Source organism: Myotis myotis, unplaced genomic scaffold, assembly GCF_014108235.1.
Source record: "Myotis myotis isolate mMyoMyo1 unplaced genomic scaffold, mMyoMyo1.p scaffold_m19_p_1, whole genome shotgun sequence".
In the NCBI taxonomy this organism is placed as follows: Eukaryota; Metazoa; Chordata; class Mammalia; order Chiroptera; family Vespertilionidae; genus Myotis; species Myotis myotis.
In genome coordinates this window covers 49,688,889-49,967,816 of record NW_023416313.1, presented here as the reverse complement: position 1 = coordinate 49,967,816, position 278,928 = coordinate 49,688,889, and the positions used below count along the sequence as shown (strand labels likewise).

Sequence of the window (278,928 nt, the reverse complement as noted above, 5' to 3'; positions counted from 1 at the left end):
ATCTTTTTAACAAATAGTGCCGGGACAACTGTACAGGCAGAGCAATAGAATACATTCAGCCCCTTATCTCATATCATGTACAAAAATGTATCAAAGACCTGAATGTAATAGCTCAAACTATAAAACTCTTGGAAGAAAATATACAGGTACATTTTAATCATCTCAGATTTGGCAATGGATTCTTAGCTTTTACATTTAGGTATGTAATTTTTGTATATGGTCTGAGATAAAAATTGATGTTAGTTTTCTCATATATACAATTTTTCCAGCATCATCTGTTGAAAAGGCTATTCTTCCTCCATTGAATTGCCTTTGTATCTTTAGTAAAATATAAACTATATGTGCTTGTCAATTTCTGAACTGTCTTCTCTGTTTCATTATTAACTAATATGTCTATTCTTCTGCCCATACCACACTGCCTTGCTTTCTGTGGTTTTATAATAAGTCTTGAAATGAGGGATAATCAACTCTCCAACTTTGTTCTCTTTCAAAATTATTTTGTCTAATCTAGTTCCTTTGCCTTTCCATTTAAATTTTATAAGTTGTAAAAGTCTACAAAAAATTATGGTGGAGTTGAATTGGTATTGCATTAAATCTATACAATCACTGGGGAGAATTAACATCTTAACAATATTGAATCTAATCCATGAACATGGTATATCAGTCCATTTATTTTCACTGCCTTCTTTAATATTTTGGGATTTCAGCATACAGATTTTGCATGTATTTTCTGTCTTTTCTTCTTTTTTAATATGTAATTCACATACCATATAATTCACCCACTTAAAGTATACAAGTCAATGATTTTTATTATATTAACTGGCTCCAGTCTCATAATTTCCTCCTTCAGCCTTAGGAGTGGTAATGACTTTTTTTTATATATATATTTTTTATTGATTTCAGAGAGGAAGAGAGAGGGAGAGAGAGATAGAAACATCTATGATGAGAGAGAATCATTGATTGGCTGCCTCCTGCACGCCCCCTACTGGGGATCGAGCCCACAACCCTGGGCATGTGCCCTTGACTGAAATCAAACCTGGGACCCTTTGGTCTGCAGGCTGACGCTCTATCCACTGAGCCAAACCAGCTAGGGCTGGTAATGACTTCTTAATGCTACTAGTGTTTGGATGTCTTGCCATCTTTTATATGTTCTTCTAACTTTGCCTATTTCAGTGCTCCTCAAATTTTAATAAATATGAATCACTTGGGAATCCTGTTAAAAATGCAGATTCTAAATTAGTAGGTCTGGGGCCTGAAATTCTCCATCAGACTCGCAGGTGATGCTGATTCTGCTGGTCTGGTGATCATACTAACTAGACTAACAAGGGTTTACAGTTCTAAAGTACTTCCTTTATTTAAGTTTCTTCATTTGAAACATCTGCAATAAACTTTTTGGTTCACTGAGACCTTGATAGATATAGATAGAAACAAAAACATTTGATTGCAATTGTCATCATGAGTTCAATCTCTTTCTTTCCCTATTGTTAAAACATTTATTTAAAAATTTATTCTCGAAATTGTTAAATTTACCAATAATTCTCAAACTTCCCCCTGTTCCCGCTCCTTTTTCTTCCCTTTGAAAATCAGGACAATATTTGCCCCTCTTCAAATTTTCTGGTATTTCTTATTTTTCTCTGGTTTCCCAAAACCAAATAATATTGATTCTACAATCACTTATGCGAAGTCTTCCATAGATAATTCATTTAGGCCTGGAAAGTTTAACTCAAAACAATTGGTTGCTCACTTACTAGAATGGATTTCAGGGGACTTTTTTGTTGTTGTTCACATTTTTTAATATAATGAATATGTAAATAATTACTTCTAGTATGCCAGTGGCCTTTTAGTTGTGTTTATTATACCTTTTTCATTAAAATAACTCTCTTTCAGAGAGGAGACAAAGTAAAAGTTGAGCTTTCCTTTTTAAAAAAAAAAAAAAAAAAATCTTAAGGCATGATATCATCAGCACCAACCAGTGGTTTTCATCCTTTTTTGTTTGCCTGCTCGTGGCAAGTATTATTTGATAAACAAAAACCAAATTTTGAAAATGTTTTGGCATTCTTTTAAAAGCAAGAATTCTCTAAGCCTACAAGAAAATATCAATCCTTGTAGGCTTGTGCTACTCTTTAATTCAGGCTCTTTTAAAATCTAATCTCATTAACTAGCGTCCTGTGAAATGACATGCTCCCTGGAATACGATGACTTGGCCTGCTGGTCACTCTCCTTGGCAGCCAGCCCTGGAGCTGGGTCAGTTCGCCTAGTTCTGGCCTCTGTAATTCTCTGGTCATTCCTTTCTCCCTGTGGACAGCCATTGTGGCGCCAGTATTATTCCTTTTTGTGAGCCTGGAACACTGATACAGCTGAAGTCTCCTGACTCCATTTATGTAGCTGAAGTCCCCCTAGATATTGCCATTGATTTAGAATTATACATACATACATACATAACTGTATATTATGACAACAATATGACTTGTATAGTCTCACCTTTAGTCTCAATCTATTTGCTATCCACCATTTTACCATCATTAATTTCCACCTGGTGAGTAACTATATGGGGTTACCCTGCACCGCACCTTCTTTCTTGTAGACTTGTTCCTTTTGAATGAGGTAAAACATCCTTTATTTATTTCAGTCATAAATTCCTTCCTCTCTCATCTATTAATCTATTGGATTGTGTTCATCTCCTTTTGTTAATCTTTCCCAGTTCAATTTGCCATTAATCCTCCTTTCCTAACCTAAGATTTCAAAAGCCCTATGTCTCAAGTTTCTCCTCTTTCATTTTGCCCCACATGGATTGACAGAAGTGGATTTGGTTGGTTGGTATGATAAATTTTGGCAGATTGTACTTCATGCTTCATCTTTTAGTATAGAATTGGCCATTGCAAGACTGCCTCCTTCATCATTTACAGTGAAAAACATGGGCTTGGGAGTCAGGACAATTTGTACACTTCCCTGCACTGCCAAATATCATAAGCTTTGCAGTTTTTTTAATTGGTATATAAGTTGCTGTAGAAACACCCCAAACCTCAGTGGCCCTCCCCAAAAAGGTAGATGTTTATTTCTCTCTCATGAAATAGTCCAGGAGGTGGTGAGCAGTCCAGAAAGGCCTGGCAGCTGTGCTGCTTGTGGTTATCCAGGAGTCCACATTCCTTGTTGCTATCTTGTTGCTCCATCAACTTCTGATTGTTACTCATCTACTCTGATCAGAGCTGGTTCACTGACACCATAGCCATAGTCCATGGGAAGGGTGAAGAAGAGGAAGTAGAAAAGCAATTTCCTTTAAAGGAAGTGACATGAGCATAGCACATATCACCTCTGCTCACAATTCTTTGCAAAACTTCAGTCACATGAAAATCGCTGCAGGGGAGGCTAGGATATGTAATCTCTTATATGGCACTAATATGGGCCACTGAATGTGGGGGAGGGGCACGGATACTATTTGTGAAAGGAAGAAATGAAAAATGGATACTGGGGGGAAATCAGTCTCAGAAGTAATATATTTATATGTTAAAAATAATATAAAGTGGTATAGAATAAAGTCTCCCACCGATTCACCACCTGTATAGTTCCCACCCCTCTCCTCAAGAAATAAATATTAGTGTCTTGTGTACCCAGAGTTTTCTTTCTTTAAAATATATATATATATACATATATATATATATCTATAGGTATATAGATATATATGGATTTCAGAGAGAAAGGGAGAGGGAGAGAGAGATAGAAACATCAATGATGAGAGAGAATCATCAATTGGCTGCCTCCTGCATGCCCCGCACCTGGGGTTGAGCCCACAACTCGGGCATGCTCTCTGACCAGGAATTGAAACTTGAACCGTGACCCCCTGGTCCCTGGGTCAACGCTCAACCACTGAGCCACGCCAGACAGGCTGTAAACTTCTTTAAATGATAACAGAGAAGGCATTAAGTAAATATGTTTCAATATTTAAACATCAATTGGGGATTCGGACAAGGCTCAGAGGGAAATTATCTTTAATACAATAAAACTCTTCTGTTAAAAGAGGAAGCCCATGACCAGTAGCCCGGGAGCAGATGATAACATGGAGTTTGGTGTGCAAGATGTTTATTGGAGATAAAACCTGGGGGGAAAGTGGGAAGAAGCAGGATTGGGCACAGGGAGAATCTGAATCACAATGTAGACCCAATAAAACCTCAGCCCACCGGTGGGGAGTTCTGGAGCAGAGTGCCCATCAGAGTTGTGTGTCTTCAGGCGGAGATGCCTGGGCCCTCACACCCATCCTCAGTCACTAAATGGGCAGCTTCTGGAAGCGGTTACCTTCGGAGGAACATCTCTCTGCAGTTGAGGCGGAGCCTGAAGGAGCTGATGGTTGAGATTGTTTGCTAAATGCACTCCGGGTGGCTGGGAAGCAAAGTCCTTGAAAGAGATTTGTGTTTGTATTTGTTAATCACAGGCCATAGGTCCTTTTTATTTTTTTCCAGTTTCAAAGTTATTTTTGTTGACTATCATTTTTTAATAAAGTTTCTATTTAAAAATGTTTTTACATTTGCAGAAACGTTGTGAAGATGGTATATATAGTTCTCAAGTAATCCATTCCCGTTTTCCCTATTATTAACATTTTATAGTGGTGTGTTACATTTGTTACTAATGAGCCAACCTTGATACATTATTATTGGCTTACATCCATAATTTATTCAAATTTCCTTTGTTTTCCTAATGTTCTTTTCCTGTTCTAAGATCCCTTACAGGTTATTCCATTCCATTTATTTGTCATGTCTCCTTGGGCTCCTCTCGGCTATGACAGTTTCTCAGACTTTCCTTGCTTTTGAGGACCTTGACTTTTTTGAGGAGTACTTGTCAGGCATTTGGTAGAATGTCTTTCAATTTGGATTTGCCTGATATTTTCCTCATGATCAGACTCAGGTTACGAGTCTGTGGTAGGAAGATCAAAGAGGTAAAATGCAATTCTCATTACATCATACAGTGGGAGAAAGTTAATAAACAGTTACCTCAACCAGATGATTGAGGTCAACATCAATAATGAGTCATGCTGATAGTGTAGTACCCTTGATATGATGTAATATGAATAGCATTGGGAGCTCTTTCAGTTGGCTACTGTGTCCCTTTAACACACTCTTATCATTGGTTTTGTTTGTTTGAGCACTTCCTTACTTTCAGGCACTACAAAATACTCCAGGCCTGTCTTGTATATTCCCTGCCCCAACCCTTAAATCTGCCATTTTTTTCTAAAGGGCTCTGGTTCCTTTTATTGGTGAACTATTGACCCGGTGCACAGATTCATGTACATTGAAAGGAAATTAATTAGAAGGTGGCCTGCGGGGCAGGACTGGGCAAGATGAGCAGGACACGCCCTGGAGCCAACTTCCCATGGTCCCTCCCCAGCCAGCCACACCTGGGGTGGTGGTGCTGTGGCTCATCTGCAGAGTGAGCGGGGTCCCTCTGGCAGGTGGGGTCCCTCAGCCTAGCCTGTGGAGATCGGGCTGAAACTGGCTTTCCGACATCCCCCAAGGGGTCCCAGAGTGCGAGAGAGGGCACTCTGCAAAGTTGCTGTCTTAGAGGATGTGGAACGCAAATGCAAGTGTGCAGTAAACCAGATTAGGCACTGACATTGCCCCAGCAACAACATAACCCACGACTGAAAGTGGAATTGTGCACCCCGGCGAGGAATCGGGCTCCCTCCTCTCTGGTTTCAGGGTGCGCCACCCGAGAACCACCACTGCCAAGTCAGTACAGTTTGGCAGCTCCTGCATTGACTGACTGCCCCCTGGTGGTCAGTGCGCATCATAGCTACCGGTCGGATGGACACTTAGCATATTAGCCTTTTTTATATATATATACTAGTGGCCCGGTGCACAAAAATTTGTGCACTCGGGGGGTATCCCTCAGCCCAGCCTGCCCCCTCTAACAGTCTGGGAGCCCTTACAGGGATGTCCTACTGATGTCCCTGTGGGGAGTGGGCCTAAGCCACAGTCTGGCCTCCCTCTGTGGAAGGCAACTGGCCGATCAGGTATATAGATACTTTCTGAAGGCAGCACAGACCCCTTCCTTATTTCTTTCCTCTGCGGTTGGAGAATAGGGGACTAAAAGGTGGAGACAGAACTGTGTCCGGGCCTGGGGTTCTTGTAGGCAGCAGAAAGAAGGAGAGGGCTGGGGAAAGTCTAGACATGGTTTTCTTCAATTGTCCTCCCTTCCTCCGGGCCCCTCGCTTTGTTCTTTCCTTGTCATGGTGGACGCTTGGGCCTTGGATTGACAGGAGCCCAGCGATGGTGGAGTTCAGCCCCCTCACTTCTCAGCTGAACATACAACTGCCTCACATTCCAAGTGGAGCTGTTTTCAAGTGGCTAAAGTGCTGGCAATTCATGCCTCCCGGCCTTTCCCCTCTGGGGCTTCCTCCATGGGTCAGTTGCAAACTTCACCAAGACACTCTGCCAGGGGCTGGTAGTTCTGCACCGGCCCCTGCCCGGGCCCGGCCGGGCACTCTTCCTTGAGGTCCCTGGGTCCACGGTCTGAGCTCAGGGAGGTCACCCAGAGCCCATTGCCCCGGACAGGTGGGGCAGGGGGGCTAGCTTGAAGAGCTGGAGGAAGATGGCAGAGTAAGTGTTGGTATGAACCAGCGCTTGCTTAGCCAGACTTCCTAAGTTCCCCACCGGGCTCAGGCTGGGCCCCTTCCCCACCCCAGGAAGATCCCAGTTGAGGTCCCCTCCCTGCACCCAGCGCTCTCCTCCCTGCTCTACCACTGGGGGAAGGGAGCAGCTCACCTGCTCTGGACCCTGCCAACCTGGCAGGCTGAGGCACAGGTGGTGCAGCCTAGGGTGCTAGTGGCTGCGAGCCTTCTCCCCCACCCTGAAGCATGGGGTGGGGTTGCAGCAGCTCACAGCCATCCCTGGGCACCATGCATGGAGAAACCGCTCTCCACTGAGCCACCATCCACCTGAGACCTGTGGGGGTTGGAGTGGCCTCAATGGGCTCCCACTGGCCCCACTGAAGCCAGTCTCGTCTTGGCCGGCCACCCCCTGCACATGCCCCATGGGCCTCTTCGCCCTCATGAATCTCCGTGGTCCAGCCGTCCCATCCCAGGAAGTGGCCATCCTGATCACCATGGCTCACTCCCCGGTGCAGGTGGGCCTGCCCAGCAAGCATGTAGGCAGGAGCTGGGCCTCTGAGGGGAAGGAGGAGGCATGCCCGGCCAGGGCAGAAGTGGGGAACTTGGCGGTGTAAACACAGCCCACCCCCACGTTGTGCCGGCCCCTCATGCTGCATTCCCAAACCCCTGGGTGCCCCTGCCCAGCACTGTGCTCTCGGGCCTGGGGTGGGGGTGAGGGACCTGGAGCACCGTCCTGAAGGCAGCCCTTGCTGGCTTGGAATCACAGTGGTCAATCAGGGAGGGATGTGGGATGCAAAATTCCGCCTCTCTCTCTAAATCTCTCTCTCTCTGTCTCTCTCTCAGAGTGGGCCCCGTGTCTCTGGTGGGTGGGCGAGGGCTTGGGCGAGGCATCTGCACTGCTTGCATTCGCCCCAGCCCACGCGCATTGGCACATGTCTCTGGTGGGCGGGCAAGGGCTCCGGTGAGGCAATGGGCACTGCTTGCCTTGCCCCAGCCCCCACCCGCCCCCGATGGCACACAGGGGGCCTGGATGGCGGCTTGCGCTGTTCTACCCTGCCTTCAGTATGCAAATTAGCCGCCATCTTTGTTAGTGGTTAACCGCCATCTTAGTTGGCAGTTAATTTGCATATCGCCCTGATCAGCCAATGGGAAGGGTAGCGGAGGTATGGCTAATTACCACGTTTCTCTTTTATTAGAGAGGATAGTATTAGAAACCAAAACCTGGGCTCCAGGTTTGCTCATTGCTCATTGGAGTGTGGTTGCTTCCAGGCAATCTCAGGGGTCCAAGTATGGAAATGATATGTGTATACTACCCTGTTTATATGCACATATCTATAAATATTACTATGTGTAGCCATTTGTATCTGTTGTAAGATAAACATGAGTTCATTCTGATGACTCCAACTGAAATCCATTACTACATAAATCATTCTAGCCTTCTTCCTTGTTTATCTGTAAACTCTCACTCCAACAGTGAGAAGCCTGGCTCTCACCATCCACCATCCATTTACCTAATTGTTCAATGTTAGTGTACATTTGTGGTAGTTTCAGAATGTTAACAAATACCCATTAGCAACAACTGTATCATTAGAGCATAATGTTTATATGTTCTACATTATATACAGTTTCTTGTGCCTTTAATCTACAGACTCCACTCATTTCCAAAATTACTCAGGTCAGCAGCTTTCCCCTCCCACTCCTTTAGTGAGGTTGTTTCATACATTTGTAATACAGTTCAAGTCTTTCATCACACTCTGTATTCCATCCTGGGATTCCCCAACCTCCTACATTATTTTTTAAATTTGCATGTATTAAGGTTCACTGTTTATGCTGTAAAGTTACGGTTTTGACAAATGCATAGTGTCGTGTATCCATTACATATATGATCCATACAGTATCATATAGAACGGTTTCACCACCCTAAAACCTCCTCTGTATTGTATCTATCCAACCCTTCCTGAGCCCCTCACAACCACTGATCTGTTTATAGATTTTATAGACAGTCTCAGAAATGGAATCATACATTATGTAGCCTATTCAGACTGGCTTCTTTCAGCGAGCAATATGCACCATATTTCCTTGTTACCTTTCATTCAAAATCTAGCTAACTTGGAATAGAAACAAGTTCCTACAGAAAGATTTCAGGAAATCTCAATTAGGCTATAAATATTTTTTGCCCATTTTGAAGTTTCTGATACATATTGCTATTTTACAGAAAAGCCCTCTGCCCTTTGGGAAGCACTGGGTACATATTTTAAAATCCTTGCCATTTTCATAGTAAAGAATGATAACTTATAGATTTTTACGTTTAAATTTATATGACCATTAGTGATTGAATCTTAAAAAATATTTTTACTAGCTTTTTTTTCTTTGTTGAATTTGCTACTCATTTGCCTATTATTTCCATAAAAAGTGTTTAACTTTTTTTCTTGAGCTATAGAAATTTTTATGCATGAGATATCAACTGTGTTATAGATAAATAAAATTATCTGTCTGACTGAAAAATAGTCCATCATATGAGCACATCAAAATTTATGTAGCTGTTCCCTGATTATTGAATATTAGGTTGTTTCCAATTCTTTTTCTTTCCTCCCTTTTTTCCTTTCTTCTTTTCTTCCTCCTTTGCTTTCATTCTTCCTTCCTCCTATTATAAAAAGCATCATAAACACCTTTGCACACATGTGGCTAAATTTCTAATTATTTCCTTAAGAAATGTTCCTGGAAGTGAAATGACTAGATCTAAAAGTATGAATAATTTTAAACTCTTGATACATGAGTTATTTTTCAGAAAGAACAAGGGCAGCGAAGGAAACAAAGGCAGGCCCAGAGTTGAGCAGCTGACACAGTATGGGGAGCTGTGTCCTGCAGCCGCAGTGGCTGAGGGGCTGGGCGGAGGGGCAGAGCATCAACAGTGTCCGCTATAGTATTATTAAGCCAGTTTTAAAGTTGAGTAAACTGGAATTCAGAGAGGTTACCTGTCCACAGTAACATTGCAAGTAAGTGGCAGACTGGGGATCCATTTAGTGTGATTGCAGCCCTATATTCATTACTGCTCCTAAAACATGTTAATGTTGTAGGCACAACCTAAAGAGTATGGAATTAATCACAGAAATGTGGAGCTAGGAAGTACATCCGAGATTCTTTTTAAAAAAAATAAATTTGTATTCATTTCAGAGAGCAAGGGACAGGGAGAAAGAGACAGAAACATCAATGATGAGAGAGAATCCTTGGCTGGCTGCCTCCTGCACTCCCCATACTAGGGATTGAGCCTGCAACCCGGGCATGTTCCCTGAACAGGATCTAACTGTGACCTCCTGGTTCATAGGTCGATGCTCAGTCACTGAGCCACACTGGCCAGGGACATCAGAGATTCTTGAGGCTGTTTCCTAGAATAAGGATCAGGAATCAGGAAAGTGACATTAACTTGGAAGCCTGAGATCACAGTGCTGGATGGTTTTAGACAGGATCTAGATCCATTCTAGAACATCGCAACCGCCACACACAGTGCTCCTTCCACAACAATGCACAGCCCTGTAGGTAAATATATTTAACTCATTTAGAAATAAAAAGATGCATATTTGAAAGCCAAAATTAAGGAATGGCTTCATTTCTTCTAAATAGTATCATGTGCCCTGTACCTGATGGAATCTTAAAGATTATTACATATTTGATTATTTCTCTTCTTGCTGCCTAACACTTTTCCCTATGAAGTCATTTCCTAAATAAAAGTGAAATTAAATTAGCAATTAAAAATAAATGAGCTACTTGTTATAGTCTCTAGGAACCACTTGGGATGAACTAAAGTGTTATTCAATTAGCAAACTAAAGATTGTCTTCATGTTCACCATTTCCTCGGGGTGCTATTAATAGAAACTCCTGTAGTCTCTATTTAAAATATTAGGAAACTAACACAAGATGCTTTTTTCCTATCACAAAAGGCAATCTGTAAAGACACATTATAAGACTGTAACTGCAATCTTTTAAAATGAGAAAAAAGTCATTATACCATTTTTGTCACTATTTGATGAACTAATTCAATGAAGTACAGTAAATATTCTCATTTGAAATAACAGTAAAACCATTGCTGTGTTTAGTGGGAGAAACAAATCTTTTATTAAAAATTTAACTTGTGAGTTAATGTGGGGATTCTAATTTAATAAGAGGAGTCAAAGATGTGATAATGATATGATAATATCATCCTTTCTTCATAAGGAAGATTCTATATCGCCGAACTGGTTTGGCTCAGTGGATAGAGCGTCGGCCTGCAGACTCAAGGGTCCCAGGTTCGATTCCAGTCAAGGGCATGTACATTGGTTTCGGGCACATCCCCAGTAGGGGGTGTGCAGGAGGCAGCTGATCGATCTCTCTCATCGATGTTTCTGACTTTCTATCCCTCTCCCTTCTTCTCTGTAAAAAATCAATAAAATATATTTAAAAAAAAAAAAAGATTCTATATCCATACACATTGACCAGTTATTTTATTATTTTTGCAGTTGATTAAAAAAATTCTCTCCTTATTTATGTTCATTTTATGAATATTTATTTTATATTCTGCCACATGGATTGCTCTGAAGCTTTGTCCTTGTCTAAATCTGAAACTATGGTCCTTATTTTCTGTACTCACCACCATACAGATCAGCACATACCATCCTTTATTCCCATCTTTTTGGAGTGATGTAATTTTTTTCTAATGCACTGTGTCTTGTCCCTGTAAAGTCCCGAGTATTTCTGCCATCATAAACATAAATTTCCAAGAAGGTCCTTCTTCCTACCTGGGAGTGGAGGGTACAAAAGGAGGAGAGGAGGGTGCAGAGCAAGTATGGAAACAATCAACTTTGCCAGAAGAATCAATGTAATAAAACCATGTACTGAAAGAAGTATCATGTGTTACATTCACACCACCATTCATATATATTTAGATTGCAGCCGCTATTTTGTTTCAACATCCCAGGAGATACTCTCCTAATGGAAACATGTGTAATCACATGGCTAAAAGAGAGCCTCTCACTTTACTCTTTCATCTCCAGGCATATCCACCCCTGATAATTTTGGGTAAACAGGACTCATCATCTTTGAAAAGGTCAAAAAGAAGAGAAAAGTGTCTTTTGAAAAGCACCCTTAGTAAGCATTCAGAGTATAAAGTACAGTTCAACTCTTAAAATGCCAATACTTTATCTCTCACTTTAAGAAGTGCCTCCAAGTAGCACTGTTGCTACCTTCTTTCTATATTCAAGATCGGGTTCTTTTGTACTAAGTACTTTCCTGTGCTGTAGTGTTCTCAGACTTTTAGATAATGGCCCACTTAGCAAGTGCTACCCCCCCCCCCCCCCCCCCCCACCCCCCCGCCCGTGCACTCTAACAACTCTCCAACACCAAATGGGTGTTTAACAATTCCATTCAAATCTGACACTATGCAGACCACGCAGGTTAACAGCTCAGTCCCAAAAGACTGCCCCCATTTCAGAACCCAGCCACAAGTCCAGGGGGCCATATGCACTTCTGATGGACCAGCTTGACTATAAATTTGGCAGTTCCTATGACTCTTTTTAGATTAATTCGCTAGAATGGCTCATAAAATTAAGAAAGCACTATACCTATACTTTTAAATTAAAAAAAATGTTTTTAATTTTTTTTTCCAGAGATGGAGAGAGGTATAGAAACATCAATGATGAGAATCATTGATTGGTTGCCTCCTGCATGCCCCCTACTGGGGATGGAGCCCCCAACCTGGGCATGTGCCCTGACCAGGAATTGAACTGTGATGACCTGGTTCAAAGGTTGAACTCAACCACTGAGCCATTCCCTTTTATTGCCAAATAGTATTCCATTATAGAGATATACCACATTTTACTCATCCATTTATCAGTTTGTGGACATTTGGACTGTTTCCACTTTTTGGCTAGTATGAATAATCCTGGTATGAATATTCATGTATGAGTTTTTATGTACACGTGTTTTATTTCTCTTGGATATATGAGTGGGAGTAGAGTTGCTTTGTCATTTGGTCTATCTATATTTAACCTGAGGAGTTGCTAAACTGTTTTCCAAATGCAGAGCCATTTCACATTCTCATCAGCAGCATATGAAGAGTACTAGGTCTTATGTCTTCCCTGGTGAAGAAATTAAAATTCTTCCTCTAGGTCCAATTTTTTAAAAACCTGGGAAAAGACTTTATTTGGCCTGGCCTGAGTTAGAGACTGACCTATTTTCTTATCTCTGTTATTAGAGAAAGGATTACATGAGACGATGGCTATCCAACACAAGGCTATGAGGAGTATTTCCCTGGACAGTTATATACTACGGCCCTAGGCAGACAAATGCCTGCCACAGGAGCCTAAAATTCAAGGCTAGTGCTACCTCCTAAGTGTGTGGGAGCGTTGGGTTGATACAATGACTGGCATTGTATACTACTGGCATGTAGGTGTGTCTGTGGCCTGGGGGTGTAAATGTCCTGAAATGTACAGACAGTCTCATTCAATAAAGATGTGTCCTGCCCAAAGGGCCAATACTGTTCCAGCTGATAAACCCAGTCCTGTGATAATGAACCCCCCTTCTCATAGTTGGGGGCATACCTATTCAATATAAATATTTTTCCCCAGCCTGCCTTTGCAGCTAGAGGTGGCCATGTGATCGAGTTCTGGTCAATGGACTGTACGCAGAAGTGCTGTGTATAACTTCTGAGAAGTGTCCTTGGAGCGGGTTTGTGCTCTCCTCTTTGTCATTCTTCCTTCCTGCCAGCTGGAATGCAGATATTGACGGCTGGTGCTGGAACAGCCCTCTAGACCTATAAAAGGTCAATCCCATTTTGAGAAATCATGGAACAACAAGATGGGAGGAATATGTAGAGCAAGCACATCAAACTCGCGGCCCACAACGGATGTTTTTGCGGCCCAGCCAATATAACGGTGTGAGCAGATACTTACAATTATGAAAGGAAATAAGTCTCCTGTCAGATCCAGAATTACTGACGTTCACCTTGGGTCAGTTTTGAAAGTAATCACTGCGAGCAAGATTTCCCCCGAAGTAGGAAAGATAGAAGAGAAGAGATGCCAAGTATCAGGAAGAAAACCTTAATTTTATCATGGCTCTTGTTCTTTTTTTAATATACTATACTCTTAGAAATAAACCTACGTTTCTATGAAAATGGAAGCTTTTGTTTTTTTGCGGCCCACATAAACTTAAACCTTGTTTATTTGGCCCGTGTTAGCCTTTGAGTCTGACATGCTTGCTGTAGAGTGCCATACCTACTCTGGGCTGCCCATGATTATGTGTGAAGAAATAAACTTCTGTCTTAATTAGACTGCAGTTTTGGTTTTCTGTCACTCTTAGCTGAACCAAGTCCTACTATCACCATGTACGATGTGCCAGCACCTTCTCTAAGTACCATCTGTGAAAACACTGCACGCATTAACTCAATGATTGCCCACATCACACCAATGAGATAAGCACTTCTGCCACACACTCCCATTTTAAATGGAAAAACCGAGGCTCAGAATAATTAAATACCTTCCCCAAGTTCATACCGACTTCACACGGAAGACGCTGTGTCTCCAGAGCCCATGCCTAAAGCTATCCTGTGAGACACCAACAAATGAGTGAACCCAGAATAAGCCAATAATGATAAAAACCAAACTAACAGTAAAGCACTATTAGTAAGTGAAAAGACTTGTCATCAGAACCTCAGATACCTCAATATACTAGTGATGACACATGATAAGAAACGGGCCCTTTGAAATTGGGGAGAAACCCAACTCTCTGCATATGTGCACTTGCCAAGCGTTTCTGTGGCTGCCAGGCTTCTCAGTCGCGTGCTAAATTAGAATCCTTAGCACTTCTAGATGTGTGCCAACTGCCGTTTAGAAATATTAAATGGTAATAACGCGTGTGGGAGATGACTAAGTATCCCCTGGCAGCATGCAAAACTGAAAATCTGGGAATTACACTTCCTTCCCATGTAAGGAAGATATGCTTTTGTCAAATTCAGGCCATACCTTGAGAAGCATTTGTATATAATGCTGTATGTGGAATGAAGCCTCTTGTTTTACATCCATAGCCCTCTGTTTCTTTTCTTTCTTTTTTTTAAATTTTGTTTTATTGCTTAAAATATTACAAAGAGCAGTACATATGTCTCTCTTTTTTTCCCCCTTGACCTTCCCCCGGCCTCCCCTGCCCCCCAGTGTCTTGTGTCCATTGGTTATGCTTATCTGCATGCATACAAGTCCTTTGGTTGATCTCTTATCCCCTCCCCCCCTCCCCCAACCCTCCCCGGCCTTCCTGCTGTAGCCCTCTGATTCTTGTTCCTTTGTATCTCGCATTGTCTCATATGTTTCTGTATGTCTCAGATTGGTTTGAAATTTAGGACATAAAGTGTTGTGAGATGATTAAATTCATCTTGCAACTGCATGGCATTAGGGACACAATGATTACTAAAAATGATCCTCACCTTCTGGAAACTCACAGCCAGTCCACTCGGGGAGACATGGCCAAGGCAAGTGCAACCCAAGGTGAGATGTACCGTAATAAAGCATGTTCTACAGGAAGAGAACAGGAGTGGTTATTTGTTGGCGAAGGCTTGAACAATCACTGGGATTCTGCCAAATGGAGAAAAGAGAAATCAGGCTGAGAAAAAGAGTAACAAAACACAAAGCTGTAGAAAAAAATGGAAGAGGCTTAGGGAGTGACATTTATTTAAAATTATATGCATGGATTACTATACTAGTGTATATTGTGAAAACAAACATAAGTCGAAATTATAAGGAAAAAAATAAGCAATTCTAAAGGCACTGCTAATCATGAACATGGTAAAATTGAGTTTAAAAAAGTGAAAACAGAAAGCTTATTAATTTTGTTTTCTAACTTTATAATGTCTAATAATATGAAACTGGGCAATTTATTGATTCCTGTAGCGGTGCTTTATTTTTATTTTTTTCCAGAACAGCAAAATTAGGAAAGGTTGTGAGAGGAGGGGGAAAGCATGATACTCTACTTAGGAATGAGCCATCTCTCTAAACACAAAAATTACACAGACTTACTTGTATGTTGCACACATACAAACACAAAGATATTGCCAATCATGATGCCTTTTTACATTATTATCAGCTAATACCTTAAGCCTCACTATACACTTAAGGAGGAGCTCATCATTAAAGATGAAGAGTGTACATTTCTATTTCAAGCATTTTTCCCATAATTTTAAATTTTGGAGCCAGTTTTTGTGAGGTGTGGTTAAATGGTACTGCTACAAGTCTAATTGCTGAAGGCTCATATTTGGTGGAGACTTAGTCCCGTAGGGTTAAAGTTTAGTGTTATCTTTAATTCATAGATTCTTTGTGAGAAATACTTTAAATCATTTGCCTTCTTGGTAAAGATTAATTTAAAACTAGATAATATAATCTGTATTACCCATTTCAAAGGGGTAAAAGGACAATAAAGTTACAGTATGTATTGAAAAAAAAACAGATGAGAAAGATACTATGGACCCCTTCCTATTACAGTATCTTCCCTTAGGGTACTTCCCTTCCTGCCTGTGACATGAGCTAGTCCATCTGTGTATGTGTGGGGCAGCTTCCTTACCCATGTATGAATGCAATGAGCATAGCACCCAATACATAGGAGGCATTCAATACATATGTGTTGAGTGAATGAATAGGGAGGAAGGGTAGATTTTAAAGATCTTGATCTTGTAAGCAACAAAGAATCCACTCAGAGTTGTTTTGGAGTTTTGGTGGTTGTTTTAATACAGTGATGGCGAACCTACGACACGCGTGTCAGAGGTGACACGCGAACTCATTTTTTTGGTTGATTTTTCTTTGTTAAATGGCATTTAAATATATAAAATAAATATCAAAATATAAGTCTTTGTTTTACTATGGTTGCAAATATAAAAAAATTTCTATATGTGACATGGAACCAGAGTTAAGTTAGGGTTTTTCAAAATGCTGACACGCTGAGCTCAAAAGGTTCGCCATCACTGTTTTAATAAGATGGTGACATGATCAGATCCAGTTTTTAGGCCTATAAGATGAGCATTAGAGTGGCGGATGGACTGGAGTTGGAGAGGGCAGACTAGAGGCAGGGAGATTGATTAGCAGGCTGATGCAATAGTCCAAGTGAAAGGTGCAAGAGCCTGAAATGTCAGTGGCCAATGAAATGGACATTAGACAAAGTTCAGGTTGACAGGACCTTATGACTAATTGTCCTGGGGGTGAGGGAAATATCCAGAATTAATTCAAGTTGTCTAGTTTGGATGCCTGTGAGCTAGATAATACAGAAAGAGTGACTTTGTGGGGAGAGAAGGATAATGAGGGCTGGTCTGGACATGCTGATTTGGGCCTACAGAGACTTAGCAAGAAGCTGACAATGTGATCCTAGAGCTCAGGAGAAGGCCTGCATGGAGCTACATATTTGGAGGTGATAATTATTTGATAAATATTTGATGAAATGTCTCCCAAGGAGAAGATATGTTTGAAAGAGGGGTCCATCCTGTTACTTCTTGGCTTTAAAATGCTTTTGGTCACATGATTTAAAAGATAAAGTCCAAATGTCTTAATTTTATACCCCAAAGTCTCCCCAGTCTAATATCAACCCATCTTGTTCAGTCATTTATTCAACACACCAGCTTTTATAGAAAGCCTGGATGCGCCATGGTATGTGCTGGGGACAGAGAGATGACTAAGTCTTTTTTGCTGCCCCCGAAGAGGTCTATTGGGGAAAAAGACAACAAAATAGACGATTAGCATTCAGTAAAATAAGGATAGTAATAGAGACCATCTCATATGGTTGTAGCAAGAATTAAGTGAGTTCATACACATAAAGTCCTAAAACTGTTGAATATGCAATTATTATTATTATTATTATAATAGGAGGGGTATATAATGGGACTGGGGTGTAATTCCCTTGATTGGGCAACTACTGAGCTGAATCATGAACGAAATTTGAATTAGCCAGAATAAAGGTTGGAGAAAGACATTCCTGAACTTCCTCCTGTTCCCTTGTGTAGTGGGTTAAATGGTGTTCCCCTTTCTCCTCCACCACCCCCCCCTCCCCGCCCGCCACCCCAATGATATGCCCATGTCTAAATTCCTGGAACCTGTGTATGTTACTACAAAGTAAATAACTGTAAAAAGGTAACCATTTGCAGATGTCATTAAATTAAGGATCTTATGGTCAGATCACCCTGGATGATCTGAGTGGGCCCTACACTCAGTGACCAGTGGCCTTGTAAGAGACAGAAGAGGAGACCCACAGAAAAGAAGAGAGGACCATGTGAAGACAGAGCCAGATGGGAGTAGTGTGGCCACAAGCCAAGGAAGCCAAAGAATGCGGATAGTTATCAAGGGCTGGAAGAAGAAAAAAAGGATTCTCTCCTAGAGTCTCCCGAGGTAGTCCAGCACCTTGATGTCTAATGTCTGGCCTCCTGAACTGTGAGAGAAGAAATGCCCGTCACTTTAAGCCACCCAGGTTGAAACAATGCATTACAGCAACCCTCTCCACAGCTAATTCTTTGCTGGTGATGAACAGAACACACCCCAGGCCCTCATGGAGTCTGTATTCTGGTTGAGGGGTCACACAAAAATAAACAAATACAGAATTAAATTTATTTTTATTATTTTTAACACTTATCTTCATTGTTGAAAGTATTACAGATGTCCCCCTTTTTTTCCCCATTGACCCCCTCCACCTCACACCTGTACCCCCCACGCTCCCGCCCCCACTCCTCCAGGCCTTCACCACACTATTGTCTGTGTCTATGGGTTATGCATATAAATTCTTTGATTAATCTCTCCCCACCCACCCTACCTTCCCTCTGAGATTTATCAGTCTGTTCCATGCTTCTATGTCTCTGGATCTATTTTGTTCACCAGTTTATTTTGTTCATTAGATTCCACATATGAGCGAGATCATGTGATACTTGTCTTTCTCTCACTGGCTTATTTAGTTTAGCATAATACTCTCCAGGTCCCTCTACGCTGTCTCAGAGGGTAAGAGATCCTTCCTTCTTATAGCTGCATAGTGGAGTGTTAGGTACTGTGAAAGTTAAACCCCAGAATTTCATATCAAATTTTCCACTTGCCATTTCTACTTAAATGTCTAATGAGCATCCCAAAGTTAACTTTCCCCAAATAGAAATGCCTGGAGGTAGGAAGCTGATTTTTTTCAAGAGAGTCAGGCTAGACCTCCGGGTGGAGGTGACAGTACAGGAATGATGAGGCTGAGCTACGGTGGTGAATGAAAGGGGAGGTTCAAAGCAAGGTCCTTATTGTTTGTTTTTTTGGGGGGGAGGTGGGGAGAGCACAGTGCTTGGAGGTGAAGAGAGAAAGAGGTTGAAGATTCAAGGGAGGAGGTAACAGGAGTAAATCCAGAGGAGGCAGAGTGACATGGGGCTAAGGTGAGAAAGCAGCACAGGGATCAAGGTCTTTAAAGGGAAATAGTAAGAACAGAGCAGGGACAAAGAGATGCTGACTCAGAGGAAAACTGTCTGGGTTTGAATCTTGGCCCTGTCACTTTTGGTTATAAAATAGCAGGAAATTACATAATCTGGATCTTGATTTCCTCATCTATAAAATAAATAAGGATAATAATAGCTCCTACCTCATGGGATTTGTTAGGAGACTTAAATATGTTAATGTATGCATAGTACTTGGCTCGATGGCTGGCACTGAGTATGCAATACATATCATTATCACTGTTAAGATTATTAGAAGTAGCACCAGGTCTAGAATGAGAATGTGAACACTGGAAGGAACTTCAGAACTCTCTAGTGCAGTGGTTCTCAACCTTCTGGCCCTTTAAATACAGTTCCTCATGTTGTGACCCAACCATAAAATTATTTTCATTGCTACTTCATAACTATAACGTTGCTACTGTTATGAATCATAATGTAAATATCTGATATGCAGGATGGTCTTAGGTGACCCCCGTGAAAGGGTCGTTCGACCGCCAAAGGGGTCTCGACCCACAGGTTGAGAAACGCTGCTCTAGTGTCTAATTCTCTTATTGTACAAATGGAGAAACTGGGGCCCAGAGAGTTTGTAAATTGGCCAAGTTTAAAGAGCTAGTTAGGGGCAGAGTCAAAACTAGACTTCTTGAAACTGTGTGTTTTCTGGTGGGCTTCACGTAGAGATTCAGGCATCATAATGATACAGGTGGTAATTGGGATCTGGGGAAATAGACGATGTTACTCAGGTAGAAACCAGAGAATGAGCAAACAGTGTGGAAAGAAGAGATAGCAAGGCCGACTCTGAGTTGGGTCAGGGAGGTAGAAGAACTAGAAAAAGCTATTGGTTGTAGAAGCCAAGACAGAGACCTCAAGGGGAGAAAATGGTCAATTGGATCAAATACTCCAGAGAGTTGAAGAGAGATTCTGACTCTAGCGCAAAATGCTAGATTCGGGTCAACTTAATTCAAGCATGAGTTCCATAAGACACTGAGCTCTAAAACTGTTCTTGTTCTATTTGCAAAATCAGGATATGCATGGAAAATCTGCTGACTAGTTTAACAAATTTAAATCCATACCTTGTGCCCTAACCGGTTTGGCTCAGTGGATAGAGCGTCGGCCTGCGGACTGAAAGGTCCCAGGTTCGATTCCAGTCAAGGGCATGTACCTTGGTTGCGGGCACATCCCCAGTAGGAGGTGTGCAGGAGGCAGCTGATCGATGTTTCTCTCTCATCAATGTTTCTAACTCTCTATCCCTCTCCCTTCCTCTCGGGAAAAAAAAAATCAATAAAATATATTTAAATAAATAAATAAATAAATCCATACCTTGTAAAGTTGGCAATGGAGGGAGACTTTCTACTTGGAAGGGACCTTGCTCCAGACCCTGACATTAACTTTGGGTGTCTCTCACACTAATGTCTGCTGCAGACACAATCAGCAGACTGGCCTTAGGGGGACAAAACATGAATTTTACAATTCCTCTCATTGCCATAGTACAGCTGAGACAAGTTATATTATTTAAGCAAGATACTACTAAAGGTTGGACCCCTAATGTTATGGCTGGTCATGAAACTCTTTTCTTCTCTTTTAGATTCCCTTCATAAGTAAATTCATTTAATCCCATAGCTTTAAAATACCATCTCAATGTCCCAAACTCTCAAATGTATATCTCCAGCCTGACTTCACCCCTGAGCAATTACCTACTCTAGACCATTACTTAGATGTCTGGTGGTCATCCTCCACTTAACCTGTCCAAAAGCAAACACTTGACTTCCTGGCCACAAACTAGGTCTTACCTCCATATCCCCCGTCTTGGTAAATTTATGTCCCACCCACAGCACATTCTCTAGGGTCTCCTCCAGAATATTTTCCAAATCGCAGTCCTTCTCTATACCTGATACCTTGTTATTCCAAGCTGCCGCCTCTCTCACCTGGCCCTCTTTAGTAGTGTCCCAACTGGATTTTCTGCTTCTAGTTTATAGCATCTCCTGTCATCTGTTCACACGACAGCCACAAGTCTCTTTAATACATAAATCACATGTTACTCTCTTGATTGTAAACCTCCAATGGCTTCCCATCACATTAGGACTAAAACCCAAGATCCATGAGACCTTATAAGATCCAGACCTTTCTCATTTGTTTTGACTTCTCACACCAGCTTCCCTCTCTCACTAGGCGCCAGCTTAGTCCTAGTTTTCTGTTCCTCAAACAAGCCATGCTGATTGCTGATGTACCAGGTGTACCAGTTAATAAAGCAAATTTTTTTCAATAGATGGAGTTACACATATGTTGATATATATGTGATTTGATATGTACGCTATTTTGTTGTATTGACAGCAGCTTCAAAACTTCACATGTCAAATTTTCTGAAGGTGTTAACATCATAGATATTTTTACACTTAAAAATGTCAAATTTCATGCCAAAAAAAGAACATTTGCGGGAAGTTTTAATTCATTACTTTATTTTATTTTATTTTATTTTTTTAAATATATTTTATTGATTTATTTTTGCAGAGAGGAAGGGAGAGGGATAGAGAGTCAGAAACATCGATGAGAGAGAAACATCGATCAGCTGCCTCCTGCACACCTCCTACTGGGGATGTGCCCGCAACCAAGGTACATGCCCTTGACTGGAATCGAACCTGGGACCCTTCAGTCCGCAGGCCGACACTCTATCCACTGAGCCAAACCGGTTAGGGCCATTACTTTATTTTGAAGAAAAGTGCTGCTGGAAGTTATCGTATACTTCGGGAAGCTTATGGTTTAGGGCCATTACTTTATTTTGAAGAAAAGTGCTGCTGGAAGTTATCGTATACTTCGGGAAGCTTATGGTGAACATGCTCCATCTCAAGATACTTGTGAACGCTGGTTTAAACGCTTTAAAAGTGATGATTTCGATGTGAAAGACAAAGAACGTCCAGGTCAATTTGAACCACACTTTGATCGTAAAATGACCAGAATGGGCCAGAAGACACGGCAAAGTAATTTTGCTTCATAATAATGCACCACCACACACTTCAAAACCAGTTAAAGACACTTTAAAAGATCTTGCCTGGGAAGTATTAACACACCCGCCGTATTCACCAGACCTTCTCCTTCAGATTACCACTTGTTCCGATCGATGGCACATGCACTTTCTGAGCAGCACTTCAAAACGTACGAAGAAGTAGAAAATTGAGTCTCTGAATGGTTTGCCTCAAAACAAGAAAAGTTCTATTGGGACGGTATCCACAAATTACCTGAAAGATGGGGGAAATGTGTAGCTAGCAATGGACATTACTTTGAATAAAGCACTTTTGATGTTTCTCTTGAAATTATCGTGTTTCCTTTGATTACAAAATCTGGTGCACCTGGTAATATTACCTCATCTCTCTATCTGGAATGGCTTGCCCCGCCGCGCTCCCCTCTCTCCGTCTTCACTTGGCTGTCTCCTCCTCACCACAGAGGTCTCTGCTTATGGATGTTTTCTAACAGCAGCCTTCCCAGTTCATGCTTGTAGAGTAGCCCTCTAGTCAGTCTCTACCATATCCGTTACCTTTGTATCTGATCACTTATCTAGTAATACTTTCTTATTTACTTTTATGTTTATTGTCTGTTTCTTCCCCACTGGAATGTAAGTTTTCTGAAAGCAAACTTTCTGTTTGGTTTAACCACTTTGTATTCAGCCCCAGAAAAGTGCACACACATGGTAGGCATTCAATAAATACTGACAGAGAAAGAAAGAAAACAAAGGGAGGGAGGGAGGGAGGGAGGAAAGGAGGGAGGGAGGGAGGGAGGGAGGGAGGAAGGAAGGAAGGAGGAAGGAAGGAAGGAAGGAAGGAAGGAAGGAAGGAAGGAAGGAAAGAAGGAAGGAAGGAAGGAAGGAGAGCAGGAGAAGGGAATTACGTGCAGAGAGCCCTCCATCATTACATTATCTGGTTTATAAATTGTAGCCTTCACTTCACCAGAAAATGCCTTTCCCTTCTTCCTCTTGTTACTTTAGAGTGCCCTGGGGAGTGCCCAGAAGTGGAGAGACGACAGAGAAAGAGAGAGGGGGGGGGGGGGGAGAGAGAGAGAGAGAGAGAGAGAGAGAGAGAGAGAGAGAGAGAGAGGGAGGAATAGGAGATAAGAGAGAGGGAAGGACGGAGCGTGGGCAGGTGCTCAGGTTTTCCCTCCTGCCTTCCTGCTGTCCACCTTAGCTCTAGTCCCACCTGGGGCTCTGCCCCCCTACCTGGATGACTGACATTGGGCAGGTCTACTTTCTTGGGTGGAGATGTCACTCTGCATTCACAGAAGTTTGTACTGAAGGCAAATAATAAACACATCAGAATATATCTTACAAGAAACACATACATATTAATAGCAAGGAGAGCTACTTTCTACAAGGCAGTGATCTCTGTTCTCCACACTTCCTATACCTGATCTGAGGGTCCGATAAAAGAGAGTGCTCTGGAACCTGACACTCGTGTATAAGTCATTGTATCACACTGTTTGCTGAGTGTATCTGTTGCTGAGAGCAGAGCAAGTACTGCTGGCAAAATGCCATCTATGTTACTCATGCCAAAATGCTGTTTTCCACTACTTAAAGAGGCACATTTTTTAAAGGATTTACACAGGTTATTCTTGGTGTCCTCTCCATCCTAGATGACTTCAGTATCCTTGTGGAAGACTCCTTCAGCGCCCCTCGCGTTCATGCCGTCGTCTCCAATGCCTCTCACTTCCACTATGCTTCATCCACATGGTCATACCCTGAACCTTGTCATCCTCTCCAAACTATTCCACTGTGCAAACCTTAAGCCCCAAGACTTAAGAATATTTTATGATCTGCTCATAATATCCTAACCTTATAATTTTATATCCCCTTACTCCCATCTACCTGCTTTTCGACCTCAGAGGGACTTCCTCAAAAGTTGTCTCCCAATCTCTTAGCCTCCTAATTAATGCAAAAGCCAATTCTCTTCTCAATGGCCAAAACGCCTCTGACCTGTCCTGTCCCAGAGAACCGCTCAACCTGAACTCTGGACTTCGGCCCCACCCCCAAGCCCTATTTCATTAAATATTTACTCTCTCCTCTAGGTCTTCAACTTATCTTTTCCTGGCTTCCTTCCCTCAGCACATAGACACGATGATATCTCTTCTAACAACTACCAAAAAAATAAATACATGATCTGATATTCTCCTTATCTAGCATCCTCTTTTCTCTTTCCTGTTGTGGTCAAGTCCTTCTCACCCTACACTCATCCCACTCACTCCTCGCCCCTCTGAACCTGACTTCTGTCCTCACCTCTCTTCTGAAACTGTTCCAGACCGGGCCTCAGCGACCTAACAGGCTATGGTCACATTTCACTTCTTATCTAACTTGGCGTCCGCTCTAGAAAGCTGTTCCTCCTTCTGCCTCTGTACTTCCACTTCCATGATACCCTGCTCAGTGGGGCTCCTCTTCCCCGCCAGCTGCTCCTAAGTCTCCCTGACAGGTTTCTTTTCCTCTTTCTCTTGGGTGAATGTGGATTCACCCTCCACCCCTTCCCTCCCCACTGCCTGTACATCTCTTTCTAAGCAATTTTATCATTGCCTGTGGCTTACATGGCCATTTATAGATGCTAAGTCATACATTTTTTTGGAGCCTCATACCTATATTGCCTTCTAGACATTCCTGTTTTTATGGCCTCTAGGCACCTCAAACTTAATACACCCCAAACTGCATTTATCATCTTTCCCATTTCCAAAACCAGCTCTTACGTTTATACTTACTGTACGTGTAGATGTTAGCAATCACCCGTCCAGCAGCTCCGGCTGGACACACGGGAAAGGCCAAGCTTGTTGCTCACCCGAGGCTCCTCTGGCTCCACGTCCTGCTGACTTCACTCACCAAGTCTGTCTCCAATCCATCTGTTCGTCTCCCTTCCTCTGACGGCTGAACTCGGACCTCTGCATTCCTGCCCTGAATCTTCTCAGTGACTTCTGGACTGTTCTCCCTGCTGGCAGCTTCATCTACCTCGCCCAGCCTTAAGATCTGATACTGTTTGTCACTGTTATTCATTTTTCTTTTCTTTAGTGTCCTTTTCAAGCTAAAAAAGTAATGTGCTCTCATTGTAAAATAGTTTATAAGGCTATAAAAAAAAAAAAGGTTAAAGTCACCCCTCATCCATTCCTCAAGTCTTACTCCTACACACACACACACACACACACCCACACACATTTCTTCCTAAAAATAAGATCTTAGTAAACATGCTGCATTTCTTCTACTTTAAAAGGTTTTTGTTTGTTTGTTTGTTTGTTTTTACATTTTATCATCTCTGAAAACAGTATATACCATACAATGAATGGTGTCTGAGATGTGGTCAAATACACTATTGTTCTACAATGTGCTTTTTTACTTGTTAATATGGGTCATGATTTCAAACCAGCACTTATTTCCAGGATGATCTTTCTAAAATACAAATCTGGTCAGGTCACTACCCTCCCAAGAATTCTTCACAGGACCCCTTCCCTGCTCCCCTCTTCGTCTTCTGACTCCCTCCTACTTTTGTAGTCTCCTTCCCAGCACATCCGCACACATCCTCTTCCTTAAAGCCAAGTGGATCTACTAGTATTTGCAGTCAGTTCCCCAAATACACCTTGCTGAGCCAGATCTCTGTGCTTTTGCACCACTGTTCCCTCTGCCTCTTCCTCACCTCTTCTACTCAGAGTTGCTTCTTATTGGAAAATTGTTCTGGCTCCCCAGGCCGAGCCAGGGTTCTTCCTTTATGCACCACCCCTCAGCTTTTCCAGCTTCTGGAGCATATCTTTGCCAAGTCGCTTAACACACAGGTTTGGGCCATTTCTCTTGTTAGTTGCTCCCAACAAATAGTGAGTCCTTGAGCATGTTTTCTTCTTCCTGCCCATTTCCAGTAGTGCCAGGGCGACATGGACTCACCCTGTGACTCCATAAATATTGTTGGTAACAGTGAACAGTACTTGAAGGGGAGCATAAAGATGCTCCCCGAGAAAAGGTGGAAAGCATTCTAATTAACCATCCCCTTAGCCAAGAGCGAGAACGAGGAGTAGAGAAGGTCTGAATGCTAAACCATCTGGGCACCAGAAATCAAAAGCAACTGCATCCCCCCTTCTCCCTTCTGCTCCTCCAGATCTACAAGTTTCACCCTAAACTAAAGATAATATCCCATCAACAACCATGCTCTTGATGACCCTTTCCTTTCTCCCCAGCCCTTATAAGTGCTTCAAGTCCTTTTGCCACAACCCCCCCCCTTTTTTTTAAAAAAAAAGATCTTACACCATGACCAAGCAGAATCCATTCCAGGGATGCAAGTCTGGCACAACATTCGCAAATCAACAAACATGATACACCACACAAACAAATTGAAAGACAAAAATCACACGATCACATCAATACATGCAGAAAAAGCACTTGACACCCATTTTTTTAAAAATATATTTTATTGATTTTTTACAGAGAGGAAGGGAAAGAGATAGAGAGTTAGAAACATCGATCAGCTGCCTCCTGCACATCTCCTACTGGGGATGTGCCCGCAACCAAGACCGGAATCGAACCTGGGACCGACACCCATTTTTGATAAAAACTCTCAGCAAAGTGGAAACAGAGGTGTCATACCTCAACACAATAAAGGCCATACATGACAAACCCACAGCCAACATCATACTCAATAGGCAAAAACCAAAACCATTTCCCCTAAGAATAGGCACAACACACGGATGTCTGTTTTCACCACTATTATTTAACATAATTATTTACAACATTATGTATGAGACATTGTATCATATATTTTCCTAAAATTGGTCAACAATGGTAAAACAGCATGGGTTCCTTCTCAGAGGAGATTATTATGAAAATTTATTACAGGCTCAATATTAAGAGTGTTCTCAATATAGAATAACTAGAGGCCTGGTGCACAAAAATTTGTGCACTCGGAGGGGGGTCCCTCAGCCTGGCCTGTGCCCTCTCACAGTCTGGAACCCCTCGGGGGATGTCCACCTGCTGGCTTAGGCCCGCTCCCCAAGGGATCAGACCTAAGCTGGCAGTCAGACATCCCTCTGGCAGCCCGGGAGCCCTCAGGGGATGTCCAGTTGCCAGCGGGGAGCAGGCCTAAGCTGCAGTCTGACATCCTTAGCACTGCTGAGGAGGCAGGAGAGGCCCCCACCACCACCACTGTGCTGGCAGCTGGCAGCCTGGCTTGTGGCTGAGCAAAGCTCCCCCTGTGGGAGCACACTGACCACCAGGGGGCAGCTCCTGCATTGAGCGTCTGCCCCCTGGTGGTCAGTGTGTGTCATAGTGACCAATCATTCCCAGTCGCTCTGCTGTGAGGGTCAATTTGCATATTACCCTTTTATTATATAGGATAGAGGCCTGGTGCACGGGTGGGGGCCAGCTGGTTTGCCCTGAAGGGTGTCCCGGATCAGGGAGGGGGTCCCGCTGGGGTGCCTGGCCAGCCTGGATGAGGGGCTGATGGCTGTTTGCAAGCTGGTCAAACCCCTCAGTGGGGACCCTCACCCCATGGGAGTGTGGCCAGACTGAGTAAGGGGCTGATGGCTGTTTGCAGGCTGCCCACAGCCCCTTCGGGGGGGGAGGGGTCGGTCCCACTGGGGTGCCTGGCCAGCCTGGGTGAGGGACTGATGGCCGTTTTCAGACTGGCCACGCCCCCCAGAGACCCAAGCTCCCAGCCTCTCCTTTTTTTCTTTTCTTTTCTTTTTTCTGGGATTTATTTATCTTCTATAATTGAATCTTTGTAGCCTTGAGCCGAGCCCAGGTCCTGCTGGAAGGCCCCTCCTTGAGCGGAGGCCACGGCTGGCTGGAAGCAGGTATCTGGGATTTATTTATCTTCTATAAATTGAAACTTTGTAGCCTTGAGCAGAGCCCAGGGCCAGCCAGGGCAGGTGGGAAGCTTGGCTTCCTCTATTGCCGGGGGCAACCCGAGCCTCCTGCTTGCTCCAGCTCCATGGCCTCCACCACCTTAGTTGGGTTAATTTGCATACTTGCTCCTGATTGGCTTGTGGGCGTGGCTTGAGCGCAGTGGAGGGATGGTTAATTTGCACGTTTCTCTTTTATTATATAGGAGGATTCCATAGCAGATGGCTCTTCAGACAATGGCTATAATAGCTTTATATCTTAATGTACCAAGTTGAACCAATACAGATCAAAGTTCAGCATAAATATAAACTCCGAGACTCAGAGGAGGTGCGGTGCGGGAGTAAAATACAAAGGTACAGAGGCGCATGCGGAGAGGGCTGGTGGCTGAGGACATGGTTGTCTTTTTCAATCGGGAGGGAATCTCAAGCTCTGAGCTCCAGTTCCGGGCGAGTCTCTGGGGACCCAGACTCATACGGGAGAAACGTTAGGAACTCGAGGGCAGCTTTCTCTCGGAGGTTCTTGCAGCGATTGCCTACAAAACCCTATTTTTTTAAAAAAAATCCTCACTCGAGGATATTTTTCCATTGATTTTTAGAGACAGTGGAAGGGAGAGGAAAGGACACACAGAGAGAAACATCGATGTGAGAGAGACACATCGATTAGTTGCCTCCAGCACGCACCCTGACCAGAATAAAGTCTGTAACTGAGGTATGTGCCCTTGACTGGAATCAAATCTGGGACCCTTCAGTCCATGGGCCGATGCTCTATCCACTGAGCCGAACCGGCCAGGGCACAAACCCCTATTTTTAACAAAAGTTTTGAAAAGTATCAAAGAGTTTTTCTCCCCCCCACTTGCCACTCTTAATCACCTACCTGAATTTCCTGTCTGAACTCCTTCCTGCCCTAGGTGTGGGCACACCTCTCCGTCCCACTAAGATGCAACACCAGGAAATAAACACAAAAAGAAGCTGAAGTTTAATACAAAACCTTTATTTTAATAACCCTCCCGAAAAGCTTGAAGCTAATGTTCCACCTCAGTGGAAACCATCATCCCCCTCTCAACCCAGTATTGGGTTTAAATCTAGAAAATGCCCCAAATAGACAAAAATGTTTCCCATTTCTCCTTTCTGACATAGATAACAAAGCCAAAGGTTCCAATTCATTCACAGAAAAATACCAGTTATTGTTGGGGACTTAAAATAAACCTCAGCTAATGTGGCCTACATGGCCGTCAAGAAGACTGAGTTACGCTAAAGCAGGTTGACAATTGTGGGGCCAGCATACACTTTCAAGACCCTCCCTTGGCAGAAAGGACATGTACTCACGACACAGTCAGAAATGGTAGAGAGAAGAAGGAAAGTGAAAGATGAGGGTTAGAATAGGAAAGAAGAGTGGCAAATGGCAGGGCAGGGGAAAAGAGAGACTTTATCATTGGAAAAGCATATAGTGGACAGAGGATTTTAAGAAATAGTCTTGCCGTGACATTTAGGGCTATTATGATGGAAAGAAATGCAAAGACAGCTAAGAAAAGAAGGGGGAGGGGCGGACATGGAGCCAGATAGGTGAGTAGATAAGACAATGACAGTATCTTGGGAATGTAAACAGGACTGATGAAGAAACAGGACCTCTACTCAAGGACCTCAATAAAAGAAAGAGCAGGACCAACATATGCACAGATAAAACAAAGGGGAAAAGCAGCTGCTAGGAGAAGTGTTGAATTCTACTGTCTTGAAGAGGCCGGTGAAAAAGGCACCTCTAGCTACAAATGGACTCCAATTAGGGCGTTCACGGCCTCTGGACAGAGAATTAGAATCTGGGGACATTCTAATGTTCGGGTAGTGGGGTCAAATCAGGCTACTCTGTAATGCTTAACAGTTGGATCTGTGTGTGTGTGTGGGGGGGAGGGACTTACATTCAGAGGAGAAAGACAACTTCACTCACTTAAGTCAACACAAAAGACATGTACAAAAGTCCGTTTGGTTCACAAAGTTGAGGGTAAATAAAAACGAACACCTGGCATCACATACCTCAACAAGGCACAATTCCTGATCATTTTAGCTGGTGGGAAAATCGACTGTCAGACTGATTTTCCCTGCACCTTAACCTGAGGCCATCCCAAAGGAAAAGGAAAGGCCGAAGTCACCCTGTGACCTGCAGAGTGATGTTACAGACGTGGGTGCGGGTACCCAGGCTGCATCTCCAGACCCAGAGGGCTTGTTTGGGATGCAGAGTGAGTTTCCCCAGACGCAGGGAACCTGAAATCACTACCCCACAGCATGGGTAAAGGCACCTTTCAGGAAGACCGCAGAATGTCGGTTAATATGCACCTTTCCCCCACCCCTCGACTTCAGCCATTACTTAGGCAGCTCCAGGGGAGGGCAGGGACCGAGCTCCCGTGGCTTTCGTTTCCTACGTGGCTGAGACCCAGAGGAGAGGCCGGTCGCTGACCTACCTGCCTTGCATTTCCTGGGCCTGGAGCTGTTCGTGGCCAGCGCCCGCTCGCTCCCGCCCTCACCCACGGGCGCTCTCCCGGGCTCGGACCGGCCTGACTCATCTGGGACGGGTGGCCCAGGTGGGGAGAACTCAGGGGGCGGAGGGACTGGAGGAGGCGGGCCGGCCCTTCCCCCAGAGCCAGGCAGGAGGCGTCGCCAGGGCGCAGGTGAAACCGATTCCGGCCTCTCCCGGGAACTCTAGCTGCCTGGACTCCCGGCGAGGGGCTCGCGTCGCGCAGGGCCGGCCCTGCAGCCAGCCGCCCTCTCCCACCCGGGCTGCGTGCGGGGACTCAGCCGGGGGGCTTCTCCCCCCGAGATCCGCGGCCCTTTGGCGCGCTCGGGGCTGCCAGCCGCGCCGGCGTCTGCGGCTGATGGAGGCGGTGGCGCCGCCCCGAGTGCAGGTGACACTGGACAGGCCGAGGTTTCGGCGGGCGGGGGAGAGCTCGGGGCGGGAGAGCGACGGACACTCGGGGACCCGGGGACGACCAGGCAGCGATGGCCCGGGAGTTGAGCCAGGAGGCACTGCTGGACTTCCTGTGCCAGGCCGGGGGCCGAGTGACCAACGCCGCCTTGCTGAGCCACTTCAAGAGCTTCCTCCGCGACCCGGGCGCGTCCCCCGGCCAGCACCAGCGCCGCCGCGAGCTCTTCAAGGGCTTCGTTAATTCGGTCGCCGCAGTGCGCCAGGACCCCGACGGCACCAAGTACGTGGTTCTCAAGAAGAGGTACAGGGACCTTTTGGGCGAGGAGGGGCTGCAGCGACCCCGAGACCCGCCCGCGGCCGCCGCCCCTGCAGGGGGAGCTGCGCCCTGCTCCCCGCCCGCCGCGCGCCCAGGGGAGGCGCCGCGCCAGCCTAGGCGGCGGCGGCGGGGGAAGGAGCAGGAGGAGGAGCCAGCAGGTGCCGCAGCGCCCGCAGCGGATCCAGGTTGCAATGGACTCTCCGCCAGCGGCGCCCGGGAGGCGGCCCGGGGAGGCGGCGGCCGAAGACGCGGCTCCGACCCCAGGGCGCCGGTGTCCGCGGCGGCGGCGGCAGCTGCCCAGGTCGGAGCGAAATGCGCGGCGGCGGAGACCCAGGGCCGCTGCTGCTGGGAATGTCTCCAGAACGGCCTGGGGGGACTCCCGGGCGAGCCGCTGGCCGGTGCACTCCCCGACCCCGCCACCGCTCGGGAGGAGCCGGCGCGGGCTCCAGCTGCCCCAGATGACCGCAGGGCTCCCGGCCAGGAGCAGGGAGGCGCTCCCGCTGAGCCTGCGCCGGTACCTGCAGCGCCCCTCTCGCCTCCTCCAACCGTCGAGGCTACTGGGAGCGGGGCTTCCCCGCCTGCCGTCCTTTCCAGCTGTCCTCCTCCCGGAGACCGGCCGGAGCTGATGACCCCGGGCGACCTCCATCATTCCAGGCAGCAGCTGCAGCAGCAGCAGCAGCAGCAGCGCACTCGGGAATGGGTGGCCAGACATCCCCACGCGCCCGAGGCCCGGGACCAGGGCCCCACCAGAGTCTGGTCAGTGCTGCCAGAGAACTTCCCCTTGGAGCTGGGCTTCGGGGTCCCAGAACCTAATTCAGCGCCTTTAGACCCTCCTGTTTCCCCTCATTCTCTCTCCCCTGCTGTTCCGGAGGCCTGGCCCGGGAACCCCCCCTTGGCAGTCTTTCGCAGCATTCGTTCTCAGCTGTCCCTCCAAGAACTGGATGACTTTGTGGACCAGAACAGTCACAGCAGCGAGGAGAGCAGCAGTGGGCCCAAAGAGTCCCCTGGGGGTTCTGAAGAGGGGCTGCGCATCGCCCTAGGAACCCCAGATTGGAGAAAGCTCAGGAATTCAGCTGGCGGCCTTTCTCCGAAGGAGGGCGACTGCAGCAGGAGCCCTCAATGCCTCAGAAACAGAGGGGATGGGCACGCCCCTCAGCAGGTTCCACCTGGGGCGAATGGTCTTGCCGGCCAGCCCCAGGAGCCCTTGCCCTCGCCAGCTCCCAGGTTAAGGAGATCCCTCAGGATGAGCTCTTGGGCAGGGAGAGCCGCATTGTCCTCCTCGGATGAGGAATGTCCTGAGGAGGACTTGCTGAAAAGGAGCCGGCGCCCACCACGGTCCAGGAAACCCTCCAAGGCAGGAGCCGCGTCCAGCCCCAGGGTGGATGCTGCGTTGACACCCAACCCTGCTGATGTGAAGGCTGCTGTTGCTGCCAGGAGTCGTCTACACAGTGTGTGCGCCCCAGGTAGGCAGGCGCCTGCAGCCTTGGTCCCGCACAGACCGGAGCACAAGCCGTCTCTTGTGCCCCTGGATGCCAGGGAGCATGAATGGATGGTGAAGCTTGCCACTGGCTCTTGGATTCGCGTGTTGACTTTGTTTTGGGAGGATCCTCAGCTGGCTTTGCACAAGGACTTCTTGACTGGGTACACGGCTTTGCACTGGATAGCCAAGCATGGCGACCTCAGGGCCCTGCAGGACTTCGTGGGGAGTGCCCAGAAGGCAAGGGTTGCTCTTGATGTGAATGCGAAGTCCAGTGGTGGGTATACCCCTCTGCACCTTGCAGCCATTCATGGCCACCAGGGGGTCATGAAATTGCTCGTGGAAAGGCTGGCTTCCCGGGTGAATATCCGGGACAGCAGTGGGAAGAAGCCGTGGCAGTATCTGACCCGTAATACCTCTGGGGAAATATGGCAGCTCCTGGGAGGCCCTCGGGGCAAGCCTATTTTTCCTGTCTATCCCTTAGTCCGAAGCTCTTCCCCCACCAGGAAGGCCAAGAGCCGGGAGATATCTAGACATATCACCCGAAAGACTTCCCTTGCTGCACTACTCAAAAGTCAGCACCACAAGTGGAAATCGGCCAACCAGTATGAGAAATTCCCCACTCCCAAGGAAAGAGAAGAGTACAGTGACTAAGGCGGACCCCTGTCTCCAACATGCAGCCACTGCACCTCCATCCTTGAGCTACCCAGTGAGAGAATTCAGGGGGAACAGAAAAACTGCCAAGGAGTGGTAAAGAGAGAGGTCGAGTGAGATGGCCTCCCTAGTGTTTACCTGCCTGGATTTGTCAGCACATCATGGACCTCAGGGGTTATTCAAGCTTCTGACAGCTCAAGTCCTTGGGCCAGTGAGACCTCTACAAGGGGCAGAGCCACGTGCTTAAAAGCAGCAGGTGTCCTTCCTCTTCCCTGTCACCTCTGAGCACAGTAAGCACATTGTTCTCTGTAGCAGCAGTACCAGGCCTTGGCTAGGGGGGACAGCTGTCTAACAAGAAGGGAGGCACTTCCAGGAATTGACAAAGCTCAAACAGAATCCGCTCTGGCTGGTAGTTCTCTGGCTTCTCTTCATTTGGAGAATAATTTGGCTGCGAGTGGAAAGCTCCAGATTTGAAATCAGATGGCCCCTCTTTTCCTTTTTTTTTTTATTCTTTTTAAAAATCTTTTTTCATTCTTTTCCCCTCCCTCCCTTCCTCCCTCCCTCCCTCCCTCCCTCCCTCCCTCCCTCCCTCCCTCCCTCCCTTTCTCCCTCTATAACTGCTTTCCTCCCTCCTCCTTTTCCCATTCAAATCAGTGAAATAAACTTATTACCAGAGAGTAGAATTTGATTTAAGATATTCCTCAGCTCTGTCCTGGTTTTCCTTTGGAAGCTAATGCATGAAATGATTAGTGCCTCTTCTGGGTTTCTTCTCCACGATCAGAGAAGTTGTTGGGTAAGATCCAGCTATGACTGATATTCAGGCCGTGTTTTTTTGTTTGTTTGTGCGTTTAAATCGACCTAAGGGAAACTTTCCAAATGTAAACACTGTTGGCTCATTTGCCAAGTGACTGCAACCAGCTTTCATGGAAACTCCCTATGTTACAGGCAGCAGAATTAGCATTCGTAGTTTTCGATAGGTTTGAATGGCCAGTGTTCGCACTCATGAAAGGAGAAAAAGGATTTCTCTTTGGGGAAGCAGTGAGGGTTAAGAGGTAAACACCTTCCCACCGGGAATTTTCAAAGCTGCTAAATATAATTTTATTTGCACTGAACTTGTTGCCAATTAAGATTAAATATTAGCCTGAAGTGCTGTTTCTAACAGGAAGCGCTCCTTTTAATCACTTGTGACAGGACTGATCTTTGTGGATCCATGAAATGAGAACATCAAGATTTCGGAATATAAATTCAAAGAGGGATGAAAAATGAAATGTCTAAGTGGAAATTGTTAATTTTTTATGGAAATGTTTTCATGTGCTGTGGCAATGATGCTGTATTTTAAAAGTATTTTTGTATTTCTTCTGGTTATCTCCCCCCCATTAAAATTGAAATATCAACAAATCTTTATAATTTATTATATTTGTGCTGATTACTGTTAACTTTCTTCTTTACAAAATTGTGTCTCAGTGAATGTCAAGTATTTTTTGTTTGTAGTTTTACTTTATCATTTTGCCGAAATAAACATATCGCTGTTCTATTATAAACCATATAGGTATAATAAAGAAATCTAAGGGTTGTTTTTTCCAAAGAGACCTATACAAGGGATGACACTTGGGCAAATCAAATTTAAAAAAAAAAAATGAGGACAGCCCTGGCCGGGTAGCTCATTGGTTGGAGCATCATTCCATACACCAAAAGGTTGCAAGTTCGTTCCCCTGTCCGGAGGCAACTGATTGGTGCATTCCGGAGGCAACTGATTGATGTTTCTCACATCGATGTTTCTCTGTCTCCCTTCCTCTCTCTCTAAAATCAATACAAACATATCCTTGCTTGAGGATTTAAAAATAAAGAAAATCTAGGGACAATCCTAGCCATGGTTAGGAATGATGAAAATTAAAAAAAAAAAAAAAAAGATAAACATCTAATGCAAATACTTTAGTAAATAGGTGCTTTTCAAGGAAAAAAAATTACAAAAATATCAACTTCTTTTAAAAACCAAAGAATGTTTTTACTTTACCATATTTTTTTCCACTACAATTTATTCAACAATTATGTTTTGTTCATGCCGTGGGATTTATATAGGCGAGTGGGACATGACCTCTTCCTTCTTGAAATTAAAATCTAACAAGATTTGTTGTTGAGTGATTTATACCCTATCTTGCTCCCAAGGTGTTTTCTAAAGTTGCATTATATGAGATATCAGCTTTTAAAATGAGGCAAAGAGATAAAAATATGATACCAGGAATGAACACCAAACAATCATAATGCAAGAAAAAACAACTTCTAAGTGTCCTAAGTACAGAATTAAGTGCTCCAGCGTATTTCAGAGGTGAGATTCCTTTAGGCTAGGGAAGTCAGAGAGGCTTCACTGCAGCCAGGAATCTTTTAATGCATGATGCTGGCTTTCCATAGAAACCAGCTTTGTTGGTTCTACCACATTCTTAACTTCTGCTTCAGTGTGTGATTTGCATAGCACTGGTGTTGGCTGAATGCTGAATGGTTAGAACACCGTCTTGGGTTTCAACTTGGTTCTCATGAAGATTGGGAGCGCTCTGGCCTTTGTCCACATGTCACACTTATAACTGTGGTCGACTCTCTTACATGGTCAATGTGTGTTGGGAGGGTGCAGGCAGAGGAGGGTGATGAGCACAGAGTTAAAACACAGATCCGATCAAATCACCCTCTTGCGCATGTTGTGAAGTTCAGGCTAGAAGAGCTGCCAGGCCAAGCACATTTTCCCAGCCTCCTGCCAACCAATGCCTGCCATGAACCCCCCACTGAAGCCACACCAGCCCACCGGGGGCACTAACCACCCTACCCTCTCACTCTCTGGGTGCTGAATTCCTTCAGCTTAGAACCCCCTTTTGTTGTACTCCTGGTGGACTTACTGTCAGTTTCCCAGGGACAGTTCAAATCTCACAGCCTCTATGAAGAACCCAGGGTGAAGACCGACAAGCCAGAAGAGGTAAAGCTCCTTTATCAGAATTCTCACAGTACTGTGCGCACATCCCACTTACAGTTTTTGCCATGTAGTATTTTAGCAAATTGTTTGAAAGTTTTGTTTTTCCTTAAGACTTTGAATACCTGGAGATTAAAGAATGTACTTTCAATTCATCTAAATGTACTAGGTATTTATGGAGCATCTGTTGCGTGATAAAGACAAGGAGCGTGTGAGGGTGGGGTCACTGAAAAATAATTCCAGAACAGTGAGGTAAGCGGATAGACATGTGCATCGAGGCTATGAGAATACAAAGAAGCATTTGTGGAGCACTTTCTCTGTCAGGCTCTATGTTTTTGCTGAAAATACAACATTTAGTAAGATATACATGTTTCCTGTTCTCACGGCACTTTCCTGGACAGGGAGGTCGAGAAGGTAAAATAGACACTAGATGGGCTTTGAAGGGCCAAGTGGAGAAAGAAGGAAAGAATATTCCAGGGAAGGAAGGAGCAGAAGCAAAGCCACACCTTGTGGTTGTGAGGGATGCGTGGCCACTGCTGTGGGGCACATGAGCTGATGTGGAAAGAAATGAAGATGGACAAGTAATTGAAGGCCAGGTTGAAACAAAGACTTATTTTATGGTATGTCAATTTTGATATGGCATTTTCAAGGATGCTGGAATTGTCAGAGCTCCTCCAGAAAACCTTAGTGTTATTACAAATATAGATATTTTCCTAAAGTCTCAATTTAAAGACAAAAAAACCCTACAAAAACATCAAAGTATTTACCTAGGGATGTGCTCAAGTTTAGAGTTTCCCTTTCAGCCCTGGCCAGTGTGGCTCAGTTGGTTGAATGAGTCCTCTCGTGCACTGGGAAGTCACAGGTTCTATTCCTGGTCAGGGCATATGCTGAGGTTGTGGGCTCAATCCCCAGCACAGATGTTTTTTATTCTCTCTCTCCCTTTCTCTCTCTCTATAGTCAATAAAAACATACTGTATTTTTTTTTTTAAGTTTCCCTTTCAAATTTTTCCTCTTTATGTTAATGCAGCGGTTCTCACCCTGTGGGTTGTGACCCCTTTGGTGGTCGAATGACCCTTTCACAGGGGTCGCCTAAGACCATCCTGCATATCAGATATTTACATGACGATTCATAACAGTAGCAACATTACAGTTATGAAGTAGCAACGAAAATAATTTTATGGTTGGGTCACAACATGAGGAACTGTATTTAAAGGGCCAGAAGGCTGAAAACCACTGTGTTAATGCTTACTTCCTAGTAGGCAACAAAGTAATGTAACAAATGGAAATTTAATATTAAAAGCAAACATTAGAAACTGCTGATAATCTTAGCTCAACCACTCGCTTTTTTTTTCATAGTTGTAAAGTAGTGAATTTTAATCTTGTAAATATATACACTATTGACCATATTCTTATTTTCTGCTAGTGAAATTGTGTTTGGTTCAACATTTCAGGATCTTACACATGGCATGCCATGACTTCCAGATGCTTTGATTCCTCTATAAATTTTCCTAAATAGCAACTTTATTGAGATACTAGAGGCCCGGTGCATGAAATTTGTGCACTGGAGGGGAAGGGAGGGAGGTTCCTCAGCCCAGATTGCAAGACAGCGCAGGCCAGGCTGAGGGGCCCCATTGGTGCATGATCAGGGCCGGAGAGGGATGAGGGAGGTTGGCCAGCCCGGGATGGACCCCGGGAGGGCTCCAGGGCATGTCCAGCCCGTCTCTCTCAGTCCCGATTGGCGGGACCCCAGCAGCAAGCTAACCTACCAGTTGGAGCCTCTTCCCCCTGGTGGTCAGTGAATGTCATAGCCAGCAGTTGAGTGGCCTTAGCATATCATTAGCATATTACACTTTGATTGGTTGACTGACTGACTGGACAACCAGACACTTAGCATATTAGGTTTTTATTATATAGGATAATTTACATACCATACAATTAACCTGTTTAACGGGTACAATTTAGTGATTTTTAGAATAGTCACAGAGTTGTGCAATCACCACCATAAATTCCTGTCTAAGTGTGAGAACCACTGACCCACGCAGAGGAAGCCATTGACAGTTCACCGCAGGGGAATGATATAAACAGGCTGAAGTGAAGCAACGAGTTCTCTTGCAAGAAAGACAAGCTAGAAGCGAAATCAGTCAGGTGCTTATAATGTCTTAGTTTCCTGTTGGACATATTAGGACTGTTGATTCAATAGCAGAATACAGTGATTGAGGTTGGATGGCTACAATGTGGAGAGAAAATTTTAGTTGGAGGGGCTGCTTTGGTTGATAGGAATTAGGAGGGATCAGGTGAGATCCAAAAAGAGCCCCCTGTTTCCTCTCATTGCTCAGAGGCCCCGTTTAGTTCATTACTGTGATGACAGTCGGTTCATGGTGGCACTGACCTAAGAGTGTACATTCAGTCTCAGGCTGGTGAGCACAGCAGTGCTGTTGTGTGTGCTTATGTTTGCCAACTTCAAACACATGATTAACAAGGTGTGATCAAAGGGTAGAATAGCGCAGCACTCAAGCTCCTGACAACGAAGCAAGGCTGCTTGCTTTCCTGTCCTCGCTTGGAGAAGGTCTTCAACCTCTCAATTTTCTTATCTTGAAGGTGGATTTTTTGAGAGGATCAAATGAATTAATACAGTACCTGGAACATGGTAAACGCTCAATAAATGTGAGCTATTACTATTTTTAAATACCATTCAAAATATACAGCTCACTTTAAATTTCATCTATGCTGAAAAAATAGAAATCCTCTAGTTGACTTAGAAGGTGCTACAAGAATAAGATTTACTAATAAAGGCAAACATTTTCCCTTATACTTCTATATAAAAATATGCTTGTGTTTCTCATTTCAAATGAAAAAAGACTGTTCAGCTATCTCTTGTGGGTAACAGTCATTAGCTATTATGCCATTAAGCAGAACTATGTCTAATTGGAGTTACATACACTAACCCCCAACAAATAAGCAACTCTGGTGGGGCCTGGAACTGAAACCCAGGCAGAGCTCGTAAGGGGTGAGGCTGATGGGGAGGCGTGTGTGTGTGTGTGTGTGTGTGTGTGTGTGTGTGTGTGTTGAGCCACTATCATTTAAGAAATTGAAATATCTAAATTTGACCATACAGTAAATTTTATCAAAATTCCACTAACTTGGTCAAAATAAAGTCTCATCTTGGATTAAAAATTATTGACCTATTGAACTATTGCTTCTCCTTGGTATGGAAATAGTACTTCTTGATTTTTTGTTCCCAAGTTTGACTTCTCTTTTCTAAGCCTAAGACTTGAGCTTTTTAAAAAGGGCTTAGATGTATGTAAATTATACTTCCATTAAACAAGAAAGTGACAAGACAAATAGGCGAAAGATGTTTATCAAATTGCCTCTTGGTGCCAAAACCAGGACTCTGATTTGAGAGGCTCTAATTCTTCCCTGCGTTCGATTTCTCTTTTTGAGGAGAGTGAACACTCCCAAACCTAGCAGCTACTAACAGGTGTTTCTGTGCCCTCACTCTTTCTGAAACCATAATTGTTAATCTTATAGGACTCGAAGCTTTTTGTTAATATATTCTTGTCCCCACATACAGTTAGCTTTCCAGTGAACCCTTATCCTTTGCTGTCAATCAGGGAAGAGCCTCAGGGACATGAATGTGGTGAACACAGTGACTTGCCACAATCCCACAATGGGCATCTTTGCCTGAGAGACTGGGCTGGCTGAGGTAGGCCTGAGGCAAGGAGACGTAGGGCCAGAAAGAGTCCCATTTCCCTAGTGGTTTGAGGAAGTGGGCTTGCCAAATCATGTAAGGGTTTATAGATCAGAGCAATTGAAGTTTTGAATTAAAACAAACTTTTGAAAGTGAGCAAAAGGAATATTCAGTCAGCAGGTGACAATAGCTTTGTCTGACTGATGGTCCAGGGAGAGTCACATTCACGTATCTTTCTGGGAAGAGCTAGGATATATCCCTTACCTCCCAACTCACCCCCTCCCCCGCATAGGAATAGCCACACCCTTCCAGCGCTGGGGTGTTGACTGGGGGTTCTCCTCAGTTTCCCACCTGTTTACGTGCCAAACGTGAAATCTCTGTGAGCCTTGATTCTGTGAAGAAAGGAGAGGTGAGGAAGGAGAAAAACATACCAATAGCGTAAAGTTGGCCTCAGATCTTCAGGATGGACCATGCTAACATGTACAATATTACAATGGATAACAGCAAATGGAGATAAAAGAACAGAAGGCTGATTTTGCTTTATCCTGAGGCCAAATATTTTCCCAATGGAAATTTTAACGCTTGATTCCTAAGGGACATGTAAACTAAGTAATTTTTCATAATAATGTATAATGAGCCTACCTGTGGAGCCATCTTTCTATGCATTGAGGAGAGATCACAAAATATTGCCCAGGTTCTTGATACCTGTTATGAAGTCTTGGGAACACTGAGTCCTAGAACCACTTTTCAAATATGGGTTACACTGTATATACCTCTCTCAGGAGCATTGTGTCAAAGTGAATGATCTTTTACATCAGTGGTTCTCAACCTTCCAAATGCTGCGACCCTATAATACAGTTCCTCATGTTGTGGTGACCCCCAACCATAAAATTATTTTTGTTTCTACCTCATAACTATAATTTTGCTACTGTTATGAATCGTAATGTAAATATCTGATATGCAGGATATATTTTCATTGTTACAAATTGAACATAATTAAAGCATAGTGATTAATCACAAAAACAATATGTAATTATATATATGTTTTCTGATGGTCTTAGGCGACCCCTGTGAAAGGGTCGTTTGACCCCAAAGGGGTGGGGACCCACAGGTTGGCGACCCATGGGTTGAGAACTGCTGTTTTACATGCTTTTTTCTTCTGAGCTTTGTTTTTGGCCAACTGTGGCAGTCAGTTGGGAGCTTACAGGGGCTGGAATTCAAGTAGTATGGAAATAGATTTGTTAATTACTTGAAATTTTCAATTATTAGTGTTATGGATATTCTATGCCACTTCACCCTCCCCTCTCCATATAGTTCTAGCATGGATAATGGGGAATTGAGTTATTGTATCTATATTTTTACACCACAAGATATATTGTATTTTTTTAAATATGTTTCCACCTGGCCAATGTGGCTCAGTGGTTGAGCATCAACCTATGAACCAGGAGGTCAGGGTTCAATTCCTGGTGGGGCACATGCCCAGGTTGCAGCTAATCAGTGAGTCTCATCATTGATGTTTCTATCTCCCTTCTCTTGAAATTAATTATATATATATATATATATATATATATATATATATATATATATATTTCCCAGATTCTTAGTGCAGAAAGGAATCTGTGTAAGGAAGCTGACCCAGTGACTACTAAAATTCCTAATTCTGTGAACAGCCAGGTATTCTTTGAGATCCAGGTGTTTTCTTGCTAAAAGCTTTACAAGACCACTTGGAAAAGTAGAGTAGCAGAACAGGTGGACCAGTATCACCAGGCAATCCTTGCATTGTAGGCACAGAGTGGCTCTATTCTACCATAGTTAATGTTTTCTCTTTATTGTGGTATACGGCTAAAATTTCATTTTGGAGGTCTTTGTGTGTTTTTTCCCCCTCAGGTTCAAAACTCCTTATGTCTTTATTCATTTTCTCTGGTTGAGAAAAGAAAATCATTATTCATTATAAACTTAAAGCCATAGCATCTAGATACTGGCTTATGTTGGAAAATGGTTTTGAAGTAACTAACAGTGGGTATTCCTATAAGGAAACAAAACATTTATATGAGCAGAGGTGAAGCAGTATTTTGTGATGTGTGTAGATACCACAACAAATGCTCCCATTATCTGGTAGTTTTGAAAAAATGGATTGCTTTGGTTAATAAATTATTCTAGTGAATATGGATTTCTCACATATTCTTTACATGATTAACAGTTTAAGAGAATTGAACTACACTAAGCACTAAACTAAACAAAGTATTTTATGTTTTAAAAAACCATACAAGACCCTGAAATGTTTTTTGTGCTTATTATTGTGACTATCAATCATCTTTGCATTTTAGATGCACAGAACTAAAGCCAGTTGATGAAAGGTTGGGTTTTGTAAATTTTACAACTATTTTTATATTTTTAAAAATTGAAAAAATATACAAATAAGACATACTTACTGTAAAAAATCAGATAACAGATGAAGTAAAACAAGAAAAGCTCCAATTTCTCTACCTTGAGGTAATCACAGATAATATTTTGGCATGTGTACTTCCAGAATTTAGAAAAACGAAACCACAGTACATAGTAATTTCCAACTTATTTTATTGTTTAATATATTTATTTTTCCATTGGAATTGGTACTATATCTTGAGTTCAAGTAAGGAAAAGTTTAGGTCTTCTGAGCAGGCAGACAGCCCTGGGAGAGGTGTTGGGAGCGGGGTGGAGGGATTGAGCAAAAAAAGAAAAAAAAAGAGAACTCACGGGCAAGGACAACAGTGTGGTGATTTGGGGGCAGGGGGTGGGGGTGGGGGGGGTAGATGGAGGTGGAAGAGAGCACAGAGGGGATAAATGGTAATGGAAAAAATAAAATAAGAAGTTTAAGTCTTTAGGTGGCTGAAAGTGGGGCAGTTCACAATCTATCTGTAGACCAGACTTTTGCTTCAATGTTAACTTCCATTCTCCACAGTCAAAGGCTATATCCTAAGTGTATCACGTTTTCAATTATTTTAAAAATCATTTCTTGAATTCCTTTGACTTGAAGCCATAATGTTCTTTTGTGTCTACTCTAACCAGCGTCTTGGCCCTGGTTTCTGGGTGCCTGCCTTTTCAGGCAGGAGGCCTCTCCTCCAGGAAACAGAAAGACAAGAGTGCACGCCTCGCTGTGACCTCACGTCTCACACCTGTAGCTTTTCTGTTTGTTTGGGGTCAGTGGAGACATGAGACAGGTGTGAGTCAGACCTGACTGAAGAATGTTTACTGTGCTGGATTACAACTTAAAATGGGCTAGATCTACCAGTATCACTGGTCTGGAAGAAACATCCTCAGGTGAGGATTACAAAAAAAGAATAGCCCTGGGCTGGGTTGGGCTGGGCTGGGCTGGTGGGCTGGGTAAATAAAGGTACAAGTGCCATCCAAGAGGTAATCCCAGTAAAGGCCTCCTGAGCCCTGCCTGTCTCCTCTGCTGGCGGTTTCCCAAGGACCTCACCTTCCCTATAGTCCTGCCCACGGCCTTCTGCCCTAACCCCTCCCCTACCTCACCAATTTCATAGGGAAGATGTGGACATGTAAGTAGGTACCAGCCCTTCAGCTTGAATAAGAAAAAAGAGGAAGAATGAAAGAGGGAAGGAAGCAAGATGTTATACAGGGTAAGAATGACGACAACGCAGCCATTGACCGGTTTGTTGAGGCTTTTTTTTTTTCTTTGTGGCTCTGACTCTTGAGGAATCATTGCCTCTTAATTATACACCTGATGGAGAAGAACTCAGGGCCCACTACAAATGAAATTAAATTCCCTTTAGAATTAGTTGAAAGCTTCCAGCATAGATTCCCTTTTCTTCCAGCACAGACTCCAAGCAGCTGGCTATGTATTTGGCAAGTACTGTGATTGTGATCGCATGGAATGTGTCTCTGGGAGAGGAGTCCCTGCCAGACAGGGAGACTCACTGCACCTCCGAGTTTTAAGATAATTGAATTAGGTTGCTGTGCCCATGAGGTGCTGTCATTTCTCATCCAGACAGTGATGAATAGCAAAGGTTCTTGGAATTAGAAAAGGAAGCTTAATGTAGTTTTTTAGCTTATCTATATACATAAAAGCCTAAGTGACCGCCCGACTGTCCGACTGTCCGGTCGCTATGACGTGCACTGACCACCAGGGGGCAGGCGCTCAACGCAGGAGCTGCCGAGGGACAGCAACTTTGCAGAGTGCCCTCTCACACTCTGGGACCCCTTGGGGGATGTCGGACTGCTGGTTTTGGCCCGATCCCTGCAGGCCAGGCCAAGAGACCCCACCGATGCACGAATCCATGCACTGGGCCTCTAGGATTCTATATGAACAGAACCATCAAAGGAATCAGCTTACAGATGATAAAGGCAACTAACTGCTCATGTATTACATTGCTGTCCCAAGGTGGCAAGATACTCCTTCAGATTTAAAGCCTGGGCATTTTTTGTTTTTCTATTTTCTGTTTTTCCCTAAGGGCAAGTAAACTAATGTGAGGTGCTCCAACTTGGGGTTGCTGGGGTCGGCTGTGCTGTAGGCTAGTGTATTTTCTTTCTTCTCTAGCCCTCATTACAATTCACCACTTCTTAATTAGAGGCAGGTCATGACCTTGGAAGATGAAGGAAAGCATGTTTTCTCACGTGTGGTCTGTGACTCATCTATGTCATTGCTTTGCTTGTCAGATAAAAATGGCAGGGGCTTGAACTCCATCCCAGATTTAGTGAATCTGCATTTCTGGGGCCAGGACTGGGGAATCTTATTTAATCCAGAGGCTTTGGTAATTATTCTGCTCACTGAAATGTGAGGACAGATTCCTGTTGTACCTTCTTCAGGCATTGTAAAATAACAAACCATGATAAGAAATATGTCAAAATGCTAACAATGGTGTGGTTTGTGTGGTAGGACAATGTATGGGTTTTCTGCTTTATATCATTTTCTAAATTTTAAATGTGATTTTATTAATATTGTAATTTTTTCTTTTTTTCCCTTTTTTAAAAAATTTAAATTCTTTATTGTTTAAAGTTATCACATGAATCTCGCCCTCCCCCCCACCTCCCTTGGCCGCTCCCACCCCCCAGCACTCTATTATAATTTCTAAAGTACAGTAAACATTGAAGCAAATAACATGAAAACCTTTTTTAGAGCCCATGTGACTAAAATGGATGTCTCTGATGGAGTTTTTGTTTAGAACTTTCACTTTGAGCGTATAGGGACAAAGATTTATAACATGCGTGAGGCTGCTATGACTATTTCTGCAGAGGCTTTTGTGTGAACATATGTTTCCAATTCTTTTGAATATATACCTAGGAGTGAAATGCTAAGTCATATGGTAACTGTATTTAACTTTTTGAGAAACTGCCCAACTATTTTCTCCCAGGATGTTGTTTTGTTTTTGTTTGGGCCTCTGGGGTATTTTGAATGTGCCCCTCATCCTGATGCTTTCATCCTTTCAGGTCCCAGCTCACACAGTACTTCCTCTAGGAAGCCTTCTCCGGACATTTAATTTGAGATCAGATGTCCTCAAATCTGAGGTAGAAAATATCACCCCAGCCCTCTCCATATTCTTTCCCACTGCTTGTTTCTCTCTTCCCACCAGCACACCCCTAGTCTGTGAGTTCTGTTAAGAGGGAATACATATTCTGTATCTTATTCTCTGGCACAGTGCCCGGCATCTGGGAGGCATGCAATGAGAAACTGTTAGATCGAATAGTCACAGAATATATTCTATTCAAAACAACAGAAGCTTTGAAACATTTTTACGGATTAATGCAATTTCAATCTGGGCATGATTCTTTCACTAATAAAAGTTCATGTACATTCATGAATTATAACTAGTGAATTGTTTATAGTTCTGTATATATGTATACACATGCATATATATATACTAAGTACTAATATTCATGACTAATTATTTTAGTGACTGGTGTTTTAAGTGTTCAAGAATAAAGTTTAGGGGGAAGGGGGAGATAGGAGAGGGAAAAGGGGGCCTAAATGGTGATGGAAGAAGAGCTGATGTGGTGAACACACAATAGAATATACAAATGATGTATTACAGAATTATGCGCCTGAAATCTATTTATTATCACAATAAATTCAATTTAAAGATAAAAACAATTAAAAATAAATAAAGGTTTAACAAAGAAGAATATTCTAAATATAATACATCTATTTTTTTTAAAGGAATAAAAATGAATAAAGTTTAGAGACCATCTATTATGCCCAGATTAATCTGTATAAATGTTTCAAAAAACAATTGCTACTTTTTTGGACCAAGCAATTTTACTTAAGGGAATAACTCACAATGCAGAAAATGTTTTATGAATAAAGATAGTGATTAAAGAATTATTTATAAATAGTTAAAATTGGTGATAAGCTCCCTCAATAGGCAATAGATGAATGGCTACATAAATTCCACAGATATTAAAAATAATGTTCAAGAAGAATCTGAATAATGTGGTGGAAATCATATTATACTATGATTACAACTAAAATGGGGAGGAAACCCCAAACTACTAGTATGATAAGAAATATATCAAAATGCTAACAATGGTATGGTTTGTGTGGTAGGACAACGTATGGGTTTTCTGCTTTATTTCATTTTCTAAGTTTTAAATGTAATTTAAATACTTTGCCCATTTAAAAATTGGATTATTGGTCTTTTTGTTATTGAGGTGTGTAAGTTCTTTCTTTCTCTCTTTCTCCCTTCCTTCCTTTCTTTTTATTTTATAAAATCTTTATTGTTGAAAGTATTACATATGCCCCCATTTTTCCACCTGTAAGTTCTTTATGTATTCAGAATACTAGTCTCTTATTAGATATATCAGTTGCAAATATTTTCTCCTACTACTTTCTTAATAGTGTGATTTGAAGCATAAAAGTTTTAAATGTAAATGACATACAATTTTTTAAATCTTTTGTTGCTATGCTTTGGTGTTATAGTTAAGAAACCATTGCTCATGAAGATTTCCTCCGATGTTTTTTTCTAAAAGATTTATGGTTTAGATCTTTCATTTAGATCCTTGATCAGTTTTGAATTCATTTTTGTGTGTGATGTAACAGTTAATTTTATGTGTCAACTTGACTTCATTTTTTCGCATGTGGATATCCAGTTGTCCCAGCACAGCACCATTTGTTGAAAAGACGATTCCTTTGAATTCCCCTATGGAATTGTCTTGGCACCCGTGAAGAAATCAACTGATCATAAATGTAATAATTTATTTCTGGACTCTCAATTCAGTTCCATTGATCTCTTTATCCTTATGCTAATTCATTACTGAATAGATCACTATAGCTTTGTATTAACTTTTGAAATATAGATTCTAATCTTGCTCTTTTTCCCCCAAATATTTTGGCTGTTCTGGGTTCCTTGCATTTCCATATGAATTTTAGGATTAACTTGTCAATATCTACAAAAAAAGCAGGTACAGTTTGCATTGATTCTATTACTGATTTGGAGGACATTACGAAATATTAAATCTTGTCTTAATATTTAAAAATCAAATATTAACAATATTAAATCTTTATCCATGGCCTGGTTGGTGTGGCTCAGTGGTTGACCTCCTAGGAACCAGGAGGTCATGGTTCAATTCCTGGTCAGGGCACATATCCGAGTTGCAGGCTTGATCCCCAGTAGTGGGTGTGCAGGAGGCAGCCAATCTATGATTCCCTTTCATCATTGATGTTTCTATCTCTCTCTCCCTCTCTCTTCCTCTCTCAAATCAATAAAATATATATTTTTTAAAAAATCTTTATCCATGAGCAAAAGATATCTTTCCATTTACTTAGGTCTTTCCTGGGTGTGCACACTGCCCTACCGTTCTGTATACTTCCAAATGGCTAGGAATAGGTGGGACCTTTTCAAAGCACCCTATGACCATCTCATTCCTCAGCTTTTCCTTTTAAGTGTTCTGGTCAGCTTTGTGTCTGTGTCCATAGTTATCAAGTTGTGATGTTAAACAATTGCTTTTGATTGTTTTTGACAAATGTTCCTAGGGGAAGTCTGTTCTGAGTCAGGTTAAATAAAGACAAGGCCTTAGAACAGGGTTTCCCAGGGAACTGCCAGGCCTGTCAGATAATGGCAGTTCTCTGAGAATGGTATTTTGGGGTGTTCCAAACCCATTCTGCCCCCTCCAGTGGCTGCTCGGCTGCTGGTTGTCACTGGGAGTGCTGCTTGTTTTCCAGGCTGTTGTGTTGCTGGCGACGCAGGGTAGGCATGGGGCAAGCCAAACTGCCAGGGAGCTCGCTGTGCTGAGACGTAGCCTTTTTTTTTTTTTTGTAAATAAAGGCTCCCCTTTGGTTAATTTCCTGAGTTCTGTAGAAGTGGTTTTGTCAATTTTTGTCAGTGTTCTCCTTGTTTTTATGGAAGAGCAGCTTTTCAGAGGTCCTTACTCCACTGTTTCCCTATTGTCACTGCCTCTTCACCTCTATCTTACCATTCATTTTTTAGCAAATCACTGAATTTCTCTGAGTCTCTGCTTCTCTATTTGAAGAAAAAATGGAGATAACAACTCATTCCCTAGAGAATTATAAAAATCAAATTACACACACACTCAATAGGCTCCCTACAACAGTTATACAAATATGAGTGCAGTTGCTATGCCTATTTTTAGGGATGATAGAAATTCTCTACATTCTATCTCATGCCAATCTTAGTTCTTTATTTTTTTAAACATATTTTTATTGATTTCAGAGAGGAAGGGAGAGGGAGAGAAAGATAGAGACATCAATGATGGGAGAAATCATTGATTAGGTGCCTCCTGCACACCCCATACTGGGGATTGAGCCAAAAACTTGGACATATGCCCTGACCAAGAATCAAACCAGTGACCTCCTGGTTCATAGGTCGCCATTCAACCACTGAACCACACTGGCCGGGCCAATCTTAGTTCTTAAACCTTTCTGGGTATATTAATTAATCCATTTCTGATTGTGGAAACAATTTATCACTTTAGCTAGTATTTATTACTGATAATTTCTCTGTCACCCTGGGGTCCAGACTAGAGAGAACTGGGAAAGTTCCTCTGTCTACCTTTTCTGTAGAAAGAAGGATAAGTTAACAATTTAAGGCAAAGAGCAGTGAAGTGATTCATCTAAGGTTACACAGCTAATAATTTGTAGTCTGAATATTGATTCCCTCACCTGACTGAATTGCTACTTCCATTATGTCATTTGATCTCCCAAAAGGCCAGGAAATAGGAATAACAGAGTTCTTTGGGTACAACTTGTTCTTTGCCATGTACATTATTTTCAGAAACAGTGGGGAAAGATGGATAATCTGACATAAAGCCATAAAATAAGATACATTTCTATTTTAATTAGAATTGAAACATTATTAGTATATGTAAGTAAAGAACTTATTTGGCTTTTTGCAAATCTTGGTTAATTAGTTTATTATAGGCTGCAGACGAGTTTGAACCATCTTCTTAAAGTGAACCAGGAAATTTCCCCAGAATCTGTAGCTACTAAGCTAAATTTCAACAAGGATAACTATTAGTTGCTTCCTTTCAACCTACAACGTGCATATCATTATATAAATAGCCCACATAATTAATACACAGTTACCTTCTGAGCTAGTGGCACTTGTTTGGCCTAATTCACTAGTCTCATTGCTCATGGCTAGTGCTTTCTATGCCACAACTTTTCCATTATCAAGTTTCCCTTATTTTGAGTATGCTGAGTGTGTCTTGGAATAACTTTTCCAGAAATTCCCTGAAGGCGGGCCCTTGAATAACTGAGAATGTATTTCTGTTGCCTTTATGCACGAACAACACCTCAGCTTGGCATATATAGACACTTGGACCACAAATGTTCCCCCTTTCAAGGTCTAGACTTCCCAATTATTAACACAGAATTCCAACATTTCATGAGTTCTAGAGAAGGGATCTGTGTGATTACGGAAGGGACGGCACAGAAAGCCTCAGGCCCTGGTTTAGGTGTTCAGATGCGTCTGAGGGTATCCACTGGTGTCTTTTAAAAGTCTACTGAGGAGTAGTGACTCTGCACTGGGGAGTGCGGACAGATGGATGAAAAAGAGATCAGTTTCCATGACAACACGTGTAAAAGCCTAACCAAATAAACTGACCTCCATTTGTTGAGATTTTAGGTTCAAAGGTTCCGAAAGTACAAAGATCTGAGATCCAGCTTCCTGCTGACAACAGAAAGGCATGGAGGCTGGGGCCCAGCCAGACCCGCTGGAAGACAGAGCACAGAATTCTTAACCCTTGCAGTGGACACGCCAAGGCCAATAAATGCCAGGGTAACTTAATAACCCACTTTCATTTCTATGAGTAACCAATGCATATGGCTTAGCATATCACACTGTCATAGTAACAGTTAAAGGTTATAAATGTTTATACATATTATTTCATTTAATTCTCACAACCACCTTAAGAGATAGTAACTATTTTTTTTTTTCCATTTTAAAGATGAAGAAATTAAGGCAAAGAAAGGACAAATCCTTTGCTCAAGGTTACAGCCTTAGCAAATGCTGGAGCCACAGTAAAATTGATTGAGGTCAACATCAAAGAATTTGCTTCTCTTAAAAAAAAAAGGAAAGAGCCCTGGTTGGTTTTGCTGTGGTTAGAACGTTGGCCTGCAGCCTGAAGGATCCCGGGTTCAATTCCCTGTCAAATGCATGTACATCGGCTGCAGGTTCAATCCCCAGCTTCGGTGGGAGTGTGAGCGGGAGGCAATCAATCAATGTGTCTCTCTCCTGTCAATGTTTTTCTCTCTCTCTTTCTCTCTCCCCTTCCTCCCTCCCTTCCACTCTCTCTAAAAATCAAAAGAAAAAATATCCTCACTCCTTCGGTGAGGATTAAAAAAAAATTTACTTCTCTCCACACCACACTGTATTGATATAATGCCATAGTAAACCATTATCAGTGTAAATTTCTTTAAAGTTTTACTATTGTATCATTTGTAAAAGAGGGAGAGAGAGAGCTTACTGATTTTTACTATAATGAATATTGTAGGAAATGTTTCATGAACACATTAATGAGTACAGATTTGACTTTTGCTTTGAAATAACTGAAACACCTTTACCTGGGTTCAACTGCTTCTGCTACCCACTGTTACATCACTCTTTCCCCCTTTGCAACTACTTCTATTACTTTCAGACACATTTCTTAAAATTACATGTACTGTGAAGGAGTTGAGATGAGATAATCACTCAGGTTTCTTCTAACGCTCATATTCTGAGATCCTGTGAGAATTGTTGTTAAAGAAAGGTGTTATGCTTATTAAAGCCATCAAAATAAACTGAAATGATAAAAGCATATTGAATATGCTGAGAGAAACAGGCGCAGTCATATATTGCATAGTTCATGCATTACATTTTTTCTTGAGAGCAATTTGAACGTGTGCGTGCGCACACTCATGCATAGGCATAGAAATCCGGTGTTACCACCAGAGGATCATGTTAGTTAGGAATGCTTTGGGGCATATTAATAACAAAAAGACACATTGATTTACAGTGGCTTGAACGCATAGGGATTTATGTTTCTGGCCTAGCAAGAGTCTAGAGGTAGGTGGTTGCTAGCATGGGTTCCACAGTCCAACCCTAATCAGGATTGACCTCTAGGATGCTCTTGGCTTCTCTCGTTTAGTTACAAAAAGACTGCCTGTGGCAGCCATGGAAATTCACCACCCAGCTCTCGCCCTGCGGGAGAATTCACTGACAGCGCAGCTGCCTGGGTCTGCTGTGGCCTTCACGCTGGGCTGCTCCCAGCCAGTGACTGACACGGCAGGGCTTATCGTGCAGGTTCAATCCCTCAAGATGCTGAAAAGGACATTAATAAGACAATTGACAATATTTGAGTGAGGTCTGTAGATTAGAGTATAGTAGTAAATCAGTCTTGTTTCTTAATTTTGATCATTGTACTGTAGTTATGTCAAAAATGTCTTTGTTTTTTAGGAAGTACACACAGAAAAGTTTAGGGACAATGGGATATTATATTTACAACTTACTCTCAAGTGGTTCAGACAAATGTATATATTTAGAGAGAAAATAGTGAGGTCAATATGGTAAAAATTAATATTTAGGGAATCTAGTATAGAGAAATTCTTTACTTTATTATTTTATTTTACAACTTTCCTGAAGTTGTTTCAAAATAAAAAATGAAACATATATAAAAAAAATACTCTGATATTCAAACCAGGTCTCACAATGGTTACTAATTTGTGGGGTTTTGTGGTATCATAAATGGGGGGTGGGGCGAGGGGGAGAATGGCAGATTGTTACCAGTTTACCTCATCTTGTATTGTATTTCCTTATCACTTAGAAGTTTCTGTGCTAATTTATCTCAAGCAATAATAATTTGCTACTTTCAACAGAAATGCAAAACCAAAACCCGTTTTTAAAGCCCTGCTCTTACAAGGGGAAACCAGTAGGAAGCAGGTCATGCAGGTGTAACCTGCTGCGTGTGGGGGCTCCATGCCTGTGCCTCGCCCTTTCCCTCTGCTCGCCCTCTGACATTACATCCAATCTGTGGGCTCTGCAGGCCCAGCCTCAGTTTCTGTCCTTCCCTCTTAGTCTCAGTGCTATGTGTTTGTCCCAGGATTAGGGCCTTGAGGGTCCTCTACAGTAACTTCAGCTCACGTTGTCTCTTCGCCTGTAGTTATCTCTCTCTTTTTAAAAATATATTTTTATTGATTTCAGAGAGGAGATGAGAGGGAGAGAGAGATGGAAACATCAATGATGAGAGAGAATCATCTATCAGCTGCCTCCCGCACGCCCCCCACTGGGGATTGAGCCTAGAACCCAGGCATGTGCCCTTGACTGGAATTGAACCCAGGACCCTTCAGTCCGCAGGCTGAGGCTCTATCCCAGCGGTTCTCAACCTGTGGGTCGCGACCCCTTTGGGGGTCAAACGACCCTTTCACAGGCGTCGCCTAAGACCATCGGAAAACACCTATATAATTACATATTGTTTTTGTGATGAATCACTATGCTTTAATTATGTTCAATTTGTAACAATGAAAATACATCCTGCATATCAGATATTTACATTACGATTCATAGCAGTAGCAAACTTACAGTGATGAAGTAGCAACGAAAATAATTTGATGGTTGGGGGTCACCACAGCATGAGGAGCTGTATTAAAGGGCCGCGGCATCAGGAAGGTTGAGAACCACTGCGCAACAGCCTCTCCAGGAAACTAATGTGCCATCCTGAGCACGTGGCCTGAAATCTGCCTCCTTTCTAAGGCCTCCCCCTTCCCGGAGGAAAAGTGTGTCCCCTCCCCTGACTCCAAGGGTGCTTGCTGTCTGGGCCACTGTGGAGTTCTTGGGTGTTTGTTATGTGGATGTTTATTCTCCAGGATGAAGGCTTGTTTTTGAATCCTTCCTTACGTCTTGCTTAGTTCCCTACTCAGTGGTATACACATATTAAGTGCTTCATGCATACTTGTTGAATGTATGCTTTTTCCAATTCTGTCCTTCCATTTAATGCATTGATTCACCAAATATTTACTGCATGCCAATGATGTGTCAGGCATTTTTCTTACCCTTGGGATAAATTCATGAACAAAAAGGATAGAATTCTGTCATTGTGAACCTTACTTTGTAGGAGAATGTAGGTTTGTGTATTGAAATTCAGATGCCCCAGTCTTATGTTTTAGATTTGTTTCTGTAGCTTTCCCTGTCCCTTTATTTTATTTTAAACATTTCTGTTTTGTTTTGTTTTGTTAACACTCACCTGAGGATATTTTTCCATTGATTTTTAGAGAGAGTGGGAGGGAGGGGGAGAGACAGAGAGAGAAACATTGATGTGAGACACATTGATTGCTTGCTTCCCGTACGTGCCCTGACCAGGGCCAGGGATTGAGCCTGCAACCAAGGTATGTGCCCTTTACTGGAATCAAACCCGGAACCCTTCAGTCTGTAGTCCGAAGCTCTATCCACTGATCCAAACCAGCGAGGGCTCCCTGTCCCTTTATTGTTCAGAGCCCAGGTTGCAGTACTGGGGCTACTATATACATTTCGATATTCCTCTTGACTCCCAGGGCCAGAGAAGGGGAGTGAAGTGACTTGAGGGGCATCTCAGTTCTCTCAGAATGGTTCTCCTCGTAAGCCATCCGTGTCCTGAACTTCCCTCTGCCCATTCAAACATGTCTGTAAGCTGTTATCGGAGCCAATTTCTGGAGATAATGTTTGTCAGTCTGGACGCAGGCCAAGAAAACAGGAAGGCACATGCATATCTGGGCACAGTGTTAGCTACGACCCATGCCTTGGTCTAGTCCCAGACAGGTGGCGGTGCCACATTTGCCAGGGTTTGTGGCTCATCAGCTGCCAAGATAAAGGGTTCTTGCTTTTCTAATTGGGGACAAACGCCAGGTACCAAGATCCCATGTATGGGATAAGTATGGTGTGTGTTGTGATCGGGGATATGTGTAGAGCAAAGCATGGTGCTCTCTAGCCTCATTTTGGTTTCCATTGTTTCTGTAGCTAATTTGAGGAATGGGGGTAGGCGGTGGCGGAGAGAGAATACCAGTGTATTCTCAACCTGTCCAACAGGCAAATGCAGGGTTAAAGAATAATAGCTATTTTAGAGTATAGTAAAATGGCACTCTCATAAACTCTTAGGAGGAGAAAGTAAGATTTGAATACAAACTTACTAGTGAGCATTTTGGCAACATGTTTCAAAAGCCTTAAATATCCTCTTTAATCAAGTAATTTTACTTCCAGGAACTTTTCCTGAGGAAATAATTTTGTATTTGCACAAAAACTTACTCAGAATGATTTCTTTTGAGTGTTATTTACAGGAATGAAAAACAACACAAATGTTCAACAATACAAAATTGGTTAGGTTAACAATGCACATTTATGCATTAGAATATGAGGTGGCCATTAAAAATTCTATTCAGCCCTGGCTGGTATGGATCAGTTGTTTGGGCATCGTTCTATGCACTGAAGAGTTGCTAGTTTGGTTTCTGGTCAGGGCACATGCCCAGGCTTTGGCTCAATCCTGGTCTGGGGCATGCAGCCGATTATCAATGTTTTACTCTCACATCAATGTTTCTCTTTCTCTCTCTCCCTCTTCTTTCCAATTTCTCTAAAAATCAATGAAAATCTTTTTAAAAATTCTATTCAAAGACTGGAAAATGTCAATAATTTTAAAGTTAAGTGAGCTATACATGAGGGTTAATTATAGTATCCTCTGTACCTTGGGGAATGGTTGAAATTTGTGATAATAAAACTAAAAACTCTTGTTCTCAAAGAATGGTTATAGCTAATGCTTAAGAGACATCATCAAGTGGAAATTGGCAGATTATCAAACACTAGGGGCCCAGTGCACGAATTCGTGCACCTTGAAAGGAACTGTGGGTGGCGAGGCTGCGGTGGGCACAGGGGTGGGTCTCAGCCCATCCTCCGCGCCCCTGCCCGGCCCCTTCGGCTGTGGTCCCCCACCCCCTATCTGCCAGCAGCCCCGCTCCCGCCACCACTCCCACAGTGTGTGTGAGTGGTTGCTGCTGCTCCAATCACCCCTCAGGAGCAGGGGGAGGTCGAGAAGCCCTCAGGGGTGATCGGGACCAGTGCCAGGCGCCAGCAGCAGGTGTGAGCGGTGGCTCTGACACTGGCAGCAGGTACAAGTGGCAGCTGCTGCCCCCATTGCCCCTCAGGAGCAGGGGTAGGTGGAGAAGCCCTGAGGGGCGATCGGGGCCTGCTGCCCCGCTTGCACCCACTGACAGTGCTGAGCAATCAGGGCCAGCACTGGGCGCCTGCAGCGGGTGTGAGCGATGGCTCCAGTGCCAGCTGCGGGTGCAAGCAGAGCCGGTGCTGGCAGCAGGTGTGAACGTCAGGTGGAACTGTGGCACGCAGGAGCAAAGAATTTTCAGTAACCACCAGAGGCTCATCCTGATGACAGCAACTGGCACCCCGCCTTGGTCTGATGCCCCACCCACTCACCTGCTCCACCATCCCACCGCAGCTGATGCCTGCCATGTTCTGTGCTCTGCCACTTGCTGCGGACCCCGTCATGTTCCACACGTGCCCCCTGGTGGTCAGGACATGTCATAGCGACCCATTGTTCTGCCGTTCGGTCTATTTGCATATTAGGGTATATATATATATATATATATGCAAAATAACATTAATAGTGGCTATCCCAGGGTGGTGCAAATATAGGGACTATAGAGTTTTCTTGTTATAATTCTTTATATTTTCAAATATTTACTTAATAAACATGCATTACTTTTATAATCAGAAAAAATAATATTTCAGTATTAAAAGGGAGAAGAATCGTATAAAAGAAGGAGGGAGAGTCAGACAGGTCTGGGCCCTGGCACATGACTTACCAGCTGCATGACCTAGGGCAAATTCCTTAACCTTCCTAATCCACAGTGTTGTGTCTGTAATAAGAAAAAAAATGTACCTGCCGAAACCGGTTTGGCTCAGTGGATAGAGCGTCGGCCTGCGGACTGAAAGGTCCCAGGTTCGATTCCGGTCAAGGGCATGTACCTGGGTTGCGGGCACATCCCCAGTAGGAGGTGTGCAGGAGGCAGCTGATCGATGTTTCTCTCTCATCGATGTTTCTAACTCTCTATCTCTCTCCCTTCCCCTCTGTGGAAAATCAATAAAATATATTAAAAAAAAAATGTACCTACTTTATGGGGCTTATATGAAGATTAAACAAAAACAATAAGGAGAAAGGTTTTAAGATGACATCCAATAGAGAGGAAGGGCTCAGTAAGTGTTATTTTAATAAGAACCAAGTCTAATTTCTGCTGAGGTCATGGTAGCATGATTGCTAGTTGATTGGCCTCCCTGCAATAAACAACTAGAGAACTGGACAAGCTGCATGAAACGACTGTGTTCAGACGCTGAACAGCGGGCACGCAGAGCTTAGGGTCCAGAGAGGCGAAGAGCACATTCGGTGAGCGCTCTGATTTCTCTGGCTTTCTGGGCTGCAGTACAGGGAGGGGGTTGCAAGGAGATCATGGCAGCCTCATTGAAATGAAGAGACAGACGTAGATTAGAGTTTGGGGAGGTTGAAGCAACTGGAATTTGTGGTACAAGTTATCGAAGAAAAAGGAAGTATGCAGAAAAAGGACTATATAGGCATTCACAGGGTCCCTTCGAGTCTTTGGCCAGATACAAGACTATACAGGCTGGGCACATAACACAATTTACCAGAGAAACAAAAAGTACAAGGAACCTGCAAACTGAACAATAACTGGAGCTTGCAAAGCATCGACATTCTAATTCCAACCAGCCAGCCAGTCGGTAGACTCCAGAAGGGCCACACCTGGGAGTTAGGCAAGAGTAGTCCTGAAAGAAAGGGTACGTTAGACCAGCGGTTGCCAACCTTTCGGACTTCAAGGACCACCGGTTGGTGACCGCTGCGACCTTCCCAAGGAAAACTTGAAAATAAGCCTCAAAAGACCATGCTGATCCCTGGCTAAATCAACTGCCTATAAAAATAAAGCTGAACACTTTTAAAAGGGAAACAACAGAAATCCAGGTACTAAAAAACATGATGCTCACAATGTCCAGAATCCAATTAAAAGATTACCAGGCACGAGAAAAAAACAGGAAAATAAGATTCCTACCTAGCCACTAGAAACAAATCCAGAAATGATGGCAGAAACTAGCAGACAAGGACTCTAGAGAGCTATTGTGAATATGTGTAAGGATTTAAAGAAAAACTCAGTGAACATAATGAGAAACATGAACAATTATGATAAGAGAACCAAATGTAATTTTTAAACCTAAAAATCTGAACTGCATAATTCACTGGATGGGCTTAGTAGCACACTGCTAAGATCAGTGAACTTGAAATGTAACCCTTCCCTCCCCTCTCCCCCCCAACCTCCAAAATAAAGAAAGAAAAAAGTCCAGATTGAAGCTCAGAAAGAAAAAAACTGAAATTAATCAATTAACTAACTAATTAATTAATTGAGCCCCGGTGACCTCTGGGACAAATATTAAGCAATCTAACACGAGTAATTTGAGACCCAAAAGGAAGAAATGTGGAAAAGATATTTGAAGCAGTAATGGCTGACATTCCAAATTCAATTTTAAAAATATATATTTACCAAGAGATTTAATAAACTCAACAAACCCCAAACAGTATAAACACAAAGAACCACATCAAGACATATCTTAATCAAATTGGTGAAAGCCAGTGATAAAAGCAGCCAGAAAAATAAAGACATTACTTTCAAGGAAACGAAGATAAGAATGTCCACTGACTTTACACCAGAAATAATGTAAACCAGAAGACACAGAGAAACATAGAAAGAAAATGTTATCTTAAGATTCTTCATACAATAAACAGAACCTTCAAAAATGCAGATGAAATATTTTTTCGATAAACAAAAGCTAATTACTAAAAAATAATTATTGCCTGCATTTCAATAGCTGATGATTAAAGTAAACAATAGCTAATTATTAGAAACAATTGTTGCCTATATTACAAGAAATAGAAAAGAAAGTTTTTTAGTTTATAAGGAAAAAATACTAGCTCTACACAAAGAAATGAAGATCATTCAAAACAGTAAATAAGTGGGTAAAAGTGTTCTCATTATTAAAATTTTCTTCAAAGATAATTGAGTGTTTTTTTAAAATATTTTTATTGATTTCAGAGAGGAAGGGGGAGGGAAAAAGAGATAGAAACATCAATGATGAGAGAGAATCATTGAACGGCTGCCTCCTGCATGTCCCTTCTACTGGGGATTGAGCCTGCAACTGGGGCATGTGCCCTGACTGGGAATCAAACCATGACCTCCTGGTTCATAGGTCGATGCTCAACCACTGAGAAACACTAGCCAGGCAATAATTGAGTATTTAAAAAAATAATAATACCAATATATTTGGGGTCAATAACATGTACATGTAAAAGGCATGACAATGGGAGGGGGAATGGAAGCAGACCCTTAGAAGGCCTAACATTATCTATGCAGCAGTATGATTTTTAAAAAATTAAATTTATTGGGGTGACATTGGACAACAAGAAGTACGATTTTATTTGAAGGTAAATTGTGCTAAGGTAAATAAGTATATTGTAAACTTAAAATTATAAAATTAAAACTAAGATGAATAAAGTAATGGATATTATATGACATTGAAAATACTCATTCTAAAAGATGGCAGGAAACATGAAAAAACGAACAAAGAAGAGATGGGACAAATAGAAAACAAATAGCAAGATGGTTGATGTAAAAAAAAAACCCAAATATCAACAATATCAACAATTACATTAAATAAAAATGGACTAAACACACCAATTAAAATTTAAGATTGTCAGACTGGAAGAAGACATGATCCACACAGGTTGTCTGAAAGAAATACATTCTAAATATAAAGATCTTAAAAATAAAAAAGGAAGTAAAATATACCATGCAAGTATTAACCAAAATAAAGCTATATTAAAGTGGACTTCAGGACAAGGGATATTACCAATGACAGAGGGATAGACATTTCACAATAATAAAATAGCCAATTCATTATGAAGATATAACAATCCTAAAAGTGTATGCACTCAGTAACAGAGCTACAAAATACATAAAAAAACTGACAAAATTAAAAGGAGAAATAGATAAATCCACAATTATAGACATTTTAGTACTCCTTTCTCAATAATTGATAAAATAACTAGCTAACCAACCAGTAAGGACATAAATTTGAAAACTATCAACATGACCTAATTGGCATAGATAAAAAACTAAACCCAGTAGTGGCAAAATGCATATTTTTTTCAAGTCGAATAGTCACGAAGAGAGACCATATGCTAGGTCATAAACTAAGTCTCAATAAATTGAAAATGAGCATTTTTAAAAATATATATATTTTATTGATTTTTTACAGAGAAGAAGGGAGAGGGATAGAGAGAAACATTGATCAGCTGCCTCCTGCACACTCCCTACTGGGGATGTGCCCACAACCCAGGTACATACTCTTGACCAGAATCGAACCTGGGACCCTTGAGTCCGCAGGCTGATGCTGATCCACTGAGCCAAACTGGTTAGGGCAAAAAATGAGCATTTCTTTTTATTATAAAGTAATTAAATGAGAAAATATATCTGTAAAATCTCCAAGTATTTGGTAATTAAATAAGGCATTTCTAAGTAATCCATAGGTCAAAGAATAAATTATAAGAAAAGTTATAAAATATCTTCAATGAATGATAATGATATATAAAAAATATATAAAATATTTTATATTTATAAACATGTTAAATATCAGAATTTGTGGGATTCAATTAAAGCAGTGCTTAGAGGAAAACTTATAACATTAAATGCTTATTATTAGACACAAAGAAAATTCAAAAATCAACATCTAAGAATTCCACCTTAAGAAGACAAAGAAGGTCAAAATAAGCTCAAAGTAAGTAGAAGTAGGAAATAATAAAGATAACAGCAGAAGTCAATAAAATAAGAAAGGGGAAAAATAGAAAAATAGAGGGGATATCACTACAGACTTAGACCATTTGTGACAACACATTTGACAACTTAGATGAAATTGAGAAATTCTTAAAAAATACAAATAACTGGCCCTAACCGGTTTGGTTCAGTGGGACTGAAGGGTCCCAGGTTCGATTCCGGTCAAGGGCATGTACCTTGGTTGCGGTCACATCTCCAGTAGGAGGTGTGCAGGAAGCAGCTGATAGATGTTTCTCTCATCGATGTTTCTAGCTCTCTATCCCTCTCTCTTCCTCTCTGTGAAAAAATCAATAAAATATATATTTAAAAAAACAAAAATACAAATAACTGAAACATAGGAAGAAATGGAGTATATTTCAGAGCCTGGATTCTGGAGCTTGGATGCTGGAGTTTGAACCTGTGTTCTTTCGCTTATTAATTGTGTAAATTTGTGCAAATTCCTTAACTTCTCTGTGCCTCAGTTTCTCCTTCTGTAAAATCAGGATAGCAGGGTTTTTGTGAAGATGGAGGGAGTATTTTACAAAGATCTGTGCCTGGCACTACATGTGTTAGCTCTTATCATTTGTTTCAAATCTTATATGATTTTTTCTGGATTGAAACTTATAATTGGTTCTGATGGCTCAAATGAGATTTGGGGGTAGTGTTAGCAGTAGTCTTTTGGTCAATAAGATGGTTGTTAGTAGACACAGCTGGAAAGTTCATAGATTCAGTTCAAAAGTCCATTGGTAGTTTGTTTAAATTCAACATAGGAAATCAATCACTCCCCTTTCCAAAAAAGAAACAAACCCTGATAAAGCACATTCCCCTTTGCCATGACCCTCCTAGCCTCCGGCATTACTCACTTCCCCACGTAATTCTGAAGGAGAGTTAAAAGGTTGGCCTCATGGTTTGTTGGGAGCGTTATGCATGTTCAGCAGTCAAAGTGCAGCTGGAAGAGGCTGTTGGGAACAGGAGGGCTTCTTGGGTCAGCTGGCAGATGGGAGGAAATGCTTCTAATCTGATCTAGCTTCCAATCAATTAGGAGGTTTCTTGCCCTTCCAATTTCCCTCTTTCTTGGGCCCCCAGAGTCTGAGCCATGCCTTGCCCTCTCTCAGGTCACTGCTGTGCAGAGGACTCACCAGTCTGCTTACCATTCATGATGCTGAAAGCCCTGGCATGAATCTTAGGGCTCACAGCCAGCAAGACTGCAGGCAACGCCCCCCTCCGCCCTCCCCATGGCCAAGACCAGCTGCTCTGGAGGGCCTCTGCCTGCTGCCAGGTGAAGCTAGAGGTTGTCCCTTCACAGTGCCCAGCTCAGATGGCTGTTGTCCTCCGTTACTTTGTTGGGATTCAATCCCCACCCAACATCCGTTGGGTGGCAGTGCCTCAGGCAGGGATGTGAGCCAAGAAGTTATCCACCACAAAAGAACATGAACCCAAGCTGAATTTGAACATCTGTTTCCTATGTAACGCCCTTCAGAAAGCATGGCATTGTTTGCTTTCCAAATCTGTTCCCAGCAATTCAGGAAAAAAAGAAAAAGAAAAAGACGTCAGAGTCTGAGGTCAGACAGCGTCTTCTCCAAGAGGGCAATAGTCCTTCCCTCTGAACCTTGGGGTCCTGAGGGATCCCCAAATTATCAACATTTAAAGATGATGCAAACAGATGTCCTAGCAGAGGCGATGACTGCTCTTCCTGAGAAGTCTGGAGCTCTCCACGGAAGGGGGAGAGGAGGTATAGGCATTAAGTCCTGGAAGAGTTTGGGAAGGGATGGCTAACTCCTTAAGGCAGAGGATAGCAGTTGATCTGGAGTCAGACCTGCTGTTCCAGTGAACATCCGGAGCCAGAGATGCCCCAACCATAATGACCAGGACTTGGGCTTGCGATTACACTGGCCCTGGAATTTATGAGCCATGTGACCTTGGGCAACTAATATAACTTCTTGGAATTTTCAATGGTCAAATGGAAATAATAATGCTTCCTTTATGGGATATTGTGTGGATTCAATGACCTAGCACTTATGAAGCACTTGAATCATGCCTGGCATTGAGTAGATCTTTAATATTATTATTAGGCTCAAGTCATCATCATCAGTCAGTTCTCATGAAACACATTCTGCTTGGAAAATTAGATTTTTTTTTTCTTACAGAATAAAGACATTCTGTAATAGATAATATTACAAAAATATTCGAAAATAGTTTGTAATATTCAGAATATAAAAATGGTACATTGGGTTTTTACAGAATATAGAAATATGTAATTTCTGCCTGTGAAGAATTTATGTCCTAAGAGATTTAATATGACCTAACCCAAAGGGTAATATTACTATTCTTTAACGGTAAATAGCAGATTAGGAAGCGAAAGCTTTATGGAGGAAGTTAGAGAGTAAGGCCTAAATAACTACAATGATCACTCTACTACTTTTCAATTCCATCCATTCATTCACTTAAATCATTTATTTATTTACTCTCCAAATTTATTAGCCAATGTTTGCTAAGGATCTTCTTATGTATCAGCTATTAACTTTCAATATGAAAGCCCTAAGGTATTGTAGTCATGGTATGAAGTGGGAATGCTAGCCTAGTGTGAGATCTAAACTAAGACACTTTGATCAAATAAACTGTTAAGGTTCTTGTTGGTAGATAATGGTAGTCCCCAAAGAAGGAGAAGATTGGTGAGTTTCTCACTCCTCACACAAGGTATAATGAAAGCAAGTGTCACACCAAATCCTGCCAAATAGAGGTTATTATGTAAATATCCACCAACTAGCAGGCACAACACAGTTCAGATAACTGTCTGGGAGATTACTAGTAAGTCCTAGATCTCAGACTGTGTAGTTGCTTCCATCATACTCTATATGGCAAGTGCTTTCAACATAGGTTTCTATGATGTAGAGTGGGTATCAGACAATCAGAAATCAATGGCTTGTCATAGAACTGGTTTGCAATTAAGCCATAGGCACCATTTCTAAAGATTCAGGCTCAGGCCTCGCTGGATTTTACACCTTGCTCATGGAAGAAAAGGGATTGCTGCTAAAGTATTTTCTAACTGCTCTACTTACCTGATTCCTTGAATTTTACCACTGAAAGCCCATTTTTAACACCAGTCATGTGCATAAACATCAATAGCTTCCCTTTGACATTGAGCATACTTAATGGAAACCTGTTGGTTGTTGGCTGAGGTGTGATAATGCAACGACTGGCTCTAACGCAAGGAACTCTCTGATGTACTGCTAGCTGCCAGCCCCTTCACTGCGCTTTCTTGATCAGTCCCAGGGTTTTGGCTTAACTTGAGAAACACTTATGTAATGTCACATTGTAAACGCTGAAATGTTTTAAAATAAATTACAGACACTAGAACAAAGAGGACTTGCAGGATGAACTCTACTTCACCTGGGATCTGGCCATCAGTCTCCTGGGCCAGAAATTTGATTTTGTTCTCACGCCATAAGAGGAAAGCTCAAATTCATCACGTTTACGGAACCTGGTGTATAAAATCAGAAAGTCAAATTATTTGTGTACAATGACATCTCAAACTATTATGCAGCTTGGATGTTGATGGGATAATATATTTTCTCCCTGGACACTGTGTTAAGGGGAAGTTAATCATCACAAAGTTGCTTGTATTGAACATTGAAATCTGAACAAGAGGCTGTGGTTGACTGATCCACAACAGGTATAGACCTGCCGGAAATACTTGAGTCCGTAAGCCAAGGCATTTTTCTTCTTATCTCAAACTAAATGGGAGCTGACTAGTTTCTGACCTTTGGGGTTTCATGTTCTATCTTTCTTCTGTTCATAATAGGCCACAATTCAGGCCACAACAATCCATTATATTTCTTCTTATTAAGTTATCATGATAGTCTAGTCCAGTGGTCGGCAAACTGCAGCTCTTTGGCCCCTTGAGTGTGGCTCTTTCACAAAATACCACGTGTGGGCGCGCATGTACAGTGCAATTGAAACTTTGTGGCCCATGCGCAGAAGGGACCAATGAGCCGCATGTGGATCGCGAGCCGCAGTTTGCTGACCACTGGTCTAGTCCAAACTCTCTAGAAATATCCATATTTTTCTTTATTGAAGTTTGGACTATAGTCAAATTCTCCCATCACACTTTGACAGGAAGATGGCTAACCACCATCCCTTTGAGTGTATAGATTATACTCACTGAAATTTCAGAGGGTTCATTAAACAGTGTTTTGTGTTGCTTATTTTATTATTATTAAAATATGTTTTTATTGATTTTGGAAAGAGGAGGGGAGAGGGAAAGAGACAGAAACATTAATGATAAGAGAGAATCATTGATCGGCGACTCTTGCACAATCCCACTGGGGATCAAGCCCACAACCTGGGCATGTGCCCTGACCAGGAATTGAACCATGATCTCCTGGGTCATGGGCCAATGCTCAATCACTGAGCAACACTGGCCAGGCTTGTTTTGTTTTTTAATGACAAAGGATGGAAGACCCAACTTAGAATCCATTGATTTGTGTAAGTTTCTGGCACAGCTGCAGCCAAGGGTACAGTGTCATCAACCCAGTTCTTTGGAGCTGCTGGACTTCATGTTTGCATCATCTTCAAGTCGGCTCTTCCCATGTGGTGGGTGGCCTCTAACAGTTCTGGGCACACATCCTCCCAGTTTCAAGTCTGGTTAAAAAAGAGCTTCTTTTCTTCTCCATAGTTCAATTAAAACTGCTACAATGAAATCTCATTGGCCTGGCTTGGGTTATATGCCCATCACTGTACCCATCATGGTGTCCAGGGAGATAGAAGGCATGGATTGTCTAGACCTTGGTTACATGACCACTCCTGAGATCTGTTTCTTTGTGCATGGATTGAATGAGTGTTAAATAATGAAGCTGTGACCAGAAGAAGGCGGTTGGATTCCACTGATTTGTCCCCGCTCCAACTTCTAGGGGGGTTATTTTCCTTTGTGTCATGTATGTCCAAAAAATAGGTAGTATGGATGGCATAACATATGTCCTTGTCATCCAACAACTCAGTCCACAGGGAGAATAGACATGTGCACAAGTGACCAGAAAGACTAAACAAACAAACAAGAGAAGTGTCATACAAATAGTGTAGAGAGAAAAGGGGAATTTGTAAGTTTGGAGGAAACAGGAATTACTGTGGTTTGAGAAGATGAGGGAAGCCTGCATGGAAGAGGGGGCATTTGAGCTTTGAGGGTAGGTAGGGCTTTGGCAGGCAGAGGCAGAGGGGCTGACGCTCAGGGAGGAAACTGCACAGTGGAAAGGAGACAGTAGGCACATCTTCCGGTGTCTCCCAGAGTTACTTCCGATTGTGTGAAGCGGGTAGTACAGGTGTGTGCAAGTCAGATTGGATAAGGATATGTAAGCAGCTTATCCAGGAGCAGTGCCCACGGCAGAGGATAAAGGGGTTAGTCTTGGGAGTACCATAGCTTCTGTCTTAGTATCGAAAAGTATAGTCTGGATGCTTTTTAAAATGCAGCTTTCTGTACTCAGTCCCAGAACCAGAAACTCAGGGGGATTAGGTCTGAGCCCAAGCGGGTTTCAGGACAAGCTCCAAGCCCACAGGCAGCTCTGCCCACTGTTATATTGGCAGAAATACCCGCCTCCAGTCACATTGTATTAAAAAGCCCACAGCCACTCCAGACCCCTAGGCCCTACCCTGCCTTACCTTATGGCTTCAGTTGGAACTGGGCTGATTAGGGCAGAGCTGGGATCCAGAAAGGGGGCAGGGTGCAGGCCTCTCTTGACCTTAAGGTGGAAAGTGAGAGCCTTATCAGATCCCCGGGCTTGGCCAAGCGGCTCTTCCTGTTACTGCTGCTGATGGGTGTATGGGTACAGATCAAGAAGAGAGGGTTTCAGATTTTGTTTGGAAAAACCCAGACTGCATGACGTCTGTCAGCACTTAATCTCCAAGGGCAGTGAGCACTCACAGGCACGGGCTGCAATTCAGTGGCCTCCAGCCCTTTGTAGTGGTGGGTGGGTTTACACGCCAGGTAAACAAACACTTCCGTTTAGCACACGTTGCCAGTAGCTTACGTTTTCTGCCTGCCTGCCCCAGCACTCTGCACTGAATGGCCTGGCCACTGCCAGGGGTGGGGAACCTGTTTCTGCCAAGAGCCATTTGGATATTTATAACAGCATTCGAGGGCCATACACAATTATCAACTTAAAAGTTAGCCTGTTATATTTGGTCAAATATTTAATTAACTCATTCTTAATGCCTCGGCAGGGCCAGACCAAATGATTTCACGGGCCTTATCCGGCCCTGGGGCCCGCGTTCCCCACCCCTGCATGAAAGGCAGTTTCCTTCGAGGAAGAAGTTCAGAAGTTCACGGTCCGCCACAGCTGCCTCTGAGTTCAGGGTCCTTTGTACATCTCAGGAACTGTGTCTGCATTTTAGGGAAGGATGAGAGTGGGCTGGGCTGTTCACAGTATTTAAATGGAGAAATTGGCTCACTTAAAACTTACAAAAGCTGTACTGGAAATGGAAGAAGTAAGCTAAAGGGCAGACAGGCCCAGGTGGGCCTGGTCATTTTCTTCTGTTTATTCAGGCAGCTGCCTCTTGCTAAAGATCTGGCAGGCAACCTGGGGATTGCTGGCCGCTGGCATTCGGAGGCCGGCCTCTCCACGCTCCCCGCCGGCTCAGGAGTGGGACTGAAGGAGCAGAGCTGCCCGGGTCCCTTCCAGAGCAGGCTGCTCCCAGCCCAGGGTCCAGGGGAGTGGCCGAGAGTGTGCCTTCTGCACCCCGGCCTGTGCCTCCTCTGCACCCCCTGTGCTGTGCGGCCCCAGGCTCCTGCCGCTTCTTAGCTCGGGGCTGCCAAATTCAGGCTTCAGCTCACAAGTACTTGAGCCCAGCAGCTCCTTAAATTCGTTGGCTCCCCTCAGCCTGGGAGGCCAACGGTTCTCCTTCCCGTAACTGCACACTTCCTCCTCCCACTTCATTTTGTTCTCCATTTGCATTCCCTTTAGAGGAGAAATGCGATTCCGTCCCTCCTGTGCGACTCCGAGCGAGCGAGCGAGCGCAGTGATGCCTTCTTGCTTCCAGCTTCCTGGCGCTGCTGCCGAGACCTTTGGAATTCCCTGGCGCCCCGCCAGACACCCCGCTCTTCCCAGCATCTGTTTAAACACCGCACTTCCGGCGGCCATGCCCTTTGCCTTTCTAATCTTTTTGTCTTTTGGCTCCAAGTTCCAAAGGGGATTTTGCTGCCTGCCAGGTCAGTGCCAGTGCCTAGAAGGAACGCCTTACTAATACATTCTCTGGGTGGATGGAGTTGCCAGTTTTAAAGGTTGGCATTTGGGGAAAATTTCAAGGCTTCTCCTCACATGTTGGAAAGGGCACAGCCTGTAGCCTGGCACTTGATGCCCTCCGCCATGTGTGCCAGGCTGCCTTTGAGCCTTTCCTCCGACCACTGCTCCTTTCTTTAAGCATTTACTTGTACTTTATCCGGCACCCTGACCTCCCGGACTTTGCTTAAGCTGTTCCTTCTGCCTGGATCACCTTCCCCCAGCCCATTTTCTCTTTCTGCATGGCACAATTCCTACCCTTATTCTAGTGTCAAAGCCCACTCCAAAAGGCTTTCATCCGACTTAATCTCTGCCCTAGCCCTGCCCTCTCATTGAGCTACTATTGTATTTTCTCAATTCTAAAAGACACATTTTTAAATAACAGCTATATTGAGATATAATTCACCTATCATACCATTCACCCATGTAAAGTGTACAGTTCAGTGGCTTTTGGCATAGTCAGAGTTCTGCAACCATCCCCATAATCAATTCTAGAATATTTTCATGATCTCCCTCCCCAAATCCCATGGTGAGCCATCCCCCACTAATCTAGGTACATGCTCCCCAATCTTCTCCAGCTCTATGCAAACACATTGACTTTCTGTCTCTAAAGATTTGCCTATTTGGGATATTTCACATAAATGGAATCATACGTTATATGGTCTTTTATGACTGGCTGCTTTCAGTTGGCATAATGTTGCCCAGGTTTATCCATGTTACAGCATCAGAACTTCATTCAAGAGGCACATTTTAAGGTCTCTGAAATAAGGATGCATCTTCAAATCAATGGTGTGCATAGTTTAATTCACAGCAATTTGTCTTTCTTAGTAATACTTAAAATAATTTTTTCTTGTTTATTTGTTCTTTTTTTTAAAAAAAAAAAGGGGGGGGGAGGGGGGCGGGGGGAAGAATGGCCAGTATTGCCTTCTAGATTTTTCCAGAAAAACTAGCTTTCCTCGGTTCTTGCATTTTCCAATCAATGGCATCAAATTCAGTGAGATGTTACATTTATGTCTCTATTTTACCTCCTATTGCAATTGGCCTTGCAGCCAACTCATTTGTTTATGTCTGTCTTGCCTCATGAACTGCAGGCTCTAGTAGGATAGTAGCGATGTCTTAATTGTTTTTGTATTCTTTAAAGAGTCTTCATTGCCTTTGTATCCTTGAAAGAGTCTTGACTTTTAAGAAGTCCTCAGTAAATATGAAGAAGGAGCTATGCTATATGCGGAGACTTATTCTCCAACAATAACATGGCGAGCAGGAGGAAGGTGCAAACTCTTCGTGCACACTTGGTGAGCATGCAGTGTGCTAATGATTGTGTTTTGGTGACTGAAACGGTTAATTAACTAAATGTTTGAGCACCTACTGTGGGCCAGGTTTTGTGTTCTAAGCAGAAAGTGTTACAAAGATGGTCAAAATATTGTCTCTCTCCAAAGGAACTCATATTGTCGAAAGACATTTATGTAAATTGTTATACAACAAGGAGACTGGGTTAGAGGGCGGTGGCTGTACTTAACACATAGGCATTAAGTCTGGGGTCCTGGGTCCTGCCACTTTCTGTGAACCTGAGCGTGGTATTGAACTCTCCATGTCTTCCTTTTCCTATCTGTAAAATGGACACAATAAGAGCATATATCTCTCGTAGTTGTTATTAGAATCAAATGAGACAATGAGTCTAAAATATCTGGCACATTAGTAAGTGCTCCAATACATGATAATTATTGTTGTGACTTTTAGATAATTAAACCTGTGGGGATTTTAGAAATTATTTAGTCAACCCTCCCCCCACACACCTAACTTTATGCTGTAGGGTCTGAAGCACCAAGTGGCTTACCCTCTAGTTGGAGGGGGTGGGAGGGGGCTTCCCAGAGGGAAGATGTTGAGGGGTGAGAGACATTAAAATGGTTGAGAACTTTCAGCAAGTAAGATGGTTTCCTGGAGGTGAGTTTGAGGAAGCCTGTCGCTCTAGCCTAGGACCTGAGGGCCTTATTCATTTGGTGTGGCCCTGCCAAGGCATTAGGGGTGAGTTAATTAAATGTTTGACCAAACATAGCAGGTGAATTTTAAGTTGATAATTTTGTATGGCTCTTTGATGTTATAAATATCCAAATGGCCCTTGGCAGAAAAAAGGTTCCCCACCCCTGTACTGGGGTTAATGATCAGTGATTCAGCTCTTTGTGTCACGATCCAATCTTTGTCTCTTAAGAGTTCACAGTCTGGTTGGTGAGATAAGGAGTTATAAGACAATTACGTTGTATGATTCAGCAATTGTAATTCTGCATACAGGGTGGGGCAAAAGTAGGTTTACAGTTGTTCATATGGCAAATAATGAATAAATAATAATACAAGAGTAAACTCTTTTGAGCACTCACAACTGTAAGCCTACTTTTGCCTCACTCTGTACATATCCCAAAGGACTGAAAGCAGGGACTCGAACAGATATTTGCACATCCGTGTTCAAAGCAGTGCTATTCACAATAGCCAAAAACGTGGAAACAAAATGCCCATCAATGGATGAATGGGTAAACACAATGTGGTCTATCTATACGATGGAATATTATTCAGCCTTAAAAAAAGAATGAAATTCTGACACATACAATAACGGGGATAAACCTTGAAGACATTATGCTATGTGAAATACACCAGACACAAAAGAACAATATTGTATGATCCTACCTATGAGGTATGTAGTCAAATTCATATGAGACAGAGAGTAGAATGGTGGATTCTGGGGGCTGGGGGGAGGGGAGAATGGAGAGTTAGCGTTTAATGGGCACAGAGTTTCAGTTTGGGAAGATGAAAAGTTCTGGAGGTGAATGGTTGTGATGGTTGCACAAGTATGTGAATGTATTCAAGTCACAGAACTGTATATTTCAAAATGGCTGTACTTGCTAAGAGGCTGCAGAGTAGAGGCACATGACCTTGACGATGTTGCTTACTTGTGTATTGAGTCACCGATATCACCTTTGCCCATCTCCTCAGCTCCTTTTCCTTGGCCCTCAGGGCTTGTCTGGGGGGTAGCTCGAGGGGGCTGAGAACAACAGGTAGAGTAGGTTGTTGCTGCTGGTGCTGTAGGAATCCTGCAGGCACAGCTGAGGTTGGAGGCCTTTATGACCATCACTTAGCAATCCAGGTGAGCACAAATGGGACCTGCACCAGATGGGGGCAAGAAGAAATGCAGAGAAGTGCAGGGATTTGAGGAAGGTTAATAGTGCTTAGTGACCTATAGGAAGAGCAGCATAAGGAAAAAGAGCACCCAAGGAGGGCACCCAGGTTTCTGGTGAGGGTGACGGGTGAATGGGAGCTGCTCCTGAGATGTGGAGGGGGAATGTGGTTTTGGGGGGAAACAGTGAGTTCTGTTTTCTATTTTTGGACGTATTGAGTTTAAAGTGATTGTAATATATCCAAGGGGTCACTAACCCTAAACAAAATATCAGTTTTGATTTTATATCAAAGAAGATACAGAAGGATACACTTAGAGATCAGATTGATATTTTTTTTAAAAAAAAGAAGAAAAAATGCTGCTCAGAAACTTTCCAAAGAGAATATAGGACCAGCTGTGCAGCTTGCTTAATTCTGGATCTTCCTGGGCAAGTCTGATTACTGATTTATGTTTATTTTCAGCAAGTAACCCACACTCGGTTTGCTTCTCTTGGTTCTTATTAGTAAAGTCACTGATTGGGATCCAGAACCAGTTATTCGGGTCTTCCTGGTTGAAATCCAAGCCATCATTTCCAGCGCTTGAAAGGAAGGAATAAAACCCTTTAGTTTTGGGGGATTATAAAATGCAAACCCCTAATTTTATGTCATTGGGGATAGTTTCTTTGTTTCTAAGCTTGATTTGCTTTCAAAAGGATTTCCATTGGGGAGATATTTCCATTATTTAACTTGCTTTGCTGTTAGATTACTTATGTTTACCTCCCATTTTACATCTATTATCATGATGGCTACAATCTTCAGATATTACTTCAGGAACACTGGATTGGCCTTAGTCTTTCCAGCCTGTCCTCTCCGCTTGCGGCCCTCGGGCGCCTGAGGACACAACCACATAAATCATCAAGCTCCTACCCGGGGCCTTCCTCCATCTGCCAAAACTTGGGACAGTCTCTCTTCACACGTTCGCCTGGTTTCCTTCCTGTTTTGAGATCCAGGGCAGAAAACACTGAAGAAAGACCCAAGACATTGGGCTTTTGGCAGTGTCCCATTGCTTGTCAAGAGACAATCTGTTTTTGTGTACTATGTTGCCATATACCAAGCACTTTTACATTCATTATCTTATTACTACCTCCTGGGCCTCATTTTTTTCACCTGTGAAATGGGATAAACATACCTACTCATCTCTCATACACTTGTAAAGATCAAGACTGATAAGAGATAGGAGAGGTCATGGAACTACCAAATCTGATGTTTGAAAATATACACAGTATTTATAGGGGGAGAGAGAGAAAGAGAGAGCATTAAACTTATTGCTCGAGTTTCTGAAGTTTCTCAACAGCTACTTTTCTGTTTTTCTTTCTATCAAAAGCCCTGCCAGCTCCTATCCCAATGCTCCCTTTAATAAATAATAGTAATCTATACTAATAAAAGGGTAATATGCTAATTAGACTGGACATCTTCTGGACATCCGTCTAGACGTCCTTCTGGACAAAGCCACAGTGTCGAGGGCCAAGACAGAGGTGGTTAGGGGGTGACCAGGCTGGCAGGGGGGCAGTTATGGGGCGATCAGGCAGGCAGGCAGGCAAGTGGTTAGGAGCCAGCAGTCCCAGATTGCGAGAGGTCCCAGATTGGAGAGAGTGCAGGCTGGACTGAGGGACCCCTCAGTGCATGATTTTTGTGCACCGGGCCTCTAGTCTAGTATAATTAATTTTATTTAGCAAACATTTTCTAGAGTAGATAATAATTGTATTAAGAATCCCATTAGTTTTCAGCCTTGCAAGTAGTTACAGATAAGCCCATTTTATGGGTAAGGAGACAGAGGCCGAGAGAAGTTAAAATTGCCAGCCCTCATTCACACAATGAGTAGGTGGTAGAGACAGGATCAGAAACCAGGCCCCATGTGGACCTGGAGCGCCTGCCCTTGATCACTACAGTTTATTGACTTGCTAGCTCTTTTCAAAGTCACTTTTTCTTTCCCTCTTCCTCCTCTTTCCCTTTCCTAAAAGTGTCTTTACTCCAGGCCTTGAAAATGTCTATTTTGGAAACCGCAAGTAAATAAAAAAAATCTGGTTGGGCCTGGCCAGTGTGGCTCAGTTGGCTGAGCATCATCTGGGTTACCAGAAGGTCCCTGGTTTGATTGCCGGGCAAGAACACATGCCCTGCTTTCGGGTTCAGTTCACAGGGTCAGGGTGCCATTCGGGAGGCAAAACTGATTGATGTTTCTCTCTCTTTCCCACTCCCTTCCTCTCTCTCTAAAATAAATAAAAAAACATATTTCTTTTCTCTTTCTTTTTTTTAAATCCTCAGCCAAGGAGATTTTTCCATTGATTTTTAGAGAGAAGAGAGAGGGAAAGACAGAAAGAAATATTGATATGAGAGAAACGCATGGATTGGTTGCCTCCTGCACTCGCCCAACCAGGGCCTGAGCCGGGGAGGAGCCTGCAACCGAGGTATTTCTTAAGGAAATCAGGTTGGATGTTCTCTACAGGCGTGGGCAAGTCGTGAGTGTAGGATGGGAGGTGGGGGACAGGGAGGTGATGGGGGAACTGTGGAGGACACCCATCGCCTTCCCCAGACAAAAGCCTACAGATCCAGGGAACAGGCCTCCAGTGAGGAGAGGTTCTCCTCTGCTTTTCAGCATCTCAGTCCCTGGACTCCTCCCTTTTCACAGTGATGTTTTCCACCCGAAATCTTGTATGGCTTGGGGGCAGGCCAGAGGAGGGAGGGATTGGGGGCCCAACTGGGGAGTGGGGGGAGGAGGGGAGGAAGAGTAAAGAAAGAAAAGCAGCTGGAACTCATCTCCTGGGGGCTGGCCAAGAAGGAGGCCCAGGCCCTGGGAAATCAGCTCGCCTCCTGTTCCCCACCCCCTCCCGGCTTCCTTTCAGTCTGTGTGACTCAGGGACTTAGCCCACTGGGGGCAGCTCCCAACAGCAGATGTCCCACCGGCAGGGAGACCCCACTGGGAGAGGAGATGTGCTTTCAAGCTGTGAGGAGCCAGTTGCCAAATCTTAGAGATGTCCTTCCAAGTGTCCACATTGCAAATCAGGGGGGAAAACCATCTCTGGGTGGGCACGACTCCAGTCCGCAGGGCAGTGTGGCCAGAAAGTATAGCTGAGCTGTAGGTGTTCAGTGACAGAAGGGCAGTGTAAGTACTGGACTTGTGAGCGAAGAATTTTAAACTTCAGTATTTCTGCAAGACCGTGTCCTCCAGAGGAGCTCAGCTGTGCGGAGCAGCCCATGCGGCGGGAACGGAACCAGGAGAGGAGGTTGATTGAGTGAATGTGGGGGAGAGTGAGAGAATTGCTATGGTGGGCCTGACAGTCATTCCAGACTTGTTTTAAATTTAGAGAAAATTCGGTTATTCTGGAAGCATATTTGGGCTGTGCATGAGGTCGGGAGAAACTATGTGAGCAAATAGATCATATCATGTCACTCCCCTGCTTAAACCAGGGGGAGTTGCCATTAGAATAAAAATAAATTCCCAACTCCTGCTGCAGCCTGCAGACTTCACGACAGGCCCGGCCCACACGTTTCCCACTCATTTCCCACCCAAAAGGCTCCAGCCATGCCGCTTCTTAGGGTGCCAGGGGCTCCAGACTCAGGGTCTCGGCATCTGTTCTGCTCTTTGCCTGGAAAACGGTTGCTCCTGGCCTCAGCTTATGATAGTGCTTTTCAAATGCAGGTCATGACCCATTAGTGGGGGTGAAATTAAATTTAAAGTGGATTTAAATACAATAGACAATATTAGAATGTATCATATAATATGAATTTACATTATTTTATGAAACACGTTCATGTGTATGAGTATTCTAGATTATGGCATAACATAAAATTCTTACTAACTAGTCTCAGTCATAAACTATGAAGGATAATTTAGGCTCTTCTGCCCTCCCCCACCCCTCTCCAACAAGGAGTTACTTTTCATTTATAAGAAGCTTTCTGATCTCTTTGTAGTGGCACTATTATGAATGTTCAATAGAAATGAATTGAGCCTGGCTTCAAATATCATTAGCCAATCTTAAAAAGTTTTCATGTATCATGTTTGGAAATTGGTTAGAAACTTACAGTCTCCATGTTGTATGCCTTCATGAACTTAATAGAATGGTTTGCATATGAAACCCATGATTAAAAGTTCTATAGCAGGTATTGTTTAGCCAACCCAACAGCCTTTCCCAAACTCCTATTTCCCCACCATATTTTACTTCAGAGGTTGGAAAAGCTAACTAGTTCTTCTTCCAGACTCCCTTGCAGCTAACAATGGCCATCTGATACAGGTCTGTTTAATGAGATACAAATGAAAGCCTGTTCTAAAGTTGATAGAGAAATTTTTGCTTTTCTAATAAAAGAAGCTCTGGTTGGCATTGCCTATTCCTCTCCTTTTCTTCCTGCTTTGAATGCAAATGTGATGCTTATAACTGTTTTGGATTAGCAACAAGTCATATTTTTGATGATGAGGGAAAGTCCCAGAAAATCACAGAGATGCTGGTGCTGATAATTGGGAGTTCTGCAAGCTCTGCTGGTGTCGCATTTGCTGATGTCCCAATGGATAAAGCCAAGCTCAGAGTCAAATGGCAGAGAACTACAAGGGTGTGGATATCAGGAAACATGATTCCTTGGAGCATGAATACATTGGAGCCAGTAATACATTGGAGCCATTAATATAACAATCTATTATTTCCTCTACCCCTTCCTCAAGACACTTTATTTCCATCTGTTAGAAAATTGTTGTAGTATATTTATATTATTAGAACAAGACACTTGATTGTTCCCCAAAACTATTGTAATTAATACGTAAAATCTTTGTCTAAATTGTGAATTTTAATGTGTCTTTGGTGCTTCATATCTTATACCATGCTTTACATTTTATAATGTCTTCTATCACTATCTCCAAAATTCCATTTACCTACCAGCAAGCTGCCAAGATTAACTCTCTGATCGAGCCTGCAACCCAGGCATGTGCCCTGACTGGGAATTGAACTGTGATGTCCTGGTTCATAGGTCAACACTCAACTACTGAGCCATGCCGGTTGGGCCAAGATGAACTTTTTAAGCAAAATAACAACAGCAATGAATATATTTTGGGCTCTCCTAATATTCCAGGTACTATGCTAAGTATCTCATTTAATCCTCACTGCAACCTTAGAAAGCAAGTACCTTTATTATTCCCATGTTATAGGTAAGGAAATGGAGACTTAGATGTACTATGTGCCTTCCCAAAACTACACAGTTAGTACAAGGCCGAATGAGACTGGAACTCAGGTCTGCTTGCCTGCAAAGTGCCTGTTGGACATCCTCTGAGTAGTATTTCTCCCAGGGAGATCTCTGGACCACCTTTCTCAAAGTGACCTAAAGTACATGTTAAAATGCAGAGTCCTGGACCCCACCCCAGACTTACTGGCCCAAGGATCAAAGCTTGAACTTCTTAGCAAAGTTCCTCATACTTTGGCCTTTGCCTTCCTATCTAGCTTTATGTTGGCTTGGCCATCACATTTCTTGCCATTGACCCTGCACCGATGCACACATTACAGATACACACAGAAGTACGCGGCACACTCGAATATGCGGGGCTCTTACCTTGGATGACGCAATTCCTTCTACTCCACTCCTTCCTACTTGCCTAATCTTGTGAAATCCCTTTTCTTGTTCAAGAGTCAGTTTCTCTGAGAAACCTTTCCTTGTGGCCGCTTCCACCAGTTGCATGCTGTGCTCTGAGGTTTCCTTGGAACTTCACAGCTAGCACTCCACACTTACTTTGCGGGTCTCACTTGCTGTGACCCCAGGGGCGTTTAGTAAGTCTTATTAAATGTTTTTCAATAAAGTCAAATGCGTTAAAACAAGATTTCTAATGTAAAAACCACAATTTTAGAATAAACTAGGTCTTATCGCTCAGGTTAGACTAAAGAAACAAAACATACAGGACCATAAAGCAAGACAAATTTTTAAAACAAAATAAAACAGGAAACAGGAAGGGGGTAAAGGTTGTTTTCTTAGCTTATAAAGGATAATTCAAAACGTTTTATGCTAAATGCTAGTACTTAGAGTAAATATAGATTTAAGAATATTTACTTGTTCTATTTTTATTATAGAAAATTCAAATATGCACAAAAGTAGAGACTGGCACACTGATTCCTTGAGTACTTATCACCCGTCTCCAACAGTTCTCAACGATCTGCTGCTCTTTCAAATGATGCAATTCTAAAACACTTTCATTAATTCAAAAACAGAGAGCTGAAAGCAATTAAGGTGATTTAAAAATACCCTGTGTGTGATATTGCAAAACCAGCTATGGTTTTAAAAGAATGACATTAACATCTACCATCTAGTGAGTCATTGGTATTGAGCATCTAATTGGGAAGGAGTGGAGTGTGGGGCTGTATCAGACTGCCCAGACCTAGGGGTAGGGCTGACAGCCTGTGGGAATCAAATACCCTTTGTTGTCCCTGCTCAAATTCATCAGTAGCTTGTTGAGAGCTAGATTAGAAGAGTGATAATTGGGCCAGATGGTTCTTCAAGGGGAAGTGGATATTCAAGTTTTCAACCAGGGCCCCAAATTCACATGAGCCTTCTATTTAGACCTCAGATGATGTCTTTCAGAAACAGTTCAATTACAGTATATTGCTTTGGAGTGTGTGTTAAGGATTAATTTGTTTAATGTAAACATTTACAATATTCTACAATTTTTGTGATTTTAGCATTCATTAGTTTTTCATTATAAGGTATCCTGGGAGCCCAGCCAGTGTGGATCAGTGGTTGAGCATCGACCCGTGAACCAGGAGATCATGGTTCGGTTCCCAGTCAGGCTCTATCCCCAGTGGTGGTGGTGGGGTGTGCTGGAGGAAGCCAGCCATCAGTGATTCTCTCTCATCATTAATGTTTCTACCTCTCTTTCCCTTTCCCTTTCTCTCTCTGAAATCAACAAAAACATATATATATATATGCCTAAGTGACTGTTACAACTGGTTGACCAAACGACTGGTCAACCGCTCATTGTGACGATGCACTGACCACCCGGGGGCAGATGCTCAATGCAGGAGCTGCCCCCTGGTGGTCAGTGCACTCCCACAGCCAACCTCCTTAGGCTGGCCAACCTCCCTTGGTCCCTCCCCTCAGCTGGCCGACCCTGATTGGCCCAGATCCCCCGTCAGGCCGAGGGACCCCACCCGTGCACGAATTCGTGCACCCAGCCTCTAGTATATACATATTTTAAAAGTATCCTGGGAGACTCAGCTAATGGAAGTGGCCTGGGACACTCTTGACCTCTGAAAGACTCTCTCAGAGGTCCCCTCTTCAGTGTTGTCCCAGGTTTCTTTCACTCACAGCCCCTGTCTGAGCTGATGGAAATATTGCCAAGGTTAGAATTAGGTCCGGGAAGAATGACTGAGAAGCCATTGAGTAAAGTAACGAGATATTTTGTTGGAGAGGGAGCAAGAAGGAAAAATATAAGAGAGATGGGGTGGCATACTGAGATTAGATGTGTGAGGTGGGGTGGGGTACCCCATGCTCTCAGGGTTCTCAAAAGGAAATCTGGATTTAGATTTTATTTTATCCAAATGTTTTTGCCTTTCTTAGAAAGGACAAACCAAGGCACCAAAGCCGGGATCCTAATGTTTAAAAACTTGAAAGCAAAACCTAGGATGCCTGCCTGCTCGAGAGGCATGGAGACAGACACTTATTGCATATGGACATATGGACAAGGAGGGTCTGAATTCCTGTCTGAAAGGAAAAGGAAACCGGTGGACTTTTCATCTCCCCCACTCTGGGCAGGCAGCTCTGACCCAGCCCTCTGACCCCTAGGACGGCTGCTGGCTTCAGGGCGGGGGCGACAATGAGAGGCTGCAGAGCTTCCTACTAGGTATGCGCTGACTCAGGAGAGGAAAGCAGCCCTTCGCAAAGCAAGGAGCAGGAACTGCAGACTAGGGTCACCCTCCCTCCCTAGGAACCCAGGGGAGCGCTTTGCAGAGCTGGTGGTGTCCTGGAGAAAGGGTGGATTTTGTGAAAAATGCGGGATCAGCTGGGTGCTTGGAATGACTGCTCCGGACCTTTCAAGTTCTCTTCCAGGAAGAGCACTGGCGCCCAATGAGAGGGCGTGAGGACTCGCTTCCCCAGACAGGGCCGGCCTATGGACTGGTGACAGCACTGGGCCGGGAAAGGTCTGGAGGGCAGCCAATAGAGAAGGCCCCTGGGGCGGCTCCTTAATGAGCTCATCCACCCAGGAGGTTAAATGACAGCCAACTGTGTTGAAGCGTTCACACAGCTCCAGGTTAGAGAGCTAAGCAATGCGTAATCCGTAATCCGGACGATTACGGATTCCTCTGGGTGTGATTCACGGTGGAGGGTGTGTAGCAGGGAGTGGGAAGATGGGCTGAGAGAATCCCGCCCCCGCCCCCCCTTACCCTTTTCTAGTAGCAAAAGTGGAGAGCATGAGCAATGACAAAAAATCAGAAATACATTTCTCAGAAATCTAAAAAGAAAGTGATTTTGTTACAGATATGATTAACATTCAAAACAATTTTTTGACTTGCACTGCCTAATGATTTGATTTTTAAGCTGTGCAGGGCTCTTTGTGATGAATAAACACCTTAGGCTTTTGTAGTTTATGTAACAAGCTGCATCATTTTTTATGGTTTTGTTGTTGTTTTTTACAGAGAGGAAGGGAGAGGGAATAGAGAGTTAGAAACATCGATGAGAGAGAAACCTCGATAAGCTGCCTCCTGCACACCCCCCACTGGGGATGTGCCCGCAACCAAGGTACATGCCCTTGACCGGAATCGAACCTGGGACCCTTCAGTCCACAGGCTGACGCTCTATCCACTGAGCCAAACAGGTCAGGGCTCATTTTTTATGTTTAATGCATAAAGAGAAGCCACATGGAAATGTGGATGAGGCATGGAATCCCAAGATTTTAATAAATCCCAAAGAAAAAAAACTAAGCTCCTTGTTTGGGATGAATAATGTTCTTTGCCAACTGCCTGTTAAACCATTTTGATTCCAACTCAGGAGAGGAGGCAAGGGGGCCAGGGAGGGAGGGGGGAAACATTTTTAGGGCACATTTAGTCATGCATTCCTGCTTCCCGCCCATGGCATTTTCTTTAGATCTGTTTTTATGTTTCCTCTCCTTTAGGCTCTTTCAACATTCTTCAGCTTGCAGATGGGCAGTGAGGCATGAAGAAGGTGAAGTATCCAAACAGGGACCCAAAATGAACTTGGCTCACAAATAGACTTCTCTTTACACTTCACTACCTCTGGTACAAGCTGGACTCCCAGCTTCCTCCACCCCCCCTCCCCCTTCCCCCCCCCCCCCCCTTCCAGGCTACTCCCTTGCCATTCCCAAGCACTTGTGGACTCCGAGCTGATCTCAGGGATGGGGGAGGAGCAGAAAGACCATTTGGTTCTAGACCAGGGGTGGGCAAACTTTTTGACTCGAGGGCCACAATGGGTTCTTAAACTGGACCGGAGGGCCGGAACAAAAGCATGGATGGAGTGTTTGTGTGAACTAATATAAATTCAAAATAAACATCATTACATAAAAGGGTACGGTCTTTTTTTTTTTTAGTTTTATTCATTTCAAACGGGCCAGATCCGGCCCGTGGGCCATAGTTTGCCCACGGCTGTTCTAGACTCAAATTCATCAAAGGCCTCAAGGGTTGAAACAGGAATTTTTGGGGGTGAAAAAGACAGGTTTTAGGAAATTTTAGAAATTAAGGGGACCATGGAAGAAACACAGGGCTGCAGAGCAGCAGAAGGTACATTTCCATAGAATGAGGGAGCTGGGAACAGCAAAAGGTCTATATTTACAAAATAAAGAGAAGGAAGCCCTTCATCCAGAAGAAGAAGAAAGCCCAAAGGGAATAGGAAAACAATAAGGAAGGAGAGGGGGGAGAACCATGTGAGGTTGGACCTTTGAGCCCAGGAGTTACGTTAGTAACCAGTCCAAGGGAATGGTGACCAATCAGAGGGAATATCAAGGCACCAAGATCTGCAGCCTTTATAAGCCATAGGGAAAAGGAACTCCGTGGGACCCTTTCGCCCTCCCACATGGGAGTCCGTTCTGTGGGACTCTTCCCCCTCCCTACGTGGGAATCTGTACTTGTTCTTTAATAAATTTCCACTTTTGCTATACCACCCCCTGTCCGTGGATTCATTCTTCGACTCCAGTGGACAAAGAATCCAGGTTCCAGTCCAAAAATTCCATTTCAGTGTGACTTTGGCATTATCCCCAGATGAGCATTTGCACAGTCATATTAGTGCATTCTTGTCAAGAGCACCGATAGGCAGAGGATCTTTACACCCCAGTTACAGTGTTTGTAATGTTTGGCATGCCTTCCTTTTATTTTATTTTATTTTTTTAATATAGTTTATTGATTTTTTACAGAGAGGAAGGGAGAGGGATAGAAAACCAGAAACATCGATGAAAGAGAAACATCTATCAGCTGCCTCCTGCACACTTTCCACTGGTATGTGCCCGCAACCAAGGTACATGCCCTTGACCAGAATCAAACCTGCGACCCTTGAGTCTTCAGGCTGACGCTCTATCCACTGAGCCAAACTGGTCAGGGCCATGCCTTCCTTTTAAAACCAAGTTCAGAGCTTCGAAATGAAGTGGCCCAGGGGTCTCACCTTCTGAGAAGACGTGCGTGCACTGTTACCAATCGAACACGTAGCGTCGTCCTTGATGAACTGCAGGAACTTCTCCCCATGGGGTGGTCTCCCTCAGGAAGAAGCCCAGGGGAAGATGAGAGGATCTAGCTCGGAGGCACCCTGGGTCTTCAGGAAGGTGTTGCTTTCTTTGGTCTGGTTTCACAGCACCTCCTGAACTGTCAGTGGAACTTGTGGGGTCCGTGCCAGGCAGGTGGGGAGAGGACCAGAAAGTCGTGCGTCCTTTTCGCCCTTGGCCACAGCAATGCTCTGTCCTTTGGACGAAAGGGGCTAACCTGCCTGGTTCAGGGAAGGCCGGTGTGGCGGCCTTGCCAACTCAGAGACCTAGAGTGACCACAAAGGCTGATTTGAAATTAGGACTTCTAAAATTAAAACGTAGTTTATGGTGGCAGTTGATGGTATCTTCCCTGACAAAGGCCAATGTTGACCTTAACTGAGCCTATTGTCTTTTTGCATCTATTGGAATGTCAAAGTAATTTTCCTTTCTCTCTAGCCCCCTCCTGTGGCGACCACAAATCCCCTGATTGTTATTGAGTTAATTGTTGACTTTTAACTATCCTGGACCCACCTAAGTCAAAGAAGTATGTGTCTATCATTTTACTTTTTAACCAATCCCAGAGTCTCCCGCACCCCCACGCTCTGTTTTCTCCTGCCTCCCTAGTCAATCACCGATGGATTTCATGTAACCCACTTAGGCCCTCTTTGGATTGTAATATTTAAAACAAGGTGCAAAGCCGCCTTTCCAGGGAGCGTTATCTCAGTCCGTTGAGATTCTGCTTCCTGACAACTGTGACAGTGGGGCTCAAGGAAGCGCACAGAAACCCTTCACAGGTTTGAATGTTTCTTATGTTAACAGTCCCCCCAGCGCCCAGGCAGGTGCCCGGGTTTCCTCCCTCTGCTACTCCTGCTCCAAAAAGTGCCTCTGGGCAGACGTTGAAAGGAGACGTAATTAAGCACGGGTGTTCCCACTTTGGGTGATTCCCACGCCCTGGGGAGTTGCAACGCTGGTGGGGGAGCCCAGCTGGCGCCGGGGAGTGAGCAGCTTGGCCACGTGGGCCTGGACTTGGTGTAAAGGTAGCGAGGGGAGGAAATCAAGGCAAGTCAGAGAAAAACAAGGTTTGAGACCTTGATTCGTGGCTTTTTCATCTTTTTGGATTCCCGAGGGGAAGTAGAGAGGAGAGGGGAGAGGGTCAAGGCGGGAGCCCACCGCTGGCTGCTGGCGGTGGAGGGGCACGTGCGGGAGAGGAGAGGGGGGAGGGGAAGGAGTGAGTCGCTCCCACGCGGCACCTCGGACAGATGACCCCTTCACTTGGCAGCTCCAACCAGCACAGAGCTCCCTCCTGTGGCCCATGAGGACAGTCACCAGGGCTGGGCAGCAACGCCAAGGTAAGGGATCACAGTTGGTCTCTGTGCCAGGGGCCTGCAGGCCTGTGGGGAGAGAATGGCCACACGGAGTGGCGGAGCCGATGCAGACAGTCCAGGCGTAGTCACAGAGGGCAGGCAGAGCGCAGGGACTTAAGTCAATGTGGTTACAATTTCAAGTTCATTATAATGAGGGGGATTGTGGGGGCAGGGGCGGGAAGGCTGTAAGCACCTGGAGGGCAGGGGCCCACTGCTGTTTGCTCACTGCTCATCACTCCCATCAGAACAACTCATGGGGGACAGGTGTAATGAGAGCAGCACCCATTGGCCACTTGCTTGTGACATGTATATCATGTGTATACATATATGTATATGTATGTATGCCATATATATGAAGTGTGCATATGTGTGTATGTGCCCCATTTGACCAGTACAAATGGTGAAACTGAGGATGGGACAGTCACATACCTTGTGCAAGGTGACAGTGACTCTGGGTCTGAATATAGTTGTCTGGCTACAAACCCTATGTTTTTAATCAATTCTGTAAACAGATGAGAGGTTTTTGAAATGAGAAGTTGAAATATTAGGGAAAGTCTAGAGCAGCAGTTCTCAACCTGTGGGTCGCCAACAATGAAAATACAGCCTGCATATCAGATATTTACATTATGATTCATAACAGTAGCAAAATTACAGTTATAAAGTAGCAACAAAAATAATTTTATGGTTGAGGGTCACCACCAACCATGAGGAACTGTATTAAAGGGTCGCAGCATTAGGAGGGTTGAGAACCACTGGTCTAGAGCTTTCAGAGATTGGGGAGCAGTTGATTGAGGACTTGAAGAAAGACTAGGAGCCCCAGGGCTTGGCGGTGGGGGTGGGCTGTGCTCTGAAGGCAGTGAGAGTAGTCACCTGGAAGGCTTGCTCATGTTTTATATTCACGGCAGTTCAACAGGAGTTGGCCCCTTTGCCTGACTGGATTCTGGGGCCAGTGGCACAGGCACTGTCATTTATGGTGCAGAGTGTGTGTGTGAACAAAAAGGGGGAAAGTAAATTCTGGTATCTTTATATAGAAACGTATTCCATGGGAAAGTGAAGGGGTGGGGCTATTGATTTGGACAAAGTTGAACGAAGTGAAGTTTATTTTTGCCACCCTGAGCTGTCTAGTTTTCTCACCTAGATCTTCCTAGTCTCACAGATACCTAACTGCTTTCTTCCTCTCTGTCTAGATCAGCCGCCTGGCCCCGTTTGAAATGAATAAAACTAAAAAAAAAAAAGACCGTACCCTTTTATGTAATGATGTTTACTTTGAATTTATATTAGTTCACACAAACACTCCATCCATGCTTTTGTTCCGGCCCTCCGGTCCAGTTTAAGAACCCATTGTGGCCCTCGAGTCAAAAAGTTTGCCCACCCCTGGAGATTGGTACTTGGAAAAAACAACCCTGTAACTCATTCACACTCAGGTGCAAATGACTAATGACATATCTTCAACAGGCCTACCCTGCAGGATAGGTAGATAAGTAGGATAGATAGATTAGTGATTAAAACAAGAATAGTAAAAGGTTAGTAGTAGAGTCTAGGTGGTGAGTATATGTTTTCACTGTAAAATTCTTCTATTTTTGTTGTAAACTTTAAACTTTCAATGTGGTGGGCTGGCACGGCCATGGCATACTCAGCTTCAGGGTGCCTTATGTGCCGCGCCAGCTCAGCCAGGTTCAGTGACCCTGAGAGGGGGCGGTGAAGGATTTAGAAAAGACAGACAAGAGAATGAAAGCTGGGTCTGGGTAGGACGCTGCTCCCGGATGCAGAGACAGCGCCTCGGACTACAAGCCGTGTCTTTATTTTATAGCCAAATTGCACGAGGCCAAGTAAGGGCGGAGTCAAGATGTTTACAACATTCTCGTGGGTTTCGATCCTACTCAGTTACATGCACCTGAACTCTATTAAGCCCACATCACTCAGGCATGTGGGGCCACGTGTTCGAACCATAGGTTCAAGTTCACAACTATAGTTTTTGGCTATAATTGTGCTGGGAGGGCTCTGCCCTCCAAGCTGGGACTTGCACGTGGCCATGATAGGACTGTGCCCTCTCATTAGTCCGGGGCTTGAACCTGTCCAAACACTGTAGCCGCTCTCCACATTTCAAGGCCTTGATTCCTATGTGAAAAAGCGAAGGAGGGAGTATGGGTAAAATATAAGACAAATCTTTGTCCTTAAAGCATTTTTAGTCATTAGAAGAGATAGTGCACATATACAAATTACTGGGTTCACAATCTGGCGTACTGTTTTGAGATCATAAGTTAGGTCTTTTTCCTCTTTTTCTGTTCTTTTCCTTCCCCCATCTATAAGGCTGACTGGGGAAACTAGGAGGCTGCAACACTTTTTGGCTTTTATGCCCAGAAGTCCAAACTCTTAGGAAAAGGAGATACATCTTTGGGTTTGGAATGAGGAACCTGGTTTGCAAAAAGCAGTTACAGAAGCGAAATTGAGCCAATTAGTTATCTACAAGGATTAATTATAGTTTTGGGTCTTCGGACCACTGAGTTGACAGAAACACATTATCTAGAGCCCTCAGGTCTTGGGACCACTGAGTCAAGGGAAACACATTATCTGGAGGCAATTTAGAGTAATTGTGCTGTCCTGGTCTTCAGGTACAGAAGAATGTACTTTCTAAAACCAGTATGACCACAACCAATGGGGTATTCACGTTATAATCAATAGGGTATTCAATCGAATGGGATGATTTATATAATTCAGAAAATCAAAATAACTTTTCTATTATATTAGCAAGCAAATAAGTACAGAAGCCAAACAGCAGGGTTCAAGTTAAACTACAGTTTCTACCTGAGATGATTGCTACCATACTTCAAGGTTTGGTTCCAGACCTATAATGGAGCCAGGATCTCAGTAAAGTGAGTCATAATATTCTGCTGGTGGAGGGTCTTGCCTTCTGTGAAAACGCTACAACAAAGCGAGGAATGCATGTATATTAGAAATGACTGTGTGGTTTAGGAGAGGGTAACCACCCTCTCCTAATTTATTGACCAAATCAGGACACATTGGATAGTGAAAGGGGCCACTATTGATCATTATACTGGGGCAATAAGAATAAACAGGTAAACTGGGAGCAGAGGCTGCCTCAGAGACTTGAATGCCCTAAGCAGGGCACAGGAGCATCAAGCCTCTGGGCCTAAAGGGACCGTGCAAATAGGAGTGATGGCTATGTATGTCCCAGTGGTAACCTAGTGACAATTAATTGATGGTGCCTCTCACCCCTACCCTTTGCCCCAGGCCCTGGAACCCTGGCACAGTTCAGGGTGATGCTGGGGGAGGGGAGTGGGCCTGGAAGCAATCAAGATGAAATGAGTATTACTCATCTATTCATTAAACCTGGAGGAAAGGGAAAAGGAGAGAAGAAACGACTAATAAACATTTAATAAACTTCATAAGAACAGGGATCCTATCTATTTTGTTCAATACTTTCTAGCAGAAGCATTTCAAAGTCAAACTTAAGTATTTGTTGAATAAATGAATAAATGAGTGAATAAATTAAATTGGTGTCCTAGGAAGAATGGTATCAATAATAGCAGAAAGAGAGACAGGAAGTGAACTAGATTTAGGAGGAAAGATAGTTTTGGTTTTGAAAATACTAGCTTGAGTTGGCAGTGGTATAGTTCTCAGGACCTATGTTCAAATCAGCCAGCTGTGTGTGAGTAGAGCTTTAAGACAGGTTAGTGCTGGGTTTGGGAGCCAGGTGCATGTTGGTAGTGAGTATCATGGAATGAGTATGATCACTTGGGGAGTAAATAGAATAATACTCATAACTGGGGCTCTTGGAAAAGGAAGCAAAGGAGTGATCCATAATGAATGATCAAGCTATTTGAATCACAATAAGGATCAAAGTTCATGTTAAAGGAATTACTTTCTAAGAATGAAATTTCACTCACAGGGAAAGTGGAAAGGGAAAGAATGGACCACCTCAGTCAGCAAGTAAACATTATCCACTGAGGCAGGCTATGAATTGCCACCAATATCTATTTTTTCTTTGTAGTAATAGAGGATCTTTGTCCTCACTGATTTTTTTACCCCCAACAATTTACTTTTAATATTTAAAACATACAACAAAAGTAATTTTACAGCAAAAACACATAAACCTGTGACATAGATTATACCACTAACCTTTTACTATTCCTGTTTTATCACTAATATATTTATTCGATCTATACCTGTCTATCCATCAATCCATTTTAATTTTTGACACATTTTAAAGAAAATTATACACATCCTACATTTTTCAGTATGCTTGTTATTAACCAGAGTTCAATGTTTGTTTATTTTCATTTTGTGTAAAATTTAAACACAATAAAATACACAAATTTAAAAAGTATATGCACTGAGTTTTCCTCAAAATCCTATATAATAAAGATGTAATATGCAAATGGTCATTACATAATGACCCGGATCGCAGATCAGCAGGATCGTGGGGCAACGAGGTACAAGTGGGCGGTGGAGAGCTACAGAAGGGGACAGGGCAGCAAGCCAATGGGGGGGGCGGGGGGAGAAGCTACAGGAGGGCGGGGCAGCAGGCGGAGAGCTACATGAGGACAGCAGTGAGCTACTGGCACATGGATTCGTGTGCAGGGCTACTAGTTATATTATAAAGTTTTCCCAAACATACAGTAAAGTTGGAAGAATTTTATAATGATCCCTGTATATTCACCACCCAGATTTCACCATTAACATTTTCTTTGACTTACTTTATCACAACCTGTCCGTTCATGTGTTTCTCTAGTTGTTAAGCAACCTAATTTTTGAGGCATTTCAAATACTTTCCTTCTCCCCAATGCTTAGGCAGGCATATCATAAACCAGAGATAGACGGGTTTTTATAGTTTTCTTTCTTTTGATGTAAAATTTACATTTAGTAAAATTCACACATCTTAAGTGTATAGTCATTGACTTGTCACAAATGCACACTCGGATGTGACCAAACCCTTATCCAGACAGAGAACATTACTGTCACCTCAGAAAATTCCTGCACTCTTCTTCCCACTCAATGCTGTCCTCATTTGCCCCAGAAACAATCATAGTTTTAATATTTTCCCAGTGTAGCTTTGATTTGCAAATGGCATCACACAGTATGCATTCTTTGTGAAGGCTTCTATCGCACAGCATGGTGTTCTTGAGATCCACTCATGTTGTTGCTAGTACCAGTAGTTCATGCCTCTATTACTGAGGCGCATTCCCTTGTCTGAATATGCCACGTTGTTCTGTTGGTGGAAGTGGATACCTGCACTGTTTCCAGTTGGGGGTATAATGAATAAAGGTGCTATGAATGTTCTTCATACAAGTCTTTTTGTGGTCATCTGTTTTCATTTCTCATGGATAGATTCCTAGGATTGGAATTGCTGAGTCTTAAGGGCACGTATATGTACACTTTATAAGAAACTGCCAGATATTTTTCCAAAAGTGATTGTACTACGTACTTCCATCTACAGTGGATTAGAGGTCTGGTTGCTCCACAAACTTACCGGTATTAGGAATTGTTAGTCTTTCTAATTGTAGCCATTCTGGTGGGGGTGTGGTGATAACTTGTGGTCTTTTAAATTTGTTCCGATGATTAATGATGGTGTACATTGTTCATATGCTGGTTGGCCATTTGTATATCTTCTTTTGCGCAGTATTTGCTCAAATTTTTGCCATTGGTTGTTTGTCTTTTTCTTACATCGTAGAAGTTCTTTAAATATTCTGGGTACCACTCCTTTGTGAGATATATGGTTTGTGAATATTTTCTTCCAATCTGTGGCTTTCGTGTTCATTATCTTCATGATAGCTTGTGATGAACAGAAGTTTTAAATTTTGATGGAGTTACATTTATGTTTATTGCTTTTTTTGACCAGTTTCACAAAACTTTGCTTATTCTCAAGTCACAAAGATAATCTCTTAGTTTTCTGGTAAAAACTTTATGATTTTAGTTTTTATGTTTAAAGCCATAATCAATTTAAATTAACCTTTGTGTATGGTAAAGAAAGATGGATTTATATTTTTTCCCATATGGACACCTAGTTATTACAGCATTATAGGCCCTTTCCCCCTATTTAGTTGTTTTGTTACCTTTTTTCCCTCCCTTCAAATGACCATATATGTCAGCCTATTTCTGGGCTCTATTCTGTTCCATAGTCTATTTGTTGATCCTGAGGCCAGGACCACACTTTCCTGATTACTCTAGTTTTATAGTAAATCTTGAAGTCAGGTAATGCAAGTACTCCAAATTTGTTATTATTTTCCAAAATGCTTTAAGTATCTTAGGTTCTTTGAATTTCCAATACAAATTTTAGAACAATCTGTCATTAAAAAAAAAAAGTCTCCTGGGGTTATGATTGGATTACGTTGGATCTGTGATTATTTGGGGAGAATTGACATCATTTGGCGAAAAGTTTATTTAAACTTCCTCAACTTCTTTTCAACAACGTTTTGTAGTTATAAGTCTAGAAGTCTTGCATGTCTTTGGCTAAATTTATTTCTAATTTTTTTATTTTTTACACAATTAATTACAATTACAAAGTAAATTTCTAGTTAAATTTTTTAATTGATTAAGTTTAAGGCGTACAACATGTTGATTTGATACATTTACGTATTGCAGTATGATTGCTGTGGTAGTGTTAGCTAAACCTCTATGACCTTACGATATCATCATTTCTTTTTTTGGTGGGAATAATTAAGATCTAGTCCCTTAGCAAGTTTCATGTTTATAATATGATACTAGAGGCCCAGTGCACAGATTCGTGCACATTGAAAGGAAATTAATTAGAAGGTGGACAGCAGGTTGGGACTGGGTGAGATGGACTAGACACGCCCTGGTGCCAACTTCCAGCAGTCCCTCTCTGGCTGGACACACATACATGGGGCAGCGCCATGGCTCAAAGGGTGTCTGTGGAGTGAGTGGGATCCTTCCAGCAGGTGGGGTCCCTCGGCCTGGCCTGCGGGGATTGGGCCGAAACCGGCAGTCCGACATCCCCTAAGGGCAAGAGGGCACTCTGCAAAGTTGTTGTTGCTAGGCAGGTCCTGCATTGGGTGTCTGCCCCCTGGTGGTCAGTGCATGTCATACCTAACGGCCGGTCAGCTGGTCGCTTAGCCTTCTACATATATAGATTGCCTAGAATCACTATGCTTTGCATTATTTAAGCCTTATTTATATACCACTTCCAGCTCAATTTTCAATTATTTGCTACTAGTATACAAGAATACAATTATTTTCCATATTTACCATGTGTCCTGAAACCCTGTTAAATTCACTTGTAATTTCTAACATTTTTTTTTTTATAGATTACTTAGGATTTTTAAAAATACAATTTTGTCATATACAAATTGTGGTAGTTTTACTTCTTCCTTTGCAAACCTTTGCCTTTTATTTTTTTCTTTTTGCCTGTGACAAAGGCTAGGACCCCTGACACAATATAAAATAGGGTGGTTACAGTAGCTCTCCTTGTCCTGATCCCAGTTATAGGAGGGAACATTCAATATTTCACTATTAAGTATGATGTTAATTATGGATGTTTGTGTGAGTTGTATTTTTCTAGGAAGTGTCTATTTAATCTGTGTTGTTTAATTATTTTGACATAAGGTTGTATAGAATATTTTTATTGTTCTTTTAATGTTTATAGGATCTATAAAGTCCTTTCTGTCATAGGTAATTTGTATTCTCACTTTTTTTTCTCTGTTAGGTTAGCTAGGGATTTATTAGTTTTATTGCTTTTGTTAATGTCCTCAATTATTTATCTGTTTTCCATATTATAAATTTCTACTTTTGCCTTTCTTCTACTTACTTTTGATATATGTTGTTCTTTCTTTAGCATTTTTAAAGTGGAAACTTAGGTATTGAATGTAGAGCATTCTTTTCTAATGTAAGCATTTAAAGCTATATATATATTAGAGGCCTGTTGCACGAAGAGATTCGTGTAATAGGCCTTCCTTCCCCTGGCTGCCAGCACCGTTTTTCCTCCGGCACCCGGGACCCAGGCCTTCGCTCCAGCCGGAGCCGCCTTCAGTCTTCGCTCTTCCGCTTCGCGCCTACGTATGCAAATTAACCGCCATCTTTGTTGGGTTAATTTGCATACTCTCCCAATTGGCTGGTAAACGTAGCGGAGGGGCAGTTAATTTACATGTTTGTCTATTATTAGGTAAGATATCTTTTTTAAACTGTTTTTTAAAAAAAATTTTCAGGGCGGGGGGAAAAAAAGACACATATGTAATACCCTTTGTAATACTTTAAGCAATTAAAAAAATAAATTAAAAAAAAATTTTTCAATTGCAGTTTACATTCAATTTTATTTTGTATTAGTGTTAAGTATACAGCATAGTGGTCAATCACATACTTTACAAAGTATTCTCCCTGATATATCCAGTACCCACCTGGCACCATAGGTAGTTATTACAATATTATTGACTGTATTCCCAATGCTATACTTTACGTCCCCATGACTGTTTTGTAACTACCAATATGTACTTCTCAATCCCATCATATTTTTCACCCAGTTGCCCAACCCCCTTCCCCTCTGGCAACCATCAGTCTGTTCTCTGTGTCTATGAGTCTGTTTTTACTTTGTTTGTTCCTTTATATTGTTCTTTAGAGTCCACATATACTAGTAAGTGAAATCATATGTTTATATCTTTCTCTAACTGACTTATTTCACTTACTGTAATGCCCTCAAGGGCATTACATCCATACTGTTGCAAATGGTAAGATTGCATTATTTTTTTATGGCCAAATAATATTCCATTGTATATATGTACCATAGCTTTTTTACTTTTCTATTGATGGGCTATTGTAAATAGTGCTACAATGAATATAGGGGTGCATATATTCTTTCAAATTAGTGTTTTGGGTTTCTTTAGATGAATATCCAGAAGTGGAACTGCTGGTTCATAAGGCAGTTCCATTTTTAATTTAAAAAATATATATTTTATTGATATTTTACAGAGAGGAAGGGAGAGGGATAGAGTCAGAAACATCAGTGAGAGAGAAACATTGATCAGCTGCCTCCTGCACACTCCATACCGGGGATGTGCCCCAACCAAGGTACATGCCCCTGACCGGAATTGAACCTGGGACCCTTGAGTCCGCAGGATCATGCTCTATCTGCTGAGCCAAACCAGTTAGGGCCATTTTTAATTTTTTGAGAAACCTCCATAGTGTTTTCCACAGTGGCTGCCCCAATCTGCATTCCCACTAACAATGCATGAGGGTTCCCTTTTCCCCACATCCTCACCCACACTTGTTCTTTTATGGATGACTAGAGGCCTGATGCACGAAATGCATGCACGGGACTCTGCCCTCACAGCCCTTCGCAGCCTCGGCCGGCCCTCGCAGCCCTGGCTTTGTCCAGAAGGTCATCCAGATGGTCGTCTGAAAGGATGTCCAGATGGTCCTTCTGCTGTTTGGTTTAATTAGCATATTAACTGTTTATTATATAGGATAGCCATTGTGACAGGTGTGAGGTGACATGTCATTGTGGTTTTAATTTGCATTTCTCTGATAATTTGTGACATTGAGCCTCTTTTCCTATGTCTATTGGCCGTCTGTATGTACTGTTTGGAGAAGTGTCTATTCAGGTCCTTTGCTAATTTTTTAATTGGATTATTTTTGTTTTTTTGGTGTTGAGTCATATGCGTTCTTTAAAATATTGAATATTAACCCTTTGTCAGATTTATCATTAGTGAATATGTTCTTTCATTCAGTGGATTGTTTTTCATTCTGATATAGTCCCATTTGTTTATTTTTTTCCTGTTGTTTCCCTTGCCTGATGAGATATAAAGAATATTACTAAATGAAATGTCTGAGATTCTGCTACCTATGTTTTCTTCTAGGAGCTTTATGGTTTCAATTCCTACATTTTAAAAAAATTGGGTTGTTTTTTCATTGCTGATTTGTATTTGTGTGTCACTCATATTTGTACTTATGGATAGATGCCCTTTTTTCAGTTACCTCCCACTGATTTCCAATCCATTGGATCTAAGAACTGTGGTTCTACTTTTGTTAGCAGGCATATCATGTACCTCTGTTAGCCAGGCCAGTGCACATATTTAAGTACCCAAGTGGTAAACATGCACATTTCCTGCTGTCCCATCCAAAGACACCACTCTCTCATTGACCTGTGGAAGCATACCATTTAACTGCACCTTGAAATGATGTCCTTCGTTCCTTATTCCTAAGCACATTATTCCTTAGCTCTTAACTGACATTTGCAAGAAGGCCATACAATTTGTTCTTAAACCCTGTTCTACCATCTTCAAAATTTATTGTTTGAGAACAAGTCTTCAGGGAGATTTGTAGAAAAGGTCAGGGAATACAATTTTTTTTAAAGAAGGGAAAAAAGTGGAGGAAGAAAAGTACTTGCATTCTCAATGTGAAAATATATGTTTATTCAGAATGTTAAGTTAGATTAAAGTTTTAAATAATGACATAAAACATATCCAGTGATGCATCATTAAACCAAGTTTATTATTAAACTTATTATTAAACCTTTTGAGTAAGCTAGGAAAATGTCTATTTATAAGCGCAAGCTAAAGTTCATTTTCTGCTTCTCTACTTGCACAGAACCCTAGTCCTGGTGTTAAAAGAATTCACCAGGTGACCGAAATATACACAGGAGCACCCGGAGATACAGGAAACACCTATTTATTTCCAGATGTACTAGTACCGTGACTCAGGGGAGCCTGTTACCAAATTCTGAGCAAACCAATATGGAGGAAGCTTTCTCTTTATACCCTTTGGTTTCTTTGTCCCCCACATAAGGATCAGACACCCAGACCTTTCACAGGCTTTGCAAAAAGCCCCATGTGTTGGGATGGGGGTCTGGGGCCAGCGCTGATAACCCCCTCTGGGGGTTGTGTATTGTTCATGGTTTATGGCCTCTGTAAAATGTGAGTATTTCCGTAAACAGGTCTTGGAAGACCAGATAATTAAGGAAGGGGCAGTGACTAGACTATAGGCTAACAGGAATGTGCATTAGGGATACTAATTAACTAGATACAGAGTCAGGCTGCTGGCCCCCCCTCCCCCCATGTCTTATTTTCCTCATCACTGGAAGGGCTGTCTACCTTCTGCCTTTCCACTAACCTGCTTCCAAGCCATTTCATACCAGGTGGGTTTGTAGTCTCTCTTTTTTCTCTTTTAATTACCAGGAAGGAAGATCCATATTTTTAAGTTCTTATTCCAATGTATGTGAGCCTTCGCTGGGTTATGTCTTCTTATCAGCTCAATTCCTATCCCCATAAACAAAGTCAATTCCTATATTCTGTTCTGGTTAAAGAGGGGAACTGCATAGCTCTTATGTACTCCTATGCATATTTAAACGGTGCCAAATCTTCCTTTAGATATCTCCCTTGTGTAGCTTAAATGAGGTAACATTTTTAATTTTCCCCCAAATTAAAAACACACATATATTCTAGATTTTACTCACAGATCTTTCCTTCTAGTTCTTTATTTATTCCCATTTTATCCTTTGTAAGACTCCCCACACCCCGAATAATATAAAGAATATATTTGGAATCATCTGGGTAATGAAAGAACAGGAAGACGACAGATGTAAAGTTTGAGAAAGAGAAAAGCACACACAAGGAGACAGATAGTATACTGGTACACGTGGAGACACAGCAAGAGACAGAGAGGTGGAGGCAGAGCTAGGCAGAGAGATGGGAGATAGGAAACTTGTACATACTCTTACATAGGCCTCAATCTAAATCTATTGCTTTAGGTATTTTGAGGAATGTGAGTGTATGAAGCACATTTAAGAAACTGCTTTCTTCTTGACACTTTCAAGAGATGTAAGTGAATCCACAGACAGAGGGTGGTATAGCAAAGGTGGAGATTTATTGAAGAACAAGTACAGACTCCCACGTGGGGAGGGGAAAGAGTCCCACAGAACGGACTCCCATGTGGGGAGGGGGAAAAGGTCCCACGGAGTTCCTTTTCCCTACGGCTTATAAAGGCTGCAGATCTTGGTGCCTTGATATCCCCTCTGATTGGTCACCATTCCCTTGGACTGGTTACTATAGTAACTCCTGGGCTCAAAGGTCCAACCTCACAGGGGACACGGGACAGGTGAGGTTCTCCCCCCTCCTTCCTTATTGTTTTCCTATTCCCTTTGGGCTTTCTTCTTCTCCTTTTGGATGAAGGGCTTCCTTCCCTTTATTTTGTAAATATAGACCTTTTGCTGTTCCCAGTGCCCTCACTCTATGGAAATGTGCCTGTTGCATCTTTTCAGCTCCCCTATTCTATGGAAATATACCTCTGTTGCTCTGCAGCCCTGTGCTTCCTCTATGGTCCCCTCAATTTCCAAAATTTCTCCAATTTCCTAAAACCTGTCTTTTTCACCCTCAAAATTCCTGTTTCATAAGTAAGTTGTATGTTTTGTTTTTTTAAAAAATATATTTTATTGATTTTTTTACAGAGAGGAAGGGAGAGAGATAGAGAGCTAGAAACATCGATGAGAGAGAAACATCGATTAGCTGCCTCCTGCACACTCCCTACTGGGGATGTGCCCGCAACCAAGGTACATGCCCCTGACCGGAATCGAACCTGGGACCCTTCAGTCCGCAGGCCGATGCTCTATCCACTGAGCCAAACCGGTTTCGGCAGTAAGTTGCATGTTTGATAGACACTATTTTTTTCCTTATTGTCCGAGAACTTGTTCTTATTGAATCAGCAACTACAAAATCTTTATGATACCAGAAGATAATGCCAGAGTAATAATCTAGTAGCATAAATAAATCTGTGCCATTTATCAATTAGTGCCTCTTAGCCCCACATTTGCCCTTCACTATTTCTCCTTTGTAGTGAGCATGTGAAGCTTTCTCAGTAGAGGGCGCTAGAGGGGCAAGAGGGAGGGAAGGACTATCTTGCTGTTCTGGCTGCTGCCTGGTGCGGGAATGGTGTGGGTGTGGGGAGTCTGAGGGAGTTCTGCCCCGAGCACAGGTTTTCCCGGTAGGAGACAACCTCCTCTCAATCCTGCAGACTAGAAACCCACACCCTGATGGATTCCTGTTTGCATAAGTGCCCCAAAGGCAGCTGCCAACACCTGTTCGCTAAGCAAAGATCACCTGCAACTCCAAGGGTTTCCACTGAGCAGTCACCTGCAGGACCCCACTACCTGTGCAGATCCCCGTGGTTGGTTGCTGAATGTACCATTTGCACTCTGGGGGGTTGCTTTCTGCTTGCCCAGGCACTGAGACCAGCGCTGGCCTGGGCAGATCAAGGAACGTCTGTTGTCAGTGGGCTGAGTCCGTGGGAAGGTCTAAACTCAGCCGTGGCAGAGGCCCCTGTCCTTGGGATGCAGGGTGTCATGTCAAATGCCTTATACGCCCTAGCACTCCTTTACCAGAACCTAATCATTCTTCCTATTAAATGTCTCTTGTTCAACCCACTGTGTAAGGCAATGGCAAAATTGATGTTTTAGCAAGAAGTGCAGCTGTTTTCCCTGTGTAGATTAGAGAGGAATTTATAGAATGAAGTAGGAATACACGAGCCAGTTTCTTCACTCACAACTTTTTCCTTGTCTAATTTTGATGGTAGGGTTTTGAAATTGGACGACAGCTCCTTTCACTTCTCAAAGGACCTTAACACCCTTTTGTTTCATCAGGTAGGCTGTCAAATCCACGTCACGAGAAATGCTAACTCACCTGTAGCATGAGACTTGTGAGGAAGCACCAAACATCTGAGTAGGGTCCCCACTGAAAAGTCGGCCATGATTTCTGATGAGTGCAAGCATCATGAATTCAGAAAGTATCAGCACTTCAAATTACTGACATGTATTCATTCCTTTTGAGGAAAAATAATTAGTGCAGTTGAGCTTGAATTAACATTTAGCTTGTTTGAGTTTACAAAAGTGGAAATAACCCATATCACAGTCTTGGGGATTATATGAAAGTAGTGGGAACAATAATAACTCATAATAACGTAGTTAATGAGAGTAAACTTGACAGGGCTTTGAATTCTGGATTAGCACATAAATTCATGTTAGTCTTATTGTGATCATAACAATAGAAACTGTACAAACAATTGGTGTCAGTGGCTCTCAAATGTTAAGACACAGATTCCCAGCCTACTTGGTTGTGTCCCAGCAACTGGCATTGTTAACATGCATTGTGATTCTGATACAGAGTATCTTGCTTGTACTGTACTTTGAGAAACCATGATGCAGTGTCTGAAAGAACTTCCATAAAAGGAAGGCAGCAGTACCTTGTCTCCAATAAACTGTTTCTATATAGAGTGGCCCCTTCACATTCTCCTGATCTCTCTCTTTTTTTTAACCTATCTTTATTGATTTCAGAGAGGAAGGGAGAGGGATAGAGAGTTAGAAACATCAATGATGAGAGAGAAACATCGATCAGCTGCCTCCTTCACACCCCCTCCTGGGGATGTGCCCACAACCGAGGTACATGCCCTTGACTGGAATCGAACCTGGGACCCTTCAGTCCGCAGGCCGATGCTCTATCCACCATCCACCGAGCCAAACCGGTTAGGGCCATCCTGATCTCTTTATGCATTCCTGGAGATGGAGGGGTTATTTCTGGCTGAAGTTTTTAGTTTTTCTTTCCCATTGTAAGGTGAATAAAACTCATGCTGTTCTAACAATGAAAAAAAAACAAAATTCCAACCTAACAGAATAAAATCAACAATATTATGGAAAATTAAACTAAAGAGAAATAAATTTGGAACCACATAAGAATAAAAAGCGAATATTTTCCTAGGCATTTAGAGAACCCACAACCTGCCCCCCAACATCTTAGTAAAAGATGTTTGTATAAAATTCAAACTTAAAGGTAGAGCTTGTATTGGGAACAAATGTGACCTCACTTTTAAAATCAGAAGTGATTTTAGATCAGATATTGACAATGGACTACTAGGGACAGTGGGATGTCCCAGGCTGGTTTCTCCCTGTTTAAGCCCCCAGGCCCTCACTCAAGTCGACAGAAAGGCACTGATTCTTAGGGGTTGGTTGACCCAAACTTGCTCATCTTCAAGTTTGAAAACCAGTTGTGCAAAATGAAACCTAAAATGTTCCCCTGGGACAAAGGAAAATGTGTTTGGTTTTGACAGCATCTCTTGGAGGAACTCAGACACTCACACTTTGGGTTCTCTCTGCATTCTTTGGGGTTAAGTAGCCACAAGGAACAAAGCAGCCCGAGAAAAGGCTGAGTCACCCAACATGCAGCAAGGTTCCCAGGAACTTCCCAAGTGGCCCAGGTGGGAGGCCTCCCAATTTTGTTGCAGGACATTGTCCTTTCTTGGGACTTCACAGGTTTTAGTCTCAGCATTTGGATTATTGCAAGGCCACCCCCCTCCCCCACCCTGCCCCCCACCTGACTTCTGATGGGACGTGGTATTTCTGAAATGACCACATTCACAGGGAGAGTTATTGACTGTGGACACACATGCTTGATGTCATGTGTGCCCTGAAATCTTGACTGATAACCTGCTCATGGTTGCTCCGCTCATCATCTCGGTTGAGAGGATATTGTTGGGAGGAAAAAGGATGGCTTCCACTGTGGATGATTTAAAAAAAAATAATGGGGAAAGAATACAAATAGGAAAGGGAGGAAGAATAGGCTTATTTTTTAGCTGAAGGCATTTAGAGGTTAGCAGTGAAAATTAAGTTAGTGGTTTCTTCTCATCAGAGCCCAGAGGTCAAGTCCTGTTACAATAAACACCACACCCACCGAAGAATTAGACTTCAGAGTTGTGCTTGGTCCCTCACTTTGTGTAACAACTGAACAAATTTCAGTGGAGGGAAAGAAGAGAGGCTATCCCAGGAGGGCCACAGGCTTTCAGCATCACCTGCTCCTCTACTACAGGGTCACTAAGTTTGATACATATACATTAGCAAAGTGACTGAAAAAGATTGATTGCAAAATGTTCCCAGTCAGATCCTTAAGAGGAATAATTTTAAGGAGTGTTGGGAATTAGGAGCCCTAGGTCCTTACAAGCAATTACACTAAGAACAGTGGAAGACATTGATTGGCTGGCTTTAGCCTGGCCTGCCCAGCGCAAGGAGCCACTCAGTAGCAGCAATTCACAGCCAGTTACCAAGTGCGGTGATTTCAGGCTCCGGTGTTGGCCTAAGTCTGATGAAACATTGGACTGTTTTCTCTACTTCAAAATGACCATGTGGAGTGGCTGTTGGAGGCTGTCACTGGTCCCACCGATGCTCTGGGAAATGGGCCCTGTGGGTGTAAGAGAGGCTTTTGAAACGTTCCTGGGAAACCAAGGTGCTGTCTTACTGGACGAGTCAGTGTATAACCTCCAAAGAGCAGAGCAACAGCTGGGGTCAACAGCTCCACTGGGTGGCCCACTGGCTCTAAGCCAGCCGTGGGCAAACTACAGCCTGCGGGCCGGATCCGGCCCGTTGGAAATGAATAAAACTAAAAAAAAAAAAAAAAAAATAGACCGTACCCTTTTATGTAATGATGTTTACTTTGAATTTATATTAGTTCACACAAACACTCCATCCATGCTTTTGTTCCGGCCCTCCGGTCCAGTTTAAGAACCCATTGTGGCCCTCGAGTCAAAAAGTTTGCCCACCCCTGCTCTAAGCTCATCAAAAGAGATCTGTATTGGGGACCAAAACTACAGTTTAGAAATTTTAAACCAGAAGGTAAATTTCATCCAGTGATTAAATATACTAAGGAAAATTTTACTCTCTGATTCTCTAGGACTGGCTGCCAGTGTACTTGCAGCCCAAACGAGCACAGGGAGCCACCAGCTACAGTTCAGGCACATATGGAAACAAACAACTAAAGCACAGCCTAGGATGCATCACCTGCAGTGTTAATCTGTTGCCATCTACAGCGGCTGTCAACACAGCCAGGCCTCTGGCCCTGGCCTCCTCCCATGGTTCCAGTTTTAATAGACTTACCACTGGGCTCTTGAGTATCCTCTATAAAGTTACTGAAGCATGTAAGTGCAAAATAAATCTTCGGATGCTGAGGGAATTGTTAATGGTGGTTGGTAGGTTTGACATGAAATAAAACCCCAAACTTTAAAAAACAGCATCATTAAAACAACCTGATAATCTATCTCACTAAACAGGCTATGGTGAGCCCAAATCCTGTGCATGACTGCGTGAATTGTTTTGAATTGTCTTGGTAGCTGACCTTCCTCTTGTCATACAGGCTGGTGAGTTGCTGGCCTCGTTAGTAAAATACGGTTTTATCTCCCCACCAGTGATGACAGGCAGCCCTAGGAAGTGATGCGGTAACCTTATTGCTGGAAGCTGCCTTCCTGGAGGTGTGTGCTCCTGTGGCAGGAGTAGAGTGGTGAGGACGGGCAGCAGTGGGACCTGGGTTCCCCAGGACTCGGTTTAACACAAGCACAGGAGGTCCCCTTGTATTTGTAAAAATAAAGCAGACAAGTCAAGAGTTTAAGAAAAAACAAGTCTCCACACTCCATGGGACTGTCTTTGGAATTCTTCATTTCATTAAGGTTTTCACAAAATACAAAGCTCCAACAACATAATTGTCTACGTCCACCACAAAACAGAATCAAATAAGTGGTTAGCAAACAGACATAATGATCCTTTTCATTTTTAAAAATATAAATAACAATGTTCAAGGCTTTACAATTTTCTGCTGTGTGTGTTTTTCTTTAAGGCTTTATGCTGCAGACCCTTCACTAATGAGTCCTTGTACCTGTCGTCAGGATGCATGGCCCACACAAAGGCAGGTCACGGTGGGTACATTCCTGAGGGCGACACACACTGATCCCTGCTGCCTAAGCCTGTCGGAAACTAAATAATCAAACACCCTCCAATCAGTTCTCACAGTTTCATTAATTTTCTTTCTATTGCAAAGTAACAATAGAAAGGGCTAAGTTCCCAGCAGCATTCAAGCTCTCAGATCAATCATGAAGGGTGAGAAGGAAAATACAGGCTTTTTCCTGGATAGAATCTTTTCCTTTTATCCAGAAAACCCCCCAAACCCATAGAGTTTAAACAGTGGTCTTTACTGCAACATTTTTCAGATTAAATAGTGTTGAAAGAAAGGGTGATCTTTCGGTCGGGCGTTTTAGCAGAGGTTAGAGTGGAGAGGTTACCGTTGGGGAAACACCACTGGGAATACACCCCCCCACGGGAGTCATTTCATTCGTGCGGTCCAGGGGCAGCGCCGGGGTGCCCGCCTTGGGGACGAAATCCGCGGGGAGACTCTCCAGCAGGCACTTGACCTGCTCCTGGCCCAGTCTGATCTTGTCGTCCAGCTTTCGCTGCTCAATGAGGAGTGTTGACTTCATTTTCACAAAATGCTGGTAATCCTGGAGTTGTTCCTCCGAAAGGTAATTGCCCAGGATGTCCAGCACCACGCGCTCCCTCCGGTCCAGGTTCTCCTTGAGCTCCCGGGCATCCTCGTGCTGCCCCGCCAGGACCTTCCTCTTCTCGTTGAGAGAGCTCTGCCGGGGCAAAATGAGCAGATGAGCTAAGGGCGAGGGGACGGTAGGGCAGAGCCAGACTGCCCACAAAGACTACCTTCCACAGGACTGCAATGTGCAGCTTCTCTTCCAATGATCACTCTGAATTAAGGAGATTATGTTTTTGAAAATCAGCTTATTACCCTTCGATGGGGTACCCCTGGTTCTCTAATTTGTGAAGCCATGTGGCAGCTTTGAGGGAGATGACCTTAAACTGACTGGGGTAATGACTTGACTTTAGGCTTGTGTACTGAACAGCACAATCAATAATCTCACTTAGATGAGGTTCTTAGGAGAGTCAAAATCATGGAGACAAAAAGTAGGATGATGGCTGCCAGGGACTAGGAGGTGTGGAAATGGGGAATTACAGTTTAACGAGTAGAGTTTGTTTTGCAAGATGACTGAGTTCTGGAAATGGATGCACAACAATATGAATGTATAAAATATTACTGAATTGGGTACTTTTAAAATGGCTAAGATGGCTAGTTTTATGTGTAGTTTACAACAATAAAAAAATTGAAAAGGCCAAACATCAAATATTTCTATTGATAGTGGTTTTCCAAGTGTGGACCAGCAGCAGCTAACCTGGTAATCTGTTACAAATGCAGATTTCAGGCCCTATTTCACCTACTGGGGGGTGGGGCCTAGAAGTCTGTGGTAATCTGAGAGTTTCTTATACAAACTGAATGGTAAGGTAACATGCTATCTTTAGGGATAATGTACGTTATGAAACATTTTAATGTGTATGTGTGTGTGTTGATTTTTACTCATCATGCTGACATACAATGAATGTCATGAACATTTTTAAAAATTTTATAATTAACCATTCAGACTTTTCAGGCCAAAGTGATTGAGAAATATTAAAATGAAAATGAAGAAACAGATTATTTAAATATATACCTCAATACAAATTAGCTTATGTAGGGTGATGAAAGGCATGTGTGTCTTTGTCCTAATTTTCCTCAAACTAGCCTATCTTAACATAATAATGCTTAGGGGGAAAAGTGCAAAATTATAGATTTGTCTTACAAGTATCTCCATTTTCATAGACTTCTTGCACCTAATCAGAAAAACACACCTAAAACCCCCCTCCCTGATTTTGAATGAAGGCACTTTTCAAAATACTGTAGAGATATAAGTTAAAAAGTGAAAACCTCTCCTCACCTTAAAAAAAAGGAAATATTTTAAACACCGGAAATTCATAGAGAATGATGTAATACCTGTGTACCCATCATTAACAGTGCCAAATCTCACCATGAACACTTTTCATATTTGCTTTCGATTAAAAAGTTAGGTTCAGTTGAAGCCTTACACATACTTATCCCAGTCCCCATCTTTCCTTCCCGCCCCTTTGGCAACTATTATCCTGAATTTGGCACTTAGTGAAACACGTATTACTCCTTTTCTCATTCCTATTGGTAGTTTTATAGTTTCTTAACAAAGACTGATCATTACAAAAACTAATATTGATGTAGTATTTTGCTGGTGAGCAAGCACTTACTTGTATTTGAGAGTGTATGTGTGCATTAAGTGTTGAGTTGAATTCGACTGTAGAACAACTTCTCTCCCCGAGATCTGCTCCAGTATTCCTATCTCAGATATCTGCAGCACCCACCCAACTTGTCAAACAGGAAATTACTTTCTGTTCTACCCGCCCTCTCTTGTAACACACCTGCTAATTCAAACTCATTCTCTAACCCCATTACAACTGCCCAAATTAATGGCCTGGAGCCTTCTTGCTAGACTATTACAATAAGTCTCCCAGCTGTAAGCATCATTCTCACCCCTCCCAGGCTGATTAAGTCATAAAATTAGTTTATAGCTCTTCTTGGCCAATAGGTTAAAGAGTCCAGAGCCTACAGCATGAACATAAGGTCTGTGTAACTATTTTCTGCACTGGATACTGCTTACCCCTCCAGACCCACACTCCTCAGCGCTGCTCTGTGGCTGCATCAACTGGGCTCCCTTGCCTTCTGGGTTTGGCCAATAGGAGTCATGGGGAGAGATTGGAGGAGAAAGCAAGGGGGTGTTTGTATTTATCCCTGGCCCCGTCTCTGCCAGGTGGTGGTGGCTGCATTCTTTCCCCAGGCCTCAGTGCTGCAGGACAGCCACAGCTACAGCTCTGATGAGGACCCCCTTCCTGTTGCTCCTCCAGATCTAGAGGTAGTAATGGCTTCCCCTCTGATGCTGGCTCTAGGGGCCAGGGAGCTTCATTCTTTCTCCTTGGTTGCCATTAATCCTTCCCATGCCTTCAATGATACCTCTTTTTCGTTATTTATTTTGTTTATTAGATTCCACATATTAAGTAAAATCATGTGGTATTTGTCTTTCTCTTATTTCACTTGGCATAATACCCTCTAGGTCCATCCATGTTGTCACAGATGGCAAGATTGTATTCCTTCTAATGGCTATTGTATGTTAGACTACAGTAACATCTATTGTATATATGTACCACATCTACTTTATTCAGTTGTCTTTTGATGGACTCTTAGGTTGTTTCTCTGTCTTGGCGATTGTGTAAATAATACTGCAATGAAGATAGAGGTGCATATATCTTTTGAATTGTTTTGGATTTCTTTGGATAAACACACAGAAGTGGAATGGCTGGGTCATATGTAGTTCTACTTTTAATTTTTTTAAGGAACCTACATATTACTTTCCATAGTGGCTGCATCAATTTACAATCCCACAAAAATGTACAAAGTTTCCCTTTTCTACACATCCTTGCCATATTGATGACAGCCATCTGACAGGTGTGAGATTATATCTCATTGTAGTTTTGATTTGCATTTCTCTGATTATTAGTGAGGTTGAGCATCTTTTCATATGTCTATTGGCCATCTGTATGTCCTCTTTGGAGAATGTCTATTCAGGTCCTTTGCTCATTTTTAAAATTGAATTGTTTGATTTCTTTGGTGTTTTGAATGCCCCTTTAAATAGAGCTATCAAATAAAAAAAAATTGGGGATCTACTTCCTGTCCAATCCCTGACTACATATTTTTCTATTTTCAGTAATTCACTATTTTAAAAAATGAACCAAGTTATCACTTTATGTTCTAGACATAACAACCATATGTAAAACAGTTTTTGAAGATGCCATGGTCTTTCTTTACTTGGTCTATGATATTCCTTCTAAATCATGAAGTCTTTCCATTCTTACTCTGCTTACAAATATGAAATTCTTCCCAGTGGTCGGCAAACTGCAGCTCACGAGCCACATGCGGCTCTTTGGCCCCTTGAGTGTGGCTCTTCCACAAAATACCGACTTCTGCGCATGGGCCACGAAGTTTCAATCGCACTGTATATGCGTGCCTGCACGTGGTATTTTGTGGAAGAGCCACACTCAAAGAGCCGTGGTTTGCTGACCACGGTATCTAGACTGTTAAGCATCACTTGCGTGAAGTCTTTCCCCGCCTCACCCCACCCGCTGAGAAGTGTTTCTGGGCTCTGCCTTGATTGCTGTGCTGCAGCATACTGGATCCATCTGCTGCTTCCATACTGGTTTTCCTCACTCCTGGCGAGTTCCTGCAGGGCGGGGCCCGTATTGTCGCCAGGGTTCATGCCTAGCAGACACAGCACCTGACACAGTACAGGGTCTCGTTCGCTGTTTGCTGAGTGGGAGGAAGGAGGAAAGGAAAGCCTTCTGAGGCAGACACTATTAGACAGTTCCCAGCAGAGGCAGCTCAGGCTCAGCACACTTCCAGGAGGAGGCACCCACTGGAGTGGAGCTGCAGAAAGTTCTGGATACGCAGCCCAAATGCTTACCATCTGGACTTTTTCTAATCTCTTGGAAAAAAGACATCGTTCCTTTTAATAAAAAAAAAGTACACACACACACACACACACTCACTAGGAGAAATAATTAGGAAATCCCTGATAGCATTAAAAGACAGAGAGAGCTGTAGATAGGAGGAGGAGCCAGAGAGCAAGGGAGCATCCTGATGGTGGAGCATTTACCACTTTGCTTGTGCGTGTGTACACATTATAGCTACGTTTATTGTCTGACTTCCCTTGGTAAGTTAGTTCCCTGAGAGCAGGGATCTGTCTGTTTTGTTCTAAGGTATATCACAAGTGCCCAGAGCAGTCAGTGGCACATGCTAGACACCCAGCAGACATGTGTTGCACAGATGAGTAGATGAAGAATGCTCTGTGGCAATGGAATAAGTTCAATGAGGTGAATAAAACCTGGGGTCTGCAGCAGGACTCCTGTCCTGGCTCTGCCATTCACTCCATGAGACTGCACATAGAGAGTGTCAGCCCACAGTGCCTCACCGAGGAAGCACTAGAAGCTGATCCAGGATCAGCACCACTGTCATCACCTGTCCTCTTCCTTCCAGAAAGTGGTGTGGTGGAGACACTTGGTGCATTCTCCCCGAGGGCTTGCAGCCTCCAGCTGAACTGCAGATTCCCTGGGGCGTAAGCTCATGTTCCTACGCCCTCTCCTCATCCCCCAAAGTTCTGTTGTCCCTCTCTCTTTTTCCAAGGTCAACCCCCATTAGAAAGGAAGGAAAGAAACCCTGGCACCTGTGTTTTCACCCTCCTAAGTGTTCCCTGAGCCTGCAGGATCAGCTTTACATCTTGGCAGGGAACATGCCTTCTCCGTTTCCTGGTTATCTATACTTCGGACTTCCTCCCTGCCCCAAGTAGACTGTCATCTTCTTGAGAGAAGGGACCGTGTCTTACTGTGCTTCTCTGTGTACATGGGCTCAGAGGGAAAACGTGTTGAATGGAATTGCTAGGCCACCTACCCTTTCCTCTTTACTGGCATCTTCACCAAGGCCGCTGAGGGCGTTCTCCACGCGGGCCAGGCGCCCCGAGAGGGAGAGCAGCAGGCTGACCACCTTGTCCAGGTCCCCGATGAACATCTTGTACTTGTCAAACTCGTTGGGCTTGCAGAGCTCACTGATCAAAGCCTCCACCTCTTCTCCCAAGGCGTTATTGAGCTTGATGTCCATTAGCAGGCTCCCCTTGGCTTCCTGCAGAGTCTCAAGCTTGTGGGTGAGGCTTCCAATCAGCTCGGCCTGGAACCACAGAGGAGACCCACGGCAAAGGTTAGCCAACCATATCCCATCTTTTCTTCAAGGCTCACCTGAAGGTCCCCACTCTATATGGCCTGCCCCCCAACATGAGGGCACAAGACTCCTTCCTTTCCCTGAATATCCACAACTGTCTTCTTGGAGCCTATGAATCCTAACAGGCCAACACACACATTGCCTCTTAATGTTTTCCAACAGTGTTATGCTCTGTACAGCTCTGACTTCCCAACTGGTTTATTAAATACTTACTTTTAAAAGTTTTTTAAAAGACATAATCTCATTTGATCCTCACAACAATACCATCCAGAAGCAGGTAGGGTAAATATCCTTGTTTTACAAATAGTGAAGCCAAGAGTCAAAGGATTACGGGACTTGTCCAAGATCACAGAGTTGAGTTGAATATTAACCACAGATACCATTTATAGAGCAATGACTACATGCTAGACACTATATGAGACACTGTACACAGATTATCTCATTTATTCTTCCCAACAATTTTGTAGTAAACACTATTTTATCCACATACAGTAGGTGAGGAAACTAAGACTCAGGGAGGTGAAGTGAGGTCTGACACATGTACTAGTAGGTGGGGCAGCTTTGAACGCAATCAGCCTGACTTTAGGGGCTCTCCTGGGCAATCTGATAAACTAGGAGCCCAGTTCATGAACTCGTGCTCCGTGAAAGGAACTGTGGGCCGCCGAGTCTGTGGTGGGCACAGGGCGGGTCTCAGCCCATCCTCCGTGTCCCCACCCGGCCCATCCCGCCGTGGACCCAGTTCTGTCTGCTGGAAGCCTTGCTCCTGCCACTGCCGCACCCACACGCTGACAGTGCCAGTCCCACTCACACCTGCTGATGGCGCAGAGCGATTGGGGCTGCCCTGATTGCCCCTCAGGAGCAGGGGGAGGTGGAGAAGCCCTCAGGGGTGATTGGGGCCAGCAGCTGCAGCTTGCAACGGCTCCAGCTGCAGGTGTGAGTGGGGCCTGTGCCAGCAGTGGGTACAAGTAGGGACATCGCCGGTAGCAGGTGTGAGAGGTGACTGCTGGCCCCAATTGCCCCTCAGGAGCAGGGTGGAGAAGCCCGGAGGGGTGATTGGGGCTGGCACTCGCCACTCGCACCTGCTGACAGTGCTGAGTTATTGGGGCTGGCACTGGGTGCCGGCAGCGGGTGTGAGTGGTGGCTCTGGTGTTGGCAGCGGGTGCAAGCACCAGGTGGGACTGCAGCACGTGGGAGCAAAGAATTTTCAGTAACCACCAGAGGCTTGCCCCAATGACAGTGACTAGTGCCCCTGCCTTGGTCTGGCACTTCTGCTCACCTGCTCCACCATCCCGCCGCGGCTAATGCCTGCCATGTTCCATGCTCTGCTCCCTGCTGCCGATGCCTGCCCTGTTCTGTGCGCGCCCCCGGTGGTCAGCACACATCATAGTGACTGGTTATGTGGCTGTTCGGCTATCACACCGTTTGGTTTATTTGCATATTAGTCTTTTATTATATAGGATATGCACACGAGACCGTTACCAGAATTCAGTTCCTTGTCCTTTCCATTGCACCCCTCACTGTCTCCATTTATTAGAGCCACGTAATTTGCCACCTTAATTGCTACATATATAAAACAGAATTACACAAATAGCCAATATATTTAATTGAAGGGATAAAGTAAAGGTCTTAGTGGTTTCAAGCTTGACTTCATTTATATGAAGTGTCTACTATTTCTTTGAGGCAAGAGAAATTAAACTCCATGGCTTTTGATTCTTTTACTTTTCTCTTAGCCTGAGGTAGCCAGATGGAAAAAGGACATAATCTTTTGGGATTAAAACCTATTTCTTTGTCATTAAAAAGGTTCCAGCTCAGTGTGTGTGTGTGTGTGTGTGTGTGTGTGTGTGTGGTGTAGCTTCAGTTGGAAACTTGGTACAAAATAGTCACAATTTCTATGTCAGAGTAAATGTTCATTTTAAAAGAAGGGAAAGGCCTGACTGGCATGGCTCAGTGGTTGAGTGTCGACCTATAAACCAGTAGGTCATGGTTCGATTCCTGGTCAGGGCACATGCCCAGGTTGTGGGCTCAATCCCCAGTATGGGGTATGCAGGAGGCAACTGATCAATGATTCCCTCTCATCACTGATGTTTCTATCTCTCTCCTTCTCCCTTCCTCTCTGAAATCAATAAAAACATATTTTTAAAAAAAGGAAGGGAAAAAATAGAAATAGTTTTGACCAGCAGAATTAAAGGGTACGGATGACTTTTGGTATCATTGCTTCAACCTCAGCATCAGAGGATACAGTAATCACAATGATAAAGGGGAATATTTATTTCTACACAATCTGCCCATCTTGGAGTTGGACCACGAGATATACTTCAATCCTAAGTCAGGTTCATAATGTTCTTGAAATGTCCAAGTTCTGGGTGACATCCTATTGTCTTTTCAACATGCCTAATCCCAGGGCTGAAGGGTAATTAAATATCATTTGGCCCTGACCAGGGGTCTCAATTGGTTGGAGCATCATCCTGTACACCAAAAAGCTTGCAGGTTTGATTCCTGGTTGGGGAGCAAATGGGGAGCAACTGATCTATGTTTCTCTCTCTCTCCCCTTTCCTCTCTCTCTCAAATCAATAAACATATCCTCGGGTAAGGATTAAAAAACATTCCTATCTGCTGTACCCTCTCATCATGGGTTATAATCTCAGAATTCCTCAAGCTATTTCGTTAAGACAAAGTCAATGCAAAAGACAATTTTAGTGATGGAAAACTACATGTATACTAGAGGCCCAGTGCACGGATTCGTGCACCGGTGGGGTCCCTCAGCCTGGCCTACAGGGATCGAGCTGAAACCTGTCTGAAGCCGGCTCTCTGACATCTCCCGAGGGGTTCTGGATTGAGAGAGGGAAGTTCTCGGGTGACAAATCCCAGAATTGGGCTCCCTCCTCTCTGGTTCCAGGTGCGTCACCCGAGAACCACTGCTGCCAAGTCACTGCAGCTTGGCAGCTCCTGCATTAAGCGTTTTCCTCCTGGTGGTCATTGCGTGTCATAGCTACCGGTTGGACAGTCACTTAGGCTTTTATACATATAGATATGGATGTTACATTATTCAACTAAAGAGTCTCAGCCCAGAAAAATGCAGGTGGGAGAGAATATTGTTTAGTGTTAATTGCTTAACTTTCCTTATAGTCTCCTAGAAAACTCATTGTTTTCCAAAAAACAATTCTGGCTGGTAGCTATAGTATTTGCCTGCAAGACAACCTGCTAGGTACCTCCAGCAAACCTCCCAGCAGGATGCTGCGCTCCTGCTCTGTGATGTCAGGTCCTGTGATGAGAACAGCAAGGACACGGATGGAAAGCAGTGGGGAAGTAAGCACTGCCTGCTACCACCACTCCCCACAGTCCCGCCGGTCAGGGTTAGGTTGAGTCAAATGTCCTCATTCCTGCTTTCCGGATAGATGACTGAGACCCTGACACGGACATGAAGTCAGGCCAGGATTCTTTAACCTCTTAGCTTGCATTTCCTAGGCTTGTCACTCTGAATGCCACTGGATGATACTTTCCAAGAGAAAACCAGGTTATACCCAAGTCCCAAGAGGTAGTTAACTGAGCAGCAATGTTTCTCTCACTCCAACCAAAGGAAAGGCCTCCTGCTTATTCAACTGTTTTGCAATCCATTTCAACCTCATCTTGAGAAGTATAGTCTCAAAAAGGGCTTTTAACAAACTAAATAGTGGAAAGAAAAGATAACAGCCTCTGGTTTTTCCTTATATTACTTCCTTTGAAATTAATATTGTGTGAAGGAACTCAAAGCACTTTTATTAATAATTTAATTCATATCATTAAAAAATTCTCATTATGGCTCTGTCGCTGGTATTTTAAGGGACAGTGTGCTAATTTTTTAATTTGCAAATAAGCAGAAACCAGTAAGAATAAGTGTGTCCTCACATGTAGGGGTGAGTGGTGAAGACAAGCAAGAACTCCTCCTCTGCGTTTCTCCTGAACTTGGCTCCCCACCTTTTTCAGGCTCTTTCAATCTAAGTCAGGCTATGCTGTCCTTGAAATATTCTCGTGCTGAAGGGGTAGCCACCGAGTAAGCAGAGCTCAGTGGGCAAGGACGGGCCAAAGAAACTGACACAGCTGATCAGCCATCTGCGATCAGGCTCAGCAGTCTCATTCACTGCTTTGGTTTTCAAAGGCATCAATGCTGGGCCGGGCTGTACGCCCTCAGAGCTGTGAACTCCAGACTTCATGGTATGAGTAAGAGCAGAACGAGATGAAAAGGCCTAGGAGTGGTCCATGAAGGATTCTTTGGGGAGGACCAATACACGTTTTCTGGCACTGTGATTTCTGAAAGCTGTTTGCTGGGACGTAATATGACATAGCAACAGCTCAGCCATATATGCTAATACAAGTATACTAAGCAGTTGACTCAGTCACTTGTGGCCCAAATGTTGCACATATTTGAATGGTATTTGAATTTTTTAATTTTACCACGCCCTTAAGATATGGACATTTGGATTTTAAAATGCAGTTAAAAGGGATTTGAGTAACTGAAGGCAGCAAGGGAAAGCTGGCTATACTAAATAGCCATTTCTTTGCCAGTAGATAGATCTTGTCCAAAAAAAACCTACCAACTTCCTGCAGAATTCACTGGAGAGAGAGAAGAGGTATTTTGGGTGTTGTTTTTTTTTTTTTTAAAAAACACACAACAACAACATACTAGTCTCTTGGGAGCTACCGATTTGCAAAATCACTGGCATTTATCCACTTCTCATCTGGGATAAACTTACCTCGACCTGTGTGAGGTGCTATTTATAAGGGTTCTTTCTCTAAACATAGTTTAGCAGGCCCTCCCTTCCTCTTCACCATCTGTGCACAGCAACCCTACTGGGCCCTGTCCCATCTCCTTCCTGCTCCAGGGAAAACACGGACCAGGAGTCAGGAGACCGGCTGCGACAGAAAACTCACCATCAGGCGTCGACTGAGCCTGCTCATCTCACCGCAGCAGGGGGATAATAAGACCTGTCTAAAACTAGTAACAAATAATGTTTCCGCACTGAACTCCTCTGTGCCAGGCACTGTTGAAGTGTTTTACTAGTCCATTGCCACCCCCAACCACCGGATGGGATAGATACTGTTATTATCCAGGTTTTACTTATTTAACTTGCCCAAGCTCATGTGGCTATAAAGTGCCAGAGCCAGGCTTAGACCCAGGCCCTCTGGCTTGGCGTTCAGGCTTTTCATCACTGCAGTAAAATAGCCGATAGGAATATTATGAAGCTCCCATCAAATAAACGCTGGCTATTTGTGTGAGTGTGAGTGTGCTATCATTAACATTAGGCAACACTTTGAAGAGCACATGCTACTCATTTTAGGGAGATGCCTCTAGGGCAGGGGTGGGGGGCATTCAGGCCACGATAGGACCCATGAAATCATTTGGTCTGGCCCTGGCAAGGCCTTAGGGCTGAGTTAATTAAATGTTTGACCAAATATAGCAGGCTAATTTTTAAGTTGCTAATTTTGTATGGGAAATCCTATCTAATAAAAGAGTAACATGCAAATTAAACATCACTTCGCTATCAAGATGGCAGCACCCACAGCCAATAAGGAGGGAATATGCAAATTGACGTGACAAGGCGAGAGGTGGAAGGCGGCTCTGGGCTGGAGCGAAGGCAGAGAGGCGGCTCCAGGCCGGAGTGAAGGTGGTGCCCGCAGCCAGGGGAAGGAAGGCCTATTCTTGCACGAATCTTCGTGCGCTGGGCCTCTAGTGGTGTAATAAATATCCAAGTGGCCCTTTGCAGAAAAAAGGTTCCTCCCGCTGCTCTAGGGGCATACTCAAGGTCTCCCACCCCACCCCCCAGCTTCACCGTCTGTTCCGAGAACTTGTGCTGACAGTGTTGCCAATATGTCATGTAGACACAGTTGGCCTCTGCTGATTGACTGTCTTCCTCTCAAACAAGAGTAATTCAGGACTCCTAGCCATGGGGTGAATTCAGGGCCTGCTAGGAAAACCTAGGGAGGAGCCAGGCAGCAGCCCCGGGCTGTTTTCTTAGCTGAAGTTCACCCAGAGACGTCAGGGGCCGTTTATGTCTGGTGACAGCAGTGGAATCAAGCCTCTCTCCTGTGGTGTGACCATCGGAGCAGAAAGGCCCGGGGCACCCGACTGCCATACAGAGGTCCTCCTTCAAGAGCGGCTCCTCACCATTTCCTTTGGAAAGGCTGGTGCCAGAAAGCTGTCCCATTTACTTAGCATGGTCTCTCGGTATCGGGAATCTCTGATACACAAGAAACAGTATTTCTTTAAATTCAACTAAGCTCCTTCTCCTCCCTCCTAAAATGACCTTCCTGCTTTTCCTGTTTCAGTCGTGACACTCAACGTCGGCCAGGAACGTGGGAGTCATTCTTGGCCCTCGCCTCTCTTCCATGCTTCACATCTAATCTGGTACCGGTTCTATTTTACTTTTTTTTCCTTCAATCCATCCGTTTCTCACTGCTTCTACTGTGTTGCCCTTAGACCTGTGCCGTCACTCCCTGGACAGCCGTGACACCCTCCCTACGGCCCTCTCTTTCTCCTCACACAGCTGCTGCAATGCAGATCTCCCTGCTGATAAACTGTGTGTGTGTGTGTGTGTGTGTGTGTGTGTCCATGTCCTCACACAGCTGCTGCAATGCAGATCTCCCTGCTGATAAACAGTGTGTGTGTGTGTGTGTCCCCATGTCCTCACACAGCTGCTGCAATGCAGATCTCCCTGCTGATAAACGGTGAGTGTGTGTGTGTGTGTGTGTGTGTCCATGTCCTCACACAGCTGCTGCAATGCAGATCTCCCTGCTGATAAACAGTGTGTGTGTGTGTGTGTGTGTCCCCATGTCCTCACACAGCTGCTGCAATGCAGAGCTCCCTGCTGATAAACCTGGGGAGGGGGGGTGAGGGGCGGGGGCGAGGCGGTGACTTGCGATGCTGGCCAAGATGGCATAACCCCGAGGCCTCTCTCCCTGCTTACTGCAGCCAACGTCCTAGGCTCGGAAGAGGGCTCAGTGAAGTGAACTATGGCAGTGACCCGGAGGGCAGCCAGCCTTGAAGTATATCCATAATGGAGGTGAGTTTATGTGTGAGCTCTGACCTGAGAATAGCCCCCAGGCAGAACTACACAGACAGTGTGGTGGCAAAAACTCCAGGAAAAGCCCTGCCTTTAAAACCAGAGGACGAGAAACGGGCTGTTGTGAGCTCAAGAGTGGGGGGATTTCCTGTTTCGAAATCCGTTCTCTCTTTTTTTCCTCGCCCTGCCCCCACCACAGGTGACTCCACGTAAACAGAGCTGCATGCACTGTGAGGGGAGGCTCCTGCATTTAAACTCCAAGAGAAAACCCTTCTCTCCGTCAGAGCAACTGGGAAAAGGACCTGTGGTCCAAAGAGCACGAGGGGAATCCTCACCACCTTTTCTCTTCCTCTCTTGAGGGCGGTCCCAGCAGTGCAGAATGGTACAGCGCTCAGGTTTTATACTTGTTGCTAGAACTTATCTTTCTATATAACCATGAGAATGTGTCTTTCTGGCCAGATGCCCAGGAAAATGGGCTGCTGGGAGCCAGAGAGTGGGGTGGGGTGGGGGGGCACTGAACAGTAGAGAGCTGGAAAAGATCCCCTATTCTGTGCAGAACTGACCTAAGCTGCACGTGTGTGGGACAGACCCACAGAGGCACTGCAAAGACTTTGAGAATGGAACGCGATAGAAATAACTGCCCAAGTCCCAGGCTAACCCTGAACGACTGAAGTGTGGGACACAGCCAAGTCTCTGAACCACCACCCAGAGGGGGGCTACAACTTGTAGTCAACATTTTCCAGGAGATTTTAACAGAACCCAGAGTCCCACAGAATAATACTCAAAATGTGCAGAATACAATACAAAATCACCCAAGATAAAAAGAACCGATGAAATGTGAGCAATTCAGGGGGAGATAATCAACAGGCACTAACACCAAGAATAACCCCAATGTTGGGATTATTACCAAAGCCTTTAAAATACTTTTTATAACGATGCTCCATGATAAAAGCAAGCACCCGTGAAATGAAAAGGTAGAAGTTCTCAGTTTCTTGTCGTGTCTATTTCTTGGCTAACTGAATAGAAATTTTAGTATTGAAAACTATATTTGAAATTAAAGAAAGAAATCACTCGCAGAATGGAGACAGGCAAGTCAGTGAATTTGAAGATAGACTAACAGAAATTATCCAACCAGAAGAAGTGCAAAAAAACCAGACTGAACAACAACAACAACAACAACAACAAACCCGGAGCTTCAGGGACCTGTGGGACTATATCAGAAGGTCTAACATTTGTGTCATGTCACCGGAGTCCCAAAAAGAGAAGAGGAAGATCAGCGCACAAAACATATTTGAAGACATAACGGCTGCAAACGTCCTACATTTGGTGAAAGACATACATTTATGTAATCAAGAAGCTCAGCAAACCCAAACAGGATAAACCAAAAAAAATCAGGCCCACCCACATCATAATCAAACTACTGAAAATCAAAAATAAAGAAGAAACATTTTAAAGTAGCCAGAGAAAAACAACACATTGCGTATGAGAGGAACGAGTATTTATATGACGGCATTTCTCACCAGAGATCGTGGAAACAAGAAAGTGCAGCAACAATTCTAAAATGCTAAAGAAAAGGAACAGGCAGCCCAGAATCCCTGTGAAAATACCCTTCAGGAGCGACAGCGGAATTCTTAGATGAAGAAAAACTGAAAGAATGTGTCACTAGCAGACCTATTCTAAAGAAATGCGAGGGCAAGTTTTTCAGGCTGAAAGGAAGACAAAGCAGAGGGAAGGTTGGGACTTCAAGACTGAAGGAGGAGGAACGGAAAGGGCAGCTGAGAACCATCTGGGTCACTAATGATCTCTTGGGGAAAGCCAATTCCAGGGAACAACAGATTCTTTTTGCCTTTTAAAATTTTCCACTAAGTCTCTAAGCCAAAGCCTTTTGCCCTCAGAATCGAGAATCATGGGCTCTGCTCAAGCAGATTTTTGCCAATAGATATGGCAGGGTTTAGCTAAGGAGTTGGTATCAAACTGCCTTTAGTATTTATGTATGTCAGAAGTTCAGACAATGAAAGTGTTTCATATTTTAAGTAACACTTATATTTACTTGGAATATTATAATTCATCATCTAGGCTGGATATATAAATAGAAAATATATTAAAATGGAATTAATTTAAAATGCCAATTTCAATTTAACAAACATTAATAAATCAGGACTCTAGTTTCCACTGATTTTTGGTGAGTTTCATGCCTAGAGATGCACCTTAGGGTATTAATAAGTTTGGAATATTGGGCAACAAATTTCTACTTTGCAAAAGTTGGTGAAAGGCTACCCTCTGCCTCAGAACAGTCTTGGGGAGTGAATACTGACCATGCGTCATTTTTGAAAATCATTGTTAGAGAGCTTGTACATCAGGAGAACTGCACTTTCAACTGTATGCTGAGCGTTTTAATAGATGCCTTCAACTTCATGTCACGTTCACATATTTTCTCTTTACAAGTCAGATATGCAAATGTAAGTACCACTCACAAAAATTCCATTACACATTCATAAACTTGTAGTTCATCAAAACAAACAAAAAACTCTCCAAGGTTTCTCCATTGCTGAAGGCAGAAATCGAACCCTTCAGCATTTCGCACCAAAGCCCCTGGTGATCATGCGGTGGCTCCAGTGGATCCTCCCAGCCCCATCTCCTGCTGTATGTGGCCCTCCTTTATTTTCTAAATTTGGCCATTTCTAATTTAGTCACTTTTTTTTTTAATGTTTTTATTGATTTCGGAGAGTAAGGGAGAGGGAGAGATAGAAACATCGATGATGAGAGAGAATCATTGATCCGCTGCTTCCTGCACGCCCCCTACTGATGATTCAGCCCAAACCCTGGGCATGTGCCCTGAGAATTGAACCATGACCCCACTGGTTCATAGAATGATGCTCATCCAGGTGGGCTAGTCACTTTGTTTTATATTCCAAAATACCAAGCTACCAGAAGTTCCTTTCTTCAAGACACACCCTCCTTATGCTTTTCCACACCTCTAGGTCTTTTCCCACCCCACTTCCTTTGTCCTGAATGTCCCCATCTCCTCTTGTCTGACTCATTTCGATTACTTCAGTATAAAATGTGACGATCCAGTTTTGTGAAAATAAATACAGCGGTATGTTAAAAAAAAACACACCAAAAAAACAACAAAAACACCCCCTCACACGTAGAATATAGGAAGTACTCAATAAATGGCATCTAATGTTATTTCCCATGAGGAATAATCCTCTCTTCCTTCATATACTCAGTCCAAAAATACTTTGTGCCACATAATCCTCAGAATGAGAGGGTGATAATAAAGTGATGACAAAGAGGTTAAAAATAAAATTGAGATGTGGAGGGCAAAGCAATGAATAATATGCCACACTGCTGTTGTAGAGCAGGGTATATCTACATGGAAAAAATAAGAAAAGTAAAATGTTCCATTATTGAAAGATGTCATGGCAGCTTGATACCTGTAATAGGGTTTATGTAGCTCCCTCTCTGGGACAAACATAGACAGAACAGAGCTAGGTGTGTTTCCGCGCTCAGAGGACCCATGCAATGGGGGAGCTCAGCAGCACTGAGATAGGGATATGAGTGTGCTATGAAGCAGATGTTTAAAAGGGAAAACCATGGGCAGGGAGAGAGTGTGTTACCACAGTGGCTGCATCAGCAAGTCAGCCCTGGCGCTGTGAGCCCCCTGAGCTGGCGCAGGAGGGAGAAAACCACTGAAGGAGGTGCTTCTAAACCCCTAAGACTTCCTGCCCCATAACTTCCTGCTCCCAGGGTCTGTATCCTGTGGTCTCCTTCCAATACATAAACACGAGGGCTTAGGACACATATTCTAAAATAAGTGAATGGAATCACATGAGAGAGTTTCTCCTAGAATTGGTACCACTGAACCATTTACATTCCAGACTCAGCAAGAGGCAAGCCTTAACAAAGAGTCCTTTCAGCACGCAGGCCTGAGCCGCGGGCTGTAAGCACAGGGCCCAGGGCCGGGCAGCCCTCTGGGCTGCAGGGAAAGTGGAGCGGCAGGAACTTCTCCCCTGTAGGCACAGGCAAGCTTAAATCTCCGTGGCTTGGGGAAGATAGCAGCAGCATGGTCATTTTAAAAACGCTTAGCAATGAACATTTCTGTAAGAGTATCAAATGCTAAATTCCAATGCTGTGCTTTCAAGTTATTCTTCACTGGGGTATGGCAAAGAGAGCTGGGGAATTTAAAGATTAACATTCCCTTTTCCAAAGTGTCTTCTGATGATCCAGTCTCTCCTTAAAATTTCTAGATTTTCTAGTTTTCCTTTTGCGCATGAATCATGAGTGAAAATTCCACGGGTCTCGAGAACAATGTTGTGGTCTCTGTGCTGGACTAGGAGGCAGGGGACCTGGGGTCTAGTCCCAGCTGTGAGACCTTTAGGAAATAACTAATAGCCACTAACCTTCACTTTTGTCATTTATAAAAGTGAAAATGACAGGGGGCTGTGAGGAAATTGCTCAAAGTGCCATGCAAGTCCGGAGGCCAATGATGGTTTGGGCTCGACTGGTGATGTGACAGGCCCCTTTCCCTCTTGCCCTAAGGGGCATTACTGAGTAACCCTGCCGGGACCCTGACTAGCTTTCTGGGGAAAACAAAACACAGGTCCCAATTCTTTACCTTCTTTTCATTGACATCCACCTGCTCCTCTTCCTCACTCATCTCTTCTGGCATATGTTTGATTTTGTTCAGAAGCTCAGCCTTGGGAGCCGACACGCTGTAGTAGGCAGGGCAGTTGACCAACATGCCCACTGCTTCCTTCTCTTCACTCCTGCGTCATAAAGAACAAAAAGTAGAGCCATACACAGCCATACCAGAAGCTTCATTTCACCAGGTCTCTCCATTCAGAAATGTGTAAAAAAATCCTGTTCAATTACTTCCTAGAAATTAGGATGAACTAACTAGTGAATACTTACTAATGAGTGATAACCATGGGCAGAGCTCCTGAATCCAGGCAAACTTGGGATGAAAACCACCAAAGGCAGTACTGGGAAGGGAGGAGTAGGGATCAGGCCTGTGGACTTGCCAGATGACTCTGGGCAAGTCATTTACCTCTCTGCATGGTTTTCCTTTTGTGATAAATATAAGAAGGATATTGACTCCCCATTTCACAGAAAGACAGTGGGGAGCCAGGACTCAATCGCTGTGAAAGTATTTTAAGGCTATTGCACATATCTCAGATTTTAAGTTACTTCCTACTCTTCCAGGGTTCCCACTATCCTTCTGATGCAGACTATAACTGTTATTTGGACATTTGTCAATATTCCTTCTCCCTAAGCCTGACATCCTATATAAGCCCCAGAAATCTGGAGCATGCTGGTCAATGAATATAAGGTGTGAAATCTCACTGATTTCACAGCAGGGGTTTTCAAGGCTGGGGAACAAATGCGGAGTTGAGAAACCTGATACCTAGTGTTCTCTGTTTTACTATAACTAGAGGCCCAGCGAAATTCGTGGGGGGGGGGGGGGGGGGGAAGGGGAGGGATCCCTCAGCCCGGCCTGCACCCTCTCCAAACTGGGACCCCTCAGGGGATGTCCAACTGCCGGTTTAGGCAGGGATCGGGCCTAAACCGGCAGTTGGACATCCCTCTCACAATCCAAGACTGCTAGCTCCTAACTGCTCACCTGCCTGCCTGCCTGATGGCCCCAAACTGCCCTCCTCTGCCAGCCTAATGGCCCCAAACTGCCCTCCTCTGCCAGCCTGATCGCCCCTAACTGCTTGCTCCCCTGCTGACCTGATTGCCCCTAACTGCCTCTGCCTTGGCCCTCACCATGGTGGCTTTGCCTGGAAAGAAGTCAGACATCCGGAAGATGTCTGGTTGACCCGGTCTAATTAGCATATTACCCTTTTATTAGTATAGATTAAGCTGCCTTTCAGACTTTCCACTGAATAAATGACTCTATGGAAATAGTTTGGGCTCTCTCAAAGAGGTATTTCAGCTGTTCAATCTATGACATTACATAACATCTAGACCAGCCGTGGGCAAACTACGGCCCGTGGGCCGGATCTGGCCCATTTGAAATGAATAAAACTAAAAAAAAAAAGACTGTACCCTTTTATGTAATGTTTACTTTGAATTTATATTAGTTCACACAAACACTCCATCCATGCTTTTGTTCTGGCCCTCCGGTCCAGTTTAAGAACCCATTGTGGCCCCCGAGTCAAAAAGTTTGCCCACCCCTGATCTAGACCATCATTTTACTGTGGAATAAAAAAACCCATAAAAGTCTTTTTTACTAGTTTCCTGCTTGATGGGACTATTCCTCTAAGCAATATAATTACATCTAATTCAGTTAATTGAAAAAATAGAAAAAAGGTTTTTTGATATGTTCCCCTTGCTGCCCAGATATATTCATGACATTACAAATGGGTTTCTCATGCATTTATTTGATAACTAAATTTCACAATAGATATTTGCAGCCTCACCCACAACAGAGCAATGCTCATTCCCACCAGAAGATGGCACATGGTATCCTTTGAAATTCCTCCTGCAACAGCTACAGGACCATTTCACTTCTAAACTGACTGAGAACATAGGTTCTCAATAATAATGCTGGGAAATGCTAAGGATGTACTTATACGTCACACTGATCTATCTGCAGCAAGTGGTCAGAGGACAGAATGAAGCGACTAGAAGCCCCTCGTTTTGACCTACCACAACCATTCATGGGGAGCTAACTGGCACACCCACAAATACTCATCTTTGGGTCCCTCCTGATACCCAGTGCATTGTCTTGCATACTGTAGGTGCTCAGTAAATGTTTGCCAAATACATGACCCTAGGTAAGTCAACTTCACCTCAATTTGTTTCTGCCAAATCTGAAGAAGAAGGGATGGGCAAGGGGACTAGTGTTCAGGCCTTGTATTAGGAAAGCCTCTGATATCGAAGAGCTCGTAAGTACTACATAACTCTTTCTTTCTCCCCACTCCCAACAAAATATAGCATTCTTGTAATTTAGTGAGATCATTTGGAAATTTCTAAAATGCACATCCAACTTTAGATGAAATGCTCTCTGTTTATTTAGTCTGGAAGAACTAACTGTGGAGTTCCAATCTGTCAATTCAGTTTTCATTGGAAACTAAAAAGAAAATAAAACTACTCTAAATCTTTCCCATAGCAGTACTTTAAGGAAATCAAACATGCAAGAAGATATTCAATAACCCAGGAAAAATCAAAAGAATGAAACAAAGACTGCTCACGGTCCCTTTGCCCCCTGGGGCTGGGCGCTGGCACAGGTTATGGGGCTGTAACATGTGTGGCTCAGGGAGCTTCAGGGGCAGAGGCTCAGAGGCTGAACAAAACCACCGGTGTGTTCCAGTCAGAACTTCCTTGATTCTTAGAATACGAGCATTCACCCTAACTCTTCAAAGGTGAATGTCAGTGTGGTATATAAATCGATGCCTCTAGACTCATCCTTTTTATAAAGACCCGTTCAGTTCTGCCTTGCAAGGGGGGGTGCTCTACCATGTTCACCACTTCTATCCCCCTCAGCACTGCCCTCTGTGGGGCTCTCTGTAAAGGTGAGTGAGGGAGAATGGGAGGGCTTCAATGTCCTCACTTGTAAAATGGAGATCAAACTGGTAGCTATCTCAGAAGGTTCTTGTGAAGATTAAACAAGATGATCTACACTAATAAAAGAGAAACATGGTAATTGGTGTACGACCGCTACCCTTCCCATTGGCTAATCAGGGCAATATGCAAATTAACTGTCAGCCAAGATGGCGGCCGGCAGCCAGGCAGCTTGAAACTAACATGAGGCTTGCTTGCTTCAGTGACGGAGGAAACCAACGTTCCCGCCTGCCACTGCAGGCCTCTGAGCCTGCAGTTTCAAACATTGTAACAAATATAGACGCTAAACAAAACCCCAGAAACCTGCAGCCAGCAGGATCGCAACATTGTAAGCAAAGGCCAGAAACCTACTTTCAGCAGTGGAGGCCTAGGAGCTGGAGCCAAGCCTCAGAGCTAAAGCTGGCCCAGAATAAAAAAAAAGAAAAAAGAAAAAAAGGAGCGGTTGGGAGCTTCAGTCACCCCCAGCCTGAAAACAGCCCTCAGCTCCTCACCCAGGCTGGCCAGGCGCCCCAGTGGGGACACCCACCCTGAAGGGTGTGTGACCAGTTGCAAACAGCCATCATCCCCTCACCCAGGCTTGCCAGGCACCCCAGTGGGGACCCCCACCCTGAAGGGTGTGTGACCAGTTGCAAACAGCCATCATCCCCTCACCCAGGCTGGCCAGGCACCCCAGTGGGGACCCCCACCCTGATCCGGGACACCCTTCAGGGCAAACCAGCCAGCCCCCACCCATGCACCAGGCCTCTATTCTATATAGTAAAAGGGTAATATGCCTCCCAGCACCGGGATCAGCGGAGCCGTGAGGCCTCCCGGCACCGGGATCAGCGTGACAGGGGGCAGCGCCCAAACCCCCTGATCTCCCTGCGGCTCTGTGTGTGACAGGGTGCGGCGCCCCAACCCCCCCCCCCCCCCCCACGGGCCCTGCTCTGTGTGTGACGGGGTAGAGCCATAACCTCCCCATCGGCCCTGGCCTGAGTGTGAGAGTGGCGGCACCCCAACCCCCTGATTGGCCCTGCTCTGTGGGTGATAGAGGGCGGTGCCCCAACCCCCTGATGGGCCCTGCTCTGTGCGTGACAGGGGGCTGTGCCCCAACCCCCTGATTGGCCCTGCTCTGTGCATGGCAGGGGGGAGCTCCCCAACCCCCTGACTGGCCCTGCTCTGTGCGTGACAGGGTACAGAGCCCCAACCCCCCTGATGGGCCCTGCTCTGTGAGTGACAGGGGGAAATGCCCCAACCCCCTGATTAGCCCTGCTCTGTGCATGACAGGGGGTGGCGCCGCAACCTCCCCATCGACCCTGCCTTGAGTGTGACAGGGGATGGTGCCCCAACCCCCCAATCGGCCCTACCCTGAGCGTGACTGAGGGTGGAATCACAACCTCCCGATCGCCCTGCTCTGTATATGACGGGGCGGCGCCCCAACTCCCCAAGTGACCCTGCTCTGAGCCCGACCAGGGGCTGTACCTAGGGATTGGGCCTGCCCTCTGCCACCCGGGAGCAGGCCTAAGCTAGCAGGTTGTTATCTCTCGAGGGGTCCCAGACTGCGAGAGGGCACAGGCCGGGCTGAGGGGCCCCCTTACCCCCCGAGTGCACAAATTTTTGTGCACTGGGCCTCTAGTGTTTATATAAAGAAATGAATGCATTTGACAAAGAACATGAACAATAAGTATTAAGACTATTACTATTGTTACTAGAGCCCAGTGCACGAATTCATGCACAGGTGGGGTCTGGCAGGCCCACCCGATTGGGCTGGCTTGGGGGGAGGGGACATGGGAGGTTGGCCATCCAGCCCTGCCCCTGATAGGGGGGAGGGGGCCGATTGGGGGCAGGGCAGGCTGGGGGGAGGAACCTCAGGCAGTTGGCCCACCGGCCCCGCCTCCTGGTCGAACTCCTGGTTGAACTCCCAGTTTAGGGGACAATTTTCATATTAGCCTTTTATTATATAGGATTATTTTTTATTGTTGGACAAGTGCCTGGTAACTCAAGGCCAGTCTGTCCCACCTCCTACACCTCAGAGCCATTCCCCGAAAGCTGACAGGGAATGTCACTCTTGGGTCAGGATCGTTGGAAGCAGGACAAGATCAGGTAAGTAGCCCCAGATTTATCACCCATGGGTGGAGTTCACTTATAAGTCTGCTTGGGGACATTACCAGGGACCTACCTCTTCCCTTCGTGTCCTGGGAAGCTGACAGCTCTCTGCATGGCCTTCCTCTTGACGCCGTTTTCCTGCAGCAAGTTACCATCGGGAGGAAACAAACCCTCCATCAGGTCCATAGTGGTCTTCAGCCTGGAGTCGGGGTCCAAAATGTCTGCCAGAGATTTGTCTTGGTGGACAATTTCCTTGGCCAGCACCTCCGTTCTGATGTCTTCTGACGTCTTCTGAGGACCGGGACTGGCATTGTCTTCTAAACCACGAGTCCCACTGAGTGGGTCGTGGACGAGGCCTTGGGTCAGAGTGGGAGGCTGCTTTCCTGGGCCTGGCTGCCAGCTGAGGGGCCCAGCATGCTGGGGCCGGGCGCCTGCGGTGGGTGGCGGGCTGGTCCCGTGGTCCTCGGAACCTCTGATGGAAGTTTGGGGTCTGGAAGCTGGTATCTGATGGCCAACCGGCTGGGCTGCCCCAGGCACGGGCCCTTCCTTGGCAACTGTCCTGTTGGCAGGTTTGCTGGAGCTACTGGATATTAAAAGGAAAAGAGAGAGAGGTGGTGAGAAACAGTTAATAGGAAGGTGAGGATGAGGGTGAAAGAGCTGTCACCACTGGGCTGGTGGGAGTGGGGCGAGGCGGTCACATTTCCGAGCATCCTAAGGAACTTCAACTGATTGCTCATGGGGAGGTCGTGTGACTTTTTAACGGGGGTGAATCGAGTAGGAATTCATATTCCAGAACTTTCTGAAGGGCCCAGGTGGACAGAGGGAAGTGGTAAATCACTCTGGTATGGAGAGTGATAGCAGGCAATGTGGTGGGTGGGTGTTTTATTCCGTGTTGTGAAAGATCACTTGTCCTAAGGAGTGTGTGTTGGGAAATGCTTCTTCCTCATTCTTCTGGCTTCCAAGAGCAGGTTTTCCTAAGCGTCACTGACCTTCAGCCCTACACTCGATTCCTTCCTAGTGTCTTTGGAAAGAAATGCTAACCATAGCTGGACCATTCATAGTCCAGCTCTTCTTTTTAAGAGCAAGGCTGCCTCTGGGCGTGCTCCTGCGTTCTCTCTTACTCTCCCTCCATCTATTCAGGGTGTCCCCCCAAAATGTATACATACTTTAACAGCTGATAGCTCACTTTTGAAAATGAAATGTATTTTAATAAATACTGCTTTATAATTATTCAAAATGTGTATATACATTTGTTTGGGCACCCTATATATAAAATAGACACACATGTGTATGTGTGGATGGCTGGCACGGCCTGTGAATAGGCAGATAAACCTATTTAATCTGGGGGCTCAGTGTCAGGATGGAAGCCATTTCTCCATATCAGCTCTCTCAGTAATGCAAGTGATATTTTTGTCTGCTGTATGCCTTCCTCTTACCTCTCATTCCTTAACTGACTCAGAATGTGGGCAGGAAGGAGGGATGCTACTGATGTCGACCCATAGAAGCGAATTATGCCTCCTGGGTGAGGGCTTTCGTTTTCACTGCTCTCACTCCTTGCTGCCCAATGACTGCTCGTATAACCACCCCCCAAGGTAAACAAGAGAATCAACCTGCCAGCTTCAGGGACTGAGCTTCTATAAAAACCCTCCACACCAGGGCTCTCCTGTGGCCAAAAGCAGGAGGGTCTAGGAAGCCTGGAGTGCGAAAACCTCTTACTAGTGAGGGAAACCCTCTCCTTCTTAGCTAAGGGCCTGCCCTACCCAGTCTGCCCACTCACCTCACAGGGGGCTCCATGCCATCCTCACTGTCCAGCTGTGCCTCACACAGAGCTTGGGGAGGAGGGGGAGGAAAGTCTTCCCAGCTATTCACCAGGATTTCCTGGCTTGGGGGTGGGGGTGGGGGTGGGGGTAGGGGGAGAGCTTCGAATGTGGGGTGGGAAGTGGCATTGGGGTGCAAGTCCTTCACAAACACTTCATCCTCGTAGTCCTCCCGAGGCAGTGGGGAGGCCTGCAGGACGGACTCCGATATTCGGAGGGAGATCCTCCCCGGAGTGCTCGGGACCCCAAGAGGCGTGTCTGGGTCAGAAGTGCTGCTTGAACTTGGGAGGTTCTGCTGCTTTTTGTAGTGCTTCAGGCTTGCTGACTCGGGCGAGCAAGGTTCCTCGGGGAGGCTGTTCTCTCGGACAGTGTGGGCCCACTTCACACGAGGTGGGGGAGGCTGCTTCCTCTTCCCCTCTTCTGCCCCGCGCTCCGGGCTGTGGGGCTCATGGCCTCTAGGACGGGGAGGCTGGGCCAGGCTGTGGCCGTTGCTTCTGTGAGTCACTGCTGGGGTGTAGGGCGGAAGAGGCTGCTGGCCCGTCTGACCGTCCCTCCCAGTCGGCTGATCACCGGCAGCTGGTGGACAGTAGCTGGAGGGGGCAGGGGAAGGCAGAGCGGAGCTGAGTGGGGTCAGTGGTCCTGCCCTGGTGTCTGTGAGATGCCCTTGCAGCCCTGTGGGTAGTGGCCTGGGGCAGGGCATCCTGCTGGCCTGCCTCTGATGGTCCAGCTGTCTTGGACAGTCGCTGGGAATGGAGGCGCCAACGGCTTTGCAGTCTGAACCACCCCATCGAGGGCTGGGCTGGTGTTTGAGCACTAGCATCTCTTCTTCGCCTCTTTCTGGACAACCGAGTGACCTGGAGCAGGACACAAGCACAAGCATGACGGCTCTGAAGGAGCAAACACTGAGCCCAGGTTCACTGCACAGACGGGGAAAGCACTGACAGGAAAGCTGCATGCTCTCTCCCTCCCCCACCAGCTGCTCATGCAAAGAACTGAGTTTAAATACAATGCCAGACAGGCATGACCTCCTACAGGGAAATGTCACATGGCATTTGCTTGAATTCGCCTTCTCTCACTGCCCCCACCTCCCACCCTCACCACCCACAAAAGGTGGTTTGAGGACAGGTTTCAGGTTATAAAAGGAAAGAAACAAGTGGGTACATCTCTTCAGTTGCTTTGAGGCCTACTCTGGAGCCAGCCCCTGCCTCAGGGGACGAGAATGCTGCCTCATTCTCTCCCACTGCCTTCCCGTGGGGGAGGTCTGTTCGGAAAGCATCTGCGGGGGCTGCTGAATTTGAAGGTTTTATTTACAACTGTCTCTTAGTCTCTTAGTGTTTTCATTTCTTAAAATGGAATGTAAAAGGAAGGGGAGGGGTTCTCACCAAAGGAGCTTATAATAAGCAGTTACCTTGGGAGAAAGACTGACAGAATTGGACAGACAGGGTGCATGGTGATTTAAACAAATATCCCCTAGCCAGGCTCCAAGGAAACCCCAGCGCCTTCCAATAGCTTTGTTATTGTGTTCTACAGGACAAAAAAGAGAAAAAAACAAAGAAAACAGCAGTGTGCAGCATTGCCCGCTGCCGGCCATGATGTGAGGAGAAAAGGTATCTCCAGCAAACCATCATGTAAGTTCCTGACTAGCATGCCAGTGAATCTGGAGAGCAGATGGCCCTTTTCATGGTGCAGACCTGAGTCCTGAGGGAGCACGGCTCAGCCCTCAGTCAGAGGCCGGCACAGGCCTGCCACGAAATTGTCTGAGTGCTTGTGGCAGGAGGAATGCAGCATACTGAAGGAAAAGACCGCAAAGACCAAATTAGCCCCTCTTGTGCCCTGATTTTTCTTTTTTATAAATGCAGATAGTTGAATGAGGGGCCCATCTCTCTCTCCCTCCCTCCTCCTCTCTCTTTCTCAGATGCAACCTCTTCCTTTCCATCACAGATCCTTTTCATTTAGAAGTGGTTTTATTTGTTGGTTTTTACCAGGACGCTCTCACTATCAGGGCTGCTCGGTACTTGCCGGGTACTCAAATGGGTATACGAGAAGCCCAGAGGCAGGAGGCTCACTAGGCGTGCTCTGCACTGCCTGTCTCATTCATGTTGGCATCCTGGCACACAGTATCTTGTTAGTAAATGTCTGATGAACAATGTCTCTTCTACCCAACTGCTCTTTAAACTGTACAATATAAACTATTTTTAAACTTAGCATCCTCCAATAGGACATGGCGTCCACTGGAATCTGATGCTCTATGACTAATTCGGGTACCTTCATCTTCCTTCCTCTGTATCTGGAGGCTTTTCAGGGAAGACACCACTAAAACATACAAGGAAAGAGGATAGCCCCTATCCTTTAAGACCCAGCCCAGGAAACCTGGGTATAATGGTTTTAGTTTGTTTAATCTTCGAAGGTATTATTTGAGTTAAATGCTTGCTTAATTTGGTGGATAATGCCTCTTCTTGGTGACTGTTTTGTATTTTTTCAAGAACAAAAGATAGGATAAGAGAGATTTCATTTGAGTCTCTTTGATAATAGACTGTGCGAGGCAAGCATCTGTTGATCTGTATCCAGGAATCCTAATATCCAAGAACGGAGTTTGAGAACAATTAGCCTCATTTCTCCCTCCTTCATAGCATTCTTTTTATGAGGTGAAAAACACGTAACATAAATGTTACTACTTGAACCATTCACGTCATTGCAAAACAGATCTCCAGAACTTCATCTTGCAGCTCTGAAACTCAGTACCTTATATGCAACAGCTCCTCGTCCCCACTCCTCCAGCCCCATCAACCACCTTTCTACTTTCTGTTTCTATAAGTTTGACTCCTTTAGATACCTCACGTAAGTGGAATCATCGCGCATGTCTTTTTGTGACACGCTTATTTCATTTAGCATGATATCCTCAACGTTCATCCATGTCATAGCATGTCCTTCCTTTTTAAAACTGAATAATATCCCACTGTATGAACATTTAGTTTAGCTGTTCTACTGATGGGCATTTGGATTGTTTGCTATTGTGAATAATGCTGCTGTAATCATAGGTATGAAAATATCTCTTCAAAACACTGCTTTCAACTCTTTTGGATAAATACTAAGAAGTCGGATTGCTGGGTCATATGGTAGATCTATTTTTAATTTTTTTGAGGAGTCTTCATATTGTTTTTCATAGCAGTTGCAGCATTTTGCAGTTCCAATTTCTCCACATCCTCACCAACACTTTTTTTTTTCAATAATAGTTATCTTAATAATCCTAATGGGTTGAGATGGTATCTCAATGGGGTTTTGATTTGTATTTCTCTATTAGTGATGTAGAATAGCCTATATAATAAAGAATATGCAAATTGACCATCACTCCAACACATAAGATGGCTGCCCCCATGTGGACACAAGATGGCCTGCAGGGGAGGGCAGTTGTGGGCAATCAGGCCTGCAGGGGAGGGCAGTTGGGAAGGACCAGGCCTGAAAGGGAGAGCAGTTGGGGGGGACCAGGCCTGCAGGGGAGGGCAGTTAGGGGTGACCAGGCCTGCAGGGGAGGGCAGTTGGGGGCAACCAGGACTGCAGGGAAGGACAGTTAGGGGTGACCAGGCCGGCAGGGGAGGGCAGTTAGGGATGACCAGGCTGGCAAGGGAAGGAAGTTAGGGGTGACTGGGCCTGCAGGGGAGGGCAGTTGGGGGCGACCAGGCCTGCAGGGAAGGACAGTTGGGGGCGACCAGGCTGGCAAGGGAGAGCAGTTAGGGGTGACTGGGTCAGCAGGGGAGGGCAGTTGGGGGCAACCAGGCCCGCAGGGGAGGACAGTTAGGGGCTACCAGGCCTGCAGGGGAGGGCAGTTAGGGGCAATCGGGCCGGCAGGGGAGCAGTTACGTGTTGATCAGGCTGGCAGGGGAGTGGTTAGGGGGTGATCAGGCTGGCAGGCAGAAGCAGTTAGGGGCAATCAGGCAGGCAGGCAGGCGAGCAGTTGGGAGCCAGCAGTCCTGGATTGTGAGAGGGATGTCCGACTGCAGTTGGACATACCTCAAGGGGTTCTCTGATTGGAGAGGGTGCAGGCTGGGCTGAGGGACAAACACCCCCGTGCACAAATTTCGTGCGCCAAGCCTCTAGTCTTTGACTCACCTGACTATTGTCTTTGGAGAAATGTCTATTCCAGTCCTTTTTATTTTTATTTTTCAAAAGCTTTTTAAAATATGTTTTTTATTCATTTCAGAGTGAGGAAGGGAGAGGAAGAGAGAGATAGAAACATCAACAATGAAGGAGAATCACTGATCAGCTGCCTTCTGCACGCCCCACACTAGGGATCAAGCCTGCAATCTGTGCATGTGCCCTACCAGGAATCGAACCGTGACCTCCTGGTTCATGGGTCAAAGCTCAACCGCTGAGCCACACAGGCCAGGTTATTCAAGCCTTGTTTATGAATGAGCTATTTGATTTTTTATTTTTTAAAATATTTTTATTGATTTCAGAGAGAGAATGAGGGAGAGAGAGAAAGAAACATCAATGATGAGAGAGAATCATTGATTGGCTGCCTCCTACACTCCCCGCACTGGGGATTGAGCCCGCAACCCGGGCATGTGCCCTTAACTGGAATCGAAACTGGGACCCTTCAGTCCGCAGGCTGACGCTCTATCCACCCTGACTAAACCAGGTAGGGCAGCTATTTAATTTTTTAATGGTTGACTTTAGTCTCACCTTTGACTTCAGCCAGTTCTCTTTTGGCAGTGCTCTAGTTCACTGAGTTTTCCTTTGTCTCTAGCATTTAATTAATGCACCCAAACTAACCAAAGTCCTTGGCCTCACCTGGAATACTTATTCATTTTAGGCCCAGCCACAGGAGCAAGAGCACAGAACTGTGGAAGGCTGCTCTTGGCATTGGAGGTGGAAACTTAACATCACATCCTGACCACATTGGCTGCTCCTAAGTGACAGTTTTAGGGTGACTTATGAGAAGGTGAATAAAGAAAAAGAGGGAAACAATGACTGCGTGAATTATAATAAAAATTAGGGTACTGGCTTGAAAAACATGGCAGGTAGTAGGGAGGGTTTAAATGCACCATCATTAGTAAGTAGGTTATGGTAGCTAGCTCTATGATGCCGCACTAAAACTACATATACACAGGCATATGGTTCAGGGGAAACTCTCTTTGGAATTTTCTACTTATTTAGCTCCATGTGACTAGTTAAAAAATTCAAATTCTAAATAACTGCCCATTATATTTTTCTACCTGGGAAAAATGATTTTGATGATAAACATTTTTTAAATTTAATTTTTAATTTGTTTATTGATTTCAGAGAGGAAGCGAGAGGGATAGAAATAGAAACATCAATGATGAGAGAGAACCATCAATCGGCTGCCTCCCACACATCCCTTAGTGGGAGTCGAGCCTGCAATCCAGGCATGTGCCCTTGACTGGAATCGAACCCATGACCCTTCAGTCCACAGGCCAACACTTTATCCACTGAGCCCAACCAGCTAGGGCTGATGATAAATTTTTAAAATGACTTTTTCTGTTATATTATACTAGAGTCCCAGTGCATGAAATTTGTGCACAGGTATGGGTCCCTAGTGGCTGCTGGCTGCTGGCCGGGGCCTCCCTTCCCCTGGTGGGACCAGCTGGGGAGAGGGGCCGCAGGTGGTTGGCTGGCCGGCCTCACCCCCTGGTCGAACTCCCGGTCAAGGGAACAATTAGAATATTAGGCTTTTATTACATAGGAACCTTTAGTGCTGAAACATTATGATTTAGGAGCGTTATTTTTTTTTTATTTTTATTTTTTTAAATATATTTTATTGATTTTTTACAGAGAGGAAGGGAGAGAGATAGAGAGTTAGAAACATCGATGGGAGAGAAACATCGATCAGCTGCCTCCTGCACACTCCCCACTGGGGATGCGCCCGCAACCCAGGTACATGCCCCTGACCGGAATCGAACCCGGGACCCTTCAGTCCGCAGGCCGACGCTCTATCCACTGAGCCAAACTGGTTTCGGCAAGGAGCGTTATTTTTTACTTCAGGTGCTTCCTGTGAGTTTGCCTCCCTATGTGAAGCCATTCGTGAAATGCTCGATCCTCTCTGAGCACTTTAGTCACCAGGCCGGCCCTTTGCACACAGAACTGGAAGAGATCAGCCACATGAGAGAGGCCCCATGTGTCATTTTTTCTCTAAAAAGTGTCATTTTTAGAGAAAGTCATCTACAAATAAAAAAGTTCCCCACAGCCTAGACAAATGGAGAAGGCAGCACAGGACACAATGAAACATCGCAATATCACATTTCAATTTCTTATTCAGAGGCATAGAAACGTTGAACTCTAGCAGCATTCATAAGGCAGAGGGCATCACACATACCTGGGTCCAGGGCCAGCCAAGTAACATGGATCCTTCACAAGACCAGAGCCATTGTTTCCCCCCAAAAGCACATCCTGAAACACAAGAAAGGCACAGCATTATTACCAACAAATTTATTTGAGGGGGTGGAGGCAGGAAGGAGCAAGAATAGTCACTGGAGGCCTGCTATCTGTTGTCAGGCACCATGGTGGCACTCTCCCATACCGCCGTTTCTCCTCAAAGCCCCGGGAAGGACTGTGAATCCCACCGCGCCGATGAGGAAGCGGGCCCAAAGAGGTTAACTTCCCCAAGGTCTCAGTGGCAGAGCTAGGATTTCAACCTCAGTCTGTCTCACCAAGTGCTTCTCCTCACAAGGGCACTTTCTAAGCAAGAGAAGGCTGATAATTATCTCTAGGGTTCAAAACAACTGCTACCCTTGAAATGACAAAAATTAATTCAAAGGGCCAACTTTCTGAAACAGCAATAGGAAATAACGGGAGATGCCAGGATAGTGCATGACATTTAGCAAAAACCTCCCGTTCTGACTTATAATTCCAGAAGATATGAATCTGACGTGTAATCAAGCTGAAATATGTTCTCTCTGGGTTTGAAAATGTTTTACCCACATGTAATATCAATGTCTTTGGGCCTTTTCAGGTAGTCATTACTTGTTTCTTTTTGTTTTTAATAAGGGTATTATTGGTTTCCTGAAAGGATCCTAGGTCAGTTTTTGATAAAGTTTTGCCCAGGTGAATAAGTCCCTGATGAAGACAATGTTGCCATTGATGATAAAACATTTAGCTCTCAATTATTTATGCTACTAGGTAGAAAACAAGAAATGAAATCCATACATTGTCTCTACATTTAATTTCAGCAATTATTTCATCACTTAATCTGTCCAAAGAGCTTAATGCTTTCCACAGAGCTCATTGCTTTCTACCCCAATTTTCTCCCCCGCTCCCCATCCCCAGGCAGTGGTGCAGGTACTAATGAGCAATAAAAGAGCCAAAGGCAGTAGGCACAAAGAAGAAACCAACACTCGAAGATTATTGGTAACTGCAGCTAACACTTATTGGGCATTTACTTCGTGCTGGACACTGCTCAATTCCTTACAGTCCTCAAATTAGGAGCCTAGAGTTGAGTTAGGTACATGACATTTCTTCTGTAATTTAATCTAGAACAATGGGGAGAGGAGAGGTAATTGCAGCTCAGAAAGGTTAAGTAGTTTACCCACCCACACAGTTAAGTAGGTAGAGGAGCCAGGATTCAAACCATGATCGCTTCGAAACACAGGGCCTTTCTTGGTAATTTTAGCAAGCTGAGTGGCAGCTGAGGTGGGTGCAATCAGACATCAGTGCTTCGAGAGAAAGGAATTCCACATGTCTCTGATTTGCTCAATGACCACTTTAGGGAATGGGAATTCCTGCTCTCCAGGAAACCTTGTGGCCCTTTTAAAGTCCTTCCCTGTTGCACCTTCTCTGCTGACATGAATGTGAAGCTTTGCCAATAATTAATTGGGGAAGCCTCTAGGTCCTCTTTAAGCTCCTAACCCAGTATAACTTTTAAATATAGTTTCCCATTCTGTCATTTCCTTTGAATTACAGTATGAACTTAAGTTGATATTTATGTTAGTGTGGGTAAAATAAAGGAAGTTAGACTCAGGAATAGGCTGTTGAGAGAACTCTCTAAATCTCCTGTCAACAAAACTTGGTTGGAGCATCGTCATGCACACCAAAAAGGTTCCAGGTTGATCCCTGGTTGGGTGCATAGAGGAGGGTGCAACCCGTCTGTCTGTCTCTCTCTCTCTCTTCCTCTCTCTAGAGAGCAATAAAAACATATCCTCGGCCAACTGGCGTGGCTCAGTGGTTGAGCGTCAACCTATGAACCAGGAGGTCATGGTTCAATTCCTGGTCAAGGCACATGCCCAGGTTGCAGGCTGGACCCCCAGTGGAGGGCATGCTGGAAGCAGGCTATCAATGATTCTCATCACTGATGTTTCTATCTCTCTCTTCTTTTCCCTTCCCCTCTGAAATAAATAAATAAATAAATTAAAAAAAAATATATATATATATACACACATATATATATATTAAAACAACAACAACAAACGTCCTTGGGTGGGGAATAAGAAAACAAAACCATTTGGACAGAAGGAAAATGCCTTCCCAAGCCAGAGGAGGATAAATTTTTGTTGTATTTACTTGTTTTGATTAGGCGTATGTTCACTGTTAAAGAAGACTTGATTTGCTACAAACCGGTAAGAAGTGTACAGTACATATAGAGGAATTTAGAGAAAAGCAGGGACTATGGAAGAAATACTTATGTTTGTTTTTTAATTATTCCTGATTTCTGATGACTGACTTACTGGTTTTTTTATTCTTTATTAGGCATAGCATACTTAAAACTATAGACCTAAAGCCTGTTGAATGCAAATCCTCACTCTTGCTTTGGGTTGAGTTAGAAATCCTAATTTCTCTGTGACCAATGAAATATGAAATCAACAATATTCATCTACTTTGGAATATCAGTGTCCAGTATCTGCTAAAATGAATTAGAAATCCATTTGAAAAATCTTAAAGTGGTATTAAAAAGGTAAATAACAGTAATGAATACACTTTAAAATGAAATAGATTTATTAGCTGAAGTTTTACATATAAGATGTTTAACTCTCACCTCCTTCGCTGCTCCCCAACCTTTTTTTATTTAAGGAGGCAGCATGCTATAATGACTTGAAGAGAGTATGGGGTCAAAACCTTGCTCCCACTACCTTGGGCAAATTTCTTACCCTTTCTGTGCCTCAGTGCCCTTATCTGTAATATAGGGATAGCGACTCTATCTACCTCTTTGCATAGATGTCAGAATTCATTTCATACTTACAAGAACACGTAGTACAATGACTGGCACATAGTGCACATTTGGTTATTAGTAGCTATTTGTAATTTTACATTTTGTGGAAAGTTGATTCTGTTATTTATCCACAAGCTGGAATGGTGCTTGTTGAGAGGTGCTAACCATGATTTACAAGCTGCACTCTCCAGAATCCATGCATCGAGCCATTTCCTCAGCAATGAAATGTCTGGCACGCCATCACATGGTGAATGTGTTACATATCAGAAACAAAGGTCTCTGAAAATACACTGAAAACCAGAGCAGCCTCTAACTCAGCATCTGGAAAAAAAATGCCTCACTAGGAATCTTACTTCTTCGCAGGTTTATTTTTATAGCTTCTTCTGCATTTTAGATCTATGCCGTGAAGAGGTATAAATTTCTGTCTCAGAGGCTGAAATGTTTGAATATTTTTCTGTAGGGCCCAGCTACTTAAGAAAGGTTGTTTTACAAAGTCTCTAAAAAGTAGGAAATAGGCAAGAATTTGTTGTGCCCGTCAGTTCCATCACTAATATCCACTTGTTCAGCAATTACACCTTTGGAATGACCAGGAATGAAAGGAGAAGTAATGGGAGGCTGCGTGTTCAGAGTGGACCACAGCTGGCTGAGAAGAGGCCAAGCCTGCTGAGGATCTGAGTAGGTCTCTGGTTCCAGGGGGTGGCAGCCTTCTGCAGTCATTATTTCAGGCCAAGGAATAATCAATTTCCTAAGCAGAGGAATTTATTTCCATGTTGACCTTATTTTGGAGGCAGAAACTGTCCTTATAAACTTTTGAAAAGGAGCTGAATCCTTGTCCAAAGCTTGTAAAATCCTGCTCTATTAGCATCTGGCTGGCAGGACGGAACAAGTAACATTTGTTCAGGATGCCGAAGACTGAGCCAGCACCAGAAGAGACTCCATATTTTGGGTTTAACTCGGGTGGTCTCTACAGCAAGCATGTTGTTATTTAAATGAGGCATGTGGCCTGCCAGCCGCGAGTTTGACATGCTTGCTCTGGGTCACTTAATTTCATGGAGTTCTCTGAAGCTGAGATCAGAAAAATTCTTAAGTCCCCACCAATTCTTAATGATAAAGTTCCTGGGTTTTTTAAAATAAAAGAATGTAACATTTTGAAATAACCACAATAATTATGTGGTGAGACTACTTCTGCTTTGTTTTTAACTAGCTCTACAAATAAGGTATGAAGAAAATGGATCAGATACTGCCATGACCAGGTCCCAGGGCAGGCAAGATCTGGCTGATGGAAGAAGGAACCTCAAGAACAGTCTTGGCACAATTACAATCTGGGGGATGGTAACCTATTTGCAGAATTTGTAGGAGCAAAACAGCACAGATAAAATATTTAATTCTGAAACACTTTCCTCCTCTGGTGTCATAGTCCCCAAATTAAATACTATCTAAATATGGTACTCTATTGAACAGGGTGCCTAAATAACGTTCTGTATTTAGTTGTCTTTCTAGAAAGCCTTTCAAATAATATAAAGTATGTAACTGGGTTTGGAGGAATCTATAGCACCTATGTTTTAGCTCTATTTCCCACTTTACCAGGTTTGAGAAATATTTGTGGAGGGAAGGCAAAATAACATTCGTATCTAACTGCTTCTCCAAGAGAGGATGGTGACATCTAGTGGTGGCTAAAAAAACCAAAACAAAACAAACCAGAAGAGGATCCAGTTTTTGCCTGAACATTCTGTTTTCTTTAAAACATGTGGAGCAAAATGAAGAAAATGTTTGTTCTGTAGCTATGCACTGAATGACTGAAGCCCATCAAACTAGCTGCAACTGCATGTTACATATAAGGATTTAAAAGTGCTTTAGTGCCCTGGCTAGATAGCTCAGTCGGTTAGAGCAGTGGTTGGCAAACTGTGGCTCACGAGCCACATGCGGCTCTTTGGCCCCTTGAGTGTGGCTCTTCCTAAGCCTTAGGAGTACCCTAATTAAGTTAATAACAAGGTACCTACCTATATAGTTTAAATTTTAAAAATTTGGCTCTCAAAAGAAATTTCAATCGTTGTACTGGTGATATTTGGCTCTGTTGACTAATGAGTTTGCCGACCACTGGGTTAGAGCATTGTCCCAATAGCCAAGGTGGCAGGTTTGATCCCCAGTCAGGGCACCTAACAAGAAACAACTAATGAATGCATAAATAAGTGGAACAACAAACCAAAGTTTCTCTCATATCAATAAAAATAAATAAATTTTAAAAAGTGTTTTAGTGGTAGGATGAGGAGTGGAAATTAGCTTAGTTCATTCTGAAGGGGAGGAAAATGGCTAGCGAAGTCTTATAGAGCAGCGGTTCTCAACCTGTGGGTCGCGACCCCTTTGGGGGTCGAACAACACTTTCACAGGGGTTGCCTAAGACCATCGGAAAACACATATAATTACATATTGTTTTTGTGATTAGTCACTATGCTTTAATTATGTTCAATTTGTAACAATGAAATTGGGGGTCACCACAACATGAGGAACTGTATTGAAGGGCCGCCGCATTAGGAAGGTTGAGAACCACTGTTATAGAGGATTGCCTCTATAGATTTGTGTGTGCTTGAGTTTATACTGGAGAGAAAGTATTTCTGAATATTCCTGAACAGGAAATACCTGGGAGGGCACAGTATTTTTGCTCAGAAGGCTGTGTGTATGTGCGTTTCAGAAGCAGTGCTGTAAACATACTTCTTCGGCAGTAATGACTGAATCTTTCTTTGTCTGAAGTTGTTTCCTCCAAATACTGCCTCCCACACACAACCCCCAATCCTTGACTTTTCTGCCAGGAAAAACAGAATTTGAGAGGGGGAATGGAGGGATGGTCTCCTCTGTGCTACCATATATGTGAATTCCTATCTCCTTAGGTAGAAAGGGAGCCATGAGAGAGGCCATTGATAGGCAGTGGAATGTGGAGCTTGAGGAGGGGTTAAGAATTAGGGAAATTCATAGACGCCTGGGAGTAAGAGTGCTCAGGTCTATTTATAGCTCTGCCTGCAATTTCCCCTGGAAAGCACTTCACAATCTTTGCATAGTTTAGAGCCTTTATTAGAAAACCCTTTTATCTGAGAATTGAAATGTCTGGGATTCATTCTCCTTTCTCACCAGGACAGTGCACAGAGCGAGTTCAGATGTGAGTCCGAGAAGCAGGGGTTTGATACGGATAATATACTCTACTGCACAGGACTATTGTGAGGATTAATGAGATAAATGTAAAGCATACTCATCTGAGGGCCTGGGATTCAATAGCCTTTTAAAGTCAATAATTCTATTTTGCAAATGCAGAAGTCCAACAGAAACATAAGAGGGTGCAAAGCTAAAATATTTAAAACCTGAGACAGCCTCTATTCCTTGAATTAAAAAAAAGACAAAAAAGATAATCCCTAACTTTTCCTAACCACACACTCTTGCACTGAGAGGTGAGTGACCTCCTAAAATGAAGTAATTACATATAATATGTATTCTATATATATATACACATACATACACATATACACACGCAAACATAAAGATATCTACGTAAGATTTATGTATCTATTTAAGAAATCTATACAACGACATGAATATCCACATTTATCTGTCTCTGTAAGGCTATCAGATGGGGCACTGAGAAAGAAATGACCTCTTGAAAAGAAAGGCTACTCTTCTGCATGTAAAAGGAGCATTGACGGGGGAAGGAGGGAGTAGAGGAGAAGCAATGCAGCTTCCAGGGCCCAAAGGACGTGCCCAGGGTCTGCTGGCGGCACCTACCTGGAGCTTCTGGTGGGTGGTGGGAGATGACCGTGACCTCACGTGGACAGGGACCGCCAGGAAATCCGAGCGCTCCAGCAGGTCCTCGGCGGACATGGACTTCCCGGCCCTCCCGGCCGCGGCCCCCCAGGAGGAGGGCTCCCCAGGGGTCCTGTCCATCTTCTGGTTGCCGTTTGGCCCGCCGCCGCCGTTAGCTCCACCCAGCAGCTCCCTCTGGGCTGGGTCCCCGCGTCGCCTTTCTCCCAGGAGGCGGCCGCCCGCGAAGGAGCTGCTGCGATCTCGGGCCCCACGCGGGGGCTCCAGCAGGAGCGCGGCCTCCCTGCGGGGCTGCAGGCTGGGCTCCCGCAGGGAACAGAGGCTGGCAGCCGCGGTGAGGCCGGGCTGCAGGTAGGTGCCGGGCGCGCGCTCCTGCAGCCCCGGCTCCGGGAGGCCGCCGCCCGCGGCGGGGCCCGGCCGCTTGCCCGTCTTGCGCTGCACGTAGTCGGCCAGGGCGCTCTGCTGGAACTGCTTCAGCTCCGGCCCCGACAGGCTGAGCGTGGAGCAGGCCTTGCCGTCCCGCTCGAAGATGCGGCGCCGGTCGGCCACCGTGCTCTCCGGGAAACGCAGCGCCGCCCTCTGCGGGCCCAGGGGTGCGGGCTCGGCCTCCTCCGAGACCCCCACCTCGTTCATCTTCTCGGGCTCCGAGTAGGAGCGCTTCTTCTGCTCGGGGTCCAGGCGCCGGCGGGGCCCTCTCCGGGCCACAGGGGGCGCCGGCCGGTCGCCCGTGGCGGGGGTCACGCTGTGCCGCTCCCGTGGGGTGTGTGGGGAGGCGGATACCGGGGCCTCTGGACTCCGCAGCCCCACGTGGGCCGAGGCTGGTCGCGGGCGCCAGGGCCGGGAAGCCCCCGCCGTCCCGGGCTCCAGGTCCCGGCGGCGGAAGGAGGTGGCCCCCAGCACGCGCGTCTGTGCGTCCTTGATGCTGTTCCTGTAGGCGCGGCTGAAGGGGGCGTCCAGCACCGGCGACTCGGGGGTGCCCGGCCTGGGGTCCCGCCACCGGGCCTCCTCCTCGGCCTCGCTGAAGAGCTGGAAGGTGCTCTGGCTGCGGAGCAGCTGGGTGTCCCGCCTCGGGGGCTCGCTGCCTCGGAGCGGGGCGCCCCGGCTGCCGTCGGCACCCCTCTTCACCTGCTGACCACATGGCTGCCAGGAAACTTCTTCCAGCTTCGGGTCCCCGTTTTTGAAGGGGTGCTCCCCGTTGCCTAGGGGTTCCGTGGGCTCGGAAAGGCGGATATTGGCGTTTGTCTCCTGGAAGTCGTTCCTGGAAGTCGGGGCCATCCTGCTGGGCCGGTAGGTGCAGCCATTCACGGAGCTGCCCACACTCGGGGGCCGCTGGCGCCCTTGCTCGCGCTGCTCGATCTTGGAGACCTTCTCCAGCACCGAGCAGTGGGGCTGCCCGTACTGGAAGCCGGGCAGGGCCGAGGTGCTGCTGGAGCTGAGCCGCCTCCGGCCCAGGCTGGACGTCTGCGGGTGTGGCGGGGAGGGCGGCTCCTCCAGCCTTGCGTCCGAAAGGGGGAAAGAGGTCACTGCACTGGCTTTGCCCTCAGGCCCTGGGCAGGGAACCGGCCTGTCCAGATGGCTCCTGTGATCGGGAACCACTTTCCGTCCAGGGCCCTCTGCCTTGGGGCTGCCTCCTACCTCCTGGCTGCTCTGCCTTCTTAGACTCTCGGGAATGTTCTGAAGAGAGGAGAAGGCCGACTTGGTCTTGCCAAAGTTGCTAGACGGGCTCTGGCTTGGGCCTTCTCGCTCCAGCCCCTGCTGGAGGTTGGCATTGTGGTCTTCTTGGGAACCACCCTCCCAAAGCTCGGTGGGCCTGGAGGGTCTCTTGCCGTCGCCCACCTGCCAGGCCTGAGCCTGAGGGGGCTGGATGCGGTGGCAGGTGGGAGCCGGTTTGCTGCTGTGGGGGCTCCTTCTCCCGCTGGGATGTGGGCTGCTGCCCTGGAGAGGTGCGAGGCGCTTCTTCGGGGAGGTGTCCTTCACATTTTCAGGCACCGAAGGGAAATGCACTTTGAGGGGGGCACATCTGACCGGAGTTTCAGGTGTTCTCTCTACTAGGGACAGAGATTCATGCTCTCGGGGTTGACAGAAGGCAAACGCAGCTCTGCTAGATCCATTCTGGTTTCCATTCTCATCAAGGGTAGCTGTCTTGTCACCGGCTCCCGGAGGAGTCGTATAGCCACTCTCCTTGGCCAGGGCAGGGTAGAGCGTGCCGTTGCTACTCGCGGAGGGCTGAGGCACCTGGGCAAAGTGCGGCTCCAGGGATGGTACCGGGTAGATGCCAGTCGGCAGCAGAGGCTGGCCAGGCTGGGCCTTCTGGGGATACTGATGCTTGGACTTCACCGGGGGGCTGCTCTCTGGACTCTTCTCCAGCACAGTATGCAGCTGTTCCTCCACGAAGGGAGCTTTCAGGGCGCCCGCAGAGTTTGCCTGAGGCCGGCAGAACCGTTTCTGGTCAAGGCTAGACCAAGAGCTGGGCCGCTCTCTGTGCCGAAAGGCTGCGTAACTGTCACTCCGAGCGGGGGGCAGCGGTGCGCCCACTTTCGGAGGCAGGTTGTCAATGGCGGTCTCCAAGGAACTGGGACCCTGCTGGCTCCAGGAGGGGGGCGGCCCTCTCCGGCTCCGAGGAACGTGATGCCCTTTGTCATAGCCCTGACTGTCTGTTGAGGCTTGGGCCTCCCTCCCGGGAAGAAGCAGGGCTGACGAGTTCACCTCGTACTCGGCAGAGACGCCCCTCTGGGGGTCATAGACTGTCTTGACATAGCGAATGTCTGCCTGCCTCATCCCGTCCAGGAGGCCACCTTGAGCAGAAGTGTCCATGGAGCCTGACCGCTCCCGGCCCGGGACGCCAGGGGGCGGGTACTCTAGGATGCTGGAGCTGGTGGAGAAGGAGCTGTAAGCCGAGTCTCTCTTGTTATGGAGGTGGCCGAGCTGGTCGATGCTGCTGGTGGACTTGGCAGGGGAAAGAAGGTGGCAGGCGGGGTATCCCCCACTGGGCTCCAGGCTCTCCATGCTCCCCTGGGAGCTGCACTGGTCAGGGCTCCGCCTCAGATAAGCATGGTCATAGTTGGAGAGGTCACTGGTCGAGGAGCTGGAAGGAAGGAAGACAAAGCAGTCAGCACCACTGAGCGGTTACCACTTAGGGTTCAGGCACAGGACGCAGCTTATAAATGTACTCTGGCGCACGATGTTTGGTTTTTGGAAGGGTGGGTGAAAAAAGCCATATTTGGCCTCCCTCTGCCTCCGTGTGCGCCGCTACTAGGAGTAATTGCCCAACACTGTAACCCGTGTGTGCTTCTAATCAATCACCCAGGCTTGCAAGGGGAGGAACGGGGAGCACGGAAGAAGCCATGTAGCCTTCGGGCATAGGCGGCACACTCACGTGACTTGCCATGTGCTGGAAATGACGGTGTGTGCCAAGAAACGAGAGAGGTGGGGAGGAAAGAAGAGAGGAAGAGGAGGAAGAGTGAGTGACACTGAAATTTTGTGTCTCTTGGGGCTATTTGTGGGAAGAAGGGGAAATGCTTAGAGACCAGGCAAGTGAATGGGTGAGGGAGACTGTGCATACATGTATACGTTTTTAGTTAATATCTTTCCTTTTTATGGCATCGAAGGCCTTCCACCCTGGCAACCTTCCTGGAATCTCAATTGTACTGGAGACTATTTGTTTGTGATGAGAAAGCTAAACACACAGCTGAATGAGAGAAATTAGAGTTAGAAAAAGCGGATGGGACAGGGAAGGAGAGGGAAGCTTAATCATGAAGCCCATCACCTATGGGCAACCTCCCAAAGTCCGAGCTCAGCCTCTCATATGCTCAGGAGGTAAGACCTCCTTTGTGAGCTCCTCCTCCAGGTGGTTTTCAGAGCCTCACTGGGGAAGGGGAGATGACTCTCAATCCTGGCACTGCACACCCTAGAAAGCTGCCTCAAAACAAAATTCCTTATAATTAGCGTTAATTATAAACTTAGAATATACTTTACCCAGCATGTTGGGGGCGGGAGGGCATACAGGAAGGAGTAAGTGGTTCAAAAATCAAACAGCAGTCTCCATGGTTCCAATGTCTGTGACTCACGATTCTCTAAAGAAGGGAAAATCACTAGGAGCTCTTGCTTAAGAGTTTCCACTTTTACATGAATAGGCACTTACGCACTATTAAAGTTCATGGAGCTATTATTATATTTCTAGGTCTCATGTAAGTAAATATGGTGTCTTGGTTGATTGAATATGTAATGATGCATAATGGCTAGACTGCTCCAGAGTATATGGCGAGAGTCTAGAATAGCCGTGGGCAAACTACGGCCCGTGGGCCGGATCCGGCCCCTTTGAAATGAATAAAACTAAAAAAAAAAAAAAAGACCGTACCCTTTTATGTAATGATGTTTACTTTGAATTTATATTAGTTCACACAAACACTCCATCCATGCTTTTGTTCCGGCCCTCCGGTCCAGTTTAAGAACCCATTGTGGCCCTCGAGTCAAAAAGTTTGCCCACCCCTGGTCTAGAAGGACCATATTCTGAGTCAAAACTGGTGCTGAAATTCAAGGAAAAGAAAACTATATTTTTAACGACTAACCTTAAGAATGTAACTTTTCTTTAAAAAAAAAAATGTTTTTATGTTTTTAGAGAGAGAGGAAAACATTGGCCAGCTGCCTCCTGCAGGCACCCTACTTGGGATCAAACCTGCCACCTGAGCTTGTGTCCTGACCGGGAATCAAACGGGACCTACAGGTTCATGGGATCACGCTGAACCACTGAGCCAGTCCAGCCGAGCCAAGGTGGCACTCTGAATAGTGGGTAAGAAGAACCTGGAATGAAGGTCTTCAGTCCTACACAGAGAGCCTTACCCTCAAGATGAATGTGTCAAAGTTCTTACTGTGGTCTGGCTACCTCATTTTCTATTGCTTTCCTTCTTGCTCACAGCACTTCAGCATGATGGCTTCCTTACTAACTCAAATCCGTGAAATATAGCCCATCTCAGGTCTCAATGGCCTTTGTACTCACTGTCCCCACCACATAAAATGCTCCTTACCTGGCTCACTCCTTCCTTTATTTGTCTCTGCATCAGAGAACATCTGGAACTCACTATCTAAAGAACACATCTTCTCTCCTTACTCCCTGTAACTCTGCTTTATTTTCTTCATAGCACTTATCATACTTGACATGTTGCACTCTCTATTTTTTGTGCTAAAAAAGTATTTTCTAAGTACTTAAAACATAGCAAAAAGCACAAAACAAGTGTATGAAAAGATCTAAAGTGTGTTTACCGAAGATTAATTCCTTAGCTATCAAATAAATATGTTTTGAAAATACTGGGCTAAATAAGTTAAACAATTTTATTTACTGCAAGGCTTCCGAGTCTTCAATAAACTATTGTTCATGGAATGTTCTGAAAGGAAAATACACTAAGCAGTGTTATCTGAACTTGTTTGACCCTAGAAACTTTTTCCAAAGGGCATGTAATGGGTTATTATTCCATGGAACACATCTTGGGAAACAAATAAGTATTATAGGGTGGGGGGCTTTTTATGTCTCATTCAGCTGAAACAGAGTGAGTACTCAGTATGTATGCTTGAATGAACAAATCAATGGATACTGGAGTATTTTGATACTGTTATTTTATCCACTTGTGAGGGGATTGGACTAAGAGACTTGTTTAAAATGCTTTTATTGATTTCAGGGAGAGGAAGAGATAGAAACATTGATCAGAGAGAAACATCAATTGGCTGCCTTCTTTACACCCCTTACTGGGGATGGAGCTTGCAACCTGGGCATGTGCCCTGATCGGGAATCGAACCGGTGACCTCCTGTATGGGACATGCTCAACCAAGTGAGCCGCGCCAGCTGGGCTGGACTTTTCAAGGTCTCTTCTAATGTACTTTAATAATTTGGGACCATTGCGTGAGATTTCTGTAGGACAGCAAAAGGACAGTGACAGAAGTCTGACAGAGAGCAGCAGAAATACAATTTCAGTGAAATCCAAGCCAGTTTGCAGACAGTTAAGTCTTCAGTCTCTTTGTATTTCTCCCTCCTTCTCTCCTCACGCCTGCTTCTCCCCCTTCCTTGAGCTCCTTCATTCTCCTGCTTCTTAATGAGAAGCAGATGCATACACTTAGGACTGAGATTGGGTTTCTGGAACTAAAGGAAGGCTGTCAGAGGGACGCTGACAGATTGATTCAGCACATGAGACCACTAGATGCCACTGTGCTCCTCAGAAAGGCACCTGGAGCGCTCCTCCAGGACAGCGGCCACTGTCAGACCCTCTGAGCAGAACTCAGTGTTGGGATGAAGCCTCTGCCAGAGCAGCAAGCCCGAGACATGGAATGACACGAATCATGGATGATCTGTGCTGGGGTAGCAGAGAATCCACACGTCCGTCACAATGTGGTAATCTGAGCTTTCCTTTCTCCCTTTGTACCCCACACAGTGCTTCTGGGATGACAGTCACATGTCAGGGGAAGCAGGGTGGTAGATACAGTAAGGGCAGATCCACCTGCCTAAACCCCTCCGGAGGGTGGGATGGGGAGGAGGAAACAGATGGAGAAGCGCAGCTTTCAGAGTATTGCATCTCCACCATTCTCCCGAGGCCGCCTGGAGCTCCATAGTCACTGTAAGCAGCTGTTCTAAGCACTGGTTGCAGTAGTCCTATCTCTGCCTTTGGGCCGGCATGTTTTTTAGGTTGCAGTGTGATTTCAGATTCAGGGGCCTCTTAAAGTTAGGGGTTAGGAGGCTCCAAAGAGCCCACTGTTTAGGGCAATCGGTCAATACACACTTGCATTTTATAAGTGCGTGCTGTGCTGGGTTATGCCATTAACTTTGAAGTTCATCCCCAGGTTTCACTGTGCCTCGGATAAGTCTTCAGCCTCATTATTATAACTAATTGTCATCAGGAACTACACTAAATGCTGTACATGTTATTTTGTTTAATCTTCACTATGGTCCATTGAGAGATACAGTATAAATTTCATTTTATAGATGAGGAAACCAAGATCAAAGAGGTTACACAACTTGCTCAGGCTCACGCAGTAGGTGAAGTTGGGATTTAAGCCTACGTCTGACTTAGCATTATGCTGTCCCTCCTCCACACTGTTAGCCCCAAACATCTAACCTTCTGAAGGCCTTTCAACCCTGCATGCCCAACAAGCAAAACCATTGTGGGGGGTGGGGCTCTGTTCTCTGAGCACAGATGGCTCAGATGGAGAGAATGAATCCCATCCGGGTTATCGGGAGAGACTCGGGAGAGTGGGTGTTGGAAACAAGGAGGGTAACCAGGAAATTACCTCTTCCTACGGCCTGAAGTCTTCCCTAATATGCTGGGAGCCATGTCCACCAGTACTAGGTCTAAGATTTGGTTCTTCATTTGACCAGACACAAGTGCTAAGGATTCTGAGTCCTGTCCTTGCCAAATGCATAGCCAGCATCATTAGTTAAATAATCATTCCAGAAGCCGTCCTCCACTCCCCCACATCAGAACTTGCATCTCATGTCTATGTAGGAACCATATTCTCTTGACCCTCCAATCTCCCTCCTATTACCCTTATCCAACCCTTCCAAAAAGTGTTCAATCACCAGAGCCTGGCTTCCTGGGATCAGAAGATGAATTCCAGTCTGTGTGGGTTCCAAGTCTGTAAAAATGCAGGGGAATCCTAACTTAGCAGAAAGGACATTAAGTGAGGGAAGAAGTATGTCAGTATTTCTAGTGTAACGAGAAATGTCTGAGAATCAACAGACCCAATAAATATCTCAAATAAATAGCCAGAGCTCAAAATAATGCTGTCCTTGCTTCACACCACCCTGGCCAAGGAGATCAAGATGAGTGGTACACAGGATAGGAATTTTAAGAGGATGAGGAAGGTATTGGGGAGACGGATTTAATACTCAGGATAAATGGAAGAAAGTGTTCTCAAAGCAGAAAAAAAATGTTCTTCCGGGGAACAGGACATTTGAAGGAAAGAAACCCCTGGGTCTCAGCTTTGGCCACTTACCTGGAATGGTAGCTTTGGGGCCAAGGAGTGCCAATCGTGCCCTGAGATATTTGCATCATGCTGGCATTGGGTTGGTTCTCCTCAATTTTTGTTGAATGCCAAGAGTGTGGTCGGCCTGCAGGTTCGCTGCGCCTGGGGAGACATAGGAAAGGGACCCCCAATATCAGCAGCATTCTCAGCCGAGTCTCTTCACCAATGTGATTTATGCTTTTGGAAAAAGAATGGTCTCCTTTTCCTCAGAGATTTTAAAAAAATCAAATAAATAGCAGAAAATAGATTTTACTGCTTATTTATCTTACCATTGTTATTCTTTGCTTTTTAATATTTTAATTTTCATTTTGACAAAATTTCAAACTAATATAAAAATGTAGTAAACTTAGTATGAAGAATTCCCACGTAAACCCTAGTGCACTGTTGGTAAGAATGCAAATTAGAACAGCACTAGGGAGAACAGTATGGAGGCTCTTCAGATAATTAAAGTTAGAACTACCTAGCAACCCACTTCTGGGTATATATCCAAGGAAATTGAAATCAGGATCTCATAGAGATAGCTGTACTCCCATGTTCATTGCAGCATTATTCATGATAACCAAGGCATGGAAACAACCTAAGTGCCCATCAACAAATGAATGGATTTTTAAAAAAAGTGGTACTATATATATTCAATGGATTACTATCCAGCCATGAGAAAGAAGAAAATCCTGCCATTTGCAACAAATTGAATGGACCTGGAGGGCATTATGCTAAGTGAAATAAACCAGAGAAAGATAAATACTGTATGGTATCTCTTATATGTGAAATCTAAAGAAGTCCATCTCAGAGTGGTGGTGACCAGGGGTAAAGCACACAAAGCTGCTTTGGTCTTTCATGGCCTCGGCTTATCAATATATAAAGACAGGAGGAATAATTCTTTCCCAGCTCCCAAAGATAACGCTTCCTGGGGACTTCGAAGTCCTGTCATATAGCCTGAGGCTGGCTAAATGCTATTATGTTAATTTCTTAGTAAGAACTACATAAAACCAGCGGCTACCTTGGTGGCAACACTGCTCCAAGTTACATAAACAGTATAAACAAGACACTCTCCAACATAGCTTCTCATTTTGAAAGTCAATGACTTCAACTTCTAAACATCCTGCCCTTATAACACCAAGATTGGACGAAGCCAATGGGAAAAAGTGGGTGTCCCTCACTGAAGAATGGATTTGGAAGGAGGATTACACTTCTATAGAAGGTCAGAGTCCGGAGAGTGGCTGTGCTTTATTTTTGGCAGAAAAGTGAGGTGAGTGATCAGGCATTTATTTCATGCTGAAAAGTTCTGACATGTAAGACGGTAGGGGAATTTTTCTGCAGTTTAGAAACACTTAGCAGATCCAGGAATCCACTCTGATATGTTGCAGGTAAAGCTGTATGTCCACATATTACTCTTCTATGAAAAAATAAATTGACTTCTGTAATATAAACGAGAAATCATTCCCCTGGTGCCAATAAAACTTCACGTGCTAAGTACATCAGAATAACACCAGCCCAGTGTTAGGAGACATAGGTGCTCACTCTGCCACATGACCCAGTGTAAGTCGCTTCTCCACCAGAAGCCTTTGTTCCTCTAAAAAATGAAGACATTAATCAAAGAGGCCGGGTTAACCCCATTTTAATCAGAAGTAACATCTAAGATGCGTTAAGAAAGACACTGAAGGACTTGCCAAGAGAGATAATGATTTCAAAAAACTACATATATTTCAACTCTCTGAAGAAAGGTTATGGTGATATTTTGTGTGACACAAGGGATATAGACACATGAGATTTTCAGCAGTCACTAAATATTTATTGAACTGAAGGAGCCTAAACTCTTAACCACTCTGAGTTTCCTCATCAGTAAAAGTCAGATTATAACAATCTATTTATAGTGGGGGTTTTTGTGAGATTAAAAATGAAATCATATACTTGACCTATAGTAAGAGCTCCATAAATGTTGAGAATAATTATCCTCAGTTACTCACTATGATTGAGCTGATGAAGACTAGAGCAGCTAGGGTGACAAGTCAGTCGGAGAGAAGTCAATCAGAGAGATCTACAATGTAGGACTGAAAGGGGAGAAAGAAGCTGGGTGAAGAGAAGAGAGGGGGATGGGCAGGGACTATTGATGGAGGTGAATCAGCCAGCTCTGAGCCCCCGGTAAGATCATGAATAACTATGTGTAACGATGGCAGAGGCTGGTCTAAGACTCACTGTGCTCGAAGCCTGAGGGACCCTGGCCATGCTTGTGAGGCAGGGAGCTGTCGGGCAGTGGCTGTGACATCTCGTCAGGGAGGTGATCGCAGGCCAAGAGGGAACAGACCCTGCTCACCTGGAAACCAGGAAAGAACTGAAGGAAGTAGTGGCATAGCTGAGCTAAAGAGAGGAAACAGGGTGCAAAACCAACAGACCAACAATGAAAGCGAATATATTACAATTTTTTCTGTGTCCTGCCCCCATAACTGTAATCCTCATAACAGGTTCCAGGTAACCCAGACCTCAGGTTCAGCACTGCCCCAAAGTTGAATTAGTCCTGTTCTCTGGGGGAGACTCAGGGAGCTCTGGTTAATGGCTCCGTGTCTTAGCAGTTTGGCATTCTTGCTGTGAGCCCTTGGATGCCCGCTCTTCAGAAACTAGGTTCTTCAACCAGTTTCTCAAAGCTGGCCACCTCCCTGGAACCCCAGCTCCACGCTGACTTAGATTCCCGCTTTATCCAGTTCCATCCAGTGTTTGAAATCCCTCTTGGTGCTCCAAGCCTCTCTGGCCCAGATCACAGGACCCAAGTCTCAGAATCAGGGTTCAAACCCATTTATGAATGACTTCAAATGCTCAATTAATGTGACTAGTTATTTACACAGTGAAAAACCCAGGACTTAATGAAAAAATGATGCCTCTTTTTCATGAGGCACCTGGTGACATTTCATGTGGGTCCAAAGGGTCCAAAACACATAGGAGAAAGGACACACTGCCACCTTCCCGCCCCGTGTTCAGCAGGACCCTCTCTGTAGCAGGCGGCTAGGCCTGCGACTAGGAACTGGCCTTGAGGAGCTGACGGACAGATGCAGGTGAAGAGTCTCCCAGCCTCGCACCTGAGCGTGATGACACTGAGGGGGCTCTTCGGCGTCATCCCCCAACGGTATCTCCACGCACAGCTAACAGACTGGGGCCGAGCAGCTCTTCCCTCCCAAGGGAAAGGGACAGGCCCTGACACATTCCACAAGCGCTACAAAACGAAGATCCCTTTTCCGTCGTGGAGATGAAGGGTAACGTTTGCTGAGCTCCAGCAGTTCCCCAGAAGCCCTCTGGTCTGAAATCTCAAAGGAGAGAAGCCAAGAGGTGCCCAGACTTTGTTATCAGGTGTTACTCCTCCTTCAGGAGGATCAGGCCCTTTGCTGAAAGTCCTGAATCAGTCTGAAGTGTAAGGAGAGACTGTGCACAGCACAAGGAAGGCGAATGGAGCAGTTTCACCAAGTTCTAGGCCAGTGATGGCGAACCTATGACACGCGTGTCAGAGGTGACACGCGAACTCATTTTTTTGGTGATTTTCCTTTGTTAAATGGCATTTAAATATATAAAATAAATATCAAAAATATAAGTCTTTGTTTTACTATGGTTGCAAATATCAAAAAATTTCTATATGTGACACGGCACCAGAATTAAGTTAGGGTTTTTCAAAAAGCTGACACGCCGAGCTCAAAAGGTTCGCCATCACTGTTCTAGGCCAAGTGAAGAAAATTTCTTCGTGCTTTGAAGACAATAGCAAGGTTTTCTTTTACATGTAAGCTACCCAGATGTTACCTCAGTTTCCTTTCCATTCGTTCAGGGGACATCTATATGACATGTAGACTTTCTGTATGTCAGCCACTCTACCGGCACTGAAGATACAAGGAATAATAAAGTACCATCAGACCCAAACAATTCACAGGATAATAGAAGGAATAACCAAGTAAACCACTGGAACACAATGTGATTGGTTCTGTAAGAGAGACCTGAGCAAGATGCTCAGTGAACACAGAGAGGGTGGTACTAACACTGTGGGGTTAGGTCAAGAAGCCTCACTTTGAACTAAATCACAAGATTTCTCCAGGTGGAAGGTGGCCGGGGGGGGGGGGGGGGGGGGCAGGGAGGGCATCCAGATAGAAGAAATGGCAGGACAAATGCATAGAAATGTGCAGGCACACAGTACATGCAGAAGCAGCGATGATGACTAAGGGGAAGAGCAAGCAGCAGGAGGTGTAGGAGGGGGCAGACCTTAACATGCCTCAGAGCAGGGGTGAGGAACCTATTTTCTGCCAAGGGCCATTTGGATATTTGTAACATCATTCCAGGGCCATACGAAGTTATCAACTTAAAATTAGCCTGCTGTGTTTGGTCGAACATTTAATTAACTCACCCCTAGTGTGTTGGCAGGGCCAGGCCAAATGATTTTGAGGGCCTTATATGGCCCAAGGGCCGGACATTCCCACCCCTACTTTAGAGGGTTTGGACAGTATCCCCTGGAAATGGAAGTCACCGATAACACTGGCCAGGGAGGGCATGTTCAAATTTGAGTTCCAGGAAGATATTGCCAATTACAAGGAGGATAAACTTGAGAGAGACACGACTGGCAGCTATTATATTGGCGAGGGTGAGATAATGAGGGCTGGGCACCAAGGCAATGGCAATGAACTTGAAAAGATAACAGATCTCAAAGCCACTGAGGAGGCAAAATGCCCACCCAGCCTAGTGACCACATGGATGTAGGTGGTGTAGAACAGAGTATAGTCAAGGAGGAAGGACGGCCTTTATGCTTCTAGAATGATAGTATTATTAACCTAGATAAAGAGCTATTAGATGGGGGGAGGGAAGGGTGTAGAGAGAGGGAGGAGGAAGACAGAGCGGGGATATTGACCAGCTCACTCTGGGGCATGCGAATGTCAGGTGCCTTTGCTGTGGTCAGTGGAGGTACACAGTACACAGTAGGGTCTTAAGGACTGAAGTCCGAGCTGCATATAGAAATTTAGGAGTCACAAAACAAAAGGTCTTTGAGAAAAGATATGCTGCTTGGGGAGAATGCACAGGGAGACAAAGGAAGTAGTTTAAGGGCGGGTCTCTGAGAACTATGACAATTTAGGGGAAGGGGAAAGGGGGAAAATCCCCGAAAGGAATAGCCAGAGAAGTAGGAGGTAAACTAGAAGAGTTCAGGGAGTTTCACAGACTCCTAGCGGGGAGAACGAGGAGGAGGAATTGTCAACACCTCCAGCTGCTACGGAGAGGAGAGACCGATGAGGTACATGCAGGTCCACTGGATGTGACAACTAGTGAGCCTCTGCATTGGAAAGATGGGCAGAGCCTGAGGAGGGCTAAGAAGTGAATGAGAGAGAAGATGGAGACAGCAAAGCCATTTAAAAACACACACTTGGCTCTGAAGGAAAGACGGTGGCAACCAGAAGACTAGGGGGCCGGGGAGTGAAAAGGTTTTGTCCTAGATGTTTGGTTGTAAACAATGAGAAGTATGAGCAAGCTTATGAGACAGAGTGAACACACGCGCAGCTGAAGGTACAGGACAAAGAGAGGATGACAGTCCTTGGGGCTCATGAGGAAGGAAGGAGGAAGGGCTGGCACACACGGGAGGTAGAGGGTATAATCTTCTGTGGGACTAAAGCCAGTCCCACTGAGATGAGAAGCAAGGAGCAGGTAAGACATTGATGCTCACAGCACGGAAGGGAGGACACCGGAAGGGACTTCACATCCAATGCCCTCTATTCCATGATGAAGCCGAGAAGAGAGGAAAGTGAGGCGGATGCTACGGTGGGTTGGGGCTCAAGGGACAAAGTAAATGAGGACTAGAAGAGATGAAACTGATTAGAGATATTTAAAAGAATAGCGACTAAGATACAGCTTCTGCCCTTAAGGAGCTTACATTCTGGTAGGGAGGACAAATGAAGCAGTTCCTATAGAAAATAATAAATCATAAAGAAATAGTTCCTACTAAAGATAAAACAAGTGCCCAAGACATGCAATGCCAAGACAGGAAACCAACTTAGGAAGTTGGTAACTGCCTTGGGGTGGGGTGTATCAGGTTTCATCACAGGTTTAATACATTAACAACAGTGATTTTGAAACAAATAAAAAAGTCCTAACACCCCCTCCCCCCCCAACAAAACAAAAAACAACAACACCCTTTCTTTTGGCCACAGAACATATGTTGAGAAAAGGCTTCAGAGATAAATCTTTGTTTTATAAGACTCTTCCAAATGTACAGTTAAGTGATGAAATGAAAGAAACAATGAAAAAGATGATCTAAATATAGCCCACCTCTCCTGCTTGCTAGGGGGAGTATAAATGGGTACTGAATAAAGAGCAGTTTGGCACAACCTAACAAAACAAAACAAAAAAGTGTTTTTAATAACACGTCTATCAAATGCAAAACCACCTAAATGTTCATCAGTTGCAGACAGTTAACTCAGTGTGGTACATCCATATATGGGATATTTATGTGACTATTAAAAAAGTGGGATAGCTCTCTATATATTGATAAGGAAATATCTCTAAAATGTATGGTTAAATCACAACAATGAGGTAAAGAACTTGTGTTCAGTACTCCAAAGTATGTGGGGAAAACATACATAATCACCTATATGTTTATTAATGTAAAGAATATTTCTGGGCTCTGGCCGGTAGTTCAGTTGGTCAGAACATCATCCTGATATGCCAAGGCTGAGGGTTCAATTCCTGGTCAGGGCATATTCAAGAATCAATCAATAAATGCATAAATAAGTGGAATATATTGATGCTTCTCTCCCTCCCTCCCTCCTTCTCTATCCCTTCCTCTCTCTCTCTAAAATCAACTTTTAAAAAAGAATATTTCTGTAAGAATACTTGAGAAATTAGAAACAATTACTGCCTCTGGGGAAGAAAACTTATTTTTCACTATATTTCCTTTTGTAACTTAAGGAATTTATATTCTGGTAGGGAGACCATGTACTAGTACATGTAATATGTATTAAAAAGCAAAGTACTTTTCAAATAGCCTCTCATTTTAAAAATATACTTCATGTATTCTGAGATACCCAAAAAGTTCAAACAGCTGTTTACAGACTTTTTCAATGATGCAAATAACTTAATAAGCATTCCTGAAGAGCACAGCATGCTTTTTACATTTTGGGATCACTTTGATCTGTATGAAGATAAGGAAATATTTTTTAAAAGTACGTGACATCATGAGTCAGAAGACAATTTAATTTTTAATTTGAGCAACCTAAGTTTTGTGTGTGGGCGTAATTCAAACAAAGCCCTTTTGTTGCATTCCCAACCACAGACAAGGAAGCTTTACTGCGTGGGATGGGTAGGCTGGTGGAACTGGAACTAGCAAGTGACACAATGTCCTTCTTCAGTGATTTTTGTCCTAATATAGAGAGATTCAGGAATGCAAAGCATATTTCTGAGAAATCTACAATAAAACAGTTTGGGTATTTCAAGCAGTATTCACTGATCACCCACTATGTGCCTTCTACTTGATGAATTATTATTGAAGTTCCAGGAGGTCACAGATGATCTCAAGGAGTCCATAGTTTTGTTGGGGAGTCTTAGACACACACACACAAATACTAAACAGAATCAGAGTATTACTCATTCAAAAATATTTGAGTGACTACTAAGTATTAAGCACCATGCTAGGCACTTGATCTTTATATGATACAGGACTACTAATGAGAAAATTAGGTAAATAGGAGATTAAGCAACTTGTCCAGTCACAAGAATAGTGGGAACCAGAGCTGATATTTAAATGCAGACACCGATTCCCAAAGTCTGTGCTCTTACCTTTTAAGCAATGAGCATTATAAGGAGGTGGGGTGGGCAGAGTAGGAAGATGGGCAGTAAGCAAGAAAGCAAATAAACAGGGTATTTTAATGTAGTTACAAGGGCTCTGAAGGAAATAAAACTGGGTAATATGGGGTTGTAATTAAGAGTACTGCTTTGGGTTAGGGACAGCCTCTTTGAGAGATTGCATTTGAGCCCAAGATGTAAATGATAAGAAATGGTCAACCATGCAAAGAGCTATGGGCAGATAATTTAACACAGAAGGCACAATGAATGCTAAAGCCTTCAGGCGGGAATGAATTTGGGGTTTGCAAGAAGCAGGACAGCGTGGCTGAAGCCTCGTGAGTGAAGAGCAGATGGTGGGACAAGTCATCAGATCATCTTGGGCCATGGAGGTGAGGGAGGCATTTAGGATACAAATGCTAAAAAGCTGGTGCTGCTGGTGATCAAGAATGGGGTCTGCAGTTAGCCAAAAGGCTTGGTAGGAGCGTGGGATTCAATGACCTTGAAGGGTTAGTATGCTCTGGATAAATGGAGACAGTGACAACCATGAATTGGAAAATAAAAAACTCTAAGAGCTGGAGTTAATTTTTTTTTTTGATGTTGTTATTTGATAAGCTGCTTTGCCTGAGACTTTGGGCTCTTCTGAGAGCACTATTATTGAACCATGCCAGTTATCAGTTGGGCATGAGTCAAATTTCTAAGGATACAAAATGTACTCAACTATCAGTACTACCAAAAATGAAGTATTTCCTAATGCATGTACTAACCCACACCTGACACCTCATTGCCCAGCCATCATTGGTTTTGTGCACAATCTACACTAATAAAAGACAAACATGCAAATTGACCATATGTTCACTACGCCTTAAGCCACACCCACCAGCCAATCAGAGCGACTGTATGCAAATTAACCCAACCAAGATAGCAACCGGCAGCCACGGAGCTGGAGCAAGCAGGAGGCTTGGCTGTCCCAATGATAGAGGAAGCCAAGCTTCCTGCCTGCCGCGCCAACTCTGAGCTCCACTGAAAGCAACGAAGTTTCAATTATAGAAGGTAAATAAACCCCAGATGCTTGCTTTCAGCTGGCGTGGCCATGGAGCTGGAGCGAGCAGGAGACTTAGGTGCCCCTAGTGATGGAGGAAGCCAAGCTTCCCTCCCGCCTGCCCTGGCCGGCTCTGAGCTCCTCTCAAGGCTACAAAATTTCAATTATAGAAGGTAAATAAATCCCAGAATCAAAAAAAAAAAGAAAGGAGAGGCTGGGAGCTTCTGTCAATTGGGGGGGGGGGGGGCGCGGCTTGGCCAGCCTGAAAACGGCCCTCAGCACCCAGACAGGCCAGGCACCCCAGTGGGGACCCCCACCCTGAAGGGGGTGTGACCAGCCTGCAAACACCCATCAGCCCCTCACCCAGGCTGGCCAGGCACCCCAGCAGGACCCCCACCCTGATCCGGTACACCCTTCAGGGCAAACCAGCCAGCCCCCACTCATGCACCAGGCCTCTATCCTATATAATAAAAGGGTAATATGCAAACTGACCCTAAGAGCAGAACAACTGGGAATGACTGGTCACTATGACACACTGACCACCAGGGGGCAGATGCTCAATGCAGGAGCTGTCCCCTCATGGTCAGTGCACTCCCACAGGGGGAGCTCTGCTCAGCCACAAGCCAGGCTGACGGCTGCCAGTACAGCGGTAGTGGTGGGAGCCTCTCCCACCTCCTCAGCAGCGCTAAGGATGTTAGACTGCAGATTAGGCCTGCTCCCCACTGGCAAGTGGACATCCCCTGAGGGCTCCTGGGCTGCCAGAGGGATGTCTGATTGCCAGCTTAGGCCCAATCCCCCTGGGGAGCGGGCCTGAGCCAGCAGGTGGTCATCCCCTGAGGCGTCCCAGACTGCGAGAGGGCACAGGCTGGGCTGAGGGACCCCTCCCCCGAGTGCACAAATTTTTGTGCACCGGGCCTCTAGTCCTATATAATAAAAGAGAAACATGTAAACTGACCATCCCTCTGCTACACTCACCAGCCAATCAACAGCAAGTATGCAAATTAACCTGACAAAGATGGCGGATTAATTTGCATACACAGGTGCCGGGCATAGAGCAGAGTGGGAGAGTTGGCGGCGGCTTAGGGGGATGTGGCTCCCTTGGTCACTCCCAGCAGCATGGGGAGCACCAGGAATTCTGGGAATAGTTCTGATGGCAGCCCCAAGACCGGAAGCGGAAGCCCAGAGCACTGGGAGCACCAGGAATGCTGGGAATCATAGTTCTGGTGGCAGACAGCTCTCCTAGACACTAGAGCAGCGGTTCTCAACCTGTGGGTCACAACCCCTTTGGGGGTTGAACGACACTTTCACAGGGGTTGCCTAAATACATCCTGCATATCAGATATTTACATTACAATTCATAACAGTAGCAAAATTACAGTTATGAAGTAGCAATGAAAATAATTTTATGGTTGGGGGTCACCACAACATGAGGAACTGTATTAAAGGGTCACTGCATTAGGAAGGTTGAGAACCGCTGCACTAGAGCAAAGTGAGCCTGGAGCAAGTTACTGTTGTGGTGGGGGATAGAGGGAAAGCAAAGGTGAGAGACATAAGTAAAATCAGAGTGTCTAGGAAAAATTAAAGGGAAGATATCCTAAAACTTCCAGGAAATCTCCACCAATGAAGCAAAGAAAAATAAATGCCTCTATTATTTTGTGAGCAACAAACCAAACTGGGTTGGGGGTCTCAGACAATTTGCTCATATGATTGCAAAGACGGACAGAAACTCCTGGATTGGAGAGGGCTCCCCTGAGGGCTCCCAGATTGGAGAGGGTGCAGGTCTGGCTGAGGGACCCCACATCCCCCAGTGCACGAATGTCATGCACCGGGCCTCTAGTGGTATAATAGAAAGCAAAGTCCACCCTGACAAGGTTCTAGTTTAACCCCTTCTCTCAAACAAAGAAAACAAGAAAATACAATATATCCTGTAAATTCTGTTACTTAAGGATCTTTTTGAGTGTTGCTACTATTTCCCCCCTATTTTTCCTTATCCATTTTTAAAATTATCAAATATTTCACAAACATATAAATGTATTCAGGTTAATATAAAGAACATCTTTGTGCTGATCACCAAAATTGATCAAATCTTAATATTTTCCCGATATTTACTTCTGGTATTTTTTTGATTGATTTAATTCACAAACTTAAAAGCCACTGAGCATTTCCTAGCTCCTCCCCGAATTTCTCCTGTCCCCTACAGGTAACCACTGTGGCTAATTTCCTATCTATCTTCTCCAATGTTTTCTGATGCAAATTCAATCAAATATGAACATATAATCTTATTTTACCCCTTTCACAAAAGGAACTAAATGTGGTGTAACACCCTTGTTTTTTAAGAACTTAACAATACATACTGTCGAACATTCTATCTCAGTACTTACAAAGCTTCCTCACATCTTTTTTTCCATTTAGCTGCCTCATGGTATCCTATCTACTGTGTGCATATATCATGTTCATTTAACCAGACCCTTTTTGTAGATGCTTTCTGATGTCTAGTGTTTTGCTATTGCAAATAATGCTTCAATGAATAACCATGTCCATACACTGTCTTCTATTTATGCTAACATATCTGCAGAAACTCCTAGAAGTGGAATTGCTGGCTCGAAGTAAAATGAACTTGCAATTTTGATAATTATTTGTAAACTGGAGGCCTGGTGCACAAAATTCATGCACAGGTAGGGTCTCTAGGCCTGGCCAGTGATCAGGGCCAATCGGGGCCTTCTGGCTGCTAGCCAGGGCCTCTCTTCTCTGGCTGCCAGCTGCCAGCTGGGGCCTTACTTCATTCCATGCCACCCCCTGGTGGTCAGCACATGTCACAGCGAGTGATCGGTCTCCCGGTTGAACTCCAGTGGGGAAAATTTGCACATTAGGCTTTTATATATATAGATGGCCCCTTTCACACTTTAAATAGGAAACAAACTCAATATCAACAATTAAATGTCACTTTACAGGTAATTTGGGTAAGATTATAATTACATCTTTGTTAGTATAGAAGAATATCTGATTCCTATTTGAACAACAATGACTTTTTGGCATTGCCTGTTTAGAGGAAAATGATAGGCCCTAAATACTGATGATGATGATAATATACAGCAATTGAAAACTATGTGCAAGTCAAATTACACTGAGCTGCACTCATAACATTGTTTCATTGCAGATCCAGAAGGAACTCTGGAATAAAAGCCATCCCATAGAAAAATCTGAGATATGTTTTCTACAGGTTCAGGGGAAACAGAAAAGCTCTAAAGAATTTTTAAAGAGTTGAAAAAGCCTATCACCTCCCCTCGCCCCCCTCCCCCCCCAAAACAGTTGTAACTGTCAGTTACAGTTGTTACAGTTGTAACACATAGTTGGCAAAGACATTGTTTTGAGAAATCCTTTTGCTCTTTACAGCACCCCTCACCTTAATTTCTATGGCTTCTGAGGCTATACTGCAGATTTTTTGGATTCACAGAAAAATCTAACAAGCAAACTCTTTCAAGGCTTTTATAATTACCTCAATAATATATCTGTGTCTTTAAAAAGTGGCTCAGCCCTAGCCAGTTTGGCTCAGTAGATAGAGCATTGGCCTGTGGACTGAAGGGTCCCAGGTTTGATTCTGGTCAAGGGCATATGCCTGGGTTGTGGGCTTGATCCCCAGTGTGGGGCATGCAGGAGGCAGCCAGTCAATGATTCTCTCTCATCATTGATGTTTCTATCTCTCCCTCTCCCTTCCTCTCTGAAATACAAATATATTTTTTAAAAAGTGGCTCAGTGGGTAGAGAAGTATGCATTAGGTAATATAATCCCATAGCAACACACAGTTCTTTCTGGAGAGTTCTTTTTAAATGTCACATCCCAATAATGTGCCCTGGGGACTTGTGACTTTGACAATGGACTCACAAGGAAGAGTGAAGTCTGCTACCAGCATAAGACTCTAACATCTAAAATCAGCATAAAAGTTAAAACAAAAAAACCAACCCCACACCTTTTCTATTAAGATACTTTACCCCATTCCTCCATACCTGTCCCAACGTTCTTTCACTATTTATTTCCTTACCATCTTCCATTCTGAAATATTATTTAAAGATTAAACTTCATTGATAACCACACCAAACTATTACTGTGAAAGAGAAGGACCAGCAATGGGGGTGTGTGTCTTACTTCATCACCAGAGGCTGATGATGTTGAAATGTTCTTTTTCTCAATATTCCCCTTTCAACCCTCCTCCCCTCAACTCTGCCACACACAGGGACAGTCAGCTCTCCTTCCCACACGTCAGCGTTTGCATGTAAGTCATGGCAGAAGTTAATACCCACACTGTAATGCCTTTGATCTATAACAGCATTTGTCTTTGTCTTTCACTGACTTTCAAACTCCATTACGACAGAACAGCACAGTGTAAATGAATAGCGTCAACGCCATCAATAAATAACTTTGTGTTCTCAACTCTCAGATTGGAGCCAGGCATTTTATATGTTGGAGGAAAGAGGGGATTGGCTTCTGCTGATTTCTTCAGGTATCAGATATTATGATTTTAGAATATTTTCTCTACTACTTCTCTGTGCCATCGAATATGTCTCGAGAGAGCTTGGACAGGAGAAATCACTTCCCTGTTGGCTTATTACCTTTCCCACACAGACACATACATGCAGACACCCATAAATCTTCTGGATCTCAGAAAGGGTCAGTCAGAGAGTTGCAGAGAAACTAGAAATATTGTGTGTGCCCCTGAATCACTGCCTTTTTTTAAAGGTAAAGGTGCTCTGGGTCCCTCCAGAGGACCCCTGTTGGACAAATGGGGCGTGGCTCAGCAGGGCACTGCAAAAGGTGTGCATGGCTCTGCCCTTCCACTTAGTGGGCTGTGGGGCTGAGGGAACCCTACGCTGGCTGCAAACACATCTTAATGTACAAGCCCACAGAATTCTGTGCTTTTAGGGTTTGAAGAAGTCCAAACACCAACCAAGATATTTCGAAATCAAGCTAATTCATTTTTATTTCATTGCCAAAACAAAAGGGTTTTCGTGTGAGGCAGAAGGCTAACATTTATGTAGTGATTTTTCCTCCCAAACACTACTCAATTAAACAAAACAAATAAATGCCCCTAAACCTCCAACACTAAAGAAACTCAATTCTCTTTCAGAGTAAATTGGATGCATTATATTGTTTTTCTTTCTCATTTAGAGGAAGAGGCCGCAAATAAAAAATTAAAGGCAACAACAGAGAAAAGAACAGAAAGCATTAATTTTAGACAAAACTCTGAAACAATGGTCTAAAGAAGAAGCTATACTTAAAAATCATACTGGAAAAGAACTATTCATTAAAAATAAAGCTTTCAAGTAATATTGGAACCTGAATAAAAGAACAGTGAAGGTTTGTAAGGCAGAGAAGCTGAAAGCTTTAAGAATACTTGCTCCAACTCCTTACCTACGTCCATGTTAAATCTTACAACAAGAAGTTTAACTCCACCAACACTCACTCATAACCTGACACTGCTGGGGAGAAAATAATAAAATTCAGAAGAATGCTCTCTGTTACTTTCAAATGAAAGGATGCCAAATAAAGCTTAATAAGCAGCCCTGTGACCCCTCTCTCTATATATGAGTCTTATAATATAAGGAGTTCATATATTTTCTTTTTTACCCTTTACAAGGTATAATAATAATAAAATGAGTGCCCATAATAATAAAGTAAATATTCACGTCACCTTGAGATCTAGAACATTACCATGACTGTTGTAGCCACCTGTTCCTTAAATAAAAGGCATCCTTAGAGGCATGGCTTTAAGCATAACTCTGAACAAAAATTTTGAATTAAGATGATAAGGATAAAAGCGGAACTTTGTGAATAAAGGAAAAGATAATCAAGAATTTAAACCTTTAACTAGAATGGAGTTAAAGAATGTAAGACTGGCATCCGCAATCAACACTCCTTTTCATGTAAACTCGAAGGTGCCTGAGAAGACTGTACCTTTTCTTTAAAACTGAGACTATATTCACGGGTTTCATTTCTTTATGCAAATGTTGGCAAGGAGAATAGAGAACTTGACTACTACTACATAGATAAGTAGCCTTTCCCTTTGAGAAACAGAAATCCCCCAGGGAAATGGGGAAGTAAATCCGTGGAGTACACAATACAAAGCAATTGCTAATTTGAAGGAGATTAAAAGGCATTCTAGCCCTGGCCGGGTAGCTCAGTTGGTTAGAACGTCATCCTGCTACACCAAGGTTGTGGGTTTGATCCCTGGTCATGACATTACAAGAACCAACCAATAAATTCATAAGTAAGTGGAATAACAAATTGGTGTTTCTCACTCTCCCCTTTCTTCTCTGTCTCTAAAATCAATCAATAGAAATAAATACATAAAAGCCACTCTAAATAGACACATCATAAAAAAATACAGCGACAGTATATGTGGGAGAGAGAATGGCTGAAAATCCACCCCCCTCCAGAAATATGAATAGTACACTGGCTTACATGAGGTACTCAAATAATAATTTTCATGACAATTTAGAGAAATGGGCTTACACTTAACATAAGGTTGGCTATTTTTCTTTATAAACAGATATAGCACAACATCAGACAGACACCTGTGATGGGCTTGTCCATTGAGAATCCTGCAATGAAAGAACTAACTCTTATTCTAACATAAGAGAGGCCTTACCTTGTGGCAAACAGAAACATCCTAGATAGCGACCCTCTGGCCACCTGAGTGTCATATTCAGGGTGGGTAAAAAGCCATTGTACCCCGTTCCTGCTCTCTCTGCTCCTCCCAGACAGCCTGAACTCGCCAAGCTTAGTGCAAGTGGGAGGGATCGCATGCCCAGTCACCTCTGTAAACTGGCCAATTAAAGTTCAGTTCCTGCTCTAGAAGAGGAAAGACAAATGAGGAGCAGCTCAGCAGGGCACCACTGAGTAATTTTTCCTGAGAGAACCAGCATCTTAGCATGCAGCTTAAAAATGCCAGAATTCTGTTTTGCGGGCAGGAAGAGGAGGGAAGCAAGGAACATCATCTGCTGATAGAAATTCATCAAACTAAAATCAGGAAGTTTCCCTGAATGATCTTCTCTGCTAAACCCACACCCTCCTCCACATGCAAAAATGCCACTGTCTGCAAAAGGGAGTTAATTGCTTTAAGCTTCCCACAGTTTGGGAGGCTACTAAGGCAGGGGTTCCATACCAACGCCCACCAAGGCCTCCGAGCGAAGTCAGTATCATCAGGGAGGCAGACTCATTGCCAAGGGAAGTGCAAAGTGCCGGCTGAACTAACCTTGCTGCTCACTGAGAGTGAATTAGGAGTCAAGCCCTGAGTTTCTATCATCTGTTCGTCTTGATTTACTTGATGGAGTACAAAGCACGTCACCACATATGGGTAAATGCTTAATAGTTAGGTGAGGCCATTATTAGAATGATGGCGGTGACTGGTGGTGGAAGGTGAAGAAGGGATGAGAAGTTCGTGGAGGAAAGGACTGGCTTGGAAAATCTTGAGTTTTAAGCTAGAACATTTTGTCTCCTTTACCAACTCAGCAAACTATCCTAGCCTAAGGCCTGACGCATCTGTTTAAGGAGAAGTTTCTGCTAAGGTAAATTAGATCACCGGATTCCTACTCAATTAGTTATGAGAGAAGTTATAGAAGGATGGGATTGGATCTATGAGATTAGTAAGCCCTGGGCCACTAAGATCCTCTCTTTCTCTCTTAAATAACTTTTAAAAAATGTTATTAATTTGAGATGAGAGAGAGAGAGAGAGAAAGAGAGACATCAATTTGTTGTTCCACTTATTTATGAAGCATTGGTTGTTTCTTGTATGTGCCTGACTGGGGATTGAACCCACAACCTTGGTGTATTGGGCCAATGCTCTAACCAACTGAGCTACCCAGCCAGGGCCTAAGATTCTCTGTCTTAAACTTGGTTGTCTGGCTGGCCCCTGTATACACCTGGGAAGGCAGGTTGCTCCTTTTGCTCTTTTCTTATAAATAAGTGAGAAATACTTCCTGGCTCCCCCCCACACCCCCCCCATGAAAAGGGAGCTATAGATACCTATAGCCCACTGGACTTGGAATTGGCTCATGGGGTGACCCAAGCACTTTTTAATTCCAAGATCAGTGTACAGGCTTCCATGACTTGTCACACCTGCTCAATGCCCACTTCTAACCTCATACCCCAACATTTTAAGACCCTTAGATGATAAGCCCATCATGTCTGCTCTCTGTATGTGAATAAGACAGCAGTACCTTACCCCTTTCCATATTTCAAACCAGGATTTAGACCACAGCCAGGTTGAAAGAGCTCCCAATGACCAAATCTGGAACAATAAAGTAAGAAATAGCAGTACAGGATTATAACCCACAAAATGACTGATACGTGAAGGAATCCTCACTGATATAAACAGCTGAGTAAGTAAGTGGGGGAAAGTGACAGCACTTCCTTACAGAAGAATTCCAATGAGTAAGTGTAGATGGAAATATAGAATCATCTTTAGAGCATTCCAGTAAGAATGGCTGCAGACAATTCCACGGATGGATACTCAAATCAGTGGGAGAAAAGTTTGAGGAGAAGCAGGATATTTGCATAGCCTCAAAGTTATGTCTCTGAAGATATTTATTAATTACAAAGATACAAATAACTAGACTGGAGAGACCTTAACCAAGTAATCAAGGTTAACACCACCAGTAATAAAATATATTGACACTAGATAATCTCTACTAGGACACACGAAGGAGGACATATCGCTTCTGAGGTATTCTTGCCAAAAATGTATAACCTTAGTCTAATCATGGGACAATATCAGACAAATCCAAAGAGAAGACATTCTACAAAATAAGTGGCTCACATTCTTCAAATGTGTCAAGGTCATAAAAGGCAAGGAAAGACTGAGGAAATTACAGATTAGAGGAGACTAAGGAAACACGAGGATCAAACATGATTACATGTTTATAATGCAAATTCATGTGTCCAAGTGAGAGAATCCCCAACTGAAATCAGGGTTCTTGACATCAATAGTAACATCGGTTGAGTGCGATGACGTGCTGGGCACCGCCAGAGTGCTTCATGTGTATTAGCACTTTCAATCCTTTCAGCAACGCTATTATTAGTTATTAAACTCATTTTGCAGACTGCAAACTGTGAGAGCTTAATAAGACACCTGCAGTTACACAGTAAGATAACCATATTACACTACTATCTGATATTTATTTTACTTAACATTTAGTTCCCATTTCCGATGAGTGGGCTCTGTGCTAAGTGCTTTGAATACCTTAACTCGTTGAATTGCCATGGTTGTCCTATGAAACAGGTTCTGTTATGCAGGCTGTTGGGGCCATAAAGTATAGTGGCTATGAGCTTGGCGAAACGGTCTGAATTTGAACCCACCACCTCCTAGTAGAGTCCTAGTGCAAACCTCACAGGACTGGTATGAGAATTTGATGTCATGTGCCAAGGCCTAGCACACCACCTAGCACGTAGAAGCATAGATAAGTCGCTGCAAATTTTTATTAGGCTAACTTAGTAATCTCAGGACATTCTTCTATTAGAGATAAGAAGAGTTTTACATGAATATCAGCTCAAAGATGAATTAATCTTGCTGCACAATTTGACACACTGTGTCATTTCCAAAGTATAAGATGTTGGTATATTACTTTAACCCTTTGCGGTCCAATTTTATTTTTGGAATTCAAACAGTCTGGTCCAAATTAATTGACAGGATTGAATGTTGAAGTTATCTGTCTCACTAGACCTCAGCTCCTGGCGCCTGGTCTGTTGAGTCAGCCTCCACGTTGGACCGAAAAGGGTTAAGTGATTTTCATTATAGTTTTAAAAACAATGGTGGATATATATTTTTAAAGTTTTTGAATCATATGATTTGAGGAACCCTGGGTTATGTCCCAGGAACTTTTGGGCTCTCCAGAACCTAATTTGGAGACTGCCATTAAGATATTATCCTCGCCCTAACTGGTTTGGCTCAGTGGATAGAGCGTTGGCCTGCTGACTGAAGGGTCCCAGGTTCAATTCCGGTCAAGGGCATGTACCTGGGTTGCAGGCACATCCCCAATAGGGGGAGTGCAGGAGGAAGCTGATTGATGTTTCTAACTCTCTATCCCTCTCCCTTCCTCTCTGTAAAAAAATCAATAAAATATATTTTTAAAAAAAGATATTATCCTCTGAACTGTGAGCTTCTGGCCGTTTTGCTCAGCCTCTCCTTGCCACTCTCACAAGCCTATATTTTCACCAGCCTTGCCCCCAGTTCCCTCTTCCAGTCCCTTTTCTGAACGACTTGGTACAGACCTCTGCGCCTCCTACCTGTGCTTCAGCCGAAGCTTAGCTCCTCCTGACCATGCCGCTTTCCTGTGCTGGGGGTCAGAGGTGAGGTGCTCTGGGCTGAAGGAGTCAGAGGTGCCAGTATCTGCAGGACCCGGTGCTGCACACGCATCTCTGGCAAAAAAAAAAAAAAAATAGGAAACAGGAAGTTGAGCGTGATGGTGTTCGTGGGCAAGGGCACAAAGGAATCTAACAAGAAGCACGCGTGAAAATCAACCCTGGAGTTAGAGCAAAACAACACAGCTAAGAGCAAAGTTATAAGCCTGCAGCCACTGAAGTTCTCTGCCCCAAAGCAGGCAAATCCACTTCTATGTTTCTGTGAAGCACCAGCATGCACTGCCAATCTCCGAATAACAGATTTCCCAACCAAGGCGGGCGGAAGATACACTAGCTATTATGAAGGTGCACGCCCCTATAATTCAGCATCCATTGGCCAGTGAACTCACTGAAGCCAAGGGTCAGACAGGCGGTTTCCTGAGACCACGCCCGCTGCCACACCTCTCAGGAGAACATCTGCACGTGGAGCAGCCCTGCTCTGTTCAGCGGGTGGCAGCGCACAGCACACGCCAGCTCCTGAGCCCCAGCTATTTCAGATGGTTTGGATTCCACTGCCCTGCAGGCAAGCCTCGTGTGTGTCCACTTAAATCCCCCCTGCCCCCCAACCCCCAGTTCCCTAACACCATCCCCATAACTTGTTCCTCCTTACTCCCAGGGAGTCAGAGAAAAATGTTAAGCCCCATGTGGCCAACACATTGTGCCATGGGAACGGACATATTTCTCCTTAGGGGAGTCTTGGCTGTGGAATTTCCAAATGCCCCGACCACACCCCTAAGGCCTCCCCTGATCCGACGGCCTGGCCTGGCACCGGGCTCTGAAGCGGGTTTGCCACATTCCACTTGGCTGGGTACCGGCGGTGCGCTTTCAGTGTCTGTCTCCGAAGGTCTAAGCCTCTGAGAGCTGACTGGTCTGCCCCTCACAGATCATGGAAGCAGGCATCTGAGATGGTGCGAGCACATGCTGTTTCTCCTCTGCACAGGCCTTGGCTGAGGGGTGGGATCACTGAACCGTACTGATTTCTTGTCATTTCAAGATTTGGGAGTCAGCGAGGAGTTTCCGTTTCTAGGCTCAAGTTCATCTTTACCTTAATTATACCTAAGCACCATCACCTCCTGCACATCACTCCCCCCACCAAATTTAGGATTTCTGGCTTTGAGATTCCGTAGTCAATCTAGGTGGAAAACAGTCCTGGAATCAGTGGTGGGAAGCCTTTCGTCCCAATGACCCCCAAATTGGGATCCTCACTTGGCCCTTCTCTCCCCTTGCCAGTTACTGTATCTAGGCCTGTCTCCAAAATCACATTTTGTTCTACCTGCCTCAGGACAGACTGGAATCAGCCAAGGCTGCCACGCTTTGATCTCATCAGAATATGGTGCTACAAGGGTACCACGTGACTGGGGCAGGTTAGTCAAGCCTTTCCTTTTAAAGCTATGTGTACTTTCCCCTATGTCAAGAGTTATTCTCATAACTTTTCTAGAAGAACTAATATTTTAGCCCTATTTTCCAGGTGAACAAACGGAGACACTGAGAGGTGGTACATATCCTGGCCAAACCACACATGGAATCATACTCATTATGAAAATTACTGACAACCTTCTTCTTCTTCCCAGTTTAGTAATTTCACATTATGTCACAAATTCTGAAGGCCTTGGGATCACTAACCCAGATTTGGACAGAATAGGTAGAGAAGGGTGATGATGGAGCCATTAATTAAACATGTTACCAAATGAGCTTATTTTTACTTAAAAGATACTCAAAGCTACAGTGTTTTTACTGAACCAGTTAACTACCCCGATATTTTGAATTTAATTAAAAAAGGTCTGCCGCTTGTGTCTATAGATGCTTATGGTGTACAAATGGTTAAAGACACCCCCAAAAAACCCACAAAAAGAAACCACAACAAAACCGAAATAAACAAAACCTACCAAACAACAACAACAACAACAAAAAACCCCACAACCCAACTACCGAAACAACATTGTAGAATGAATGAAACAGCTTCAAAGTAGAAAAATACAGAAACAAACTTCCACCTTATGGGGCTACTTCCAGATTTCTGAAAGGTATCACTCTCTCCTGGGTTATCCACAGTTGTCCTTCATGTTTGTGGTTTGGACATCGTTTTCTCCGGGTGCAGGCCAGGGGTAGCCTTTTGGAGAAATTCCTTTGGATTTACGCTGGGTGTATCTGTGTACTCATTATCATAATTTGCCCTATTTAAAGCCATGTTCTTGGTTTCCCATGTGTCTTTTTTCTTTGTATCCTACTCCATGTCCATCATGCATGAAGCCGGACTTGCTATCATCTCCCTATCCTGCCTCTAGTGTCATCGCCATAAGCTCCCAGCACCTGTCCCCTCAGTCTCCTAAAGTGTAGAAGGTCTATATTCCCGGCTTCTTGAGTGTCTGCAAGAAGTTTTTAAGAACTGATACTGGTGGGTATAGATTTCTGTTCTAACGCTAACACAGCTGTTCTTCATTTTCTGGTGGCTGAGCATTTATCAAAAGTTTCACATTCTCAATAAATTGCTCTGTCTTTAAAATCCCCTTGTTCCTGTGACTGACCTTTTGGGACCTATATATTCAGGCTTAACCTCTGGGTCACTGTCCCTTCATTACTCTCCTTTTTTTTTTCTTCTTTTTAATTCATTATGGACCATGGAGGAAGCTTGTTCTGTATCCCCTCAGGCCTGTATCCTATCTGGTGCTTTCCATCACAGGCATAACAAAACCTCTCTGTCTTTGGCTCACCCACTCTGGTCTGGCAGCTTGGTTATTACAGGAGGGTCATCCTTAACCCTTCAGCCATGCGTAGGTGTACATCTGTGTCTCAGATCCGCGTCCATTTGTACCTCCCGTTTCTCTTGCTGCTGCTTTTTCTCACTTCATTTCCCCTGAAAGCACTTAAATGAATCCGCATGTATGACTTATTCCACTGGCATTCAGCATATTTGATTTTTTTCCTGAAACCGTAAGCTTAACTATCGGCAGATCTTAGCCAATGATTTCTATGTCAGCCTTGCACAAAGGCTGAAAAGGGGTGGGTAGGGAAAAAAGCCAAACTTTTAACCTAATACATATTTAATCTGTTCCGATTCACTTTAGGCTTCAACCCTCCCACCTACTGAAGCCTGTATCCCCTCGCCCAAGGGCCCTCATGCAAGGCCTTATAGTTAAACTGATAATAACTCCCCCACTGGAAGGGTTTGGTATTCTGTAAAACGCTCAGGGCCTGACTGTACATCCACTCTGATTAGGGGCAGGCTGTGTGATGTGTGTGAGCAACATGGATCTGGAGCCGCTGCTCAGGCTCCTGTTCAGGCTCTGTCACCTAGTAGGTGTTTGACCTGGGGCAGGCTGCTTAACCTCCGTTTCCTTCTCCATAAAACAGGACAGTGGCACCTGCATCAGAGGGTAGTTGTGAGGCTTAAATGAATTGATATATGCAAAGCACTTAGAGCAGTGCCTCACAATAAATGATAACTTCTTACCAATACAAAAGAAACGTACACTTATTAGGCACATGGTATGTACCAGATATTGTGCTTCTAAAAGTTATTCAGGTAATATTCTTATCATCTGAGACAGTGATGGTCCTCATTTTACAGATAAAAAAAGTGAAATGAAATAAAAGTAGAAAAAGTATGGCCAGATGCCACATCCGCTTCACTCCACTCATTAAATGCCTCTGAGGAGAAGAACTAGGATCTGAATACTTTTCTTCTTAGCCACCAGCCACATGCCAAGCCATGAATGCCTGTCATTTCTTCCACATCTTCCTTTGCTCCTCATATGAAACCAAAAGATATGCATGAAAACAGAAGACCAGCAAATATACCAAAATGTTAGCTACTGGGTCCTAAGATTATGGGTGATATTTTTCTTCTCTTTTTCTGTATCTTACAAATTGTTTACAATGAACATTTATCATTTTAACTATCGGAAAAAGTAAATTAGCCTTATTTTCCCCCCTAACTAGATGAGTCTGAGAGTCTACTTTCTCCATATTTTTAGAGGAAAGTCTTGGTCGGGAAATGGAAGTGGAGGTACGTATCCCAGGAGCCCATTTGAGCAGTGGAAAGACTTCACGCTGTGGCAGGATTTACTTCGGTAGCTTCTGCAAACACTGATTTTACCCTGGGAGCTTCTCCACTCCTTGGAGAGGAAGCAGGTTTCTCAGAAATCGGTATTAGCAGAGGGAGACGAAACCTCCCTGAGAAAATTTAGCCTCTGCCTTTCTGCTCTCGCCTCGCGTTCCCAGTGAACCATTACAATTCCTCATTATAATATCGTACATCACAGCTTGAAAGCACCTTTTGCATATTACTGCATGTGGCCCTCATAATCATCCTGAAGGGCAAGCAGAGCAGGTGTTATTTGTCCCCATTTAGCAGATGCAGACAGCCTCAGATGGGGGCAGTTACTTGCTCGAGGTCAGGGCGCATCAGTTACATAGCTGGCATGGGAAGCCAGGGTCCCGAACTCTCGCTTCCACACTCTCTTGTATCACACTGCCTCTGGATTCTACAATCCTGGAAATCCACTGACACAGGTGGCAAACATTTAATACCAAAAGCTTCTTTAAAGGAAAAGCTTCTTCCAAAGAACGCGGAGTTATTGAGATTTCGATGGGACCTTTCTCGTAACTGTCCGTAGATTGAGAGAAATGATGAGGCCAGTTTTCGCCGCCCCCCCCCCCCCCCCGCAGCTCTTACCCCTGCTACCCAGGCTGCTTTCCTGCTCTTGACTCAGAACTTCTTAACACTGGTCACACTGCTGAAAATGATACAGTACATGTTTCATGCTCAGAGCCGACTTCTATACCCAGCTCAACCATCCATTCACTCAATCAACAATCATTAACGGTCCGCCATGGACCACACAATAGATTAGGCATTGGGTTTGTAACCGTGGCAAAATAGACACAATCCCTCCCTCTGTAACATTACAAATATATAATTACAAATCATAACTGCTAGGGAGATAGAGCACATAAGACAAGAGGAGTGTACTCAGCACGTCTCCCTCTCCTTTCCGTCTACTTTCTTACATTGTATGTATGTTAATCTCCCTCCTCTCATGTGCCTCACAGAGAGCAGGCATCAGAGCAGCGGTCCCGGAAGTTGCAATCAGCTTATGGAGAGTTTTGAGCCAGGCCAGGTGCTAACTACTACCTCCACAGTTTATTGTAATCTTCACAACCAATCTCTAAGGTAGGTACTTTTATGCCATCACATCCCTGATTTACAACTGAGGAAACTGAGACTCAGAAGCAGAGGAAACTGCTCAAACTCTAGTGGAACAAGAACTGGCATCCAGATCTGGCTGATGGCAAACCCTGGGACCCTAAGGACTGTACAATACAATTGACCCTGAACAACACAGGTTGAATTGTACATATGTGCAGAGTTTTTCAATAAATGTATTTTCTCTTTCTTATGATTTTCTTAATTACATTTTTTCTCTGGCTTACTTTATTGTAATACTAGAGGCCTAGCACATGAAATCGTGCGTGGGTAGGGTCCCTAGGCCTATCCTGCAATCAGGGCCATCTTCTGCCCGTTCGCCAGTCACCAGTCCTGCCCCGCTGCCAACACCCACCCCAGTTCCCTGTTCGCCATCTGGTGATCTATCAGAGCCTGTGGGCTGGGGGGAGGGTCCAAGAGGTTGGCCATTCCACCTGCTCACCAGTCCCACCCACCCCGGTTCCCTATGGTTCCCCGTTGGCCATTCAGCTATTGGAGCCTGTGGGCTGGGGGGAGGGACCGAGAGGTGGTCAATGCACCTCATAGCGACTGGTCAATTGGTCGTTCTGATCGTTATGCTGTTATGGTCGCTGGCCTTTTATTATATAGGATAGTATACAGTACCACATGTAACATGTAAAGTGTGTTAATGGACTGTTTATGTTATTGGTAAGGTTGCCAGTCAATAGCAGGCCTGAGATAGCCACTATAAGACAGGAGCTATTATCATTCAATCAAAGTGGCCAACCTGCAAGAGACCAATAGGGAAGTCACCTAACGGGTGTGTCAGGATGGTGGTGTAATGATGGGCCCTTTCATTTCTTAAAAAGGGAAACTGCCCATGTCCCCTGGGGGCACAATGGGTCTGTGGGAGCCAGCATTTCTCTCCTGCATTTCTACTTGCAAATAAGTTGCTCCTGTCCTAGACTGCCTAGAGAAGAGGGGTGGGCATTGAAGATATAAATGGAGACTGTCATTCATTGAGAAAGTAGGTCCCTAGCTAAATTTGGCATCAGCTAAGGAATCTTAGCAAAATTGAACTCACCCCCTTGTTGTGAGGGAGGCCTTAATCCTCACTTTGCCCAAGAGGATTACTGGGTCTTAGAAAGAAGCTCACATGCATTTTTTAAAGAAAATCTCGTGCCAGCTGCATTTATGTCCACAATATGCAAGATTCGTTCTGCTTTTTAGGGTAGATAATAGACATTCCATGCTATTTAAATTCCCCCAAATCTCATACCTAAAAGTTTCCAACCTTTGCTATCACCCAAAGCAGGAATCTTGCCTTCTCCCAAGCTTTCCCCCAGCTGTTGCTTTATATTCTTTGGGAGCACAGTTTACATGGAGGGCAAGGTACCAAAATGCAGCCCATTTGTGAAAATGTAATTGTTTGAGGTTTACAATATACCTTTTCAAGGTGCTTGTAATTATGGTTCCATGGACTGAATTTTTACGTATCTCCATCATTTTCCCTTTCCTTTTGTTACTATAGGATTAGTGTAACACAGTCTAGAGTTCTGTGGGTTTTTTGTTTTTGTTTTAAATCCTGTAGGTCCTTACTCATCCCAACACTACCTTATCCTCTCCAGAGAAATTCTGGACCCACTGACATATATAATATGAAAGTGGGACTGACAAATTCTGTGTCTTTAGCATGGCACTCACAAAACATCATTTAAAATTATTATAAATTTGGCATCTGTGTTGAGCTTTACAATTTACAAAGTATTTTTACCTAAATATTTTAACCCTCATAACAACCCTATGAAGTATTGTCTCCCTCTCACAGAAATGGAAACCAAGGCACAGGGAATTTAAAGTTGCTCAAGATCACAAAGAAAGTGGTAAAGCCAGGACCCAACCTCCAAATGGTGAACATCACATCACCTAAGGGCTTAGTGAGATATTGGAGGGCTGGACAATCTTTAGAAAACAGAGTTAGTCACCTTGTCCCAGGAAGAGCATAACAATTTGTTCAGTAGTCTTCCTCAGCAGTGATGATTTGTGGTGGTTTCTAACTACTTCTTAACCGGGCTGCTTAATTTCCACCTGTAGTTAGAATTCCTGTGTTAACTCTGGGGCCAATTGGACTGCAAATGAGAAGGAATTTAAGCCTCGTCTAGCAGTATCTCAGGAGACAGCTTCAAGACAAACTCGTGGCTAGTTGTGTTCTCATCTTGAGCCTCAAGTCCCCATGCAATCCCCCAGTTCTCAGGGCCTCCCTTTGATACCAATTTCCCTCCAGACTGGAGCCTGGCCTTGTTAATGTTCAATAACTCACAAACAGGTGGTATTGAGAGCAAATGGCCAGGGAAGGCAGGTAGAGAGGTTTTATCTGACAGGGCAGAGCAGGCCCTTCCTCCTGCACTAGGCACTAACACAGAAGGGTTGGGCATCAGGCAGGAGTTTGTCAGGTCCTGGGGCGGCCAAGCCAGGCCAGGCCAGCCTAAGCAGGAAATACTCTGTGAGCTGTACATCACCTCTTGTCCCCCCTCCCACTGCAACCCCAACACACCAAGCATGGGAAAGGCACAGAACCCATGACACAGTGAGGGTAGTGGGCTGTGACACTAAGTCACGCATCCAGCTGCAGATCCAGCTACAGATCGGTGGCCTTCGGCCCAGCCAGCCCTGGCTCAGTAGGGGAGGCGGTCTCTTCTCACTCTGGCATTCCAGCTGCTAGTGGTGAAGAGGTAACCATGGGAACCATCACAAAGAGCTTAAAGTTGAGGAAAGAGGCTGGAGGCGACAGGGAGGCAGAGAGGGACTTCAAGTGACAATCCTGCAATTCTAACTTTAGCCATGCACATCGATTTTGAGTCCGAATAAGAGACAAGTGGAGTCTGCACACGGTGAAGCAGCTTCGAAAGGTCACAGAACTAAGACCTTCCTAGGTTCTTCCTCCAGCTTTCTTCTTCCTCCTTCAGCCAGCAGAGCCCTAAAAGAATTCTGTCTGCCAGTAATTTTGCCCTGAGATGATGGGGGTCACTTGGATGGACAGAACTTCAAATACACACAGTCACATTCCTTCAAATGCAGAGCTGTAAGACCAAAGGGGGTCCCCCCTTTCCCTCTAGCATCGTTCAGTCCATCGCCTCCGACAGCACCGCCTTGCATGCTGGGGGCTTCTCTGATGGGTCTGTAAACAGACCTGCACCCCTTGGGGCTGAGGAAGGGATTCTGAGACTGGCTGTCTAGCCGCACTGCAAGGAGAGGCTGGGGTGTCCAGAATGCTGGTACAGAGCCTCTTAGTGGGACCCCGTGAAAGGGCTCAGATCTAAACAGGAAATCATGTCTGTATATTTAACCACATCCCCCCCACACCTCCCCCCCCCCCCCCGGATCTACACATTACTTTAATAAACGGCCAAGGTGACTTCTTAAGTCTTCATCACATCGATAGAGTTCTCCACCTACCACCTAGGACTTACTTTTCATTTTTATTTATTTATTTTGTTAATCCTCACCCGAGGATATTCTTTCCATTGATTTGGGGGGGAGGGGGGGGAGAGACACAGAGGGAGAAACATCTATGTGAGAGAGACACATCGACTGACCTGCAACCGAGGCATGCGGCCCTGAATGGAATAGAACCCAGGACCTTTCAGTCCGAGGGCCGATGCCCTATCCACTGAGCCAAACCGGCTGGGGCTGGGATTTATATTTTTACTTAAAGTTTTCTTAAAGCTCGGGTTTCACCAGAATCTGGGAGTTGAGGAAAAGCCAGTGGAAATAGAGAATATCCTGGGTCAACAGTTTACTTTGCCTCGGACTATGCCAGGGTTCGGGGACACATTCCTCCCCTTGGCGTCCTTGTGGAAACCAAGATAATATGGCATCTATGTCAGTCCCTAAATGGGCTTCACAAAGTCTAGGCCAACCTAAGAAGCCATCCGGTTCTCCACATTTTTGTTCACCAACTGACTTCTTAATTGGAGTCTCTGGGGCAGGGGGGTGAAGGAGAATGTCAGAGAGTCAGTGACAGGCGGAATTTTGAGGGTTGGGGGAAGAATGTGACAAGTTCATTAGCGCCTCTCCTGCAAACATGCGTCCACCCACCCCCAAAGCAATAAGGTACTAAGTAGACCCATAACCATTTAAGAACACACTCAGGAGTCATCAATTCCTCCACCACCAGTGTTCACTTGCAGGCAGCCCAAAAAGGAGGGAGGGCACTTGTCAATGTTCCTTTCTCCTTGCAGTTATTAAATAATAAATAATTTTACCTAAAAGAAAAAACTAATTGACATCTATTATGAACCTCCTCTGGTGAGAGGCAAGGTCTTGTTAGGTTCCAATCCTGGCACCTCCATGTCTAACCTCAGCTGTGTTGGTTTCCTCACCTTTAAAAGCAGATAGTAATAGTGCCTACCTCATAGGAGGGTGAGGAAGATACAAGTTTCAGACAGTTCGCCCCTCTTAGCAAATACTCAATACACATTGGAAGTTAACACCCACCAGGTGTTAAGCTAGTTATCTTTACATGTATTTTGTCACTTAATCCTTATAACAGCCTTCACCTGCTAAGTATTAATACCTCTGTGAAGGTATTTTTATCACCGTTTTGCAGATGAGGAAACTCGGATTTAAGGAACTTAAGAACTTAACCTAAATTGCTCGTAGGTGGTGGAACTCAGATGCTAACCTAAGTCATCCTGGCTCCACAGTCCAAGACCTTCCCATGACACTAAATTGTCTTTGTACATAAGGTCATTTTGTTGTTGCTGCTGTTATCTTTAGTAATGAATACCAAGAGAACACATAAGCAAAAGACTCTGGTGTTTAAGAAAATAGTGTCAATGAAAAAGAACCAGGATTTTAAACTTCCACAATAAGCAAGAGGCTTTAAAAAAAAGATGGGCCCTAAACGGTTTGGCTCAGTAGATAGAGTGTCAGCCTGCGGACTCAGGGGTCCCAGGTTCGATTTTGGTCAAGGGCATGTACCTTGGTTTCGGGCACATCCCCAGTAGGGAGTGTGCAGGAGGCAGCTGATGGATGTTTCTCTCTCATCGATGTTTCTAACTCTATCCCTCTCCCTTCCTCTCTGTAAAAAAATCAATAAAATATGTTTAAAAAAAAAAAAAGACGGGGGTGGGGGGTGGGGGGAGACAACCCTCTGCCCTGACAAATATTTCAAGAGAAATGGATACAAATTTATACTAAGTCAGGGCAAGGCGTCTATGAATCCTTGAGTGTAAAGCAGGGGTCCTCAAACTTTTTAAACAGGGGGCCAGTTCACTGTCCCTCAGACCGTTGGAAGGCCGGACTATAGTTTAAAAAAAAAACTATGAACAAATTCCTATGCACACTGCACATATCTTATTTTGAAGTAAAAAAACAAAATGGGAACAAATACAATATTTGTATTTGCATGTGGCCTGCGGGCCATAGTTTGAGGACCCCCGGTGTAAAATGTCTTCCTATTCATCGCTGAATTCCAGAGGCCATTAAAATGTTCTCAGTAAATGGTTCATGTTTACTGAATGAATTAAACCAACACAACAACAAAATGCCTCTGCTGGAGCTGGCAAAGTATGGGAAACATCTTTGGCAAACACTCTATTGAACTAAATAATAACTGAAGCTTGACCAGCTGGTGTGGCTCAGTGGTTGAGCGTCGACCTATGAATCAGGAGGTCATGCTTCGATTCTCGATTAGGGCACATGCCCGGGTTGCTGGCTTGATCCCGTGTGGGGCGAGTAAGAGGCAGCTGATGAATGATTCTTTCATCATTGATCTTTCTATATCTCTCTCCTTTTCCCTTCCTCTTGAAATCAATAAAATATTTGAAAAAAATTGAAGCTTCATAGATTAAGTAAACTCCTGTATTTTATTTATCACTCTGTCCAAAGTATTTTGCTGAAAATTCAAGTTGTATAATTATAAAAACAAAATTATAATTTTTTTTATAAAGCACAATACTGGTTTGATGCAGAGATCAATAGTTGTTTTCCACCTTTGGAAGAAAATATAATATGCAACCCTTTCACCTAGGTTCACAGAGGATGATGTGAGCCTAGTTTGGGAGTTCAGCTTCAACTAGTATCCTTAAATCAGTCGTCAAAAACTCCCTATTTCCTGGGCTGCCTCCTACACAGTAAATGTTTGCCGGGTGGGTATTTCTTCTCTTTGGGATTTACTTGTGCTGTCAAAGCAAAACCCCAGTGGTATTTTGACCAGGTAGGCAAGAACTATAAATTTAAATTCCCTACAACCTCAAAAAAAGGACCCATTAAAAAAGAAGATACACATAATGCTCAGGCTATCATCTATCCATCTATCTATCTATCTATCTATCTATCTATCTATCTATCTATCTATCTAAAAGCCTAACCAACAGTTACGACCGGAACAGCTGGAATGACTGGTCGACCAGTTGCTATGATGCGCACTGACCACCAGGGGGCAGACACTCAATGCAGGAGCTGCCAGTATGCTCCCACAGCCAACCTCCCCTGGCCCCCCTCAACCCACCAGCCAACCTCCTGGGGTCCCTCCCCGCAGCTGGCCGCCTCCCCCCCCCCCACCGCAAACTGGCCAGCCAACCTTCTGCAGTCCCTCCCCCCTGCCAGCTGACACCCCCCCCCCCCCCCCCCCCCGCCATAGGCCCCAATTGCAGGTCAGACTGAGGGACTCTAGTTGATTATGTTTCAAAGTCCTTGGTAATATTAAATAAGATGGCTTTCACAAAAAGTACATTTTATCATCAACACCGAAACCACGTATTATATTTATCACAGTGCATGATTAGCTGACATTTATTGAGTTCTGACTAAGCTGAACACTTTCATTATCTAACTTAATCCTCACAATAACCCTATGACGATGTTTTATTGCTGTCCAATGGCTTCAGGCTCAGAGGCATTTAACAACTTGCCCAAGGTTAATATTCACCTAGAGACAGAGATGGGATGTGTACCCTTGTCTATCTCTAGGACCCAAGCTGTTCTAATTGTATCTATGCTTTGCATACAATAAAATGCATAGGTCTTAAGTGTTTGTTTCAATGGCTTTTGATCATTGTGGGTATTTATATAACCATAACTAAAAAAAAGACATAGCACATTTCCACAGCTCCAGAAAATCTCTTCTTACTGCTTTCCAGTCAATCCTCCCACCCCCAGAGGCAAGCACCATCTGCAGTCATAGATTAGTTCTGCCCATTCTAGTACTTCAGAAATAGAATTGCTTCTGTCTCTAGATTCTTTCAGTTTAATACAATGGTTCTGGGATTCATCCAGGTGTTCATTCCTTTTGATTACTGAGTAAGCATTTCATTGTATGGATGTACCACAGTTTATCCATTTTCCTGTTGATGAACCTTGGGAGGTTTCCAGTTGTTGACAATTATAAGGCTGTTATGAACATTCTTTGTAAGTCATTTTGTGCACATTTGTTTTCCTCTATCTTGGGTAAACATCTAGGTGTGGAAATGGTGGGTCATGGGTTTGGTATCTGTTTAACTTACAACAAACCTAAGTTCTTAACTCTGTACTCTCTTCCTCAGAAATGCCCTAGTCCGTGGTAGCCACATGCGGCTCTTTGGCCCCTTGAGTGTGGCTCTTCCTAAGCCTTAGGAGTACCCTAATTAAGTTAATAACAACGTACCTACCTATACAGTTTAAGTTTAAAAAATTTGGCTCTCAAAAGAAATTTCAATCGTTGTACTGTTGATATTTGGCTCTGTTGACTAATGAGTTTGCCGACCACTGGCCTAGCTTATTAACATGTTTGATTTCCCCTCTTCTATAACAAGTTCCCTGAGGGCAAAGGTCCCATTTCCAGTTCCTGGGCTGCCTCCTACAGAGTAAATGTTTGCTGAACAAATGAAATGACCATTTTGTTCATACTGTATTCCTGTTCCTTCTTTAGGCGTTACTATAGCAAAAGGAAATATGCTTGGCATGCACGGAAACATATGACAAGCTGGAGGGGGTGAAGTGGAGGCACTGCTCACTCATTCAAGCAAGGTGACAAACTGTCCAGCCAGGAGACGCGTGGCTTCCCACTTTCTTTTCGACAGGACCTTTCCTAGAGAGTGAACCCCTCCCAGTGATCCTGCAGGAAGAAAGAGGGGTGGCTGCTCCCGATCAAGTGACACTATGGAAAGGGAGGTAGGTGTCACTGCAATTGAGGTCACACAGTGGTTAGAATTACAGGATACTTCTGGCGAACAGGAGGGCAGAGGAAGCAGCAAGCCATGAAACGCTGACCTTCTGAATGAAGCCAGCAACACAGCAGCACTGCTGGAGCCCAGGGAACAAACAGCCTCCCACAGAAGTTACAGAGACACTTGGTTTTGGTAAAAGTGCCACATGGCTTCTACACTGAAAATTAAAAGTCAAGAATACATTTTGAGGAGAAAGTAAAATGTTAATGTGAAAAGTAGAGAAAGGTCTCAGGCATTCAACATCCTTAGCTCAGAGGTTTTTCATGCTACACCCCTTCCTGCCCAATTGAGGCAGAACTTTTAATCCCCATGAATCAATTCATTCATTTACTTTAAATCACAGAACTTACACTGTATTTAACCTATAACTTCTTAGAAGGTAACGGAATCATTGCTGATATTCTATTCATCAACAGAAAAGGTTGGACAAGTCCTAAGGGTAATTTTAACTTTCTTACCAAAAATATAAAAGGAATATTTGTTTTACATAAATCAAAACAGGACTGGACTCAGATGCTATGGGCAATTGTTTTCTTTGGTCCCAGGTTATGGAGGACTGAAATAAGTTTAGGATTCCTCCATTTGGATCCTGATAGGGGACCTAGTCTTCCTTTATCCAGGCAGAACTGCACTGAAGTCATCCTAGACAGATGGATGTTTATTCTATTCTCAAAATCTCCAGGGAAGAGAATTCTCTACAACATCCCTTGGTAACCTTCTCCAGGGTTTTATCAAGCACACGGTGAGGAAGTTCTGATGTAGAAACCAATAAAAATATTAACTCTATGAGCCTAGCTCCAAGCACTGGGAAGAAGGATGTATTCGCTTGGGCACTTTGCCTTTCATGGTAGAGAGATGTATTTACAAAACAAGCTACGCAAACAGAAACCATTTGTCAGGAACAGATGTGGGGAGTTGGTTCAAGAGGAACTGCCACAATAAATTCTGCTCCATGTGAATAAGTTATTGTTGGTTATAACATTTTTTTAAAGTACAAATTTACTTCCTTGTCAATGACTAGATTTAGTGCCTGGCCAGGTTTGTTCGCAATTTAAAAAAAAAATGTCTCTAGCTCAACGTTTTCAAATGCCTGGGCTTCTGTGTAAAACGAGGCCTTAGCAAACAGAACATAAATGTTATTGTTAAGGATGACTTTACTTCTTTCTCATTTCTGTATATTCTACCTTTTACCATCCGGGGGAAAAAAGATATCTTAAAAGACAAAAATTGCCATCAGAATTAATTAAAATGCAAAACAACTTCTTGTGAAATGATTTGGGGGAAGATTTAGCCATTGGTCTGACCATCATGCTTTTGATTGAAAATGATCACTTAACTAGCCTGTCCATCTTAACAACAGAAATAGAAAAATATTTCCTGTTGCACCTGGTATCTCACTGCCATCTCTCCATGGAGATTTCATGCATGAGGGCAACCACTGGCTGCCAGTCCAAAAGTGCACCACCACCGCACTACGATCTGAACGCAAACAACAAACCAGTAATGCTAAAGTACACGAGAGAAAGGGACCGACACACCCTACCCGCCCCGGCCCCCACAGGATGCTCCACGGACTGAAATTTCATAAGCTCTCATCCTTCAGCCAGGCACGTGTCCGGTATAATTTCATTTCCATGATTTAAGTGTCCCTACATGACCATGAAAAACACCTTTAAAAAATCTGCTTTAAGATCTGCAACAAGTGAGGGGGGAAGGGGGGGGAGGGGAAGGGGCAGGCACGCCCTTCCCAGCACATTTGGGGCCTTTCCTACAGAAACGAATCCAGTACAATGAAGAAAGTTAGGTCGTTCTGAACTCAGTGGGAGCCCTCGTGGGCAGCCATTTATCAAAATTAAAACATTTCACAGGTCATTTCTTCTGAAAAGTGTTCTTGCTGTCAATAATCGGCAATTACGTTCTTCTTGGCGCAGCAGTTTCTGCCTCCCTAGTAAAAACCCAAGGCCCAGAGCGTCCGGAGACCCTCGGAGCGGAGCGCGCCACCTGCCCCGCGCCGAGCCGGCCACCCATCCTCCCAGACCCGGTCTCCAAGTCGCCGCCGGGACCGAAATAGAAACCCTTTTAGAAAGCAGGCGGCGGGACACCCTCCCTCCCTCCAAGGCAGCAGTGTGCCCCGGCCGGCCGCACCAGCCGCCGGCCCCGGGAAGCGGACCCCGCCCCGCACTCACCACCGCCGCTCGCGGGACTCCAGGCCGACGCCAAGTTCAAACCTCGCCGGCGCGCGGTGGAGGCGGCGCGGGGCATGGCCGGCGGGGCTCGGCGGCGCTCAACAATGGGGGGCTCGGCCGCGCCCAGAGCCTCCGCGCCGGGCTCCAGCGGCTGCGGCTACGGCGGGCGCGGGGCGCGCAGCTCGGCGGCCTGAATCCGGGCTCCGGAGACCCGGGGGGTGCGGGGCGCCGACGGCCACGCCTCCCCGCCGCGGGGGCGCACCGGCGGGGCCGCGCGCTCGGCGCTCGCCACCAGGTAATCCCACAGGCAGCCTCGGCGATTGGCCCGCGCTCCGGCCGGTATTTGCATGCCAATGGCAGGGAGGGCTCCCCGAGGTTTGAAAACCGAGTCCGGGCGGGAGGCGGCCGGCTCCCCGCGGGTCCTCCCCGTCCCGACGCACACACGGCCAGTCCCTTCCTCACCGGGTCGCAGTCACAAAGGTGCCTAACTCTTCCCCCGCCGCTTCCGAAATGGGGAGGAATCCAAAAAAGCAAAACACCAACTTTAAGAAGCCCGCGCTCGCTTTTCGGGGGCTCTACAGTTAGCAATTGATCAAATGAAGCATGAATGAAGCAAGGTAAAAAGTTCACAGTTTAAAAAAAAGCAAAAAAAAAAAAAAAAAAAAAAAAAAAGCTCACATTACAAGGAAAATAGCCATCCCTTTTCTCCTTATGTCCTCTTTCCAGTGGGAGTCACCGGGAGAGACTGGGGTCGCCGCTGACCGGGTGAAACTGTTGAAACCTTCCTTCCAGCCCTTTGGTTTCCTTGAGCATCATCTCTAGACGAGAGACAGGTGATTGGTTCAGGGGTCGCGACGGTGATCCTTGGGGAGATACGGGATTGAGTTTTGGAAACTTTGGGGTCTTAGACACAGTTATATCTGTTTTGCATTTCTGATCAGGGTGCCCAGTTATTCTTAAGGAAGGTGAGGTGCTATTTTCATTTCATCTTTCTTCAAAGGCTCTTCCTGCCTCTTTCAATGGAGGTAAGAATTTTTTTTTCCCCCTCAGAGAGTACCTGTCTTAATGGCTTTCATATGTCAGCTGCAGAAATTAAAATGACTAGAAGATTTGAAAGTGGCTTTATTTCTTCTTAATCCTGTAGAATCTCTGTTGTTAAAAATCTCAGGTTCCATATTTAAGGCAATAAATATCCATATAGACACATAAAAAAGAGAATGCCTAATTAGGTAGGAATAAGAAAACTCAGTTCCCCTACAGTTGATCCCACTTGTCTTTACTTGGCTGTGCAACCACTAAATAAACCTCTTTACTGATATTTTCATGGGCAGGCTCTACCCCACCCCGTACAGTATTATCCCCCTTAAAATTGTATTTTATTTTCAACGGTATCACAAGCACATACAAACCCATACACACACCTGTGACACAGTTAGTGGGGTTCCTGCACACATGGTTGTTAGGCATGGGAAGCAGGGAGGCTAATGTTGACTGTCCTAGTGGGAATCCAGTGTTGGGGGAAGGCAGGTGATGTGCAAAACTGACACTTTAAAGAAGCCGTCAGCCCTTACAGTTTAGAAAGGCACTGTGCGCTCTCTCACACTGTGGAGGGAATAAGTCTTCGCGGAGGACCAGGCAGAGCTCTGGAAGCAGAGACGGTAAGACCTCGGTCCTGCTGCTGCTTCATCTTGTTTCCTCAGCGCTCAGGGTCAGGTGAGCTCTCATAAGGGTGGACCAGATCCCCCTATTCCTGTGTGAAGCATCACTTCAAACTGATGATTGAAAACACTTGTTGGGTTCAAATCTAAGCTCACACACAGCCTGTATTACACCAGTGAAACCCATCATTGGGCTGCCATTGTACCACAGACTCTGGGAATTACTTTTTACTTGGACCTGTAGCTTAGAAGCATCATCAGATTTTTGTAGATGAAAGGAAAACAGCCTGTCTTGTGGGATCAAAGGTGAGAATGGAAATGAAGAAATCTCCACAGAAATACAAAATTATGCGAACATCTCTCTCCGTGAGCGAGGGGCAAGACATATAGTGTGCTTCCTTTTTTAAGTGGGCATTTGGTTTTAATGTGAACATTACATAACTTCTAATGTAATATTCACTTTAATAAGTACTTTAACTTTTTGAACAACTCACAGCAAAATGTAAAAAATAAGTGAACAACCATACTAGTAAATAAAATGTTAAAACAGAAATTTAAAGTAAGAAAAGACATTTAAGATCATGCCAAACCTGAGAAATAATTTATTTCATGAAGTGGTGATTGTAACATAAAGGGGGAAAACACTATAATTTCTTTCATTTTTTTTCAGGGTAGGTCTTTACTTAACATCATCAATAGGTTTTGTGACTTTAAGCAAAACAACATTTAACAAAACCAATTTGACTGTAGGCTTATGGATATAAACAAGAATTCAGTTCCTGTAGCATCTCATTAAAGATATAACAAAATGACATTATTTGAGGACCTGATGCATTTAGTCTTTTCAGTCATCTTTTATCCTCCATCACGGTCCTTTCCCATAAATGGCCCAGCGAGCCCCTGGTCCTCTGAGCTCACGCCTTCCTCACCCTCTCTCCTTATGAAAAGCATTTGCTGTTTCTGGCAACTGGCTCATATGGACAAGAGCACCTCTATGTTTTCTATTGTTCTTTGTGGCCGCAGGATTAAGTTCCCGGGTGAAAGGCCGTTAGGCAACCTGGCTGTTATCCAGAAATCTACTTGGACTCTTACAGAGGTCAGAACCCAAGGAAAAGGGGGCAGGACTAGGTTGGTGAAAGTTCACTCACTCTTTGGGCCACTGCACATGTTAGTACAGCTCTCAATTGCAGTGCAGATGGCTTTGTGGGCCAGGTTTAGCAGCCTGCGTCAAAACTTTATCGGACTAACAGAAGCAAACAGGAAGAAGAAAACAACAACAAAACTAGCAGAAGAAAACTCCAAGGGATAGCTTCAGAGGGTGAAGGCAGTCAGCAAGCTTTTGTCCTCATGGAAGCACAGGAGACAAGGACATGTTCAGTGCTGTGGGGGTCAATGATATTTGTTATCAGAGGGATTTCTGTAATGTGGAATAAAAAAGCTTTCAGACAAAAATGTAATAGAAGGGTGTAAAATTCCAAAAGTTATCCGATTTATAAAACACCATCTTGGATGACAATGTCTAGTAGGTAAAAAAAAAGTTGTAGGGCATCTACCAGGACCTCATCAGTCATGGAAACCAGCTTCACAAAAGAAGCCTACAGGAACACATCAAAGATGACATGAAATCATTCAAAGGGAAACTTGAAGAACAGAGACCAGAAAAAGTAAAGCCTTGCATGACAGGGGCTTCAGAACAGATCGATCACATCTTTGCCAATTTCAAAACCGACCACTTCTTTATTGGAGACAACATGAGTCCAGATGGCACGGTTGCTCTGCTGGACCCCCGTGAGGATGGTGTGACCCCACATGTGATTCTCTTTAAGGATGGTTCAGAAATGGAAAAATGTTAACAAATTTGGCAATTTGACCTATCACCTGTCATCATAACTGGCTGCTGTTTTTCATCCCCACACCAGGACAGGACAAATGGAACGGATGTTATCCTGAGCTCATCATTTATTTGGACTGTGATTTATCTGGAGCGGAGGCATTGTTTTTAAGAAGAAACATGTCATGTAGGCTGTCTAAAATTCAAATGCATTTAAACTAAAAAAAATCAGGGGGGCTGCATTGGCTGATAACAACTGTCGGCCGGTCTGGTCACTGCCCCTGTTTGCAGGGGAGCCCCACTTGTTATTGCTGTGCCACCAATGATGTTACACCTTTTTTTTTTTTTTCTGGACACAGGAATTAATGTCTATGGTTAGAATAATCTGACACTATAATGTAAAGAGAGTTCAATTCTGGACATGATTTAGCTAATACCACTAAACTTTCAATTCCACTTATATTTTCGTTGACAGAATATTATTCAGGAAGTTCCAGAAAAGGTTAAGATAAGGAAACTTTCCCATTGGCCCTTTTTACCCCTCCTCCTTCTCTTTCTTTAACTCACCTTGACCCATTTCAATTCAAACACCATCTACTGGGCACCTGCTAAGTGCCAGGCTTTAGGGCTATCAAGATGGAGTGGGACCTCGCCCCAACTTCAAGGAGTGCAAGATTTAACTCAAAATCTCAGACATCTAAAGAAGTGATTGCAATACCATGTGATAAGGAAAGTAGAGTGTGGTTGGTGGTCAAGAGCTTGCTGCCCGTGTGCAATTTAACTGATCTCACTATGCCTCAGTTTTTCCTCTGTAAAATAAGAATAATTATACCTCCCATAGATTTTTACAGAGATTATATGAGCTATTCATTGTGTGTGTGTGTCTGGAGGGCAGGAGTAATAGTCAGATATTAACTGTTCTTATTCCTTCCGTTGAATTTCCTCATACTTCTGTTTTTCCTCCTAATCTGTAACATTCATTGACCAAGGAAGGGATGACTCAGCAGAACTCATATAACAAAGGAATCCAGGCATAAGACTTAAGATCTGGAAGAAAACTCAATTAGAGCTAGTTTTTCTCCCCAACAGACGTAACAGTTTTCCAGGGCTAATGAAGGACAAGGAGAGGCAGAGGAGGGAAGAGAAGGGGCTTTAGAAGCTGGAGCCATTCTGAGTCCTACATGGGGCCAGATGGGAGCTCCAGATAGGCTTAGGGATTTGAAAGCAGAAAGTCTGTGAGCACTGACACCATGCAAGGGTCCAGAGAGCTGGCTCAGTCCCAGAGTTGCTGGGAACCCAGCATAGAGTAGGAGTCAAAGAAATGTCTGTGCCGTGCACTGAGGCAGGAGAGCCTCCCATTGCCACCAATCCTCCCAACCCAGAGGGTCCCGGAGAGGCAGGATGTATCTGGTAAAGCCATGCAGTCACAGGTGCCCCACAGACTGAGGCGCTGCAGACACAACTATCCCAGCTCGGATGGTGACTAAACACCATCATGGTGTCTCCATGGCGACATGGAGACAAATGGTGCAACTTCCCCCAGGCTGCCTACCACACACACACACACACACACACACACACACACACACACACCCTAGACTCTGCCTAAACTTCTCAGCTCAGCTGCAACCCCAGGAGCTGGGGGAGATGCTGAGTTGGCTGGTAGTAAGTTTCTGTCTCCTGGCTGAATGAGGTCTTAAAACATAAACTGTCGATTTTTTAAAAAGAAACAGTTACATTTCTTTCATAATTGTGTCTGTGGCTCAAGATTTGTGCCCACCGAACAGCACATGGTAGCTATTTTAATTTTATTTTTGTTCTATGTACTGGTAGCAAACAGAAGAGAAAATATTTATGTCCAGGAAGGATATAGAGAAGATGTTTGGGAGAAGTCTTGAAGGATGAACATGAGCTTACTGGGGTTAAGAGGAGGGGGGTTGGGAAGGTCGGGCCGAAAGTTTGAAGGCCCTGAAGCATAAAAATTCCCAGGCCAATTGTGGAGCTGCAAGTACCATGGCCAGTGCCTGGGCAGGTGGCAAACGAAGTAGATGGAGGCAGGTGAAGGTAGGAAGCCTTTTGGACCACCTTCGGGATGTAGGCTTTATCTTGTAGGTGGTGAGAAATCATTAAAAGTTTATACCAGTGCCATGATCAGATCTGTGCCTTCAGGAAGTCACACTGAGGGCATGTGAAGATGGCTTGATGTTGACCACATGCCTAATGTGGAATCCCACTTCTGTTAAGAGTGCGGTCTCTGGGAGCATAATGCTTAGATCCTGGTCACAGAAACTACCATGTGACCTTGGGCCGGTCATGAACCTTCTCCATCAGCTTACTCAACCATAAAATGACTAAAAATTGACCTGTGTTTCAGATGTAATACTTTATATGAAGCACTTAGAATGGTGCCTGTTATAAAATAAGTGCTTATTGAATTTTAGCTCTTATTAATTAGACTGCACTTAAAATCACTGTTAACTCTGTATGGGAGAGAATGATGGTTATGTCAGAAAATTATAGTAAATTCTTCAACTCATGTATTCATTTAAATCTTGGTCACTGAGCAGAATTTCAGGTAAGAAAATCCACTTTGTAAATTCACTTGTAAAAGGCTCAGGTCAAGCTTCAGTTCAAACCACTACACCCACCTCACCTGTTTAAGAGTGATTGTAGCTGTTCGTGCTGGAGAGAGTGGTTTTCCTTTTTTAACCCTGAAGCTCAGAACAGGGCTGGTGTGAACTCCTAACAGCTGCCACCTCCCATTAGTGGCAGCAACCTTCTGGATGAAGGTGAAGTGCACTTGGTATGTGAAGGTCATTTGACTCTTGGAAAAAGACATGTGATCTGGGTGACAATGAGTACTGACAGCCAGAATCCTGAAAGGTAAAACTCTACAAGTGACAGGTCCTTAACAGCATGAGTTCAACTGGAGTGTACTCAAATACCGGTATGTCCTTGTCACGGGGGAGAATGTGCCCTGGGAACGTGGGGAGACGGTGTGGGCAAGGGCAGACAGGGTGAGCCAGCCAGCATTCCCAACCCAACCTGTGCCTGAGCACAAGTGTGCCCATTATTTTCTATTAATGGAAGTATTTTAATTAATGGTGTCCAAGAAGTGTAAGAATTGAGAATTGAAATATTTTCCGGGACATAGTCCAATATGTTCTGATGGAAGCTGTAACCCCTTTTTCTTCTTTCTAGAAGAATATTCATATATGACTGAAGATACAGATGAAGATAAATAAGAATTTGGGGGAGGTGTGAGGAATAGAGATGAAATTCAGTGCAATTCCTGTCATTGATCTGCAACTTGTATTTTAACAAACATTGCTTTCCTGAAAGCCTGCGTGAGGATTGGGTGGAAAGAGAGAAGAGCTATTGAAACAGTGCTGGAGAGAAAGATTAAAAGAGAGGAGTCCGGGGAGAGCAGACCTGGCATGGACACACCTGTATGCCAGGAGGGTTTTAAAATCAGCTTGAGGTGTGTGAATCTAATCCCATGTGCCACATCTGGAGAGAGCAGATCTGGAAATGGATGGTTATAAATGGACATACAAATTGAACAAATGATTTACCTGTAGAAATCTGTCTTAATGACTACACAAGTACCATGTTATTCCACTGCTTACAAAGCTATGACCTACTTGTAAAGACCTGCTTCCCTTACCAAGATAACTCATCAAAGACACCGATAATTTCTCCATAACAAGACACAGCATCAACAAAACCAAAATTACTTCTTTTGCTAAAGCTCATTGATTTGGCACTTCTGGTCTTTGCATCGTATCGGCATTTTAGGCCTTTCACAAAGGACATCTTATTCATTGTACCCACAACATCAAGACACCTATTCTCTTGGCTAGATTTCTTCCTAAGACTCTGTTATATGAAGTCTTGACTCCATATAAATATTTAAAATATTTAAGTGGCATTAACATTGTCCCACACTGCTTTAAGAACAGCCCAAGGTGTTACAGAGGCATCACTTCAAGAAATAAAAACAAGTTGCCAGGGTAAAACTAATGGGTATTTTTGAAATATAAATGAGTTACTTTGATGATTAACTGCTACTGAGGCTTAGACAGTAGGACATTTAATGTCTACATATTTTTTCAAAAAGAGTTAAGTCCTATTTGGAGCTTTGGGCTTAAAAACCACACACCTTACCTTCATTTGTAAACCTAACTTTGAAAATAAATTTTCCACTAGCTAGTTGGAAGCTTCATTGGTCTTAAGTATTAGCTTCTCTGGCTCTCAGAAGAATAGCAGGGAAATTAAAGGTAGCTCCTGTTTACTTCTTGGCAGTCTCACTTTATTGACTTAAAGAAGCCAATTCCTCTCCCCTTATCCTTTCAAAACCACAATTTGCTTTTAAAAAAGATTCTGGCCACCAAGTATCATGACAATAGTGATTTTTTTTAGGATCTCTTTGATTTGCCTGAAGTTACACAGTTATATTTTATACTCTTAACATGTAGATTCAAGCACTGATACATTTCTTTACTTTTTTCAGCTTATTTGCTTTTAAGCACAGCTTTCTCCCAGTCGGCGTTTAGGAAACTGTCCTACTCTAAGCCGGATGTCAGTGTTATTCCGCATACTTTAGCGCTCTTACCTAGGAACCAGATAAGATGGGAGAGAAAATTTATTTTTAAAGTTCTTGTAGCCAGTACCTTTGGGAGATGTCCAAAGTATGCTTGTATTAGCCAAAGGCAAGAAGATAGCAGGGCCCTGGGCAGATTCTGCAGGCTTGAGGCTGTCGTGTCTGGGTGGTAGACCAGGAAGAGCTGAGCCACAGCCTATCAGGAATAACAGCCGCCATTTATTTTGTGCCCCGTGTTTGTCCTATACCACGTCTGGGGCTTTACATACCTTATTTCTGATTTTTACAATAACACTTCAAGGTACCTCTGAGCAGTCCCATTTTACTTGGAGAGAAAACGAAACTCGGATTTTAAGTAACTTACTAAGCCCCAACAGTACAGAAAGGGCAGAATGAAGAATTAAAAGGTCTGCCCGACTCCAAAGCCCATGCCTTGTTCTTATGTCACCCTGGCTGACCGAGATAACACTGCAGGTTACACGACGTTAGTAAGAAGACTCGTTTTTGCTGTCTCCTGGAGGGGGAAGGAAACTGGACACATCCACTCTGTAGGCAAAGACTTACTTCATTGCCATTCAGAGAAAGCTACTTAAAAACCCACTTTGCGCCCTAACTGGTTTGGCTCAATGGATAGAGCGTCGGCCTGCGGACTGAAGGGTCCTGGGTTCGATTCCAGTCAAAGGCATGTACCTTGGTTGCAGGCACATCCCCAGTAGGGGGTGTGCAGGAGGCAGCTGATCGATGTTTCTCTCTCATCTATGTTTCTAAGTCTCTATCCCTCTCCCTTCCTCTCTGTAAAAAACCAATAAAATATATTTAAAACAAACAAACAAACAAACAAACAAACAAAAACCCCACTTTGCCTCATCACTCTAAGGGAGATGAGCAAAGTCCCAGATGTCCCCAGAATGATCTTTCCCCTCTGTAAATGGAAATTTCATATATTGGTATATTTTATTGATTTCAGAGAGGAAGGGAGAGGGAGAGACAGATGGAAACATCAAAGATAAGAATCATTGATTGGCCACCTCCCGCACACCACAAGGGGATTCAGCCTGCAACACAGGCATGTGCCCCGACGGGGAATCGAACCATGACCTCCAGGTTCATAGGTTAACACTCAACCATGGAGCCATGCCAGCTGGGCTATATTTATTTACTCTTAAAAATTGTGCCTTTTCCCCAATGAAGGACCCTTAACTTTACCTGATTCCATCCGTCTTACCTCAGCTATAAGGAGAGAATTTCTCTAGCTACCTTTAGTAAGTCCAATAATTACCATTTACAAGCATGCCCTGGTTTCCCTCCTAGGCACTTTACTCACATGTTCCTTTGTCTGGGTTGCAATTCCTTCCTCAACCCCAATCTCTACTAAGGAAATTCTAGCCCTTCTCCTCGGACCTGGAAAATGTATTCCTTTCCTAGTGCCTATAAAATGTATTCCATTCTCAAGGAAACTTCTCTGATCCTTAACCAAAAGCAATTTCTCTCTCCTCTGAATTCTTAAAAATACATTATTCAATCATCCACTATAGCCCTTATCCATTTTACCTTAAATAGAGCTCTTGGTGCCATTCAAATTGAAACCTTCCCTCCTAGACTAAAAGTGTTTCATGAGCAGGGACCATGCCCCCATTACTTCTGATGCCCATGTGCAGAGCACATGTCAGTACTGACTCAGTTAATGCTCTTTGACCATCATCTCATTGTTTGAGTCCAGGTGGTTCTTGTCTCTCTTTGTTTATGTAAGTCCCAATCTTTCAAGACCTTCCCCTTAATGCTTTAGCTATTTCTCCCCCCAAATTTATGAACTAAATTTTGGTGCTTATTGTATATGGCTTTAAAGTATTGTTTGTTCTGTTATCGGAATGCCCTGTATTCCCTATGGAGCTACTCCTGGGTGAATGTCTGGATGATGTTATTATCGTCCCTGTTATTAACGACAACTTCATTTATCAAATGCTGTGCCTCAGGCACTCTGCTGAGTGCTTCATTTCCTTTATTCTACCCCTTACAGAACTTTAGGGTCCCTTGACTTTGATCCTCAGCCTGTATCAGCCCTCAGCCTTCTTTGCTGTAACATACTCCAGGTTTTTGATACCTGGATGGTAAGGTCCCAGAGTGCAGGGAGCACATCTTTAGTACTCATCTGGGAACCTACAGTGTCGAGTGCAATCATGGTAGAGAATAGATCGCTAATAAATGTCCCACCAGCGCTTTGGAACTGCCAAGTTCACAAAACAAAAAACGCTTTAAAACCTGTTTTTAGAAATATCAGTGGTAATCGCGTGTTACTAATTATCAAGCCAGAACCCTTCCTCAATCAGTATTGGAACTGCCAGACTAAGAACTCTGCTATTTTTCTTGTAAATCTAGCATGAGATCCCCACCCTTCATTAAATGACTGTGTTTTGGGCAAAAGAATGAAAGCCTGTGCGAAGCATCTTTACTCTGAGCTTCCCTCCCACTCTCTGCCTATACCCAGCCTTGTTTAGCTCTGGTCTATGCTCGTATGTGTGTCTGAAGGGAGCGTTGGTCTCCCCTTCACGCACTGGAATGAAAAGATCTGATGGGAACTTAAAAGCTCCCCCACAGGAAACCGTCTGGGCCCGTGATTTACATCCCTGGTTTTCTTATTAACGAACTGCCAGGCTTCAGAAAACTGGAGCCAACCCAAGTGGGGACCCTGGCAGCTGGTGTGAAACGTGAGACCAGAGACCAGTGTGTCACAGCCCTGGCGGAGGGAGTGGGGGGAATGGGGAGGCTGGGTGGGTAGGAGGAAATGGCTTCTAGAAGTTTGACGGGAAAGGAGGATAGCTCTCTGTGGTCAGAGGGGAACTCTCCTTTGATCCCCATGTTAGGGGAGAGTCGGAGAGGCCAGGCTGCTAGAGGTTCAAGGACAGGATTTGTTTCCTCTGTCACTTATCTTAGAATGCGCAGGAGAGAGCGGAAGATAAGTAACCTGGAGAACAGTGATCTTGGAAAACAGGTATCTTTTATGTTACATAAAAACACAACGTTTTTGACTTCCTACCATATGAGATAATGAGGACATTCTACAGAATCAGAAGAGTTCATCTTTTCAATTTTAATTTAAAAACAACAGTAAAGTGGGGGCTGGGAAGCTGTTCGGTGGGCATACAGTTTCAGTTCTACAAGAAGAAAAAGTCTGCAGAATTCTTACACAATAATGTGAATATACTTAACACTACCGAACTGTCACTCTGTAAAGGTCAAGATGGTACATTTTATGTTATGTGCTTTTTTTTTTAACCACAATTAAAAATGTGAAAAACTTAAAACATTAAAAAACAAATAAGAAAGAGAGAGAGAGAGAGAGAGAGAGAGAGAGAGAGCGAGCGAGAATGGCCAAATACCTTCTGAGGAGGAAAATACATTACTATTCCTTCGGCTGTTATTTCATCCCCTCTCCTCCCTTTTTTTCTCTTAGCAAGCAAGCTGCCTTACAGTTACATGTAAACATCTTTTCTCTTTATGTGGCCAAAGGGGGAAAAGGAAAAAGAGGTAAGAGTTTTCAGAAGTAGAGAGGAAAAGCGTGAGTCTTCCGCTCTTTCTGAACCACTGGCCAACAGAATATTTTAAGAATTGCACGCCTAGTGGATAATGGCAAAAGATGCTTTGAAGTCCAAACAACAGACTCTAGAAAGTGCTTACTACTTGATTCCAAATCAAAAGTCTGATAGCCGGAGAGCTAACAGGTGAGGACAGTTGTGCCAACAGGCAAAATAAGGAACTTAAGAACCCCAATCCAATTCCCTTCCCAATTCTTCTTCCTGTCCCCAACCCCATCCCATTTTTTTCTTCCTTCTCCAGGCGGGAGGCTAAGCTGTTTGTATGGGTGGGTTGATTTTAGGGAAGGGACTGTTTTTCAGTGTGGCCTGGTTTAGAGTGTTTTCTTTTGGAGATGGGTGTTTGTTGATCAAAGGGACAAACAACAAATGTTGTTTTAATTTATGCTTCCTTGAGTTCTGCAAATTTAAGGGGAAGGCTTTTTTATTGGAGGCAATGAGGCAGAATCCTCTTAATGGCAAGGATATTTTCTCACCAAATTAAAGCCCATGTGTGCTTTAAAAAATAATGAAATAAAAGTAGCTTTTCTTTGGAGAGTAAATAAATTTTAAAGCAGGAAACTTCCCACACAGTTTGCGCTTACTGAGCTCATAATACAGGCAGGGGAGGGAGGTAAACAGGGCATTTTCTTTCCTTTGTCCCTAACTTGAAAAAACAGAATAATTTACAGTCAGAAGAATCTGATCAAAACATCTAAGACATATGACTGCTGAAACAATAATCTTAAATGCCAACAGTAGGGATAGATTTTTTTCCCCTGTTTTATTTCTCTCTGAATATATATTATCTTAGTTTGTTTTAGCCAAATGAGCTCAGCTTTGTATGAATACCACTTCATTAATATTAGTCCCATGTATGCAATTAGACCAGAGAATCTTGCTCTGCTTATTTTTAAAAGGGGAATAAAACACCTTGACTTTTTCACTGTATCCTTAAGGGAAGCAGTGCATAGAGCTCCTATTTCTCAGATCAGCTCTCTGAAAAACACTCTTTCTCTTAAGAATGGAGGCCATGGCATCACATCTCTATATATAAAAGCCTAATATGCAAATTGTCCCCACAGGAGTTTGACCGGTAGACCAGGGGGTCGATTGCTTGCTATGACGTGCACTGACCACCAGGTGGTAGCGCGGAATGAAGGAAGGCCCAGCCAGCAGCCAGCAGCAGGGGAAGGGAGGCCCCGGCTGGCAGCCAGAAGGCCCGATCGGCCCTGATTGCCAGCCAGGTCAAGGGACCCTACCCATGCATGAAATTCGTGCACCAGGCCTCTAGTAAATAATAACTCAATGCCAACTAAACCTGTCTCCCTCTAGATGTTTCTTTTTGGGTGTTTATTCATCCAGCATGCATGTATTATTGAGCAACTACTATGCCTTGGGCTCGATATGATGGAATCTGTCTGACAGGCTGGAGTAAGCTATCCTAAACCAGAACTGACAAATTATAGGAGGGTTCTAAACTGAAGTCTAGATACTGAATGGGAGTTGGCTGGGGGAAAAAGAATGGAGGAAAGGGAGCCCAGCAAGACCCAGGAAGGAGAAGAAACTAGTATGACTGAGAGTGCAAAGGAGGAAGTGGCTAAGGGGGCGGACACAGCATGGACACATGCAGATCTGGTCAGGTCCTGGTTGGGAATTTGAAGCTTATCCAAAGGCAATGGAAAGGTACTGGAAGATTTTAGGCAGAGGGACAGGATCAGGTTTGTGCTCTAAAAGGATCACTTTGCCATTTGTACTGAGTGAGACCAGAACTTTCTCCAGCTTTTTTTTTTTTTTTTTTAATATTTTTATTGATTTCAGAGAGGAAGAGAGGGATAGAGAAATAGAAACATCAATGATGAGAGAGAATCACTGATCGGCTGCCTCCTGCATGCCCCCTACTGGTGATCAGGCCCACAACCCAGGCATGTGCCCTTGGCCAGAATCGAACCCAGGACCCTTCAGTCCGCAGGCTGACGCTCTATCCATTGAGCCAAACCAGCTTTAAGAGACACTGGGTATCACTGGATTTTTCTTAAACTCTAGACATACAATGCAGCAAATTGCTCTTTCTTTTCTGTTTTAGCAATACCACCTTATATCCATCAACACTTAAGCCCCAAAGTCTCCTATAAAATTCGTTCTTTTCCTGGTAATCTGTAGGGTCCTGAAAGTGGCCCTGTTCTGTTTGGCTTTGTGATGAAAGTGGTCGGTGGGACTTCCTAATGCCCTGGAAGCTTTCTGTCGTATGTCAAGGCAGGCAGCTGTGCGCTGACACCGTGGAATTGCCAGGGCAGCACTTATCATGGCGAAGTTATGACACGGGGTCAGGATGTCTCACCTGATGGCGGAGAGGAAGATTAGATAGACACCAGCAAACAGAAGAGAGAGGCTGAAAGGCAGGGGCAAGCACTTTCCCCTCTGTTAACTTGCATCTCTCTCTCTCAAACACATCACTGCTCTCCACACAGGAACAGAGCAGGCAACTCATGGAAAATACCAGAACAGGGTAATGTTTTCACTCCCAGGCTCATGAGAGACTGATAAGAATTGCCAGGGATTAAGATAATAAAGTCAGAAAGCTTCAATAGTCGTAAACATCAGGAAACACCATTTCAATCATAAAAGATGTGGCAAAAACCAGCCAAGTCCACAGAAGAGTCCAGCACCCCTGGCAAGGCCCCGGCCCTCACAACTGCTGGGGAAGGGAGCCATCTGGGCCTTCACAGACCCTCCCTCCTCAGAATGGCCATCTCTTCTGTTGGCTCCAAGCTCTGGGCCCAGGGTGCTGAGGGAATGCCACAGCTTCCTGGAATGCCCTCCCAGATGCCCCACCCTCAACTGGTATGGAAGGTGGGACAAGAAATTAAACACAGGCCATCAATGGCAGAAAGATAGGAGATCAATAAAAAAACAAACCCCATGGATCCCAGCCAGGCCACACTGCACAAGTAAGTGCCTCACTTGCAGACTTGCGGTGGTTCCACTAATATGAGGCCAAAGGGCAGAGGCTCATTTTTGCTCCAGGCGCTCGAGGTCCTGCTATCTAGGCAACAGCGCTGCCCCCCTGTTTCTGGATGGCACTGGCATCCCAGCTGAGAGCTGCATAAGCCTTGACCCCTCTTTGAGGGGAGATCCTTCTCTCCAAGTCAATGATTCTCACTCCAGGCTGAACCTCCTGGAAAGCTTTGAAAACCAGAGGCTCAGGACCAATCCCCCCCAAACTGAATCAGACTATTGGGAATGATGCCCGGCATTGTTATCGTTACAGACTCTGATGTGCAGCTAAGTTTGAGAATCATAGCTGTCAGTCAACTAGGGATTCTAGCTGCAGAGGCTCAAGAAGAATTATTAATCAACAACTTACTGCATACATTTCTTAAGGTTATGCAGAGGTTCCTCCAAAAAAATACAACTTAAAGGAGCTGTATTAGTTAGCTAGGGCTGCCATAACCAAATCCCACAAACTGGGTGACTTGAACAACAGAAATTACTTTTCTCAAAATTCTGGAAGCTGGAAGTTCAAGATCAAGATGTCACCAGCTTTGGTTTCTCCTGAGACCTCTCTCCTTAGCTTGCAGATGGTCATCTTTTTACTGTGTCCTCATGTGGCCTATCCTCTGTGGGCATCCCTAGTGCCTCTTTGTATGTCCAATTTTTTCTTTTTATAAGGACACTACTGATATTGAACTAGGGCCCACCCTAAAGGTCTCATTTGAACTTAATCACATCTTCTCCAAATACAATCACATTCTGAGGTACTTGAGGTTAAGACTTTAACCTATGAGGGTTTTTTTTTGGGGGGGGAGGGGGAGAAAGGGGGCCATAATTGAGTTCATGACATAAATTCTTTAGATGAGAAGGTAGCTTTCCTAATAAACCCTTTGACTTCACAAATACCAAATGTTCTATTTATCTAAAGTCAGAAGTTTCTGATTAGTAAGCGAGCCCATTAGAAAAAGAGTCCTTTTTGAAATTACATGAATGCTGGGCACCCACATGGTAACTGACTATGGGCCTACAGAGAAAACGCTCTTTTAAATGGCCAGCATTAATTCCAGGAAATAGCTCCTTATTTTGAAAATCTGTCGCATTATCGCCAATTGCTAGGAAACAAGGGCCAAACATATTTGGTATGTATAGCCCCGATAAGAAAGTGTTTGAACAGTCAGAAAAAGTGTCTCAAACGGCAGCTGGGGTAAGGCAGGTGCCATGTCTCAAATTCCTATGGAAATCAAGAAGGTAAATGGTTGAAGTGAGCCAGGGGATTGGGGCACCTGGAGTCCTCATGCCCTGTCTAAAGGGCTTGTGGAAAGCAGGTGCACTTGCCTGAGCTCCCAACTTCTCAGGAAAAAGCTGGGCATCTGGGTTTTAATGTGAAAATTTCCAGTTTTTAAATGCTGGACAGTAATTCAAATAAAAAACAGCACCATTCTGTGGGCCACATAAAATACAGCTTCAGGAGAGATCGGGCTTGTTTGCTGCTGGTTCTTGCCTCTGGTGTAAAGCCACAGGGAGACCTGGGTTCTAGTCCTGACTTGGCAAGTCGTGTGACTGCACACCCACCTTCTCTGAAGTTCATCTTGAAAAATAAGGCGGCTTTACAGCAGTTTCTTGAAATTCAGGTCTACAACTCTTTTATTCTCTACTGGAGAATATATGTACGTTTGCCTTCTATCTGGCTGATAGAAGAGAAACTCAGAGAGAGTCAAAGCACAGAGGAATTTAGTGTGTTTTACAGGGCTGACGATGGAGGGGGCCACGTGAGATGGAATGCAGGCTGCCTCTAGGACAATGATGGCGAACCTTTTGAGCTCGGCGTGTCAGCATTTTGAAAAACCCGAATTTAACTCTGGTGCCGTGTCACATATAGAAATTTTTTGATCTTTGCAACCATAGTAAAACAAAGACTTATATGTTTGATATTTATTTTATATATTGAAATACCATTTAACAAAGAAAAATCAACCAAAAAAATGAGTTCGCGTGTCACCTCTGACACGCGTGTCATAGGTTCGCCATCGCTGCTCTAGGGGCAGAGAGGTGCCCCAGTGACAGCCCGCAAGGAAACCGCAGAAATGAAATTCAACCAATTACCTGAATAAACTTGGAAGTGGAGTCTTCCCAGAGCCTCCACGTATGGACCCAGCCCAGCCAGCATCCATGTCAGCCTCGGGAGACCTTGAGCAGAGAACTCAACTGAATCATATGGGACTTCTGACCTGGAGAACTGTGAGCTAACACACCAGCGCTGCTTTAAGATGCTGCCTGTGACCGTTTGTAACACAGACATAGAAAACTAATTCAACTGCCAACTCCAAATGTTGAGAATGTTGTGAAGCAACTGGGACCAGACTGTAAAATGGTACAACCACTTTGGAAAATAGTATGAAACTTTCTTAGAAGTAAAATGTACGTCTATCTACCCTATGATCTGGCAGTTCACTCCTAGGTCTATACCGAGAGAAATAAAAACATATGTCTACAGAAAGTCTTGTACACTAATATTCATAGTAGCTTTATTCATAATAGCCCCCAACTGGACACAGCCCAAATGTCTATCAACTTGAGAATGGATAAGCAATGAACTACTAATTTATGCAACAACAGGGATAAAGTTCAAAACATGCTGAGTAAAAAATACCAACACAAAAGAGTACATACTGTGTTATTGCATTTATAGGAAGGTCTGGAATAGGCAGAACTAATCTGTGGTGAAACAAGTCAGAACAGTGGATGCTCAATCTCATATCCAGCCCCATAGCCTCTCCTTTGATTTTCTATCTCTAGAGCCTCTCTCGAGAGTTCTCACCTCTTCCCCAGAGCAGTGGCCTGGTTAATTCCACCCCAGGCACGGAGCATAAGTCACCAAGGCCTCAGGTGTGGACACCTGTAATTTGGTGCTCAGCGTCCCATCCTCTCAGTCTGGAGGAAGCTAGGCAGAGGTAATTCATGCTTTCCCGATTTTCACAATTGTTGTGGGATTGTAGAAATTTATTATAAACGGTATGGAAAAGCTCTTGTAACTGCAAAACAGGTATGGTCAGCAGCCTCCCTTCCTGGAAAAGGTTCAGAGAGGAAGTGATTTGCCCGGGTGTATGCACTCAATAGCATATCTAAATCCAAAACTGATGGTTTCCCCGCAGCCCTGTAATTTACTGAACGCACAAAGAGAGGACCAATTCCAGGACTGACCGCAAGGGAAGACCCGGCTGGCACTGATCAGAGGATGTGTGTCCTTGGGAGGGTCCTGAAAGTGGCCCCGTCTGCAGGGACCCCTCCCAATAAGTCAAAGCCAGCTCACCCCTCGCGTTGACTTACTTGTTGAGACCAAGACAGTTTGTTGTCTTTGCGTTTCTGTATCAGGAAACCCCACAGTCACAGAGCTGAGAAGCAGGTTTCCTGGTAAGCACAACAGGCCAATGGATGTCACTGTTGTTCCACAGAAAGAGAATCCCAACCCCTAGGGGACCTTGAACAGTAGCACACTCACTGTTTGGCTTCTTGAACGGGGCTGAGCATACCTGGAACCAAAAGGCAACTGTTTTAAGTGGGATGGTAATTAACAGCCCATTTTTTAATTGTTAGAACTAGTAATGAGCAGGCACATTCATGTTAGGTTAAGGCAAATCATTCAAATGAAGGCAAACAGCTTTGAACAGAGTGGGTAGCTACAAATTAATGTGTGTGTCATGTCACTTATCAGGGGAAAAGATGACAAAAAAATACACAGGCTGCTCCTCAGAGTGAGACCTCTCGCCCATTCAGTGGCCAAATATAAACATTTTGCAGTCAAATGCTTTAGCCTGAGCTATATCCCTGCCATTCAGCATAAATATTTTGGAAGGAACTTCTAACCCTCGACCTAATATAAAGATCAAAGGGATAAATATATTTATTAAGCACCCACTATGTGCCAGAAACTGCCAGACTTTCCACAGCTCTTTAAGATGTGTTATTATTTCCATTTTTCGTATGGGGAAACTGGGGCTTGGCAACACTAAGAGATGTTTCCAGTTACACAGCTGGTAAGTGACAGCATGGATGCAAGTCCATGTCCACTGGCCTGCAAAGCCCCTGCACTTTCCAATGCGCTCCGGCCGATTCGGTTCAAGCACTCTTTGACTGCTCACTGTGTGTCCCTCACCGGAGACACTACAATGAACATGGTGCCATCTTGCCCAAAGAAACGCTAAGGTCTGACATTTCTGGTACAATTCAGAGTGAGGAGAGCTCTTGCCGGGTGCTATGCAACGAAGGGAGAGGTCAGAAGTAACCTCTACACTGAGATCTAAAGATGGAATAAAATATGGCAGGCAAAGGCAATATAGATCAAGGGTGATTTATCTGGAGGAATCTCCAGTACTTAGACATAAAGAGGAGAAATATTATGGTTACCTGTAGTTTAAACTTAAAGGAGAGAGAGGGAGAGTGGGAGAGAGGGAGAGAGAGGGAGAGTGGGAGAGGAACTAGATCTGTCGTTCCACTTATTTATGCATTCATTGGCTGTTTCTTGCATGTGCCCTGACTGGGATCGAACCCACAACCTTGGTGTATTGGGATGACACTCTAACCAACTGAGTTACCAGGCCACAGCCTAAAGAAAAGTGTGGGTTTTTTTATGTGTTCCTTTTCTGTTAATCTTCACCTTAGGATATTTTTCCATTGATTTTTAGGGAGAGTGGAAGAGAGAGGGAAAGACAGAGAGAAACATTGATGTGAGAGAAATACATTGATTGGTTGCCTCCTGGACAAGCCCCGACCAGTGCCCAGGCCTGGGAGGAGCCTGTAACCAAGGTACGTGCCTCAGACCAGAATCGAACCCGGGACGCTTTGGTCCACAGGCTGACATTCTATCCACTGAACCAAACCAGCTGGGCAAGTGTGTGTATGTTGTTGTTGTTGTTGTTGTTGTTGTTGTTGTTGTTGTTGTTTTTTAAAGAAATAGTCTGTTTCTTTTAAATTGAACTGAGTGTGAACTATAATATTAATAACCTGTTGCCCATAGTAGATTCTAAAGAGAAGCATAGTACAGGCCCTGCTTGTGAGAAAAGCAAGCTCTGCTCTGGGAATGGTGAGACAGCTCTGGTACCACAAACGTACAAGAAATACCTCCACAGGCTGCCTTGCTGTCAGGACCCAAGTGGGGGCAACAGGAATAAGGAGTGAGGGACGCCCCATGGACCCTCACTCTGAGGCCCTGACCCCAAACCAAGGAATCCTGATTCAGCGGGGAGAGAACTGGCCCTTGCAGGGGGCCCTGCTCTGAGTTGCTATCTTATAATTTCATGAGCACAAAATTGTGAAAGTCTCTCCCTTTTTAGTTCTGGTACATATCCTCACATACACAGGTAACAGAGAGACGCAGCTTCTGGCAACTGCAGTGCTGTGACTCTTCTTCCAGGCCCAGAGCTCTCCCCTCAGCAGTGAAAGAAGGTGATACTGAGAGACAAACGCCAGTGGCATCCCCTGGCCATTCTTCTGGGCCTCCAGAGCCGCCACAGGTCACAGGCTATAATCATTCTTGCGTTTTCTGACGATGGGAACTGTCACTGTTGTGTGAGAGGCTTAACTGGCCTTTTGGGACACTTCCTTAAAATATAAATAAATTTGCCAACTAATCCTACACTTTGTATCTTGTTTTTTTCTAGGAGCTTTGAAGTCTAGATTTGGAGAAGAAAGGTTAAGGGAGCAATCCTAGAGAGAAGTAACAGGAATTTCTTTGTGTTTATTTTAATGACACCCATGAGATTCAACCTTTAGCCCAGTGACTATCATCCCCTTTTCCTGCCCAATAGTCATTCTTGGTCTTGGTCATGTTTAATATTTTCAGATAGAAATGACAATAGGACTGGAGGTCCTTTTATTGGCCCAGAACTTAATGATGATGCTCAAAAAAATAAAAATTGCTGAATCATTTATCAAGTATTTGTTATACTTATGTCTTGGGCACTGTGTCTGAAGAGACAAACTGAACATTTAAGCAAAGAAGCAGAACAATGGACTGTGGGGCCTTAAGACTTCAGTTGCAGGTGCCTTGAACCTGAAAAGAGACTAACATTGCAGCTCAGGTGGGTGATATTTGCAGGTAATACTAGTTGTAAGCTGCTATGTAAGCTACTTCTTTCCCCCTCAACAATTTGGAATGTATGAAAATGATATGTAAATATTGGTGTAATTTTCATTCAAATCAATCATTCCTCCATTCAGTAAATACTGAGCACCTACCAAGCATGAAAAGCCAGTGGTAACCAAATCCACTCCTTTGAATGAACTCATTTTCACAAGTTGAATCCACACTTAGCCAAAGCCAGGCAGTCGCATAGGGGGGAAGTTAAGACAGTCAAATAGAGTTCAAATCTTGGCCTCTCTATTCACTGTGTGACCTTGAACTAACCATTTTTTCCCCTCTGAGCTTCAAATTTCTCATTTGCAAAATGGGGTAAAGAAGTTGATGTGATGGTATAATACAATGGTTGCCCTCACTGAGATTTTCCTATATGCTAGACACCAGAGTGGCACCTTATAACAAGTGCCACAGGCAGTCATCCTGGAATGCTCTCTCTTCTTCATCTCCCATACCGAAGAGTCACCAGGTCATGACATTTTATCTCTGAAATATTTCTCAAATCTCTCCTCTTTCCATTGTCCTAATTCAGGCCTTCCTAAGTCGGTCTCCTACGTGGGTCTCCCTGCTTTCACTCTTATGTCCCTTAAATCCATTCTCTACTCACTAACCAAAGCAATCAATTTAAACAAAAACTTGTAGCTCCCTCACTTAAAACTCTTTAATGGCTCCCCACCTCCTAGAATAAAGTACCAGCCCTTAGAACAGCAAACAAGGTCATCTGTCTACCTCTCCAGACTTTTACCATTTCCTGCCCAACACCCAACACATTCTTTGCTTGTTTTCACCTCTGAGTCTTGTGCTTCCCTGTTGCCCATGTAACACTGAATTATGCCTCTGCCCAGTGTTCTCACCTCTGCTTACTTATCTTTTAAGACTCAGGTCAGACTAGGCAAGTCACCAAAGCCTTCTTCGATGCTTCCATCTTCCACTTCCAAATAGGGTCAGGCGCTCTCTATTCTTGACCATTATCATGTGCTCCTAGCTCCTGGGCATAGCTGTTCTGCTGCATTTACCACATTGACTGTAATATATTTCCCAATAAGTGCTTCTCCCTTACTGGACTCTTCTCCTTGAGGCAAAAACCTTATCTTATTCATCCGTATATCCCATCACCTGGCACAGTGCCTGGCCCACAGCAAGCACCTGGTAAATAGAGAGAGTGAAGGAATGAAGACAGCAATGTGATTCCCCAGCTGATGCTCTTTGCATACACCACACCCCATCTCCAAAATGGCATGTGTCTAGAATGGTGGTTCTCAGCCCCGGGCAGTTTTGCTCCCAGAGACATTTCACAATGTCTGGAGACATTCGGGTTGTCACAATTGGGTGCGGAGGAAGCGTGTCTCTGGTATCTAGTGGGTAGAGGCCAGGGATGCTGCTAAGCATTCTCCAGTGCCCAGGACAGCCCCCCACAACAAAGACTTACTCAGCCCAAAACAGTAATAAGAACCAAGATAGAAAAATCCTGATCTTGAACAGAGACTGGTGCATGGAAGATTCAATACAGGATTCCGAACTCTGGCAGTTTAGTGGCAGTAGTGGCAGAAATGATCACCATGCTTGATATAAACCATGTAATTGTACAGTATACTGTTGAAATTTACTGAGCATTTCTGCATGATATTAACTCATTTTATAGCATCAGATCTAAGGGACTTCAGTTCTACTTTTATAGTTGTATTTTAAATTTAAAAAAATTGTCACCTGAGGACATGCTTTATTGATTTTTTTTAGGGGTGGGGGGAGAGAGAGAGAGAGTGAGAGAGAGAGAAACTTTGATGTGAGAGAGAAACATTGATTGGTTGCCTCCCATACACTCCCTGACCGGGGATCAAACTCACAACCTTTTGGTGTATTGGATGATGCTCCAACCAACTGAGCCACCTGGCCAGGGCCTATAGTTGTATTTTAAATAAAGCAAAGTCCTATTCATGATGCACGGCCCTCTCTTCCCACTTCTCTCTTAACACAAACACATGATATAACTACTCTAGGCCTGTATCCCTGAACAACCAACTAGAATAACTGGACAATATGGGTAAACCTATATTAGTTCATCAGCTATGGTGTTGAAACACACACACACACACACACACACACACACACACACACACACACACAAAGGGTGTCCCAAAATTCACGCAAGAAGTAATTTGATAGAAAACACAGGTTTATAATTAAAAATTGTAAATTTTTTATTGATTCATAAAGTATACAGTATAGGGTTATGTACGGAATAGCATATCAGGTAAATGGCCTCCACGGCTTTGCTAGCACATATGCACTCTTTCGTTGAAATTTTCCATGACCGTTTTGCACAAATGCGGCTGAATTTCGATGAGGCTCATTTTCATCTTGATGGCTTGGTTAATCAACAAAATTGTCGCATTTGGGGTTCAGAAAATCCACGAGTGATTGTTGAGAAACAAATGCATCCACAACGTGTCACTGTTTGGTGCGGATTTTGGGCTGGAGGCATCATCGGACCATTCTTCTTCGAAAATGCGGCTGCTCAGGCAATAACAAAAGAGTGTGTATGTGCCAGCAAAGCCGTGGAGACCATTTACCTGATATGCTATTCCATACATAACCCTATACTGTATACTTTATGAATCAATAAAAAATTTACAATTTTTAATTATAAACCTGTGTTTTCTATCAAAATTACTTCTTGCGTGAATTTTGGGACTATATATATATTCAAATGTATTTCTTATCCTGCATGAACTCATTCTAGGGAGGCCAGGCCTTCCTGGAATCATAAGAGAAATATAAAGATTAAAACTTTTAAGCTGCCAGGTGAGTTTTTAACTAGCCATTTGACATCACACAGCTGAGGCATCTGCCTTGGACATGACACACTGGCTGACCTACTTCTCGGGGGCCTCAAAGTCCCATCGACTATGCATAACATGTTCATATTGGGCAATTATTTCCTTCTATGCATATTCAGCCACCTAGTGTTTGGGCATGGGGTGCATGGTGAAGCAGCCTGCCTAGAGATATCAAAACCAGGACACAAGCTCTGAATTCACCACAGTGACCCTTGCCTATAATTCAGCTACGTGACCCCCTGTCTGAACCCTGAGGCAAATTTATGATCAGTTTCTCCTGGTTATCTTCAGCTCCTCTTTCAGTTGCCCTTTTATCAGTCCAGATGTCTTTTGCTTTTGAGAAGAGCCATCTTTCTTGTCTTAGCAACTCCCCTTTCTCTTTACCTAGCTTGAATTATTCAACTACTAAAGCTGACTGCCAGTACTGGATACACATTTGCCTCTGCTTAATACACATGGGCACGGAAGTGGCTATATACTTCCTTTTTGTAAATTTAACACTTAATTCATCGTAGAATACGTAACTCATCCTAGGATATCCAAGCTGAGGCATCCTGAGCCCTTTAAGGTAGCTTTGAGTCCTAATATAAGTAGGAACAGCCGGCTTATCATGGCAAACCTCTTCAGTATTCTACAATAATGTTTTTAGCCACCATTGAAACCACAGTGAGATTGAAGTTCAGAGGGAGTGAAATTGGACAGTGAAACTTCCTTTGCCAGTGCCCTGATTTGCTTGATAGATAACCAATGTTCAAAAGTGGTGGTTTATGACGGGGAATTTCCCATTGGCTACACTGCCATTAAACACATTTTAAAAGAGTTCAAGCAAATTTGTAATGAGGAGGCTGCTGCTAGTTGTGCCAAGGGTGTAGTGCTCCTTGGCTTGGGCAATTAGTTCAATTACAGCTTAAACAGAAAGAAAAATGCAGCCTTAGCCTGCTCTTAGGTTTCCTGATGGCTTGTCAGCCACCGATTCAACTATTCTCTATGACAAAGGCATTGCCCATTGGTGCGCAGGCGCAACGGGAAACCTCATTCCTTTCTAAGCCCAGGAGTTCCCTAACTTCTACCTTATTATTGGGTGGTGTTATAGACTGAATGTTTATGTTCCCCCAAATGTATATGTTGCAGCCCTAACTCCCAGTGTGGCTATAGTTGGAGATGGAGGCCTCTACAGAATTAATTAAGATTAAACAAGGTCATAAGGGTGGGACCCTGATTCAAACCACTTTGTGTCCCTTTTAAGAAAGGGACATTTAAGCTCATTTTCTGTCTCTCTCTGCACACTTTTACATGCACCCACAAAAAGCCATGCGAGGTCATAATGAGAAGACAGCCACTGTAAGCCAGGAAGTGAGTTCTCAGAAATTGAACCCTGCTGGAGCCTTGATCTTGGACTTTCCAGCCTCCAGAACTGTGGAAAATAAATTTCTGTTGCTTAAGCCACCCAGTCTGTGGCCTACTGTTAAGGTAGACTGAGCTAATACAAATGGTGATTATAAACTGTATTTAGGAGTAAACAACCTAACAAGGTTATAATAATTAACATCACAGCAATCACCTAACAATACTCATCACACATCATCGAAATGCTACATTTTAGAAACTAAGAAAACAGTTCCACTTACAATTGAATAAAACAGTTCCACTTACAAAAGAATAAAATGCCTAAGAATAAATTTAACCAAGGGGGTGAAAGACCTGGGCACTGATAACTGGAAGACATTGATGAAAGATACCTGGGCAACACCAATAAATGGACAGATGTTGTGTGCTCATGGATTGGAAGGATTAATATTGTTAAAATGTTCACACTATCCAAAGCAATCTACAGCAAGCATGTCAAACTTAAAGGTTAACACAGGCCAAATAAACAAGGTTTAAGTTTATGTGGGCCGCAAAAAAACAAAAGCTTCAATTTTCATAGAAACGTAGGTTTATTTCATTTGAGACATGCTGAATACAAAGGGCTGAAATGAATGAGTAATTGTTAATATAAAATAATAGAACATTGTAATAAAAATTAATATTTTTCTTGAACATTAACTTACCAGACACTGAATAACTGCACAAATTAAAAAGTGTAACGCAAATAAACCTATTTTTCTTGTTCTCTGAAAGCGAAATATTTCCTGTTGTGCACACCAAACAAGTCAATCCAAGACTAATGAGCGGCAATCGGCTGCTAAAATATTCGCTGCTGGTATTAGTGGAGAGAAATGGTACGCCTGCGTGTAAGGTGCATAAGGGAAATGAATGCAACATGATTATAGTAATCAGTCATTAGCGAACATTGTAGTTTGTTATTAATAATTATGTATAACAGGATATTGGAAAAATTAATTTACAAAATTTTATTAAAACTTTTCTTACATACCGTTATATTGGCTGGGCCACAAAAATATTTGTTGTTGCCTGCATGTGGCCCGCAGGCCGCGAGTTTGACATGCTTGATCTACAGAATCAATGCGATCTCTATAAAAATTCCAATGTGATTCTTTACAGAAATAGAACAAACAATTCTAAAATTTGTATGGAACACAAAAGACCCCGAATAGCCAAAACAATCCTGAAAAGAAAAAAGCTTAAGGCATCCACTTCCAGATTTCAAACTATATTATAAAACTATAGTAATCAAAACAGTGTAGCATTAGCATAAAAACTGACACATAGATCAATGGAACAGAGTAAAGAGCCCAGAAATAAACTCATACATATAATGATCAATTAGTTTATGACAAAGGAGTCAAAAATATACCATGAGAAAAGGATAGTCTCTTCAATAAATGTTGATGAGAAAATTGGGCAGCCACATGCAAAATATATAAAGAACTCATGTAACTCAATATGGGGGGAGGGGGACAAAAATGAGCAATCTGATTTAAAAATTGACAGAGGACCTGGATAAGCATTATTTTCCATGGATAAGCAAAGAATATATACAAATGACCAAGAGGTACATGAAAAAGTGCTCAATATCACAATCATCAGGGAAATGCAAATGAAATACTGGACTATCACCTCACATCTGTTAGAATGGCTGTTATAAGAAAGACAAGAAATAACAAGTGTTGGCAACGATGTGAAGAAAAGGGAACTGTTGTGCACTATTAGTGGGGTTGTAAATTGGCACAGTCACTATGGAAAACAGTATGGAGGTTCCTCAAAAAATTAAAAATAGAACTACCACATGATCCAACAATTCCACCTCTGGGTATTTATTCAAAGGAAATGAAATCATTATCTTGAAAAGACATCTGCACCCCCATGTCCATTGCAGCATTATTTACAATAGCCAAGACATGGAAATAACCTGTGTCTATCAACAGATGAATGGGTAAGGAAGATCACACATACACACACACACACACACACACACTGGAATACTAGTTGGGCATAAAAAGAAGGCAATCCTGCCATTGTGAACACATGGATGGACCTGAGGACATTATGCTAATGAAAAAAAAAAAGCCAGACAAAGACAAATATTGCATGTTCCTACTTATATTTGGAATCTAAAAAAAAAAAATCCCAAACCGAGCTCATAGATTCAGATAACAGATTGGTGGTTGCCAGAGACAGAGGGTGGGAAGGAATGGTGGGGGAAGAGGGTGAAGGTGATAAAATGTACAAACTTCCAAAGTTGTAAGATAACTAAATCCTGGGATGTAATGTACAGCATAGTGACTATAATTAACAACACTGTGTAGTATATTTGAAAGTTGTTTAAAGAGTACATCTTAAAAAAACTATTCACAATAAAAAATTTTAAAAGTATGTATGGTGATGGATGTTAACTAAACTTATTATGGTTATCATTTCATGACATAAACATATATCAAGTCACTCTTGTACACCTAAAACTAGTACAATACTATATGTCAACTGTATCTCAAATTTTTAAAATGCTAGATTTTAACCCAGGGACAATTTTATATCAAATGAGAAATTAATTATAAATCAGTCCTAGATATACACGATTTCAGTATCTTTCTGGATTATTTTTATCTAATTTGGGAGAAAAGCTAGCTTATCTTTTATGACATAATCTCAAATTTCTGTAACACATTTTCCCAAAAAATTTCAAAGGACTTTGCTCCAGACTTCTCACTGGTTTTGAGTGAAGTCCCAGGTTCTAGGAAAAGGCTGATTCCATTGCCTGATTTTTCATTAAAAATCATTTTGCTTTCTCTTAGTGTTTGACGAGAGAAGCAGCGCTTTGATTTGGGGATCTTTTAAAAAATGACTTTGTTCTTTTTTAATCCCAACTGCTCCAGGCATCATTAGCTCCTTTTAATAGAAGTTTCAATTTCCTTTTATCCCTTTGAGCATGGGTTCCAATACCCTCAAAGCAGTACCTGTTAATTGGCCTGGAAGAGGTCACCCTGCTAAGACGAGGGAACCATCTCACATGTCTTACAAAGTCCGTGTAGGTCTTTGGGATCAGAAGGGGATGGATTCATCCCACAGCAAATGTTTAGGTGGCATGTGATTATATTTTCAACATAATTACTATATAATTACATGTACTCACTCTTATCCAGCACATTCTCTGCTATAATTAGTTGGCCTTTATTTAAAATTCATCTTTAAGATTTTTGTCCTCCTTTTTAAATTTAGTTAATGGCTGAGGGGCCGTGTTATTTTTGACAGTAGTTTCTTTGTATGTCATAATTTTTGGTGCTATTCTCCTATACAGGCTCCCAATCACGTGCTTTTTAAGGAAATGACACAAGGGACTCTAAAGTAGTCTCCCACCTTCACATACTCCCTATCACACATTGCTTGGCCTATTCTAGCAGTAATTTCTCCAGAGAAGCCTAAAGTGTCTATAAAGCTTCCACTACATGGATACAGTTTTTAATCCAAGAAATTTTTTTGAGGGAAACCTGTTCTATTACTTTATTAATTTACTTTCTCCTAGTGTTACACAAACTAATCTGGATCTGGAGTGGGTACTTCACTCCTTCAGTGGAAGAGGGAAGTAGTAAACCTTTCAAGACAATCTACAAGAATTCACAGAAATGTGACTCCATCAAGTCAGCAGTAAGGAGGAGGGAGGCTAGGGAGGCTGCTAAAAAAACCAAAAAACCCAAAAACAAACCACACACATGTACTCTTTCCAGGCTAATTATCCACTTCAAAGAATCACTCGTAAAAAAATATTCTACAATATCTCATCGTTTATTTTTAAGACATTTTAAAGAAACCGCAATATCTGGTAGCTCAGGAGTTATCACTTAGAACTTGTGAAAAGTCAAGCACTGTTATTTTCACACAATTTCTGTCTCATAGATAGACCATGGGTAAATATTATTATTAAAAATGGCATATCCCAAAGATGCTACAATACGCTAAATGAAAAATCTAGGCCCATAGTTTTCTTTTTCCTATAGCATTGCTTGACGAGATTATTTCTTTACACACTTTCCAGAATCAACTCCGTTCATTTTCTGTTCTTTCGAAGAACTGGGTGAAATCCTAAGTTTAGCACATCTGATAGAAGTAGACCATCAAGAGAAAGGTAAGCGATTGCCCTCATTCAGTCTTTCCTGAAGCACTGTGTGTGTTCTGTGTTAAATGTCACCCATCTGAGAGTGATATGGACAATTTAGAACAGAATCAAGGAAGAAGGACCTTAACAGCCCAGGACTCTAGATTAAGACATGGGAATAACAGGTGAAGGGATTAAAGACTAATCTGGAAAGGAGAGGTGTGGCAAGCCAATGCCTGCTGTCCTCAGAAAGTTAGAAGGTAGTGAAGTGGAAAAATCATTCAGTGTTTTCTGTTTGGTCCAAGGAAGATGAAAGGATGAAGTTATGAGACAGCAGATGACAGAGTTAATAGAAAGAAGAACATTACCATAATTTTAAAAAGTTCAGGACATAAAATAGTCTGCTTTTGAATCAGGGAGTTCACTTTCCTTGATGGGGCTGGTTGACCATTTTAGGGGACTGTGTGAGCACATGTAAGACAAGAACTAAAATTTTCATTTCTCTCCTTACCTTGAAGTTTTATGAAAACTCCTACCTTGGAGAGAAATGATTTGAAGCAACAAAATTAGGTACAAACAAATAATTCAAATATTAATGATTTGAAGGGTCTAGGACTGGAAGATTGATTATCTTGTATGCTTTTGTATAGGTTTTCCCAACACAAAGCTAAGAAAAGGGTTACTTTATTCCATTAGGAGAGACTGTATGTAAAACTAGTCCAGTTCACTTAGACAAAAGCCAAAGTCTTTAAAGGATGCTCCACTAAGGTTGTTTATCTATACTCATGTACTTAAATAGGCTCTTTGGAAATTTCTGTGTGGGTTGTCCTGAGTGGAGAGACACAGCCCTTCGCAGCCATCGTATTGCCCACCTGGAATGTGGAGAACTCCACTTCACCCACGGAACTTTTGGCAATGCTCCCTCCATGGCCTCCTTCAGCAGTAGAGATTCTAAATGAAGTCTGAGTCCTAGCAGGCATCCTCTGGGGCAGTTGAGAGGGGGTGGGTCAAACTCTAGGCTAACTAGTGACCTGGGGGAGGGCGTGGAGAGAGACAGCAGAAGGGAAGGTGCTTCTTCAGACAAGTCCTGCTTTTTTGGTGGCTGGTATCTGTGAAGTGTGACGTAAAGAGAAGTAGCAGAGCTCATCTTAATCGACTAACATGTGTTCTGCAGTGGCCCTCCACATGGTGCCATGGAAAGCACTCCACATTATTCAGTTTAGGTAAAAGAGGTTAAGATAGTATGGTGCTAAATATACAGGCTCTGCAGTCAAAGAGCCAGGGTTCAAGTGCTGACTGTCTAATTTCTAACAGTATGAATTTGAACAAGTAAGTTACTTAACCTCTCTAGGCCTCAATCTCTCAACTATAAAGGGGCTAGGAATAGTTGCTGGCTCATAGTGAGTACCAGATAAATGCTGGCTTCTATTATTTTGACAGAAACAGAAAACTGAATCCCACTTGAGCTTGTGTCTCCTTGAGTCCCGTCCAAGACACAAAAGGAACAAAAGTGGCATTGAGGTAAGAATCTAGGTCACGTCAAACCTGTTGCTCTGCCGATTGGAAAAGAACATGAATCCAGACTGGGTCATGCTGAAAGTGAAAGTGAATCCCATACAGCCTTTAAAGGAAATAAAACTGTATGTCCCGATAGGGAAAGGTATCCAAAATATATTCAATGAAAAAGCATGTTATGAAACAGTATGATCACCTTAGGGAAAAAGGATTGTTAATATAAATTATGATAATATGTCAGCATGCATAAAAGAGTTAGAGAAATTTCCACCCAACAATGGATAATGATTTGGGGGCAATTAAGATTGCATGGGTAGTCACTATATATTTGTTATATATTTTTTAATTGATTAGAGGGAGAGAGAGAGATCTGTCATTCCATTAGTTATACATTCATTGGCTGATTCTTGTATGTGTCCTGACTAGGGATGGAATTGGCAACCTTAGTGCATCAGGACCACACTTAACCAACTGAAGTACTCGGTCAGGGCTATATCTGTTATTTCTGTAATATTTAAATTATTATAAAATGAATATTATTATTTTTTAATTTAAGAAAATCAATGTTTAAAAGAAAAAGCATATTATCCCTTTATAGATTTTAAATTTTACTGCATAGTGGTCACCTTAAACTGGAGTAGGGTATCCTATATAATAAAAGCATAATATCCAAATCGACCAAACGGTGGAATGACCGGTTGCTATGACGTATACTGACCACCAGGGGGCAAACACTCAACACAGGAGCTGCCCCCTGGTGGTCGGTGCGCTCTCACATCCTTTCAGTGCCACTCAGCCAGAAACTGGGCTCATGGCTGGCGAGTGCAGTGGCAGTGGCAGGAGTTTCTCCCGCCTCTGCTGTAGGCAGACAGTAAGAAACAAGGGGTCGCAGACTTCAAGAGCCCGGACTGTGAGAGGGATGTCTGCCTGCCGGCTTAGGCCTGATCCCCCCAAGGCCTAAGCCGGCAGGCAGACATCCCCTGCGGGGTCCCGGACTGTGAGAGAAGGCAGGCCGGACTGAGGGACCTTCCCCCCCCTCCCCCATCCCCAGTGCATGAATCTCGTGCACCGGGCCTCTAGTTAATAATGATGATAGATAAGCTGAACAGGAAATGTTTCCCTGTTCTCTTTTGGGAATGATAACACATATCACATTTTAGAGTCTCTTTCATCATACCATAAATCCTCCCATGAACCTGGTGATGTGGGTGTTTGTGGCTAAGACTTTGAGCTGTGCAGCATTACATCCTGGTTTGATTCCTGGCTCCATGTCTTACTAACAGTATGACCTTGGGCAAGTTTCTTAATCTCTCTGTGCCTCAGTTAATTTATCTTTCAAAGGGACCTACTATTAGTACTTCAAAGGGGTGCAACGAAGATGAACTATGATACTTTTTGTAATACTCTTAGAATAGTGACTAAGCACTAAATAAAAAGTTTAGCCATCATTATTTTAATCTTCATTTAGAGAAAACTATGGATACAAATGATACATTTATCATAAAACCCCAGAATCCTGACATTCATTCCCACTACCACCTTCCTAAACCATAATTTTTATCACTTAACTCACAGATTGTTGCTATACCTTTACACACAGGCTCCTTGCTTCTGGTACCTCGTGCTCCAACCTATCTTGCCTGCTCTTGTGGGATTCAGCTCTTTTGAGCTTTACTTTTATCACTTACATCTTGTCTTAAATGGCTTCAGTGGTTTCCCATCATCAAAGTTTAAATTACAAACATTTTCATTTGTCCTTTCACACACTGGCCTCATTCTGCCTTTCTTATATGTGACACAGCATTTCAGACTTGAGCCCTCTGCTTCAGCCACACTGGTCCACTCACTGTTCCCAATTCTGAGCACCTCCCCCTTCCCTCCAATTATGAGTCTTTGTCTCAGGTGATTGCCCACTCCTCTCTCTAATACCATCATCTCAAGATCCCAGTGAGTAAAGCCGCCTGACTACTCAAATCCACATTCACTTTATTTTGAATTCCTAGATGTATCGAACATCCTCATCCAAGCTCTCATTTGAGACTCAGTTAAAGTCACCGAGGCTGGTATCCTATGTAAATTCAACAAGCATTTATTGAGCAGGCTTTGGAGATGAAGAGACAAAGTCCGTGCCCTCATTGAGCTCATGTTCTATTAGAAGAAACAGAAAGTAAACAAATAGCTGCTTGGCCATGGCTGGCTACATGCTTTGTCAGAGGTACATACAAGGCCCAGCAGTGGCCCAAAGACAGAAACAACCACAAAGAAACAAATCAACATTAAGGGCATGAAATGTGTGGCTTCCCTTTCCCTCACTTAACCAAGGCTGACTTTCCTCTGGCTGACCAGAAACATGGAGCTGGAGCTGAAATATTTTAAGATCCTGTCCTACTTAAGCTCCTAAAATAACAGGCTCTGACTGGTTTCCCCTCTCCAGCACCAGTCTCTCCCTGGTGTATATTTCTTCGACTTAGTTGGCCTCCATCTGCCTGGTTATTTGTTTAAAATGTGAACCAACTGGTCAGGTACAGTAATCTAATTCTGCATTTGGTTCGAGGCCAATGCATTGAGGGCATTCAATAAATAATGGTGCCTGGTGTGCCTTTCCTAGATTCTGGCTGCATATGTCTGATGTGAAGCTGGGATCCTAGGAGGCAAGCTCAAGAGACAGTGGATGGAGGGTAGTGGAGCTCTGGAGGCCACGGAGGCAAACGTGCTTTGCCTGCCTGCCCCGGAGATCACACACCCGTGCTGGGCTTGCTGCAGCGATGCTGACTGCATGCAAATGTTCCTCTCCTGAGTCGGTTTGGGTGTGACCTCCTTCCTGACGTGGTATCCCCAGATTCAATCTGGGTAAAAGTACATCAAGGCTTCCTCCCTATGGGCACCCAGGCCTGTGTTTACTTGCCTTCATTAAGGAAAGTCTCCTTCCTGTGAGTGGGTGGTTTGGGAGAGGTGAGGTGAGGCAGGAGTGGTCTAGGATTATAGGAGCTTTCCCAATGGAGGAAGAGCAGAAAGAAGACAGGGACTCCCTTCACATGAAATTTCGTGGACAACGTGTATCCACCTTTCCACCCATCCATTCAGCCACCTTCTTTACCAACCATGTGATAGGCAGGAAGGCTTCAAAGATGAATATTACAGGACCTGGCTCCTGGGAGATAATAAATATTTGCTGCATTAATGATTCAAGTTTGTGCACTAGCTTTACCTGGATGATTATTCCCTACTGGAGGACACCCTGCACTTTCCATATGACAGATATAATCTAGCATATTTCAGCCCATAGTTTACAGAGGCATAAAAAGAATATTACAGCATAGTTCCTATTTTTGGACTTAGATCCCAATTTTCTCATTTTCAACCTGTTCCGCTTCTGTCTTCTGCCAGTCTACATTTATGTATCCACTGTCCGACCCACGGTTTGGTCTCTCCTGGCTGCATAATGATTCAAATACAGATTGTTTTCAGGCAACACTGGCAGTTTCCACTTAGCCTCTAGCTCTTTCTTCTAAGCTGCGTTGTTAGACAGCAAGGGGTTGGAGGGAAGTCAAGGGAGCTGGCTCCCAGTTTGAGCTAGATCACCTGGTTTTGGGGCAATTTGGCCTTCCTGACTGCATCTCCCATTCTCCATCTGTAGAATGGCAATGATGCCAACTGGCCCAGAGATACAGCAAGGGTTGGTGAGCTCATAGCTGGAAAGGATGATGTATCCAAGAACAAAGCAATATGATGAGGTGAAATTCTGATTTTATGGCCCATCAATACCAAGCCTCATACTGTTTCTGGCTTTTCTGCTTCTGTGATTTTGGCACATGACTTCCAAGGAAGAGGACTGAACAATGAGCATGACTCGTCTTCTCAGACACAGACTCCCATATATAGACTGGATTTGGCACAAGTAAGAACACCCGGTTGTAGCTGGCTGCTAATCAAACACGGCCCGCAGGTGAGCATGAAAAACACCTGGTTTGGAGAAGCCCTTCTGAAGCAGGAGAGCATTTTTAAAGTGTCACTCAAAGCTGGAGTCAATTAAACTACAAGTTTGAAGAGAAATCATGTTACAAAAGGAGAAACCGATCTTTATGCTTAAGGATGCAGAAACTTTGCAGATTATAGCTACCCTCTCCCCCCCGCAAAAGAGAACATTCCCTCCACACCTCCTCCCCGCCCCCCCCCCACACCAATTAATTGCTCTTTTCCCCTACTGAGTGTACAAAACAAATTCTTTGTGGAGGTCTCTCTATAAGAAAATTCCCCTTTATATCTGCTTGTAATAATCTGATAGCTGACAAATATGTTAGTAACGTACACAAAACGGCAGCTAAAACCCAAACCAAACCCTGCTCTCATAAGCAGAATAGAAAATGGCAAACCAATGCCCAGTAAAGTATGGATAGCCATAATTGAATTTACGTTGTAATTTTCAAACATAAGAATGAACAAACAGATATTGTGTATATTTAAAAACAAAGAAACTTGCCAGAAATAAGATTCTCTTAGAGAAAATGCTGTCTTAACCTCAAAATCAGTCTCGAGGTTGCCAGAAGATGCACTCAACAAGCACTTTCAACCTACCTAATGGAGGCAGTAAAAGTAATGAACACCACGTTACTGCCCGCACATCTGCCACTTCTCCCCAGAAGCCCTCCTGCAGGAACGCCGGCTAGTGGGAAGCACAGGCCAACGCCGCCCCCACTTACAGACTTTGCTGCCTTCTCCAGCTTTGAGTCCCAAGCCTGGGGAGAATCAGAGCCAGGCAGCCGCTCTTGCTTAGCACCATCTCCAAGCCAGGCCAGCAGCAAGACTGGTGAGAGAGGACAGCCCAGAGGGAAGTGGAAGAGGCTCTTACTCACCATCCACTCAGGGCTGGCACTGATTATAAAAACAACAGAACTCCCCCATGCAGGGGCACCTCCCAGCCACCTTGCCTCATCACCAATTTGCAGTAATAGGCTCTGCTGTAGGCATGAAAGGGAAGGGAGCTGGACATGGGGAAAAGGCCAAGAGGCAGAAAACAAATAGGAGCCCCCAAGCACTCCTCAGAGAAGCATTCATTTTAGGGGGGGCCGCCTTGTGATACCAGGGGCTCCCCAGAAAAACATACATCCCATCCCTCAAGTGTAGGGACCATGGAGTTAGTCATACAGAGATTTGTTGGGTACTCAGAGAACAGTGACAGGTGTTGGAGTTGGTGGGAATGTGAATTGGTGCAGTCACTAAGGAAAACAGTATGGATGGTCCTCAGAAAATTAAGACTAGAGCTACCATATGACCCAGCAATCCCTCTTCTCGCTATCTACCTGAAAAATTTGAAAACACTTATTTGTAAAAATATATGTACCCCAATGTTCACTAAGCATTATTTGTAGTAGCTTAAACAGGGAAACAACGTAAGTGTCCTTTGATGGATGATTGGAGAACATGTTGTGCTGTCTGCACACAATGGAATACTACTTAGCCTTAAAAAGATAAAATTTTTCCATTTGCAACAACCTGGATTGCTCTTGAGAGTATTATGCTAAGTGAAATAAGTCGGACAGTAAAGGACAAAAACCATGTGATTTCACTCGTGGGCTATAAAACAAAAAGTAACTAACAAAACAAACAAAAACAGACAACAGAATGGAGAAGGGGTGGTTGGAGGACCAAGAGGGGTCATGTATATGGTGATGGAAGATTAGACTTTGGGTGGTAAACACATAATAAAATATACAAATTTAGTATTATAATATTGAATTCTAATTTATATGTTATTAACCAATGTTACCCCAATATATTTGATTTAAAAAGTGTCTCCCTATAACTAGAGCCGGCTGCCTTCTTAGGGTTGCCATAATTTGGGACCCAAGTTATGGTAGTTTCTGAGACCCCCTCAAAGATCTGGATTTTGGCTACTTCAAAGGTATTGCCTTGCAAATACGTGTGTGGGATGATAATTCTCTCTCTTCCCTCTCCTCTCCCCAAGATCACTCCAGTTTCTACAGAGAAGGCTTATAGGTCCATGGGAGTTCTGAGTTGGTCTGTGTCATTTATAACCTAATACCCTTCTCCCTATGAGGTTAGATCCCTTTAAGGGCTGGCAAAAGCTTTAGAGTCTTCAGAAGTAGTAAATACACCCCTTTTCTCTCTCTCTCTCTGTGTGTGTGTATGTGTGTGTGTGTGTTGTTGTTGTTGTTGTTATTGTTCATCCTCACCCAAGGATATTTTTTCCATTGATTTTTAGCGAGAGTGGAAGGGAGGGGGAGAGACAAAGAGAGAGGAACATCAATGTGAGAGAGACACATCAATTGGTTGCCTCCTCACCCGCTGGGGATCGAGCCTGCAGGCGTGGTACATGCTCTTGACCAGAACTGAATCCAGGACCCTTCAGTCCGCAGGCAGATGCTCTATCCACTGAGCAAAACCAGCTAGGGTGACACACCACCTTTCATGATCTGATCCATGGAGAACTGATTCCCTAGGGTCAGACTGCAGGGGAAGCACAGATAGAAGGGATCACTTCATTTGTCCTTTTTAATTTGCTATTTTTTAAAAAATCAGCTATGTGGCCTTATTCCTGAAAGTAATTTTAAAGCTTTGCAGATGAAGACTCAGAAGAAAATGAGAAAGGAGGGTCTTCATGGATGACTCATGCTATTTAAAGTGTTGAATCCACTTGACCTTGTCCCATTGCATGCTAGGTAATTTACCTTTAACTAGGTCCTTTGAAAGAAGATTTTGGTGAAATACATTATTTATTTGTTTAATTCAACATTTATTCCCAGAATATAAAGGCAACTCATGTGTAGAAAACACTAACAACCAATCAACCAAACATCTACCATCTCCTTTTAGGGGTAAATATACACATGTCATATCAGACAATTCATTTCTGAAGTTTCGGTATATTCAGTGCTATTAAAAAAAAATTAGAATGGACAAAAGTAGTGCTTTCAGTCTCCTGTTGACTCACCTAACAGGCTTGGCAAAAGCTTTCTTTGACCTCTGCAAGATGACAGCCTCTTAGATGTCCAGCTCCCAGTCACTCCACCCACATTCTAATCCCAGTGTGGGTTCGGTGGAGCTGCCTAGTTTCCCTGAGCTATCCGGATGCCATTCATTGCAGAGATTCAGTCATTAAATCCTGCCAGACCTGACCTGGAGACCTGGGAGGGGAAAGGCATTATAGACGAGGTGCCAACCCAGAACCTGGCATACTCCCTTTCAAGGCCCAACACACCTGGACTCAGCCAGGCTCCAGTCCTTCATTTTGACTCATGATCCTAGACCTAGTGATGAGGATGTTTCCCCAAAGCAAGCAATTGAAAAGATTTTTGTCTTTCTTCTCACTGAGGACAGTCCTACAACTTCTACATCTTGGATTCATTCTTAGAACACATAGATTTGTCATTCAGGATAGAGCTTTCTTTCCTAGTTTGTTTCTCCTTCAGCAAGACTCTCATTGCCCAGAGGAGCCAGTGACTGTGAGGCTGCCATCAGCTTCTAAAGCTTCTATACACCTGAGTATATCCTTCTCCTCAAAATAATATCCCATCCATAGAGGCTTAGAGGAGAAAGGAAACACTGAATTTCACACAAGAAAAAGAAGCCCTTCCTTCTATATATAATGGTTCTTCTGATGCCCTCAATTTTTGCTACCAAGGTTCCATTCCCGATTATATCACCAGGGTGAGGCCAAGTTCTCAGTCTTTATTCTTTTCATCAAACATACAAAAACCAATGCAAAACAGACAGGCTTTGCCTATTGATTCTGCAAGTATTTTGGTTCAACCCCTCCAGGCCTATCTTTCCATGACATAGTATGCCAACTCAGCACTGTGATGTTTTCCCTTTTTTGAAAACTCCTCGTTAAATAAAAGTGTATATTATAGAACTATCTTTTCTCCCATCCAGGAATGAATTAAAAGACTATTACTCTTGAGAAATTATAGGCAAATAGGATTGCTAGGCACATTGGGAAAACTGACTTAAAATTAGTAGTGACTTCAGGGATGAAGAAAAAGCCTGCTCTGAGTCCCTACCTATATTTTATATGAAAGTAGCTACACAGGATGTCCATTAAATAATTACCAACTTGTTCCCCTTGGGTTCTTAATGGTTGGGGTACATTTTAAATGGGTAGGAATGTGTTTATGTTTTTGTACTATGAAGACTGTCAAGTTATTTTAAGATAGCTGGATGTTCCTTCAAATATTTATCACATGGCACTTAGAACAAAGTAATGAAGAACATCTTGAAGTTTCAGAATTTCTACAGAAGAAAACAAGCTTCTAATAAAATACAGGGGACATCAATTACACAGTCGGCTCACTTATGAAATATACTCAGGGCAAGAAGAGTTCCAAGACATCATCTTGAAGAAATGGATTTAGCAGCATGAGCAGTGGGTAGTCCCAATTCTTAGTTGTGCATAGTGTATAACCAACAGAATAGGTTGGGATACCAGAAGAACTTTCATGCCAGGCATCAGGGCCAATGCCCACAGATTCTACACAGGACATTGGTGGGCATCACTGATGTTGAGACTCAGGATTGATCTGATAGTTCAAACCAAATGCCAGAAGCCTCCCTGAGGTTCTACTTTGCATTTTTCACAACCTGAAGATCCAGAGGACCCCATGTCTTGAGTTGCTCCTGTGATGGAGGAGCCATCATTCTTTTGAGCACTTAAGTTTACTCTGCTCCCCCCCCAAAAAAAATTAAAAAATAAATAAATCAGGAGTATACGGAGGGGAAAGATTGTTGAAGGATGCCCAGCAATAACTCTGATGAAAGTCTAAGGGTGGGTAGGTACCCTTAGAAAGATTGTTCCATTTCTCCAGAGGTCTTTTATACCTGGTCTAGGCAGGATGGAAGTCTTGTGTTAGAGTTCCAGGATTCCAGGCCTGACTGTCCCTGCATCAAGCTGTAGAAATGGTTTCATCAAGGAATTAGATGCCACCATTTCCTTTGTGACCAGCTCATGTCAGGTCCCACACAGAAGAGGGAAGCAGCAGGTCCCCCTGGAGGAGAGAGAGTACTTTTTCTTCTTAAAGGGAAGGTTGTAATCTCAGAAATATGGGTGATTAGTGAGTGGTCCTTGAGTCAGCAAAAGCTGGGGTGACTACACAATGACCATATTGCTGTGAAGATACACAGTCGGAGGTAGGTTGGCCGAGATGGTCCAGTGAAGACCCTCTTCTACCTTTACCTAGATAACTTTGAAGACATTTAATCTGTAGTCTTTCAGGCCTCCTGACAGGTAATCATGAAGACAGGAATTATTATGATTAGAATATCAGCTCAGTAAGGACAGAGGTTTTTGTCTCTCCCACAACAACCCCCTCTCCCTGCTGCATCCTCAACATTCAGAATAGTGCCTCGCACACAGTCGGTGCTCAGTGTTTGTGAAGTGAATATAAGAATGCTGGTGAAGCTGTTCTCAGGAAAGGGTGTGGAATTGTCACAACAAGAGTATTAAAGGAATCACGGCCTGTCCATTCTATTTTTTGTTCTAGCGTTTGCATGTATATGTATCAACATAGTTCAATATACTTCTATAAAAGTCACATGAACACCTGTCCTGATTATATAATACACAGTTTACTTTTTAAAAACTTGGAAAATAAAAATGTCAGCCTTTAAAAAATAACTTAACATTCACACATACAAAATATGGTTGGAGATTGTCTTTAATCATTTTGGAGTTTGAGGATGGCTCCTCTTTTTGCAACTTTGCAGATGAAGAGCTTAAAATTTGATAAATTATCAACCTAATGAGGCTTCTAACTCCTCTAGCCAGTTATTAGCTGTCAGGAAGTGATCGTTGTTACTTAATTATAAGATGAAACTAAACATTGAGAAATGTTGAAAGTGATCTGATTGGCCACTATTCCAAGGACTAATTCCACAGGCATGCCCTCTTACATACCAATTAAAGCTGCATCAGCCATAATAAAATGGTGCGTGCCCTTGGCTGTGTTCTATGTTGTCATTTTCAGATCAGAACAACAAAAACAATTGCAGTCTAGGGCACTTCCTGGGCACCAATGACTGCGAGGCTTTTCTAACTTATAGGATAAGGATTCCGCCTACAGGCTTATTACTCGTTAGGAAATGCCCTTATTTTCACTTAGACCACACCCAAAAATTAAGAGTCAGGATTTTCCCCCCTCCTTCTTTATTTTTAAATTGAATTTATTGGGGTGACATTGGTTAATAAAACCATACAGGTTTCTAGTTACAATTCTATAACACATCATCTGCACACTGCATCATGTGCTCACCACCCAAATTGTCTTTCTGTCCCCGTTTGTCCCTCCTTTGCCCTCCTCTACCTCTCCCCACCCCCCCTTTTTTCCCTTTAGCAATTACCATACTGTTGTCTGTGTCTGTTGTTGTTGTTTTTTTCTTAATCCCTTCACCTTTTTCTCTCTGCTCCCCAACCCCTCTCCCCTCCGACAGCTGTCAGTCTGTTCTCTGTATCTATGAGTCTGTTTCTATTTTGCTAGTTTATTTTATTCATTAGATTCCACATATAAGTGAAATCATACGGTGTTTGTCTTTCTCTGACTGGCTTATTTCACTTAGCATAATACTCTCCAGGTCCATCCGTGCTGTCACAAAAGGTAAAGATAATAGAAGCAACCGGCCATCTGTTTTACTAGCTGCCAGGGAGAAAAATACCAAAGAGCTTCCCAATAGGAAAATGTATATGCATGGCATCGGATTTGATTTTGAGGGGCAGTTTATCAACAGGGTGAAATGGGTGTTGGAGGGAGAACGCTGAGTGATGCATAGGACTAGTACTGTCTACGTGCAGGGCTACTGGTATATAGATTTAAAAAAATTAAGACATGGTTCTCAGGATAAGTTTTTCATTTCTAGCTTGATTATGCAATTTTGTACCAACACTGGTTTTATCGCTATCACCTACTTCTCCTTTCTGGATTCTCCTTGCTATGTGCCTCAAGATAAAGGAGATTGGTTAAATGGCAGGAGCCTGGAGCTCGAAGGTTGTCTAAATTTCAATCCCAAACTGCCATGTAAGCATGGTTTTTGGTATTTGGTGAGAAGAAAAAGAGAAATAACATTTAAAAATTTGCTGAAGTACAAGCATTTCCCACCTCAAGTGTAAACTGTGTTGCAAGATTTTAATTATAAATTACCTGGATTGTAGAGAAGGCCATGTGACCTTATAGAAAAAGGGATTAGGATAGCCTCTATCACCTGAGGTAAGGATTCAAGAGCAATCGCCTCTAACCAGCACACTGATGTTCCCATAAATGCTGGTTTTTGCTAGTTTTGCCTTTTGTCCTACTTGAGTATTGCTGCAGGAAATGGTCCAAGAAGCTGGTGCCAAAGATGATGGGGAGCAGCATGTATAACCATCAGCGGGACTCCATGGAAGTTTAACGCCCCTAAGTAGACAGTAGATAAAATTTCCTAGAAATGTGTATTAGTTTTAATCCACCATTCTATAACCTGGGATTAGGAGTCTTTCTAGCAATACTAGTTATAGTCCTACCTTATTACTAAATCTCTAGCTAAAATGGTGACAGAAACCACGCCTGGGAATAAACTGTCCGCACTTGTCTCCATTTTATCACCAGATTGCTCTTCAAGCCACCGAGGTCCAGCTTTCACCCCCATCATTCCTTTGCAACGGCTCTTGTCAAAGTCACTGTCATGCTCTATCTTGCTAAGGCCAATGGTGTGTGACCATATCTTGGGATCCCTCAGCAGCAGCATTGATTGCACCTGACTATTCTCTCCTCCAAGAAGCATTTTCTTTTCTTGACTTCCACGACACACCCTGCTGGGGCTTGCCCCTCTCTCTTCCAACTCACTGACAGTTTTTCTCAGTTGCCTTTGCTGGATCTACCTCCTCTCAAAGTCAATGTGCGCCCAGCTTGATCTTCACATCTTTTCTCTATCTACACTCTCTCTGCTGAGTGAATCAGATGTTGTGACCTTAAATACTATTTATGTGTTGACGACTCTCAACTTTCTCTAGCTCTGATCTCTTCCTTGGATTCCAAATTCTTATATACAACTACCCACCCAGATATCTGATTGGTATATCAAACACAGTATGTTTGAAATAGAACTCTTGCTTCTGCTATTTCCTAGCACCCCCCACACCCATCCCAGCTCTCCAAACTTGCTGTTCTCCAGTGTTCCCCATCTTAACCGATGGCCTCACTATCAGCTCAACTCTACAGCTCAAAACCCAGCAGTCACCTTTGTTGGTCTTTCCCTTCATTATTCTATTCAAGCCATCAGCAAGTCAGGTGATGTCATCTCATAAACCTGTCTCAAATCTCATCACTTCAGTCATCTCCATGCTACCTGGAACAACCTACCATCATCTCCTTGGATTCGTATAATAGTTTCCTACCTGGTTTCCCTGCTTCTACTCTTGGCCTTACACATTCTATTCCTCAAAAAGGAATCTCAGTGTTATTCCAAAGACATAAATTCGATAATATTGTTCCCTTGCTTAAAATCCCCCAACAGCCTCATGCTACACTTAAGACTACAATTCAATTCTTTACTAGGGCCTAGGAGGACCTACAGGATGTGGCCCCAGCCTACCTTGTTCACTATGCTTCAGCCATGCTGGCTTCCTGTCACTTCCATACCATCCCCCAATTTTTCCCACCTCAAGGCCCTTGCTCTTGGGTGTCCCCTCTGCCTGGAATGCCCCACACCTCTAAGTGGCAGGCTTCTTATTATTTGTTTTCATTCAAAAAGTCACTTGAACTTCCTACCCAATCTATCTCTATCCCATGACCCTGTCCTGTTTTCTTAATAGTACTTATTACTACCTGGAATTATCTTCTGTACTTATTTTTTTACTTATTTAAAGTCTATGTGCCCCTATGAGGATGTAAGTTCTATGAAAACAAATACTTCATCTATCATATTCACCACTGCATTTTCTATGCCTGACATATAGGGCACTCCATAAATATCTGTTGAATGAACAGATTATCTTTGAGTGTAATAGCAGTTTGCAAATTATACAAAATGACGCATTGGAACTCAATAGCCAATCCAAAGAATTTACCAATAGCTAAGAAATAAGAAATGGTGAAACCCAGGGGCAAATTGAGGTGAAGTATATATGTCAGATTGCAATCACTGACAAATTAAAATTATGTTCCATTCTATGTTCTTTTATGCCGGGGTCCAACCCCAGCAGGTCCAGGGGTCCCCAAAGGTGTGGATGGAATCGGCGAAGAAGGAAGGACATGGAGACAGCGTTCAGTTGATCAGCAGCCTAGCCAGGATCTCTAGCCAGGATCTCCAGCCAAGTTCTGGTCTGGATCTCCAGCAAAGTTCTGCTTAGGATCTCCAGCCAGGTTCTGTGTCCATGTTCTCTTGCTAGGTTCTCCAGCCAGGTTCTGTAGCCATGTTCCCTCGCTAGGTTCTCCAGCCAGGTTCTGTCCAGGCTCTCCAGCCAGGTTCAGTTACCAGGTTCTAGTCAGGTTCTCTTGCCAATTTCTGTAGTCAGGTTCAGTCCAGGATCTTTTGCCATGTTCTCTCGCTAGGTTCTGTCTCTAGGTTCTGAGGCCAGTTTCTGTCCAGGATCTTTTGCCATGTTCTCTCCAGCGAAGTTCTTCTGTCTCTAGAGAACGTTCTGTGTAGGTTCTGTGCCTAGGTTCTATCTCTCTTGGTTCCATATTCTAAGTTCTGTGTCTTGCTGTCTTATTACATCTGTATTTATACCAGTTGATTCAATCCTATCAATCTCTATTACAAAGGCTAGGGCGTTTCTTATCTCCATTCCAGGGAGTAAAGATTATGTAGCTTAAGCATGATTGTTCATAGTTAAAGTGATTAATTACCCACCTGGCACTAGTTAAGAGGTTTTATTCCCTCCCTAACTTCAGGGGAAAATCCCTACCTGGGGAAACAACCTTTCTCAGAGACCTTGGTTAAAACACATAGTGCCAAGAAGGTGAGCAAACATATTAAGAACAGTATGCCATATATGCCAGGTCCCTTGAAACAGCAAGCATGGACCGGCTCCCGGCACTTTTAGCCCTTTCCAGTCTTCTCCAACTTATCATCAAGAATCATCAAAAGCTGATGGCAGACTTGCCCACATTCTCTTTCTTCTCCTTCCTCCTCTAGTTTCAAAGTCTAAAATGAAAAGGGATGAAGTAAATTTTTCTGTCTGTACCCCAGTTTTCTATAATCCAAAACTCATGTCCTGATGTATTCAAAACCTGGCCTGAACAACTCAGAAAGTGTTTTCAGACGCTCCCTTTGAGAGCAGGTCAGTTGAACCTCACTCTGGCTTTTATAGTAAGGGAGGCAAGTGCTGCCAAAATTAACACGTTAGAGCTCCACTACCTGGATTTTTACTCTGAAAGAAACAGTTGGTGGCAGAAATGATCTTTGACCTTGCCTCTTTGTTATCACCTTCCCTATTCCATCGAATGAAACTGTACTAGTAAGTGCTCTAGGTGGGGCAAAGGAGAGTGCTGAGCTAGGCTTACTCCTGGCTTTGCTATAATCTAAATCTACTCCTAAATTTACTCTAGTTTTGGAAAAATCATTTAACTTCCCCCAACCTTCCTTGTTTATCTATAAAGTGAGAAATCTTTAGTAGATGACCTCTAGCTCTAACTGTGCATGGTGTGGAAATATTTTGTATCCAGTAAGTACAAAACAATTAAACTAATTGGTGGACTGGTTATGATTGGTGCTGTCCTACTATCGTCAAAAGACAATAGAAGGCAGGGTCAGAGGGCTGGGATGAGTCCTATGTCACAAGTTGTAGCTTCTAACTTCCAGAGATTAATAACTTCCCCTGGGATATTTCATGGTTTAAGTACAATATATGTACTAAAGACTGCTAAATTTCTATCCTCAGCCCAGTTCCCAATCCTGAACACCAGATTCATATACTCAACTGCCTAACCAACATCTTCACATGATGTCAATAGACATATCCACTTTAATATATTTAAATACTCTCTCCAAAATCTGTTCACCTTGTCATCTCTATCTCAGCAGACGGCAATTCTATCCACCTGGTGCTGATGCCTAAAACCTGAGTCCTTTCTTTCTCTCATTTTACATTTAATCTTCCCACAGATACTGTTGTTTCAACCTGCAAAACAGATCCAGAATCCAACAGCATCTCACCATCTTCTCTGTTATTATCCAAGTCCAATTATTGCCCTCTCTCTCCTGGACCACTGCCATAGCCTTCTGACTCAAACTGCTGCTTGCGCCCTCACCTCCCACCTCCAGCCTTTTCACAGCCAGAGTGATTCTTTTCTTTAAATCCTCACCCGAGGATATGTTTTTATTGATAATACAGGGAGAAGAAGGAAGAGAAAGGGAGAAAGGGAGAGAAACATTAATTGGTTGCCTCCTGTATGTGCCCTGAAAGGAAATCTAATTTACAACTTAGGTATGTGCCCTAACCAGGAATTGAACCTGCAACCATTTTGGTGTCACTAACTGAGCCTCCCCAGCCAGGGCACCAGAGTGATTCTTTTAAAACATTAGTCAAATCACATCAATCCTCTGTTCCAAACCCTGTAATGGTTCCTCATTTCTCTCAGAGTAAAAGCTCAAGTCCTTATGACGGTCTGCAAGTCCTCACAGGATCTACTCCTCTCCACCCACCTGTCATTGCTTTGTCCTGCTCTGCTACTGTTCTCCCCTGCTCACTCTGCTCCAGCTACAGTGGCCCCCTTGCTGTTTCTCAGACACACTGAGCACACGCCTGCCATAGGGCCTTTGCACAGAAAATTTCCCTTGTTCAGTGTCTGCATGGCTGCCACCCTCATCTCCTTCAAATGTCACTTCTGCACTGAGTCCTATCCTGACTTCCTTATTAAAATTACAACCTGTCCCCCTCCTTCCTAACCCAGAATTTCAGATTCCCTGCTTCATTTTCTCCCCATGCACTAATCTTCTTTATAATGTAGTTATGTGTTATGTTTAATATTTATAGCCTGTACCTCTGTCCTGAATATAACCTCAACAAAGGCAGGGGTTTGGTATGTTTTGTGTTCAGCATAGATACTCAATAAATACTTGTTGAATGAAGAATGAGTATCATTATGGGTTAGAAATATCCCAATGTCTGTGTGTCCACTGCACCCACGCCCTAGACGCGCTGGTCTAAGATCCACTGAGCATTGTCCAAATTCCCTTTGGGTTGATTCCATCCTATGATCCAGAATCTCATGAGATGTAACCTGCTCATTGAACCAAAATGGCACATAAAGACAATGATTGCTTTCTTTGGTTTTAAGACTATTTTCTCCATTGAACCATGGATTTCCAAAATAGGGGAAAACCCAATGATCCACAATCAATTAAATTGCTAATAATGAAAGAAGTTGCCAAATAATATTCTAATGTAAGATCTAGTCTCCTTTCCTGGACTTCTTGCCTAACACTAACTTTAACTCCTTCATTTTTTTTATATCTAATCTTCTAAAACTTTTAAAAGCCATTTCTACATTTCTGTAGGGAACTCACATCTATCCTTCCAATGCCTCTTCACACAGGCTTGTTAGTCTGTCCAAGTGTTATAAAGAAGACTTCTAATTCCAAATGATGTGCCTGGTAACCTAATACAGAGAAAGGAAGTGGACTCATTTGAAAGGAGATTCCCATCAAAGGGGAGGCTGTCAGTGTCAGATGATGGTAATTTCCTTGGTTCTAGTATTTACAGCTTCATAGGTTGGAGTCAACACCCATCTTCTGAATCACCTTTGTTCGTGAAAAGCAGTAGCAAGACTAGGCTTGTATATGTCCTTAACCCTTTGATACGCACAGGCTTTGTGGATAAATCTTAGGAAAAACTGCTGATTGCCGCTGACTTTTAGAGAGTTTAAAACAGGCATTTCCCCCAAATTCGTGTCGCCTCCATCACCATGAACAGAATACAAGCAATAGAGGAGAATATGAAAACAAACCATAAAAAACAATAGAGAACACAACACCAGATAGAATCTCTACACAGCGGGCATGTCATTGGCATAACTTACATAAGTGTAAGACCTGACACTTAGGCTTCTTACAGGATCGAACTAAGTCAGCCAGAAGTCCCTGAAAGATATAAGTGTTGGGTTGTATCTTATTTTGAGAAATAAAACCACAGCTTCAACAAAGGGGCCTTTTCACTTCCAATAATAACCACTGCACTTAGGTTAAGGATGGATGATAGGTCATAAAGGTAAAAAATATAAACCAGATGCTGTTATTCCTTTTAACTTAGGGGAAAAAACCCATTAAAACCCATTATACACTACCTCAAAAATGTTTGCAAATTTGTCAAGTCTCATTTGGCTTTAACACACGCAATCTTTCCAATGTTCAATATTATCATTAAATCCAAAAAGGATTTGAGGCAGCTCTGAAATATGCAAAAGACATCCTCCATATTAATTCAGATGGGCTCTTAACAAACTAATTCATTTCAAACACTTCATTCCAATTTCAGCTTGGCTTTTGCAAAAAGGGCCAAACTTTAAAAACATCATAATAACCACTCTTTACAAACAACAACAAATGTGACAGAGGAGGGGGGAATGGCACCCATTTTTGACCTGTAGTGGTAACTGCCCTGGCTGGGATTCTCATGCCCCACACCCACGCTTGGAAACCCGAATAACAAAACAGGACTCCAGGCCTTCAGCAACCGCTCAGGCTGGAGCAAGCGCTGCCCATGCTTCATCTCCCGGGAAACTCAGAAACTTCCCAAGAATGAAGTTGCAGCAGCGAAGCAGGCAGCGGAGCGAACCCTGGAGCTCTAATATACTGTCTTTTGCAGACAACAGTGCTTCAGTGTCAAAGCCACAAGACCAAGGGCAGGCGCTGCATCCAGAAGAAAACCGCTCTCAGCAAGCGCAAAACAGTGATCACAGGGAGGGGGAGCGCAGCGCTGCGAGGTCTGAGTGCAGACCGGGCCTGGAGTCCTTCCACACTCCGCACTCCGGCATTTTAATGAGAGTAAAGAGGAAATGGGAAGGTTTTACGGTAATTGTATTTATGTGTTAAAAATACCCAGTGACTCTTTTAGAATGTTCATGTCTCTCCAACACGAACAGATATTTTGTAAATATTTGGTTAGAAAAACGGAAATAACCTAAAGTTAAAATCCATGTACATGAATTACAAGTACTAACATGCTAGGATTAAAAATAAAACTCAACAGGAGTTTAGACTTGGGCTACACTCTCTCCACGGAGCGCCTCAGGAAGAAAGCACCGGCTCCTCCGTTATGGCCATGGGAGTGAGCAGGACATTTATTTGCCCTTTCCTCCCCTACGGCCTCTTATTTCACATTCCTACAGTGTTCTCTCGGCTCCACACTTGCAGCTCACACTGCTGAAACATTCTTTGGTGTTTCCTGCAAAGCTGAAGCTAAACAGGAAAGAGGCAGAAAAAGATTTTGAAGCATAATAATGAATCTCAAAAGAAAGTCGTTTTGCATCGTGTTTGTCCTGTTGTGTCGTAAATCAGCGAGTGAGATACAAGACGCCTTATTGAGCCAATTAATTAGGAGCTGGACATGGGGGGCGGGGGAACTTCACTTAAAAATATTGAGCCGAATAATAATTTTTAAAATATCATCTTTCCTAAAAGAAATATTTTCTCAATTGGATAAAGAAAACACAGAATGCTCTTGTGAACGCCTTGAAAAGGCCCAGGTCATGGTTCGGGCCACAGAGTAAATGCAAGAGCGGAGGCCAGTGCTTTCCTTGGGGCCCCTGGCAATGAGCTCTCTAGCCAGGAGTCGAGTTTTATAAACTGCTAATTGACGGGCAGACTTGGCTCTGCAAGGGAGTTTACAATTTGACTCATGCTTACGGTTTCTGTCCTTAACAGGTATTTGTGGTCTGAGTGCCATCAGACATTCTGAGAGGTCGTGTTCTGAGTGATAAGGTTACACATTCAGACTCGGTGGACTTCTTGCCTTGCTGTCCACAGGCTTGGGACAACAGGAGATACATGTTTAGGAAGAAAGGAGTGAAGGAAGAAAGGGAGGGAGGGAGAGTGGAAGGAAGGAAATGACAGAAGAAAGGACAAAAATCACAATTCATTTCAGTATGGCAAAGTAGCCCACCCTTAAAAGAAGAGTCATAAAAGAAATCAAAAGCATAAAATAAGTCTTATAAAAATCTTTCCCCTAAAATCAACCAATATATCACCCAAAGAGTAAACAGAGGTGAGCTGTAAATCTAAATCTGCCTAATGCATTCCTGGACTTTCTTCCTGAGAGCAAATGCCACTGAGAAATGAAGGTTCAGGAACCCAGACACCTCAGGGGTTAGAGAAAAGCTGACCACAGTGATTGTCATCACCAAGATAAGATCACCTGCCCTCTTCAGTAGCTTTAATAGCTAACGGTCCTCCTCTGATGCTCAAAACCATAAACTGAGAACAAAACAAAACAAAAAAACCCCTTTGCGTTTAGCCATCACCTCCCACAATTTTAGCAAAAAAGGCATAAGGAATGATAAAATATTCAGGACCACAATAAGATTCACCATTCCATCCATTAGTCTTTGCTGGCCAACTTAGTTCCCCATGGCCTCCTTGCCTCAATCAAAGGGAAAATATGCCTTCCAGATCCCATTATTCACCCAGGATTTGTTCTTTCTCAAACCAAACTCCCCGGAAGACGGTCTATATTTGTTTAGAGAAAGTTCTGGAAAGCTAGAGGTCGGTCCTTCCTGCCCCTGAGAAATGGAACTAGCTGGAAACCTAGTGGAAACTTTGGTAGGAATACTATGATGAATAGTTAAATATTTACAGCATAAGAACCATTTGAAAACAAATGTACAAGTGCCTGGCTTCGTTCCCTGTCTCAGGAACTAAGAATGCTCCCTTGCTGAGAGCTGCCATTTTACTGACATTCAAGTGAGAACGGACGCCAGGAAGCCTGAGGAGGAGTGAGCACAGCCACTATAGTTCTGCAGACTGGCATCGTGTTAGACGAGTTCATTCTGAAGGAGCCACCCTCTGAACCACAAATCCCCAAAGAAGAAATGTCTAGGGGAGAAAAAGCAAAACCAATAAAATTTGACATTAAATGCAGGCATGCCCCTATGAAAACTTATCAGTCTACTCATTCCATTGCCCCAAACGAAATAGGATATTAAAAAATGTGAAGAGCATGCCCAGTGTGGCTCAGTTGGTTGAGCATCATTCCATGTACCAAGAGGTCCCTGGTTCGGTTCCCGGTCAGGGCACATGCCTGAGTTGTAAACTGATGTTTCTATCTCTCTCTCCCTTCCTCTCTCTCTGAAAAATCAGTAAAAACATTTTTTTAAAGTAGAGAAATCCAAATTCTATCAGACAAACAAAACACTGCACTATATTGAAACCCGCTTCCCTCCTAAGGGAGAAGGAAAAGGGAAGAGTGGAGGGTGGAAAGTAGAGCTTCACTCAGACAGTTGTATAAATAAATCATAACCCCTGAAGCTCCATGTCTGAAGTTTGCTTTAATGCGAAGGGGGCGGCTTGGGGATGCGTAAGTGTACAAAATGATTTTTAGAAATGCCTCTTCAGACCGAAGTTTGCTTTAATGTGAAGGGGGCGGCTTGGGGATGCGTAAGTGTACAAAATGATTTTTAGAAATGCCTCTTCAGACCGTCCGTGTTTGGCTGTATTTGGTGGGAGCCAGTTCAACTGGTCTGAAGGGAGCCTTTGGGAGGTCGGTCTAACGCCCTCCAGTCACTTTGCCTCTAACAGTCAGGTCCCCTGCGTGGCGCTGTGCTGCATGACTTCCTGGAGACGGTGTTGGCCGAGTGCGAGGCTCCCAGCGGGGCTGAGACTCTGCCCTTGATTGACAGGAGACTTTAGGAAAAACACTTGGCACTCAGATGCTCTTGGAGATGACAATAGAAACACAAAGGAGAAAACCACAAAAATGTAACTGAAGTCAGCTTCACTTTTCTGCTCTCCATGCCAAGGTGCTGCTTTGTGAGTTTGCATTCCCCCGTGAGGGCTGAATGCTTGGGGATTTTCACGTGAGTCACCCTCATCCCTTCAGATCACATAATGGGGCAGATAAGGTGCTGCTCTTGGCAGAACCTCAGCTACGAGGCCAGAGGTCTGACCCAGGGAAAAGTGCCCTCTGTCCTTTCATATGCTGCTGGGATAGAAGTGACTGTTGGATGACTTAAAAGATTCATTAGAGCCCTAGTCGGTTAGGCTCAGTGGATAGAGCATCAGCCAGCATACTGAAGGATCCCAGGTTCCGTTCCGGTCAAGGGCACGTACCTCAGTTGCAGGCTCCTTCATGGCCCAGGCCCTGCACGGGGCACATGCAGGAGGCAACCAATCATGTATTTCTCTCATATTGATATTTCTCTCTGTCTTTTCCTCTCTCTTCCGCTCTCTCTAAAAATATAATCCGGTGAGGGTTAAAAAAAGAAAGAAAGATTCATGGGAGAGTAGGGAAATGCCTCCACGCTAGGATGAAAGACCAATAATTATGCAGGAAGACAGTTGTGGGCCCCTCAGTGTGGGGACTCTGCACCCCCATCTTCTCGCTGCCTCTACAGCAGGACATCTCCAGGGACCCCTCTGCCCTTGGCCTCTTCCTCCTCCTCCACTTACATTTAGTAACCCCCTCAGTCAGGCTTTGGAGTTCATGGTTGTCCAAACCGCTCCCCCTCAATTGTCAAATCTGGCTGCATCTTCTCAGGGTCCAACCCCACCCCTCTTCAAAGTTGGCATTGTTGACCATGCCCTCCCCTTACAACAGTTCCTCTTGCCAGGGTGTTGTTATTCCTCCATTAGTCACTTTTGCTGTGTTTTTTCTTCATCTGATTATCAAATGCAAGACCCTCCTCTCTTTGCTGCTTCAGCTCTCTTCCTCGGGGATCTCAGCATTCTCATCTTTAACAGTTACCTCTACGTAGATAATTCCCAAATAGATAACGTTGCTTCAGATACCTTCCCCGGCTGTGGCCTGCATTTCCAGGTGACTGTTGGACACCTTCACCAGCAGAGCCTAGGACCAGTTTGAGATCAAAATCTTCAACTTTCTCCAAACAAAAAGTCCCCCATCACCCTCCTGAACCTATTTCTACTGCTGACCTCACAATTCCACAAGTCATTGTGCTTCAAACATCCCTCAAAACAGTGATCAAATCCTACAGTTTCTTCAAGCCGGCTGGGCCCAGCCACCCTGTCTTTTATTCCTAGTATCATATCACCAACCTAATTCAGATCTTCGTTGCCTTTCCTTTATACTCCATGTCTTTCCCCGACAATAAACCTATTAGCCGCCTTCCCACTGCCATTCAACAGTATGAATCCCGCGTTTGCACTGAACTTCTCTCTCCATACACTTCACCACCCACTCTCGCACTCTGTGAAAATAAATGAACAAGAGACCATGGGATTATTTGGCATTTTGGAAATTTTAAAAATAGGCGGATGCTTGTATGTTTACAAGTTTCACTAAGATGTGAGGATATGTGGTCAATGGCTTCATTAAAGCTCTTTAAAGGCAGGCTGCTCCCCGGAGGACCGGATCAGGGGGTCCCCATAGAGACTCATCTCCCAGGTCCCAGCACCATGACACAGGGATTCACCATGTGACTGCAGGGCTCAGCCTGACAACTCTCAGAGCAAATCACCCTTCTCTCAAGCACGGGAAGGTCAGAGGTCAAATGAAGTGTCCTCAGTATTTTACTGGAGAGGGGAAATTATAGTCTTCAAAAGTGACAATTTCATGAAAGACAAAGAAATATAGTGCACATGTTCCAGATTAAAAGAGGCTAAAAAGACATAACTAATTTCAATACCTAGCCCATGACTGGGTCCTGTATTGGAAGGAAGAAATATGCTATAAAGGACATTATTATGTCAATTAATAAAACTGAAGTACAGACAGTAAAGTTTTGTATCTATGCTCAAGTTATAGAGCTGATCATTGTACTACAGTTATGAAATAGAATATCCTGATTCTAAGGAAATACACACTGAAGTGTTTAGAAGTAAAAGAACCATGCTGTAACTTACCCTCAAGCAGTTCAAAAAATATTATAGACAGAGAGCACATATGACAAAGAAAGTGGGGTAAAAAGGCATCTGGGTAAAGGATACGTGAGTGTTCTGTGCACTATTCTTATTCTTACAACTTTTCTCTAATTTTAAAATGATTCTCAAATAAAAATTTTAAAAAATTTATTTTTTATTTCTTTTTACATATTTTTATTGATTTCAAAGAGGATGAGGAGAGAGAGTGTGAGATAGAAACATCAGTGATGAGAGAGAATCATGGGTTGGCTGCCTCCTGCATGCCCCCCACTGGGGGTCAAGCCCACAACCCAGACATGTGCCCTGACCAGGAATGGAACCCTGACCTCCTGGTTCATAGGTCGACACTCAACCACTGAGCAACACTGGCTGGGCAGATTTTAAAGAATTAAATCCTCATATCTGTATTATTGAGAAGCAGGGTAGCCCTGCACAATGCAGAGAATAAAAAAAGGTATGAGGAATGAATGTCTATTGCATAAACCTTCTTTACTTTAGTAACTGTGTATGTAACATTTATGTTCATGACATTTCAACTTTCCATGCTTTCCAAGATCTGTTCCTAAATTCAGCTCAAATTATACTAATGTGAAGAAAATTTGAGGATAGCATAATAAAATGTAAAAAATATATATGTTATATTAAAAATACAATTTATATGTAAGTACATATGTATTTATTAGTTTTCAAATTGTCATTCTAACAGTTCATATTTTAGTGCTAAAAATTTAGGTATCTTAAATTTAGATTATTTAAATTAGGATTCTATGTATTGATTTCTTGGTTTAAAAAAATAGAATATTTTTATAAGTATACTATGAGGCTGAGTCTACATCTTAGAGAACTAAATTATTTGATGATTAACAAAACAAGGCCCTTAAAAGGTTAAATTATATCTCTGCAATGTAGTAAAGTAGCCAAACTTATTAGTACAGGTTGAAGCCTGAAAAATACCTAACTATGGTCAAAGGCAAATTTCCTTAGAGAACAAAAACTTCCTTTAATCCTTCTATCAAAAGTATCATTATGCTCTGGCCAGTGTGACTCAGCTGTTTGGAGCGTCATCTTGTGTATAAGGGTTACAGGTTTGACGCCCAGTCAGGGCACATACCTAGGGTGCGGGTTCAATCCTCTACTGGGATGTGTTCAGGAGGCAACTGATTGATGTTTCTTTTCTCTCTTCCTCTCTCTCTGTCTCTCCCCTCTTCTCTCTCTAAAAATAAATAAAAACATATCCTCTGGTGAGGATTTAAAAAAATTTTTAAGAATATAATTATTCTGACAGAGTCTATAATGTCACCAGCATAGAGAGGAAAACATTCAGTTAAAGTATTTATACCCCATTCGCACATCAACATGGGCTATTCTTTGATCTAAATAGATTCGTGAGGGGAGAAAAGTGAAATTGGGCCCTAGCTGGTTTGGCTCAGCGGATAGAGCGTCGGCCTGTGGACTCAAGGGTCCCAGGTTCGATTCCAGTTAAGGGCATGTACCTGGGTTGCGGGCACATCCTCAATAGGGGGCGTGCAAGAGGCAGCTGAATCGATGTTTCTCTCTCATCGATGTTTCTAACTCGCTATCCCTCTCCCTTCCTCTCTGTAAAAAAATCAATAAAATATATATTTTTTTAAAAAAGTGAAATTGGGCCCAGCAGGTCAGCTCTGAAGCACAGCCTATCGTTCTGCTCTGAGCAGTGACATCAGCAGGTCAGCTCTGAAGCACAGCCTATCGTTCTGCTCTGAGCAGTGACATCAGCAGGTCAGCTCTGAAGCACAGCCTATCGTTCTGCTCTGAGCAGTGACATCAGCAGGTCAGCTCTGAAGCACAGCCTATCGTTCTGCCCTGAGCAGTGACATCAGCAGGCCAGTTCTGAAGCACAGCCTATCGTTCTGCCCTGAGCAGTGACATCAGCAGGCCAGCTCTGAAGCACAGCCTATCATTCTGCTCTGAGCAGTGACATCAGCAGGTCAGCTCTGAAGCACAGCCTATCGTTCTGCCCTGAGCAGTGACATCAGCAGGGCAGCGGCATGGCTGACCGCATGCTCTGTGCCATGCCCAGTCCTGAATGCTGTCTATGCCCTCCGCCCGCTCACTCTTTCCACAAACTGTAGGAGGCAGGTGCTATCATCAATCCCACTTCACAGATGAGGAAACTGAGGAACAGAAAGGCTGAATGATTTGCTCAAGGTCTAGTCTAAGACAGAACTAGGATGTGAACACAGACAATCTGGCACCAGCATCGGTGCTCTCCATCACTAGTTTATTTATTTCATTTTTATTTATGTATTTTTTAATTAACATGTTTTATTGATTTTAGAGAGAGAGAGAGAGAGAGAGACAAAGAAACATCGAGAGAGAAAAATGTCACCTGCCACCTGTACGCCTCCTCCTGGGGATTGAGCCCAGGCATGTGCCGTGACTGGGAATCGAACCGGTGACCTCTCGGTGACCTCTCGGTGCACTGGACAAGCCCAAGCAACTGAGCCCTACTGGCCAGGGCTAGTTGTATTTATTTAGAGAAAATACAAATCAGACCTATTCAGTTTCCCCTATGCAGTAACATGATTTTTAAATAGACAGTCACTTGACTTTGACTTCTGAGATTTCCTCACATTTCATATTGCCTATATTACCTACTTAACCTCACTATCTGTTATACGTTAATTTCTGCTTTAGGGAAACCCCACTGGTAGGCAAAAAAGCCAGATTACTGTTTTTAAAACATGATTTAATATCCAGGAAACAGAAAATGCAGGAAGGTTGAACCTTTCAGGATTCCATGCCAGATTATTAGAATCATAGAATCTCAAGGTTAGATAAGGAGAGAGAAAGAGAGAGAGAGAGACGTCATCTTACCTCAGCCCTATAGGGTGCCTGAATCTCTTTTAAAATATCACCACCAAGCCATTGTTTAACCCTGACTCAAAGCCTCTTCTATTTTCAAACAACTCTAATTAGAAAACTCTTCCTAATGTCACACCTAATTTCTCACTCCCTTTCGCTTCCACCCGTTGGTCTGGAGTCTAATCCTGCTTTCACTTCTTGATCTTTGATGTACTGAATGGGAGACACAACCCTGAGTCTCCTGTGAGATAAATATACCCAGATGTGATGACCACGAACCTTCAGAATTAGATTCACACGAGGTTCCATGAGGTGAAGGCCTTATCTTCCTCACTTCAGGCATTACTCATATTTTTATGGAGCAACCAGACTGTTCTTTAATCCTATCACCTGACCAAAACCCCAAATCCCAGTTAATTCTGCATTTTATGTAGCAACACCACTCAACTGGAATAATTACTGGAAGAAGTGCTTCCCCCCTTTCAGAACCTGCCCATGGGCACCTTTCCTAGGTTTAGTATCGTACATGCCAGGGGTGCCTCCCTGTGGCCCCTTTCCCTTCACATGACTCCACCAATGGGCTCATGCTCCATCACCTTTAACACTCTTAGCTGTTAAACAACCATGAGCAACAGGATGATAATTTACTTTCAACTCCAGACAGGATTTGTAAACACCGTGATAAATGAGGAGAGGCAGGAAAGCTACATTCCTCTAGCAAGTCCTCTTAAATGGAAACATGCTGCATTTCAGCGTCAGTTGGCATCAATCATTCATTCCCAATCAGGACTGAACTTACCCAGATTCCCATCAGGCACTTTTCCCATCTGGTCCCCTGAAGAGCACATGTCAGTTGAAATTACAGGGAACCAATCAGTCACTGTGTCCCAGAAAACAAGAGCACTGATTGCAAATTCATTAACTACGCTTTTGGTTGAAGGTGGTACAAAATGCTCTAAGTAAAGGTACTTTGTGTGTGTGGGGGGGGGGGGGGGGGAGAGTTGGAGGGGGGAATGTGATTTTTAATGCCCAAAATTTAGACATGTCTTCAAATGTGCTTGACCTTCCTGTGGTCTCTTGTGTTCTTGCTCTTTTTCTCCTTATTGCATGTTCATTCCCTCAAGCCGCAATCCTCAGCTAGCTTCCTCCTTTGCACCCTGCTGAGGTCAATTGGTCTCAGAGGACAAACAGGCATTTCTCTGGGGGTGACACGGAGCTTAACTCAATCTTTTCCGGAGAAGGCGGGTGGGGGGGGGGGGGGATGGGTAAAGGCCAACTGCAGAAAACCATCTGGATCCACTCACAGCCCCACTCCTTAATGCCCTTACTCAGGACACAACTCATCCATGAGCTTCCCAAACCCTAGACCAGCATCTGCAAAGAGAATTTGGCTCATAGGCTTGTTTTGGTTGGCCTGCACTGGTGTTAGTCCACACAGAGCTTTCAATTTGAACACTTAATCATTTAGGATCACTCACATAAAAATCCAGATTTCTGGCAACACTGGGTCTGCCTTCCTTCATAATAATAACCCATTCGAGTTGAGAATCAGCTGCCCTCTTTCGATGGAGCATGAATCCACCAGTTTCCCCTAGTCCTCACCACTCCCCATTGTGCTCTTGGGGAAAGGGCCATTTACCTTTTGTACCTTGACCACTTTATTCATTTGGGTTTCTTCCTTGCTCTGACAGCCATTTAAGTTTACAAGCCTGGTAGATATTCTGTCAAAGACTATTAAATCTGTGTTCCTGTCTGTAAAATACGAGGATTGGTCTTCCAGCTCCATGATTATATGATTTAGTGGGTGGCTGAGCAAAGGTGGTATCACGCTATCTTTGATCCCATTTCTTCAGTAGAGAGGAGGACACAGCATGACCAGTGACCTATGTGAATGAGCGACTAACTACTCCCCCAGCCCTTAGATATGCCCTTACTTTAACCTAAGGATGGCCCTTCTCTTCCTTGCCATCAACAAGAGGAGCCAAATGGAAGTTGAAGATGAAGTTCAGATTTGAATAGGTGGCTTCCATCAAAGTCCTATTTGATTTTTCTAACTTACATGCCAACCTGCCCCCCTGTAGTATGTTCCCAGGACCATTTGAGGGCATTTAATCAAAGCAAAGGGAAGATATATTAATGAACTTGGTAAGACATTTCTCATGTAATGTTGCTACATGACTCCTTGCTATATCGCAGCTCTGTTAAAATTCTAATAGTCTACAGTAAGTGCTTTATGTGAGCTGTACATGTGTTTATAAAAGTTGACAGAATAAAATAACAGCTTGCCTTGGCAAGGAATATTGTCAGTGGTTATGTAAGGTAGAAAGTTGAGAACTCACAACAATTTCTAACAATTGGAGCTATGCAAATAAGGAATGAGCTGACTTGTCAGGTACTGAGCTCCTTGACCCTGAAACTATGCAAGGAGAAGTTAGAAGCACCTCTGTCCTAGATGTTATGGAGGAGTTTCCTGCATTGGACACGGTGGTGGGGTGGGGGCTAAGAAAGTGGGAGTTGGGGAGAATCTTGGACTACCTATCCTATTACACCCCCTCTGACTCCATATGCTGGGAATTCTTCCTTCTCCCTGTTACGTTTTCTCTTTAACTTAGAAACCCCCTGATTTACTACTGGCCTACATCACAAGATGCTGGAATGAGTGATGGTAGTACATGGATTAGGCTCTCAGCTGGTATTCAACAGTGCTTGTTTTAAGAACCTAAATTTATAACTTTGTACTTTTCATAGTATTTGTGACATGTGACTAAATCTTGCCTGAAATGGGTGTTGCTTTTTTGTTAAATTTTTTTTCAGTACAGAAAATTTAATAATAATAGCAACTAGCATAAAATCTGAAAGCCCCTAACGCTCTGCTCAAACACTTCTATGCCTGGCCATAACCCCTAGAGGCTACTTAGCATGTCACAAGTTGTCCCCTGGGATTCATGAGCAATTCTACAGGAAAGTTAAACTCACAGCTAACACATCATTTCGATTTGTCTCCATAAAGCTTTAAGTATTCCTATATCATGAGCACTGCTTCCATTCATTTTTTCTTGTTTGGCTAAACAAACTAGCTCTACATCTAATATTATTGTCTTAATTAGCCAGAGATTTAACTAGAAAATCCTGCCTTAGGAGACAGAAGATGTGTCAGAAGCTGCACAGAGATGAAAATGTTGCTGCTATTTTCTGATATCATATTAATGGACATTACCATATCAGGAAGAAAAAATACCTCCAAAACAAAATGCAGAATTTCCCCAGAGAGGGTTTAGAGTAGAGGAATAAAAACAAGTGGGGTTTAGAACAAAGAGAGGTGGGGGTGGGGTGAGCAGAGGTGGACAAGATGTTTGGATTTTTACAAAATGTGTCTGAGCAAGTTTCTTTGAGCAAAATGCAATTAAGTTGTTACAAGAATATTCCAAGAAGCAGAGTGCATCTTATTTGACGTCTGACTGATTCAGCCTGTATTGTACAAACACACCTCCATGGCCGATAATGCAGACACTGGGTGAAGAAGGTTATAACTCTTTCAGGCCCCCCACCTCCCCACCCCCCACCCCCTGCAGAAACTCCAGAAGTTGGAATCAGCAAAAGATGAGCCTACAGGGAAGTCTTCCCAAGTCAGGCTCAGCTCGAGGCCAGGCTCCGTGGATCTGTGGCAAAGTTCCTGGTATGCTGTGCACACTAAGTAAATATTAAAAAACTTCCCGTCGCCCAGCTTAATGGGAACCCAAGGACACCGTGACCTCAAGAAGTTCTTATCGATGGAGAGCAAATATAAAAACACTAAGGACATTGCCCTAAGGTACAGCCAGAAGGTTTACTACGTAAAAACTGGGTATCTTAGTTCTTTGAGGGTACCACACGCCCCTTTAGCACCCAGAACATATTTCCAGAAATGATTTAATGTCCCCTAACCATTTCCTCTCTTTTGCTGAATTGATTCCCAAAAGAGGTATCTCCCTTTTGCCCCTTCGCCTCTGCCATTACTCTTAGAAAAAAAATTCAGCATTCCCGATAAGAAATAACCAAAACAAGATCGTTTGAATTCCACTGAAACCCATTCATCATGTAGTGTTAAAAAAAAAACCCAAAAAACCTTCCCACTCTCTATGTTAAATCATCAGGACAGGAACATGCACTTGGAGAGAAAGCGAGCACAGAGTTCACTGGAATTTGGAGCTGAGGCAAGAAGTGGCTTTAAAAAAATTACCTGAAGGTCTGGAGATGAAGAGTGGTGGTGGTGGTTGCACAACAACGTGAATGTACTTAATGCCACTAAATTGTACACTTAAAACTAAGGAAAACTAGTCAACTTTATGTTCCGTATATGTGTTAGTCTGCTTTTGCTATAACAAAACTAGAGGTCCGGTGCATGAAATGTATGCGGGGGGGGGGGGGGGGGGGTCTCTCAGCCCAGCCTGCACCCTCCCTCTCCAATCTGGGACCTCTAGGGGGATATCCGACTGCTGGTTTAGGCCCAATCCGGCAGTTGGACATCCCCCTCGCAATCCAGGAGACACTGACTCCTAACCACTCACCTGCCTGTCTGCCTAATGCCCCTAACTGCTCCCCTGCCTGCCTGATTGCCCCTAACTGCCTCTGCCTGCCTGCCTGGTCACCCCTAACGGCTCTCCCCTGCCGGCCTGGTCATCCCCAACGTGCATATGGCTGGGGTCTCTCAGCCTGGGCCTGTGCCCTCTCACAGTCCAGGAGCCCTTGGGAGATGTCCTCAGGGGAGTGAGCCTAAGCCAGCAGTCAGACATCCTTAGCTCGGCGCTTGCCAGCCATGAGCCCAGCTCAGGGCTTCTGGCTGAGTGGCACGCCCCCTGTGGGAGCGCACTGACCACCAGGGGGCAGCTCCTGCATTGAGTGTCATCCTCCTGGTGATCAGTGTCTGTCATAGCGACTGGTTGTTCCACTGTTTGGTAGATTTGCATATTAGCCTTTTATTATATAGGATACCATCAAGTGGATGGTTTGTAAACAACAGACATTTAGTTCTCACAGTTCTGGAGGCTGGAAGTCTATGATCAAGGCACAAGCAGATCCAGTGTCTGGGAGAGCCTGCTTCCTGGTTCGCCAATGGCTGCCTGTTTGCTGTGTCCTCACAGGTCAGAAGGGGTGAGGGAGGGCTCTGAGGGCTCTTGTATGAAGGCACTAATCCCATCACGAGGGCTTCAACCCCATGATTTAATCACCTCACAAAGGCCCCCCACCTCCATCATCACATTGGTGATTAGGTTTCAATATATGAATTTAGGGGGAAGGGGACACATATTCAGCCTATGTTAGTATACTTTACCATATTTTTAAAAATCCCCATGCAAGGATATATTTTTATTGATTTTAGAGAGAGAAAGGGAGAGAAAGAGAGAAACATCAATGTGATAGAGAAACATTGATTGGTTGCCTCCTGTATATGCCCCGGCTGGGAATCGATCCTGCAACCTTTTGGTGTATGGGACAATGCTCCAACCAAATGAGCCACCCGATCAGGGCTACTACAATTTTTTTTTAATGGGAGAAAACTTACCTTTAAACTCCTCAAGCAACTCCCTCTCCTGTCCCCACCCACAGTGGAGGACAGGCCGAAGTGGCTAAACCTCACATCACCAGTCCTCAGAATCCTCGCCCTGCCTTAGCTGGGTCTGGAGAGAGCTGGCCCATTAATGAGAAGTTGCACACAGAGTCCCTGCCCCCTCCCCCCAACCAGCTCTGGATCTCTCAATCAATAAAGTGGGAAATGATTTTGAGATTGGCTTAGAGAAGAATAACACCAGGATCCTTCTGCAGGAATGCCAACAGCATCCTATATTAAAGAGCTAATATGCAAATGGTTGTCACGCCCTCGCACCCGGGCTGGGGGGACCTGAGGCTGCGCCCCTTGCCCTGGCACCATGCTGGGGGACCTGAGGCTGTGCCCTACACCCCAGGGGGGCTTGACGAGGGACCTGAGGCTGCACCCCCCACCTGGCGCTGGGCCTGGGGACCTGAGGCTGTGCCCCCCTGCCCTGTGGGGCTTGACAGGGATGGGGTGGGCCAGGTCTGGGTCTTGTGCGATTTTGAGGCATGTGCAGGTGGGTGGGGACTTGACTCTGGGTCCCATGGCGTGCCCCAGACTCTGACAGGAGGGAGATTTTCCGATACATTTTAGTAATTCTCTTTCAACTCTGACAGTTCTATTATAGAGAAAGGGCAAATAGCAATATTAAAGTATTTCCTCTAATTAATTCCTTTTAAATGTGCATGAATTTCATGCACCGGGCCACTAGTTTTAAATATAAAATGCCAGATTACAGACGAAAGATGGAAAAGCTAGGGACAGTTCTGTGGGGGTGTGGGGCATTTCATTGGAAAAAATTACATATAAACAAGAATCACTTCAGGAGTTTATCAAGACACGTGGCTATTTGAAAAATATGTAAAAGTCGATGGCATAAAACAAGGGGTGCAGTTATTTCTTCAAAACAGGAGACTCACTCTCCAAATTTCACGTTAATATGTATAATGCTAACCACTCTCCTCTTTTTTTGGTGCTTTAATTTCCTCATCATCAAAACAGAAAAACCTCTCAGAACCTACTGTCACCTTTTCAGAAAGCCACAGGAACACCTGTGGTCTAGAGAAACAAAACTCTTCCACAAATGCTTGACTTCACTCGCATCTCAATGGCACACCACTCAGTGAAAGCAAACGAGTCAACATTCTCTGAAACGAAGCTGGTTTTCTTTGGCTAGACAACCACCACATGGCAGGTATTTTCTGTCCTACTTTTATAATAAAGAAAGACGGGCACTGGCTTGTTTGCTTTGGTTTGACAGATGACGGTCAAGGGTAGCGGTGAGATTGTATCCTCATTGTCCTTTGTGAAGGAAAACAACGCACCATCAATTTTCCTTGCAGAAAATGCTTCGTTTTGCTCGCCTGGGGAATTCTTCAAAGCCCTTCGTCCTTTGCCCTCCAAAAGGTAAATAAAAATAAAGCAAAATGGGGACCAGGTGGCAAGAGCTGCCTGGAAGTTTGAGAATCTAAACTCAAGGCTAATACTGTGTCTTCTGTTAGTGTCAGTTGGAATCTAGGATGATGCGGGTATAGGATAGACCTACACTGGGTGAGTGTTAGAAAGGCGTAGATGGGCACAAGGATTTTCTGCTAACCGTGCTCTCCACATCTATTCTGATTCAGATGGAAAGGAAGTTTACAATATAATTTGGCTTTTCATATATTTAAGAAACAAAAAGTAGGACTGTGATCCTGAGGGCAACAATGTTCAGTGACAGGTTCTAGAAATGTTCTGTGTGAACTAAGAGGTCCTGAGGGTCCAGGAAAGTGATTGCTTGGCTTCAGGAGGCTGAGTGTGTACTCTGTACTCCAGAAATGAAGCGACCGCCCTTCTCCCTTCAGCTTCCAGGGAATTAGAAGCATGTATGAGCTTTCCTAAGTGTAAATGGCTAGGAAAGAGGGGTGGTCTTGTTAACTCTATTCCAATTCACTTAATAGAATTTTCCAAATACAACTCACTAATTTTCAAAAATTAGAGTATCAGGAAGTGTATGTTAAACCAAACTATACTGAACATCATTTATAGCTTACTGATGCATACATAATAATGATAATTATTATTATTATAACAGCCACCACTTATTAAATGCTTGCTCGATGTCAGTGGTTCTCAAACTTCAGCAAGCATCAGAACTACCTCAAGGGCTTATTAAAACTCAAATTGCTGGTCTTCACCCTTAAATTTAAAAAAAATTGTGGTAAAATACACATAAGATTTGCCATTTTTAACCATGTTAACTCTACAGTTCAGTGTGTTAAGTTCATTTACGTTGTTGTCAATCAATTGCCAGAATTCTTTTTCTTTTTTAAGATTTTTAAATTGACTTTTAGAGAGAGAGGAAGGGAAAGGGGTGGAGGAGAGAGATGAGACTGAAACATCAATTGGCTGCCTCCTGCATGCCCCTACCAGGATGGAGCCACCAACCCAGGCATGTGACCAGGAATTGAACCGGCAACCTTTCAGTGCACAGGATGATGCCCAACCAACTGAGCTACACCGGTTAGGGCTCCAGAATTATTTCCATCTTGCAAAACTAAAACTCTATACCATTAAACAACTCTGCATTTTCCCCTCCCCCAGCTTCTTGCAACCACCTACCCACTTTCTGTCCCTATAAGTTATACTATTCTAGTTACCTCATATAAATGGAAGCGATACAGTATTTGTCTTTTTGTGACTGGCTCATTTCACTTAGTACAATGCCCTCAAGGTTCATCCATTTTATAAGATGTATCAGAACTCCTTTCTTTTTAAGGTTGAATAATATTCCATCATATATACAAGGTGGGGCAAAATTGTTTTACAGTTGTTCATATGGAAAATAATACAATAATTAATAAATTACACAAGAATAAACTGTGTTTCATGTACTCACAACTGTAAACCTACCTTTGCCTCACCCTGCTAATATCATCTATCTATCTATCTATCTATCTATCTATCTATCTATCTATCTATCAATCATCTCATTTTCTTTATTCATCAACTGTTGAAAAACAGTAGGTTGTTTCCATACCTTGGCTATTATAAATAATGCTGCTATGGCCCTAGCCCAGTGGTCGGCAAACTGCGGCTCGCGAGCCACATGCGGCTCTTTGGCCCCTTGAGTGTGGCTCTTCCACAAAATACCGACTTCTGCACATGGGCCACGAAGTTTAGATCGCACTGTATGTGTGCGCCCGCACATGGTATTTTGTGGAAGAGCCACACTCAAGGGGCCAAAGAGCCGCATGTGGCTCGCAAGCCGCAGTTTGCTGACCACTGCCCTAGCCAGTTTGGCTCAGTGGACAGAGTGTCGGCCTGTGGACTGAAGGGTCCCAAGTTCGATTCTGGTCAATGGCATGTACCTTGGTTGCAGGCACATCCCCAGTAGGGAGTGTGCAGGAGGCAGCTGGTCGATGTTTCTCTCTCATCGATGTTTCTCTCTCATCAATGCTTCTACCTCTCTATTCCTCTCCCTTCCTCTCTGTAAAAAAAATCAATAAAAATATATTTTAAAAAAACAAAACAAAAACAAAAAACAAATAATGCTGCTATGAACATGGGTGTACAAAGATCATGTGGTAATCTTGTGTTTACTTTTTTCTGAGGGACTACTGCACTGTTTTCTACAGCAGCTGTATCATGTTACATTCCCACCAACAGTGCATAAGGGTTATGATTCCGCCACATCTTCTCCAAGACCTATTTTCTGTCTTTCTTTTATAGAGTAGCCATCCAGCGGGTGTGAGATGGTATCATATTGTGGTTCTGATTTGCATTCCCTAATTATTAGTTGAGCATCTTTTCATGTGCTCATTGGACATTTGTATATCATCTTTGGAGAAATGTTTATTCAAGTCATTTGCCCTTTAAAAAATCAGGTTGTTTTGTTGTTGTTGAGTTCTATATATTCTGGATATGAACCCCTTATCAGATATATGATTTGTAAATCTTGCATGAGTTTATTCTACTATTAAGTGGGAAAGCAGGGACTCTCACCCAGCCGTTCTGACCTGGTTACACCATCTCTGCTACACTGAGTCAAATAAGGTCCACAGAGAATATTCACTAATGACCAAGTCAATGAACTTGAGAGAACAGGTGGTGCCTTGTAAGCTCTGTCTCTTTTTCTTTAAATCGGGACTAAAATTCTGGACTCTTTCCTTGGATGTTACATTCTAACATTATCCAGAGACATATAAGTACCATATGATTTCACTCATATGTAGAATTTAATGACCAAACTGAACTAACAAGCAAAACAGAGACAGACTCATAGATAGAGAGCAGGCAGACAGCTTTGGTGGGAGTGGGTGTTGGAGTGATTGAGCAAAAAGGAAAGAAAGAGGAAGAACTCATGGATGCGGACAATGGTGTGATGACTGCGGGAAGGAGAGGGGTGGGAGGAGGTGGAAGGGTAAGGGGGGATAAATGGTGATGGGAAAAAATTAAAGGAAAAAAAGATGAGGGGATAAAGAAAACGAATCTGCTCTAAGTCAATGGGGTAAATGGTGGTGGTGGTGAAGCAGGGGTGGGACACTCCATCAAGAACAGCTAGACCAGCCCAGCCCAATGAATGAACTCAATCAAGAGCAAGATGTTTAGCCTTTAGCTTAGGCAAGTGTTGTGCCTTCCTCCCAAGGCTGTCTGTGTTTAGACATTTCCCCATTAGCAACATTCAGTCAGGACCTCAGCTGGCCCATAGAGGCCTTTCATTGTGTGCATGGGACAAGGCTCTCTCAGGACCCATGTAGCCAGCACTGCAGTGCCTGGCCAGGTCCTTCAGGGTGGGTGGGTTCCAGCCCCTGTGTGGACCCTGTGCAGTGAACACCTAGAGACAGAGTATAATAAGGTGGACAGTCATCACCACTGTTAATAACCCTAATAAAGGTTAGCGTTACTAGTGGTTAAGAAGGTATATATGGCCATAGGTAGGTAGGTAGATAGGTAGATAGATAGATAGACAGATAGACAGATAGATAGATAATGGCCTCCTGTTTACTCATTTCCATGGATAACCAAAGGCTGGCACTAACCTAATGCCCATGATGGTTTTAAGTACTGAAGATAAAAACAATTCATAGTTTAATGAATTTATCAACCTCAGTGTGTACCTCACGTCATCATGCCCAAAACAGTGACTTATTCTGATGTAAAGCTGGCTATTTAAGGACAGCCTAGCTATCCCTTGTTAGGCCTGAGAAAAAAAATCCACTCCTCACAGAAACCAAGCCTGGTGCTTTGTGCTGGACTTCGCAGCTGCAAAGCAAAAGCTTGGTGGTTCACAGCCACTTGTAAACAGAAAATGTGGAGGTCCCTGGATGAACACATGGGCTTTATTCATCTTCAGATGTTGACATTCCCCAGGGCACCACCACAACAACAGAATTAAGACGCAAAAGGAATTCAGAACCTTCCTTTGCTATCTCAAGCCTGGGAATCTTTTCAAATTTAAATGAATATCTGTCAAGCTAATTAAGAGAAGATGCAAGGCGCTCTTTCTGTGCTCATTGGAGAACAACTTACCCACCATAAATTCCTCAGGGAGTGGGAGTGAATAGGTCTCTACACTCTTGCTCAAGATGCCTGGCTTTGTCTGTTTCCAGTTGGGCCTGTTTATCTCCTAGACCCAGAAAGACCACAAAGCATACCTGGAATCAAGTTTTAATTTCATAAAACAGAAGTGGATAAGATTATGATGAGATGTTGCAACTGATGTTCTATAGTCAACAAAACTGGGGGAACTGACAAGCAATCATTTATATCTGAGTGGCACCTTTTCCCTCCCAAGATGTTTTATATTTATTAGCAGACAGTAACTCTTAAATGTTTCATACCCATGCGCACGTAAATATCAATATCACACATACATACACTTGACAGTTTCCCACCATTTTTGCGGATTTTGAAAATGATGTTCGGTAAACTGACTGGGTAAAATATATGCAAACTGTGTCAGAGTCTGGGTATAGTTTAACATACGAAGATCACTACCTGCATGCCCTACAGCATTTATTGGAATCCTGCCAGCTCCCCAGTGCAATACTGTGTATGTAATTTAATGCATATGAATATAATTAATAATCTGGGTAATTCTGCAGGCAGAGATTTTCACCCCCATTTTACAGAGAGAAGGCTGAGCTTTCAGAGCAGTTATCTTGTACCACACTGGTAAGCAGCAAAGTCAGTAGCAAGCACGGTGCTAAACATATTTGCTTGTTTAAAATACATGGTTTTATTGCCTTTAACAAATGTTGGTAAATCTGAAATGAAAAAGAATAATTCTGTATCTAAAATTTTAATATTAGAAAGAAATTTAACAGTAGCTATTAGAATTTCCATCAGATATCTATAAAGATACATTTGTGAAAACAAGAAATTTTCCATCTATTTAAAAGCCTACATTTAAAAAAAAATCTTTATGTTGAAAGTATTACATAGGTCCCGCTCCCCCACACCCGTCCCTCTCCCCGTAACCTCTTCCAGCCCACTCCCATCCTCCCCCTCCCCCAGGACCCCACCACCCCATTATCTGTGTCCACAGGTTATGCATATATGCATATAAGTTCATTGGTTGATCTCTCCTACCCACCCTCCCTTGTCTTCCCTCTGAGATTCAATAGTCTATTCATGGTTCTTGACTCTGGGTCTATTTTTGATCATCAGTTTATTTTAAAAGCCTACATTTTTTTTCTTATTTTATTCATATTTCCCTTCTTCAGCAATCCCATTAGGTTCCCCCTGCTCCCACTGGCTGAGTTGCACAGTTCTCTTGAACACTTGGGTAGTTCTGTTTTACCATTTATTATTCTTTTTAAAAAAAATTCTCCTGTGAGGATATGTTTATTGATTTTTAGAAAGAGAGGAAGGGGGTGGGGGGGAGAGAGAGAAAGAAACACTGATGTGAGAGAGAAACATCTATTGGTTGCCTGCCATACTCACCCCAACCAGGGATTGAGCCTGTAACCTAGATATGTGCTCTGACTGGGAATCAAACCAACCTGCAACCTTCTGATGTACGGGGCCATGCTTCAACCGAGTCACCCAGCCAGAGCAATCTTACTATTTCTTTATTATGTCTTCCTTTTGTTTATCTTAAATAGCATTATTGCAATTTCTCCCTCACAGCATACTTATAGTTTAAAGGGATACAGAACAGCTAGAGGGACATAGAATTTGAGGCTACAATCCTAGTCAAATTCAAGTCTAATTTATGGTGTTCATTATCTTTCCAACTTTTCTTAGGATTTCTACAATGAGAACTAACTCTCTCTCACTAACATACAACCAAGTGGTGTTTTGAAACCTCTCTCTGGGCTGAATGTCATGGGGACATTATCATTTCCTGGGCAAATCTCAGCTCTGGATCTCTCCACTCTCGTATTTAATTAAAGTTCACTCCAATGCTGCCATCAGGTCATCATCTCCACTGCTGTGCCCACACTATTGCAGTCAGCATGAAATAGGGCAATCCATCTCCCCACGGCAGGCAATCTTTCCACACGTACCCTCACACCGAAGCTCTTATCACCATGGGGACGTGACTTTTACAGCCCATGTTTGAGTGTAGAAGAGGGCATTTAATCCAAAGCAGCTTAATGTTTACTAGTGAGGCTTTGTTCAGCACTGAATTAAATGTGCATCCACTTTGCCCCTTGAGGAATTCAATGCAAAAGTCGCATTAGATTAGTTTTGACATGTGTTCCAGAAAAAATGTACCTTAATCATCAACTAGTTCACATTTTTGGTTTTAGAGATGAGTAAATCCTTAGCTTTATATATTCAGATAATTATTTGACTCTAACCCAATATATTCAGTTGTTTATTTGAAATTCAATCTAGAATAAATAGAACATAATTCCTAGAACTCTTCTTTTGAATGTGATATCACATTTGTCTTATAAAACACACAATTTTAGTATTTCTACATCCTGGTTCTTCCTCCCCAATACTGCTTTAGGTGGCTCTGATTTCAAGTTTTCAGATGCTGTCTATTAATTATTAACACTGATCCTGGAAAAACATTGATTTCTAATAGATGCACAGTTCTCATTTTAACAGAAAATTCAGACTTTCAAGAGACAGTTTTGATCAAACACGTTTGTTTACTGGAATAACACACAGGCAACTTAGATAGTGCGCCAAGTAGGAGGTACATACCTAAATGATGTAGTTAAGCTCAAAAGCAAGCATGTGTCTTTACTTAGGAGAGCAAGTGAGGTATGTTTCTAGAAAATAAACTGAAAAATCTAAAGCTATAAAATCATCTCCACCTATTTGTGCACAGCATTTCAATCCTATCCTGTTTCAGGGATAATAAATATAACATGTCATCCACTTCGCACAAATACAGCCAGAATATACTTGACATCACCACTCTTCAGGGCACAGTCACCAACACTCCCCAGGAGTACAGGTTCAAAGAGTTGAAAGCATCCTCTTCCAGGGCAACTAGAAGCTCAAATTCTAATAGACGGTTCCTGTTGCCTTAAGACTAGTATGCAGTTGAGGCTTGGGAACCCAAAGCGCTGATCCCAGCATTTCATGAAGCCATGCTGCATAAAAAGCCAGAGGATTTGGGTATAAATCAATAAATCTCTGTCCTGTTCATTCCAAAGTATGTGCTTTAAAAAAGATAGCTGTCTCACCCTAGCCCGAGTTTGGCTTAGTGGATTCAGTGTCAGCCCAAGGATTAAAGGGACCCGGGTTCGATTCCAGTCAAGGGCATGTATCTTGGTTGCAGGCTCGATTCCCAGTTCTGGTTGGGGCGCATGCAGGAGTCAACCAATTGATGTGTCCCTCTCACACTGATGTTTTTCTCTATCTGTCTCTCCCCCTCCCTCCCACTCTCTCTAAAAATCAATGGAAAAATATCCTCAGGTGATAATTAACAACAACAGCAACAAAAAGATAACTGTCTCAAGAAACATGAGATGATCAGGATTAGAAGCATTTGCACCTAGCGAATTTGGGCGAGCTGCAGTGGCCCCATCCACCAGTCTCCCACTTAGTACCAATACAAAATAATAAAACACAATGCAACAATGATAATGACGACAATGAAATAACTAATGCACATTGAGCACATGCATTAGCTCAAGTAATCCTTACTACTGCCTTCTGAGGAGAATAGTTTATTCTCATTTTGAAGGTAAGGAAACCGAGAAGTGATCTGTCCAGAGTTCCATAGTTGTAGAGAGTCTGTGAGAGCCATGGTCGGAACCCAGGCAATCTGGCTCCAGAGTGTCACCTCCTAATCTGTCATATTAGCACAGTAAGTTCCACTGAAGTAGCTGACAATGGACTGTCATTTATCAGAATGAAAATTTATTTTCTTATAGGCTGACCAGGAGAGATTCAACTGAAGAACCATTTCCTATCACTGATTATGCTTATTTATTGTAACTAAAGTTAGTTTTGTCTACTATATACCAATATTACTTCACAAGTAAGTTCCAGATCTGGGTAGTCTTCCAAAGATAAAACAAAAGCTTTCTACATAGAACAAAATCAAGAAAATTGACATATGGCTGCAGTAGTCATTTATCATGTAACTAGAGGCCCAGTGCATGAAATTCGTGTGTGTGTAGGGGGGTCACTTAGTCCGGCCTGCACCCTCTCCAATCTGGGACCCCTCAGGGGATGTCTGACTTGCAATCTGGGACTGCTGGCTCCTAACTACTCACCTGCCTGCCTGCCTGATCCCCCCTAACCCCTCTGCCTGCCAGCCTGATTGCCCCCAACTGCCCTCCCCTGCCAGCCCGGTCACCCCTAACTACCCTCCCCTGCCAGCCTGGTTGCCCCTAACTGCCCTCCCCTGCTGACTTGGTTGCCCTTAACTGCCCTCCCCTGCTGGCCTGATTGCCCACAACTGAACCTCCCATGCCAGCCATCTTGTGGCTGTGGGCGCCACCATCTTTGAGGGTGGGACAGTCAATTAAGCATATTCCCTCCTTATTGGCTGTGGGCACTGCCATCTTTGCAATGGCACAAGGGTCAATTAGCATATTCCCTTTTTATTAGATAGGATTATATAGTTTTCAATAAACACACAATTAAATGCACAACAAAATGAAGATTCCTTTTATACCTTGTTAGATATAAATACATACAATCTGAAGGAGAAGCCCTTAGTTTAACTGTTTCTTTTTGAGATAACATGATTACCTATAGGACTTTGTGATCTCCTTTTAGCTTATTCTTAAAATCTTTTGAGCTTTTTGCATCATGAGCAGTACTTATCACAGAAGTTGCATTGGAAAGTACCCAAATAATAGTTTGCAAAATAAAGAGACTCGAGGAAAACAGAGAAGAAAGAACAAAAGGAGGGTTCTGTGATTGCCCCTGGATGGTTTGGCAAGTATTTGCAAAGTCAACTTTCCCTTTCCCTGGAGAGCGTTGAAATGTGAAGGCATTCCTCACCCGACCTCTCTCTCCTGCTCCTCCCTTTGTCACCACGAACAGCTGTGAGTCCACGGAGTGCTAAACCAACCAGTTGAAAGGTGAACACTTGAGTCAATCTGGTTGTTGTGTTTCCCCACCCACAATTTCCCAAGCAAGTGGCCTGATGATTTTTTGGAAAGAAATGTCTGATACTTTGAGAGCTATGTAGAAAGAAGACAGCTCAGACTAAACCTATAAGAAGGCATACCAGCACGTTTTTTCCTATATGGGCTGAGGAAAATAATTTCAATCCTCAGAAACCAATGGGAAGGTGAATTTCTTGCTAAAAGACAGTCCAGTGTTGGATAGTAACCACCTGTGGCTCTCAACAGCCATTATTTAACTCAGGTTTCTCAACCTTGACACCACTTGGGCCAGAAAATTCCTTGTGGCTGGTTCTTCTGTGCATTGCAGGATGTTTAGCAGCACCCCTGACCTTTATCCACCAGATGCCAGTGGCCCAGCCCCATCCCACCCCCTGTTGTGACAACCAAAAGTGTTCTCCAGACACCATTAAATGTCTCCTGGGGAGCAAAGTCACCTTGGTTGAGAACTACTGATGGAAGTTTTCAGTCTTCTTTCTTCTTTATGGCAAAAAAGTATGAATGGCTAATTTTAAATATTTTGAAATTGTTTTTAAAAAAATTTCTTTCTGAAAGGCATAACAGATTTCAGAGTAGTATTAAAAACACACTTCCACTTTTCCTAGTCTCTGACTGATTCTCATGTTGAGTCATGAGGATTTAACAAACCATCAAGGGCAATAATACTTTATGCTTGAAATGTATTTCTTATTCCAGGCACTTGAACAATATTAGCTTCTGAATTCTCGCCCTTCCCCTTTTCACAGGTGAGAGAGAGGCATACCAGTTGTTTGCTTTGGGTTACAATATAACATACAAACATTTTTAATTTGTGAAAGCATAAAAGGAGGACATTTATAAAAATATTACACCTCTGGGCAATGAAACTGGCAGGACCGTCAGGGACATTCCAGAGCAGTGACCAAAGTTACAGTCACCCAGTGTCTTATCAAGACCACTTCTTGATAAGAAAGTTAAGTACATTTTCTTTGGGTGTAACTGGCCGCTGAAGCCTCACGCTGGAATTTAACCATACATATTCTATGTTGAATTATTCAATGTAAACCAAGCGTCGCTTCAGTGGCCCATTATATCCTAGGGAAACATCTTGGTCATGTGAAAACCAAGCGTACCATAGACCTCTGCCTTCTTCGCAGGGGTGTCTATAGTCGAATGGGGTGCTTCTCTATTCCAAGCTTTATCAGCCCAATATCTCCAGGCACATCAGGGAGGAGCCAGGTGTGTGCAACCTGCCCTCTGACTCACAGGGGCATGTACCTCCTTCTCCTGGGGCCAATCCATACAGAAGTCAACATGATATGGAGGCACCATCTAACAGACGCAGGCCCAAGGCATAATGAAAGTGTGCAAAACAAACGGTATCCTTTCTTAATGTCTGAAAATCAGCATTAATAGCAAGAACAGCGGCAACCACAATGGCCACTTCCACCACCACCACTTGAGACCAGGCCCTCTGCCAAGCACTTCACTTTCTCTATCCCTCACAGCAGCTCTGTGAGGTAGGTCATATTCCCCACATTTTACAGATGAGGGCCACAGAGCTAAGTATCTTGCCCAAAGTGCTAGCAGGTGATGACCTTGGGATTCAAACCCAGAACCATTCAACTCCACAGCCTGAGCTGCTAGACCATCATGACAAGCATAGGGAGACAGAAGGAATGCTGCTGGCATGTCCACCATCAGCAACAAAACAGACTAGAAACTGCTTTCTCCAAAAGAATGGGAAAAGGGTTTGGGATACTCTAGCTTTATATCATTTTACTCTTGAAAGAAAGAATGAGGCTGACAAGCTAGCTGCCCACAGCTGGGCATTACTGTGTCTTATCTTGAAAAGACTGATTATCCACTGCAGGAGGTTTTGCTGTACTTGAAAGGGGTAGTAACAGTTTCCCTTAATATCAATTGGTCATTCTCTGAAGGGGCACAGCTAAAGATCAGGGTGTTGTTCCTGTCTCAAAGGCTACTATTGAAGCCTTCCTTTTAATCTTTAACCACGATGCTTATATAAGGAATTTTTTGTTTTGTTTTGTTATTCAATAGTTAACATCTTACCACACCATGTCAAAGTTCTTGGGTTTATCAGTCTTTGCTGGGAAGCTATAACCTTCCACTGAGCTGCTGACGTTAAAAACCTGGGAGCCATCCTAATCGGCACCCTTTCCCTCTCCCTCACTCCAAGAGCCAGGCTTTCATCCAGTCTACCTTCTGCATATCAAATCCACAACTTCTGCAGGCTCTTGTTATTTCTCACCTGGACCACTCCTTTCTCACTAGTTTCTTTTCCTCCAGACTTGCCATCTTTAAAACCACCTTCCAAAATGTGGCCAGGGTGGTCTTTCTCAGACACAGATCTGATTCTGTCACTGCTCTGGCTTGTAAATTCTTCATTAGCTCTCCACTACCTTCAGGTCCTGTCCAAACTCATGAGCACGCTCACATGTTGTCCTTCGCTGGATCCTGCTCCCTGCTTTCATCCTCTCCTCCTCCCAGACTTGTTCTACTCCACAAGTGCCATCTAGCTGGGTGGTGAGTGTGTGGGAATTCCTGGTACTCTCTACTTTCATGAATGTTTGGACATTTTCCTAATACAAAAGTAAAAATAGATATGAAACAAATAAAGAGTTGGTCTGGCCAGTATGGCTCAATTGGTTGAGCACTGTCCCATGCACTGAAAGGTCACTGGTTCAATTCCCAGTCAGGGTACATGCCCAGGTTGTGGGTTCAATTCCCAATGGTGTTGCTTGTGGGAGGCAACCGATTGATGTTTCTCTCTCACATCAATGTTTCTCTCTCTCTCTCTCTCTCTCTCTCTCTCTCTCTCTCTCTCTCTCTCCCTCCCACTTCCTCTCTCTAAAATCAATTTTTTTAAAAAAGAAAAAATAAATAAAAATAAAGAGTTATTCATTCTACAGAATCACGGGCTCTGCCTTCCATGGTATTTCCCTCATTAGTCCTAATTGGATCTCCCAATTGACCTGCCCCTGATGCCCACATTGATTTCATTTATGACTTCACTCAGCTCTTCTAGGTATTCCCTCCTTAAGTCCCTCACTAATTCCCTGATACAAATCCAGAATTCTCTTCTATGTAAGTCAGACCAAAGGGAATAAAGCTGCCAGAATTTAATTCCCCGTCAAAGGCACTGTATACCTGAAATTGAGCCATTTTACTTATGAAAAATGTACTTTTCAATTGGGTGTACAGTCGTTTTAGGAAGGAGTGGGCAGATATCACAGTTTTAATCAGACATAGATGTTATCGTCTCCCTGCTCACAATTATTGTAGAAGATGGCCCCACCAAGCCCCTGCTGAAAGGGTGAGACTGGACCGGCTCTTCCTTGGCTACAAGCAGAGCCTTTCAGGTTGTTGCCTGTGGAGCTTGGAACTGGGGCTGGGAGGCTGAGTTAACCAGGGAAGAAAGCTCCAGAGCTGTGAGAACACACAGAGTAAAGCCAAAGATGGAGAGCCAGGGCCACACATACGCAGATGTGGAGGCATAGAAACCCAGGAGTTTAGGGAAAATGCATCAGACAGGATTTTGTTGTTATTGCAAATGATAGAGTGACATTGAATCCACAAAGAAATTTCAGCAAAAGTGGGAATTTCTTAGAAAGGCCAAGAGTGGAGATGGCCTCAGGGATTGAAAAATAGTATCAGGTGATCCATCACCCTATCAGGCACCATGGCTTCAGGGGTTGTCTGTCTGTCTTGGTCTCTAGGACTCTCTCTGCCTCTCCCCCGCCCCCCCCCCTTCTTTTTTTTTCCTGGAGCAAATAAGATTCTCCTTCAGTGTGTGGGTGGAGGAAAGCAACACAGAAAACAGCCACAGAACAGAGAACTTTAGGTTTACATCCTCTCATATCGGCCATTTCAAAAGAAAGCTAGCTCTGCCTTCTCTTATTCTGTATATAAAATCACAGGGGAAGACTCTGAGTGGCTGGGACACGTGCTCATCTAAGACAGGCCCTTATGATTGTTTACTCAATGGTCACTTTCCCCTTCTTCCTCACAAACATAATTCTGATCCTATTACAGTACCAGATGACTATGTGCTCTGGAAGGTGGATTCCTGTGGATTCTTCCATAGCTCCAAAAGATAAATCATTCTTGATTTGCATCAATCACGGTACTCTGATTCCCCTGCCAGTTACTAGTCCAGGCATGAGTATAGGACCCAACCTTATCTAATGAGATCTGACTCAAAGGAAAGTTTGCAGGAGGGCTTTTGGAAAAGTGCTATTCATTCCTGATCAAACACAAAAACCTGGACTCTTTCCTGCCTTTGGCAAAATTGTGTGAGGAGGTGAGGACTAGAGCTGCCCAGCCATCTTGTAATCATGACAGGCAAATCTGGGAATGAAAATCATCATGCAGCCTAGCTGGTCTGGCTCAGTGGATAGAGTGTCAGCCTGCGGACTGATGGGTCCCGGGTTTGATTCTGGTCAAGGGCATGCCCGGGTTGCAAGCTCGATCCCCAGTAGGGGCATGCAGGAAGCAGCTGATTGATGATTCTCTCTCATCATTAATGTTTCTCTCTCTGTCTCTCTCTCTCCCTTCCTCTCTGAAATAAATAAAAATATATTTAAAAGAAAGAAAGAAAGAAAATCATCGTGCTAAGGATGATAGAACGGAAAAACCTAGAGCCCTGACATCACTATGCTTATTCCATGAACCCTAGAGCCCTGACATCACTATGCTATTCCATGAACCCTAGAACCATGTTTGCTGGAAAGCCAGTCTACAGAGAAAGTAATGGAACTGATGTTCAAAGTCAACTAAATGAGGAACTATGTAGTCCAATGAGAAAGTGAATAGCTGTCTACTTGTTAAATCATAATAAAAGCGAATGGTTATTGACCTCCTACTATGTGTCTGGCAGTGTTTCAAGTGCTTCAGTGTATTACCTCATTTAATCTACACAATAACCCCACAAGGCAGACACTTGAATTATTCCCTTCTTTTCAGATGGATTCACAAGGTCTGGAAACATTTATCCAAGGTCACAAACTCAGCAATGCCATGGTGGGAACTCACATTCAGGCTTCTGACTCCTGACTTAATCATTGGGTGACACTTCGAAGTGTTTCTGTTTTCCCATAGTTGGATTCCACAGCTTCCCTCACATCTTTTCAAAGAACCCTCTTTCTATTTGAGCTGGTCTGCGTTTGTTTATGTTCACTGCACCCAGATGTTCCCTCAGACCCAGGCTTTCTTTCTCTCCTCCCCCCCCCCCCCCCCGCCCCACCCTGCCCCGCCCCATAACAGATCTGTGAGTCTCCATGTCCATTTGTGAAATGTACCGAGTCCAAGCCCCACATTAAAACCTTGATTTAGTGGAATTCATGGGTCCCTGGTTTGCTCCTTTTCCCAGTTGTCACATTGGCAGGTGTTAGTTTGGGGTCTTTTGGGGCACATTTCAGGTATGATGTGACTTATTAATTAAAATATCAATAAGCAACCCTAACCGGTTGGGATCAGTGGATAGAGCGTCCGCCTGAGGACTGAAGGGTCCCAGGTTTGATTCCAATCAAGGGCATGTACCTTGGTTGCGGGCACATCCCCCAGTAGGGGGTGTGCAGGAGGCAGCTGGTCAATGCTTCTCTCTCATCGATGTTTCTAACTCTCTATCCCTCTCCCTTCCTCCATGTAAAAAAATCAATAAAATATATTTAAATATATCAATAAGCAGCTAAAAGAGATGAAATTGTTCACACTGGTTTAAATAATTGCCCCTTTACATTCTCACCTCTAATTTTATCTGTTTTATAACTTTTCAAAGTTTTTGCATTAAGTGACACCCTGCAATCACATATGTCTCTGTGGCTCTGTGATACCAGAAAGGTATTTCTATGGCCTTACTGTTTATTCTTGCCACACCCTCGCTCCCTCACTCATTCAATAAATATTTGAGTATCTGCCATGCCCCAGGTGCTATGCTAGGCCCTGGGTATCAGCAGGTTATATTCCCTGCCCTCACAGAGGGCAATAAAGTGTAACGATATACCAGATCACTTTTTTCTCTAAATCAACAGGCGTGCTAAACAAATGGAAAAGCTGCATGGGACAAGACAAAGCATTTTTCGGTCACATCCAGCGTAGGAGTTAAGAGTACAGACCCTGCTGGCCAGCTGCCTAGGTTTAAGTCCCAGCTGTGACTATGTAACCTCGGATTAGTTACTGAACTGGTATCTCAACTGTTTAACCTGTTAAATGGGGATTAAAAGTGTAGCTTTGTCATAGGGTTGTTACGAGAGCATTTTATAAACCATGTAGAACACAGTAAGTACAATACACGTGTTTGTTCAAAAAGTAAAGTGAGTTATAGTCTACTCTACCCACGGATCATAACTAAGCAATTTTGCAGCAAGCCGTGGCGATGTGGCAGCATGTGAACTTTGGAATCTGCAAACGGGAGCACAGCACTGTTGGTGCTGGTTGAGGACCCAGGCTCCAGGCTCCGGGACCAGGCTCAACACTGCAGTAGGATGACTCCTCTGGCTCCAAATCACAAAGCCTCCACAATCACAATGTTTTTTCTTGTTCTCAGAAACCCCATACTAAACATCGATGACAGAGAATTTAAGGTGACTTTTCCTGAATAATTTAGTTTTCTTTTTTTAAAATATGGTTTTATGGATTTCAGACAGAGAAAGGGAGATGGAGAGAAAGGTAGAAACATCAATAATTAGAATCATAGATCGGCTGCCTCCTGCACACCCCCTACTGGAGATTGAGCCCAAAACCCAGGCATGTGACCTGATCAGGAATCTAATCATGACCTCTTGGATCATGGGTTGACGCTCAACCACTGAGCCACACCGGGAAGGCCAGAATTTAGTTTTCAATAAGCAGATATTGGAAGAAAGCACAACCACAAATTTGGAAGAAATCTTCAAAGTTAAGCTGTTAAGTTAATCAAAATGATTGATAACCTCTCTGACCATTGGTTACCCAGCCTCTAATGCAGTGGTTCTCAACCTGTGGGTCGCGACCCCTTTGGAGGTTGAACGACCCTTTCACAGGGGTCGCCTAAGACCATCCTGCATATCAGATATTTACATTACGATTCATAGCAGTAGCAACATTACAGTTATGAAGTAGCAACGAAAATAATTTTATGGTTGGGTCACAACATGAGGAACTGTATTTAAAGGGCCAGAAGGTTGAGAACCACTGCTCTAATGGAACATTTCCATTGATGAGGATGTATGTTTCTATTTATTTTTATTTTTTTAATGGGTAATTACTTTATCTTTTTAAATTTTATTTTGTTTAAGATATTACAAATAGTAGTACATATGTCTCCTTTTTCCCCCCCATTGACCTTCCCCCGACCTCCCCTACCCCCAGCCCCGCACTTGCCCTCCCCCCTTCTCCTCCCCTCCACCCCCTACCCCCCAGTGCCTTTGGTCTGTTGGTTGTGCTTATAAGCATGCATACAAGTCCTTTGGTTGATCTCTTACCCACCCCCCACCCCCACACCCCCGCCCCAACCCTCTCCTACCTTCCTGCTGTAGTTTGACAGTCTGTTCGATGCTTCTTTGCCTCTATCTATGAGCATGTATGTTTTTAGAGAGCCTTTTCCTTTATGGATCATCTCTAGCGATCATCGGGTACTTCCTTTTTTGTTTTTTTTGTTTCCAAGCCACTTTCACTGGTTCTGGAGCAAGGATAACCCAAATTCTAAATGATAGTCTTCAAATGCATGGAGAAAAAGATTCCCTCTCTTCTAGTTTCTGAGCTAGTCATTACTTGACATGAGTTATGACCTAAACCCTTCAAGTTGAAAGCAGGAGATCAATAGAATCTAGACCAGGGGTGGGCAAACTTTTTGACTTGAGGGCCACAATGGGTTCTTAAACTGGACCGGAGGGCCGGAACAAAAGCATGGATGGAGTGTTTGTGTGAACTAATATAAATTCAAAGTAAATATCATTACATAAAAGGGTACAGTCTTTTTTTTTTTTTTTAGTTTTATTCATTTCAAACGGTCCGGATCCGGCCCGCGGGCCATAGTTTGCCCACGGCTGATCTAGACACTCAGAAGGTCCTTGAAGTGCCCTGGGAAACCAATCTTGCTTCTGGGCTCCGGAGAGAAGGAAAAGATATTGATTCCTTATTTTGTTTCATCTGCAATAGGCTCCTCCCCACCTGGACTCCCATGGCTTAAAGAAGGGTATCAACATCAAAACTCAAACATGAGTGCATTGAGATATCATGTGAGTTCCATGGAATTCAACAGAACTTTTGTAGCTGAAATTTAAACCAAATGTATCAAAATACACCTGTCCCTAGAGGTATGGACTTAGTACTTTCACAATAGAAACAATGGTTTAGTTTCAACAAGGCCAGTTTTTTAAAACTAAAATTTTCCCTCTCTGTGTGCGAAGATGTAGAATGGGGAACCTTCCTAGGTGATACAATTGAATACTTCAGAAGCCAAGACTGGGAGTTTAATTCTTATAAGAGGAATCAGCTTTGATCAGAACAAAACTCTTTTGTGTGATCACATCATTCCACCATTAAATCCTAGGTAGCGGTGCTAAACAAATGGATAAGAGCTAATAATTATGGGAGATTTTCTACGTGGTAGTCACTGGGCTAAAGGCTTTTCACAAGTTACTTTATTTAAACTTTGCAACAGCTCTGAGAAGTAAGTTCTCATAGTGGTCATTCAGAGTAAAAGCCAAATGTTTCCAGTGGCCCAGAGGCTCTGACCTTTGCCCCTCCTTCACGGCCTCTTGGTTCTTCCTCACCAGACAGTGTCATATACACTTTCCCCCCAGGGCCTTTGCACTTGCTGGTCTCTCTGCTTGGAGAGCTCTTCCCCAACTCACCTCAAGGCTCAGTCTCTCACCCCCTTCAAATATCACCTTCTCAGTGCGGCCTGCTCCAGCCACCCTTTAGAAAATGTCAATGCTCCCTGTGCCTCTATAGTACATACTTCTCTGCTTTGTTTTTTTCCATAGCAGCTATCATTTTATAACCTTCAACATGATTGACCTAGTTGGGGTCTTGTTATCTGTCTCCCTTGACCAGAACGTATGCAAAGATTTTAGTCTACTTTTGTTCATGACCTAGAAACACAGCTGGCACATGATAGGCACTCCATAAATATTTGTTGGTTAAATTTTGCACATGAGGCAATAGGTACAGAGAGGGTAAGTGGTTACGTTTTTTTATAGAAAAAATCTAGGAACCCACATTCCAGAAATCAAACTTGGGGTACATATCCTTTTCCTGAGGGGTAGTGGCATCACCCTTGACCATCAGGGGCAATACATTAAATTTGAATCATACTTCATGAGTATAAATATGCACTAATAATCAAGAGTATAAAGAATTAGTCCACATGTGTACTATATTAAATAAGTATATATGTGTATGCAAAATCACTTGGATTATTTTGTGACTCTACTGGGAAATTTTATTTGATAAGATTTGAGGGAAACAAAAAAATGTCAAGTGAAAAAATGAAGAGATATAAAAGTTCTCATGAAAATATTTTCCCAGGGTTGGACAATGGCAAGAATGACAGCATATAACACTCCTTTATAGATGTCATTCAGATTCAAAGGGCATTTCCCAGAGTTCCTTTTATGCGATTATCTTTAACCTTCCTAACAATGCAGAAATCCAATTTGCAGATGAGGAACTACTCTCTCAGAGGTTGTGCACCTTCCTAAAATAGCCCAGTGAGGGGTAGAATTCGGAACAGAATATACTTATTTTGTTGGGCTAGCGGGCCTGCCCCTGTACACACAGCTGCCAGCCAGGCTTCAGGTGTCCATGATTTTACAGGGGCTCATATCCCGAGGAACTGAGGCAATTTTTGTTCATGGCTAACTTAAAACATTTACAACTACCAATATCACTTCCCTTTCCTCTTTTTCTAAGGTCAACCATTACATAGATCCAAGAGATTCACTTTGGAGCGCATACATCATCACAGTGAAATCAGTGCCTTTGTCTGCAGTTCTTCTCACTAAACAGCTGGGCTTAAAGCTCACATTATGCAGCTGCTGACAGCATTGCTAAGAGCAACAAATACCAGGAAATCTCAAAACCCTGACCGCTTTTTTCTTAATCATATTTTTGTCAATTATTTCTCCACGGGTTTAGAAACTTGTTTTCACTTTCAAAAAAAAAAAAAAAAATTCTACCCCTGGGGAGGGGAAATTAAGACCTCAAAACCAAGTACAAATTGCTCTTTTAAAGAATGGGAATGAAAGATATGGGGGCTTTTCTTCCTTAAAGGCTCATCACTCTGCAGAAAGAATCCGAATGCTGTCCTGATTCTTCTTGGGCACTGGAGCAGTTTTTGTGGTTTTTTTTTTTGTTTTGTTAGTTATTTTTAATTAAAATTTTTAAAAAGCACCGTTCTTGAGAAGCTGTTGCTATGAGACTTCCTGGGCCTCAACAGATGGCCACAGAACAGTGCTCAGCCCCAGCCCTGGGCTCTGAAGCCCTCCACTCAGGCATACCATTAACATTCCTGAAATACCTTCGGGGGCAAGTCGGGCCTGCCGCCTTCTGACTAGCTCACCCGCAGCTCCTGGGCCGGCCGGCCTCCCTTGTCAAGGGGCCAAGCTGAAATTTGTTATAAATGAATGATCAGGTCTCTCTAGGAAAAGTCCATAGCAGAGAGGTCGCTGTCCGTCTCAGTTTAGGCTTCAGACAAACTTTTACCCCACATCCCTGGGATTTTGAGCTGTTCAGGAGAGCTGCTGGGCACCCATGTGTATGCAGGCACACATACATGTGCACAAGTACACACATATGCACATACACTCATAAAAGCACACCACACTCCACACCTAACTCATTCCATTGTTTGTAAGCCTCTGAGCCCCTCCCAGTCACAGAGCGATCCGTGAAGAGAACAGCACATTTTTGGACAGTAGCGTTCTTAGTGCCCAGACAGAATTGCTGAGGGAGAGGTTCGAAGGATTCCGGATTTTTCTTTTGAGAAAAAGACATAAAGAGAAAGGGAACTGCATGGCAGTCGAGTGTCTACTTTCTCGCTAACTTCTTGGTGCTGCTGGACAAATCATTCCATTTCATTGCCTTTGTCTTCCAAACTGGGCCAAAGACTTTACCTCCACGTATCAGAGAAAGGAATGAATGAGCCATGCTTAATAAACGACTGGGAAATTACTGTATAAATATCGGATCAGGGAGGGCCTTCACTGCTCCCAGGGAAGAGAGAAGAAAGGAACTTGGAGACCCACACCCCCGGCTCTGATTGCTGGGCCCACCGCCCCTGGAGGGCTGGTCCGGGATGCTGACCACTGTTTTTGGTGGGAAGGGTCTACTGGTAGCTTTACCTGGCCACCAAGCAGCTTTGGTACTTGGAAAAAAACAAGTAATTCTAAACAGCCATAGCTTCTCAGGGTGGGGCTCATTTAAATTCCACCTCCAGGTTGTGGCTTTAAACCGGGCCTGGAGTGTACAAGCGAAGTCCTACTTAAGTGTCTGACGCCAGGGCGCACTTGATCACTTGACAGGACGTCAGAGCGATCCTGCCGGTTTCAGTTCACGAAGATCCCTAAGAGCTTTTCTCCCCGTGATATCAGATGATATGCCACAACACCGCACCACCGCCATCAGCTGACGCTCATTTTTTATCTAATCTGTCCAACTCAGGGGCTATATGAGTCCAGACTGCTTAGGTCCCTGCCTTTCAAGTCATCTGTTTGTCCTGAGATGTGAACACTGGAATTGCTGGAAGATTTTCGTTTAAAAAAAAAAAAAAAGCCTTTGAGAGGTTTGGCCTAACAAAGAGTGCCACTTTTTTTGTATTAACCAGTGACATTTTTTAAAAAACATTCTCTATTGTTGAAACTATTACATTTGTCCCTTCTCCCCCAGGCCTTCAGCACCCTATTGTTTGTGTCCATGGGTTATGCATTTATGTAACATTGACATTTTAATGGAGCCATCTATAGAGAAGTGCAGATGAGGAAACTGTTTCTTTGCCCACGTGTCTAGGGCAGGGGTGGGCAAACTTTTTGACTCGAGGGCCACAATGGGTTCTTAATCTGGACCGGAGGGCCGGAACAAAAGCATGGATGGAGTGTTTGTGTGAACTAATATAAATTCAAAGTAAACATCATTACATAAAAGGGTACGGTCTTCTTTTTTTTTTTTAGTTTTATTCATTTCAAACAGGCCGGATCCGGCCCGCGGGCTGTAGTTTGCTCACGGCTGGTCTAGGGCTAAGGGACCCAGCTAGCCTGTCCTTTGCGCATGGAGCAAAGGGAGGTTTTGCCCAGCTGTTCATTCAGCCTTTAGCTCGAAGGCTGCCCAGCTCTGAAAAGTCAAAGAAAAGCTGAGATCCTCAGGCTGTGTTTGAGGAAGGGAAGCCTAGAGAGGGAGCTGCAGGGAGGGAGGGCTGACGTATGCAGCTTCTATTTGCATAACTGGCCCTTTCAGACAGAGCCAATGGGGCACAGTGTGTGTCTGGGAGGGGGAGGCCCAGTGTGCGCTATTGTGAGGGACCCTCTCCGTGCAGCAGCTGAGAGCCCCGCAGACATTCCACAGCTCCAGACAGGAGACTTTTAAAAATTGCCACTGGGGAAAAATGAATTTAAGATAATTAATCCCTTGCCCCACTCTAACTCTCTAATGATACTGTTCTTGGGATGAAATAATGTATTTTAGTTAACACTTGTGTTAAATTACATAGTTTTGGGTCCCTCGTACTCGACAGATATGCACAAGGGCTTTCTATACTCAATTTAAAATGTGGGTGTTTTTTTGTGACCTTATTTTCTTTTTAACTAGCTATAGAAGTTTTTCAACTAGCTCTCTCTTCCTTTCTGTACCTCTTCAGGACACAGAGTTGTTTTCTGTGAATAGTGTATTTTGGCTTTTTTTGAGATAGCGATTAGGGCTGAGGTGGTATTTATCCTTCCCCACATGAAAATGACTTATCCTTAATCCAGGAAATCATCTTTGATTTATATACTTTCTAGGTGTAATTCATAAGCGAAGGTAGAATTTTGAAATTTAAGTCAATGCTAAACATACATTTATTTAGCTTTCCAATGTCCATTTCTCCTTCAACTCTCTCAATATTTATAAATTCACTTAGTATCTACCTACTAACCAATCTAATTTTTCATTTATCACCAACCATCTGTCCTATTTGCACGCGCTTTATATTAAAAATGATTACTGTAGGCTTGTGTGATGATCCCATTTCACCCCATGGGGCATGTCATTTCTGATGCTTTTATTCATCAAAGCAACCATTTTTAGCATTACTGACATGTTGATCTTATTATAGAAAAATGTTTTTACAAAGATGAGTTAGAGGAGAAAGATGGAAATTTCCAACTGGCTATGAACATTGGAAGAAAAATACATATTTCAGGATGATTAACATAGAGTTCAAGTGAATGGTTCCTGAATGCTTATCGCCTCTTTTCGCCACCGCTATTCGGTCTCTGTTACTGTTTGCTACTTGAACAGGTCATTCAGAATTAGAGAACACCCTTGTTTCATGAAGGTGTTTATAGCTTCGGAATTAATAAGATGGGAAAAGTAGTCTCAGAACCTCTTTGGATTTACAAATAGATCTTTATTCACTTACAGCAAGTTTTCATTTTTTAAAAAATCAAAAGGAAAATTACTTCCTCCCTCTCAGGACAAAACAGGCAGGACTGTCCAGCACTAGTCCCAAACCACTCGTCTTCAGACCAACCTTGGATTACGAAATCCTAGAGTGAAAACTATGCTGACAGCAATCCCAGGGGGAAGACAGGAGGGTCCTTGATGTATGTGTCAATCAACTTACAAGGAAAATGAAATCAGAGCAGAGCTTAAGTTCAATCAGAATCTTGGCTTAATATTCCTAAGGATTTGTTGCTCCAATCTGGGTGCTAGCATTTAGAATGCGACTCTCTCTTGAACATAAGGATGAGTGGAGCGAAGCAAGACAATCAAACCCCCTGCTAATTTACTAATTCCCCGATGTTGAACTACTTCCCCGATGTTGCACAAACCTTAAAAAGGAAAACTGCTTTCATATTACAAGAGAAAAAGTTTAAGGTAGCTTTAAAAATAAGTGGTACTTAGAACCCTGGGGTGGCATGATTGGAAGGAGCTGGATTGTTCAGCCTAACTTTCTATTATACAAACCAGCCCACAGTGTATTTGCTGGCCCTAATTAAAAGTTACTTTATTCTATCTTCACTTGAGCTCCTGGTCAAATAGGAAGGAGTACACAATGTGGTGTCAATTGCCTGCAAGGGTTACAGTCATCTGTCCGGTACCCTCGTCCACATTCACATCTTCGCTGATTATGCCTTGGTATCATTTTGCAAGCACATCTGACAGCGAATAACTTTGTGATTTCATCACAACAGCCTAAATGACACTTCCCCGCCTCTCTTTAGTTTACCTTCTCAATACCGGCCTTTCTGTCAAGATACATGTGGAATATAATGTCGAGAAATATCTGGTTTAAAAGGGACTTACCTTAAGGAAGCCTAAGCTAGCATGTCCACTGTCCTCAGAGGTCTGTTGGACATCTCTGTGCAGGGTGACACTGGGCCAAGCTGGCCCACCGAGGGGGGCTCAGTGGCTTGGGAGAGGTGGCATCGAGGCACAGCTCCAGCCCGGAACGAATCCACAGGAGCCAGCGGCAGGAAGCGGAGAGCTAAGAAGACACAGGTGTCTGACACCACCGGGCACCTCAGCTCCCAACCTGCAATCCAACGGCTGCCCTGATTAGCCAAGTACAGAAGGCAGTTCGGATTACTGCCCTCCTCCCAGCCAATCGCGGCCGGCACGCCTGACAGCAGCCCCTGATGGAAGGGGAAGTACACGCGGCCAGAACCTGAGAACCGGTTTCTGCTGCGGCGCTGGCAGCCTGGGCGGCGCGCTCCTGTCCCACGCGGTGGAGAGCTGTTTGTCAGGCTGTTGCAAGGAGAGCCTGTGGTAACGGGTAAGCCATGCCCTGCCCTTCTCCAAAGAGCGTCGCTCTAGGTTCTTTGACTCCTAAACAACAGGGTGCACTGTGATCTGTGATGACAATTAAGTGAAGGTAAGAAAGAACTACCCGCCTTGGTAGCTTTCACTGTGGAGTGCCCCGCCCTCCGACCCCACCCCCTCCCCCTCCTCCTCCCCCTCCCGCTCCTGCCCCCGGCCAGTCTCCACTCGGACTTCTTTGCAGCTGAAGTTCAATTTTTAATTAGCTATGGTTTTTGCAAGCAATAGTGTCCAACAGAAACTAGGAGAAAGAGAGGGAGGATCAAAGAAAAAGAAAATTCTTTCTACACTCAGTGTTGCCAACAATAAAACCCAACATGGCAAAAACCACCTCAGACACAAACGTTTATAAAGATACTACTTGCAAACAACAAACAACAACAAAACACCACCACCAACAAGGCTGCATTTCATAAAACTCACCGCAGTGGAGTGCCTGGCAGCTCACGTCTGTGGGTGGGATCCTAACAGGTTTCCTAAACTGCCACCAGTTATAGGAGTTTCCCTTAACTCTATTGTCTGAGCCCTGAAACTGCAGCCCTTTCTTTGCAGCTGCGTGGGTAAGCAGTGCTCCATTCAAGTCTTGGGATTTTCCCCAAATATATAGGGGTCAGCTTAACAGTAAGCACAGGCACCAAGAGAGAGGAAAGGGACGGTGCACGGGGAAAGAAAACGGGACCCCAAGTGTGTCCGAGCTCACAGGGATGTAAACACATTTTCATTACTTTACAGCTGCCACGGTGGGAGAAACAAATCATAGGACACACAGATCATTTATAAACCTCCTTGCTAAAGAATCTTTAAAAGTCTTACAGATTATCTTTTAGATGAGGAAAGACTAGGGGAAAGAACTCTGAAACCACAGGAGGCAATATATTCTAAATACAGTAGTAATTTCTATTCTAGACACCAAGAAAGTCTAAAGTGTCCTTAAAGATGGCATTATATTTCATCTTAATTTCGAAATGACTTTTATTTAAAGACTGCTCCTTGTATTCACTAGGAAGGCGGAGTCTCCGGGACGTTACTTGAATTCCAGAGCTATTTATATTCCTATATTGTGAACTCTAAAGAAATAGGATTGAGGCAACTGTGAGAAGGGAACAGTGGTCTGGGGGTGGGGGGGTGGGCAGAGAATCATCTTCCAGAAGAGATGCCTCCTACTAGATCTTGCACCATAGATGCATTCTTTCAAAAGAATGCTAGGGGTTCCGCACCCTGGCAACCCGACTCCAGAGCCCACACTCGGAGCCACCACTATGAAAGAGAATCTGAATTCTGACGCTGGCATTCACCAGCCTTGTAATTCTGGGCCCATTACTAAACTTCTCTAAATCTCAGTTTTCTCTTCCTTTTAGGAGGGAAAAATTCTTATCCCCCCCACCTCACCCCCTTACAACTTCTTCCAAAACAGCTGAGTTGCATGTTCTTTCATCAGAGGCTACTCCCACAGAGCCGGAGTTCAAGAGCAGCCCGACTATGACATGAATTTTGACTGTGTCAAATTTAACCTCCAGCCGCTGACAAGGAGCTCATCTCCACAGTCCAGAATGGCCACTGGTGATGCTGGACATGCGTTTATCATGATTAGCTGCCTAGTATGGGAATGCCATTCCCTCAAAGAGCAGAACATGCATGCTGGTTTAAAGGAGCCAAGCCCACGCCCTCTTCATTTCACCAGAAATTTCCTCATGGTCCACCTCTGTCCAGTCTCCGCTCACTTCCAATCTACTCTCCATCAAGTTCCCTGTGACAACAGCCTCAGCCAATTGGTGGCTCTGGGAACTGTCCTCGTGGGTGCTAGGTAGCGTTAGAAGGGAGGATATCTCTGTGATTCTTTAGAGAAGCTAAAGCAAGCAGGCCAGTAAAGGGGAAAAAATTACAGTGAAGCAATTAAGTCACCTCTCTTTTCACAAATGATGAGATGACTAAGGGAACCGTTGTTATATTTACAAAGAATGGACACCTATGTAGTATTAGATTGAACCACATGAAATTGTCTATATTTGACGACTCTTGGTCTACTATAATAGCAAGTCCATGTGATTCAACCTGTAGTTAACGTCCACACAACTGGTAATTAACTATGTGTCAGTAGTGACTACGTTACCTTCTCTAATCATCACCACAAATCTATAAGGTCAAGGCTATAATTATGTTACAACTTTATGGAAGAGAAAAGGGAGGCTTGAGGAGGTTAAGAAAGGCGTTGAACACTTCACAGCCAGCAAGCTGCAGGGCGAGGGCGTCCACACCCTGGCAATCTGACTGCAGAGTCCACACTCCGAACCACCACTCTGTCAAGGAGAATCTGAATTCTGACGTTGGCATTCACTAGCTCTGTGACCCTGGGCCAGGTACTAAACTTCTCCGAGCCTCAGTTTTCTCTCCTCCTGAAGTGGGACTGATGATAGAACTGATCTGCTGTGAGGGCGAATGTGATGATGGAAGTTAAGCACTTAGCCCAGTGCCTGGCCCGCAGGGAGAGCCCCGGTGTTCCCTAGTAGCTGTGGTGTGGGCTGGATGATCCTCTCCCACCTTCCCCAGGATCTGAAGTGAGACAGCACAGTGTGTGTCCCCTTACCCTTTGGTGGCTTGGCAGCCACTCATGGATGGAAGGATAGTGGAGTCTGGAATCCTCGAGTCTGGAATCCTCAAGTCTGGAAATGATGCCCTTCATTCATGTCAGTGCATGTGACTTTGATACATAGGGAGTCCTTCACACTGCCGTGCCCACCAGCTACCCCTCCTCCTGCTAAGCTGCCTCCCACCCCCGTCAACCTGCCCTCAGCCCCACCTTCTATTTCCTGCTTGCTCTACTTCAGATTTTTATGAGAATCTGGAACGCTTGCACAAACATCTTAGACTTCTCCTTTATTACCTGCTTACCTAGCTTCCTTGGCAATCAACTGTGGAGGGTTACACAATCCATGCTCAAAAAGCACTGATGATCTCATCTGGAAGCAGTGTTGTGGAACCCACAGTGCACTGGACCAGGACATGAGGGCTTGGCTTTCAACTTCTGGTTCTGCCACTGACCTGCTTAGTGACCTTGAGCAGGTCACTTATTGTCTGAACCTAATCCAAAGCATCACTAAGTTTCTCCCCAGTACTAATCTCTGTGGTAAAGAGAAATAAAAGAACATACTAGATGAGTTTTTGGAGAAAAATGGGGGTTTTATTTTTCCTTTTTTCTAAAAGCTAGTAACTGATCTATTTAGACACATTTGATTTTCTTCTGATTACCTTTTAAAAACAAACCCAGCCCTAGCTGGTTTGGCTCAGTGGATAGAGTGTCGGCCTATGGACTGAAGGGTACTGGGTTTGATTCTGGTTGGGGCACATGCCTGGGTTGTGGTCTTGATCCCCAGTAGGGGGCGTGCAAGAGGCAGCCAATCAATGATTCTCATCATTGATGTTTCTATCTCTCTCTACCTCTCCTTTCCTCCCTGAAATCAATAAAAATATATAAAAAAACAACAACCCCAAAACAATAAAAATGAAATTTAAAAAATTATGTTTTTATCTAAAAAACAAAACAAACAAAAACAAAACAAAAAACAACCCACAGGCAGGAGAGGCTTATGTTACTCTGTTGACAAACTGCAGACCAAGACAGATGGCCTTGGTTTCAGGGCACAGATCTCCATGGGTATGTTCCCTTATGATCTGCAGAGGTCCTTATAGGGTGTTTGTTGGTGACTAGAGATGGGAGTGTCAGTGGAGAGAAAGCCTCACAAACACAGGAAGGGGATTTTCCATTTCCTTGGGTCTGTGCCTGTGCATAGCACACGTTCTCTAGCAGCTCAGGGTAGACCCCTCCATGAGGTAAGGTAGAATGGAAGGCCTCCACAACACTTATTTGCCAGCCCTTGTATTTGTATGCTCTGCTCTAGAAGCTCAAAGTACTTTCACGGAGAATATTTTTAAAAATTAAAAGTTTGTCCTCCATCCTCCCAGGAGAAATTGAATTTTATGAGTGGAGGAGATTAAAACAGCCTGTGGACTGCTTTCTTGTCAGAGATTGCTCGCTGCCTTCTAACATACTGTATAACTTACATATGTATCGTGTTTGTTGTTCATGCCTCTGCTCAGAAGAACATCACCTCATGAGGACAGATGTGTTTGTTTTAATCATGGCTGAGTAACGATCGGCATATATTAGATTCTCAAAAAGTAAATTGAGCCTTACAAAGTCATGTTTATAAACAACTCAGGTAGAGCTGGTACCCTGCACATCTCACTTGTAGAAATCACGCTGTATCTTTGGGAGGAAGAGATGATGTAAATAGTAAAATAGATCGCACTGGTGAGGACAGTGGCAATGAACAAGGTGACAATGACATGTAAAGCAAAAAGGTCAATCCATTTTTATGGGGGTCATAATTAGTTTAGACCTGGCTGCTGTGGCTCAGTTGGGTGTTGAGCCATGCACTGGAAGGTGATGGGTTCAATTCCCAGTCAGGACACACACCCAGGTTGTGGTTCAACCCCAGTCAGGGCACGTACAGGAGGCAATTGATGGATGTATCTTGCTCACATCGATGTTTCTCTTTCTCTTCCCTTCCTCCCTCTCTGAAATATTTTTTAAAATTGTTTTTTTTAAAAAAGAATTAGTTTAGCCCAACTCTGCAAATTTTCACATAGAAGTTCCATGCTGGGGAAAAACCCCCACAGAACTGGGTAGTGAACCTAGAGAGAAACTGAATTTAAGTTTCTCTTTTCAAGTCCCTTTTTGATTAATTTCATGGGAAATTGTATTTGTTGGAGAACTCCAAGTGTTTCTAAAGGAGTGAGACCCTTGAGGACATGCTAAGTGGACACACAGCAGTTCACTTTGTACTCAGGTGAACATTTTTATCCCAATCTGACCACATGCTGACATCAAGACTGATGAGATAATGCCTGTAGGCCTCTTAGCATCATAAAAGATGTCAGTTAAAGTATTACTATACCTCTCCTGTATAATAGTCATGGGACATAAACTACTTATGATACAGAAATCAGAAGGCATGATTTTTATTTTTTTTTTTATTGCTGGTGCTACTGATGAAAGCCACACTTTCAATTTAAATTATGCTTCTAGCCCTGGCCAGCATGGCTCAGTGGTTGGAGTGTTGGTCTGTGTACCAGAAGGTTGAGAGTTTGATTCTTGGTCAAGGGCATGTACTTGGGTTGCAGGTTTGATCCCTGGTCCTGTTACGGGTATGCGTAGGAGCCAAACAATTGATGTGTCTCTCTCACATCAATGTTTCTCTCCCTGCCCCATGCCAGACTATTTCTCTCTCCCCTCTTCCCTCTCCCTCCTATTCTCTCTAAAAATTAATGGAAAAAAATATATAAATTATGCTTCTATTATTGTTTTGTCTGAGACTAACAGGCCCAAAGTAATCATATCACCCTGTTCTTTTCTCTCTCTTCACAGTCTCTAATTTGGCGGGGGTTGGGGGGGACCATGGTATTTCTTCATAAGAATATTAGAGGCTGGCTGAAACCGGTTTGACTCAGTGGATAGAGCGTCGGCCTGGGGACTGAAAGGTCCCAGGTTCGATTCCGGTCAAGGGCATGTACCTGGGTTGCGGGCATATCCCCAGTAGGAGATGTGCAGGAGGCAGCTGATCGATGTTTCTCTCTCATCGATGTTTCTAACTCTCTATCTCTCTCCCTTCCTCTCTGTAAAAAATCAATAAAATATATTAAAAAAAAAAAAAAAAAGAATGTTAGAGGCCGGAAGGTAACAAATAAAGGCATTGAGCTCAGTCCCAACATCCCTGATGGGGACCCCAACCTACTATTGAGTGCTAAGAATAACAGGTATAGATGTGGGTTCACAGGGGTAAAAAGAACACTGGAGAAAGAACACTGAGGAACACACATTACAGCATCATTATTTATTTGTTTGTTTATTTAGGTTAATCCTCACCTGAGGATACTTTTCCATTCCTTTTCAGAGAGAGTGGAAGGGAGGGAGGGAGCGGGAGGAAGAGAGAGAAACATCAATGTGTGTGAGAGACACATCTACTGGTTGTCTCCCACTTGCACCCCCAAGGGGAATGAACCCACAACCCAAGTACATTGCCCTTAACCAGAATTGAACTAGAGCCCCCTTGGTGCACAAGCTGATGCTCTAACCCAGCCGTGGGCAAACTGCAGCCCGAGGGCCGGATCCGGCCCATTTGAAATGAATAAAACTATTGAAAAAAAAGACCGTACCCTTTTACGTAATGATGTTTACTTTGAATTTATATTAGTTCACACAAACACTCCATCCATGCTTTTGTTCCGGCCCTCCGGTCCAGTTTAAGAACCCATTGTGGCCCTCGAGTCAAAAAGTTTGCCCACCCCTGCTCTAACCACTTAGCTATTAATGACTCATTTCAATCTCTAGGAAAATCACACAGCTAATATAAAAAAAAAAATGAATGTGGTGTAAAGGTAATAGTAAATGTCAATTACATTTACATACTTATATATGAACTTAGTAGGGTATTTACTACATATCAGGCAGGATATTGAATACTTTATATATTTTGTTTTAACTCTTCCAACCCCTGCTAGGGAGCTACTGCCCTTCTACCCACTTTAGTGCTAAAGAATCTCAGACACAGATGGATTAAAAACTTGGCCAGGCTCACAAAACAAGCAAGTGGCAGTAATAGGACTTGAACCCCGACCACCTGATTTCTAAGTATACTCTTAAACACTACTGTATATGTTAGGTTTGGAGTGGCTTAGAAATGGGATGTGCATGGCATGCTCAACATTTAGGAGTTGGGGGATTTTTCTGGCTAGCAGATTTCTCCCTAGGGAGACTATGCCACGCCACCCCAGCCAGATATCAGCAGAGTAGATCAGTTGAATGGCGCCAGCCAGCAGTAACGAGAGCGGCTGTCAAGCAATTAGCCTGATGATAATTTGGTATGATAAAACCTGCTTCAAATCATAATTCAAATGGACAGTGTAAAGCACATTCTTCCTTTCGGTTTCCTAAGCCTCTACCTTGTACCATAGTACAAAAAGGCAGTTCGAATCACAGCAGGGCAGCAACCCCACGTGCCTCTCAAAGAAGTGTGGCAAGAGATGTCACAAGCAGGCAGTCAGCACATTATGTGGGGTTTTCCATTCATTCAGCAAACAGTTCATGAGGGCTTGCCAGGGTGGGCACTGGAGAGATCAAAGAGAAGACACACTGACTCCCAGCCCTGGTTTAGTATTAGAAACTGCCAACCAACCTTCTTTTGGAAAAGACTCGGTCTGGGCAATTGGCTGGAGATGAAAAAAGTGGCAGGTGTAAGATCATAGGGAGCAGTGGGGCCCCAAAGCAAACTGGAGAGGGAACGCATCACCTGACGTGGTACACGCCGCTCCAAGCCAGTGTTGCCAGATCATCTGATTTTTCCAGAAGCCAGAAAGCCAGATTCTTATGTAAAACTTCCACATTTTTAATGTGGATTAAACAAATGTTTACAGGCCAAATATTTCTAGATCAAACAAATGTCTGCAGGTCAAATACTTCTGTAAGATGTAGTTTTCAAATGCTGCCAATCAAAGAACTTGATTAAATTCACTGACGTGGCTTTTTAAAAATAGAATTGTCTAGATTTATTAGTGGATTTTTTTCTTTGAATTTTTTTTCAATTACAGTTGACATTAAATATTATTTTATATTAGTTTTAGGTGTACAGCATAGTGATGATACATTTATATAATTTACAAAGTGATCCCCGATAAGTCTAGTACCCACCTGACACCATGCATAATGATTACAATATTATTACCTATACTAGAGGCCCAGTGCACAAAAATTTGTGCACTCGGGGGGGAGGAGGGGGGTCCCTCAGCCCGGCCTGTGCCCTCTCGCAGTCTGGGACCCCTCAGGGGATGACCACCTGCTGGCTTAGGCCCGCTCTCTGGAGGACTGGGCCTAAGATGGCAATCAGACATCCCTCTGGCAGCCCGGCAGCCCTCAGGGGATGTCCACTTGACAGCGGGGAGCAGGCCTAAACTGCAGTCGGACATCCTTAGCGCTGCCGAGGAGGCAGGAGAGGCTCCCACCACCACCTCTGTACTGGCAGCCATCAGCCTGGCTTGTGGCTGAGCAGAGCTCCTCCCATGTGAGAGCGCCCTGACCACCAGAGGGTAGCTCCTGCATTGAGCGTCTGCCCCCTGGTGGTCAGTGTGTGTCATAGTGACCAGTCATTCCCAGTCCTTCTGCTGTTAGGGTCAGTTTGCATATTACCCTTTTACTATATAGGATAGAGGCCTGGTGCACGGGTGGGGGCCGGCTGGTTTGCCCTGAAGGGTGTCCCGGATCAGGGTGGGGGTCCTGCTTGGGTGCCTGGCCAGCCTGGATGAGGGGATGATGGCTGTTTGCAGCTGGTCACACCCCCTTCAGGGTAGGGGTCCCCACTGGGGTGCCTGGCCAGTCTGGGTGAGGGGCTGAGGGCTGTTTTCAGGCTGGCGGGTGACTGAAGCTCCCAACCTCTCCTTTTTTCTTTTTTCTTTTTTTTTATTCTGGGATTTATTTACCTTTTATGGCTGTCACTGGAGCTGAGAGACGGCTTTAGCTCTGAGGCTCGGCTCCAGCTTGAGGCCTCGGCTGCTAAAAGCAGGTATCTGGGTTTGTTTGGCTTCTATAATTGAAACACTGTTGCAACTCCAGCTCTGAGGCCAGGCTGGCTGAAAGCAGGTTTCTGGGGTTTGTTTAGCTTCTATAATTGCAACATTGTTTTTTAGAGTGCAGCTCAGAGGCCAGCAGCGGCGGGCGGAGAACCTTGGCTTCCTCCATCACTGGAGCAAGCAAGCCTCCTGTTCGCTTCAGCTGCCTGGCTGCCGGCCGCCATCTTGGTTGGCAGTTAATTTGCATATCACCCTGATTAGCCCATGGGAAGCATGTCGGAGGTATTGTTAATTACCATGTTTGTCTATTATTAGATAGGATTCTGTATGCCGTGTTTTACATCCTATGACTATGCTGTAACTGCCGATTTGTACTTCTTAATTCCTTCACCTAATAGTGGATTTGATATGTGGAGACCTTTGTATTCTTACGTACATGTAGTTCAATTTATTTTTAATTTTTTCCTTTTTTTGGTATTAAGGTGCAACACACACATAGTGTGTAAAGTGCACCAATCTTATGTAAACAGTAAAAAATATATAGACTATTTTCAGCATCCGCTAAGGTTCCTTCCTGATGTTTCCAGCCTATGCCACACTCCCCACCCCCACTTTGACCTCCACATCAATTAGCTTTGCCAGTTGTCGCCTAATTCAAATCTGAATCTCAAGAAATTGATGACAGATCTCATTGCTTCAGGTCTGAAAGAAATAAAACTGGGCTTCACTAAGCAAGGATACAACTGAAGAGAGTCATGGTAAACCCAACAAAAGATGGAGCCCACAGACTTATCCAACTGCCTCTGCCCCTTCTGTTACTTGTTGCTCTCACACACCTATTCTGTCTGGTAACTATAATTTCCCGTATGACTACCATAGGCCAAGATGTACTTGCCACTCTACATAGAGTATCTCACTTAAGCATTAAACAACCCAGTGAGATACAAATTTAGATAGAATGTATTCCAACTGTACAGCTAAAGAAAACTGGATCTGTGGCAGGTTATGCAGCTACCTCCACAGCCAATACGTGAGACGTCGAGGTTCAAGGCAAGGCCATTACAAAGCCCAGGGACTTTTCTACTGGACTACACGGCCTCCCCATAAAGTTAGTAAATGGCATGTTTTCTTAACTCTTCCACAAGAATATAACAAACTTCATTTCTTAACCAGGAGCACAATCAATATTATTCAATTTAGAGTCTGACTAGGAGTTCACAGTTCACATTATAAGGATTGGTGGTGGTATGGAAAGGTATTGAAAGAGGTATTGGAAACTGATGTTTATTATCTAAGTACTTTTATTTTTAACTTTTGAAAAATACGTTTTTATTGATTTCAGAGAGAATAAGGGAGAGGGAAAGAAACATCAATGATGAGAAGCATCTATCAGCTGCCTCCTGCATGCCCCCTACTGGGGAGCAAGCCTGCAACCGGGGCATGTGCCCTGATGAAGAATAGAACCATGACCTTCTGGTTCATGGGTAGATGCCCAACCACTGAGCAACACTGGCTGGGCTACGTACTTTTATTTTTAAAACAACTTAATGAACAAAATTAAAATAAATACCTCGCTATCTTTTCTCTTGGGCTTATGAGAACATTGTCTTGTACAAATAGAGTTTTGAGACAGGAGGCAGATTTGGGTGTTCAAAGATCCTTCTTTGGGGAAGTAAAGTACAGCGTAGGGAATATAGTTATTAGTACTAGTATTATAATAACTAGGTATGGTGTCCGATGGGTATTAGATTTATCTGGGTGATCACTTCATAAGTTATATAAGTGCCTAGTCACTATACTATACACCTGAAACTAATATAATATTGTATGTCAACTAAAATTGAAAAAAAGAACAACAGCAAAAAAGAAAAAAAAATGCTTCTATAGCCACTTGACAACATATGGCTTTGCCAGAAAAATCAGCATTTCAAACATGTAGTCCTCAACATTTTCCATGCTGATTACAGAACTAAATATTTTGCAAAATGGTGTATAATAAAAAAAACCATTTCCTCTCTCCCAGGAAATTTGTGCAGCCTGGAAATGGGATTAGAACAGTGGGACAGAATTTCCTGTAAGAGGGCTTCCTGGTGGCAAGTGGATTGTGAAGGAGCTGCAGAGCTTGTCTTGAAGCTGTGTTCTGCATAGTAAATTCACTGTTTTCACTTGGACCAGAGGGGTTTTCTAGAGATGCTTTTATTCATTCTTTAAAAAATTGGGAACATGTGAACTGTTCATATTAAGAATATTATTTTATTGGGTGAG

At 43.8% G+C, this 278,928-nt stretch overlaps 2 protein-coding genes across 12 annotated transcripts; one reads left to right on the top strand and one right to left on the bottom strand.

The window, feature by feature from the left end:
- Positions 1-30,507: 30,507 nt before the first annotated feature.
- Positions 30,508-33,800, top strand: SOWAHB (sosondowah ankyrin repeat domain family member B). Its single transcript, XM_036337178.1, has one exon. The coding sequence runs from the start codon at positions 30,867-30,869 to the stop codon at positions 33,237-33,239; it is 2,373 nt and encodes a 790-aa protein (XP_036193071.1). The 5' UTR covers positions 30,508-30,866; the 3' UTR covers positions 33,240-33,800.
- A 66,271-nt stretch (positions 33,801-100,071) lies between these two features.
- Positions 100,072-267,803, bottom strand: SHROOM3 (shroom family member 3). 11 transcript variants are annotated; one of them, XM_036337090.1, is made up of 11 exons: positions 267,532-267,802; positions 228,090-228,150; positions 164,773-164,904; positions 145,635-145,766; positions 137,622-140,742; positions 131,028-131,101; positions 124,657-125,550; positions 122,953-123,462; positions 117,844-117,994; positions 105,865-106,137; positions 100,072-101,098 (listed from the first exon to the last, which is right to left on the bottom strand). In XM_036337090.1, exons 4-11 carry the CDS (start codon positions 145,691-145,693, stop codon positions 100,730-100,732), a joined length of 5,451 nt encoding a protein of 1,816 aa, XP_036192983.1. In that variant the 5' UTR covers positions 145,694-145,766; positions 164,773-164,904; positions 228,090-228,150; positions 267,532-267,802; the 3' UTR covers positions 100,072-100,729. The 11 variants fall into 11 exon arrangements, with proteins under 11 accessions (XP_036192983.1, XP_036192953.1, XP_036192973.1 ...); XM_036337060.1 differs by lacking the exon at positions 164,773-164,904 and having other exon boundaries at positions 267,532-267,803; XM_036337080.1 differs by lacking the exon at positions 228,090-228,150.
- Between the last annotated feature and the right edge of the window lie 11,125 nt (positions 267,804-278,928).

Excerpts from the sequence above, each read along its gene's own strand:
- SOWAHB (XM_036337178.1), top strand. The coding sequence starts at position 30,867 with ATGGCCCGGGAGTTGAGCCAGGAGGCACTGCTGGACTTCCTGTGCCAG.
- SHROOM3 (XM_036337046.1), bottom strand. The coding sequence starts at position 215,863 with ATGGTGCTAAGCAAGAGCGGCTGCCTGGCTCTGATTCTCCCCAGGCTT. Across the intron at positions 123,463-124,656 it reads GGCATGGAGCCCCCTGTGAG|TAGCTCCAGCAAACCTGCCA; the intron begins GTGAGTGGGCAG and ends TTTAATATCCAG. Across the intron at positions 117,995-122,952 it reads CCAGGACACGAAGGGAAGAG|GAGTGAAGAGAAGGAAGCAG; the intron begins GTAGGTCCCTGG and ends TTTATGACGCAG.